A 288358-nucleotide genomic window follows, 5' to 3' on the forward strand; every position below is an offset into this window, starting at 1 on the left:
TTCTCTTTCCCCTACCTCTGTCCCCCAGCTCCCTTCCACTCTATCTAAAAGCAATGGAAAATATCATGGGATGTGAATTTTAAAAAAATTAAACCAGCATATATAAGTCAATATTTTGGCCATATCATAGTTACTAGTTGTTTTTTAAAATAGAAACTCTGTTTCATAAATATAGACTTAAACTCAGAGACCATGCTTTAAAGTATAGTTATATAGGCATATTCTATAAGTCAAAACCTTAAAAACTACTATCAGAACTCCATAAAATGTTTCAAATATTTTTCCTAGCTTTTGGCCTAACATATGAGCAGTACTTGTCCTCAAAAAAATCAATAGTAAACTAAATGTATTGGGTTTCTTCAGTGTCCTAGCAATTATACCAAATTTTGTATATTTTTAACATATTTTACTGTCAAAATAATTCGATGTAGTGGATATGATATCCATGTTATAGAATCAGAAGTTAAGGTTAACTGTTCAAAATCACACATCTGTAAGAAATGAACCATGTATGTTGGGCTCTCAAATTTATACAGCCTTTATGTCCTCAGTTTACTAAAGAAAATGTGGTACAGTTATGAGACTATTAGAATAACCTTTATTTTTAATTTTTAAAAAATTTATACTTAGTTTTTATTCAATGTGTGTGAGGGTACTGATAACATTAACAGGGATTTCATGTTGGTATTGAAAATAGCAAGTCACTGATTACCATAGGAAAGAGAGGATTTATGTCAGCTAAATGTAAATGGAATATAATTTTATATTATTTTGCTAAGTTCTATTAAAATTCCATTTACTTAATATAACTTCCTTTGTTAAAACCCTAAGCTTTTAAACAGATATCCTATAAAATGGTAAAAAATATAACATTTTAAAAATACAAACCACCAAAGTTGAACAGGGTAAAGGATGATAAAATACATTTGTTAAAATTACTAGGTATAAAAATGAAGTCTATGTTGTTTATATTGTAATAGTATCAGAAGCCAGAAAAATCATTATGCAATTTCAGTGTTGACAGACTGTGAATTTTGTAGGTTTAAATATTAAATGTAAATTTTGTAGGTTTAATAATGAAACATAAACCAAGTCCTAGGTAAGAACCCAAGTCTACTTCTAATTGAGGGTAAGTTCTATGACAAGATGTTTGCAATAATTACAAAATATTCTAATTCAAAAGTAGATTTATTTAATTCAGTGGTTGCAATGTCATAGGGGCACCTCTCATGAAAATAAAATTGAGTATCAGACTTCCCCTATTCGCCTTCAAATATGGCAACATCTTTATACGCGGGCCCAGAGCTGTAGTTTAACTGAGTGGATGGAAATGAGCTATAGGATACAGAAGACATGGGCTTGAGTCAGACCACAATGTTCTACCTATCTGTAACTGGATAAGTTTCAAAATAGGTGGGGACCTTTGTCTATCTTTATAATGTCAATGGCAACCTCATCCCATGACTCCCACCAAGTATGGTACACGGCACACAGAAGGAAATAAGGATGGCTATTTTTTTTAATTTATTGGAAAGTGGTATTGTTGTATGATCAAGTCACCTGACTATACAGGTTTATCGTACCTATGGCCAGTGTGAAAAGCACACACAGGGCTAACATGGTCTCCAGGCAAATTCTTAATAAGAAGCTCTGTTTCTAAGCCTTGCCATATAAACATAATTTTGTGTGTCTTTCTAGTAGAATATTAAAAGCCTACAGTGAGCTTTATGTTTATATTTGGTGTACACAGGTAAAGACAATTTCCAGAAACATCTCTGGGCCTGCTCAACTCAGCATCACATGATCCAGTGGGAACACAGTGACCTGGAAACTGTGATTCTCCATTGCATAATTATATATGTATATATACACACAAACACAGAGATAACCATATTGTGCTTTTAAAGCAATATAAGAATATGTTTAAAATCATTTAAATACTTTATAATTGTGACATGCCATATGAAATAGGACACTGAGCAGAAAAAGATGATTAAAATAATTGAATGTGATAGAATCATGGTACTTTACAGAAAATAGGATAGAAAATGAGATCCAATAATAACAATAAAGTTAATTATTGAGACTCGAATATAAATCATGAGACATGCAGATAGGAAAAACTCAATATGTAATTAACCATAACTTCACCAAAATGCTTAGGCTATATGGAAAGAGGAAAATCTTTGCATGGAAGAATGACATTATTTGACAATCAGGATCTACGAATGGTAAGGCTGGGAAGGTTGTGATTCCATAGGATAGACAACAACAGCCAGGGTGGCAAACACAAAATGAACAGCATGTAAGCCTTTCTATTCCACTTCTAAACTTCACAGGATGACAGTCTCATTGCCTCAGTCATCATCTAAAATAAGAGAAAGAAAAACGATCATTAGTGCACCTACATAGCCAAGATATTAGTAGTAACGTAGGCGGAAATATCATTTCTTCCCTTTATAGCCTTTCTGAGTCAAGGTAAAACTGAATTTTGCTGTAGCTTTAGCATATATGTGCTCATGGGAACAACTATTATCTTCATCTAGACAACATTTCCTGACTAGTAATCTTACACAGATAACCGAAGGGATGTTGCTGAATATATTAATTCATAATTATATAGTTTGTAGATAAATCTCACTTAGGATTTTTTCTCTCTCTAAAATCACCTGTCAGAACAAAATATGATCCTACCAGTACATACAAACAGTGGAACTGATTTTTCTATCCTAAATACAAGTACAGCTAGAAAGCCTTGGGCGGGGGCTCTGTTTGGCTCCAGTGGGCTTGGCTGCATTGCTGGAAGAATGCTACATGCATGGTCGGTGGTGTCAGACCCTGCAGGGCTTTGCTCACACTGGACATCTCTGTGTGGGCACCTCAACGATGGTTATATTTAATTTAGATGACATTGTGTAGACTTTCAGATATCTCTCTGTGTAAAACTTGTACTGCAAGGTGAGAGATCAGAACAAGGAAGGCCGAGATTTAGGGAGGACCCTGCTGTAGCCTCCGTGTGGCCCTAAAAACTGACATGAGAATCCTGGGCCCAATATGATAGTGTTAGAAGGTGTGACCTTCGGGAGGTGATTATATCCCAAGGGTGGAGCCCCCATGATTAAGATTAGTGCCCTTATAAGAGACCCCACAGAGTTCCCTAGACACTTCCACCATGAAAACACACAAAGAGAACTCTGCCATTGAAAGAGGGCTTCACCTGGTCATGCTGGCACCCTGACCTCAGACATCCAGCCCCCAGAACTGTGACAAATAAATGGTTTTTGTTGTTGTTTATAAGCTACCCAGTCTGTGGTAATAGAAGTGGGCCTGACTATATTTTCAGGAATGAAAGCCAAAGGAAAATGAAATGGGATATACTGGTAATTCCTGCTAGCTGCTACCCTTCCTACTGCAGAATAAAAACAAACAACATCAAAGAAAAGGAAAAATGATGCATTTTGAATGATACTGTTTATCATTTTCACCTTTTTCTTTACTAATCTTTAAAGAAAAATTTATTCATATTGCCACTAGATTTTTTAACACTTTAAGTAAATAGCATCTTTTGATACAAGGAATATTAAAATGTTTTAAGTTTTTCTGATGTTAAGGCTATATCTTTTAGATAAAGAAAATAAAACTGGAAAAGGGCTCAGTAGTAACACAAGTGATTCTGGAAGGCTGAGTTTATAAACATTAGCAATGGGACATCCACAAGCTTGTTTCCTCTGGTTTGAACCAGGAGATTTCTGTAGTGTCCTCTCTCTCTCTCTCTCTCTCTCTCTCTCTCTCTCTTTCTCTCTCTCTCTCTCTCTCTCTCTCTCTCTCTCTCTCTCTCTCCTCTCTCCTCCCCCTGCCCCCGCCCGCCCCTTTCTTCCTCTCCCTCTCCCTGAAAACAACTTCTGTAGGCTCAGTTATGACAAAATAATTTCCTTACAGACAGGGAGCTTGTCTTCTAAAGAAATTAAAAGACCTGAGCAGATTCCCACCCATAATAAAAAGCAATCAGAATATCTAACTGCAATAATATAGTTAAGGACAGAAATAAAACATATTTATCTTATCCAGCATCCTATATAATAAAAGCCCAGCAACAGAATGGTAGAATGACCCATCGACCAGTCGCTATGATGCACACTGACCACCAGGGGGCAGATGCTCAACATAGTAGCTGCCCCCTGGTGGTCAGTACGCTACCACAGTGGGAGTGCTGCTTGGCTGACCCCCTGAGAAACTTGGGCCAACGTGCAGGAACCTGGGCAGCGATCATTGCCTCCTCACCCCAGGTTCCTCCTCCTCGCTCCCTGCCGCCTCCTCTGGATGCCCACAGGCTGCACAGTGCCACTGATAGGCTTGCAGAGTGGACCCCGGAGGCTGGGAAGCAGGTTCGTGGCTGCTGAGTGACTGAGGCCTACTCCGCCACTTCTCAGTGCTATTGTCCCTGGGCCCAGACCCGACCAGGTCCCTGGAGAGGCGAGTGCTCTGCTCCATGGAAGATGCCGGACCAGGGAGCAGCTGCTCAGTGGGCGGGTCCATAGCCACTTGGCTTACAGGGATGAGTAGAGCTCCCACAGTGGGCTGATCCCTGCAGGCCACGCTCCCCACCAGTGCACGAATCTCATGCACTGGGCCTCTAGTAGAATATAAGTGTCAGGAATGTTTTCTTGCTTCATTATTCTATATTTCTCTTTACAGAAGAAAAAGAAGCATGTTAAGTAAAAAACATCACTTTTCAAAAAAACTTTTGTGATGAACATTTTACTAGTCCTGGAATGAATGTTTTTGCTTCTCTTGAATTATGTAACTGCTTTCAGGGGATTTGAAAAATAATTATTTCAGTAAAAGGGCATAGAGCTCCTGCACTTGCATAATTTCCCATAAGCAAAATTAAATCAGAATTCTAGAAGTATATCACTACAAGTCCAGGTGGCCCCGAGGCGATGCCTGGGAGAAATCAGAAAGCAGTGAGTCAACAAGAATCAGGTGAGCCTCCAGCTCTGTGTCCTCAGCAATCTCCCTTCAATGATGACTTGGAGTAGACCACAGGTACATAAACTGTCTATGGCCCGGACAAGATTTAACAATGAAAAGCAGTAGAATGTTTTGGCAATAACAGAAGCACAAAGTAAGGAAACAGAGGAGAAGAAATACACTATATTAAATTTAAGAGAAGTTTAAAACTGGATGTAATTGAGGCATGGCCTTCCATGAAGCTAAGGGATTCATGGAGGAAAACAAGATTGGCAGTGAGTCAAGGGTGATCTGAGTGAATGGTCTGCATTTATCAAATTATTTGCATATGGAAATTTCACCATTTCCAAATCAAGATCCTGGGAAAGGATTTTTTGATGTCTTGGTCAAACTATAGTTCTCTTTAGATGTCTTGGTCAAACTATAGTTCTCAGACATGATATTCTATGTATTAATACCAAAAATGTAAACCATAAAGTAGCCCCAAATATCCCACTATTGTTTATGCAACATCCTGACATTTCCTGTGAGTTCTTTTTTTTGTTGTTGAGCATTCAAAATAGTATGTAATTTTAATAATATTGTCATCTATTTTTACTGCTCTGCCCACACCCACACACACACTGAATCACACCCAAGCATCAATGACCATGTCCGTCTGTATAATCTGTTTCCAGCAGAATACAGCATCTACAACAGAGTAGGTGTCAATTACAAATTTATTTCATGAATGCCATATGACAAAAGTAGGCTAATGCCCTAATAGCAGTGGAAATAAAGGTATCTTTTTATGAGACTATTGATAACACATGACACAAATTATTGGCTTCCTCACCTTTCAACTCAGAGTTTCTATTTTTTAGGTGTGTCTCTTAAGTTAACAATGTTTTCATTTTCTTCAGATAGATACCCAGAGGAGGAATTTTTGGGTCATTTGGTGGTTCTATTTTTAATTTTTTAAGGAATCTCCATACTGTTTGCCCTAATGACTGTACCAATTAGCAATCTCACAGATAGTGCACAAGGGTTCCATTTTCTCCACATCCTTGCCAAAACTTGTTATTTGTTGTCATTTTGATAACTTTTTTTCTTATTAGATTTCAGTGTAATGTCTAAAACACCATTATATCACATTTGGTTTATATTTTATATTCAGCCAGAATATTGAAATGATCAGATATGTAATTACAGCACCAAACTTTCAATTTTCCTAGATTAATGATGCTCTATATAGGCAGCAATTTGGAAAATGTAATTTATTGTGCTGAAACAATAATTCATTTAATGGTATGAGTGACCCATAAAACCTAATGCAATTTTAGAGGTGTCTAATATAGTCCCAAAGAATAGCTAAGAGAAAGTGGGTCATGGTGTAAGCAAACATCTACATCCCTAAGAAGAGTAATGATAATTATTCAGAAGTAGAGACCAAAGAACCACAACAAAATAATGCAACTTTGCAAATTGTTTCATGCTTATAAAAGCAAGCAACTGTCTGTGAGTGGTGCTGCATTTTATTCGAAAAACTGTATACTAGCTCTTTAAAAGTGTTCATGATTACAGTGGGTAGTAGAGGAATATTTCACTTACACATTTTTTAAATGCTTTCAAACATATTTTCTCTTTTGATCACATTATAATTATGTGATATAATATATAGATATGATTCTAAACCACACACACATACAGCTAACCTGGGTAACTGGATTTTCTATGTTACAAATGAATCTGCTCATTCAAAACAGTTACTGCATTTTCTCTAATGCGTATATATACACCCAAAGATTTTTATTTCCTTTTTGATAATAAAATAAGTAATGGGAAAATGAACACTATAAAGATTTAATTTTTGTTCAGATTAGCTAAAATAGAAGACTTCATATAAATTTGTTTTTTTAATGGATATTATATTCACTTGGCTGAAATCAAAATTTCTTATTACAGTACATTCACATATGGGTCATTAACTGTGCACAGGAATAATGAAATCAATCCAATATACAGGGTGGGGCAAAAGTAGGTTTACAGTTGTCTGTATGGAAAATAATACAATAATTAGTAAATAATACAAGAATAAACTGTGTTTTGTGTACTCACAGCTATAAACCTACTTTTGCCCCACCCTATATCGCTTAAAGAATTCCAGTGATGATATAGCATTTCAAAATGAAATGCCATTCTTTAACATTCAATGAAATGAAGAATAGTTTTCATTTTCAATTGTGACTTTGAGTGGTTTCATTTCAGAAGATATCACAAAAGGAAAGAAAATGTGTGATTGTTTTCAGAATTATTTTGGACAAATGATAGAACTGTTGCTATAAGATTTTAAGTAAAACAATTCAATGCAAGAAAGAGATTTTTCCATAATAGGAAGTGTCTGAAAATAATATAATTCCTTATGATATAGTGAACTCCCTAACACAGGAATGATTTAAGTGCAGGTAATGTTATCAGAGGGATTATTACAAGGACGTAATAATGAGATTGTTAATCTTTATGGCTTCTTCCTGTTCTAGTTTTCTAAGACTCTGAAAATTTTGATTCTCTATTAAGCCTTCAAATGATGATTTTTAAAAATTCCTTTATTCATAAATTCAATAAATATTTGTTTAGGACCTATTACATGACCACAGACCATGTAGAAGTGCTGGGCATGGAAAGATAAATAAAACAAACATACAAAGGCATGATCCCTGTCCTCAAGAGGCTTACATGTGATAGAAAATTTGGATGTTAGACTAAAGCATGTGCCTGTATGCATGCAGGAGGTCATATTTCGGTGTGACATGAATTAAAAGATCAGGTGCTGTGAGATATAGGGTGAAGTTCTATGGGATCTGGGAATGCCCCCTAAGGAAGTAACATGTAAGCTGTCACATAAAATAAGAGAAAGAAGTCAGGGGAGAAGGATGAACATGATGTCATGGCCATAAAGATGAATGGTGCCAAAGTAGCACTATGGATAGAGCTTTGTGGTTTCAGGAAATTAAAAGCAAATATCAATGCTGCTGAAGCATAAAGAAGGAACAGAAAAGAGCAGAGAAACCCATTTAGTAGGCTTACATCATCCCAAGTTTTATAGGTCATTGTAAGCAGTTCAAATATTTATTCTAAATTTAATGAGAAGCTATTAAAAAGTTTTCACCTGGAGAGTGACAAAATGTAAATTGTGTTTCTACAACACCTCTCTCAAATAGGCCGTGCCCTGGAACTAACTGGAGATAGGAGTTGGAAGTAAGAATCCCAGGGGAGAGATAATGGTAATCTAGAGCAGAATAGGAGCAGGAAAGAAGGTATAAAGTTAAGAGGAGATTGACTTTTCTGATTTGTTAGGGAGTGGCTGAAATAGAATGTCAAAAAATGTAATAGTTTCTCAACAAGACAAGATAGCTAGGTATAGAACTTATCCAACTGCTTCAAATGATTATCAAAATGGGGTGGAATGTATAAAAATGTATAAAAACACAGTTGAAAGCACTGAACTATGCTATGAATTTTAAGAGAAGAAAAAGCACATGAACTGAGACCCACACTAACTCTGGATTTCTCACTGGAGGGATTGTTCAAAATGCTGCAGAGAGAAACAGAGCCAGACAGGCAGCACTGTGTCTTCCTGTGTGAGAAACAGGGCAATGAAAGAGCAAGATCAGAATGCTAAGCAAAATAAGCCAGTTGGAGAAAGATAAATATCACATGATCTCGCTCATATGTGTGATATAATGATCAACATAATTTGATGAACTAGATCAATCTAGAGACAAATGGTGGTGGTGGGGGACGTTTAGAGAGCAACCAAAAGACTTATATGCATGCATATTAGCATAACCAATGGACACAGACACTGGGGTGGTGGGGGCTTGCCCGGTCTGGGAAGGGATGGGGGAGGGGATCAATTGGGGGAAAAGGAGACATATGTAAAACTTTAGACAATAAAAAAAAAAAAATGCAAGTTGTATCAGCAAGAAAACCAGTCACAGCTGAGTATATGACTCAAGTCTGCCTTACTATACAGACATAGTAATCTAAACCCTGGATATTGAAATAAATAAATTTTTAGTGAAACTGTATTGAGAGGAGGGTGTAATATTCAGGGAAGAAAATGTGCATGCCTGGTGAAGAAGAAAGAGGGAATTAACTTATCTTTTATAGCAGGAAATCAATAAATAATGTAAACAGTGGAGGTGGAAACCATATCAGCTAGAGCTTGGATGAAAATAGTAGGAAATGTTGTGTATGTCAACAAACCTTCTAGGAATAGTTGATTCTATAAAATATGTGCTGATATAGCTTTGATTAAAAATTAGGAAATAAATTTGATAATATGCTTTGTACAGGGAAGAATTTTCAGGAGATACCATTTCACAAATGCCTCTAATGACTGAAAAATCCATGGAATGATGGAGATTTTTAAGAGGGATGCACCAATAATATTAATTAATCACAAAAGATGGCATATTTTCTTGCAAATCAGAAATTTTAAGGTATTTCTAAACTGGATGATTCATAGTATAACTTACTGAATTTGCTTAAATTTGAGTAACTCAAATTTAAACGCAAATTTGGCATTTAAGATTTGTAAACAATGTAAAATGCTATTAACATGCATGAATTGCTTTTCCACACAATATATTTCTCTTATTCGAAAAACAGACATTCCAGAAATTCACTAGTAATGATAAAACAGAACACTATTATGACTGATATTTTCCAATATAAGTAATCGGAGAATTGATTTACATGCTCAAATTTTAGAGGGTAGGCACTAAAGGCAAAGCATAGGAGAACAGTGGTGGATATTTTTAACTTGTAGCTTGATGTAGAAAATGACCATTTTAAGTGGTCCAGACAAAGCCAAAATAATCTATACTAATAAAAGGGTAATATGATAATTAGATCATATCGACCAGACGTCTTCCAGACAAAGCCACAGTGATGAGGGCCGAGGCAGAGTCGATTAAGGGTGATTAAGCTGGCAGGGGAGAGTGGTTAGGGGCAATCAGGCAGGCAGGCAGGCGAGCAGTTAGGAGACAGCAGTCCCGGATTGCAAGAGGGATGTCCAACTGCTGGTTTAGGCCCAATCCCGCAGGGGGGTCCTGGATTGGAGAGGGTGCAGGCCAGGCTGAGGGACCACCCCCCTACGAATTTCGTGCACCGGGCCTCTAGTCTCTCTATATATAAAAGCCTAAGTGATTATCTGACCAGTAGCTATGATGTGCAATGACCACCAGGGGCAGACCTTCCAACTGGTAGCTACGACACGCACTGACCACCAGGGAGCAGATGCTCAGCGCAGGAGCTGCTGAGCTGTGGTGACTGGGCAGCTGTGGTTCTCAGGTGACACACCCAGAACTAGACAGGAGGGAGCTCAATTCCAGGTGCATCAACCAAGAATCACCCTCTCACAATCCAGGACCACTTGGGGGATATCAGAGAGCTGGTTTTGGCCCGATCCCCAGAGGCCAGGCCAAGTTACCCCACCAGGCCTCTAGTAATAATAATAAAGGAACATATATGATGACAGAAGGAGACTAGACTTTGGATAGTGAGTATACAGTGCAGTATACAGATGGTTCAATATTTGTATATATTGCATAGTGATCACCACAATCTAGTTCACATCTGTCATCATACACAGTTATAAAAATTTATTTTTTCTTGTGATGAGAACTTTTAAGATTTTCTCTGTTAGCAGCTTTCAAGTATACAACATAGTATTATTAACTATAGTCACCATGCTGCACATCACATCCCCTGGACTTATTTACTTTATAAGTGGAAGTTGGTACCTTTTGACCCACCCCCCTCACCCATCACCCATTTCACTCACCCTCAACTAACCATCCCTCTCCTCTGGCAACCATAAGCTTGTCTTTTTTTTTTTTTTTTTTTTTAGAGTCCACATGTAAGTGACATCATATGGTACTTGTCTTCTCTGACTTATTTCACATAGCAAAATGCCCTTAAAGTTCATCCATGTCATTGCAAATGGCAAGATTTTATTTTTTGTGGCTAAATATTTATACTTATTTATCCCTTCATCCATCAACATACATTTAGGTTTTCCATGTCTTGGCCATTGTCAATAATGCTGCCGTGAACATGGGGTGGAAGATATCTTTTCAAATTAGTGTTTTGTTCCTTTGGCTAAATACCCAGAAATAAAATTGCTGGATCATATGGTAGTTCTACTGTACTTTAAATTTTTGAGGATTGTTAGTACTCTTTTTCCATAGTGGCTGCACCAATTTACATTCTCACCAATAGTGCGTAAGGGTTCTCCTTTTTTCCATGTTCTCACCGAAATTTGTTATTTTTTGTCCTCTTGATAATTAACATTCTAACTAGTGTGAGGTGATAACTCATTCTGGTTTAGATTTGCATTTGTCCCTGAAGATTAGTTATGTCCAGCATTATTTCATGTGTCTGTTGGCTATCTGTATGTCTTCTTTGGAACACTGTCTATCTTCTGCCCATTTTTAAGTTCAATTGTTTAGAGTATTTTTGCCAGTGAGTTATATATTTACTTTATATATTTTGGATATTAAACCCTTATTATATATAAGATTTTCCAAATATTCTCCCGTTCAGTAGGTTGGCTTTTCTTTTGTTGATGATACTTTTTGCTGTGCAGAAAATTTTTAGTTTGATGTAGCCACGTTTATTTATTCTTGCTATTGTTGCCTTTGCTTTAGAAATCAGATCCCAAAATATCATCAAGACCAATGTCTAGGAGTTACTACCTATATTTTCTCCTAGTTTTATGGTTTTAGGAATTATAGTCAAACCTTTCAGTCATTTTGAGTTCATTTTAGTGGTCTCTTTTCATTCTTTTGCAGGTCCAGTTTTCCCAACACTATTTATTGAAGAGACTTATTTTTTCTCATTACACATTTTTGGTTCCTTTGTTGTAAATTAATAGACCATATATTTGTGGGTTTATTTCTGTTCCATTGATCTCTGTGTCTTTTTATGCCAGCACCATACTGTTTTAATTACAATAGCTTTGTAACATAGTTTAAAATCAGGGAGTATGTAACTTGCAGATTTGTTGGCTATTCAGAGGTTTTTATGATTACTTAAAATTTTAGATTTTTTTTCTATTTTGTGAAAAATGCTACTAGAATTTTGACACAAGTTGCATTGAATCTGTAGCTTGCTTTCAGTTATATGGATATTTTAACAATTGTTTTGTCTAATTCATGCACATAGAATATTTTTCCATTTATTTGCTTATCTCATTTTTTATATTTATTGCATATTGATAACATGTTGGACTAAATATATTATTATAGTTAATTTCATCAATTTCTTTTTTTTAAAAATATATATTTTATTGATTTTTACAGAGAGGAAGGGAGAGGGATAGAGAGTGAGAAACATCAGTGAGAGAGAAACATTGATCAGCTGCCTCCTGCACACCTCCCACTGGGGATGTGCCCGCAACCAAGGTACATGCCCTTGACGGGAATAGAACCTGGGACCCTTCAGTCCACAGGCCGATGCTCTATCCACTGAGCCAAACTGGTTAGGGCCAATTTCTTTTTTTACATGGCTTATATCTGGCTTACATTATATTTCTGTTACCTAGTAGTGTTTGAGAATTTAATTTTAATTTTCAATCCTGGAGACTGAGTAGAAGAGTGGGTCAGCTCATTTTTAGAGAACACTTACTATTCTTAGTAATGTAAATTTGATGATGTAATCCTCTGTAGAAGCCACAAGAAAAGTTTTAGGAATGAGAGATTATTTTGCCCACTAAACATATTTTCTGTATTTTTAACATAATTTATTACAGTGTTTTATTAATCGTTCTGTATTGGCAATGACTGTATTAAATCCCAAGTGACATTTAAATGACCTAAAACTACTACAGCACAATTTTAGACCATAAACCATCCAAGAAACATGTTAGCAGTGACCTATCTTTGCATAACTTTATAAATTTGTGGCTAGGTGAGACAAGGTACTGAACTTGGATTACAAAATAGTATAGAAATTGTGACATAAAGCATACCACTCTCAGGCCAAGCAGAAAGCCTTTGTAACATATAGGTCTAAAGTCTATTGTCTTTGCCATATATCCTGAAGTAGTTCATATTCTTTTTCTTCCTTGCCAAGAGTTCCTGTTGGAACAAGAAGGGATAATTTGGCAGGAAATGACAGAAAGCAAAGGTGGAAAGAGGAAACCATTCATTTAGTGATTTAAGAGCTGCCAACCAAATGCACACTCTTCTGAAATAAAGGATGAAGAGAAATTAAGGTGGGACAAAATAGGGACATACTAGTATGTGGAACAGAACTAGAGAGAAGGAAAACCAAAGAGCAGATCATGCTTGGGGTGGGCAGGCAGGTCCTGACACCTCTTGACATAAATGCTATGCTCTCTCCCAACCAAAAAATTACAGCATGTGATTTTCCACTGCTGCTGAAATGCTTTAAGATTTTTCCATGTTTAATAGGTATTTTAATAGGAAGGTGTCAGAGCATTTCAAATGTGACTAACTGCCAAATTGCTATGGTTATCATTGCTTGAAAATCAACAGCTGGAACAAATTTTATTCTTATTCCTAGTCCCTATGACTCACCATCTAAATTGTCAAGGTAACTGTCATTTCTGTTGTAAGTTTGAGCTAGTCATGTTTTCTCTATTCCATTAGGATCACAAGTTATGAATTCTACAACAGTTTTAGAAAATAAATTTATTAAATGAAGGCAATTTAACCTGAATATATGTCTCTTCATATAAGAAAATTTAAATAAATAATCAAAATAGTTAATGGAAGAAAATGAACAGCAAGGATATTTGATTACAGAAAAATATGATAAAAGGAAAGGAAGTCAGAATAAACATTCCAAGAAAACTTAAATTTTGAAATTACATGTGTGTTCACTTCTGTTAAGCATCTCTCACAAAGTACAACATGAAATGGCCTTTATGATGGAGGCATGAGGCATTATAGAAGAGATAAAAGAAAGCCCATAAAATAAATTTTAAAGTTGTCTTGAATCAGAGTACTAGTAGCAATAAAAATTTAACAAACTTGAAAAGCTCTTCCATAATTCAGAGGGGGAAAAACTAAATGTTTAAAGTGCTTGGAGAGAATAAAAAGCAAAGGGGGTAAAGGGGAGTAGAATGAGAGTTTGCTTGGGATGATGGGTGCACGATGCAGTGTGCACATGATGCTTTCAATTGTACACAGGTTTCATTAAGGCTTTGCAAAACAGTGTCACCCCAATACATCCAATAAAAAATGTGTATGATAAAAAATACTAATCTGAGTCTAATTCTCACTATATAAATTAATACATATTAGTTGGGATTATATGACCCTTATTAGAAGTTTAAATGTACTCAAGGAACTGCCTCCCCCACCCCCAAGGGTGTCATCCATTTAGGAATTCAATAATATGGAAATTGTGGTGTGGGTTGACCATTTATGACCATTAAAAATGATTAATCATTGACTGAAATCTAAAGCATTGGCAATTATCAACAAAGTCAGGATAAAACAAAATTTACTTAAAATTATGCATTTTTATCTCCAACTTTTACTTGTGTATTTCTAGAAGGGCTGGAAGAACAAAGGCAAATATAAAGATGAACAATTCCTCATCTGTGGGATATTTAAAATGTAATTGTATTCCTAACCTTAATTACAGAGATGCCATTAAGATATTCAACAATTTAAAAATAACTGAAATGACTCTTAGTAGAAACAAAATCAGTCTTAAGCTCCCAAAGCGAGTGTAGAGGAGAATCTGGAAGCAGTAAGCCCTGCCCAGTGTAAGCCTTAGAGGAGAATAAAGAACAGACAACATCAAACATGTGCAGGCAAGGAAGAAAAGAAAGCTCACTAATTTTTTATTTATGACATTTTTTAAATATTTTAAACCCTTTTCTCAAAGACAAAACTCTCAGATTAACTCAAAGTAACACCCATTTATATTCTGCATAAAAGAGGCCCAAGAGTGAATCTGGAAACATGGAAGAGGGCAATTTGAGCACAGACCCTCTGCTTCCCCTGGCCCCTACCCTACTTCTGCTCTCGTCCTCCTCAGGCCCCATCTCTGTAATAATTAATATAGCATTGTGGGCACACATGGGCAACTCCAAGAGGGCTTCTCATATTTTAATTCCTATCAGAATCATTGGAGTGTTAACCAGGGTGTGACCACATGTTGATGGATGGGGTACATTTTATAGGAAAAGATGCAGATCGGCTTTGTGGGGGATGTTGGTTCCCTAGCAGGTCCTAGCTCAACCATCTGTGAATGCCTTATGGAAACTGTGTGTGCCTCACTGTGGTTTTTATTCCAAAATGCCCTCCTGATCCTGAGGATCTGGTGAGTGTAAGGGCATGGTGTTGGTTGCCTGTCTAGAAGTCTCCATGGTGGAGAGAGAGAGAGAACTTGAGTAGATAGGGACTGAGAGCAGAGAGCTTTCCCCCTGCGACTCACCAGTATAAGAATTTTCCAGTATCTCCTACACAACACACGGTTGCAGCAGCAACTGTTGAGTATTCCACAACCATCTGGTTTTCTACAGCTGATGTACTCTAATATCTTCCAATGAATAGCTACTAAGGGGACAAAAAAAATCCAAAATGATGTTTCACACTCCTACTTTGATCAGTAGACCAAATAATCCTATGAGAATAAAATCAGAATATGAAAACTACATTTTGTAACTTAAAAAAAAAAGTGACATCATATAATTTTAAACTCAATTGATGGGACCTCTGCTTCAAAATAAGAGAAAATAGCCTACCCCAGGACAAGGCTACTGCCAACCAATAGAAAATAAATGGCCAAATTGCAATATCATATTTTTGAAATGTGTAGGTGCAACAGAACTAGACGGACTAAAACTACAGAGATGAGAGAACCCTTTGGATGTGCGCTGATGGCCACCAGTCATTTTCTATGATTTTCCTGGAGAAGATGCCAGTTCTATGATGGCTTAACTCAGGCACAGACCGCTGTTTGGGTGGGGCTGGGAAAGGAAATGAGCTCTACTTCAGGGACCACAGGGAACTGGAATGACAAATTCAAGACCTGAAGGCCAGCTTTCCCAAAACATTGCTGAATTCTGAGACTGTTTGGGAGCCAAAGCTTCTGAATAGAAGAAAATAGTTTCCCACAGTCCCAGTAGAAATCATGGCCTAGAAATGAAGCAAGAGATGACAGCCTCAGAGAAAGCTGAGGTTCACCTGAGAGCATTTAACAATCCTGTATGAAGCTGGAAGAATGAGAATCGTAAGTAAAGGCTGAAACCAACAAACAAGAACATTGTAATTGGAAAGAAACAAGAAAAAAAATCAGAATAAAAATAAATATTTACCCAATATCTGCAAAGAGCTCTAAAAATATGGCATCTATAATACACAAAGATGATTTTAAATAAAACAAGAAAAAGCTTGAATTAAAACTGAAGGACTAAAATTTTTTTACTATGAATAATGTTATTTTATTAAATTTCGAGTGACATACCAGGTATTTAAGTACAAAATATAAAGACAAGGACTTTAGGAATGTTGGAAAATAGAAATTCCAAGATGACAGGGCTATGCCTAAGTGGGAATTCACTCCCAATTAGCTTATCACATATCATTGTTCATTTGGAATTAATTTACTGAGTAATAAAAGTAGTATGAAGGAAATGATGGGCACAGAGACAAATATAGAAGTAAATAAAAACAGGCAATGATTTAGAAATGGATCTGTTAACAGATAAAAATGTATTAAAATAAAAAAATAACCATTCTTAAGCTTTCCACTCCATCTGGTGTGATATGCCCAAAGTTCATCCACAGTGAAGAGAGCTGTGCACCAACCAAGGCAAGAATGCTTTGGAGATTATTTTGTTTCCCATATCAATCCAATTTCTGTTCCTAGAAATAAGCTAGGGCCAGGCCAGGTCATCGAAGGAAGGTCTGCATTTTGGAGTGAAATGTGCACAATGCATATGTTAGCTCTACACTCATCTTCAAAGTCTGTGTAACAGTTCCTCTTGGGATGTGGAGACAAGACCATATTTTCAACAGCCTGATTTAAAATCCACTGTCTAACAGCTCCTTTCTTGCATATATTTTTATTAACCTCTGTAAAAGTCATGTCATAAGATAGCTATTAAAAACATGAGAATAACCAAAGGCAAATTATTTCCTATATATATTGCTTCACATTTTACATAAAATATTCAATTGCCCTATTGCAATATTTTTTTTAGATTCAATATAAACTATATTTAAGTTCCCTGATGATCAGTGATATTGAGCATCTTTTCATGTCTATTGGCCAGTTGTGCACCTATTTTGGAAAATGTCTGTTCAGGTCCTCTGCCCAATTTTTAACTAGATTGTCTTTTTGGTATTAAGTTGTATGATTTCCTTATATATTTTGAATATTAACACCTTTTCAGATGTCTCACTGGCAAATATCTTCTTCCAGTCAGTAGTTTGTCTTTTCCTTTTGTTGGTTTCCTTCACTGTGTGAAAACTTTTTAGTGATGTTGTCCCTTTTATTTTTATTTCCCTTGCCTACGGAGACATATCCAACAAATACTGCTATAAGTGATGTCAAAGAGTTTACTACGTAAGTTTTCTTCTAGGAGTTTTATGGTTTGGGGCTTTTCATTTCAGGCCAATTTTGAGTTTATTCTTGTATATGATGTAAGAAACTGGTACTTTTCATTTTTTTTCTATGTAAATGCCCAGTTTTCCCAACACCATTTATTGAAGAGACTGTCTTTATCCCAATTATATGTTCTTGCCTCCTTTGTCATAGTTTAATTGACCATATAAATGAGAGTTTGTTTGTGGACTCTCCTTTCTGTTCCCTTGATTTATGTCTGCTTTTATGCTAGCACCATGGTGTTTTGATTACTATAGCCTTGCAGTATAGTTGTATATCAGGTAGTGTGATAACTCCAACTTTGTTCCTCTTTTCTCAAAGTTCAGGGTCTTCTGTGAGTCCTCTTTATGTCTAGAGACGGGCAAGTCAGGTATTGAAGGCGAGATATAGGGAGAGACTTGTTTTTCACCTATATTTAGTTATCTTGGAAGGAAGATGCATCTCACTGCCCCACAACAACGTGTAGCATAGCCACAGAAAAGCAAAGAAGCATGATCAGGTAGAAGAAGGTGCAGTTAGCTTCTCAAAGCTGATCTCAGTTCTCATTTGTGGCTGAGAGGAGAGCCCCTCCCAGAGTCCACACTGAAGGTTCTAGCTGGGTGTATCCCTCAGTCAATTGCTTTGTAGGGGATGGGATGGGAGACAACTGAGGCTCCATTGGAAATAGCCAAGCTGGAGCCAGTTCAGCAAAAGGAATATCAAGCAATAATAAGCACGTTCACATTTCATCATAGGAACATAGACTAGGCATTACCATACAGACTAGCAAACACATTCAGCATGGCACACTCAGAGATCAGTGAAAGGCCAGCAGCTGGTCTATTTGCCCCCAGTACTCTGATCCCTACTCTTCAGACCTTCCTCCAAGTCAGAGAAAGAAACAGGGGCAATAGGAAAGGCTCAATGAATGATGAGCCTTTTAGAAAGAGACAAGATAATTTCTCATATAAAGTAAGCTTTATTCATTAATCAATTAGTAGGTTTTCATTTCTCCTACTAATTAATGAGGAGGGGGGGGTGTTGAAGGCCAGGAATATTTTTAACTGAATTAAATTTTACAAGTTGGCTCCATTTGCAAATAGCCTTTCTAAAGTAAATTTCTTTATCTTAAAATCTAAACTTAAATATGAAGCAGTATTCTACTCTATATCCAAAGATCTTAAGGAACTATTCCTCTAAGTACAATTTTATACTTGGCTTTGTTCATTTAACTCAGAGGGAAATCACAGCTTTATTTCAGCCTGATTTATACCAAGATACTACTGTCCAATGCTGTGGGCTTTTCTGTGGTTTTACTGCAAATTTCTACCCAGAGAAAAGTCAAAATCCCTACTCGTTGCCTAGACTGCTTGTGGCTTTACCTAAGCTTCAATCACAGGCAATCTCTTACTTTTCGGAGAATATTTGTATAAATTAGAGTGCAAATTTTGCCTTGTCCTTTCAGTCTCCTTATAATACAAATCATATTGTTTGACATCAATGCCCATGTTTGCTTTGTATCAAGAATTATACCACATTCATTGTTACCTCTCTAGGGTGAAAACATTTCTCACACATGTCACCTCAGTCACTTAGATAAAACACACATTTACACAAATCTATCAGTTACTCAAACCATTACTTTTACTTAATGCACTGATTCTTTTATCAACTACCCAGCAAACTGTATGGCTTACAAGTTAATTTTTCTTGCAGCTATTATAATTCTGTTTTCTGTGAAATGTATTCTGGAAGCTCCTACTGCCTTTCAGAAAGTCTATAACTTTTAGAACTGGAGTTGTTTTTGAATATTCAAATTGTCTTTACTATAATACTCGACATCTATTACAAAAAATAGTAAGAGCTAGGTGTCTGTTGATTCAGGTATAGATTATAAACTTCCTTCATTAATATTTCTAGTTAATGAAAATAGTGTTATTGATATTTAAGAGGAAGATTTTTAAAAAAGATACCAAGAGTTTCTTTTCTAAGGTCTCAAACTTGAATTGAACACATTTTGTGAAATAATTACCAGTTCTGTAAGTGCCTGAGTTCAGTTTCCAAGTTTTCATTGACTTCTTTCTGTTCATCCAGAGATCTCTGGAGCTTACAGATCTGATTCAGGACATCATCAAGCTGAAAGCAAAGTAGAAAATGCTTGACTTAAAATGATAGAGCTTGTTTTTAAAAGAATTTTCTCAATTTTTTACATGGTGATTTATCCTGCATAAGTTTCTTTTGTATGTAGACATGAATATATAAAAATATGCATTTATTTTTCAATAATATAATTAATGAATATATTCAATAATAAAATAAATATCTACATGGACTCTAGAATATTTGACATCTTTTCTACCCAGGCACTGCCTCCCCCTCACTCCCCCAGCCCCCCGCCCATTGCTCCTCTACCTGAGTCACTGTCTCAAAACTTGTATTATTCCCATGATTTTGAGAACATATAGTATTAACATACATATGTATTTATGTGTGTATTGGTATATATTTAAGCACAGAATATGTGTATTTATCCATATATCTGTATATATATTCCCAGTGTGTTGGTATGTGTATATATGTATCGTATAGTATAGTATAGTATAGTATAGTATAGTATAGTATAGTATATTGGGGCAAATATATATTTTTAAATGTATTGTTTTCTTTTAGGTGTTTTTTTACTTAAACATAAAAAATGGGTATTGTGGGTATCATACTATATGTAATCTTCTGACACTTGCTATTTAAATTCAGTTGCTAAGACATCTGTATTGGCATCTTAATGTACTTTGTTTGTTGTCTGTTATACATTACTAGAGGCCCGGTGCACGAAATTCGTGCACGGGGGAGGGGGGTGTCCCTCAGCCCAGCCTGCTCCATCTCCAATCTGGGACCCCTCGAGGGATGTCCGACTGCCCGTTTAGGCCCAATCCCTCTCACAATCCAGGACTGCTGGCTCCCAACTGCTCACCTGCCTGCCTTCCTGATTGCCCCTAACCTCTTCTGCCTGTCAGCCTGATCACCCCCTAACCACTCCCCTGCCAGCCTGATTGTTGCCTAACTGCTCCCCTGCCAGCCTGTTTTCCCCTAACTGCCCTCTCCTGCAGGTCTGGGTCCCCCCCAACTGCCGTCCCTTGCTGGCCATCTTGTGGTGGCCATCTTGTGTCCACATGGGGGCAGGATCATTTACCACATGGGGCAGCCATCTTGTGTGTTGGAGTGATGGTCAATCTGCATATTACTCTTTTATTAGATAGGATAGAGGCCTGGTGCATGGGTGGGGGCCAGCTGGTTTGCCCTGAAGGGTGTCCCGGATCAGGGTGGGGGTTCCCTTGGGGCATGAGGCGACCTGGGCGAGGGGCCTGTGGTGGTTTGCAGGCCGGCCACGCCCCCTGGTGACCAAAGTGGATGCCCTGGTATCTGGGGTTTATTTATCTTCTACAATTGAAACTTTGTAGTCTGGAGTGGAGCCAAGCCTTCAGCTCGCTCCCTGGTGGCAGCTATTTCTGTTGGGATTTATGTATCTTCTATAATTGAAACTTCGTAGCCTTGAGTGGAGGCCTGGGCCTGCCAGGGTGTGCAGAAGCTTGGCTTCCTCCATCACCAGGGGCAACCCTAGCCTCCTGCTCTTTCCAGCTACGTGGCTGCCGCCATTTCCATTTGGATTTATGTATCTTCTATCATTGAAACTTTGTAGCCTTGAGTGGAGGCCTAGGCTGGCAAGGGCAAGCGGAAAGCTTGGCTTCCTCCATTGCCGGGGAAACCCAAGCCTCCCTCCTGCTCTCTGTGGCCGTAGCCATCTTGGTTGGGTTTATTTGCATATTCGATCCTGATTGGCTGGTGGGCGTGGCTTGTGGGCATGGCTTGTGGGTGTAGCAGAGTGATGGTTAATTTGCATATTACTCTTTTATTAGACAGAATAATTTGCATGAATAAGCCAGGATATCATGCCATCATCCTATCCATGAGTATTAGATTGTTTGCAGCCTTATGCTGCTCTGAACATTCTTGTATATGTATCCTGATGCAAAGTATTCTCTTGAGACACACCTAGGAGGACAACTGCCAGGTTATCCTTTGTTGATGTTTAATTTTACAAGATAATGCCCGAAATTCTCCACTAATTTGCCTCCCAAAGACAATTAGAAGGGATCTGTTTAAGCACAGCTTTGCCAACACTCAATGTTGTGAGTTATTAAAACTCTGGCCAATCTCTGATTAACAATAATTTTTGATACCTCTACATTTTTATTGGCCTAGTGTTTTCCTTTTGTGCCTGTTTAGGTCTTCTGCTCATTCTTCTAGGAGCTTTCCTTTAAAAATTTTTTTGTACATGTTAATGTTACAATCTTGATACTAACCTTTTGTCAATTATGTGTTCCAAATATCTTCACCAAGTATATATGAAATTCATAACTTATTTTTATACTTATTTAAGAGCTCTATGAATGCTTATGTTATTAAATAAAATTTATCAATATTTTATCTTATAGTTGGGATATCTACACTAATAAAAGAGAAACATGCTAATTGACCGTACCTTCACGATGCCACCAGCCAATCAGGAGTATGCAAATTAACCCAATAAAGATGGCAGGTTAATTTGCATATGCAGGCACCAAGCGGCCAGGGGTGGGGCGGGATGCTTGCGTCGTCGCCATGGCAACGACACAGGTGTTCAACCCCACCCCAGCCACTCGGGGCCTTTGGGCAGCGTGGGAAGGTGGAAAGGCGGCTCCAGCCAGAGCTAAGGCGGTGCCGGCAGCCAGGGGAAGGAAGGCCCATTCTTGCATGAATCTTTGTGCATCGGGCCTCTAGTATTTAATAATGTTAAAAATACTTCCCTAATCAATGTTCAGAGAAATAATCTGTATTTTCAACTAAAATTTAATAGTTTTCCATCTGTCACTTAAGTCCTCAATCAAGCTGCAGTTAATTTTTGTATATTAATTGAGATAAATATCAATTTTATTTTTTCTATATAGACACACATTTTAATAGGAACATATATTGAATAAGTTGTTCCCCTATTGATCTGACATATCAATCTGTCATATTAAAATTTTATATATTCCATGTATAAAGTTTCTTCTATGAAGTCTGCTTATATGTTCTACTGTGGGGATTAATATTTGACCTTTCACACTGAATTCCTAGAGCCTTCATTGTAAATCCTGATGTAACACAGGCCAAGCTCCCTTTTCCCAGCAGCTCTTTTCCTCAGAAATATCAAGAATATTCTTGATTCTTCATAATTTTAAAAATAACTTAGTAAATCCCATGAACAACCCTGTTTGTATTTAGCTTGAAATTTCATTAATTCTGTAGTTTTAAGTACATCATTTGAAAAATTTTTTTGTCTATGAACATGGTACATTTTACGTTTTGTAAGTATTTCTGAAGTCTCTCAATGAAATATAATTTATTCATTAGCATTTTCACACTCCATTTTATTGGATTTACTTCAAAGACTTTTATATTTCTTCTTTCTTAAATATCTATTTGAAAAACCTACTTATTTGACATGACAGTGTCAGTTCCAAGGACAGTTCCTAAATGATCTAATTATGAATAACAGTGTCTTTTATACTTTTTCTTCAATTTATAATGTTTCAGCTTCAATTCTATCATTATGGATTTTAATATATTAATACAATATGGGATATATGATGACTATTTGGAAAGCTTCATCATGGAAAGCTTCATCATGGACAGGTACTATTATCTATTTAAGGAATATTTTGGTTGAACTATATGAAATACATTATAGTTTGAATAGAGTATGATACTTAAAATAAGTAGATGTTATTTTATTATAGTCAAAAGTGGAGTAGAGATGTATATATCACAAGTTTTAATTAACATTCATGGTCTTTTATTCATCATGTATTGAAATATCTGAAAAAAAAATATCAGAGACACATATAAGCTCTTCCTGTACAATTATTTTTGGTATGATCATGACAAAGTCGAATTGACCTGAATGGTTAGTAAAAATCTTATATAATTATAGTTCATCACTCTGATGGAACATGCTGCAGACATTAAAATGTTATTTAAATCCTTACAACATTGTGAGTAGTGCAAAATTATTTTTAAAAATAATACAAAAATGCTGGTGGAAATTTCTAGCTGTTGATTTTTCTAAATCTGTGCCACAATTTTATAGAATTAATAATAAGAAATAAATATACTTTTAAACTAATTTTAAGCATGGTTTAGGTGCAATAAAAAGTGTCTAAGGTGCAAATAATGCTTCTGGTGGGGCTCAGGACTTTCGCATTTCCCCAGGGTCCTGAGTGATACTGATGCAGCCAGTCCTTGTAACACTGTGTGTGGAAAACACAGGTACCCTGGCCAGAAGGATGGAGCTTTCCTTAGCTACTCCAGTAAACCAGCTGCTTACTTTTATCAATTCATCAAACTAAATTTTAGTAGTCATTTTTTTTCTCTAGCTCTCACCAGATATCTAAATGATTAATTTTCTTTCACGTACTTAAATCTGAGGCCAGACACCATATTTAATAATGTAAATGGTACCCAAAGCAAGAATGCTGATATGTTTTCTTTCTAAGAGTTACATGATTTATATATGAACTGTCTTGGTCTTTTGCCACAGGAATGCAAGTTCATGTTTAAAGGATCTATATTTAATTCATGTATGGATTTCACATGCTTGGAATAGTGTTTGCATGTTTGTTTTTTTAAATAAATGGATGCTGGATAGGCTAAAGTAACAAATGTCCTTCCACCTTTGTTAACAATTTTTTGCCAAAAAAAGTAGGGTGTAATTTTTAAAATTCTATATCAGTAGCATCCTAAAACATTTTTATGTCATATAAATCCAGTTCAATATTTACTGTGAGTACAAATAATTGCTTTATTCCTATTACTACTCTGTAAGGCCCCAGGCAGTCTGGTGAAAATGTGAGTAGATTCCCAAAAATCTATGATTCAAAAAAATATATACTGCCATATCTATAATCTGATCAAGCTGGCAATATAACAGGATCCCAGCTATAGTTGTAAGCCTTGGTGATATAGAGGCAATGACTTCAGCTAAAAAGACTGCAGCTGCAATTCCTGGAAAATATTAATTTCTATCATTAAAACAATAAGGAAAATAATGCCCTGGTTGAGTAGCACAGTTGGTTAGAGTGTCACCCTGATATGCCAAGATTGCAGGTTTGACTCATGGTCAGGGCACAAAAAGAAGCAACCAATGAATGCATAATAAGTAGAACAACAAATTGATGTATATCTCTCCATTTCCCTCTCTCTAAAATTATAAATGAACATTTTCAAAAGAAGAAAAAATAAGGAAAACAAGACTAGAAAAGCCTGTTAGACATTGCAAATAGCAGCACATAAATCCCAAGTGATTTGTATTACAAATCTGTATCAAAATCTAACTGGAAACCGTTGATAATCAGTTTTGACACATCTTTCCATTAGCAGATGAACAGGACCGATTTCTGTCCCAGAAACTGAAGTGACATGTTGAGCATCAGGTGTTCTGGCAAGTCCTTCTGGCCAATCTGCTCTGATTCTGCTCCAGGGCATCCACACTCGGTCTCTTTCTAATCTGTCCAGCTTGGGATGTGATTAAGCTAATGAGGAATGATGGCATAAATTCAGGTAAGTTTCCTGTTCACAAATTCCCTCAAACTGATTCACGTGACACAGAGCCTTTGAAAGAAATGAGTGGCTATGACAGCTGGCCAACTTCAAATAATTAAGGCTAACTTTTGGACAGATACTTATAATTGGAACTGAAATATTCTAAACAATTATATCAAAGATTACACCAGAATGTACTCTTTCCCTAGAAAAAAAAATCAGCAAGGTTAACAGGAACATTTTGCTAAAAATAATTGGTGATGGAAAGTGGTTGCCTTTTGAAAATGTTGCTAAGTATATAATTTGTGTTACATGATCCTATTATTTTTCAATGTCGTAATAATTATTTATTCATTTATATCTTATTTACTACTTACATAGGAATTATTGGATGATTTAAATTCAGTGACTCCAAGTGATTATGACTAAGGTAGTAAAAATTAAAATATGATCTTAACAGAATATAAATGTTCTGTGGTCTCATAGTTGTGATTTACCAGAATTATTTTTATTAGTGTCCATACTGGCCTTTTTTATACTTATGTCATTGACTTGCACGCTTTTGTTAAACTGGCTACTAAATTTCTATCAGATACTTTCTTTTTTTATTAAATGTATTGGGGTGACATTGGTTAATAAGATAATATAGGTTTCAGATGTAGATTTCTATGATACGAGAGCTGTATATGGCACTGTGTGCCCACCACTGAAACTCAAGTACTTACATTTAAAGTAAGTAGTTTTACTGGACAATTAAGAAATCTTAAAGAAGCTGGCAATGGATATATGTATTACTGAAATAATTTATTGACCTTTGAACTCTATAAACTAACTTTTCTAATGAGCTAACTTAGCAAAGTATTTGTTGTAGATATAGGGTTAATGAAAATAATGAGTATATTTCACCTGGATAACTCAATCAGCACATTAAATTCTTTACTGCAAAAGATATGTTTGATTATAAGTGAATTGGTTTGATTGGGTAATTCTATAAAGAATGATGCAGGTTCAGATTTCAGAATTCCCATTTTTGAAAACCTGGAGACAGTTTGCTCTAAATTTCATTCCCAAGGATCTGAAGCAATAATTCCCCCAAAGATTTTATTGTCATATTTGTAACCAAAAACCAGAATAATTTTCCCAATGCTGTGCTTTAGGGTTAGTGTTGTTTTCTCTTTGGAAACACATGTTGGTGAATCTGCGGTAGAGCTCAACATTCTTTTTTTCTTTTTTTTAATCATATGAGGACATTTTTCCATTGATTTTTAGTGAGAGGGAGAGACAGAGAAAAATATTGGTGTGAGAGAAACACAGTGGTTGGTTGCCTCCTGCACGCACCCCAACCTTGGCCCGGGAGGAGCCTGCAACCCAGGTACAAGCCCTTGACCCTTCGGTCTGCAGGTCATTGCTCTATCTACTGAGCCAAACTGGCAAAAAAAAGTATGAAAACATTATAAAACATATATTTATAGAACTGACACTTCCTAATTTCAATGCTTACTAAAAACAGTAATCAAGACAATGTTTTACTGGCAGAAGAATAGATATTTAGGCCAATGCAATAAAATTGTGTCCAGAGTCCAGGAAGAAACTATTACATTTATGGTCAACTGGATTGTGACATGGATGCCAATATATTCCAATGGGAAAAGGATAACATTTTTTCACAAATAATCTTGGGGCAACTAGATAGCCACAAGCCATGATTGAAGTGGAATGCCTACCTCACACCTCATTAATAAAAATCAAAATGGATCAGAGATCTAAATATAAGAGCTAAAACTATAAAACTCTTAGAGGAAAATACAGAAGTAAATATTCCTGATTTTGAATTAAGCAATGTTTTTATATACAAGCAACAGAAGAAATAAACAAATTAGACTTCCTCTAAGTCATTTTTAAAGTTTTATGCTCCAAATACATACAACTGTCAAGAAGCTGAAAGGACAATCTACATATTGAGAAAAATATTTGCAAATCATGTATCTGAAAAGGGATTTCTATGCAGAATATACAAAGGACAACTCAAAAAATACCTCAATTAAAAATAGGCAAAGGATCTGAATATATATTTCTGCTAAGAATTTATAGAAATGGCCAATTAGTACATGAAAACAAGACCAACACCTTAAGTCATTAGGGAAATTCAAGTTAAAACCACAATGAGATACCACTTCACCCCCATAAGGATGATATAATTAAAAATGATGGACTCTAGCAAGTATTGGTGAAAATGTGGAGAAAATAGAACCTCCAAACATTGCATGTGAGATTATAAAATGCTGCAGCCACTTTAGAAAATAGTTTGGTGGCCCTTAAATACATCTACACAAAAAATTCATATATAAATGTTCATCAGTATTATTTGTATTTGCCAAAAAATGAAATACCCCAAATATAACCAGCTGAAGAAAAAATGTGGTATAGCCATTCAATGGTATGTTATTTGACCATAAAAAGAATGAAGTGTTGATCCATGCTACAATAGTGGATGACTCTTAAACCTGATATTAAGTAAAAGAAGCCGTCACAAAAGGCCATAGATTCTATGACTCAATTTCTATGAAATGTCCAAAATAAGTAGCTCCATAGAGACAAGAAGTAGATTAGTGCTTGTTAAGTGCCAAGGGTAAAGGGAGGATGGGGCATGACTGCAAATCTATAATAATAAAAGCGTAACATGCAAATTGACCAAACAGCTGAACAGCAGAACGACTGTCCAGATGACCTTCTGGACGAAGCTGGGGCTGTGAGGGCCAACTCTTGCACGAATTTCGTGTATCGGGCCTCTAATAGGTATGTAATTTCTTTTGAGGATTATGAAAATGTTTTAAAATTAGATTTTAGTAATTATTGCACAGCTCTATGATTTTATTAAAAACCACAGAATTAAATTTAATACTTTAAATGGGTGAAATTTTGATATGTGAATGAGATCTCAATAAAGCTGTTCAAATAAATAATTAAAGTATGGCAGGCATTTCAGTTGCTATAATATTTATATTATTAAGCCAAATCAAAATGAATTCTTTTGTAGATACTGTAGAATTAAGTCAGGTGAATATATCCAGTGATTCCAAAGGTCTTAAGATTGTTATCTTAAATAACTGCACCACTTGAATCTAGACTATTTCATTATTTTATCTCTATATAGTATGTTTTATCTCTATATAATAAACTTTTACATATTCTTTTATCTCTATATAATAAACTTTTACATATTCTTTAAGAATTTGATGGATAAATGGACAATGATGCCTTAATACATCTAAAAAGTATTGGCACTGCTTTAAACTGTATTAACCTAGATAATCTTATATGATTGATATTTATATACAAAGCATTCTATTAAACAGTTTATTCCAGTTCAAGAGCTGCTTTTCTTTTCAAGAACTCAAATTAGCATCATGACCAGTGGAAGTTAAGCACTTGACATCCTAGAATGCGGGAGACTCTTAATTTGTGCCTTGAGGGGCCAATATTGAGAATTTGTTCAGGGTACCATAGCAACTGCAGAATCAGAGCAATGATATCATGTGGCAAATTTGTAGCTGAGAGAACACTCAAGGGTTCCATTGGATCGTGTGGGGCAGCAATATTACAAATGTTGATGGTGTGGCATCTTGATAAGGAACACTTAACTGGTGTTAATTTTACCCAAAGTAAAGACAATAATAGGACATCTCTTTATATCAAGATGTGTGACCAGAAGGTAAGGATATTTAATTGTAACCAATGTTTCCCAAGGGTTTTGATGTGAGTCTTTGTTAAAACTGACTTCAAGTTTCATTGACCTGAGTGATATGCTAAAGTAAAAATTTGCACAGAGAATAACAATAGCTTGTCTAATATCAGAGGAAGACAAAGCACTGTCAAATAATATTAATTTTCATGACAACACTTGTATTTGATCATCATATGATATATGTATTTCCCACTCTCTTCTGTGAGAAACTGGAGCACTAATAAAGATGCAGGAACAAACAATCCTTCCTCCTCTATTTTATTTTGCTCAGTTAACACACAACAGATGTCTGCTTTCAGAAGGAAGCTTTGGGAGAGTACTGGGCTCTGTGCCTCCTTGCCTTTGGATATTGGAATGAATTCCAGCATCATGAAACTCAATGAAAGAAATGAAATTGCCATTTGTGTCCCAAATTTCAAGCTGTTATCACATGTCATGAACCACAAGGCTTATTCTCCAACTATTGTTAAATACAGGTATAAAAATCCAGTTACTCATTGTTTTAACCAAAAAAAAAAAAAAAAAAAAAAAAAGAAATTATAGAAAAACCAAAGATGAAAATAGATTAAAAATATAAAATTCTCTTAAAGGAATTTAAGCATTAGAAACAGGAGAAGTCAGTACAAAACTACTCTATTTTATTGATAACATGATTTGGAAACTCCTCAATGCTCTGTATTCTATCCATTTAACACAGTTATTAAGACAGGGCCTGTCGCCCTAATGGTTTGGCTCAGTGGATAGAGCTTTGGCCTGCGGACTGAAGGGTCCCAGGTTCGGTTCCTGTGAAGGGCATGTGCCTTGGTTGCAGGCACACCCCTAGTGGGAGGTGTGCAGGAGGCAGCTGATCGATGTTTCTAACTCTCTGTCCCTCTCCCTTCCTCTCTGTAAAAGATCAATAAAATACATTAAAAAAAAAAAAAAAAAAAAAAGATAGGGCCTGTCACACCCTAGGCCATCTACAGAGGTGACAATCTAGTAAGTCAGAAATCTGCTTCCACAAAACAGGGAAGCAGAAATGGCATTTTTATTAAGAGCCACATGACTAACATCCAAAAAAAGGAACAAATGAAACATTTAAAAACAGTAAATACTCTGTTAATTGATTACAATTAAGGTTCAAGGTATTATTAAGACAATTAGGGGGGAAAAAGATGGCGGCTGGCAGGACGGAAGTGAGGGAGAGGATGTGAGTGAGTGAGTGAGGGGATGAAAGGAGAGTGTGTGGATGTGTGTGGTGTGTGTGTGAGTGAGTGAGAGACAGTTAAATCCAGCAGGAGCAGCAAAGGCTGGCAGACCAGGTTCTCTTGGACAGGGAGAGACTACCACCACTGCGGGCACTCTCCAGACTGTGGGACTCAGACACGGAGCCCACGTCATCTTGAAAGAGAGAGCGGCTTCTTCTAGGAATTCATCAGCCAGACAGACCTTGGACACTGCCCACGACCTGGGAGCCACTCCAGCCAAAATCCTGCTGCCTCACCCGTGGACCCTGGGACCTCCACCTCAGAAGGTGCACCACTCCCGCAGCAGTAAGTGCAACTTCCCCCTCGCCAGCAGCATACCTCCAGGGCACACCACTCCACAGGCCGCTCTTGGAAGCCACTGTGAGCCCCTGATGGGTGTGATTTTGTACAGACAAGGGTGCACTGCCCCGTGGTAGAAATTCTGAATTCCCTCTTCCTGAATACCTGCCCATAGACACCTCGATTGCATGGCTTCAGTGCCAGGGACCTTCAGAGTGCTTCAGTGCGCTGCACTGGCAAACGCACCGCGGGTGCCCCTGTGAATCACCACCGGGAGCTCACACACTTATCCAACCACAGGTGCAGCAGCAAAAACTGAGTCTTCCCACCCCACAGCTGCAGAACTCTGGACACTATAGTTGCACACTTTTCCAGCATGCAGGCTTCCCAAGCCCACCACTCCACAGGCAGCCCTTGGGCGCCACTGTGAGCCCTGCTGGGCACGTGCGATTTCAACCAAGGGCGCAAGACAGCAAAAATTGGGACACCACCTTCACAGCTGCTGACTTCTAGACACCTCAGTTGTGCCTTTCCAGCTCGCAGGCCTACATCAAGAGAACCCAAATAGCTCAAGTAGGGAGCTACACTAGATTACCAAGCCCAGAAGACCTGAGAGATCACTCCAGTAGCACCATCCCCAAAAGAACCTGGGTAGCAAATCAATCGGATCTACAATTAAAACATTACAGCAAAACATGGGAAGACAAAAAAGCAATCCCCAAAGGAAAGAAAAAGAGGAATCACCAGAAAGGGAGTTAAATGAAATTGAGGCAAGTAAGTAATTCTGTCAGAGAAAGAATTCAGAGTAATGGTTATAAGGATGCTCAAACGGCTAGATGACAAATACACACAACTCAATGACAAATGCACACAACTCAATGAGAATTTTAAGGAGCTGAATGAGAATGTCACCAACATGAAAAGAAACCAAGAGGAGATGAAGAACGACATAGCTGCAATAAAGAACACAATGGAAGGCTTAAACAGTAGACTAGAAAAGGCTGAGGATCGCATCAGCGAATTAGAAGACAAGGTAGGAAAAAACACACAAACACAGCAGCAACTGGAAAGAAGACTTAAAAAGCAAGAGGAGAGCCTAAGGGAGCTTTGGGACAACACAGAACGAAACAACATTTGCATAACAGGGGTACCAGAAGGAAAGGAAGAGAAGCAAGGAATAGAAAACTTGTTTGAGAAATAATGACAGAAAACTTCCCTGATATTGGCAAGAAAAAAAACTACGCAAGTCCAAGAAGCACATTGAGCCCCAAAGAAGATGAACCCCAAAAGGCTGACACCAAGACACATCATAATTAAATTGGCAAACACCAACGACAAAGTAATAATCTTAAAGACTGCCAGAGAGAGAGAGAGAGACAGAAAGTTACCTACAAGGGATCTCCTATTAGAATAGCAACTGATTTCTCAGCAGAAACACATCAGGCCAGAAGGGAATGGAATGAAATATACAAAGTGATGCAAAGCAAGGGACTGAATCCAAGAATACTATACCCAGCAAGGCTATCATTCAAAATTGAAGGTGGAATCAGGAGCTTCACAGACAAAAAAAGGGCTAAGAGAGTTTATCACTACCAAGCCAGCAATGCAAGAAATGCTAAAGGGACTGCTGTAAAAAGACAAAACAGAAAGGCAAGAAGAAACACAAACATTAAGGAAAAAAAATGACAACAAACAAGTACTTATCAATAATAACATTAAACATAAATGTATTAAATGCTCCAATCAAAAGACATAGGGTAGCTGAATGGGTAAGAAATCATGACCTATATATTTTCTGTCTGCAAGAGACCCACCTCAGAACAAAGGATTCACACAGACTGAGAGTAAAGGAATGGAAAAAAATTTTTCAGGCAAATGGAAATGAGAAAAAAAGCTGGGGTTGTGATACTTATATCTGACAAAATAGACCTCAAAGTAAAGGCCATAACAAGAGACAAGGAAAGCCACTACATAATTCTAAAGGGAGCAATTCAACAAGAAGATATAACTCTGGTAAACATATATGCCCCCAATACAGGGGCACCCAAATACATAAAACAACTCTGGAAGATATCAAGGGAGAGATCGATAGCAATACAGTCATAGTAGGGGGCTTTAATACCCCACAGACACCACTGGATAAATCCTCTAAACAAAAAATCAGCAAAAAAACAGCAATCCTAAATGACTTACTAGATCAGATGGACTTAATTGACATCTTCAGAATATTTCACCCCAAAGCTACAGAATATACATTCTTTTCCAGTGCACAGAGGACATTTTCAAAGATAGACCACATATTAGGACACAGGCAAAGTCTCTTCAAATTCAAGATGACAGAAATCATAATAAGCATCTTCTCAGATCACAATGGCATAAAACTAGAAATCAACTACAATAAAAACAATAAAAAAATCAAACACTTGGAGGCTAAATAGCATGCTATGAAACAATGAATGAGTTACCAAAGAGATCAAAGAAGAAGTAAAAAGCATCCTGGAAACAAAAGACAATGAAAACACAACAATCCAAAATCTATGGGACACAATGAAAGCAGTCCTGAGAGGGAAGTTCATAACTCTACAGGCCTACCTCAAAAAACAAAAACAAAAATGGTAATAAATTAACTTTGCAACTTAAAAAATTAGAAAGAGAGCAACAAGAGCAACAAGAAAAGCCCACAGTATCCAGAAGGAAGGAAATAATAAAGATCAGAGCAGAAATAAACAACATAGAGTCCAAAAAAAAAAAAAAAAACCACACAAAAGATCAATGAAACCAAGAGCTGGTTCTTTGAAAGGATAAAGATTGATGAACATCTAGCCAGGCTTACCAAGAAACAAAGAGAGAGGACCCAAATAAACAAAATCAGAAATGAAAGAGGTGAAGGAACAACTAACCCCACTGATATACAAAGGACTGTAAAAAATACTACCAACAACTGCAACAAACTGGACAACCTCAACGAAATGGACACATTCCTAGAAAAATACAAACTTCCAAAACTCAATCAGGAAGAATCAAAAAACCTGAATAGGCCGATAACTACTGATGAAATTGAAAGAGTAATCAAAATGCTTCCAGTAAACAAAAGCCCTGGACCAGATGGCTTCACAGGGAAGTTTTAACAAACATTCAAAGAAGAACTAAAACCAATCCTTCTCAGACTATTCCAAGAAATTCAAGAGGAAGGCACACTTCCAAACTCTTTCTATGAAGCCAGCATTATCCTAATCCCAAAACCAGATAAAGACACCACAAAGAAAGAGAATAACTGGCCAATATCCCTGATGAACATAGATGCTAAAATCCTCAACAAAATTCTAGCAAACTGGATCCAGCATTACATTAGAAAGATCATACACCATGACCAAGTGGGATTTATTCCAGGGATGCAAGGCTGGTACAATATCCGCAAATCAATAAATGTGATACATCACATAAACAAATTGAGAGACAAAAATCACATAATCATATCAATTGATGCAGAAAAAGCATTTGACAAAGCCCAACACCCTTTTCTGATAAAAACTCTCAGCAAAGTGGGAATAGAAGGATCATACCTCAATATAATAAAAGAGTTATATGACAAATCTACAGCCAACATCATACTCAATGGGCAAAACCTAAAACCATTTCCCCTAAGAACAGAAACAAGACAGGGATGCCCACTTTCCCCACTCCTGTTCAACATAGTACTGGAGGTCCTAGTCAAAGTGATCAGACAATAAGAAGAAATAAAAGGCATCCAAATTGGAAAAGAAGAAGTAAAATTGTCATTATTCACAGATGACATGATACTGTACATAGAAAACCCTAAAGACTCCATCAAAAATTATTAGACTTAATAAATGAATTTGGCAATGGAAGAGGATACAAATTTAATGCCAAGAAATCTATGGCATTTTTATACACCAATAGTGAACTTACAGAGAGATTTTTTTAAAAAATCCCATTTACCATTGCACACACACACAGAAAAATAAGATACCTAGGAATAAACTTAACTGAGGAGGTAAAAGACCTCTACTCAGGAAAGTACAGGACATTGAAAAAAAGAGATAGAGGAAGACATAAACAGATGCAAGAACATACCGTGTTCATGGATTGGTAGAATCAACATCATTAAAATGTCCATACTACCCAAAGCAATCTATAGATTCAATCCACTCCCCATTAAAATACCAATAGCATATTTCACAGATCTAGAAAGAACTCTCCAAAATTTCATTTGGAATAAAAAAAAAACAAAAAAACGAATAGCTGTAGCGATCCTGAAAAAGAAGAACAAAGTAGGAGGGATCTCAATGCCAGATATCAAGCTGTATTACAAAGCCACTGTTCTCAAAACTGCCTGGTACTGGCACAAGAACAGACATATAGACCAATGGAATAGAATAGAGAACCCAGAAATCGACCCAAACCACTATGCTCAATTAATATTTGACAAAGGAGGCAAGAACATACAATGGAGTCAAGATAGTCTCTTCAATAAATGGTGCTGGGAAATTTGATCAGGCACATGCAAAAAAATGAAACTAGACCACCAACTTACACCATACACAAAAATAAACTCAAAATGGATAAAGGACTTAAATGTAAGACCGGAAACCATAAAAATACTAGAGGAATCCAGACAGCAAAATCTCGGATATATGCCAAAGCAATATCTTCACCGACACAGCTCCTAGGGCAATGGAAACTAAAGAGAAAATAAACAAATGGGATTATATCAAAATAAAAAGCTTTTGCACAGCAAAAGAAACCATCAACAAAACAAGAAAACCTACTGCATGGAGAACATATTGCCAACAATATCTCCGATAAGGGTTTAATCTCCAATATTTACAGGGAACTCATACAACTTAACAAAAGGAAGACAAACAACCAATCAAAAAATGGGCAACGGACCTAAATAGGTACTTTTCAAAAGAAGACATAAGGAAGGCCAACAGATATATGAAAACATGCCCAAAGTTACTAATTATCCGAGAGATGCAAATCAAAATGACAGTGGGGTACCATCTCACACCTGTTGGAATGGCTATCATCAACAAATGACAAATGCTGGCGAGGATGCGGAGGAAAAGGAACCCTCCTGCACTTCTGGTGTATATGCAGACTGGTGCTGCCACTGTGGAGAATAGTGTGGAGTTTCCTCAAAAAACTAAAAATAGAACATCCATTTGACCCAGTGATCCCACTTCTAGGAATATATCCCAAGAAACTAGAAACACCAGTCAGAAAGGACATATACACCCCTATGTTCATAGCAGCACAATTTACAATAGCTAAGATTTGGAATCAGCCTAAGTGCCCATCAGCAAATGAATGGATTAAAAAACTTTGGCACATCTACACAATGGAATACCATGCTGTTATAAAAAGGAAGGAACTCCTACCATTTGTAACAGCATGGAAGGAGCTCGAGAGCATTATGTTAAGTGAAATAAGTCAATCAGAGAAAGATAAATATCATGTGATCTCACTCATTTGTGGATTATAATGAACAACATAAACTGATGAACAAAAACAGATCTAGACAGAAGAAGTATCGATCAGATGCTCAAACCTCAGAGGGAAGGTAGGGGAGGGTGGGGGTAAGGGGGAAAGATCAACCAAAGGACTTGTATGCATGCATATAAGCATAAGTGATGTATGCAGACAATGGGGTGAGGGTGAGGGCAGGACTGGGGGGATGGGGGGACAATAGGGGAATAAGGGCACATTTGTAATACCTTAATCAATAAAGAAAAAAGAAAGACAGTTAGGTATCCCAAAGAATAAATTTTTTTCTTTCAAAATAAAATTCATATAAAGAATAAGTAGAAAAGAAACAGAATAGGGTATTTTATAAAGAAGCAGAATACAAGAAGCAATACAGTAAGAAATACAAATTATGTAAAAGGAAAACTGGTAATTTTGACTAACTTATAAATTAAAGAACCAATGCTTAATTTTTTCACAGAGGAAAGGGAAGATATTATAATTGAACTAGGAGCCCAGTACACAAATTCATGCACCTTGAAAGAACTGTGGGCTGTGAGGCTGCTGTAGGCACAGGGGTGGGTCTCGGCCCATCCTCTGAACCCTCACCTGGCCCCTCCTGCCATGGTCCCCAGTCCGCTATCTGCTGGCAGCCCCGCTCCTGCTGCCACTGTTCGCATCCACTGACAGCGCCGAGTGATTGGGTCCGGCGCCAGCAGCAGGTGCGAGCAGGGCTGGCGCCATCAGTGGGTGCAAGTAGCAACTGCTGCCCTGATTGCACCTCAGGAGCAGGGGGAGGTGGAGAAGCCCTCAGGGGCGATCAGGGCTGGCAGCCACCGCTCACACCTGCTGACGGCGCCGGGCACTGGCAGTGGGTGCAAGCGGTGGGCAGGACTGTGGCATGTGGGAGCAAAGGATTTTTAGTAACCACCAGAGGCTCACCCCAATGACAGCAACCAGTGCCCGCCTTGGTCTGGCACCCCTAATCACCTGCTCCACCATCCTGCTCTGGCCAACACCCGCCATGTTCTGCATACGTAATAGCAACCGGCTGTTCGGTTTTTCTGCTGTTTCGTCTATTTGCATATTAGCCTTTATTATATAGGATATTCTTTTTATTTTTTTAGTTTAGAAGAGAACCTCTAAAAAGGACAATAAGAGGAACAATATATGATATAAGAAGAAATGTTTTGCTCTACAATACAAATATTTATCTGGGTTTCAATTTCCCTAGCGACAAAACATATGCAGGGACATTACTTATCTGGTACCTTCTCTTTCCTGAATAAAGATTTTTGGTTCATAGGCACCTAAAAGCATTTCTATGGGTTTCTTTCCTGAGATAGAATAGAAGACAAAACAAACTAAATACTTCTTTTAATGAAGAAGGTTCAAATAGAAAACCTTATAATAAAATATATACTCTTCCATTTAAAGAAAAGATACACACTAATTAGTGTATGGACTTTTGCCTGCATAACCTATAGATGGTTTTTGGCCACATTCTTATGGACGATTCAAAGAAAGAGAAAGAGTTCTGAAAGTACAATGTTTCTAAAAATAGGTCTTTCATTATTTGTTGAATTATATTTAAGCTTCTGAGTTCCAAACTTCCTGCACTGTCTACTGTAATATTTGTAGTTATTTCATAGCTGGTCCAATTAGCCATCTGTTTCCAGATCTCTCTCCACCAAGAAACTTTCATTTCCTCTCAATAATTTTGATTACTGTTATCAGAAATAACCAACATGTACAGCAGTAGCTGAATTGCTTAATATGAGAAAAAAAGGGGTTAACTGGTACATTAGACAAGTGTTTAAAATATAGTGAAAATATTTAAATTTTATTTTACATTTTTTTCTAGTTAAAAATATAACATTATAATCAACTTAGGGTTCTCCCTATTATCAAGTTAAGCTACTTTAAATAACAGGAATAGTAAATGGAAACATAGTCATGATTTACAAGATTTATGCAGTACTGAAATATAAATAGAACATCTCTCCCACTAAAGAGCAAGTAGACTAATGCTGGCATACTTTAATTTAACGCCAACACAGCACTTCCAGTCATAGTATTCATGATATTACAAAGGTCAAAGGAGACTCATTAGTGCTGATGGCATAAAGACAGATAACCAATATTTAAAGCACATTCCTTAAAACAGAAATCTCATTCTCGCTCTGCATGTATAAAAACTGATGAGAAGGTAGTAAGCATTGTTTCAGTAGAGCAAGATTCAGATTCCAAAATTTAACACTGTCTTCGCACCTTCTTTGAATATAACTGTGGCCTACCATCTGAGTCACAGGAACCAAATGAACATTTCATCTGCCATTTATTTTGCATATTAAAATACAAAGTCAATGCAGTGAAAATGGCCCCCAAAATTCTTTACGTTATTATGAAATTAATTTATATCTCACAGGCCTCCAGGAGACTTCTTGGGACCTTCAGAGTTGAGAACAGCTGATTTAAAGAATGTTTTCCCAATAGAATACATTCCATGCTGGATGAGCTCCTAACATGATTGGTTTACTTTGACTGGAAGTTTCTAGAAACAGTACAAAAATATCCTCACATGTCTGACCCATACCTCCTTGCATATCAGTTACATTTAAATGGGAAGCACATCATCCAATTAGTAGAGCATAAGTCCTGTCATTCAGATGGCTACATACTAGTAACATATGCTTCCAAAGATCCCAGCTTGGAATGTTGTTGTCCAGCTCATTTCAGACTAACTGTAAATAGTTCTAGAGATTTCTCTCACTAATACTGCACAAGTTCTAGCACATGTAGCCTCCTGATAAAGAACTATTAGATAAATGAATAAATGAAAGCAAACAAACATGCCTTAAATGCATATGAATGAATAAAGTGGGAAGAGGGTTGGAAAAATTCATGAATGCTACTGGCAGTCCCACAGGATAATAACTGCCTTTTTAAACAATACATCAATTTTGCCCTACATACTGAGGCCACCGAGTGAATACTTTTCATGCAGATTGGCCAGCATAAGACTTTCTGCATGGGTAAGATAATGATTATGCAACTCCTTGAAGTTCTTATTTTTCTAAATTTGGGAAATAAACTCTATTAACTATTAACATCTTAAAATATTTTATACTAAGATAACCATGGATATTTTATATAATACAAAGGAAATTCTCATTTTAAGAAACTGTACACATCAAAGAAACATGGCATTGTTAAAAGCTACTTGTTCACTCTCTTTGATATTCAGGGAGTTTTATGAAGAATTGCTATCACGAACAGCCACCCGTTATTCAACTTTCATCAGATAACCCTACTAACCATATACCTAAATTTAGGAATGTAATTATAGTTCCCCTTTTGAATATTTTTTAAGTTGGGGTTTTTTTCAAAGAAGACTGTACTCTTCTAACAGATAATATGCTCTAAAGCATTTAATTTTGTATACTTAGTACTTAAAAGTAAATGCATCTTTATAGTATAGGTACTAAAATTAAGTACTATAACAGATTTTTAATTGACTACAAATTTAATGGACTGGTAGCACATAGAAAGTTAAGGGATTTTTAACAAACTATTTTCTATAGCAGTTTAGATTTACATAAATATTGAAGGGAAAGGAAAGAGTTCTTATATACTCTGAGTGTCTCCAGGCTCCCCTATTATTAACAGCCTGTATTAGTGTGGAACAGACAAAAGATAATGCCTTGAGCAAGACTGGAGGTCATGAGGGTTGGAAATAAGTGGTCATATTTATGACATTTTAGGAATATGAAACTTAAAGAATGAATGTGAGGATTGATTTTATATGGGGGGAAGAAAGAGGGGAGTAAAAAATGACTCAGCTATTTTGCCTGTGCAATAGAATAAACTAGAAGAGCAGGATTAAAGATCTGAATTTGAGAGTTATCAGCATACAGATGGCATCTAAAGCCATGAGGTTGAAGATATCACCTTTGGGATGACTGTGTAGCTAGGCACAGATAACTGAAAGGCTAATCCTAGAAACTCCCACATGTAGAATTAGATACATGAAGAGAAATCAACAAGATTGAGATCAAGAGTATAGCAGAAGGTGAAACCCAAGAAATGCTGATTTTCTAGAGCCTGTTAAGTAAATTACTTTATGATGGAACTTACTGGCTATGTCAAATTACTATGACATATTGAGAAAGATGAAGACTGAGAGTAGACCACTGGTTTTAAAAGTATGGAGAACATTGTTGATGCTGACAATTTTTCTCTTGGGATAGAGGTAGTGGTCAGAATATCATTGGTGTGGTTAGAATGAAGGTTGTGAAGATAGGAAACAAATACAACTCTTTCAAGGTTGTTATAAAAAAAAGGAATAAAATTTTGTAGCAGCAGCAATGGAATACATGTTTAAAGAAAGTTGCTTTATTTTAAGTATTATGTATAAAGTATTTTAATAGACATGTATGTGTGTATACATATATACAGGTTTCCCCCACTATTCAAAAGTGGAGCGTTCCTATGAAATCTTTCATAATCTGAAACAGCATGAAGCGGTGTATCCCCTGCTTTCCCAAAGTTCCCGTAACACCACTCCACTTTTAGGGAAGAACCTACCTCAGTACGCAATGGCTTTGCTTTCCCAGGGAAATTCTCCCACTAAAGACCTACATTAATACCTGGTTTCGCTAACAGAAAGAAATCCCAAGAGGATTTTTACTTTTACAAAGAAAGTTGAAAGCCAGGAGAGGAAAATCTAACAAAAGATTATGGTCTGAACCTTTCCATAGGCCTTCAAACTTCTTGATTTCCCTCAGTTCCTGTCTCAGGCTGCATATTCCAAGGACATACAAGACTGAGCTAAGAAGATGGGTTTGCTGTGCTACCAAGTCCTGAAGCAGAACAGACATACTGGACAGTGGAGTGGGTTGGTGAAGTGGAGAGAGCAAGACCATGATAAATGCCTGCAGGAAAGGGCAACCTTCAAATCATGCACAGAAAGTGGAATGGTATTATTAGAATGACTTAGATTAGAAATATACAAAAACTGGGATGCTGGACTCCTTTTCATGTTGTTGTGCCTATGGTATCTTCATGGAAGAGACATTTGAGTCAGCTGTGTGGAATTCTGTCACTGTTAGAGTTGCAGACAGAAGGGGTGTCAGACAATAAATAATTAAAACAAACACATGACTTGCAAATACCCTTAAGTATTGGAAGGAAAAGAAACAGGGAACATTGTGTCTGGGAACCCTGTGAATACCACCATCTTGACATATATTTACATTTAACTACACACATTTATGTCTGAATGTCACCTGTTACAATAAAAACCTCTTCTTATGAAGAACCCAAGTATATTTTGACACCTAACATAGAAGTTAGGAAACAATAAATATTAAATGAACTGGGCTGCTTTCTACAGTTCAATTCAGATCTCAAGTCTGTGGCCTGCACCTGTGTCCCCATGTGAACCGGCAGCTGGCCTCTTTCTTTGTTATTTCTTTTTAATCTTACCTGAAACACTTACCACACCTTTTTCATAGATAAATGTGAATTTCAGTCTATCACTATTCTCACAATCTTAAAATTAGTACGGTGTAAATTAACGAGATTTTACCAAAATATATTTAGGTCTAGGAAAAGATTTCTGTGTCCTTCCAAAGAAAGAATTGTTTAATTATCTAAATTAACAGCTGGTTTTTAATGTTCTGTGGGTTTAAACACAGTGTTTCTCACATTCATCAGACTTTTTAAAAGATTCACCTTTTTGACACCAGAAGGCATTCATTCAATGGTGAGGCCAGAATGAGCTAAGCTATAATAATAAGGTGATAATTGCTAAGTATAAAGACTGACAATGCATTTAGCAAAACACTAACAGTTTGGATGTGAGCTTATAATGCCCAATAGTATCTTTTAAAAATATATATTTTTTATTGATTTCAAAGTGGAAGGGAGACGGGGAGAGAGAGAGAAACATCAGTGATGTGAGAGAACCATTGATCAGCTGCCTCCTGCACACCCCTACTGAGGCTCAAGCCCACTACTGGGGCATGTACCTTTGACTGGAATCCAACCTGAGACCCATTAGTCCACAGGCCAATGCTCTGTCCACTGAGCCAAACCAGCTAGGGCCCAATAGTATCATATTCTTTATCTCTGCTTAAGTGATTTTTCATCTCTTGAATTTGTAGAAGACTTATTATGTTAATTTTGTGTATTACAATTCTAACAGGTACCAACTACATTGTAATAAGAGCCTCTTTCCAACAGCTATCCATTTTATTTATGTTCCACTGGTATAAAATCTGTCATCACAAATATATATGTTCAGTGGGGACCAAAGTTATGAATTTGACTTAATGGTGGCTGCCGCCTTTTCTCATGAGACCAGTGGTTCTGATATTTAATTAGACATTGGAATCATGTGAGAAGCTTATAAAAATACTCATGCACAGCCCCACCTATAACAATTGACTCAGATTCTGGAGGTGAGATTTGAATACAAATATTTTTTAAATCTTCCGAAGTGTTTGTTTCTATGATGCAGCCAGGTTAGAAAATCATTGCATTAGACTTTAACCCTTATATACTAGAAATCTATTTTATCTATCATTTATAAACTTATATATACAGTTGCACTAAGCACCTAGATCAATAAATGTTACTTTGAGGAAGAAATCCATGAATTGCTTAAAGTATAAACATCATCTTACAGGTAGGTGAGTCTTCTTGCCAAAGCACTTTTATTTTGCAATTACTACATGCTAACTCTCCACCTCTGTAGCATGGTTTGTGAATTAGAGACATCTCCAGGCTAGCCACTCTTTACCCATGACTTACATTTATTTTAACACAAAAATCCACTGATATTTTGAAAATTCTCTCATTTATGGAAACTATTACTAAAAAACTGAGAAAAGTCAAGATTGAGTATTGAATTTCACTAAGGGAAAGAAGTTCAGCAAAAGGAACTATCTAAAATTCAAAGTAAGGGAAACCAAGATGGTGGCATAGGTAAACACCTAAACTGTTGCCTCACACAACAATTTCAAAACTACAACTAAAAGACAAAACGGGCATCATCCAGAACCACAGGAAGGCTGGCTGAGTGGAATTCTACAACTAGAAGGAAAGAGAAAAGCAAATTGAGACTCAGAGGAGCTGCAGAAGGCAGAGGTACTGAGGCGTGCGCGTGCGTGCACGCAGAGGTCTGGCAACTGAGTATGCGGCTGGCTTTCTCAATCGGGAGGGAGACAAAAGCTCCCGACGGCTCTGAACTCCAATTCCGGGCGAGACTCTGGGGACCCAGACTCATTCGGGAAGAAACTAGACTGTCAGGAAAGAGAAAAGCACACTGAGATTCAGAGGAACTGCAGAAGGCAGAGGTACCGAGGTACGCGTGCATGGAGAGGTCTGGCAACTGAGTACGCGGCTGGCTTTCTCAATCAGGAAGGAGACAAAAGCTCTCGGCGGCTCTGAACTCATTCCGGGCGAGACTCCAGAGACCCAGACTCATTCGGGGAAAAACTGGACTGTCTGGCAGCAGGCGACACTTGAGGGCGGCTTTCTCTCAGAGGTGCTTGCAGTGATTACCGTGGGACACTGAGACCCAGGGGCCTCTTAGGGCAGGGCTGATGGGAAGCCATTGTTGTCTGCTCTGCCCTGAGACTCCACCCCACCCAAGCTGAGCACAGAGGCTTTTGCAGGTCTTGTCTCATAAGGGTGTCTCCAGCACAGAAGTTCTCCCAGTGTAAACATAGCTGATCCTCACAGCTAATTGGCCTGGAGGTCAATTCCTTCCAGTGATACCAACAACAATCAAGGCTTAACTACAACAAGACTGTGCACACAGCCCACAAAGGGGTGCACCAAGAGTGTCCACCTCAGGTAACTGGGGACGCTGAGCCACTGGGCCCTATAGGACACCTAGCACACAAAGCCACTCTATCAACTCAGCTAAAATGCAGAGACAAAGAAACAGGTCACAAATGAAAGAAATGGAGGAAAGCAAACGACTGGATATAGAGTTCAAAACTACAGTTATAAGGTTTTTCAAGAATTTCCTAGAAAAGGCCGATAAATTTAGCGAGACCCTTGAGGATATGAAAAAGGACCAACTAGAAATAAAGCATACACTGACTGAAATAATAAATATTATACCGAGATCCAACAGCAGACTAGAGGATCACAAGAATCAAGTCAAAGATTTGAAATACAAAGAAGTTAAAAACACCCAACAGGAAAAGCAAAAAGAAAAAAGAATCCAAAAATATGAAGAGAGTGTAAGGAGCATCTGGGACAACTTCAAGCGTACCAACATCAGAATTATGGGGGTGCCAGAAGAAGAGAGAGAGCAAGATACTGAAAACCTATTTGAAGAAATAGTGACAGAAAACTTCCCCCACCTGGTAAAATAAATAGACTTACAAGTCCAGGAAGCGCAGAGAACCCCAAACAAATGGAATCCAAAGAGGACCACACCAAGACACATCATAATTAAAATGCTAAGAGCAAAAGACAAAGAGAGAATATTAAAAGCAGCAAGAGAAAAACAGCTAGTTACCTACAAGGGAGCACCCATACAATTGTCAGCTGATTTCTCAACAGAAACTATGCAGGCCAGATGGGAGTGGCAAGAAATATTCAAAGTGATGAATAGCAAGAACCTACAACCAAGATTACTCTACCCAGCAAAGCTATCATTTAGAATTGAAGGTCATATAAAGAGCTTCACAGATAAGAAAAAGCTAAAGGAGTTCATCACCACCAAAACAGTATTATATGAAATGCTGAAAGATATTCTTTAAGAAGAGGAAGAAGAATAAAAAGGTAAAGATAAAAATTATTAACAACAAATACATTATCTATCAACAAGTGAATCTAAAAATCAAGTGAATAAAAAATCTGATGAACAGAATAAACTGGTGAATATAATAGAATCAGGGGCATAGAAAGGGAGTGCACTGACAATTCTCAGGGGGAAAGGAGTGTGGGGGTGCAGAAAGAGACTGGACAAAAATTGTACACCTATGGATGAGGACAGTGAGGGGTACGGGGGTAAGGGCAGAGGGTGGGGTGGGAACCGGGTGGAGGGGAGCTATGGGGGAGGGGGGGAAGAGGAATAATTGTAATAATCTGAACAACAAAGATTTATTTTAAAAAAATAAATAAAAGTCAAAGTAAATCCAATTAGCAACTCGAGTGATTTTATAAATAAACTAGTGGCCCAGTTCACGAATTCATGCACATTGAAAGGAAATTAATTACAAGAAATATTTTAATATTGCTATTTTCCTTTTCTCTATAATAGAAGTGTCAACCAAATTCACAATCGACAATGACAGATCAAAACACACACGTGAGATTGGTGCCAGCAAGAGCTTTATATGTATCGTGCATGCACAAGTCAACTTAGCCTTTTATAGATACAGAATAAACTTGCTTAATTAGACCTGCTTTCTGATTTAGCTAAACTTTTTCCAGCCCAGTGAAGCACCCCAACTTCTCTTTCAGGTAATTGTCAGCAACACAGCAGTAAATATCAACATAAAGTAGATCATTATTGTAGATGATGCAGGGAGAACAAAGGGTAAAATATTTAACTGCAGTAGTGTTTGACTATATTCTGTACAGTAAGAAAACTTGGAAGTCATTTTCAAGGTCCACCATTTCTTTCTTCTTTTCAATAGGATCAAGTTTCTAAGCTTTCTAAATCTTCATTTTCCGGCTAAAGAAAAGAAAATAGGATTCCATCAAGTCTCCTATCTACCTACACCAGGATTTCTGTGAGGATCAAATGAGATGAGGGATAGGAAAATGCTTCACAGAGGTTTGGTTAAAGTGTGAAATGTTTGACTATAAAGTGGGTTGTGTTCCTGGACTGAAGAAACTGTAAAGAGGCTAGTCGCTAGGGAGAAGAAGCCAGGCATTGCTACGTGACGTCATTACCCAGCTCCCACAGCAACCATTTCCGGGCTGTTGACCGCATTTTGTACCATGTGGTCCCAGCAGCATCAGCTGTAATTTGGTGGGCTGTCGCTCCAGGGTGGTGTGGGGCCTGTGTACCAATTGGGGGAAGCCAAGTTGGTTTGTCAGCACTAGGTCTGTGCTGCCATTTCTCTGTAAATGGCCAGTGCATGTCAATGACAGCTCCTGCATTGAGCATCTGCCCCCTGGTGGTCAGTGTGCAACATAGCAACCGGTCAAACAGGCGGATGGACACTAACATATTAGCCTTTTATATATATAAATAACTTAATATTTAACATTCTTTTGCATTAATTAAGATGAAGTTAGGGCTTGGCATTTGATGGCATCAACATTTCTACAATCTGACCTATCATTGAGGAGCATAGAAATTTGGTAATACTGCCTATATGAAGAATCATATTACAATCATATTTTTTTAACCAAAGAATTCCACATACTAAACTTTTTTTTCCAATGGGGAAAAATGGTCTATAAATAAAAGTAATCACAAAGGATTATGTTGGGAAAAGAAAATCCAAATGACTTTAAATCAGGGAAGATTAATTGATTAAATAAACTTACATCCAAGGAAATGAATATTATACCAGCCCTTGAAATACCAACTATGAAACTACATAACAACATGAAAACTGGCTATGGTAATTTACAAAGTAGAGTATATTATTTGTAAACGATGACTGCAATTATGCATACAATTGTCTAGGTATTTGAAATCAGTATACTGAAATAATATACTATGGTGGAGTAATTGTTAAATTTTCCCTTTTTATGTGATGTGATATTGTTTACAAAATTTACAAGATTCTTTAGCAAACCTCATCTCATTTTGTCTTTTAGCCTTCCTGAAATTAATTTTACAGTGCAGAACACCATGTGTTTTAGTAATTGTTTATATTATATTCCTTGCTTCTTATGTGCTAGAGAAATAAATTTGTGAGTTTAGGTTGCATTTGTCCTGTCTCTAACAGCTTTGCTTATTGCATTATTATATCATTCATTAGACTGTTTTGTCCACCATATTTATTGAAGTAGTCAGTTTTTTTGGTATTTTAATGTGGATATGTAATAGGTCCTGAATTATGGTAATTAAGTTCCAATTAAATTTTGCCATTATATGATGTAATATGCAATCCCAGGAAGACTTCAAAGAAATGATGACAAAAGAATGTTTAGCTTCTAACAAATATATATCGAATTAAATTTTTAAAAACTATTTGCTTAAAGAAAAACAAGTCATTTAAAAGAAATTTTTCTAATTTGCTTTTTAAATCAAGACCCTGGGTTTTCTTTTATGGCCCTAAATATCTATTCTTTCTGCAGTAGAGTATTAATATCTCATTTTCATTTATTTAAAATCTGTTGACTTGAGGGAGTTAGAAACTTTGTATTTTCAAGTTGTAATTAAACATTAATTTTAACTAATTGCAATGTGAAGAATTTGCTAGTATGAAATTAAAAGGCTCAGCAGAATTTTCCTGGCTTCTCAATAAGTCAAATTGGGAAAATACTGACTGCTATCTAATGCAAAATCTTATTTCCATGAAGAATATGTCATTCTGCCTGGCCAGGATTGCTCAGTGGTTGAGCATCAACCCATGAACCAAAGAGGTCTCTGAATTCCTGGTCAGGGCACATGCCTAGGTTGCGTGGGGGCTTGATCCCCAGTAGGGGGCATGCTGGAGACAAATGATCAATGTTTCTCTCCCTCTTCCTTTCTCTCTCTCTAATATCAATAAAAACATTAAAAAAATAAAAAAGATTTCATTCCCAGCTACCTAAAATAGTGATGACCTTTATCAGAGAAAAACTGGAGATCTGACAACTATAATAAAATAATCCAGATTACAAAATCCATACCAGTTAAGAGTGCTTTGGGTCAGTCCTTTCTGGTGATCAACTGATTGAATATAAAGAGCAATGAAATATTTTGTATGTTGAATGTGCATTTCTACTCATCTACTTGTAGGCGTCCAATATGAAATCTATCTAAATACTTATCCATATGGAACTATGGTCCTAAAAGATTCTACTAGATAGCAGCACAGATTTCATTTGTCAAATCAGAGGACCATGCCCACTGTTCAACTTTGGGACTATATTCTTCCCACAGAAAAGGGCTGCAAATATCAAAACACACACATGCACACTCACTCAATATAATGTAGCATATGCTCTTAGTCACAAACTATTTGATTTCCTCCCTACCTATTAAACAATTTTTATCCTTTCCACAAAAAAAATTACCCAAGCAATCTTCCAATCTCAGCATTGGTCTCAAAGTCTAACATCTAATGATAATATCTACATCAGATCTCAAATGTATTTCTTGCTCCAGAAATCTACATACTCAAAAGACCAAGTAATGTACTCCCTCCCCCCATACACACCTAATATACTATAGTGAAACAAGGCAAGGAAAATTGCAATAAACACACCTATGTAGAAGAGAGAAATGATCAGAATAAAAATGGCATTTTTTACAGAACTAGAAAAAATAATTCCCAAACTTATATGGAAGCATGAAAGACTCAAGTAGCCACAGCAATCTTGAAAGAGAAGAACAAAGATGGAGGTATCACACTACCTGATGTCAAACTATATTACGAGGCCATAGTAATCCAAACATAATGGCACTGGTATAAAAACAGACATACAGATCAATGCAACAGAATAGAGAGCCCCAAAATGAACCCTCACCTATATGGTCAATTAATCTATGACAAAGGAAGCAAGAATATACAATGGGGTAAAGACAGTTTCTTCAATAAATGGTGCTGGGAAAACAAGACAGATACCACAGCTATTTTTTAAAATTACATGATTAGACTGCTGACTCAGCTCTTTGGGAACTAAGGCTTCATTAGCCCTTGAACCCCACAGAATTTTATTATTTCCCTGTCAATGGCTCAGTCCCAAGCAATTTTTAAAGACTATATTGGCAAATAGAATTAGTTATCACCATGTCCAACAAATACTTGCATATTAAAACCATTCACAGGAATAAATAGCCATGACAACATAAAAACCTAGAACCATTCTCTTGAGCCTTCCTACAATCTTCCTATTCTGACTTATTGGTCTACAGTCCCACCCAGTGTACATGCACACAATTAAAAAGTACATATACATCTTCATAAAAAGAACCATATTAAGGATCAAATGCCCACCCAAAAGTAGGGGCCAGGCAGAGCAGGGAACAATGTAGGAACCTCGCTGGGCAAATCATTCTACTTTCATATAATGTTATTAGGGAAGAAAATGTAGTTTGCTTGACTGGAATACTTTCGGTTAAAAATTAACCCTCCAAATGTAGAATGTGTTCTGTTATTTAATTACCACTTGGAATAATAATTCAGTTTAATTTTTTAAAGTTCCAACTGTTTGGCATTGTATTGAAATAGTCTTTCTAACCAGGGAACTAATGGCTTTGTTTGTTTCGCCTCAGGAGCAGGTGCAGGGCAAGAACACCACCTGAAGTAACTGCTGCCATGCGGTGACAGTCTCACAATCACACTGACAGATGGGCCTGTGTTCTGTTCAAAACAAATATTTCTTTGCTGTTTGTAATTGCAGCTGAAATCACCTATTTGTCGCAGGTGTGCTTTAAGGACATCACACTGAGGCCTCTTAAATATTCCATAAACCATTAACGAGTTGACCTTACACAACAACACAAGATGGCTTCATTCTTTTAAACACCAGAGAGCACTGGAGAGAATATATATCCTAATATGTAACATAACATATAATCATTACAAATATAACATTTCTCTAAAATATAGACTGAAAAAACTTAAAACACCAAGCCTCAGGGATATTGTGCCCATATATAAACACACACACACGTGCAATGCACCCATGCTGAAGCATATTTGAATTGTTGAAATCAAAACCAATTGAAGACCAACCATTTTGGTTCCCCGAGCAGACGGAACAGTGTAGTCATACAGACACAGTGTACTTTAGCTTATTTTACGAAACCAACTTAACCTTGGTCATTTCTTGCTTACACCTCTGTAAATCCTAGGCAGAACCTGAACTGTTTCCCAAGGTCAATAGGAGGTAACCACTGAAAATTCCCACACTGTAACCAGTCGCTGAAGAACAAATAGTCCCTGTTCCAGGCTCTATCAACAGCTTGATAACAATACATCCCTATTTGGGTTTGAGTGCTCCCAGTTTGCCAACTTTTTGGTGTGTGCACAATAAACTTGAACAATTCCTACCACTGTGATTCACTGCTTTTACTTTGGCTATTTATAAACCTTTGAGAAAAGCTCTAGTGCATGCATAAAAATACACTTTTAGCAACACAAAGATGAGCACATTATGTAGATAATATTTTTTTCCTTGCAGTTACATTTTTAAATTTATTTTGGTGTTTAAAATGTAAAAATTTTTAGCCCAATTAAAGCCCTCTGTTAGTAGAGGAGAAAATGCTTTCTATGTACTATGCAGAGCTACTTTGATGCTATCTAGTGTATGTTGATGTAGAAGGTACCTTATCTTCTTTTTGGTTGAGTCTCTGTTTTAGTTCTTCCACTCCAAATCGCAGTTTCTTTACCTCGGCTGCACTCTGATCGGCTCGGTGGTTGGCAAGAGTCAGCTCTGCTGTTTTCGCCTGGTGTTGGCTGCTGAGTCTACGGTAGGCATGTTGAAGGTCTAACAGCTCCTATCAAAAGAAAGCAGGGATCCTATTGTTTATAATTCACTCCTATAAAGTCAGAAGAATAGTAACTTCTTTGGACAAAGGAGAAAAGTATTTCAGGAAGAATTCAGATGATGCATCTCTTTATCTGTAACTCTATATTTCTGCAATTAAATGTGATGATTAGCATAACCATAAGCAGAAAATGTATTTGCAGGTGGCTGAAGTGGCTAAGAGAATTCAGCTCTTTTTTAGAACTATTTTAATATATTTTTATTGATTTTTAGAGAAAGAGGAAGGGAAAGGGAGAGAGAGATAGCAACATGGATGAGAATTGATCAACTGCCTCCTGCACATGCCCTACTGGGGATGGAGTCCACAACCCAGGCATGTGCATCTCTTGGTGCATGGGGTCCATGATCAACCACTGAGCCACACTGGTTAGGTGAGAACGCAGCTCTTCATGTTCTTGAGTCAATAACCGGTTTCCCAGGTTATGCAAATTTAGGTTTTATGTATGATTTCTAAAGGAAGAAATCACATATCTATAAGGGCAGAATAAAACATAATAAAAATAAGTGCAAGAAGAGTTGTTCATCTGCTACGTCAGCATATGTATTAAAAATTAGCAGACTATCTGCTTTTAATTAGTTCCCTATGAAGTAGGATTTGTGCTGCTGCTGTCACTCTATTCCAGGCGCCACTTTGAAATGACCTGAGTGTTTCTCAGAGACCTAAGCAAGAGGTTGTCCTGTGAAAACAAGTGTATTTATCAGGAAGTGATTGGGTCTTCAATCTATCTTGTTATAATCAACACCCCACAAGATATTAATCAACAAGGTTACATTAATTGCCCTCACATTACTAATGTTGCCTCTCATTTTTAAAATTTTCTATGCAAATTAACTGTACTATCATTGTAGAAAATATCTTTATTAAAACTATAAAAAATAACCTCTAGTTCCTCATCCTATTAATAAAAGCCTATGTGGTCATCACGCCCTCACGCCGTGATGCCCTCACGCCGTAACGTGCGATCACCAGGAGGCTGCGTGTGCAACGGGCATGCACAGGTGGGCAGGGCTTCATGCGCATGCGGGTGGGTGGGGGCTGGACTTTGAGTGTGCAGCACAGAGGCGGGGCCCGCGGCTCCATGCGGCCAGGCCAGGGGTCTGCAGCTTCGCGCAGCGTGGAGGTGGATCTCCGACTCCAGCCTACCTCTTTGGGGAAATCCATTGAGGAGCCCCAGATGGGTGGGTGGGGCCTACCTCTTTGGAGCAATTGATCACAGGGCTCCTGCACTGTGAGAGGGCACAGGCCAGGCTGCCCCCCGCCCCCGCCAGTGCACAAATTTTGTGCACCGGGCCTCTAGTAACATTATAAAACTTTTAAAAAATCCAAGGTTATTTCTTTAATTTCCTGAAAAATGCAAATCAAACCACAAGGAGATGTCACCTCACAACTGTTAGAATGACTGTTATGGAAAAGACCAGAAATAACAAGCATCAAGGGTGTGGAGAAAAGAGAACCCTTGTGCAACATTGATGGGAATGTAATTGGTACAGCCACTGTGGAAGACAGTGTGGATGTTCCTCAAAAAATTAAAAATATAACTACCTTATGACCCAGCAATCCCACTTCTGAAAATGTATCATAAGGAAATGAAAACACTATCTCAAAACTATATTCTGCACCCCAAGTCACTATAGCATTATTTACAATAACCAAGACATGGAAATAACCTGAGTCTTCACTAGTGGATGGTGAATAAAAAAAATTTGGTGCATATAATGGAATATTATTTAGCCATAAAAAAGGAAATCCTCTGATTTGCAACAACATGGGTGGATTTTGATAGCTTTGTGCTAAGTAAGATTAAGTGACAAAGAGAAGATGAATACTGTCTGATCTGATATGTGGAATCTAAAAACAAAAAACACCTCATAAATACAAAGAACATATTGGTGGTTGTGGTGGGGGAAATAGAAGTAAGATGGGTGAACATGGTCAAAGGTACAACTTCCAGTTATAAAGTAAGTCCTGAGAATATAAAGTACAGCATGATGACTACATTTAATAAATCTCTATTGTATATTGAGAGTTGCCAAGACAGTAGATCTTAAAATGTTTCATCACAAGAAAATAAAATTTTAACCATATGGTGATGGATGTTAATTAGAATTATTGTGGTGATCATCTTGAAATATATATAAATACTGAATCATTATGTTCTACACTTGAAACTAATATAATGTTATATGTCAATTATATCTCAATTTTAAATAAGACTGAGCATAGAAGATTGACTGATGGGTCAACAGTGAAATGAAATTAGACCAGTTAGAAGGCTATTGCAATGAGTCAGGTCAAAGACAAGGATCTAAAAACTAGCAGCAGGGATGAGGAGAGAGAGATAGTCAAAGCTCTGAGAGGATAAAAACCCACAGAACTTCCTCATTCATAGGATGAGAATGGTGAGAAAAACGTTGTAGTTAAGAGTGATTCCTTTCTTTCTGATTCAGCTCTGACTGGGTGGTGGTGCCCTTCACCAAATGAGGACATACAGAAAGAAGAGCAGATTGGAAGAGAGGAGATACATCTCAATTTTGGAAAAGTTGAGATGTATATACCTGGGACACCAGGGACATGCCCAGTAAGGAGCTGAATATACTAGTCTGTACTGGGGGTTGGGGACAGGGAGGGCGGTGGGGGGTAAGAAAGATGTAAGGACTCAGTTTAGAAGTGAAGTTTGTAGTTTGCAGTGTGAAAGTGGGTAAAATTCCACTGAGAAGTAAAAAAAGAATTGAGCCAAAACCGGTTTGGCTCAGTGGATAGAGCGTCGGCCTGCGGACTGAAGGGTCCCGGGTTCGATTCCGGTCAAGGGCATGTACATTAATTAGTTGCGGGCACATCCCCAGTGGGAGGTGTGCAGGAGGCAGCTGATCGACGTTTCTCTCTCATCGATGTTTCTAGCTCTCTATCCCTCTTCCTTCCTCTCTGTAAAATATCAATAAAATATATTAAAAAAAAAAAAAAGAATTGAAGTCACAGTCCCAAGATTAACCAACCTTAAAGGAATTGGAAGAGAGAAAAGAATCCACAGAAGAAATAAACCAAATAACTTATATGCATAGCCCATGGACACAGACAATAGGGTGATGAAGACTTGGGGGGTGGGTAGAGCCTGGGAAAAGGGGGATAAAGGGAGAGAAGTGGGAAACATCTGTAATACTATCAACAATAAAATATATATATATTAATAAGTAAGATAAAGGGAGGGCTGTTCCAGAGACAAGAAAAAATCAGGAGTATTGGAATGAAATATAACAAGAAGTTCAAGAAAATGGAAGATAGAAATTCAAGAAAGAGGAAAGGTTGACAGTATGGAATGTTTAAGGGAAATAAAAAGAATAAAAATATATCTATTAAATTTAACCCTTAAATCATCCTTGTCTTCAGCAATACATTCCAGTGGTTGAGCAGTTTCTGTAGAAAGCTTATTTCAATATATTTTAATAGTAAAAACAATAAACAGTGATGTGAAATGTTTGTGCTTTATTTTAGTGGAGAAAAATCTGAATGAAAGTTAAGCATATGTAAAAAATATACAGTCCTTCAAATCATTTGTCAGTGTGTAAGCCCTTATAAATCTAAAGATCTAAAGCTATACAGCTGGACAGTAAATATACTTCACAAATCTTTATAAGTGTATGTGGATATTAATAGTGGAGCTTCATATAACAATAATCATATGCAATGTGTTTGAATACAGATATTTTTGATAGGATAATATTCGTTTCTCAAATAGATTGACTCCCTAGTGATGTAAAGGATTGGAGGCAGGCTTTCAATTTCATATGTGGCTTATGAATTCATGCATTAGTTTGTGCTCTTGTATGTAAGGATATCGCTTTCCATCTAGAATTAATTTTGTAGCTGATACATCAAGTACTGAGGCTTAAATGATTTTGATTTTGGCAAGCTGACAGAACTAAAACACCGTTTTCTTATAACTGAAAGTGACATGAGAGGCTGTTAAAAATAAATCAAGTTTATATGCATCTATTTGAAAAACAAAACAAAATGAAATATAGAGAATTTTAAAGTATTATATGTTATTTTTATAAATTCATTTTTTCTAATTATAATTCAGGCACTAGTTTAAATATGATTCCTTCTGAGATGCTTTCTTGATTGCCCAAATGTAAACAATGATTCACAGTGTTATTTTAAAATTACCTTTCATATGATCTGTTCATTTCTAGCTACATATACATTTATTTAAGATTCTTTTTTCTTACTAGTCAATTAATATTGTGTACGCATATAAACACACACACACACACACACACACACACACAAAATAGAAGCAATTTAGAATCATGTGGAAGTGTGTAAATTAACCTAATTAGTTGTCAGGCCAATAGGAAATTAGAGGTCTAATTGTAGAATTTTGAAAATAATAATGAAAATACTATCTAGACTTTAGAGATTGTCAATACTTTTACTAGCAGAAAATATATGACTTCAATTTAATCACAAAAAGGCTATCTATCTACATAGATTTCTTTCTTTCTCTCTCTCTCTCATATATATAAAATGTTTTAGTTCCAAGCACCAAATACATCAAACAATTTTTTAAAGGATGGTTACCTTTCTAATTTGCTAATTGCTAATACATCATTTAATATTATTTTCTAAAACATTGATTATTTTTAAAATTTTAACTTAAATTCTTCTTAAATTTTTATTCTCCTATCAATTCTCAATTATATTAATTATAGAATTACCTAAAAAGGCATTTTGAAATCCATGAATGTCCACAATTATCTGAAGTAATTATTCTTTCCAGTGTTCAAAATATAAATAACAATTTAAATATATTTTGGGGGTAGAAACCAAATTAGTTTTTTAAATAAGAAAAAGAACAAGCAAATTGTATAAAATATGTCCTTTGTGCACACATCATTTCTTTCATTCATCATAAATTGTTAAATTTAGAATTTATAAATTATGAGATCATATTCTTTTATTGTTATATATCAACTGTTATTTATTTTTGTCATGTTCTGAAGTTAATCTGATAGATCTAAAATAATATCTTTGGGAAAAAATATGTTGAGACAGATGTGGTGGGGAATATTACTTTCGTACACTTTTTTATGGACAGGCTTTCATTAGAAAGTGAAAGAAAGATAACACCAAACACACGATGACATGAAGTTGACATGTCAGAGGGATAAATTATTATAGGCATGTGGGAGAGCTTTTTAAGAAGTAAAAAAAAATAAAGCATTAGATATTGAGAAAAAAGGTAGTGGGGGACAAAGTGATGTTGTGGGCAGACTGGGTAAAGGTCTTAAAATTCTGGTATAAAAAGATTGATTTCTAATTTTTGTTTTAGGTGTTACAATAAATACAGCTCTAATCTCACAATGCATATTTCATCATTTCACCCCAGGAGAAATCTTGACATCCATGTTAGTAAAGATTTTTTTCTCTGTAATAAATGTAATAAATAATAGCACCTATTTCAAAAGCCTGTAGTGCACAGTCAACTATATACCAGTACATATGTATATATGTACATATTAGTATATATGTATATAACAAATACACATACTTGTTTTATACATAGCTAATTATTACTGTTACTAGAGGTCTGGTGCACAAATTCATACACGGGTGGGGTCCAGCCAGCCCGCCCCGATGGGGCCCATCAGGCCAGGCTGGTGGGGGGAGGGGCCACGGGCAGTTGGCGGGCCAGCCCCACCCCCAATTAGGGTGTTGGAGGCTGATTGGGGGTAGGGCCAGCTGGGGGGAAGGGCAGTGGGTGATTGGCTGGCCAGCCCCACCCCTGATTGGGGTGTTGGGGGCCCATTGGGAGCCGGGCCAGCTGCGGGTGGGGCACCAATCAGGGCCCGGATCAGGCTGGTTGGCTGCTGCAGTGCACGTCATAGCCAGCGGTCATTCTGGTCGTTCCTCCATTTCAGTCGCTGGGCTTTTATATATATAGATTACCACAAGAATAAACTAGCCTCACTGTGCTCTAATTAATGCCTGCACACAGCCAATGATTGGCAGAACTAAAAAAGGACCATATATAGTAAACCGTCAATATTGTTAAGTTCTGTATTGATTAAATAGAAGTTCATTCCATGTATGACTTGTTACAAGTTCCAGAGGGCATGTACCATATCAATAGGGAAATAATACATACTCTTTGTCTCCAATCTTAAACAAGTTTACTAAAGTGGTTTTATAAAACACACTCTAATATACCACAAGATGCTGGTGGTGTGAACCAAACAGTCACAGTGCCTACCCTCAGAGATGAAGTTTTAGATGCAAGCAACTGAACAAATAAATGAAAAAGAGTTTAGTTGAGTACAAGGATATTGTGATATGAGCACATTTGAAGGTAACATAAAGCAAACATGAAATATTTGTTTTAATATATTTTATTGACTTTTTACAGAGAGGAAGGGAGAGGAATAGAGAGTTAGAAACATCGATCAGCTGCCTCCTGCACACTCCCCACTGGTTATGTGCCCACACCCAAGGTACATGCCCTTGACTGGAATCGAACCTGGGACCCTTGAGTCTGCAGGCCAGTGCTCTATCCACTGAGCCAAACTGGTTAGGGCCAAACATGAAAGATTTGAGAAGACTTAGAAAGTCACTATCATAAAACTTACCCAAGAACTCTGCATCAAAAAAAAACAACAAAAACCCTCAAATAAAAACCTCTTTTCATTCTATGCTCAATTCAAAATATAGCCCATATATCTATTCTCCTTCACAGTAAAACTTTCTAAAAGAACTTTCTATAGTTGTTTTACCTACTTCTCCATGCACAATTACTTTTTGACTCTATTACTTATTCATATGATTCCAGAAAAACTGTTCTTGTCAGGTTACTAATGGTTTCCAGATAGCCAAACATATTGCTCACCTACCATGTCTAAGTTTAACTCTGAAATCTCAACAATGTTCTCTATTTAATGAGGAATATATATATGTAATTGATATGTTTTTATAATCAATATGTACATATATATATATATATACATACATATATATATATATATATATATATATATATATATATATATATATCATTGAATACTGAGGTATAGACTTAAATAACTATCTACTTGATATCGACATTTGATGCCTAAAGGACATTTTAAATGTAACAAGATTTACTGTATTAATAATTCCAATGATATAGGAAACTTAACCAACATCGTTTTTGCTACAAACAGAAATGTTATTACAACCTGAGAAAGTAAGGAATAGGACAAAGAAGCCCTAACATTTGCAAGTTATGTTTTAATGTTCATGTTAGGTCAGGAGATATGATATTAAGCCCAAGTCAAAAAGCAAGCTACTTCTACCCAACAGAGTATAAACAAATTACTCTCATAAAAAAAAAAGTCAAAAGTCAAAAAGACTTGAGCAAGCACTGATATGAGGAGCTAAAGTAATCACCAAGTGAAACCTTTGTAATACATGAAACAAGCAAATTCAAAATGATTCAAGAGCCCAGGGTGCATGGGCCCATAGAAAAATCAATCTGAGGAAAAAACGAGCTCAAAAAGAAAGTTTCAAATCTAAGAAGTAATGATTCAATGTGAGGAGGAGTAAATAAACACAATAGGGAAATTAGTACCTCAAGAATTTGAACCATAGCAATCTGAAAATGATGTAAAATTATCAAATATCATTAAAATATTAAAGGAATATAAATTATAATAAAAATAACTTAAACTGTGAGAAGAGAATATTTGAAGAAGAACCAAGTAGAACTTTTTGAAAAGCCAAATAAATTGCTAGAAATGAAAAAGTCAATGGATTAATTAAGTAGAATTTTAGATAGTATGGAGGAGGAAACTAATTAAACAACAGGTCAGAATTAGATTATACAGAATACAGCAAAGAACTGCGCAAAAATGTACTATGATAAAGAGTTAAAAGACAGGCACTCCAGTCTAGATGTGCATATCCAAATGTCTACTTGATATACACACTAGAATAATATTTTACAAGCCCACAATGAGCAACCCTAAACTCTAGCCATCACTTTCATTCCTTTGGCCATATCTTAAGAGTATGGTTATATATACACTATATCTAGAATATATATGTGTGTGCATACACACACACACACACATAAGATTAGAATAGCAAAATTGTAAAGTTTGATCTACTATAAAATATGTGTGGGGTTGAAGGTGTGGCCATATAGTCCTCAGGAAAGAACCAATAAAAAGGGTACACATTCTTTTTTAAGTATAATATATTTTAGATAATTGAACATATACAAAACTGTTGATATACTGTATATGCTCACAAAGGAAATCTCGACACATTCCAACAAAGTTTCCTCTCAACAAATATCAGTGAATTATAAGTGACATTTTGCAGTCACAGGCAATCAAAGTAGAAATCAATTTTTCAAAAGGCTTTAAAAATTCTTGAAAATGAATGTGAATTAGAGAATCACAATGAAAATTACAAATAAAAGTTCCACATATACACTGTGCAAGATTCAACTAGATCAATGCTCAGAGGCCAGTTTATAGTAATAGATATATTTAGTATATTTAAGGAAGACTGAAAATAAATGAGGTAAATTACGCATCATGAAACTTGGGACAGTGAAACAGTAGATTTTAAAAGACTGGAAGCACAAAGATAATGAAGACTAAACAAAGAATAAAGAGAAAAATGTTCCTTTAAAAATAACAAAAGCAGGTAAAACAGAAGATTGAGTTAAAAAATGACAGGAGGAAAAAGTAATATCAGGAATGGAGACAGGTTGTGTAGATATTTGTAAATGATTTGAGAACACTATGAAGCACAGTATACCAACATACACTAAGAAAAAGAATTGGAGAAATTTTTAGAAAAATATACTTTATCAAAAACTGAAATGAGAAAAATTAGAATGAACAAATGCTCATTTAAAAGTTGAACAAAGAAGGCTCAGAAAACATTTGAGGTAGGTTTTACCAAACCTTGGAGTATATAATCTTGCTCCTTTATAAAGTATTTCAGAGACTACCCACCTATCTGGACAATTCCATTTAAAATAGCATAAGTAGTGTGAGTGTCCACTGTGGGAACAGAAATTGGCATGACTCAGGAGGGCACTTTGGCAAAGTCCATCGAAGCAGCAGTTCCCAGGCCCAAGTGAAAGGGAATGGAAGAAGCAGGGCTTCTGGGTTAATCTAAAAGGTGACTCTGACCTCCCCGAACTCCCTGACCTCACTGTCAATACCTTTCTTACTAGAATAGGCATAAGGATAGTGGCTGATAATCATATATTAATTATATGAATGAGCATAATGGAAGTATTTGGGGCTCTATTCTGTATAATGGGAGACAAACGAGAGGTCCAAACTCCTTTCCTAAAAAATTGTATGAATCATGTAGATGTTAACACTTAGTGATGGCTGGTTATTTCTATTTAGTCAGAAAACCAAATCAAGGGGAAAGTTAAAAGAAAAAAAAAAAAAGATCAAGATATCTTAACTGGCAAAATTAAGGTCTTTAGATCAGTGTTCAAATGTACCTGGAAACATTGAAGAAAAAGAACATAAGACACTAAGCAGTAAGATTATATTTATTTTTGCATCCTATTTGTATATGTGTTTATATATGTACATACTGAGTGTATCTCATATGTATCCCATGCACAGATATAAATTAATCCTTATGGCATAGGCTAAATAAAAATAATTTTTCTTTAGACTCATTTTCTTTTCATAGCAGGCATAAATCACCAATTAAATCTATGAATAATAAAGTTCTACCACAATGATCAATACATTTCATCCGTTATAATACATATCATGACTCTGTGTGATACCTAAAGATTTCTAAAGAATTACAAACATGGCTATTAACCCTACAGCTAAACCATAACTATAAGTTACAAATATAATTTAGTATTCATACAATAATCTGTGTCTCCAGAGAACATACAAATATGAAGTTAAACATTTAATGATTAGTCACCAAAATTGTAGATGGAATCACAAGTTCTTTTCTATTTCACTGGCGCCCCTGGGGACCAGAGGGTGATGGCTGACTCATTCTCAGTGGGAGATGCATTACTCCTACACAGTTTTCCTTAGAGCCATGCGCACTTAGCTAAGTAATGCTTTATAACAAAAGTTTCCAACCTTCCTTCTACCCACACTCAGGGCCCTGTAATTGTACAAAGCTACAAATGTTCAGAGAAAATGCTTTTTGGTTGAAATTGCTTAATTTCATTTGATAAATTAGACCTTTCCAAGTCCTTCATGCAGCCCTTCTGTGTGAAAGTGATTTTGCATAGTGCAAACTCTTGGGATAGATAAGGCTATTGCTTTTGCTCACAATTCAAACAAATAATTAAAATGAAATTAATAGACTTGTTTATTGAGTTTACAGACCCAATATCCTAACAGTTCCTACTTCCATTTACATAAGAGAAAGAGCAGAAGGCCCAATACAGAAGAGAATAAGGAAGTGGTCAGAAAGGCAAAGAGAAATGAAACCATAGTAAGGGTTCACAAAAATTAACAGGAAATAATCCACATGTTAAAATGAAGATATACAAAGAAAGAAACCTCACAGAAGAGGGAATACAGCTATTCAAAAACTATAAAAATCATAACAGTATTGATAAAGAAATGGTAAAAATGATGCTCACATACACTGCTGAGGGAAAATTTAAATTTTCATGACTGTTTGAGGGAGAGGATAATTTACCCAAATATCTCAGCAGTTCTTAAAATCTATCCTGTATTTCCCAACAAAAAAAAATTATTCCAGGAAAATACCAAGATATATATGAAAGTATATTTATATTCAAAAGTATTCATTTTGTATTACTTCTAATAACAATGATAAATATTGAAAATAATCTTATAAGGTGGCTCTTATTGAATAAATTATAATTAGTTCTTACAGTGCAATCTTATAAGCCTTTAAATTATATGGGAATACTTTTTTATGACACAAAATAAGGAGGCTCATATAACGTGGAAGAAAAAGCACACTGCATAATTTGATGTAATAACACATACAGGAAATAGGGTTTTCTTTTTGTCCAGTTTTACGTAAGGCATCACCACTGAGAACAAAGGATTCTTAGGCTCTCTCATCCTAAAACAAACAGATAAAACATTGACCAGAAGAAAAATGAAAGGGTGGGAGGCAGAGAAATCTGGTCCTGCAGGAGTTAAGTGTGTCCCCACCTGGAGGGTGTGTGATAGGGGAATCACACCTTGACAAGGAGGCCCTGGACAGGCCCGAGATTTGAGCCCTTTGAGAGTTTTCCTCTTTCCTGGGAAACAAAGGAAGTTACTTGACCCACATGGAGTTAAGTCAAGGGAGCTTCGTAGAACACCCATCACACATGTCACCTGGAAGTGAAGAGACAGATTGATGCATCACTCACGCCAGCAAAAGTAGAAGCATCCTGTTGCCACAGAGCAGGGAGATGATGATTCACTGGCAATGACGGGGCTTTCTGGAAGTGTGGAATAAGCAGGATAACTGGGGTGACTGAATTGTAAGTGGGCCCTGCAGAAAGGAGCTGAACTTTTCCATTAATAAAATACCCCATCCTGAAGGACCCATTTGATGGGGTGTGGGGGAGCGGGAGAGACAATACCAAGAGAGGAGCCCTCTATGGAAGGGCTGGGGAAGAACTCAGAGAGGACAGGTTAGAGGTAGACAAATGACCAGGCATCCAATGACCAGGAGCACCCATGGTCTGCACAATACCAGTGCCCCAGACTGTTCCTCTCTTTCCCCTTCCAGCCACCTACTCCAGCCCTGGAGAAGTAAGAGGCAGCCTAGAGAGTGGGGAGAAGGAGTGGAGTGCAAGGTGGGAAAGTGAAGAAGCAGACACTGCCATTCCCAATGCAGGCTCCCCAGCCTGAGGCCAAAGTACAGAGGTTCTGAGCTTTGACCCAGATGAGACTGAAACTCCTTACCGATGGGCTGGATTTCCTAACCACTAACATCACAGACCTTTCATTAGCATCAGATAGGAATGCAAACATGCTCAGCCATTCCTAGATTTTAGCTTTGAATGAAGGACAAAACTTATTCATGGATGTCAGTATTTCAAAGAGGGTTGGTAATTGCAAAAGATTCATAAATATAGAGAAGTATAAAAACTGAAAAGTGTAGGTTGCCTATGACACATAGGTACTCATTAGTGAATTGTGAAATAATACTTTCAGAGGAATGGAATAAGACAGAATATGGATTTCCAAGAATTAAATAGTGCCAAGTAGGAAGAGAATACAAGTCATAAGAATCATGGATGGGCATGAGAGGAAGTGACAAACAACAGCCTGACTAAGGAGAAAGAGGTGATTAAAATGGCTTTATGTTCAGTTTATATGGCATACCTTAAATATACAGCCTCTAAAATACTTTATCAATGCAGATATACTGTCAATAGACTCAACATTTATAATTTGTATACTGAGCTTTGAAGAAACATATTTATTCCATAATTTTAATGGAATTCTGGCCATAATTTCTTAAAATAATGCAGTAGTCTCACTGATTTACTTTTTGATGAAAAAATATTTAAACCCAAACAAAAGGGAGACACCTTACTTTTCACATTAACTATGTGGTTTCTAGATGCTTATAGACTACTAGAGGCCCAGTGCATGAAATTCATGCATGGGGGCGGTCCCTCAGCCCAGCCTGCACCCTCTCCAATCTGGGACCCCTCGGGGGATGTCCAACTGCCTCTCGCAATCCGGGACTGCTTGCTCCTAACTGCTTGCATGCCTGCCTGCCTGCCTAATCACCCCTAACCCCTCTGCCTGCATGATTGCCCCTAACTGCTCCCCTACTGGCCTGATCGCCCCCAACTGCTTCCCTACTGCCTGATCACCCCTAACTAACTCTGCCTCGCCCTGCACCGGGGACCCAGGATTCCCTCCTCCAGCTGGTTGCAGGCACCCAGGACCCGGGCTTCCCTCTCTCTGGCTGGCCGCAGGTACCCAGGACCCGGGCCAGCTTTGTCTGGGCTGGCCACAGCCACAGGGGATCGTGGGTGAACAGCTTCACCCGGGCCGCAGCTGCAGATGGTGGTGCCCAGGACCGCGGGGTGGGCAGCTTGCCCCTCTCCCAGGCCACAGGTGTGGCCATAGCCATTAGCACCCGGGACCTTAGGGCAGGCAACTTGTTCCTCTCTCGGGCTGCTGCCCCAGCCGCTGGTGCTTGGGATGGTGGGGCAGGCAGCTTGTCCCTCTCCCAGGCCGCAGGCACAGCCACTGGCACCCAGGACTGCGGGGCAGGCAGCTTGTACCTCTCCTAGGCCGTAGCTTGTCTGGTCCCCAGTCCTCTCCCCACAGTGTTGAGTGTCTGAGCCATTACGGCGTGACAGCGTGAGGGCATGATGACCATTTGCATAGTAGCTCTTTATTATATAGGATACCCCACAGTGAAAAAATACTTGACACACACATACTCCAGAAAGAGATTGTACATATCATGATACCTAACTTACTATTAACATCTATGACTTATGTAACATCATTTTTAAACAAGTGAAATGAATTGTGGTTATTTCAGTCTGCATGAGCCAAAGTGTTACCCACTAAGTGCCTCACATAGTCTAATATAATGGCAAGAAAAAATTCCTTCCAGTGTGGAAACTGCATATTTTCACCAAAAGCACAAATGCACGGACAGATGCAAGAGCAGGGCGATGATAAATGCAATTCTGTTAAACTGGGAGGCAATCTCCTTCCTTCCCATGGAGATATTTCTTGAAATTGCTATAAAATCAATATAATTGGAATTTATTTCATTATTTTGGAGTTATTCTCCAGAATAATTTTTTCATTACTTAAAAACATACAGCTGTAATCATTCCCCAGTCAATAATTGCACAAGATCAGCCTCATACCATCTAAAATTCAGATGAATAACTATATAACATTTTGTTAAATTTATGGGCAACCTAAATAAATTTACTTCATTGGAAATGCTTCCTCTGGGTTTATTCATCAACAATAAATGTTAACTTCTGGTAAACACTTTGTAATGTGCATTGTGGTTAATATCACCATAAATAAAATTATTTTTTAGAATTTCTACTTCAAAGTAGACTTGCAGAGGAAAGGCTGAAAAAATTGAATTTATCTATTACTTAAGAGAAAGCCACTTCAGCAAATATATCACACATAATTTTTTAAATTTTAGATGAGAAATAGGCAACTATGAAATAAACACAGAACAAGAAAATTACTAGGTCTACCACAAAATAAAGACACATGACCATCTCTTTCCCTCCATTTCCTTACTTTTAAAATTATGGGTTAACTAGAAGCTCCCTAAGATTGTTATAATGGGCAGCCTTTCTGTTTGGGGACCTATAAACAAGTTATTAGGGATACTGCAAATAATAAACTTTGGATTCTAGACAAAGGCTATAACTTTAAACCTTTTTACTTACTTTAATTATTCTCTCTATGAATTGATAGGTAATTAACTAGATGTTTTAAAAACCATTCAGGCTCCTCTTTCTCTAGGGCAGGGGTGGGCAAACTTTTTGACTCGAGGGCCACAATGGGTCCTTAAACTGGACTGGAGGGCCAGAACAAAAGCATGGATGGAGTGTTTGTGTGAACTAATATAAATTCAAAGTAAACATCATTACATAAAAGAGTACAGCCTTTTTTTTTTAATTTCAATAGTTTTATTCATTTCAAACATTTTAACAAGAAGAATGTAAACACTAATTATTATAATTTGAAACTTCAAAAAATGGAGGAATCTTAGCACAATAACATACCTTATATTGAAGATGGCAAAGGCAAAATAAAATTGCCTAACAAAGGAAAGGTACAAAAGCCTTTCAAATTAAACTTAAATATAATAAAATAATTTAAAACTAAAACAAATAGAAAAGAACAAAATGTGTAAACAGTAAATGTGGTTAGTGGCCACGGTAGCGTTACTGATACCGCATCCGTATCAGCAAAAAAATGCAGCTGCAGCATGGCTAGTGTGACATGTCCTCTGTGTGTCTTTTTCCCTGCTGCACGTGTCCGCAGTGGGAAAAAAAACTGCAGTGGATACAAGCCCTAAAAGCTGAAAGTCTTTGTTGTTTTATTAACAAGTCATTGTGATGTACAGAATGTGGGAACAGGAAAAAATTGTGTTTGAGTAGAGCTCTTAATCTTACCTCAGAAAGGCTCTGATACTGTGCTCTCCAGGGGCGTGTCTCCCTACATCACCACGATAATGTGTCTACGCATTCCCAGGGTGATGTCGGGGGACGCGTCCGCGGGCATTACAAGGAGCCTCTGGAAGATTGAGAGGTTGTTCCTTCTACTGAATGGGCGGATATAAATCCGCCCTCTCAGAAGAAGGAGCTGGGGCCGTGTTTCCCGACGTTGCCATGTTAACACTGCTGCTGGTGAAGGAGCGGAGGGGAGAGCAAGAGAACCCTCTGCTCTTACAGCTCCACAGGCCGGATAGAACAGCCGAACGGGCCGGATCTGGCCCGCGGGCCATAGTTTGCCCACGGCTGCTTTAGGGCAATGCAAAAAGAGATTGCCCCAAGTTCATGGAGAAATAAATGCTTTACTCCACACAAAAATATCACACCCATACTCACTGCTTGTCTCAAATTGATTTGAAAATTAATGTTAAGGCATTTTCATACTATGGTTACATCAGACTGAAATTTTGTCCTGACATGTCCATTATATATCCACTAGAGGCCTTGTGCATGAAAATTCGTGCACTTTGTGTGGCCAGCCGGACATCCTTAGCACTGCTGTGGAGGCAGGAGAGGAAGCCACCGCCACTGCTGTGGAAGCCACCGCCACTGTGCTGGCCAGCCATGAACTGGCTTCTGGCTGTATGGTGCTCCCCCTGTGGAGCACACTAACTACCAGGGGGCAGCTCTTGCAGTGAGCGTCTGCCCCTGTTGGCCTGTGCACGTCATAGCGACTGGTCGTCCCAGTCGTTCTGCCATTAGAGTCAATTTGCATATTACCCTTTTATTATATAGGATTCTCCATTCCCATAAAAATACTGTATCTTGTACATTATAAGACCATCACTGGTCCATGCAGCTTCCTTTGGGAGTTATTATTGTAATAATATACAGAAACACAATTACTGAATCATAACTCCAATCCCAGAATATCACCATTTTCATGAAAATGGTATACGATTATACAGTACAATGTGAAATGGAAATCTTTTTCTCACAGTTCATTTAATCTTGAGAAACCATGTTGAAATATAATTTAACAACTATTTTACTTTCAGCACTCCTATGTTTAGCTAAACAACAGCTCATCAAATCAGAACCAGGACACCCAAAATGTAATTTTGCCATGCTTCAAACAATCAGAAATACCTGGTTTTTATCAATAATATGAACAATGGATAAATTCTCCTAAATAACTTAGCTATACACAATCTGTAATTTATAGATTGAGATAACAGAAAGTTATTTTAAATTATATTAAAATGAACATGTAAGATCAGTTTATGTTTATATATGTGTGTGTGTGTGTGTGTGTGTGTGTGTGTGTGTGTGTAAATTAAGTATAAGGCTGTAGATGCATAGTCATGAACATGGATATGCATTGCTAAGTATAACACAAGGCTCCACGCCACGTCCTTGAGTATGTGCATAAGAACATGAGACACACTGCGAGCCTAAAGAACGGGATTACCAATGGTTTTGTCCAGATGGTAGAGCTGCAGGTGAGCTTTAGTCCCACTTCAATATATTCTGATTTTTCTTTTGCTATGATTTTGGAAATGAAAAATAAGAAAGCTATAGAAAAGCTAAAAGGGCTTAGTTAGCAGCAAAGGATATTTAAACACAGCTAAGCCACTAAACCAAAAATTTAAAGAAATGTATTGGAAAAGTACCAGATAGGAAAATGGATATGCATGATGTATGTTAGAGAAGCTAAAAGAAAGGGATCGTTGTAGAGAAGTCTTTCAAAATGTGTGCAAGGTCAATTGTTCTAATGTACTAGATCACAAATCATAGTGGTATCAGAAGCAACAAGCCACAATTACAACGTCAACATTTAAAAGCACATTTCTTAAAGGATCCTATCATAGGAACAAAGTGTGCAGGTTATGCTCTCCTGGGAATAAGCAAGGACAAATTGCTTTACCAGTGTTCTACAAGAGATTTTCCACAGCCTTTGTGAGGGGTACCTCGAGGTTACATTGCCACAGCATGCTTCAGTAAGCAACACCATTAAAAACAGTTTCCATCCATCTTCTACTGAAAATCAACAAACTATAAAATACTCTGCTGACCAGCAAAACAGTCAGGTGAGATAAACTACGCAGCTGACTTTTCCATGAGTATTAGTTATTGGAGGGAATTTAAATTGTCTATAAGAAATTCTTTGTTCTACATCACAGATGTGGGCAGATAAATGAAGATTGCTTTTACAATTTTTGCTTTGCTCATGATAAGTTTTGTGACTCTGGACAATTTTCTACCCTTGCTAGTATTCACACTTTCCATCTGTGATATGTGATACTAATCCTGATCTCTTGGTTGTGTTTAATAGTAGATGGATAGATCAATGGCAGGTGTTAAGTACACTGTTGGGTGAAAGGCAACTTTCATTGCTGTGCACAATTCAAAACGTCTGTTTTGTTCATGTTTTGTTTTTTCTAATGAATCCATATCATGGTTTTACAAAAAATAAAAAAAAACATTTCCCCCAAATTGTAATTTAGAATAGTCATACAGTAAGCAGGAAAATGTACTCTGACAGTATAGAAATAATCTAGAGCCAGGAAAAATGCCAAATTAGGCATTCAATAAAAGTTTGAGACGTAACAACAAAATTATTTGCACAAAGATACAGATAATATCTGCCCACCAACACAACATTTAGGATAGTCAATTAAAATCAACTTGATAATATATATTTTGATTCTATCAGAAACTTTGTATATCAATAAGTACAGATCCTTAACCTTGAAATACTAGTGACTTTCGTATTATTTGGTACCAAAAATAAATAAATAAATAAAAGCTGTCCCCATAAAAATCAAGATATTTCCAATAGAAATTGAAATTACTTTCTGGCTTTTAAATTTTATGTCTACTGAATCATTTCATGCCTGCATAGTTCACTCCACTATGACTGTGTCGTTATTTTAACAAATAGTAAGAAACCTTTTTCAGACTGAGCTGGCAAGTTTAGGGGTCTGTTTTATGGCAAGAAGCATGATTAATGGCATTATCCTTGCCTTAAGTAGCCCACACACCATTGGGAGAGAAGAAAATTTACAAATGTTTAATGTCCAATATAGTTAAAATCAAGACACATTACACAAAGGAGACATAAAATTTGTCCTTCCATGAATCATTGTATTGGGTATTAAACACTGTTATGTTTGTTATACTGGATTCTGAAAAAGTAGGACAGTTCATACTTTTCACTTAACTTATATTATAAATTGTATATTAATGTTTTTTTGCATGTAATCCATGATTTCTCAGCAATAGTCATGCTTTTTACTGAGTAGTCAACAAGTATGTCAATACTACGCATCTAAATTAAAACTAACTGAAATATCAAATAGATTTCTCTTCACTGTCAAGCACTATAATTACCAAGGAGTTTTGCCACTTCATGAATCAGTAGAAGAAACAAAAAGGGAAGAGGGAGAGAAAGAGACAGAGAGAGAAACAGTATAAGCAGGAACTGGCTACATTGGAGTTAACAGACATTTTTAAATTTTGTTTCCTGAAACCTTGATCATTATACAGAAACTTGAGGCCCAGTGCACGAAATTTGTGCACGGGGGTGGGGGGATGTCCCTCAGCCCAGCCTGCACCCTCTCCAATCTGGGACCACTTGGGGGATGTCTGACTGCCCGTTTAGGCCCGTTACCAGTAGGATCAGGCCTAAATGGGCAGTCAGACATCCCTCTCACAATCCAGGACTGCTGACTCCCAACTTCTCACCTGCCTGCCTTCCTGATTGCCCCTAACTGCTTCTGCCTGCCAGCCTGATTGATGCCTGACTGCTCCACTGCCAGCCTGTTTGACCCTAACTGCCCTCCCCTGCAGGCCTGGTGCCCCCTCAACTGCTCTCCCCTGCAGGCCTGGGAGCCCCTCAACTTCCCTTCCCTGCAGGCCCGGTCGCCCAAAACTTCCCTCCTCTGCTGGCCTGGTCACCCCTAACTGCCCTCCCCAGCAGGCTTTATCGCCCCCAACTGCCCTCCTTTGCAGGCCTGATTGCCCACAACTGCCCTCCCTTGCAGGCCTGGTCCCTCCCAACTGCCCTCCCCTGCTGGCCATCTTGTGGCGGCCATCTTGTGTCCACATGGGGGTGGCCGTCTTTGGCCACATGGGGGCAGCCATTTTGTGTGTTGGAGTGACAGTCAATTTGCATATTACTCTTTTATTAGATAGGATAGAGGCCTGGTGCACGGGTGGGGGCCAGCTGGTTTGCCCTGAAGGGTGTCCCGGATCAGGGTGGGGGTTCCCTTGGGGTGTGGAGCAGCCTGGGTGAGGGGCCTGTGGTGGTTTGCAGGCCGGCCACACCCCTCGGCGGCCTAAGCCGAGGCCCTGGTATCTGGGATTTATTTATCTTCTATAATTGAAACTTTATAGCCTTGAGCAGAGCCAAGCCTACTGCTTGCTCCATGGCCACAGCCATTTTTGTTGGGATTTATTTATCTTCTAAAACTGAAACTTTGTAGCCTTGAGTGGAGGGCAACTCAAGCCTCCTGCTTACTCCATGGCTGCTGCCATTTTTGTTGGGATTTATTTATCTTCTATAATTGAAACTTTGTAGCCTTGAGTGGAGGCCTAGGCCAGCCAGGTGTGCAGAAAGCTTGGCTTCCTCCATTACCTGGAAAACCCAAGCCTCCTGCTCGCTCCGTGGCCACAGCCATCTTGGTTGGGTTAATTTGCATACTCGCTCCTGATTGGCTGGTGGGTGTGGCTTGTGGGTGTAGTGGAATGATGGTTAATTTGCATATTACTCTTTTATTAGATAGGATCTGTTTGGAAACAATAAATTTAGATTAAGCTTTCACCACATACTCTAACTCTTGCTCCTATCTTTGATAAATAAGTTATAATTTAATTAATAAACTAAATATGCTATGATTTGTGGAATAATTTTTTAATTATCTGACTAAAAATAAAAATGATGTTTTAAATTTCTGAGCTCTATGTTTCTAAATTGTATTTTTTTCTACTAAAAATACATAGATTACATATGTAAATACAATCAATGCTAAGTGGGAGGTACTAGTGTTAGGATTTGATGCAGAAGAGTACAGCAGCTATTTCCTCCCACTAAGTTTCAGAATTTATTTGTTAAATATAATATGACTAGTGGCCCGGTGCACAAAATTCGTGCACATTAAAAGGGATTAATTAGAGGAAATAATTTAATATTGCTATTTGCCCTTTCTCTATAATAGAAGTGTCAGAGATGAAAGAAAATTAGTAAAATGTATATGAAAACCTTCCTCCTGTCAGAGTCTGAGGCATACCATGGGACCCAGAGTCAAGTCCCTGCCCACCCACATGCGCCTCAAAATCGCGTGAGACCCAGACCCAGCCGCCCACCTGGCCCATTGGACTAGATCCAGACCTGGCCAGTCCCACCCTTTTCAAGCCCTTCCGGGCAAGGGACATAGCCTCAGGTCCCCTGGCTCGCACCAGGATGGGGGGTGTGCCTTGAGGTCCCCCGTCAAGCCCCGCCAGGTGGGGAACATGGCCTGAGATCCCCTGTCAAGCCCTGCTGGTTGGGGGGCATGGCCTGAGGTCCCCCATCAAGTCCCGCCAGGCAGGGGGGCACAGCCTCAGGTCCCCTGTCAAGCCCTGCTGGGTGGGGGGCATGGCCTGAGTTCCCCTGACCCAGCACTGGGGGTGCACCTTGAGGTCACCTGTCAAGCCGCACTGGGTGGGGAACACGGCCTGAGGACCCCTTTCAAGCCCTGCCAGGCAGGGGGCGCGCAGCCTCAGGTCCCCTGGCCTGGTACTGGGGTTGGAGGTGCGGCCTGAAGTCCCCTGTCAAGCCCCACTTAGTGGGGGGCGCAGCCTGAGGTCCCCCAGCCTGGTGCTGGGGTGGGGGGAGCAGCCTGAGGTTCCCTAGCACAGCACCAGGATGGGAAGCACACCTTAAGGTCCCCTGTCAAACCCTGCTTGGTGGGGGGCGCAGCCTGAGGTCCCCTGTCAAGCCCTGCCGGGTGGGGGGCACAGCCTGAGGTCCCCTGTCAAGCCCCACAGGGGCGGGGAGGGTGTAGCCCAGCCTTGGGCAAACTACGGCCCTCGGGCTGGATCCGGCTGTTCTATCTGGTTCTCTTGCTCTCCCCTCCACTCCTTTAGTTTGAATTTATATTAGTTCACACAAACACTCCATCCATGCTTTTGTTCCGGCCCTCCGGTCCAGTTTAAGAACCCATTGTGGCCCTCGAGTCAAAAAGTTTGCCCACCCCTGGTCCCTGCTAATTGCTTATTAAGGCTACTTATGGGAACTTGGCTTCAGCTGTGGGTGCAGCCATCTTTGTGATGGAGTGATGGTCAATTAGCATATTCCCTCTTTATTAGATAGGATTATAATACTCTGGTCAGAATGGTTGGCTTTCTAAATGGTTAGTCTAACCTGGATACATCTTCAATCCCTTAAAAATAAGGGTCAGTCTGGGGAAATATACTGACCTCTAGGGTGAATTTACTTCCATTGAACTCAGTCACCTGCACTTTCCAACGTCTGTAAAGCACTTGTAAAGGCAAAGCAATTCCCCAATTTAAAATATAATGTAATCAAGTTACATCTGTACTTTGGTTTCAGCCCTCTAGTTTTCTGTAAAGTGCCATTCAGATAGATACATTTATCATTGTAAAGGTCAAAGCATATCCTGCTTTATATACTGCCTTACCTACAAAGCTGTTTTTCAAATGCCTAAATGAAAACATTTAAGCTTTCTTCAAGTTTATAAAAACAAATAAAATTCTTATGTAATGAGAAATGTGATAACTCCTAAGGAGAATTTATTAGATTGTACATCACAAGCTTTTTTTTTAGAAATTTTCTAGAGCAAAATTTGATTATGTATATAATCAAAGAGTTAGTAATCATTACATATATTAGACTGTGAGATAATGTTAGCTTTCATACGATAATTTTCTCTATTTGCAGTAAAATTCATTAATGTAATAAATAAATAACTCAAGCATAAACAGTCATTGGTGGTGGATACTTTTGGCTGTTGAGGAAAAAAAGATAAGCAAACAAGTATGACAAGTATGTTTTCACTTTACCTGCAATACATTTAAAAATTCAATCATTTAACACATACACATTTTCAAATGACTAATATTTATAATAAAGCCTTAATACCTAAAACTACATTCCATATGCCAAGCAAAAATCCAATAAAGCATGATTAAATATACTTAAGAAAACATTTTGTCCCTTTGAAGAATTCTGATATCACTATGTTTTTTCAAGTATTTCAATCCCTCACTTAGTGTCATCTAATATCTTTCCATTTGCCTCTCTCTTCTCCAGAGAGATCACAACATCTAAAAGATGGAATACTGAAAAATGGTGTTTAAATTTTGGCCTTGAAAAAATGGAGAATAAACTTATCAGGTTATGTTAGAAATAATGTTGTCAATATAACTGAATAAATAGATATACTTTGTAGCAGGCAAAACAATGCATCAGAATTGGCAGACACAAATGTTCAAAGGATTCATTATTACTCATGGGTTTATGTACCTTAATGGAGTGAATTATCTAATAGTGCCACTTAATCATAGAATATTAAGAGTCTCCATGTTGAGTTAATTTCACTGAGTTTTAAGCTGTTAAAAAGGAAACATTAAAAAAATAGGACAAGGAGACTTTTCACTTAAATGTAAAAGGAAAATAAAGGGAAAAATCCATTATTTGTGATCATTATCTATTCTAAACTTGTATAATTAATTTTACTCTAGCAGTAACTCCTAGCATATTACATGTGTATTTTATAGTAAAAACACCTTATTCAAACTAAGAATAGTCTTTATCTTAGCCAGCAAAAGGAAACTGAGTAAAGATGGCAGGTCCTTGGGTTATAGATAAAACTTGACTTTTAGATGTGTCAGGATCAACCAGATATCATCATCAAGAACATTGTTTAGGAGGATGTTAACAAGTTGTTCCCCTCTAAATTTTGGCAAGCTATTTGTAAAAAGTATCCCGAAGATTATAGTAGGAAATGTAAATAGCACTTAAAAATAGAGATACAGAGAGATCTACTAAGATGCAGGTTTTTTCCTTTTAATAAAAATAGTTTAATCAACAGAAATGAAGCCCCTCAAATGAGAATAACCAAAGGCAACAACATTTAGTAGGCAGAAATATTTACTAGTTCACAACTATAATTTCAGGAGTAGCAGTTACTTACTAGGATGAGTTATGTTAGTTAATATCTGTATATAATGAGCTGACTCAAGTCACTTAAGAAAATGTGAGGTATAAATGCAAAAAATGAAACTCCACAAACCCAAACATTTGAATATTTCTTCCTTCTATTTTCTACATATCACAATATCATGAGGAAGGTTTAAATAAAAAAAAACTAAAATGAAACATTGTTTTTAAACTGGAAATAGAATATAATTATTTCATAATATTTCCTATAAAGTAATAGAGAGCATAGTCTATAACCAGATACTTCAGAAGGAAAAGAGTATATATAATCTTTAATTACTATTTCTGGATTTAAAAGTCTTTTTTTGTTAGTATATGCATTAAGACATAAATATGAGATATATATATATCTCATATTTATGTCTTAATGCATATATATATATATATATCATATTTATGTCTTAATGCATATACTAACAAAAAAAGACTTTTTTTTGCTTTTGGCAGTGAAAGTTGTAAGTGATTGGATTCTGAATATATTTTGAAGGTAAAGTTAACAAGATATGGTAATAGATTACTTGTGGGATGCAAGAGAAAGCAAGGAGTCAAGAATTACTCCAAGGCCCAGCTGGTGTGGCTCAGTGGTTGAGCATCAGCCTATGAGCCAGAAAGTCACTGTTTGATTCACGGTCAGGGCACATTCCTGGGCTGTGGGCTCAATCCCCAGTGTGGGTTGTGCAGGAGGCAGCCGATCAATGATTCTTTCTCATCATTGATGTTTCTATCTCTCTCTTCCTCTCCCTTCCTCTCTTAAAAAAAGAAAAAAGAAAAAAAGAGAATGACTCTAAGGACAAGAGGAAATGTGGAATTGCCAACTGAAATGGTGAATATATATATGGTATTTTTCCCCCACTGAATTGTACCTAGATCTTAAAGTAGTATATAACAAAAGGGGGCACTAGATAAATATTGGTTGAATGAATAAACAAAAAAAAGAGACATTTAAACCTTTACACAAAGAACATTGTTATATCATCAAATACATTTAATGAAAAAAAGCAAAATAAAAAAGCACTGCCTATGTTCCTATTAATTACCACTTGACTTCTAGCTACTAATATTTTAAATTATTTCCTTCTAGTTCAGACCTAGAATAAGTTTTTCCCCTCAATTAAATGCCTATGTCAAATTTACATTTATTTTCTTAGAATTTGAAAATATTGAGAGTCCTCAGAAACTATCATAAATAAAATTCTTGATGTGTGTTATTATAGTTAGAATAGTTTCCTGCTTCAAAGTAATTATATCCATGCTACAATAGATTCCTTTTTATAATTTTTAAAAAATGTATTTTTATTGATTTGAGAGAGGAAGGGAGAGGAGAGAGAGAAACATCAATGATGAGAGAGAATCATTGATCAGCTGCCTCTTACCAGGGATCAAGCTCACAACCAGGGAAAGAGAGAAACATTGATGTGTGAGAGAACATTGATTGGTAGCCTTTCATAGGTGCCCTCACTGGGGGCAAACCCACAACCTTTCAGAATTGGGCATGACACTCCAACCAACTGAGCCACTAGCCAGTGCTACAATAGATTCTCTTTAAAAAACAAATTTCAAATGAAATTATTAAAGATTTGCATTCTTAATTAAGATATATATATCCTCTCAGCTCACTATAGAAATCAAGAAAACTGAATTTATGAGACATTTTTCTAATGATAAAACAAAACAAAGCAAAGGCCTCTTTAATAAACTTTGCCAATAATTATCTTAGTAGGTAAGTCATCTTAATTTAAAATTCACAACTGAAAGCACCTCCCAAATTATTTCCCACTACTCTAAAACATTTAGTTAAATTACTTCTCTATTCTAAAGATAAAAGCTATACAGTGTTTGGTTAACTGCCGATGAAGAATGTGGGCACAGCAGAAATCAGTTGTTTTGGTGACATGATTCTTCATTAGTAATAATTAACCATAAGTGAAAGGACATTTACCTAGTGACATGCAGAAAAAATTACTGCATCCCTTGAAAAGTAGCCTAATTCTAGTTATTATAATACATAAACAATCTGGATGCCAAATATTTCTTTAGAACACACTGGTAGTAGGTAGGAATCACATTCGTATGAATTTTGTTTGCTTGACTTATTTCTGTTTTTGCTACTTAATTTTTTTAAGTTCAAAATTAAGGGGTTATAAGAGTTTCAGCTAATGACAACTATCCTAAATCCTTTTACATTATCGTATGGTAGGAATCACAACACATGAACTTCTGCTACAATTTGATAAGATTAAAATAAAGCCTGACACTGTATGATACAGCAAGTTTTCACACTGATACTCAATTCCACTAATTCATCACAGAATACTAGTCTTCTTGAACCATCTAAGGAAATCAGAGCTTCACAAGTAACAATGATATACCTACTCATCAAGTACTGTGCCCAGACTTCAAATTCATAATGACTGACCCCCCAAGTCAAGGTCCTGGTGATGTGGTTACAGAAAGTCAAATGTTACCTGTTAAAATGATGTTAAAATATCTGAAAATATTTATGGAGGAAATGAAAATTACACATTATTATGTTTAAAATTAAGAATATTTGGTCTCCAAAAACTTTGGAAAGATATATAAATGAGAGGTAAAAATAAATTTATCTCCTTAAAATTCAACTTCAAATTGTGAAGAAGTCAGCAAGAAGAAACCGAGTAGAGGAAATCATAATTACTCAACATACATTGAGCAGAAACACAAAATAAAAAAATGAATGTGCACTATATTTTCAGTTGAAAATACTGAAATGAATACCCAGTGCAACAAATAAGACTCAGTTTCTGTTCTTGGGATGCCTGGTGGACATTAAATTTATTTGTATTGTCATCCAAGAGCAGAAAGGAGATTTAGAAAGAGAGGAACCTTTTTATATCAGATGTCAATAAGGTGAGAGATGATAAGGTTCACCAAAGAAAGGCCCTCCATTCATAGGGGCTTAATCACAAGGAACAACAACAGCCTGTAATTATTGGAATCGAGAGTCTAGGACAGTGGTCGGCAAACTCATTAGTCAACAGAGCCAAATATAAACAGTACAACGATTGAAATTTCTTTTGAGAGCCAAATTTTTTAAACTTAAACTATATAGGTAGGTACATTGTTATTAACTTAATTTGGGTACTCCTAAGCTGGCCTTTGCTAAAAACTCAAGGGGCTAAAGAGCCGCATGTGGCTTGCGAGCCACAGTTTGCCGACCACTGGTCTAGGAGAACCACAAAAATACAGAAGCTTATTAAAATGAAATAAACTTAGACTCCTTCAAATTCACATTTGCATTAATTAGTTTTTAAATGTCAAATAAATGTAACATTTTATGTAATTATATAATGCAAAATAACAATTATTTTTAAATTTTAAATTAAATTGTATGATATAAACACAATGAATGCTACCTGAATGCAAATTACCTCCTGATATATTTAATTAGGTAATATAAATTCATATTACCTTCAAAAAATAAATTTCTCTGTTGTTTTTCTCCCATCGTTCTAATTTTTCATAGGCAACTCAAGATTCAGTTGAAATTCTGTCAGTAATGATGACATGTCTTTTTTTTAATTGGAAGGAAGAGGTGGCAGATCTCCCAATTCATCAATTATGTCTTTGTGAATGTGAAAAATGTATTCAGCTAAATAGCATGTGTCACATAGGAACCAAACTTATTAAATAAAAGCAATATTTATTGCCAAGTATACAAAAATTATGTCAGATGAAAATAAGCATAAGACAAATCTCTAACCAAGGATCTGAATTATGACTAAGAAAATGGATACTATCAAAAACACATTGTAAAGGCTACTTTAAATATTAAGGTGTCTGAACTACTGAAATGAGAGATGCGTTAAAGTACAATCAGAATAATTGAAGGGTCTCTAGCAGTTGAAATGAAATAAACTTTTCAAATAAATCACTTGTTCATTTGAAATAAATGTGTGTGCCGTGGTGTTTGTGCCTTGCTGAGGGGGAACCAAAGCTTCAGGGAGTCCAGCAGCAGGGTCTTCCATAAAAACCACTTTCTATCTTCAGTGAAACTAATGCCAAGGCAGCCTGTTGGAAAACTCAGCAGAAGGATAAAGTTGTTCCAATTCAGGTAGAAAATTCTTTCTGCAGCCTTTCCATCTATTTGGTCAAAACCAAAGTTTTTCGTTTTATGAGACACGATGGGTGAAATCAAGGCTTCACCTGCTTTGACACCCAGCGGGGTGGAATTTCAGAGAGAAAAGTTCCCTGTTAGGACACATTTTTAGCTCAAATTTGTAAAGCTTCTGCTCCAATCCCAAAAAAAAATGACATTGAGTTCTTAATGTCATTTTAATGTTATTTATAAGTGTGAAAAAATATTTTATAACTACTAATCTTTAGTGTGATGATTTAAACTATATTGATTAAAATCCTAACCAACTTACTGAGCACAAATTCCTCCTCTTCCAGCTGATCTTTATCACACCTGCTCTGCCTTCATCAGTACCTCCAGCCCTTCACCCTATAATTGCCACCATTTCTTACTATTGAGCTTAGATACCAAGATTCATCATTCAAGCTCTTCTTTGCCCTATAATAATCCACTGTTCCCCTCTATCCAAACTCCACATGCCCAGGAAAATGAGTTTTACTCTTGGCAAAGACTTCTGCCTTCTTACATATCTGGTCTTCGCCCAACTTAGTGCAACAGGAGAGGTAACTCTACTGCAGCCAATGCATCAATCCAGAAAACTTGGGTTATTGCTTATCTCTTTTCTGCCCCATAGTTTCAAATTCTACCCATCTACTCAACATCATTAAAAGGGTTCATGTCTCTAATAATAAAAAATTATACCACTACCCAATATAACTATCCCATCTAATAAAAGAGTAATATGCAAATTAACCATCACTCTGCTACACACAAGCCACGCCCACAAGCCAATCAGGAGCGAATATGCAAATAAACCCAACCAAGATGGCTATGGCCACAGAGAGCAGGAGGGAGGCTTGGGCTTCCCCGGCAATGGAGGAAGCCAAGCTTTCCGCCTGCCCTTGCTGGCCTAGGCCTCCACTCAAGGCTACAAAGTTTCAATGATAGAAGATACATAAATCCCAATAGAAATGGCTGCCACCACGGAGCAAGCAGAAGGCTTGGCTCCACTCCAGGCTACAAAGTTTCAATTGTAGAAGATAAATAAACCCCAGATACCAGGGCCTCCACTTGGGTCACCAGAGGGCGTGACCGGCCTGCAAACCACCACAGGCCCCTCGCCCAGGCCCCCCCATGTCCCAAGGGAACCCCCACCCTGATCTGGGACACACTTCAGGGCAAACCAGCTGGCCCCCACCCATGCACCAGGCCTCTATCCTATCTAATAAAAGAGTAATATGCAGATTGACCATCACTCCAACACACAAGATGGCTGCCCCCATGTGGTCAAAGATCCTGCCCCCATGTGTACACAAGATAGCCGCCACAAGATGGCCAGCAGGGGAGGGCAGTTGGGAGGGACCAGTCCTGCAAGGGAGGGCAGTTGTGGGCAATCAGGCCAGCAGGGGAGGGCAGTTGGGAGGGACCAGGCCTGCAAGGGAGGGGAGTTGGGGGTGATCAAGCCTGCAGGGGAGGGCAGTTAGGGGTGACCAAGCTGGCAGAGGAGGGAAGTTGGGGGTGACCAGACCTGCAGGGAAAGGCAGTTGGGAGGGACCAGGCCTGCAAGGGAGGGAAGTTGGGGGTACCAGGCCTGCAGGGGAGGGCAGTTAGAGGTGACCAGGCCTGCAAGGGAGGGCAGTTAGGGGCAAACAGGCTGGCAGGGGAGCAGTTAGGCATCAATCAGGCTGGCAGGGGAGTGGTTAGGGGGTGATCAGGCTGGCAGGCAGAAGTGGTTAGGGGCAATCAGGAAGGCAGGCAGGCAAGCAGTTGAGAGCCAGCAGTCCTCGATTGTGAGAGGGATCGGGCTTAAACGGGCAGTCGGACATCCCTCGAGGGGTCCCAGATTGGAGAGGGTGCAGGCTCGAGTGAGGGACACCACCCTCCCCTGTGCACGAATTTCATGCACCAGGCCTCTAGTCTTAATATACAGAGGTAATATGCAAATTAGGCCAGGACTCTGTAACGAGACGACTGTTCACAGGGTGGGCCTGGCTGCAGGGCGGTAGGGGGGGTATGGGGGGGGGGTGCGGCACTCCAGGTCTAAGTGCCATTTCATCCCGCCCAGGGAGACTCCCCTATGGCCCGCAGCCGAATCCCAATGCTGACCTGGGGTTTACTAAACTTTACTGGAGCTGCTCCCCACACCCCTACCCCTGCCCCAGGACTGCGTTGCCTATAGCAGTGCACCTCAGCAGCATCCTGACAGGCGGGAAGCCCAGGAGAGCCAAGTGGAGGGGGGCTGCAGGGAGTCATGGAGGAGCAGGGCCACGGGAGCCAAGCTCCTGGGGGTCTGAGGAGAGTGCCTGAAGGAAAAGGAAGCTTCGGCAAAGCAGCCGCCCAGGAACTGCAGCCGGGGGTCTGCAGGTGCGTGGACAGGCCTCCGCCTGAGGGGCGAGTGCCGTGGCTTCAGCGAATCGGCTGGCCAGGAGGTGGGCGGCCCAAGGGGCGCAGAGCAGTGCGGAGGCGGAGTGCACCAGAGGGGCCTCAGGCCAGGGCAGGGGACCAGTGGGCGGGGATCTGCCTCGCCTGAGGAGAGCGAGGTTCTACAGTGGCCCCAAGACGTGGGAAACAAGAGGCAATGACTGCAGGCGTGGAAGGATGCCTGGGCAGAGGGGCGCAGACCCGCAGCCCTGAGGTCGGGGTGGAGGGGTGGTGCCACCTCAGTGGAGGGGCACCACACTGCCAGGTACCCCACTGTGGCGGTTCAGTGAAGCTCCCGGCGCTAACTGGGCCTCACCACGGCCTGCGCACTTGAGAGGCCATGACTCCTGCTCCCATCTTGGCCCTAAAGCAAGCCTGTGCCCGCTCCACCCCCAGTTTCCACCCTGCCCCACTGCAGCGCACATGTCTGCACGGTGAGTGCCAAGCCTACCACCTGCTCCCCATAAGGGGGGGCAGTAAAGAATGGGGGCAGGGGGCAGGGTAGAGGAAAGAATGTGGAGCATCCACGATGAAGAGGCGCTTGAGAACAAGGCTCGGAAGCCTCACAGGGAGGTTTGTTCTGTTTGCCCCTCGGCTGTCCCTGAGGAAGGGCAGAGAACGCAGTTGTGAGGGCTCCCTGCACAGCTGAGTCCAGTTCCGCAGGCAACTGGAATTGGCCTCAGTTTCCTGGTCTGTAAAATGGATTAAGCGTGTCCCAGTGCCTTCACTGAGCTTTGAGGGCCAATTGAGATACTATATAAGGAAAATGAGGGAAGAAGTGAGAAAGAAAAGGAAAGGTGAACAACACAAAAGAAAGACTGGAAGGAACCTGTAAACCTATTGTCACTTAAATAGGGAATATAGTCAACAGTGTTGTAATGATGGTGTGATGCCAGTTGGGTTCTGGAAATATCAGGGAACACTTTGTAAAGTATATGATTGTCTAACCACTATTCTGTAACTAACATAAAACCTAAAACTAATACAAAATAATATTGAATGTAAAGAAGTGAAAATAGGAGTAAAATTTTTATAAATTTCAAAGTTTAAATAAAGGCTGTAAAGGAAGGAAGGAGGAGAATAAAAACTGTTTTTCATTTTGCCACTTTATTGTCTTTTCAGTACATGAAAAACACAGTTGTCTTTATATGGTGCTTCTATACTTTTCTAAGTCATTATCTCATTTGATGTTCAGGGCAACTTAAAAACTAGATAATTATTCCCTCCACTATTCAAAGAAAGGAAATCTTGGTGTCTGGCCCCAATGATTCAATCGTCAAGCCCTTACTGTAAAGCAGGGTTAGTGAAATTTTCTGTGAAGGGTTATATCTATACTAATAAAAGCCTTGGGGGTGATCAGGCCAGCAGGGGGAGGCATTTGGGGGCAATCAAGCCAGCAGGGGAGCAGTTAGGCATCAATCAGGCCAGCAGGGGAGTGGTTAAGGTTGATCAGGCTGACAGGCAGGTGAGCAGTTAGGAGCCAGCGGTCCCGAATTGTGAGAGGGATGTCTGAGATTGGAGAGGGTGCAGGTTGGGCTGAGGGACACCCCCCACCCATGTACGAATTTCGTGCACCAGGTCACTAGTTATTTTATAAAATTTCACAGTTAAATATCTTAACACTAGAGGCCCGGTGCACAAAATTCGTTCACGGGGGAGGTGTGTCCCTCAGCCCAGCCTGGACCCTCCCCAATCTGGGACCCCTTGAGGGATGTCCGACTGCCTGTTTAGGCCTGAGCCACTCCCCTGCCAGCCTGATTGATGCCTAACTGCTCCCCTGCCAGCCTGTTTGCCCCTAACTGCCCTCCCCTGCAGGCCTGGTCACCCCTAACTGCCCTCCCCTGCAGGCTTGATTGCCCCCAACTGCCCTCCCTTGCAGGCCTGATCCTTCCCAACTGCCCTCCCCTGTTGGCCATCTTGTGGTGGCCATCTTGTGTACACATGGGGGCAGCCATCTTGTGTGTTGGAGTGATGGTCAATTTGCATATTACTCTTTTATTAGATAGGATAGAGGTCTGGTGCACGGGTGGGAGCCAGCTGGTTTGCCCTGAAGGGTGTCCTGGATCAGGGTGGGGGTCCCCTTGGGGCATGGGGAGGCCTGGGCAAGGGGCCTGTGGTGGTTTGCAGGCCGGCCATGCCCTCCGGCAACCCAAGCAGAGGCCCTGGTATCTGGGATTTATTTATCTTCTATAATTGAAACTTTGTAGCCTTGAGTGGAGGCCTGGTCCAGCCAGGGTGTGCAGAAAGCTTGGCTTCCTCCATTGCTGGGGAAACCCAAGCCTCCTGCTCGCTCCGTGGCCACAGCCATCATGGTTGGGTTAATTTGCATACTCGCTCCTGATTGGTGGGTGTGGGTTGTGGGTATAGCAGAGTGATGGTTAATTTGCATATTACTCTTTTATTAGATAGGATAGTAATCTACTAGTGTGCTGGTTTCTCCTGTTTCTTCACCTTCTGCTTCAATCTATTTCTGTTCCACTCCAATCTGGCTTCTGCCCCTGGCACCTCTCTGAAAATCTCTCACCAAAGACAATCATCAAGGACAATGACATTAACTTAAAATAGAGATGTGGCCCTAGCCTGTTTGTCTCAGTGGATAGAGTGTCAGCCTGCAGACTGAAGGGTCCTCGGTTCGATTCTGGTCAAGGGTAAATCCCCAGGTTGCAGCTTGATCCCCAGTAGGGGGTGTGTAGGAGGCAGCCAATCAATGAAACTCATTATTGATGTTTCTTTCTCTCTCGCCCTCTCCCTTACTGTCTGAAATCAATAAAAAATTTTAAAAAGTACAAATAAAACATAGAGATGTGAAAAAGGCAATGCCACAAAGATATTCGTTACATAATGAGATTTAATAATAATGTCATTATGGAAATATTTTCATACCACATTCTGGATTCATGAATTTTAATGTATGTGAAATAACACTCAGACATTTACTATCTTTAACTCAATTGAACAATTATGTCTATTGTACTTGTTCTAAAAACAAAATTATATTAATTTAGCTCCTATCTTTTTTAAAATTATACTATTTTTAAATTTACATTATTGGATACCAAGAGCAAATAAAAAATAGGAAGTTTAAAATCTGCTTTGCCCTAATGCATGTTTTATAAATGATTATAGGTATATGATCTCAAAATCTCATTTAGCATTGCTGGTCTAAAGAAATAAAAAATTTTAAAAAGCAGAAGCACACAAAACTTTGAATGTGGAACCATATTTGTTTAAACAATTTAAAATTTTTAATAAATTTTATCTTAGTTACTTCCCAGCTTAGATTTTGAAAATTTTCCAGCCCTTACATGTCTAAAAGTAATCTGTATTGTTATACAGCTATTGTTAAAACATCCAATATTTTAAAAAAGTTAATGAAATACTCCAGTACTGCCTTTCTCACCAAATGTTAGCAGAAAACATCATATATCTACCTTGGAGTTCTTTTCATCCTGATTTTTTATCTAATTTTTACAACATTTTGGCAATATATTTTTCCTGTCAAAGAAAGGCTAAAATTGATTTACTATAGTAATATCAATCGTAATATTTCTATCTTGAAGGCCTGTTTATAAAAAGCAAAGTGTTAATAAGTGGTTGGAGTTTTATGAATCCAGTCTTTTAAAAAAATGCCTCATAGCTTTTGTATAGATAATACACTACCCCAAACAAGTGAATTATTAGAGCTGACACTTGTCCACTGGACCAGTGCTCCCGGATTTAACTGTTCACCAGTTGGCTTTGAGGTAGGGGCATGAGAACCGGTATGTATATTTATGGGCCAGTGCGATATTTTCCAGACATATACTGGCTCAGAATATCTTCTTTCCACTTTTTTCTCCATCACTATTTATTCCCTCTATGCTCTCTCCCAGCTCCCCCACCTCTCCTCCCACCCCACAATCTCCACAGTGTTGTCCACGTCCATGAATTCTCTCCCTTTTTTTTTCTTTTTTTGCTCAATCCTGTATCTATGAGTCTGTTTCTGTTTGTGTGTTTTTAAGTGGAAACATGCTGTTAACATTAAGAAAAGGAGAGAGCCTTGTAGTCAGAGTAGCAACAGAAATGAGAACATGGCTTACCTGGTGCTCCCTCTCCCTTTGAAGGTGTGAGGAGGACAGCCAGGTAACCCAAATGAGGAAAAACACCCGAGGAAACTTACCTGAGAAGAGTTTTGGGGAGAGGAGAGAGGAGGAGAGTCGAGACTTGCTTGATCCATGCCTCTCAACTCCCGTGTACAAGTCATTCCAATGTTACTGCTTACAGGTGTTCTGATGGGTGTGGCATTGTAATCCTATCTAATAAAGAGGGAATATGCTAATTGACCATCAAGGAGCCTTAACGAGCAATCAGCAGGGACCTAAGGCTACGCCCTCCCCCACCCCCGTGGGGCTTGACAGGGGACCTCAGGCCACGCCCCCTACCCCAGCACCAGGCCAGGGGACCTGAGGCTGTGCCCCCTGACCGGCGGGGCTTGATAGCAGACCTCAAGGTGCATCCCCAGTGCTGGGTCAGGGGAACTCAGGCCGCACCCCCCGCCGAGCGGGGCTTTATGGGGGACCTGAGGCTGTGCCCCCCTCCCGGTGCTGGGCCGGGGGACCTGAGGCTGTGCCCCCCTGCCTGGAAGGGCTTGATGGGGACCTCAGGCCATGCCCCCCATCCAGCGGGGCTTGACAGGGGACCTCAAGGAATGCCCCTGGCCTGGCACCAGGCCAGGGGACCTGAGGCTACGCCCCCTGCCCAGCGGGGCTTGACAAGGGTGGGACTGGCCGGGTCTGGATCTAGCCCAATGGTGGGGGGCTGGCCGGGTCTGGGTCTCACGCAATTTTAAGGTGCATGTGGGTGCACGGGGACTTGACTCTGAGTCCCATGGTGCACCCCAGACTCTGACAGGAGGAAGGTTTTCATATACATTTTACTAATTTTCTTTCATCTCTGACACTTCTGTTATAGAGAAAGGGCAAATAGCAATATTAAATTATTTCCTCTAATTAATCCCCTTTTAATGTGCACGAATTTCATGCACCGGGCCACTAGTTGTTAAAATAAAAAACAAGTGGAGCCTAGCCTCAAAGATTCACTGAGCAGACAAAACCAATTTAGTCCTACAAACAAAGCTTAGTTTAGCTTCATTTGCAAGACTCCTTTGACCTGGCTCATTTCTTGCTTATGCTTCTGGAAGTCACATGGGGAACTTGAAGTGTTCCCCAAAAGTGATGTGAGGTGACCACTAACCAATTCCCTATCATTTACGATGATAATATGTCCAGTCACTGTGAACAGTCACTGCCTCCTCACTCTATAAACTAGTATATAGCAATATATACCAGAGCCTCATTCCATTGGGTTGAGTGTTCCTGGCTCATGAACTATCTTTTTGGTTTGGGCACAATAAACTTTTCCTAAATCCTACTTTGGTAATTCATGGGTTTTACTCCTGATACGTCTGAACTTTTTATATAATCTATAGTTACATGTTCTCAGATTAGCTAAGCACTGAGCAGAGGAGCGGGGTCTTATTTCGAAGTCATTCATTGTATCATCACTTAGGGAAGACACTTTCGAAGTAGAGAATGAAGAAACAAGTGAAATGAAGCTCAGCTTGGGGAAACCTTGGATCTTCGGGCCATTGTGATAGGAAAACACCATGAAAGTACTCCCAGGATTTAGGAAGGAGAGGGGTCCACCGGATGCCTGCAAGGTTGGGCCTCCCCTTTTGGGCTTGTTGCCGTACTGCACCCTGGCTGCTCATTAGAACCACTTGGGCATGAGGGTGGGGAGAGTGGGCAGCATACACCACCCCAGGCCTGAGTATTTCTTTTTGTTTTGTTAATCCTCACCTGAGGATATTTTTCCATTGATTTTTCGACAAAGTGGAAGAGAGAAAGACAGAGAGAAATATTGATGTGAGAGAAACACATCAATTGGTTGCCTCCTGCATGAGTCCCGACCAGAGCCCAGGCCGGGGAGAAGCTGCAACCAAGGTACGAACCCTTGACCAGAATTGAACCTGGGACCTTTGGGTCCACAGGCCGACGCTCTTCTATCCACTGAGTCAAACAGGCTAGGGCCTGAGTATTTCTTAATAATCTCTCCAAGTGATTCTAATCTGAAGCTAGGGCCGAGAACCAATGAGGCATAACATAGTTCTCTCAGAGAGGCTGTGGCTATACCAGTATATCCATAACATGGAAAGACTTAATGGGATGCTTATCCATAGCAGAATAAGAGAACTGTCATTTGGGAACATTTGTTTTTCCTGATTTTCCATGCTTCCCTCTCCAGTGCCTAGCATAGTGTAGTGTTTCCTAAAATATGGCGTCCAGACCAGCAGCATCAGCATCACCTGGGAACTTGTTAAAATGCAAATATCAGGGCCCACCACAGACCTGCTGAGTCCGCAAATCTCAGCTGGGGACTGGCAGCCTGTGCTTTAACAAGCCCTCTGAGTGCTCTGGCAACTCACTGAAACTCAAAATTGTTGATACAACTGAGTTAAGAGAATAGTGTATTTTTTCAGTGCTTGACCAAGCCTCAGATTGAGGACTAGCATGGGCCAGCATGTAGATAGCACTGGGACTCAAAGCAAGCGAATAGTGAGGGGAGGGGAGCTCGTCAGTGGATCCACCTGTTTCCTCTCACATGGACATTTTCTTTCCAATTTGAATAGCTGTGAATCCAGCCTACTTGGATGTTGCACTTTGATTGATAGCTCCTACCACCTCTGGGTGTATAAGGAAAGAGTGAAATAGAAATAGAGCTGGTAAGTGTTAGAGGGAAGAAGGGAGAACAGGGGCAGAGTCAGAGGCTGTGCCAGACGTTAGGACTGCTTTTGGTAAAACAGACAGTTCAGTAATTTCACTCCTAGGAAAATTCCTTGGTAATCACACACCATACACTTGGCGAAGGCCGAGTTGGGACAGACGGTGGGCTGTGCTGCTGATGGACCATATCCCTTGTCATAGTTAATAAATTAACAGCATCCCCCAGGATCCAGATGTTCATTACCATGACTCCTTCACTGCAAATGCAGGCCATCCCGTCCCGGGACACCACGTACTCCGTGTTGCTGGCTACTCATGTGTGACATTATTTTCTAGGCAATACAAAGACAACCAGCTTAATTCAATTGAAACCTAGGGCGAGTCTAACACGTTACTTCTGGTTCACAGGTGATTCAAATAATGCTTGTCTTCCTTTCTCAGTGCAAACCTGCTCCTTTATTTCTGGGCTATGTTACAAAACCTCACAAGATTTCAGGTTTATGCCCTAACCGGTTTGGCTCAGTGGATAGAGTGTCGGCCTGCAGACTCAAGAGTCCCAGGTTCGGTTCCAGTCAAGGGCATGTATCTTGGTTGCGGGCACATACCCAGTAGGGAGTGTACAGGAGGCAGCTGATCGATGTTTCCTTCTCATTGATGTTTCTAACTCTCTATCCCTCTCCCTCCCTCTCTGTAAAAAAATCAATAAAATATATTTTTAAAAAAAGATTTCAGACTTATCAGCCATAAAATAAGAATGATCAGCCGAAACTGGTTTGGCTCAGTGGATAGAGCGTCGGCCTGCGGACTGAAGGATCCCGGGTTCGATTCCGGTCGAGGGCATGTACCTTGGTTGCGGGCACATCCCCAGTGGGAGGTGTGCAGGAGGCAGCTGATCGATGTTTCTCTCTCATCGATGTTTCTAGCTCTCTATCCCTCTCCCTTCCTCTCTGTAAAATATCAATAAAATATATTTTAAAAAAAAAAAAAGAATGATCAATATACTACCCGTAGACTTTATATGATGCCATGTTTGTTCCATACCTAGCACAAGCTGTGGTATGTACTATGTGCTTAGATAACGGCATCTATTTTCTGTACACTATTGTTTTAGCATCATTCACACTTGGCATCATGTGTATGGTATTTTGTCACAGAGATATAAAATGTACATTTACTGTGCATTAAGACATAAATAAGATATCTGGCAAGATTATCTTGAGAGTCAAATTCCCTAGGTTTTTATTAAAACAGAACAGAATGAGGGACAAAAAAATAGTGTGTGGTTTGGGGGTTTTATTTTGTTTTTATTTTTTTAATTTAACAGACTTTCCACTTTCCTTTTTTTGGGTCAGAAGACAATATGACATAGGGATGGAACATGTTTAGTGAATCCCCATAAATCCCAGTATAATCACAACTGGAACAAAATGAGTACTTTTTCTAGACAATGAAATAATGTAAGTTTCCATTTTTTTGTAATTAATTACTGAAATATACCTGGTAGAGTTTATGAGAAAGCCAATGTTTTTCAACTCAGTGTGGGTAAAAACAGATAAAAAAAGCTACATTTATCTCTCCCAGGTTTTTCCCTAGAGAAGCCTGGATTTCTATTAATAAGAAAGTGGTCAATATAAGAAAACTTGCAATGCTTCTTTTCCTGTGTATTTCTTTCAAATATTTATATACATACTGAATGAACAAATTTCATACCACTTTAAATATATTAAGTGTTAGAAACTAATACTTGTAGAAACTATTTAATATTATGAAATTTATAAGATATATACACTGAGTGGCCAGATTATTATGATCTCTGAAAGCATAATAATCTGGTCACTCAGTGTATGTATATTATCTTAGAGGCCCGGTGCATGAATTTGTGCATGGGTGGGGTCTGGCCACCTGGCCAGGGGGAGGGCACATTGGCGGTTGGCCGGCCTGCCTGCTGGTTGAACTCCTGGTTGAGGGGACAATTTGCATATTAGCCTTTTATTGTATAGGATATACACTGAGTGGCCAGATAATAGAATGAGTTTCTGCAAATAGAGATAAAGCTATAAAACACATCTAACCCAGATTTGGGGGGGAAATCTACTTATAATCCACATGTACAGTTCACCACACCTGTGCGTATAGAACATCGTGTTCTATTTTATATACAACACTAGAGGCCTGGTGCATGAAATTCGTGCATGGGGGGGTGTGTCCCTCAGCCCAGCCTGCACCCTCTCCAATCTGGGACCCCTCGAGGGATGTCTGACTGCCCATTTAGGCCCGATCCCAGTAGGATCGGGCCTAAATGGGCAATCGGACATCCCTCTCACAATCCAGGACTGCTGGCTCCAACTGCTCGCCTGCTTGCCTTTCTGATTGCCCCTAACAGCTTCTGCCTGCCAGCCTGATCACCCCCTAACCACTCCCCTGCCAGCCTGTTTGCCCCTAACTGCCCTCCCCTGCCAGCCTGGTCCCCCCCAACTGCCCTCCCCTGCCAACCTGGTCACCCTTAACTGTCCTCCCGTCCCAGCCTCATTGCCCCTAACTGCTCTCCCCTGCTGGTCTGTCCCCCCCCAACTGCCCTCCCCTGCAGGCCTGGTCCCCCCAACTGCCTTCCCCTGCAGGCCTGGTCACCACTAACTGCCCTCCCCTGCCAGTCTCATCGCCCCTAACTGCTCTCCCCTGCTGGTCTGGTCCCCCCCAACTGCCATCCCCTGCAGGCTTGGGTCCCCCCAAACTGCCCTCCCCTGCAGGCCTGGTCTCCCCCAACTGCCCTCCCTGCAGGCCTGGGTCCGCCCAACTGCCCTTCCCTGCAGGCTTGATTGCTCCCAAACTTCCCTCCCTTGCAGGCCTGGTCTCCCCCAGCTGCTCTCCCTGCAGGCCTGGGTCCCCCCCCCCAACTGTCCTCCCCTGCAGGCCTGATCACCCACAACTGCCCTCCCTTGCAGGCCTGGTCCCTCCAAACTGCCCTCCCCTGCTGGCCATCTGTGGCAGCCATCTTTGACCACATGGGGGCAGCCATCTTGTGTGTTGGAGTAACAGTCAATTTGCTTATTACTCTTTTATTAGATAGGATAGAGGCCTGGTGCATGGGTGGGGGCCAGCTGGTTTGCCCTGAAGGGTGTCCTGGATCAGGGTGGGGGTTCCCTTGGGGTGTGGGGCAGCCTGGGCTAAGGGCCTGTGGTGGTTTGCAGGCCAGCCACGCCCCTCGGTGACCCAAGCATAGGTCAGAGCCAGCTGGAAGCAGGTATCTGGGATTTATTTATCTTCTATAATTGAAACTTTGTAGCCTTGAGTGGAGGCCAGGGCGGGCCAGGGCAGTGGGAAGTTTGGCTTCCTCCATTGCCAGGGGCAACCCAAGCCTCCTGCTTGCTCCAGCTCTGTGGCGGCCGCCATCTTAGCTGGGTTAATTTGCATACTCACTCTGATTGGCTGGTGGCGTAGCAGAGTGATGTTCATTTTGCATGTTTCTCTTTTATTAGTGTAGATACTTGATAGCTGAAAGCTAAATGCCACTTGCCTATCTTTTTTTTTTTTTTAAATATATTTTATTGATTTTTTACAGAGAGGAAGGAAGAGTGATAGTCAGAAACATCAATGAGAGAGAAACATCGATCAGCTGCCTCTTGCACACCTCCTACTGGGGATGTGCCCGCAACCAAGTTACATGCCCTTGACCGGAATCGAACCTGGGACCTTTCAGTCCGCAGGCTGACGCTCTTCCACTGAGCCAAACCAGTTTTGGCCCACTTGCCTATCTTAATAATGATTAACAGACTTAGATATCAATTCCATTTTTTCTTAATAGAGTTTATTTTTTTATTTACTTAAACTATATTTTCCTTTAAAACTGCATTTTATAAAGAATATAGTTGCTATTAATATCACAACTGTTTTTGATTTATTAAAAAATTTATTGGAAACCCTATTCAAATTTTCTTAAATGAAGAAGAAAATTTCTACACACAAATAATTGAAAATTCCAGGGGTATCTTACTGAAGGCTCATAATGTCTGGCCCCTCTCTGGGCTTCAGCTCTTTCCCATCTTACCATATGACAAGAAGATGCCTTTTTCAGGTCTAAGTCTATATTTTCTCAGGTTTAATTTTAACAGACAAGAAAACGTCTCTCTCTCTACAAAGTCGAAGCATCATTACAGCTAATTGTCTCTAATGTGGTTACTTGCCCTTACTAGTTAGTACATGTAGCCGACTGGGAGTCACTCCTGTACAGCCTATGTACAGTCTTCTCCCCCAATCCTTTCTGTTATTTATCTATTTTCTAATACCTACAACAAAACTCTGATGGACCCAATATTCAAAAAATATTTGTTGAATAAATCAATACACAAATGAAAGGGTAGATACCACCTGACTTTAAAAAAAATTTCTTAAGCCTGTAATAGATAACTTGCACCTCTTATAAAATTATATTCTAATAGTCTTTTTTTGTTGTTCTTCATAAATTATATGTTACAAGCATACGTAAAGTAAGTAATGAGACAGACTGCAGCATTTGAAAACTTGTACTGCCTACACTACAGAAAAAACTCATAGTCCTTTCATTATTTTGAAAATAATGCTTCATTCATACTTCCTTTACAACCATTAAAGCTAAAAAAAAGACTAAATCAGTTTTTCTCATTAAAAGTATTACAAACTAATAAACAGCACGTGAATAGGACAAATTTAATAAGAAGTACGAATGAGACATTCCTCATATAGTACTAGATAGGAATTCAATATAATGTCATTACCTGACAGTAAAGCAAATTCATTAAGAACTGACTTTGGTGGCCTTTTCACTTTCAGATTAATTCAGCATCTTCCCAAGATGTATCAGTTACCATTCTGTCACAATAACTTTCTGAAAATGACCCTGTATGTGACCCGAACAAAGGGATTCGGTTGCCAGAATGATTTAAGAAAACAAGTTTCCAGAGCATTTCATGAGAGACACATTGACTAGTTCACAGGGCTTTACCCCATAGAATGCTGACATTTTCCAATAACTTTTCACTTGGAAAAGGGAATCTTTGTCTTTCAGTTTACAGTGTACTTTAAAATTGAAAGGCATTTTCTTTAAAATGTATTCCCTATTACACTAAAGCCACACACACAAAAAGCAACAATATGTGAAAGTCTTCCCCTCCTGTATAAGGATTTATAAAAATTCCACTTAACAATGAGATTCTCAAAATTCAAGAAATAAACAAAGTGTGTTGATATGGAAATTTCCATGATTTGGAGACTTCTATGTAGATTTGTGTCTGCCACAATCACTTGTCAAATATGATTAGATGTAATATTAAGTGGTAAGATACCTTACATCTCCTAGAGACTAATGATAAGTGGTGCTTACGGTGGTGTCTCGTACATGTCAGCACCTACTTCCACTATCTTAATCATAACAGACAGTACTTATATGCATACAGAAATATGGCAGTTCTGTGTATACATGTTACTCCTATATAATAATATTTCATGTACATAGAGATGAGTTTTTATTGAAATAATGTTGAAATTACAATATGGCTTCGTTATAACATCTCCACTATTCTCTGGACTGGCACATTCTATATGCAGCTTTGATTCATTTGTAATTATTCATAATTATTTTTGTTCAAGGAGTCTGAATTCTTAATGAAGAGTGTAAAAATCATTAATACCCCCTCTCTGCCATCAAAAAGACATACACTTAAGGAATAGTCTGTATTTGATGAGCACACCCACTGGTCCTGTCAGACCTTTCAGAATCTTCCAGCATTCAAGTTCTGCCTACTTCTAAGCTAAAGAACTACATGGGCCCCAAAGAGACCAGGTCTGAACCCGGTGGACCCTCTGGATGGAAAAGGCCAATGGCATGTATGCCAGCTCCAGACAGGTCCCTAATGGACATACTTTATTGTTAAAACATTTTGATATAACAAGAAAGGCATCAAAATTAAATAGAATAAATTACTTCATTGGTGTTTCCACTCCACTTTATACTTAGCAATCATCACAATGTACTATTGATATTATTTACAAGTACTAGAGGCCCGGTGCATGAAAATTCATGTACTGGAGTGGGGGTCCCTCAGCCCAGCCTGCCCCCTCTCACCAGTCAGGGAGCCCTCAGGGGCAGGAGGTGACCTGGTGATCAGGGGAAGGCGATGTCCCATCACACCTCTGCTGCTGCCACTGCCGGCAGTGCAAACCTCGGCCGGCCCTGGTTACCCGAGCCTCGGGCGGCCCTGGGCGGCTGGGGGGCTGAGGAGACTGGGGGACTCTGGAGGCAGGGGTGTGGAGTGGCCAGGCCCACCTGGGGGTGGGCCCAGCCTTGCTGCATGCCTGCTGCCCCAGTGGGGCTGAGGGGACTGAGTGCCGCCATCTTGTGGCTGTGGGTGCCGCCATCTTAGAGGGCGGGGCAGTCAATTAGCATATTCCCTCCTTATTAGATAGGATATCTTCCTGTACAGATATTTATAAGTATATCTTCCTGTACACATGCTGGGCAGGGAGAATGGTTCGCTAGCCTTCCCATCACCAGCATCTATCAGGGGTGGGCAAACTTTTTGACTCGAGGGCCACAATGGGTTCTTTTTTTTTTTTTCTTTTTTTTAAATATATTTTATTGATTTTTTACAGAGAGGAAGGGAGAGGGATAGAGAGCTAGAAACATCGATGAGAGAGAAACATCGATCAGCTGCCTCCTGCACACCCCCTACTGGGGATGTGCCCGCAACCAAGGTACATGCCCTTGACCGGAATCGAACCCGGGACCCTTCAGTCCGCAGGCCGATGCTCTATCCACTGAGCCAAACCGGTTTCGGCCACAATGGGTTCTTAAACTGGACCGGAGGGCTGGAACAAAAGCATGGATGGAGTGTTTGTGTGAACTAATATAAATTCAAAGTAAAGGAGCGGAGGGGAGAGCAAGAGAACTGGATAGAACAGCCGGATCCGGCCCGCGGGCCATAGTTTGCCCACGGCTGATCGAGAGCCATGACTGACACAGAGTATCCTATATAATAAAAGGGTAATATGCAAATTGTCCCCTCGACCAGGAGTTTGACCGGAGTTCGACCAGGGAGTGGGGCCGGCCTGCCAACCTCCCACGTCCCCTCCCCGCTGGCCAGCCCGGCCCAATGGGCCCAACTAGGGCAGGCTGGCCGGACCCCACCCATGCACGAATTTGTGAACCCAGCCTCTAGTAATATAAATAAATGCTTGTTCTGTTCAAATGAGTCAAAGGGAAACAGATATTTTGGTGATTAAAACTTGTTCCATAACTGAAATAACTCTGTGCTTTCACAAGTAGAAATCTGCAAAAATTTATCTATATATTATCATATATATGTGTGTGGCATATATATATATATATATATATATATATATATATATATATATATGCCAGAACCAAACACAACACTATGAATGGTTTATGAATCCACTTAAGAGAAATTTATGATCACTTACTATAACATTTAACTTTAGATATTTGCATTGCCAAGTCATGAAACACTAATGCAATTTAATTTGCATTTGCAATAAACTTCTAGAATAACAAATAATAAGGAAAAGTGATAGGACATTTAGCTTGTAGAGCTCATATGAGTATGAAAAACTTATAGAACTCAAAAGCATGAACTTATCAGATATGTTTTTAATTTTCCATTAAAGGCATTGAGTGAAGAAATATAATTGTGCATTAAGATGCTATAGATGCTTTAAGAGAAGAAATAGAAACTGGATGTCTGTGTTTTGCAGCAAATTGACACTAAAACACATAATTTGCAATTCCAAGAGAGAATATTTTTTAAAAATCTCATCATGGTAGTGACTATGTCTATTGGATTTAGGATAAAACAATTCCAAAACAACCTAAGTTTCCTGAAGTCAAATTTTGGATTTAATCTAGTTTTAACATTTATGTCATAACCTATAAAAACAATTTGCACCATGACATTTAATTGACTCAAAAATAATTTTCTCGGGCTAACTAAAAATGAAGCAGAGAAGAGTGAGCTTTAGCTAAATCTAAATATTTACTCAGACACAGTAGTTAACCATAGCTACTGAGAAATGATTATTTCATAGTTACTCAAACTCATGGAGAAATATGCTTATTGAATAATATGATCAACTGTTTAGAAAACACTGACAAGAAGCTGTAACAGGAAACCAAATTTGCAAAGATCCATCTCTGCTTTCACTTTTTTGTTTCTTACAGAAAAGCCTGAAACTCTCAGATTTGTCATATTCTGACATTCTCATAGGAAATTTGTCACACTGTTTCACAAGCATGAACAACATTATTTCACATCACAATAAGAAAAAGAGCAAGCCATCAGACTGCACAAAAGGAAATATTCAGATTGGAGGTGTGTAAAAATTAAGGTGGCTTCCACCTAGACCTCAGAGACACACGCAAGTGAGTGAGAACACCCGTCTCCCAGGAGCACCGTACCTTGTTTTTCTCCTGCAGTTCAATTTGTGATGTCTTGAAATCAGGACCTTGGGAGTTTGCACTTAATCTATCTTTCCTCTTGAGGAGTTCATCCATTTCTTTCACCTGGACCTTCAGCCTTCTATTTTCTCTCTCCAGTCCTTGTTTTTCAGTTTCAAATATTTCCCTCTGGTCCCATTCCACTGTATTTTCCACCTGCAATCTCTCTAGCTAAACACAGAAAAAAAAAAAACAAAGAAGCGGCATGTAGCATTTGTAGTTGCTCAAGGGCCAGCAAACAGTCTCCACCAAGAAAGGTTCATGGATATGTCATTTCCACCATTTTTCAAAAGAAAATTGTATTTGTCTAAAAAGTTGAGAACAATACAAATGTCCTGAGACCTGTCCATGCCCGATAAGTATATCTTTCCTCTTTGTTTCTTTGACTATCTCTGTACTCATGAACCATATTTATCAAATAAACATGGTAAATAAAAAACTGATGATATTTTGCCAATGATCTCCACTCAAGTAATGAACATTTATCAGTTGAGAAGACACACATCATTTCTTGGGCAATTCCAATTGGATGGATATAGTTCATGTAATCATTCACTCACTCATTCATTCATTTATTTACTATACCTTTCCATTTTCGGGCACTGTGCTAGTCACTTTGATTAAAGACAAACGAATGCAATAAAATTTATAGATTCTGTAACTCAAGTAGTATAAAATATAGTCAACTTCACATGAGTCGGTGGCCAATTTGATTTCAGGAGTAGATGTTGGCAAACCATGGCCAGAGAGCCAAATCTGGCCCATGGTGTCCTTTTTTAATAGTTGAAAAAAAAATCAAAAGAACAATATACATTAACATTATATAAAATTCAAACACAGTGACATCTGTGTTTCCCAACTTGAGGGAGACACTCTACAGACATGGGACATTGTCTCCGATTTGTGGTCAGCACATTAGACCAATGGCCAATGTATGGGACGTGAGCAAAAACCACTGGATGAAAGTCGGCTTGGTTCCTCTCATCACTTTTCCCAGTGTCTCACCGAAATTCCCAATGCCTGCAGAATTTTATTTATACTCTGACTGAGACAGTTTAAACATCCAGGTAAAACACGCTTTTCCACTGTGCGCTATAAATATATTATGATTCCAATATGTTAGAATGTTTTTAGTCAGCCGGTAAGGTTAAACTTTTATGATACCTGACAAATGTATTGTTTCGAGTTTTGACAGCAACATCAAAGGTGCGCTTAGGTGCAGCTTTATATCTGTGGCTTACATCTTCTCTTCTAGAAGAGGAAGAATATTTCTCTGGTGTGCAGCAGCTGAAAAGATCGATTACTCAAATATCTCAGTGAGTCAAAGTCCAGCATGAACATTTGTCCAAATACAAAAACAAATGTCAATGCTTATGGATCGATTGCGTGAGAATCTTCAATTCACCTGACCTTTTCACTGAAAAATTATTAGACATTTATGGCAGAGGAAAGAAATTCCCAAAAGATTTGATAAAGGTCAAAGTACAGTCTTGAGCATTATTTGAAACTTAGTTTCCAATAATTATTTATGACCAGATTTCAAAAACACTTACAAGGAAAATTTTAAGTGGCTCTGGTCTAGAACCAGGCACATTTCCTTTGAGTTTCTTATAAATAACTCATGTTTCCTCAGTTCTCCTCCTCACACCACCCCAAAATAAAACAGAAGGACCTCCTTCCCTCTCTCTTCAAGGGTGGTCAAAATTAAGGAGGCTTTTCAAATGGCAATTGTTTCTACTAACCTTGGATTATATACAGGATGGACATTAAATACACCTTAGTGGAGGCCAGGATTTGACTCAGAAGAAGACAGAGAGTAAAACAAGAATGGAAAATTAAAAGACCCAGAGGCATGAAGAAAAATACCAACCAGTGTTCAGGGTAGTGGTATAACCTTACAAAAGTCACTGGCACCAAACAAACAAACAAACAAGGCTTTAAACCTGTCAGGAAAATGGCTAGCTTCTGTCAGGAGATTATTAAGGAGAATAAAACCAGTTCAGAGACTTGCTTAGAAAGGTCAAAGCAAGGAAAGACATTGGCTACTCTGATGCCTATCAATTTCCATTTTATTTCTCTATCTACAGGGCATGAATTGACAATGTCTGAGCAATAATAATTGCATTGTTTATTAACATTCTTACCCTAGAGGCTCAGTTTCAAATTTCCTAACGTGCAGCTACAGGAAACCTGCTCCTGTAATGCAAATGATCATGGCCTTTTTAAGGATGTTGGATGATTTTTAAATTGTTGGAATGATATTCTTGGTTAAAATATCTTTCCATGTATTGAAAAAATGAAGCACTCCTATCATCATGTAGGGTATCATTATTTAGTCACATCATGTAGCTTTTTTGCTTGATTTTTATATTTTTGCTTAGTATTCTAACAGAGAGAATTGTGTTCCCAAAGCTATGCAAAATAATTAAGTTCAAAACAATAGAAAAACAAATATTTAAAATAGCTGCTTGATTTTTGATAGTGGAAGACCACATCACAAAGTGGTCAGGGTGTGAGTTTTCATTCTGACACTGCCATCTACTAGTTCTGTAGCCTTCAGAGTGTTCCTTAAACTTTCTGAGACTGCTTACTCATCTGGAAAATAAGTATAATAATGTTTCCCTTCTAGACTTCATGTGCTGACTAACTGAAATCAATTACATTAAGAGCTTGTAAGGCACATGGAACCTACAATGTTGCTGGAAGTGTTCATAAACATTAGCTGTAAATACCGAGTGATGCTCAGTCTGAAAGAAAACAGAGACAATATTTTAATGGATATATTACACCCTATTTGTTAATATTTAAGTCAAGGATGTATACTTTAAATGACTTTTCTTTTTCTTTTCTATTTTGGCCTTTTTTTCCTTCTATCCTTGCTTACCTCCAAATGACATCTTCCACTTTTTATAAGATACTAGAGGCCTGGTGCATGAAATTCGTGCACTTGGGGGGGGGGGTGTCCCTCAGCCTGGCCTGTGCCCTCTCACAGTACAGGAGCCCTGGGGGGATGTCCAACTGATGGCTTAGTGGGCCTAAGCCATCAGTCGGACATCCTTGGCATTGCCACGGAGGCAGGAGAGGCTCCCACCACTGCCACTGTGCTCACCAGCCATGAGACTGGCTTCTGGCTGAGCAGCACTCGCCCTGTGGGAGCACACTGACCACCAGGGAGCAGCTCCTGCATCGAGTGTCTGCCCCCTGGTGTTCAGTGCGCATCATAGTGACCAGTCATTCCACCATTCGGTCATTAGCATATTAGCCATTTATTATATAGGATACTTTCATTGGTTGATAAATTTGAAAGAATAGTTGTCTTGATTTATCACTTGTCTTATTTATTTCTTTAGTAAAGTGATTACTGTTGTGATCAGAGAAAGCCTAAAGTCAGAGACTCAAATGTGAACAAAGATAATTTTCCTAAGGTACCTGAATCCTTGCTAAGTCACAGAAAAATAACCTCAGGCTATAAGACTCATATAATTCCAGAACAACTGTTTTGTACTTGAATAGATCAATACTAAAAAATAAAAACAGCCCCAGCTGATTTGGCTCAGTAGATAGAGTGTTGGCCTGCAGACTGACTGGTCTGGGGTTTGATTCCAATCAAGGGCACATGTTTGGGTTGCAGGCTCCATCCCCAGTAGGTGGTGTGCCAGAGGCAGCCAATAAATGATTCTCTCTCATCATTGATGTCTCTCCCTTCCTCTCTGAAATCAATAAAAATATATTTTTTTAAAATAAAATAAAAACAAATATGGTCCATCACTGCTAAAAATCATTTTTCCTATACCTACCTGTGACTACCAGGATTAAACATAGATATGAGCAAATTTTTACTAATTCACAAATTTACAGAAGTTATCTATTTAACAGAATTTCCATTGCTTAAATGTTTAAAATACAGATGAATTTTTAATAATATTACAGAGAAACATCTTACTCTGTTAAAGAAATAACTGAATTCAATGTGAAGTTCAGAGGGTACTAAATTTCTTCAATTAGTAACTCCTGAAAGAATCATTGTGTGAAAACTGGGTTTATCTTATAAGTATTAGCTTGGAGCATATAAAATACTAGAGGCCTGATGCACGAAATTGTGCAAGAGTAGGCCTTCCTTTCCCTGGCTGCCAGAACCGGCTTCACTCTGGCACCCGGGACCCAGGCTTCCCTCGCAGCCCCAGCTTCATCCAGAAGGTCATCTAAAAGGACTCCAGAATGACGTCTGGTCTAATTAGCATATTATGCTTTTATTATTATAGATAATAAAATAAAGAACACACCAAATCATATTCCAAATGAATATAAACAGTTGTGCCCTCTTCACATTTTGGTTTTACTTTTTTTCACAGTCTCATAGAAGGTTGAAATAGAAGGCCCTTTTCCATTTGACATGTACTTTATCTTTCCCCTTTTCCATTCAATCAGGTATTAGTTATTGGCCACCTACTATGAGCCTGGCACTATTGCAGACTGAGCCTAAGAATTCTACCATCTAAACGGACAGGTTTCTTCTTTACTGTTTCTGTCATGAACATGATTAACCTGGGATTTTGGCCTAATAATAGAGATATGATTGCTCTCTGTTCATAAGAAAACATGCTTTGCAAGGGAACTATTTTGAGGATGATAATAGGAAATTTCTAAATCAAATGCCTCAAAGGTAAAACAGCATATTTCTCTTTATTGGAGATTTTAATCCACATTGAATGCCACTAGACTGGAACAGTTTTAGTAAAGTAGTTTTGAATTGGAAGCATGGAGAGTGATAGTTGAGATGATGTGAAATGTAAATAGCACATTAATATGAATTTGCTAAATTCACTTGCCATGTGGAAAGCAGTAAACAGAATCGTGAAGGAATTGGACAGAACTTACGGGCCAAAGGGCCAGGAAAAGTCCCAGATACAGGAGTGTGTGCCCTGAACAGGGTAAGTCCCGAAGGGCATCACAGTGGAGGCCTTACGTAGCCTGAAGGCATCAAGGAAACGTGTTTTCGATTTTTACTTCTAGATAAACAGAGTTTTTAGGATTAGCACAGTCTAATCTTTAATTAAATATTGCCTGAAGCTGCACATAATTACTATAGTATAAAACTAAGAAAAATCACATTGGAATATATTTGATTAGAGCTAAAGTATGTTATTTAATTTCACAAAAAAAAAAAAAAAAAAATGAGTGCCGGCACTGGTAATAAGGAAAGATCTTACATTTCTCCAAAACCTCATAAATTTAAATGTCTTTCTTTGTTTTCTGACTCAGTCCTTCTCTATTAAACATGAGATAGTTGCCTGCACTCTTGTCAAAACCAAAGTATTCATTTAAGGAAAATAATATTTGAAAATGTTTACCTCTTGCTTCAAGCATGTATAAAAGAGCTCAATATTAATATTCTTCTTGTGGCAAAGAGAAAATTATACCTATTATTTTTTTCTAAGTGAGGTTTTCATAAAAAATCTGCATCAATTTATGTTCTTTATTTGAGTAGTGATAGGACTAGCTGATAGAATAACAGATTATAAAAACCCTATTCAAAAACCTACATAAATTGAAAGAAACCACTCATAAATTCCATTTATATGAAATGTCCTAACTAGGCAAATCTATAGTATTAAATTAGATTAGTGATTACTTAAAGCTATGTTGGTGGGAGGGACAGGCGAAGTGACGGCTAATGGATACAGGGGTTTTTTGGGGGGAGTGATGAAATATTCTAAAATTGATATTGGTGATGATTGCGCACAACTGTGAGTATATTAAAAACTGCTGAGTGATGTACTATTTAAATGGGTTAACTGTACAGTATGTGAAATAAACCTCATTAAAGGTGTTAAATATATGTAAAGAGCAAAGACTATTCTAATCAAAAGAATTACAGCAATTATGCCTTCTAATTTAAATTTAAATCTCAAAGAACTTCTGTTAGGAGCATTTTTAACCAATCTGAAGCCCAACTGAGATTTTGCTGTCATTTGGCTCATTGGTACCACTATTTCAGTAAAAACCCAAAAGTCCAGTCACTCACTTCTCTCTATATTTTGTCACTTAACATTGAGATTGTGATTCAAAGTGAACTTGAGAATTTCACAGCTCCCCAACTCTATGTTAATATTAAAATGGTAGTTAAACCTATGATTTGTTTAATTGCACGCATATGACGCTGTTTACTTTTTATGTAAACAAGATATTCTTGGAAACACTCCGTCTTACCTAATGTTCAGATTTGGTGACTTGAAGTTTGTGACTGCATCCCTGCTCTCCCCTAGCATATGGCATTTTGAAATCTTTGGAGGCTGGAACCTGAGTTTGTGCAAATCTTTTCCTCAACCAAAGAGCTGACAAAACCACTTTTCTTCTTTGGAACTTTGTGCTTTTTTGTGTAAATAATATGGTATCTTAGAATCAGCAAAAGGCATCTCTAGCGGGAGAAGGGGGGGAGAACAAAGGAAAATAGGCCAAAGTCTAATTTTCCAGCAACTTTTTCCCTTGCCCTAAGACATTCATTATCCACCTTCATTAAGTCCATGCTCAAGTACCCATTGACCCCTCCTCACTAAGTCATACCCTGGAGCGTTGGAGGAGCCCCCAAAGGGTCTCTGTCCTCAAGGGCATTACTCCCTGGGGAGGAGATAAAACGCAAACAATTCCTCCTAATACCTGAGAGATGGTGTAACAGTGTGGACCTTTCAGAGCTATGCAGAACAGCGCCACCTGGCGGAATTTCGGAGGTCGAGCAAAGGGAAGGCAGAGGACCATGAGTCAATTCAGGTTTTACAGAGCCTGAATTATCCACAATTTGGGGACAGAGCAAATTAAGAATGAAAATAAATATTTATTGAAAATAAGAAAACAACAATTCACAAATACTAGAAAGCTGTTAAATACCATAAAATATCACAAATCCTAAAAATAATATTTAAATTAATAGCAATAACTACTTAATAACTAAAAATTGAATTTTCCCCAGATTTTGGACTGTGTATCAACTTTTAGTATGAATGATTTTATAATATTTTTATATATAGGGGTTAGTCTTCCAGAATAGTTTATCTTTTTCATTGAATGAAATTGGGATAAATAAACCCATAGCATAACACACAGGCTTTTTTGCTGTTTGGAATATTCACTCTTTGAAGTTTGCAATCCACAAATATAGATTTTCTAAAAATTTATCTTTCATGTGACTTTATTTAAAAGTATAGTACATTATCAAATATATTTCTGAGAGGAAAGAACTTTGACTAAGTATACATAATAAACATATTCATAAAAATATTTCACTGTATGCCAACTGCATGTACACTGGCAACACCCCAAATTTTCCCACAGCTACTCTGTATCCAACAGAAAAGAGAACCAGGGTGTTGGAGAGAATATCAGAAAGGAAAGAGACAGAGGTTTAAACAAGTGTGTCTCAATTATCTTACTTTTTCAAATGATACCAAAACATATGGCCATATTTACAACTTGCTAAGACTGCTGCCCAGGTCTAGGAAGGGACCCATGTGTGACAGGGGACTGGACCTTAAATTTCTTCAGCTTCCCAGATCACCTCTGCATAGGAGGAATCTTGATTATTCTCCTCTGTAACTGGATGTGGTTTACTTCCAAAAACTTAATTACCTAATATCAAGTACCTTACTTTTAGCACAATCTTTTTTCTATAATACATAACAAAATTATTTTTAACTCATTCTCCTAATCAATATGAAAAGCAAGTCAAATAAAGTATGTATTTCATGTCATAATTGATGTTACTAACTATGAGTACACATAGTTATTTTGGTACCAATAATACAACCAGCAAAGAAGAAAATTTTGTTGAGTAGAAGAAAGCCAGGACCTGCAGTGAGGAGATCTAGATCAGATCCTAGATAGATTGATAGATAGATAGATGATAGATGGATGGGCAGACAGATGGATGGATGGATAGATAGAGATGGATGGATGGATGGATGGATGGATGGATGGATGGATGGATGGATGGATGGATGATGAATGGATGGACGATGTGTGGACAAATAGATAATGATAGATAGATAGATAGATAGATAGATAGATAGATAGATAGATAGATAATAGATAGATAGATACATAGATAGATAGATAGATAGATGATAGATAGATATTCATCATAAGGAAATGCCTCATGTGATTACAGAGGCTAACCATTCCCAAGATCTGCAGTCCGTAAGCTGGAAACCCACGAGAGCCAGTGATGTTAAGTTCTAATCCAAGTTAAAAGGCCTGAGAACTAGAAGAGTTTTTGGTATAGTTCCAGTCTGACTCCAACAGGCTCAAGACCCAGGAAGAGCTGACGTTTCAGTTCAAGTCCAAAGGAAGGAAAAATCTGGGAGGCTCAAAGGCAGTCATGCAGAAGGAATTCCCTCTTACTTGTGCAATGGTCAGGCACTTTGTTCTGTTCAGGTCTTCAACTGGTTAGATGAGACCTACCCACCCTAGAAAGGGCAATCTGCTTTAATCAGGCTACCGATTCCAATATTAGTCTCATCCAAACACACCCTCACAGCACCCAGAATAACTTTTGATCAAGTATATGCACACTCCTTGGGTGGCCCAGTCAAGTAGACACAAAAAATTAGATGGGGATCCCCATGGTCTCTCTTCTCCTCTCCCAGCTCTGTGATCTGGTGCTTCAGAGCAGCAGATCTCATTCAGGATGCACATCAGAATAATGAGCCTCTGAAAACCCAGTTCAATGATAAGCACTCCCTGTCTATTAAATCAAAATCTACAAAGAGAAACCTGGACATACCTGTTTGTTTGTTTGTTTGTTTGTTTAATTTCACGTAAATCTAATGAATTCTGCTAATTCAGTACAACTGCATTAAAAGATTATTTTCTATTTTTTAATAATACTCGGATTATCCATGTGAGAACCCTCATCAGATTCCTTCAGCACCTCATTTTGTACACATCATATGTTTTAAAGTGAATATGGAATTATATCTTCCACTGATTTTGATCATAATGACTTCAGAACTATATTACAAAGGGAAATTGCCTCCAGTGACAATTATACATTCTAAAATGCATTTCAAAGGATACTCGCTGTTCTAGTATGTCATCTGTGCCTCTTCAATCCTCCCATATGATCCTTATGAAAATACCAGCTAAATGAGCCTTCTGTCTTTATTTCTTAACACTCACAAAGACTACTGATAGTAATTAGGAAGCACCACAGGCCTGGAGAACTGTCATCCATGCTCTGAGTCTCCACCACCTCCAGAGCCCCTTCTCATGAGAGCAGCTAAACTGAGTCCCTTCCACATAACTTCCATGCATTGAGCTGCTCTTCTGGATACAAAGCTGAGCACGCCTCATTCAAACACTGCTGTCTACAGGGTAGTCAGTGGCCCCTGAAATAATCTAAGGCAGAAACTCAATTCAGCAAGGCATAATAATGAAAAGAAACCGAAAACCACACTAAGACCTTACAACAGATGTTTGTTATCCATAACTGACAAAACTTAGGAGCAACCAAAAAATCCTTCAGTAGGTGAAAGGATAAGTAAATAGTGGTCCATCCAGACAATGGAATGGTATTTAGCACCAAAAAGGATAAGCTGTCCGGCCATCAGAAGACATGGAGGAAAATCAAATGTACATTACTAAGTGAAAGAAGCCAATATTAAAAGGTTACATATGACATGATTTCAACTATACAACATTCTGGAAAGGCAAGTCCATGGAGACAGTAAAAAGATCGGTGGTTGCTAGAGGGTAGCGCTCAAGGAGGGATGAATAGGCGGGAGGACAGAGGATTTTTAGGACAGTAAAAATGCTATGTATGTTTCCATAATAATGGACACATGTCATTATACTTTTGTCTATACCCATAGGATGTACACCAAGTGTGAACCCTATAGTAAATGATGGACTCTGGGTGATTAGGATGTGTCAATGTATGTTCATCCGTGGTAAAAAAAAAAACAGTACCATTCTGATGAGTGAGGTTGATAATGAGCGAGACATGATGGAGGCATTGGTAGAGGCATGAGATATATGGAGATCTGTTTATAGAGGTTCCCCAAGGATAAACATAGATGTGCCATGTGATCCAGCAATCCCTCTTTAGATATATATCTAAAATAACTAAAATCAGCATCTTTAAGTCATGTCTGCATCCTCAAGTTCATGCAGCATTATTCACAATAGCCCAATGTCCATTGACAGATGAATGGGTACGAAAACTGTGAAATATCATTCAGACTTTCTGTTGCAATATGGATGAACTTAGGGAACATTATGTAAGTGAAATACGTCCATCACAGAAAGACAAAGACTGTATGATTTCCACTTATATAAGATATCTAAAATAGTCAAATTCATAGAAGCAGAGAATAAAATAATGGTTGAAGGGGGTGGTGGAGGAGAAATAGGCAATTGATTTTAAATGTGTGTCACATCTCTGTTATGAAAAATGAATAAGTTCTAGAAATCTACTATACAGCATAGTATGTATAGTTAACAATATGGTATTGTGCACCATAAAAGATGTTAACAGAATAAACCTCATGGTAAATGTCTTACCACAACACACACACACACACACACACACACACACACACACACACTTGCGCGTGCAAACACAAGAATACAAGGAAATTTTTGGAGGTGATGTATATATTTAGTACCTTGGTTGTGGTGATGGTATCATAGATGTGTGTATATATCCAAAGTCATCAAAATGTATACTTTAAGTGTGTGCAATTTTTTGCATATAAATTATACCTCAATAAAGCTAAAAATGCATTAGAAATATATAGAATGCCCCCCAAAATATGCCAGCTCCAAACCCCCAAAATTATAAACTCTTAACCCTAGAGTCTTTGTCTTTAGATTTATTTTTTTAAAAAATAAAGGGGATGTTTATAGAGTAAAAGGTGATATGTAATACATATTAAAAATGGATAATTTTAAATATCATTACAGATTTTTTTATATCATAGATAATTTTTAAATGGTATACTATACATTCCTGTTTTAAATCTGATTTCTTCACTCAGGAGTATATAATCAATACTTATGGTGTCAGTCCATGGCAGCGTTGAGATGGCTATTCTCTTAAGGAAAAGTAAAGAAAAGAAAAAAAGTAAAAAGCCAGGGGCCTTGCCCAATCACCTTTTCAGCACAAAAACTGAACCTGCAGGAAAAAACAGAAAACAAAAAAACTAATGCTATTTATGAAAAGAAGGATCCTTATCTCCAAAATGGTCTTAACCAAATATCTCTGTGGAGGGATTTCTTATAGAACAAAATAGAATCTTTGTATTATGATACATGCATTACTAGAAAATATATCCTGTCAACTAAGATCTATATATATAAAACCCGTATATGCAAATAGACCAAATGGCAGAACAACCAAACAACTGAACAACCAGTCGCTACCAGGGAGTGCGCACAGAACATGGCGGGCATCGGCAGCAGGCATCAGAGCACAGAACATAGTGGGCATTGGTCGTGACGGGATGGTGGAGCAGGTGAGCGGGGGTGCCAGTCTAAGGTGGGATACCGGTCGCTGTCATCAGGGCAAGCCTCTGGTGGTTACTGGAAATTATTTGCTCCCAAGCACCACGGTCCTGCTGGGCGCTCACACCTGCTGCCGGCATTGGAGCCGCAGCCCACACCTGCTGCCAGCACCCAGCGCCGGCCCCGATCTCTTGGTGCCGTCAGAGAGTGTGAGAGGCAGCTGCTGGCCCCGATCACCCCTCAGGGCTTCTCCAACTCCCCCTGCTCCTGAGGGGTGATTGGGGCCGGCAGCTGCCGCTCTCACCCTTTGCTGGCAATGGCCCTGCTCGCACTCGCTGCTGGCGCTGGCCCCAATTGCTCTGCACCAGCAGTGCGTGGGAGTGGTGGTGGTGGGAGCGGGGCTGCTGGCAGACGGGGGATCTGGATCGGGGCTGTGGCAGGAGGGGCCAGGCAGAGGCACAGAGGATGAGCCGAAACTCACCCCTGTGCCCACCGCAGCCTGTGGCCCACAGTTCCTTTCAAGGTGCATGAATTCATGCACTGGGCCCCTAATATAGAAAAAGATCTTTCATACACCAAATGCTCCCCACTATGTGGAAGCATGGCCACTGCGAAACTCATTTCCTGACCTCATCATTAATTTCTTCTTAACCTGCTTTTTCATTATTCTCAAATTATGAATTTGTATAGATTAATTAAACACCAGCTGAATTCTTTGTGTTATGTTTTAAACTTTAAAATAGTAACTAGTGGCCCAGTGCACAAAATTTGTGCATGGGGTGGCGTTCCTCAGCTTGGCCTGCACCCTCTCCAATCTGGCCCCTCGGGGGATGTCAGACTGCCAGTTTAGGCCCAATCCCGCACTGGCAGTTGAACATCCCTCTCGCAATTCAGGACCGCTGGCTCCTAACTGCTCACCTGCCTGCCTGCCTGATCGCCCCCAACTTCCCCTCCCTGCTGGCCTGTGGGTGCTGGAGAAATGCTGGAGAGTGGAAATTAGGAATTGGGAGCCATTTATTTTCATTACAGTTCGGCCTTTAGTGACTGACTTCTGGGGAGGCTCTCCTTCTCTCTGGACCTCAGTTGCCCCAACTGTAAAATGGGGGCTTGGATAACTGGATTCCTAGGCTCCACAGTGACAACTGGGATTCTGTGAAAGCTCTAAGCAGCTGGGTGTGGCCCTGCCCCCTGGGCTCCCAGAAAGGCCCAAGCTGGGTTCACACAGGGAAGGGCTATAACCCCGCCCAGACCACAATCTGAGCTTCCCAAAAAACTAGGGGTCTCCCTTCAATGGCGTGTACCCCATGATTGCATCACGGCAGGCACTTCTGCACCGTGGGCCCTTCCGCCTGGGCAGGGCACACACTCCACACCCTGCGCCCACGCTGCTGCCACCCCAGAGGTGCTCACACCCGGGGAGGCTGGGGGTTCCTGAAGCACCCGCAGATGGAGGGTGGGGGGGAAGGAAGGAGGATTTGTAACAATACCTCTGGGAGGAGGCAGCCAGGGCAGCAGCAGTGGTGGCGATGGCTGGAGGCGGAGGCTAAGGTGTAGGAGGAGGTGTCCAGGCACTCCCCCTCCCATTGTCCCTAGCCCTGGATAGGCCGGCCCCACACGCCCCACAGCATGTCCCGTGCCCCGGACCATGCAACCAGCCCTTACCTTGCAGTGCCCGGCTGTCCCCTTGCTCGCTAAAGCTACTTATCCTGGGAAAGCTCGTGCGGGGCCCAGGAGTGAACCCACAGACAAAAAGTGAAACTTCTGCAGGGGTGGAGCGACTGCTGGTTGGTGCCTTTCCCCCTCCTTCCTTCCCACCATCCCCTCCCCCTCCCCTAGGTCTCCTGTGCAGTGCCCTGAGAGCTGGAAGCTGACATCAGGGGCCTGAATTCCTGACTTTGCCAGCATGTATTTGTCCATGTAAGCTATGGGAAGACAAGTGCCCAGGAGCCGCACGGTGCTGCCTGCTGGGGGAGTAGGCACCTGCGGCAGGCAGGGGCTGTGCCAAAATATGGGTGCAAAGCGGACTTTTTATTTCCTGGAAATGAGAGGAGGGGACGGAGGGATGCAGGGTGTGTCTACTGGCTCTGGCCCCAGCGACCCAGGAAGCCAAGCCTGGCTGGAGAGCGGGGAGCGGGAGAGCAGGCGAGAAGGCTTGGCTTCCTGGGTCGCTTCCCGCCTACTCACCCACCTCTTGGTTTGGCTTCCCGCCCGCTCTCCCACCAACTCCATGGTCCCAGCCAGAGCTTCCATCTTTGTCATGTCAATTTGCATATTCCCTCCTTATTGGCTGTGGGCACCGCCATCTTTATCGGGAAGTGACGGTTAATTTGGATATTACTCTTTTATTAGATAGAATGCTTAACTTAGATATTAAAACATCTGATTTCAACCTACCTTTTTCTTTATCATTTTATGCTTCTACAAGTTAAGTGGATTCTGAATAGCCTAATTTTCTTTCATAATTCTTATAATAGTCTTAGAGTTAAGTAAGTCATCTCAGCTCTGAAGGTTACCTTAGCAATGTCTATAAATTATCCACTATTAGTTCAATTAATTCTGACTTCTGTAATTTAGTACTTGTATTATTCTTAATTATGTTTGTTTAGAAAGGTCTTGAAGGCACTTATATCAGCAAAGTGGTGTCCATATGTTTCACTATTCTTATACATTTACAGAATTCTAATGTGGTGTTTCATCAGCCTCACTCTCTGGCCTGATAAGCTAATTTAGGTTTTGCAAAGAACAAGCTTACAGATTTTCATGATGGATAGGATGTTGGGGTGAAGGTTCACTCCAGCGCCCTGGAAAATCTAAAATCCTGAGGGATGCAGAGCTAATAAATGACAAGTCTAGGATTCCCACTGCTCTCCTCACATGATAGCCATGGCCCCCATTCAAAAATATAAGCACATAGAGCTAGAGACAGAAGTCCTGATCACCACCAGTTATAACCACGTTTGCTCAGCACTGGGTGGAGAGAGGGGAATGAAGCAGATGTGAGCTCTATTATCATGAAGCTGGCATTCACTGGGAAAGGCATACAGTGAACATACAAGCTTGATAAGGTTTTTAAAAATCTCACCCATTTCTTTGAGGAAAAAATATTAAGGGAAGAATTTTTTGGACTAAATCCATGCCTCTTTCTAAAGGGATGTGTAAACTGTGGTGGACAGCACCATGTGACTGGCTAGAGCAGTGGTTCTCAACCTTTTTAATTTTAATGCTGTGACCCTTTAATACAGTTCTTCATGTTGTGGTGACCCCCAACCATAAAATTATTTTCGTTGCTACTTCATAACTGTAATTTTGCTACTGTTAATGAATCGTAATGTAAATATCTGTGTTTTCCGATGGTCTTAGGCTCTACAGCAGCGGTTCTCAACCTGTGGGTTGCTACCCACAGGTTGAGAACTGCTAGCAGGGTTGCCTAAGACCAGGGATATCTATGGATATCTATATATGGATATATATATATATATATATATATATATATATATATATCTGTATATATTTTGAAACACCATTTATATATATATATATTATGTATATCTATATATGAATATATAGATATACATAATATATATATATATATATACACATATATATATATATATGGTGTCCCAAAAATATATACACACTTTAACAGCTGATAACACAATTTTCACTCCTTTTCAGGTTTAATTGACTTGAAATAATGTGTGAAGCCAGACTAAGCTTTGAACAGAGAAAATGTATCCTGAAGTGCTGCTGGACTTTTTTTATGGGGCTATATAAAATTTAAAGTTTACGGTGCAAAACCAGCAACAGTAAATGAATTGAGGGTGCACAAATACTGAACAAAATGATTCTCTTTTTAGTCCCTACATTTATTTATTCATTTATTTAATTTATTTTTTAAATCCTTATTGTTGAAAGTATTACATAGGTCTTGATGTTTGCAATTCCATTGCTTCGCATTATCAGCAGTGCCTGGACCAGAATGGTCATCAGTTTGAAAACACATTGACAAAAAATTTATTCATTTCTGTAGGTTCTTTTAAATTTTAAAAATGAACTATATGTTAATGAACACTGACTTTATACTCTTTCCAAGTGTGTACACATTTTTGGGGGGGACACCCTGTACATGTAAAGAGAGAGACTGAGGTTTATTATAAGAACTGGCTCCTGCAGTTACAAAGCCCAGAAGTCCCAGGTCCTGTCGATCTGTGGTCTGCAAGCTGGAGAATAAGGAAAGCTGGTACTTGTATTAAGTAGAAGTCTGAAGGCCTGAGAATCAGGGTGATGGGGAGGGGGAGGAGGAGGGAAAGGGGGACGGGAGGAGGAGCAAGAGAAAAATCATGTACCTTCCAGGACCTCCTCCTGTCCCCCTCATGTCATATGCAGAATAGCTCCCATATGACATCATTTTTTTTCAAAGTGAAGGTATCCATGTAGAGTTTTAGCTACATCTAATTCCTAACCTTAATCTCCTTATTTCCCCCAAATCAGAAAGGTGCATTAGGTATTTAAGGCTTCAATGTCAGCTGTTAGTACCACGATAAGGCCCCATGAAGCCTGCGTCTCTAAAAGTGTTGACTATAAAATTTTATAAAAGCATGTTGTAAATTATGAACTACTAGAAACATTGTTATTATCACAAATAGGGGACTTCTCAATGAAATCCTTAAAAAGAAAGCAGGTAAAATGATAACATTTTCAAAGAATATTAATAAGTTACATTTCATTTCAGCTTGATGCCAGTTTTTAAATGTTAGCAGTGTTCTCTGCATGTGGTAACAGACATATCTTCCATTATGGAGAGAATCAGAGTCATTTATCATCAAAGCTAGGTACAAAAATTATTTGTATCATTATCACTTACATTTGATTTTCTAGATGATGAGATTTCATAAAAATGATCATTTCAGCACACTTGGAACTCATCATCTAATCCCAAACCAATATTTACAGACTTGCAAAGGAAAAGCAAAATAAGTATTAAAGTCAGCATGGGAGTATCATTTTCAATGTAATCATCACTGCTACTCATTGTCTGGGTTGCATTTTAAATACTTATTAGATTTTACAATTAAATTCTTATATTTACTCTTCTCTACATGTCAGTGATTTAAGAATGACTTCCCTCTGAAGCATACCAGACTTTCAAATACATTTTTAAAAATCTTGGTCTATTAAACACATTGGTTTCCAACTCTTAAAAATCACTAATCTTTCCATCAGCAGTTCCTAGCCAGGCATGTTGTTGCTTCTAACAGTTTCAGCATCTAAAAAAGAATTATACTGTATTAAAATGTTTTTGTACAGTAGATGAAGAGCTACAGTGAAAGCAAAGGTTATTTTCAAAATTTTTGAGAAATGAAGTTAAGTAAGGAGAATTCATATGAAGTATGATACAAAGGATGTATCATGACAAAATTTTTTATGATAAGTCAACTGTACAAGAACTTTGAATATTTCACAATTATAATTACTTTAAAATGCCATTTCTAAATATACTATAAAAATCTTGTTCTGTTATCATCTATTATAAAACAACTAGAGTCTCGATGCACGAAATTTGTGCAAGGGACTTTGCCCTCGCAGCCCCGGCTTCATCCGGGAGGTGGTCTGGAAGGATGTCCAGAAGGACATCCGGAAGATCGTTCAGCTGTCCAGTCTAATTAGCATATTATGCTTTTATTATTATAGATTAAACAACATATATATGAACAATAATGGGTGACTAAATATTTTTATTTATTCTGATTTTAAAGTTTTTAAAAAAAGGTATAATATTTTACAAAAATAATTTAAATATATGTGCAGACCACATATATCTCTTTACAAAGGCCCCAAGAACAGCACAAATTCCTTTTTAGGAAGTGGAAAGAGATAGTTCTAAAAATAATATCCACATAAATAATTCAAACAATGTTTTTTTCTTTATGTCTGTTTAAATTAACTTTTCATCATCTACAATAAAAATTTTTTTCATTCATTGTCACATTCATTCATTGCTCAAATTCATAGTTCATCTATCTAAAATATGCACCCAAACATTTAAATAGTTAAACAAAGTCTCCAAGGCAATTTTGAGGGTGTTTTTCTTTTTTTCTGTTACAACAATCCTGTCCTCATTTTACCTCGTAAAAAGATCACATATGTATTAATATGTTTGGGAATCAAAATATAAACCCAATTTACCTGTAAAATGCTACATTGGTTTTATTTTTTTTTCTCATCTATAAAGCTTTGTTAAACAATTCAAATACACATTTTCCCACTTGATGCCAAAAATATCATCTTTGAATAGAAAAAAAAGTTAAACATTTAAAAATATACATATCACTTTGTAAGCCAACTCAAAACCATGACTTTTTTCAAAAACAGTTGCAACATAAATGTTGTTACTTGTTTAAAAAGTAGTTAGGAGACTAACATTATCAAGTCTGCACTTCCCACTAGTGGCAACATACAGTAAGTGCAGGTTTCTTTTAAAATTAAAGACCAATTCTATCTTAAATATTAATTTTCTCAATTAAATTTAGAGCCCGTTATATTATAAAACAAATACACATACTCTCTAAGAATAACATGATTTTTGTGGGTAAACTATTTCTCCTGGATAAAACTAATTTACTGTCAATGTTCACACCCAGAGACATGATTAGTTAGCTACCTGTGAATTCATTTATAAAGGGTGTGTGTGTGTGTGTGTGTGTGTGTGTGTGTGTGTGTGTGTGTGTGTGTGTATCCAGAGTTTAAGCTAGAAACAAAGCCACTCTGGCGATCTACCATGCATCCACTAGGGAGAAATAAGCTAAAAATAGCTGGTTAGCTTTAATTGTTTAATTTACCCCTCATTGAGAAATGTTCTCAAATTAACTTTCTGTAGTTCTCACTGAAATTATTTTTCCTTATACCAGTAGATGATTTTCAAGCAGGCAACATTTGTTAAGAATATTAGGAAAAGTTCTCCCTTCTTTCTAATCTTAGTGGTTCTCAGGGTGACAGAGCTGACTTATTTCTGGACCTGTGCACAGAGGTTACCATGCCTTCTGGCCATTGGGGTGCCTTCGTCTGTCCCATAAGTAAGGCTTATTCTGCCACCTAAGGTTCCTGAACATCCCATCATGTGGATTTGCGAACTTAAGTTAATGACTCTAAACTTTACCACTTGCTGGAAACAGACCTGAAACAACATTCATGGGGAATTTCATGAAGAGGAATATTGCTTTTTTAACAACTAATGAAGAGTGCTTTTAATTAAAGCACAATTACATCATTGAATTAGATGCTCTTCAAACAGCTGTCAGCAGACATGTGGTTTATATGTGGATATATATATATATATATATACACTCTCTCCCTCTCTCTCTCTTTCTCTCTCCCTTCCTCCCTCTCTAAGTGTGTGTGTGTGTGTGTGTGTGTCTATGTGTGTTATTAAGAACAAGATTTCTTATGGCCTGAGTTTGACCAGTCCACCAGTGACATGTGAGTTCCAATATTCCTCTTATAGAGGAAATTCCACTTGTAACCTTTTTTCCTTTGTTTATAGAGGCTTCTGCCCCCTAGGTTACACATGGACCAGAGAGAACCCTCAGTTTCATTTCTTCCTTTACGTCCTAAGTCTCCATACCTCTTTCCTATTTTTGGATGTCAATTCTTTCAGTTCTTCATACTTCTGTTTCCACAAAGACACAGCTGACTCCAGTCGTTCTACTTCTTTTTCCAGGGATGAGCGCATTCTAAATAAAGAATTAAAAGCAAAACAGGCTTACAATTTAAAAATAATTTTATGAATGCATTCAAAATTAGATGTGTTCTTTTCCTAATTTTTTTATATTTACCTTATATATGATCATAGTAATGACAGGAAACCTTTTTAAATTTATGAAAAATTATAAATATTGAATAAACTCTAATTTATTATTCTGTCAATTAGCTTTAGAATTGGTTAGATATATTTCATTTAGCTTTGCCAGTATCGAAATAATTAACTTTCTGTCTACTTTCTCCTGTATTTTAATTTATTGGAGCAACAAGAATATAACGAATTTTTTTTCCTACAGAATTTAAAACATTTTTAAAGAAATAAGTACATATAAAACATTAACAATTTTTATTAAAGGATATTAATTATATTTGTGTATTTATGAATACATTAATAAACTTTCTCCTTTAAAATAATTTTCAGATTTTACTAATAAATAGAATAATTAAAAACTGGTCTTGAAAATCGGAGAAAAATCTAGATTTTTAAATTTATAAGTTCAAAATCATACAGTAATACAGATAGAAAACTTTTCTGTAAAATTAAACTTTTCATACATAATTTTAATTACACAAACGTGTCTACATAAGTAAAAATAGGTTAACTAATTTGTCAATTTTTTAACATACATATTTGGAAAACTTGCTTTATTACATAATGGACTTTCAGCTTTAATGAACAACCCCTGGCCTGAATTAGTCTGTTGTATGGAGCTTTTATTGTACTTAAATATAGTGTATTTATTCCTCAATGTATATCAAATAAACTAACTAATAATTGTTTGTTTACATAAAAATTTTTATTATGTAAAAAGGTAAAATTTCGTCAAAGACATGGCAGGACAGGTAATTCATAAAAATGAATGGCAATATGATACTTGAATATTTTCAGTGTAGCCTCATAAAAGGTTTGTGACTATTTATGCAAGCAAGCATTAAGGACATTGCATACTTAACTTTATACAGCAGAGAGCGCTCTTTAAATTCTTCATTTTCTGGCCTAATCAATGTAGTCTATATTTTATAAAGATTTCCATAATTGATTAATCACACAGTTAAATTTAAGCTATCATACTACTTGAACTACAAGAAGGTAAAGAAAAAAATATAATTTTACACTAAAAATACTTCATACTTCATGCACAAATTCTTAAAAAATACTAAATTAAGATAAACTCAGCAAAAATATAGTATTTAAAATGATGATATAAACTTTTAAAACTCAGATTGCTAAAATGTATACAATTTCCAGAATACAAAAGATTAAGGGTAAACCAAAATAATATTTATGGAAAACTATTATATTTCTATGCAATCTTTTGGTACTTTGTAAACTATCATGATCCCATAATAATTGGGTATAACATTCAGACATCTAAACAGAAAGATTAAATAAAATACTTTTCAGAGATGAAAATTCCTGAAACATTAATATCTTGAAATAAATATTAATCATTAATAAACTGTGTGATAATTCATTGTAAAATATCAAATCAGTATTTTCTTAAAGGCCTACTAATGTTAAATGTTTGTACCAGACAAAAATAATTAACTTTCAATGACGTTTAGATATCCACTTTTTTATTAGTCCAAAATTTAAGCTAAGTATTAAACAATGAATAATAATAAATTTTATTAATATACTTTCATTTCCTGATTGCATTCTCAACTATTTATAGTTATACCTTTCAGTATCTTTCATTGTCAGCACCTTTCAGCAAATAGACAAAGCCATATATAGTTCATTTAATTAGAAAATAGATATTTAAAGAATATTGTAAAGCTCTCGGAGACATCTGGGAGGACTAGAGACCAAAGATGGAGGTGATGCCTCCAGGAACAAAATTCACTCTCATGCCACTGAACTGGTCCTGTGAAGACCCCATGCCTGTCACCTTCCCTGCCTCTTGCCAGTACTCTCTCCTGGTATCAATTAAGTGTGTCTGATGAGCATGTATATTCATACTAGAGGCCCAGTGCACGAATTTCATGCACTCGGGGTGGGTGGGGGGGTCTCTCAGCCCAGCCTGTGCCCTCTTGCAGTCCAGGAACCCTTGGGGGATGTCTGACTGACAGCAGGCACAGGTCTAAGCTGTCAGTTGGACATACTTAGCACTGCCATAGAGGTTGAAGAGGCTCTTGCCACCGCCACTGCACACGCCAGCCGTGAGCCAGCTCAGGGCTTCTGGCTGAGCAGCATTTCCCCTGTGGGAGCACACTGACCAACAGGGGGCAGCTCCTGCATTGAGCGTCTGCCCCCTGGTGGTCAGTGCGCATCATAGTGACCAGTCGTTCCACCGTTCAGTCGATTTGCATATTAGCCTTTTATTATATAGGACTAGAGGACCAGTGACTGAAATTCGTGCACGGGGGTGGGGGGTGTGGGGGGTGGGGAGTTGGGGGGACAGTGGGGGGGTAGGGAGGTGGGAGAGTGGGAGGGTGGGGGGGTCCCTCAGCCCAGCCTGCACCCTCTCCAATCCGGGACCCTTCAGAGAATGTCCGACTGTCGGACATCCCTCTCACAATCCTGGACCGCTGGCTCCTAACCACTTTCCTGCCTGCCTGCCTGATTGCCCCTAACAACTCTGCCTGCCTGCCTGATCATCCCTAACCACTCTGCCTGCCTGCCTGATTGCCTCTAACCCCTCTGCCTGCCTGCCTGATTGCCCCTAACTGCTCTCCCTTGCCAGCCTGATCACCCCTAACTTCTCTCCCCTGCCAGCTGATAGCCTCTAACTGCCTCTGCCTTGGCTCCGCCACTGTGGCTTTGTCTGGAAGACATCCAGTCTATCTGGTCTAATTAGCATATTACCCTTTTATTAGTATAGATTAGCCAATTTAAGCAGAAAAAGGATATTAGTAGTTCAAAGAATCTCAGAGAGTCAGGGAAGGAAATGGGGATTCCATGAAGTAAAAAATAACAAACAGCTATTGAAATTTTCTCATCTGCACCCACCAAGGACCCCAGTATAGTACAGAGAGCACAGCATGACCTCAGTACCAACTGCTGGGCACACAGGATGGTGTCAACAGAGGCCACTACTCCTCAGGAAATAAGATGTAGCCACCACCACTGCATTCCTCCTCACCAGGAGGGATTCAGGTGCTCTCTTTCTTGCAGCATCAGCTTTTGCTACTAAGAAGACAGGTGGCTACCTCTGAATACCTACTCTCAGGTCAAATGTCTGCACCCTAATTGGAAGGGAGACCGAGATAGAAACTTTCTAGCCTTTTTTGTAGACTGTTCAGAAAAATGGACTCTATCTTATTAGGTGGACAACCACCTAAACACAAAATAGATACTGGGAAATGACAAATGGCAAAAGCACACAAAAATCAATTCAAATGAATTAGACTTAGATATAAGACCTAAAGCTATAAAATTCCTGGTAGAAAACACAGGGAAAAGCTCCTGGAATTGGTCTTGGCAATGATTTTCTTAATTCAACACCAAAAGAACAGGCTTTTGGCAAATCTCAGATAATGGATAATTGCACAGAAAACTAAACAGTACTATGAGTACAATAATGTGATGAAGTTGAGCGTATTCAAGGAGTTCCTCATCAGTGATAATGGTGGGAATGATTCCCACAATCCTCCCACTGATTCTTGTGCTCCCGTCTGGAGAATTTTCCCACCAACTGGGAACACAGAAAAAACCATGTTCACATCTTTTCAACGCCAGCCACCCACTTGCTGATATTCCAGGATGAGGAATTTAAAAGATTAGACAGATTTATAGCAGCAGTATATGCTATAACCTTGGGAAACATTCTCTTGATAGAGAAAAGGCTTTGCAATGGCCTCCTGTGGATTGCATGCTAATGATAATTCATAGACACAACACCCTTAGGAGGGTTCCATAAAGGGGAGAGTGAAAACACAAACTGGATACTGAGGGCCCCTTCCCCCTTATTCTTTGGCTTGTCTAGAGTTTTTATATTGAAGTGGCTCAGAACTGGAGAATTTACTTTTATGGAGGTTGTTCATTTATTCCAAGGAAGTCAAATACGTGTTCATGTACACGTGTGTGAGTGAGAGAGAAAAGATACACATGGGTATCATCAAAACTGCATCTTAGGAAGTTTACCTCGAGGAAATGCAGTTTCATGCTCCCATTATGGCAGTGAAGTACCGTTGTGTGTGAGTTTGAGAGAAGTCTATAGCCCCTAGAAAGTTAAATCCTTCAAGAAATAAAATACAGAGTTTAGAACTTGATGGAGCCCTACAGTCTAAAAATTACTTCAATTTTATTCACTTTTCTACTCAAGTTGATTGCCTCTATTAGAAATGTACAGTTAACTGTAGAATAATAAATACTTATTCTATAAACAGATGCTTGTATTATCACAATCTATTCATGTAGTGAAGTAGAGACCAAGAATCTAAAGAAGTTAGTGGTATGTATAAATATCAGAGGAACTAATAAGAAACTTATCATAGAAAAGAAATGGCAGATAAAATATAGTATTTGTGAAAGGTTTTTGCGTATATTTATCACTATTTCAATTCATTTAAGCCATGGAAACTGAAACCATCTACACTAATAAAAGAGAAACATGCAAATTGACCATCATTCCACTATGCCCACCAGCCAATCAGGAGCGAGTATGCAAATTAACCCAACAAAGATGGTGGTGGCCACGGAGCTGGAGCAAGCAGGAGGCTTGGGATGCCCCTGGCAATGGAGGAAGCCAAGCTTCCTGCCCGCCCTGGCCGGCCCTGGCCTCCACTCAAGGCTACAAAGTTTCAATTATAGAAGATAAATAAATCCCAGATACCTGCTTCCAGGAGGGGCTGGGAGCTTGGATCGCTGGGGGGCCATGGCCAGCCTAAAAACAGCCCTCAGCTCCTCATCCAGGCTGGCCACACTCCCATGGGGTGAAGGTCCCCACTGGGGGTTTTGGCCAGCCTGCAAACAGCCATCAGTCCCTCACCCAGGCTGGCCAGGCACCCTAGCAGGACCCCCCACCCTGAAGGGGCTGTGGCCAGCTTGAAAACAGCCCTCAGCCCCTCACCCAGGCTGGCCACGCCCCCCAGCGGGGACCCTCACCCCATGGGGGCATGGCCTGACTGCAAACCACCACAGGCCCCTCGCCCAGGCCACCCCACACCCCAAGGGAACCTCACCCTGATCTGGGACACCCTTCAGGGCAAACCAACTGGCCCCCACCCATGCACCAGGCCTCTATCTATGCTAATAAAAGGGTAATATGCTAATTAGACTGGGAGACCTTCCAGGAGACCTTCTGGACGTTCTTCTGGACAAAGCCATGGTGGTGGGGCCAAGGTAGAGGCGATTAGAGGCCAAGAGGGGAGGGCAGTTGTGGGTGATCAGGCCAGGATGGGACGGCAGTTGTGAGTGATCAGGCTGGTGGGGGGGCGGGGCCATTGGGGGTAAGCAGACCAGCTAGGGGGCCAGTTGGGAGTGAGCAGGCCATCAGTGGGGGTCAGTTGGAGGTGATCAGGACAGTGGGGGGGGGGGGCAGTTTGGAGTGAGCAGGCCAGCAGGGGGGCAGTGGAGGGTGAGCAGGCCAGTGGGGAGGGGAGGTGGGGGCAAGCAGGCCAGCAGGGGGGGGCAGTTGGGGATGAGCAGGCCAGCAGGGGAGGCAGTTGGGGGCGAGCAGGCTGGAGTGGGGGGCAGTTGGGGGCGAGTAGGCCAGCAGGCAGAATGGTTAGGGGCAATCAGGCAGGCAGGCAGGCAGGCAGGCAGGTGAGCGGTTAGGAGCCAGCAGTCCCAGATTGCAAGAGGGATGTCCGACTGCCAGTTTAGGCCTGATCCCTGTAAACCAGCAGTAGGACATCTCTCAAGGGGTCCCAGATTAGAGAGGGTGCAGGCTGGGCTAGAAACACCCCCCCCCCCTCATGCACAAATTTTGTGCACTGGGCCTCTAGTCATATAATAATTATATTCATATATACTTCCCAGCTTTTTATTATGTGTACGTGTGTGTGTGTGTATTTCCCAGCTTTTTTTTTAATTTTGCTTGTTAAGAGTTATAACTAAAGAGATGGGAAAATGTTTTTATATTTGGGGACCACATCTTAACATGCATCAAATATTCTATAAATATTCCCTTCAAATATGAACAATATAAGCATATGGAGTATTTCATAATAGTGGTCAGTTTCCCAGACTTTATTTGTGTTTGATCCATTAGAATTCAGTGAGGAAGGCAAATGGCAGGTTGCATTTTCCAACAATTGCGGCCTCAGTGGTAGAATTCTACATGCTCTTGTCATAACTGGACTTATGCCCTCCTCCCATTGAGAGTGCTGCTCTTCCTGAACTCATCATCCTGTGAGACTGTCTCCACTAGTAAGTATAATGAAATGATGTTAAGTGACTTTTGAGGCAAGGTCATTAAAACATTATATAGTTCTCACTGAGCCTCTAAAATGTTCACTTGCAACCTAGCCCTATGCAGTGAAGAAGCCAAGAAGCCATATAGATAAGATAGGTCACATGCAGGTGTTACCACAAGGCCTGAGGAGAAAACTAAGATCGGCCACATTTTAGAGTGAGTAAGGCCTCAGATGGCTTCAGCCCCCAGCCCTTGAGCTCTCCCATCTGATGCCACACACCAGAAAGTGTGCTCCAGATCCATGAACAGACACACGCTGATTGTTGTTTCAATAAGTGTTGTTTGGGAAGTTCTGTTACTAAACAATAGAAAACTGGAATATAAGAATCATTATGCAGTTTTACCAAGGACAAAATAGTATCTATTGGCTAAGTAAATATGAAAGAACAAAATATATCCGAACTAAGATGAATACCCAGATCATTGAATCTCAATTCTAGTGCTCTTTCCTCTATACCAAAAATGGACAATGAGTAAGGCATCTTATTCTGTGATTAATACCTCACAAAATCATGATTTGTATTTTATTAATATAAGACAAATTGACTCAGTGTATTGATAATATACTGGCTATTTTAACCATATACATTAATAATTCAAATATTAATAAGGTAAATCTACCAGAGCTGATGAGTACAAGGTTATGATGAAAGAATAAAAACTAAAAAATTATAAATTACTCTTCAAAATTTTAAAAAATGAATGTAGCATAGAAAACTCATCTTTTAAATATTAGAACATAATGACTGATAGTGGGTAAAATGCATTATCAAATGGCCAGCTTGCTGGACTTAATTTTAAGAAGTTTGAAAGCCAGACTTGGTTAAGGGAGACGATGATTGTACTGATCATTGTCGTACTTACTCCCTTTCTTTCCTAAGGATTTTTTGGAGCTCATCCAAATGCTCCTGCAGAGTGGAAATTTCAGGCACAGCATCCTCCAAAGGCAGATGTCCCACTGGCTGTCGTAGCCCAGGTCTCATTGCACAGTTTCCAGAACCACTGTTCTCGAATAAATCAGAGCAGTCTAGATGGAGTTTCTCCTCATTTAATCTTAATGGGTCGAGAATCAAACCTTCTTCCTAAAAGGAAAAAACAAAACAGTTATTACTGTTGAATTTTTAAATCTCTCAGTAGAAAAATCATGCAGAATATTTCCATATTTTTGGAAGGAAATAAATGTTATAATTCACAATCAAATTCATATTTTCACTTTTAAAATTGGATTTGTTGGGATGACATTGGTTTGCAAAACCATACAGGTTTCGAGTGTACAATTCAACAAAACATTATCTGCACACTACATCATGTGCCCATCACCCAAAGCAAAGTCTCTTTCCACCCACTTTCCCTCCCCCTTTGCCCACCTCTGTTTATCTCTCACCCCCTTTCCTTCTGGCTATCACCACACTCTTCTCTGTTGTCTATATGTTATGTATATTTTCATTTTTAATCATTCTCTAATAGTGTTATATAGCCAAACATTAACTTGCATTCTTCAAGCATCTTTCTTCCTATGTTCTACCTTATTATAATCAAATACATTTCTCAAAAAGTCTGCTTTAACTTTTAGTTTTCTTTTTCTAATCATAGCTAAAAATAGCCAAGCATGAACTTGAACAGCTGTAAAGAGTTATTTAATGAGTTTATGAATTTCTCTTTAAAGTTTATTTTGTCACAAGGCACTTGAGAGTTTCAAAGGAAAGCCAGCTGATTACTTTTTAATATCTTTGCAGGGCAGAGGAGAAAGAATTTTCAGGGAATTCTTGAATCTTTTAATAGGCTTGTTTATTGAACTATTATTTAGGTCACTAGTTAAAGCTCAAATAGGTTTAATGGGACATTTTAATATACATAAGCATCATTTATCAGAGCAGTACACTGCCTCAAAATATTACATCGTAATTCCAAAACTTGGCCAAACTCATGCTATAGATATCTGTCTATAATTTAAATTTGCCCTGATTTGTGGGTTTAAAATGAGATAAAGAAAAGTTCAAATAAAATCTTAATAGACAGTTCAAATAAAATATCAATAATACTTCATTTTTAGTATTTATGTATTTATTTTAAAATATGTTTTTATTAATTTCAGAGATGAAGGGAGAGAGAATCATTGGTTGGCTGCCTCCTGCACACCCCACACTAGGAATCGAGCTCGCAACCTGGGCATGTGTCCTAACCAGGAATCGAGCCATAAGCTCCTAGTTCATAGGTCAATGTTCAACCACTGAGTCACACCAGCCGGGTTTTAGTATTTATTTTTAAATGTGAGGTTACTAGCATGACTCATCTCTTCATTCTCTCAACAATTAATGGTTATTATGTCTCATTTTGAAAAACAATAAAATAAGACCTGTTGTTCTCCTTGGAAAATACCATGGTAAGACAATCCATTCATATGTAAGTATCTTTAGAGTTAGCAGGAAAACTGATCAAAATAAAAACAGCTAATTGAAACTTCAACTTATTTCACTACCATCACAAGGAATTGCAACTATCCTTTTCCCTAAATAAATAAACTTTTAATAAAGATCTACTATGTATGATGTTCTTGATACTAATGATACAAAAATATTTCAAATGAAGTCCCAAGGTATTGAACATTTCTCAGTAAAACATATGTGAAGAGAATCTCTAACATTCTCAAATGTGGTGTCTATTACTTGTAATAATAAATATTTGTACATTCAGAACAACTTATGTGAGCTATATTCTGTAGTCTCCATCACTATATTCAAATACATACATTAATACAGTTGAATTTTGAGAATATATAACATTTTCCCAAAGATATACACAAGAGGACTAATAGCTTAGATTATTGAGTTTAAAAAATTTATATTTAAAACAAATCTGGAAGACTGAATAAGCATAAGTAATTAGAATTTTTTAACCTTTTTCATTTACAATGAAATTTATATTTACCATAATTTACATACATCATGGAAAGGCTTAAAATTTTAGATGGCATTATAGAAGAGCAATTTTATGATTTAGAAATGGAATTACATAGAAAAATATAATAATATAAACTGATTCTATGAAAAGAGATAACATGAATTCCCAAAGTTTCCTGAAGTATGTTCCATGGGTTGTTAATAGTAATTACCAGTTTTAAAAAAGTGTGGGGGAGGAGTGTTCATAGATAAATATGGGTATGAACTGCTAGATTTTAAAAATGGTTTTTAAAAAGTTTATTTCATGCAGAATTTTTAGGAACTTCAAGAGTGTAAATATACCAAGAAATTCCAAGAATGGGTCTGAGGTATTCCCTAAAGGTATTGGCCTATGGTACCCATTTTACAGAAATTAATTGTGAGGGCAGAATTCCAAACCTTGGGAAAAGTTCAAACTACTATATGAATAATTATAATATTATTGACACAACAAGGATAAATGGAGAGAAATTTCTCTAAATATTTCCTTTTCACATAAAAAAAAAAAAAAACCACACAAAACAACGCTGGGTCCATTTTTGCTAAAAAAAAATTGTATGATCACTATTATAGTCTGAATGTGTCCCCTCAAATTCATATGCTAAAGTCCTAACCCCTAGTACTTCAGAATGTGACTGTATTTGGGTACAGGGTCTTTAAAGAGGTGATTATTTTAAAAGAGGGTAATTAGGGTGGACCTAATGATGGCACTCCTATAGGAAGAGGAACCTTGAATACAGACACGTACAGAGAAAAGACTATGTAAAGGCACAGGAAAAAGACAGCCGTCTGTAAGCCAAGGAGAGAGGCCTCACAAGAAACCAACTCTGATCTCAGACTTCTGGCCTCTAGAACTTTCTGTCACTGAAGTCACCCAGTGTGCAGCACTCAGTTATGGAAAACAAATATAGTCCCCCCTGGATCTGTGATTTCCCCTTCCTCCCATCACTGTCTAAGCATTCTAATATGTCCGTAGACTCTGGATTCCCCTGCCTTTATTTCCTTACCACAATATTTCTGTTCTCCTTTGTGGGAAATTCTCTTTTCACCAGACACTCTCTGACAGACTCACACATTTGTGAGCCAGGTTGAAATTGATCCCTTTGTACATAGGACACATCTATGAAACTAGGACGCATCTGGTCCAGGGCAACTCTAACTTCCAAGGTCTCCTTTTGATGTGGCGAACTTTGCTTCTTTTTCAGTGCACACAGTTCTTTCACTGTCATCTCTAACTTCATTCTGAGTTGTCTTCCTTCCTCCCTGGCACTGTTCCTCTCAGCTCGAACTTTACTCCACTTTTCCCTCCAGTTGGCTGTGCAGTCTGACCACCACCGCATGGTCTTCTCCATCTGAGCAGCTCTGGCCTTGACTTCTTCAAGTTCCCGCAGGCGAAGCTCTTCACAAATATCCCATTCGTTGGTGCTGCACCTGTGAGCACAGAAGCTGTGGGCAGCAGGAGACTGTAGCCCATTCAGTGGCCAACAGGAATTACAGGTGTCCCTGGGGACCGAGGCAGGTGAGCCCATGTCGGGATGTGGTTTAACCACTGACTGCTGCATCCCGAAGATTTGGGTTTCCTCAATTAACCGATAAATGGATTCTAAATTCATATTTATCTTTCCAGACCTAAGAAAAGACAAGCAAAAACCACATAATTAACTTTTGAATCTCCCTTGCAGTTACAAAAGCAAAACTTACATTTAAAATTTTTGGGGAAAAAAAGAATGCATCTTTTCAATATTGAGTATTTTCTTTTAAGCATAACTAAAATACAGGCAGTCCTCGGGTTACGTCGAACTCGATGTAAGTCATTTCGTGGTTACGTCGCCATCTCCCATTTACTTATAAAAAAATAAAAAGTTCCGTTATTTTGACTTATGTACATATGTGCTTTATGTTTTTTATTATTAATTTACCACAAGTAAAGGTCAGGAATTGTTATCTTTCTTTTAATTTTTTTTTTTTTTACTGTTTCACTTCATTACTGCTGTGTATGTGCTCCATGTGAGTGACATAGGTGCTTATGTAGGTGGGTTCTGACTAAAGGTGAAAATGTAGGAACAGATCTCTGATGTAACCCAATGACCTACTGTATACAGGAATTTATGCATTTGTAATTACCCTGAAAGAAACAAGAATTGCTCATATTGAATTTTACCAAACAAATACAAATAAAAATATGAAATGCATTTGTGGACAGCATATGACATGAGTAATTCATTTTAACAAATCTAATTCTATGCATAGAATTAGATTTAGTGTAATATTTAGTGTAACACATATTGTCCATTTATTATTCGATGGTCCCCTTTCCCCCTGCTAATAATTAAAGCACAATTTGGGTGAAATGCAGACTTTATTGGTCTCTGGCAGGCTAAGCCCCTGTCCCAGTCCCAAAGGCTAAATTGTGATTGGTCTAAATCTTCCCTGATGACCTCATTTCATTGACCATTGGTCACAAGTAAGCATTTGGCCTGGTTCTACTGGTGAGATGTGAGGGGAAGTCTGCTGGGGAAATTTCCTGCCTACAAACATTTGAAAAGATCAGAATAAGAAACCCCTTTCCTCTGCTCTCTTTCTTCCTAAACAAAGACATGATTCTGGATAAGGTGAGTGTACAGTTACACTGTAACATTGAAAATAGTGGAACAGAACAATAGTCAATAAACCGAGCTCTGTGTTAATGCCCTGGTTTCCTTGCTCTGTGAGAAAGGTTACCTATATTTACTAAAGCTTTGATCATTGAGTTTCCTGTTATTTGCAGTCAAAAGGATATCTAATAAATTAATTATTGCTGTGGTTAATATATCATGAGAAGTTCTAAAAATGGGATATTTAGACTAACACATGGTCTTTGTCCTTAAAGTTTTTATATTCCAGAGAATGAGATAAGCACATATAATAAAAAATAGATAATTAACAGTATAAAAACATATTTATTTAATCTTTTTAATACATCTTATGGGTCAGGTCAGTGTTAGCTTCCTAGGTTATGGACAGGGTGCTCTCAGAGCACAGCAAAAGAAGAGAAAACTGTCTCCTAAAACTGAAGTCTTCTCAGCAGAGATAAACTAAACAGAGTTTTAGCACTTTCAAAGCTTTATCACAAAATGAAAAACAGCTTTCCATATAAAACAAAAAGCAAATTAATTTGTAAATTCAAACACTTCTTATCGATTATACAGATCTATTACTTATTCAATATAGCAATATTGCTATACTGAGGATATAGCAGTTAGAATATCTTCTATGTAATAGAGGAATATGCAAATTAGCCAGGATGCTGTAACGTCACAACTGGATAGCAGGGACCTGAGGCTGCATGGCGCCTGGCCAGGGAGAGGGACCTCAGGTTGCACCCCCCGCCCAGCGGGGCTTGACAGGGGACCTCAGACCAAGTCCCCTGCCCAACGGGGCTTGACGGGGGACCTCAGGTCATGCCCCCCACCCCAGCTCTGGGCCAGGACACCTCAGGTCGCTCCATCAACCCCGGCTCAGGGCCCAGAGATCTCAGGCTGCACCTTCCGCCCGGCAAGGCTGATGGGGGACCTGAGACTGCACCCCCCAACCAGGTGCCAGGCCAGGAGACCTGAGGCTGCACCCCCCCACCCAGAGAGGCTTGACGGGGGTGGGGCCGGCCGATTCTAGGTCTCCTGAATTTTTGAAGTGCATGCGGGTGGTAGGCAGGGACTTGACACTAGGTCCCACAGTGTGCCCCAGACTCTGACAGGAGGGAGATTTTCATATACATTTTAGTAATTTTCTTTCATTTCTGACACTTCTATTACAGAGAAAGCGTGAATAGCAATATTTAAATATTTCCTCTAATTAATTCCCTTTTAATGTGCACGAATTTCGTGCACCAGGCCACTAGTTTTAAAAGAAATGCTTAAAATATGCAGGTTAATCTACAAGTTAATAAAGCTGTGTGCTTGTATAAGATTGCCCATTTTTATTATCACAGAAGATTTGCTGGTGCAAATAATTTACTTATAAGAAATTAATTTCTCTCAGTTTTTCATTTGCCTTTATATAGCTATAGATCATAAACTGTCTCTTTCTGAACCATCCATTTAATCAACTGAGGGGATTTCATTATATCAACAAAATAAAAAAAGTCTCTATTCACTAAAATAATGAGTATATAATATTAAATGTATATCACTTTCAGTTGTAGGGAAAAAAATATACATTTTAACAAGTGTTCTGTAGAGGTACCAAATCAATTCACTCCTTACTATAATACTTATTACAATAGTATGGATTCATGGTTGCAATTATTTTTGTTAGGAATAGTAGTTGTCCAAGCTTATTTTAATTAATGCTGATTTGAAGCAATTGTTCCCTTCATTTAATATAATTCAGAGGTCATTGGGCATATAATTGACAAATTTCTTTGACAATTAGTAAACCAAGACCAATCCTATATAATAAAAGCCTAATATGCTAAGTGTCCAGTCATCCAATCGTCTATTCAACCAATCAAAGCATAACATGCTAATGATATGCTAAGGCTGCTCAACTGCTCGCTATGACGTGCACTGACCACCAGGGGGCAGACAGTCGACCTGTTGACCAGTTGCTATGATGTGCACTGACCACCAGGGGGCAGATGCTCCAACTGGTAGGTTAGCTTGCTGCTGGGGTCTGGCCTATTGGGACTGAGCGAGATGGGCCAGACAAGCCCTGGAGCCCTCCTGCAGTCCCTCCCTGGCTGGCCAACCTCCCACATCCCTCCCCAGCCCCAATTATGCACCAGTGGGGTCCCTTGGCCTGGCCTGCACCCTCTCGCAATCCAGGACCCCTCAGGGGATGTCGGAGAGCTGGTTTTGTCCGGATCCCGCAGGCTAGGTGGAGGGAACCCACTGGTGCATGGATTCATGCACCGGGCCTCTAGTCCTATATAATAAAAGCCTAATATGCAAATAGACCAAATGACAGAATGACCAGCAGAACGACCGGTCACTATGATGTGCACTGACTACCAGGAGGCAGACGATCAATACAGGAGCTGCCCCCAGACCATAGGCCCCGACTGGGCGGGGCCAGTGAGTGGGCGGCACCAGACCAGCCAAGGCGGGTGCCAGTGGGGCCCCCCGATTGCCCTACCAGTCACCCCATAGATTGGCCCTGATTGCCAGCCAGGCCTAGGGACCCTACCCGTGCATGAATTTTGTGCACTGGGCCTCTAGTATTAAAATAAAAGAAAACAAAAGAAAATTTTAATTAAAAGTACACCAAATAATACATATATAATATATATTCACATATATATTCATTATTCACTACATAAGGAATTATTTCTTTTAGTTGAAATTCCAAAATGTCTCATTAACTTTTGCTTCACTCATATTTTTGAAGACTCTATAATTGGATTCTGGTACTTTGAGATCTTGCCTACCAATTAACTATGTTTTTTCACATCTGACTAAACAAGACTGAGGTGGGTTTAATCATTCAGTCCTTGAACTTGAATAGCATTTCCTGTTCTAAAGCATTTCTTAAGCAAGCATAAATGGAGATGTTTAACCATCCTATGTCTTTATTAAGTCATTTATTTCCCCTACACATATGTGTGCACACTCATGTTTTATTTCAGATGACTGTAAAAGTATTTGTCAGTGGTTGTAGCCCAATGCCTTTGATGTATGAAAAAAAATACTTCAAAAAAAAGAAAAAAATACTTTAATGCTATTCACCTTTTGGTCTTTTATTCTGATTTTTGCATTGTTCTCACCATAAAAAGTGTGGGCATAAGGAAATTCTAGGAGGTGATGGGTATGTTTATTACCTTGATTAGGGTTCTTTTTTCATGGTGCATATACATGTCCAAACTCATCAAGTTGTACACATTAAATATGTGCAGTATTTTGTATCATTACACTCAATAAAGCTATTCAAAGTGTTCATACAATCAGGCTACCATGATTACTACCACAGATATTTGAATGCAGTACAGAACCAAATAAATAAAATTTGATGGGCATATGATGTATAGATAATATTACTAACATATTATTTCTCACTAAAGAGGAGTTTAATATGTAGGAGACTTGGCTCCAAGCTCTATTGGTTCAAGTTCTGACTGTCACTTCCTAAATAGATGGCCTTGGACAAATTCATAAACTGCCTCATACCCTCATTTGTAAAAGGAGACAGATATATCATACATCTCACTCAGTTCTTGTGACCATTAGATGGGAAAATGCCTGCAGATTGACTGGCCCAGGCGTCTCTCAGGCAAGGGGACAGTTTTCCTCAGTGCTACATAAGTCACTAATATGTCACCTTGGAATTGCATTAGTTAATTTTTTCAGGTTATTTTCTCTCTTTTGAAAGGGTAGTGGTGAACTTAAAAAAAAAAAAAAAAGATTGCAATAGATAAATGAATTTTACCAAAAAAAAGTTCTGAATTTCATTTAATAAATGTATAGTCTGAATTTTATATCATATTAATATTATTCAGTTAAATATTCAATACTATTAACTCCATCCAAGAGATGAGAACCTAGGACTTAGGGTCTTAATGTAAGCAGCCTAAGTCATACACTTACAAGGGGTCAACCCAGTTTGGGGGTATATAACAACTAGAGGCCCGGTGCACAAAATTTGTGCACTTGGAGGAGGGGTTCCCTCAGCCCAGCCTGTGCCCTCTCGCAGTCCAAGAGCCCTGGGGGGATGTTCAACTGATGGCAGGGAGCGGGCCTAAGCTGTCAGTTGGACATTCTTAGTGCTGCTGCAGAGGCAGGAGAGGCTCCTGCCACCACCACTGCACTTGCCAGCCGTGAGCCTGGCTTCTGGCTGAGCGGTGCTCCCCCTGGTGGTCAGTGAGAATCATAGTGACCGGTCGTTCTGCCATTCAGTTGATTTGTATATTAGCCTTTTATTATATAGGATTAGTTTTAGGTGTACAGCATAGTGGTTAGACAATCATATACTTCACAAAGTGGTCCCCACAATATTTCAAGTACCCACCTGGCCCTGTACATAGTTATTACAATATCATTAACTATATTCCCTCTGCTGTACTTTATATTTCTGTGACTACTCTGTAACTACCAATTTGTACCTCTTAATCCCTTGACCTTTCTCACCCAGTCCCAAGCCCTTCCCCTCTGTCAACTGTCAGCCTGTTTTCTGTATCTATAAGTCTGTTTCTATTTTATTTACTTATTTATTTTGTTGATATTCCACATAGAAGTGACATCATATAGTATTTGTCTTTCTCTGTCTGACTTATTTCACTTAGCATAATACCCTCTAGGTCTATCCATGCTGTCGCAAATGGTAAGATTTCCTTCTTTTTTATGGCTGAGCTAACATTGTGGTTTGAGTGAATTGAGTCTTCTCATCATAGATTACGGAACTGCTGGGTCTGGGCCTTGTCCAGCCCTCCACTCTTCTCTGTCATTCTGCTTCTATGTCCTACGCTTCAGCCACCCCATCTCTGTTACTTGTACAAACCTCACCTCAACAATATTCATTGTGCCATTTAACTGCTTAATAAGGAGCATTGCCTTTCCTCCACACACCCACTTCTCCCTGGCTTCTCATCCTCTGGCAGCAGATAGCTGACCTATGCCTGACTCTCCTCCATCCCTTAGAGGCCCTGCATCTCAGCAGAAAATCTACCTTTGGCCTCCTCTGTGATAGTGAAGGGAACAGACATGGCTTCTGCCATCCTGGTACCTTGCCAATAATCAACAGCAGTACATCAAATAATCGTGCATTTCCACTGCCTTTGAAAGAAATAGTGTATTGTGGCTCAACACATACCTACATAGTTAGTCTCTCTGAAGTGACATCTTATTCATTATCTGAAGAATGAAGCAGACCAGAAATAAAAGCATTTTTGGCAAAAGTTACACTATGGAGGAAGAATAAAATAGGGTCCAAAGGGATTTTTTTATTGTTTATACTTATTGCTTTCTATTAACCTATAGGAAATAAATTCTAAATGAAACTCTTTTTAGATTTTTTTTTCCCCAAAGAAGCTTAGGTCCTCTACTACGTACACAATAATGTTAATAAAAGCCATAAGCAAAGAGAAAAATAGATTAATACTGATTCAAAACATAATGCTAAGGAACAGCTATTACTATAGCTATGACACCATATACTCTGATAAAAAGAGAAAGGGGGGATCTGTTTTCAATGTTCAGGAAAGTAAAATATCCTACATAATAAAAGCCTAGGTGGCGTCACATGTGATGTCATCACAAGATGGCCACCACAAGAGGGCCGCCCTCATGTCATCATAAGATGGCTGCCCACAAGATGGCCAGCAGGAGAGGGCAGTAGTGGGTGATCAGGCCCACAGGGGAGGGCAGTTGGGGGCGAACAGGCCAGCAGGGGAGGGCAGTTGGGGGCAACCAGGCCTGCAGGAGAGGGTAGTTGGGGGCAACTAGGCCTGCAGGGGAGGGCAGTTGGGTGCGACCAGGCCTGCAGGGGAGGGCAGTTGGGGGCAACCAGGCTGGCAAGGGAGGGCAGTTGAGGGATACCAGGCCTGCAGGGGAGGGCAGTTAGGGGCAACCAGGCCAGCAGGAAAGGGCAGTTGGGGGCAACCAGGTTGGCAGGGGAGCAGTTAGGAGTCAATCAGGCTGGCAGAAGAGCAGTTAGGGGGTGGTCAGGCTGGCAGGCAGAAACAGTTAGGGGCAATCAAGCAGGCAGGCAGGTGAGCATTTAGGAGCCAGCAGTCCTGGCCTGATCCCTAAACCGGCAGCTGGACATCCCCCAAGGGGTCCTAGATTGGAGAGGGTGCAGGCCGGGCTGAGGGACACCCCTGCCCTGTGCACTAATTTCATGCACTGGGCCTCTAGTCATATTATATTGTAAAATGTTGCCTGTCAAGCATGCACAAAGGATTAGTATAAAAACTTATGCATTTTGCCCTGTCCCTGTGGTTGAGTTGGTTGAGTGCTGCCCCATGCACCAGGAGGTCACCAATTCAATTCCTTGTCAAGGGACATACTCAGGTTGCCATCTTGATCCCCAGTAGGGGTCAAGCAGGAGGCAGCTCATAGATGTTTCTCTCTCTTCCATGTTTCTAGCTCTCTCCCTTCCTCTCTCTGAAATCAATAAAAACATATTTTTTAAAAAAATTAAAAGTATGCATTTGTATGGGTCTAAGGCAGGAAAAAATAATATATTTTTAAGAACATTTTGCAAGAAACCTAAATGGTAAGTGTTGAAAATGCAGTTGTGTCAGTGATAAATGAAATAGTGGCAGTGATTAAGTAAAACAATGACATTGAATGGTTATATGACATCATTTTAATATAGTTTCAGTCTTGCCCATGGTTAAGTATTACATTTAAGAACCCATACACTGTGGTGAATTATACAAATGGTTATAGTCTGGTTGTTGTTAATGTGAGGTTTTAGAATCCTATAGAGGCAGGAAATACTTGCACAAAGAGGGCAAATGAATAATATAAAATAAATTTGTACATTACCAATTATTTAAAGCTTAGATACTTATTTCCCCAAAGCATTGCAGTATAAGACAAGCTTAAATGTAAACATTTAAAAAACAAGTATATTCATGTTTGCCAAGAGCCATTAATAAGTTATAAATTGCATTATCTGATCATATAGAAATTATCTTTATTTTAAAGAATCTGCATATAATTCAGATGATAAGCCATGCCTCCTTCTGACTCTTCAATGCTTCCTATCTCTTTACCCTATTATCATTACCTGATATTGTTTAAGCCATGTAGCACTGTTTTAAATCAATGTGGTATCTTTTCTTTAGTCTAGGTTTCCACTAAAACATTATTTGAGAAAAAAAATATTTTTCTTAGACAATGTTCAATGATAAAAATTAACTTCTTTTCTTTCAAAATAAACTATTTCAGAATAATGGCTTCAAATCATATTTTGATGTTATTGCTGCCATTCTCAGACAATAGCAATGTTTTCTGTGCTTTTCAGTGGAAAAAACAAAACTATCTTATAAGTCAGAGGTAGAAAGTGATCAGTCATACTTCTTTAGAATATGAATAAAAGAATAAAGAAGGATTCAAAATCCACAATCCACAGTCCAGTGCCAATGTATAATTTGTAATGAGTCTTAGAAAAATAACATTTCTCTTTTTTGGCAGGCTGATCATCTCAAAGCTTTTATAGTGTTTTGCCTGCCAAATACAAATTTAGGTTCAGATAATCTAGAATTTCTTGGAGGATATAACATAATTTAACTACACTTGTGTACTTCTTAGAAATGCAAATCAGGTTCAAGAAAATAATGTTCAAAAATATTCCTCAAATGTCTCACCAGTGAACAAATAGTAAGGCATAAGGATATTTTATCTAAGGTCTGAGTTCACAGCTTAAGTATATTTCTTCTAGCAATCTATATACAGTTTATGCTACTTATTGCCTATTTGGAATCCTGAAACTTGTTGAATTCCTCAGCATTTCTTAATATTTGTGTTTATTTCAGGTTTCAGTAAACAAAACCACAAACTATCCCATTTTTCTTACAATCTAATCCAACTGAATAATGCCAAATAAATAAGCCAAAAACATTGATTGAGACCTTAAGCTAAAAATAAAAGTAGTATTAGCTGTGGTAGAACTATAGCATCCAGTTAAATCTTATTTTCATACGAAATAATCCTACTACTATTTCCAGGTGGCTGACAGTCAAGAGTGCACTTTTTTTTGAAAGAACACTGCAAAAACAAACCTGATCATGTCAAAGATCCTACTCTACTGCTTTCCAAAATTGTCCAGGAATCTGGAATTTACATGGCCCTGTATATATCATGTATAATTTCATAGAGATTAAGTAATATAGAGTACAATGTAACTTTACCCATAGATAATAGTTAAAAGAAATTAAAATAAAACCCTGAAGAGCACATACCTAACAACTCAAAATTATAATTATTATTAGTGAGAGCAAATTACCTATGAAATAATCCCTATCCCAGTTCCACTACCAAGCAGGTGATGTTAACAGAGAGGGGTTATGCTTTTCATTTTTTTAATTTAAAAGCTATTTATTTGTTAGAATTATAGATTTTCTTTAATATCAAATTCATTAACATTCCAATACTTACATTCATTTAAGAATTTCCGTGAACAAAGCCACAGACTATCCCAATTTTCCTATGCATTTCCTCAACAAAATTCCTAGGCCATGCATCCCATTCACACATGCTCTTAAAGGATGTATGAGACTAAGTCAGAAATTCTTCATAGATCTGGTTGTCCTTTGTATTGAACAAGAGAAAGTCTTTTTATGTCAGAATGATTTAGTAATATTTCCTCACACCCATTTGATGGAATGTGCATGGCTGTTCTTTGTTAGCTGATTGGAAAGTTTTCACAGGCTTAATAATGAAGTTTGGAGAATACAGCCCAAATGACTGTCATAGTTACTTTTGAAAAGTAGCTATAAAACTTTTTAACAAAAAATTTATTCTTTAAGTCTGTTTCATCTTCCAATATTATGTTCTTTACATTAATAATCCAAATTGGCTAAAATGCATCCACATCAAAAAGCTAAGAGCAGCAATGTTACAGTGAATTCAGACTTTTGTGAGCTACACCTACGTAGACTATTTCCAAAGACTTTGCTTCATTCACCCTCCTTCTTACTGAAGCAAAGCAATATTGATATATGGCATGTGTGATATGGTTTGTTAAGCTTTATTTCTTATGTATGACCTGGAATTTAATTATCAGTGTAGAGTCCTATGGTCATGTTGGTGGCAGAGATTAAAATTCACCCTTTTGAATGATAAAGAATAAGTCTTCAAAACGCTCAAATCACAAGATTACTTGTTCATCAAATGCTATAGAGCACATCTAGAAATGATGGGTCAAGACAGGTGGTTTTTTTTGGACAAGAGAAAGACCAATTTTAAGAAACCTATATCCCCCACCCCCTCAAGTTCAACAGGCAACTTGGCAGCTCTTGGATTTGCAGCTACTCTTTCTTAAGGGCTCCTGAGGGTCTAGTACCCCAAATATTTGCCATGGTAATCTTCAGAAGTTTCAAAAATATACCCCAAGAAGTTGTGTAAGATGTCATTCTTGTCTTGATGGTCAAGTAAAGCAATATTTTAAATATAGAAGTTGGTCTTCATTCAGTATAATCATAAGACACAGCCACAATAAAAAAACTTTTAACCTGAGCTAAGGGGCAATAGGCAATTCTGCAAAGAATTAGCATGGTAAGTTTGGTATGAGTTTCCTTTTGCTGCTAATGGCTAAAAAGTACAAATTTATTATCTTACACTTGTGAAGTTCAGATTCTCCCCAGAGCTCTCTATGGGCTAAGGTCAAGGTGTAGGCTTTGTTTTTACTCCCCATTGTTAACATCACATAAATGGAGCATTAGCCTCCCTCCCCGACCTTGACTCCTGCCCATCCCTCCCTTCTTTACCTTTTCTTCTCGCTCCAGTCATGCTGACCTACCTGTTCTCCAAAGGGGCAATCTTCATTCCTGTTTAGGTCCTTGTGAGCAGAATGTACTTCACTCACATCCTTGGATTTCCATGTGTTCCCCTGCTCTGAGTTTTTAAATTTTAAGAGGCATTGAAGACTTAAACTAAGATAAATGCTAGCAGTAGAATTTCAAGCATCAACCTCCAGATGTAATAACTCTTTACATTTGCATATATATTAAAGATACTTTTAATGCACATTTTGCATAATGCTTACAGAAATTCTATTAGGTAGGTATGGGTACCTGGACCAATGTCATAAAACCTGATAAGAAACAAAAACAGGGCTTAATTCAGATCTTTCATCTCAAAGTTCAGAGCTATTATCACTATACCAAATTGTTTCTTTCACCAATGTTTAGGAGAAATGCCAGTGTCCTGACCCAAACACCACAACAAAGTATGTGGTCTCATTGCCCTTTAATTTAGGGAGGTTGAGGGCTGAGGGGAAGAATTTAGTTTCAACTCATAACACCATCCAGAAAACTACAGAAATTAGCAGCTGATACCACCTTCTTGTGTCTCTGGTAAAAGAAAAATCTAAAGTCCAGGAAGACTGGACAAAGATGGTAGGGACCACCAACATGCCATGCCTTGTTCTCATGTTTTTGGCCTCAGAACAAGGAAGTTGAAATCTAACTTTCCTCCATGAAAATTACATTAAATTGCTTGTTCAAATGAGGGAAATTAAGGAATTAGGTCTTAGTACTCTTGAAGTGCTTTCCCACACCACCTCAAAATATAAATACCACACAGGTATTTGTATGTATATACACATATATGTATGTGTATGCAATGTATATGTATACATACACACATAGTACACACATGCTTTTTAGCCTGGTTGTATATGGCTTTAATATTATTATTTAGAAGACTGAGCTAGCTAAACATTCGTGTATATATAGAAATGTTGGCAGTACTTGGAGAAAATAATTCCTCCATGTCAAATCACTTTTCTGTTTGATCCATTTTCACTACAATTATACAGGGGCAAACAAAGATGTAAGGGAAATCATAGTTACTTTCAACATACTTAGGATATGAATTTCTATGTGTCTTTATTGTTTCCAAGGTTCATGTCACATGCTTATAATGTCTCTTTCAGACTCAAAAAATATAAAGTGTCTGCATAGATAATCAAGTTCTCAATAAATGATCATTGCATTATAGAGTATAAATTAATAATCACTAACATACAATATTACATATTTATATCCAAGTTGTACATGTTTGCTAAGCATGGTTTATGCTATGATAGAAAAAAGGGGGGCCTAGAAATGAAAAGACTAGACATTTAGAAATTGTTTGACAGATCTCATGTAGTAAATGAAGATGTATGGTTGAAATAGTTCATTGAACAGTGACTCTCATGAAATAGTAAATGGTAAAAGAAGGAAATTTTATAGAATTACTAAGAATACGAACAATTTTCCAAAGTACAGTACAATTTAATAAGAAGAAAATTTATTGACTCTGAATTAACACTAACCAGAATTATTTCCACTGTCCTTCAATGCCACGGGAGTAATCTCCAACTCTGTTTTTATGGCATTTAGATTAAAAATAAGAAAACTTCTTGGTATTTCACAGAATTTACACATCACTGATGTATGTTGGATTCCAAACTGAAATTTTTGGTTTGTGACTTAGTCTAATCTTGCCAAAAGATCCCTGAAAGAAGCACCTCAAGAGAGTTCTTTACATCTACACTAATAAAAGAGAAACATGCAAATTAACCATCACTCCACTACACCCACAAGCCACGCCCACCAGCCAATCTGGAGTGAGTATGCAAATTAACCCAACTAAGATGGCAGCCGGCCATGGGAGCTGGAGCAAGCAGGAGGCTTGGGTTGCCCCGGCAATGGAGGAAGCCAAGCTTCCTGCCCGCCCTGGCCAGCCCTGGCCTCCACTCAAGGCTACAAAGTTTCAATTATAGAAGATAAATAAATCCCAACAAAAATGGCGGTGGCCACAGAGCTGGAGCTGAGCAGGAGGCTTGGGTTGCCCCCGGCGATGGAGGAAGCCAAGCTTCCTGCCCTGGCTGGCCCTGGCCTCCACTCAAGGCTACAAAGTTTCAATTATAGACGATAAATAAATCCTAGATACTTGCTTCCAGCTGACCCTGGCCTCCACTCAAGGAGGCACAGGAAAAAAAAAAAAGAAAAAGAAAAAAGGGAGGGGCTGGGACCTTGGGTCACCGGGGGGTGATCAGGCCAGGATGGGATGGCAGGGGCCGTTGGGGGTAAGCAGACCAGCAGGGGGGCCAGTTGGAGGTGAGCAGGCTGTCAGTGGGGGTCAGTTGGAGGTGATCAGGACAATGGCGGGGGGGAAGTTTGGAGTGAGGCCAGTGGGGAGGTAAGGTGGGGGCGAGCAGGACAGCAGGGGGGGCAGTTGGTGGTGAGCAGGCTGGCACCAGGGGCAGTTGGGAGTGATCTGGCTGGCGGGGGGGCATTTGGGGGACAGCAGGCTGGTGGTGGGGGGCAGTTTGGGGCAAACAGGCCAACAGGCAGAGTGGTTAGGGACAATCAGGCAGGCAGGCAGGCAGGTAAGCGGCTGGAGCCAGCAGTCCCAGACTATGAGAGGGATGTCCGACTGCCAGTTTAGGCCCGATCCCTGTAAAACAGCAGTAGGACATCCTTCGAGGGGTCTCAGATTGGAGAGGGTGCAGGCCAGGCTGAGGAATACCCTCCCCCATGCACAAATTTCGTGCACTGGGCCACTAGTCAAATATAAAAAAAGAGAAGGAAAAACCAGCCTAACATATTAAATTATAAACATATGGATGGAATTTCCTTTAAATTATTCTTGAGTCTAAACCTTAAGGGTAAAGAATTTAACCAAACACATTTGCAATTTCCGTAACACAAAACATTTGACAGGGAATTCAACCACCCCAAAGACAAATGAGATTTCCACTCTAATACCGAGTAAGCTGAACCTTCCCTCCTACTATTTTGAAATATCTGTACCCAACATTTAAAATGTCAATCTTTACAATGTAACTTTGTAATAAATAATAATGAGTCTATATATTAGATAGTAGAGAGGTTTTTGTTTGTTTTTAAATTCTGGAGCCCAAAATACCTGAGAAATAGGAAGGAAGAAATAAAACACTCATTTTCTTACAGCATGATTTGTCAGTAAAAAATTCAAATCATTTCATGGACTATTAGAACTAACAGTCAAGTTAGTAAATATATTGGATATAAAGTCAATATACACCATCAGGTGTACTTCTGTATTCTAGAAACAAATACTTACCAAATATCAAATTTTAAACCCAATATTATATTATAATAGCATCAAATACATCAAAATAGTTAAGGATTTATAGAAGATGGATAAACTTATGTTGTATAAACTACAATGTTAGTGAGAGAAACAAATAACAACTAAATTAATGTAGTGATATATCATGTTTATATATTGGAGACCTCCAAACTGTAAAGATGACAACTTCACCCAACTCAACCTGTAGATTCAGTGTAATTCTGGTCAAAACCTAGGAAGGTTTATTTTATGGAAACTGACAGGTTGATTCTAGCCTTCATTTGGAAATGCCAAGATTCAAAAATAAACAGCAAAATGCTAAAGGAGGACAATGTTAGAGGAATTACACAACCTGCTATAAAACAATCCTATCTAATAAAAAAGTAATATGCAAATTAACCATCACTCCGTTACATCCACAATCCAATCAGGAGCAAGTATGCAAATTAACCCAACCAAGATGGCTGCGGCCATGGAGAGAGCAGGAGGGAGGCTTGGGTTTCCCCAGCAATGGAGGAAGCCAAGCTTTCCGCACACCCTGGCTGGCCCAGCCTCCACTCCAGGCTACAAAGTTTCAATTATAGAAGTTAAATAAATCCCAACAAAAATAGCGGCAGCCACAGAGCTGGAGAGAACAGGAGGCCAGGGTTGCCCCCGGCGATGGAGGAAGCCAAGCTTCTGCAGCCCTGGCCTGCCTTGGCCTCCACTTAAGGCTACAAAGTTTCAATTATAGAAGATAAATAAATCCCAACAGAAATGGTTGCCACCACAGAGCGAGCAGAAGGCTTGGCTCCACTCCAGGCTACAAAGTTTCAACTGTAGAAGATAAATAAATCCCTGATACCAGGGCCTCTGCTTGGGTCGCTGCGGCGTGTGGCCAGCCTTCAAACCACCACAGGCCCCTCGCCCAGGCCGCCCCACGCCCCAAGGGAACCTCCACCCTGATTCAGGACATCCTTCAGGGAAAACCAGCTGCCCCCCCCCCCATGCACCAGGCCTCTATCCTATCTAATAAAAGAGTAATATGCAGATTGACCATCACTCCAACACTCAAGATGGCTGCCACCATGTGGTCAAAGATCCTGCCCCCATGTGGACACAAGATGGCCACCACAAGATGGCCAGCAGGGGAGGGCAGTTGGGAGGGACCAGGCCTGCAAGGGAGGGCAGTTGTGGGCTATCAGGCCAGCAGGGGAGGGCAGTTGGGAGGGACCAGACCTGCAAGGGAGGGTAGTTGGGGGGTGACCCAGGCCTGCAGGGGAGAGCAGTTGGGGGGGACCAGGCCTGCAGGGGAAGGCAGTTAGGGGTGACCAGGCCTTCAGGAGAGGGCAGTTAGGGGCAAACAGGCTGGCAGTGGAGCAGTTAGGCATCAATCAGGCTGGCAGGGGAGTGGTTGGGGGTGATCAGGCTGGCAGGCAGAAGCGGTTAGGGGCAATCAGGTAGACAGGCAGGCAAGCCGTTGGGAGCCAGCAGTCCTGTATTGTGAGAGGGATGTCCGACTGCCCGTTTAGGTCCGATCCCACCTGGGGTCCCAGATTGGAGAGGGTGCAGGTTGGGCTGAGGGACACCCCCTCCCTGTGCACGAATTTCGTGCACCGGGCCTCTAGTAAAAATAATAATTAAAACCATGAAGTACTGGCATAAGGAGAGACAATAGACTACTAGACTAAATGTCACCGTGTAGTTGGAAGCTGTGAGGATTAAGCAATTGTGGCATATTGTGTGCAAAGAGGTAAAGGGTAGTATATGACAGTGGTTGGCAAACTCATTAGTCAATAGAGCGGCAAACCAAAGCTCGCGAGCTGCATGTGGCTCGCAAGCCGCAGTTTGCTGACCACTGGACTAATGGAAGAAAATATAGAGTCCAAACACAGACCCACACCTCTGTGCTCCCTGATTTATGACAGGTCAGTATGGAGAATTATTTTTCCCTTTTTCAACAAAGATGCTGGCTCAACCCTATAGCCACATGGAACTAATTGCTGCATCACACCATTTAAAAAGCTCACTTCCAAATAGGGTGTGAGACAAAACAATGGAGCTCCTGGAAATTAACTAAAAGAAATCTCTCATTACCTTGCATTTAGAAAAGATTTCCAAACAGAATAGCAAGCATTATCCATAACTAACCATCGTTTGTTCCCTTTCCAGAAGCCATGGGCATGGGACCCCACCATTTAGATAATCAGAAAGCAGCCAGTTGCTACATGCAGTCCTTACAAATGGTGCATCCACCCAGATCAGGCAAAATATCAGATGTGATTAAGAGAATATTATCACAATATAGTGACGTGTGCTCTAATGGAAGTACAGAAAGCAGGGGTCACAGAGTACAGGAGAATGCCCCTCTGCTTGGGGGCTGAGGACAAAGTATTAACATGTGACTAAGAACTTTTCAATCACTCAAGGAGGAGAATAACGTGGACTGCAGTTATACATCCTCAATACAGCTCACAGTTCTCAGCAAATTGAAGCTCAATCAACTCTGCTTGAAAGGAGGACTGTCCCGTGAAAAGACAGCCCCTCATCTGAACTCCGAGTTTCCCAGTTACTTGTAGTGAAACAGTGTGGTCTAGTATGTAGATTTTAAGTGGGCATGAAATACAAAAATGTCCAGTAAATTTACTGTGTTTAATTCCAGTAAAATTTGATAAAATTTATATGTGTGTCTGTGTGTGTGTGTGTGTGTGTGTGTGTGTATTTTTTTTTAAAAAAATTTAGCTTCCTCTTTACCCTCTAATCATGTCTCTTTAGTATAGGGAAATGTATATATCATAATTCACTATTGTTGATTCCTATTTTAGTTACCCAACTACCCAGATTCAATTCTTTAGATCTTTCTTATGAAATTAGTGCTCAAGAAAACAATTATGCTCACATTATCAGAATTTCATTATCAACTATGCCTCTCTTAATGGAAATGAAGTCATCAGCCTCAGCAAATAAATGACATGTAAAGCCCTTAACAAATCTTATGAAAAGTAGTCAATTGTCCTGTTTGTCCCTACACACACACACACACACACACACACACACACACACACACACACACACACATAAACACGTGCGCGCATGTGCACACATGATCATTTGCTTGAAAACATGCAGTTATCTTTCTTGCATTTATAAAAATGTTTAATTTAAAGACATAACCAAAAAAATCTCTGAGCATGCTTCAAAATAATGAGCATTGTCAAAACAAAGATAATTGGACTTCAGGGGAAAAACAAACCCAACCATTTCCCCCATCTCCTTCCAACATTTTTCCATTTTCAAAAAAAATTGGGACACATAAAAACATAATCAAGATAATTAGTTTGCTATTCAAATGCTAAAATTAAAATGGAAAATGTGAAAAAGAAAGTAAGTAATATTTTGGAAGAATACTAAATTCAAATGTTAAGTTCCACTTGTTCATTATGCTTATGAAAGCCAGATCTGCTTTTAAATTTCAAACAATCTTTGGCAGCATGAAAGATCTGACCTCACTGAGTCAGATCTCCCACTGAGTTCTGTTGCATAAAATCCAGAAAACAAACCTATATTAAAATGTCTTTTCTGCTTTCAGATTATTTGTACCATTACAAGTCAAAAGAATTCTCAGACAAATACAATCATGTCAATTAAGCATTTCATAAAATAATAAACTGAAATATAAATAGAAAAACAATGTAATGTTTTATAACAGCAGATATCACCTACCAGTAAAATAAATGGAAAATAACATTATTTTTCCTAAGCAGCAAAGGAGTAAGTAAGTGCTCTGATTACCTTGGGATTGTTCTGGCTTGAATACAATTCACAGCTTTTTTTCTCTCAAAATATAAAACAACAGAGCAAGCAAGCACATCTTGTTAATCATACCAGAAGTTAACTTGAATGCAAAAACATTTTCTTTCTCATTTTGTTATACATTAATCTCAGGCAAGCTGATTTTTTTCTCTATTTACTCTGCTTTTAGCCATTATTACTGATCTTAAAATAGCTAATAGCTCTTCCAAGAAAGTTGCAATTTCTTTTGTTACTCCGAAAAGTGAAAAGAAAACAGGAAGAGGGTATAGTGAGAGGGATTTGATTTACTTTCCAAGGTGTGAGACCTTAGACAAGTTAACTTTTCCCAGACTCAGTTTAAACAATAAACCCAGAGTGATAACACCTACCTCATAAGTTAGCTTTGAGAATGCAATGCTATAATATTATATATACTAGTGGCCTGGTGCACAAAATTCATGCACAGTAAAAGGGGATTAATTAGAGGAAATAATTTAATATTGCTATTTGCCCTTTCTCTATAACAGAAGTGTCAGAGATGAAAGAAAATTAGTAAAATGTATATGAAAACCTTCCTCCTGTCAGAGTCTGGGGCGCACCACAGGACCCAGAGTCAAGTCCCCGCCCACCCACATGCGCCTCAAAATCACGTGAGACCCAGACCCGGCCGCCCCCCTCCCCTCATTGGGCTAGATCCAGACCTGGCCAGTCCCACCCTTGTCAAGCCCCTCTGGGCAGGGGACGTAGCCTCAGGTCCCCTGGCCCGGTGCCAGGATGGGGGGCATGCCTTGAGGTCCCCCGTCAAGCCCCGCCAGGTGGGGGACATGGCCTGAGATCCCCTATCAAGCCCCGCCAGGTGGGAGACATGGCCTGAGATACCCTATCAAGCCCCGCTGGGTGGGGGACATGGCCTGAGGTCCCCCGTCAAGCCCTGCCAGGTGGGGGGGCACAGCCTCAGGTCCCCCGGCCTGGCACTGGGAGGGGGGCACAGCCTCAGGTCCCCCATCAAGCCCCGCTGGACATGGGGCGAGGCCTGAGTTCCCCCGACCCAGCACTGGGGGTGTACCTTGAGGTCCCCCGTCAAGCCCCGCCAGGCAGGGGGGCACAGCCTCAGGTCCTCTGGCCCAATGCTGGGGCAGGGGCTGTGGTCTTAGGTCCCCTGGCCTAGTGCTGGGTTGGGGGGTGCGGCCTGAAGTCCCCTGTCAAGCCTCACCTGGTGGGGGTTGCAGCCTGAGGTCCCCCAGCCTGGCGCTGGGGCAGGGGGAGCAGCCTGAGGTCCCCTAGCCCAGCACCAGGATGGGAAGCACACCTTGAGGTCCCCCGTCAAGCCCCTCCGGGCAGGGGACATGGCCTCAGGTCCCCTGGCCTGGTGCCGGGGCGGGGGCACAGCCTGAGGTCCCCTATCAAGCCCTGCCAGGTGGGGGGCGCAGTCTGAGGTCTCCTCTCAAGCCCTGCCAGGTGGGGGATGCAGCCTGAGGTCCCCTGTCAAGCCCTACGGGGGCGGAGGAGGGCGTAGCCTCAGGTCCCTGCTGATTGCTCATTAAGGCTCCTTATGGGAACTTGGCCTCAGCAGTGGGTGCAGCCATCTTTGTGATGGAGTGATGGTCAATTAGCATATTCCCTCTTTATTAGATAGGATATCCAGGCACAATATAGACATTCAATAAATGGTAGCTACTATTTTATGATTCTTTTTACTACATAAAATTTCCTTTCTGTACATCAGGAATTTGTGGCTCAAATTAAAATACACATTATGAAAAAATACACATTATGAAACCAACGTGCACACATTTCTAATTACTAGTACCAAATCTTCAGCGAAGGTAGAGGATGTTTTCCTAAGAATCAGCTCATAGAACAATTCATTCTATTTTCTATCCCTCCATTGGACAGTGAAGTATCTGCTCAAATAAATTCAAGGGAAAGTGAGATTTATAAAATTTAGAAAGCAAAGCACTCAAATATAAAACAAAGAAAAAGAGATAGGAAAATACACTCCAACTTCCAAATTATCTGAAGCTATGGGAAAATGAAATGACAAACTGAAGTAAACAACTCAAACTGATTTTCCTTGGTTCTTGTCCAAAGAGGATACACACTTCAGAGACCATATGAGCAGAAGTGACTCACTCAGTTCTGCTCCAGTCTTGTCATCAACTCTGAGCTTACACTTATAGTATAAGAGCTACAGTCTAGATAAAAAGACATAGATCTTATACCTATAAAAATATGTTGATGCAGAAACTATTTTTTTTTTACAATTTTCTGGAATTCTTATTTATTTTTTTCAGAGTGCAATGGATTTCATTTTGGGTGAAGAAACTAGTTGAAAACAAAATGGAGTTCAATTTGTGTGTGTGTGTGTATGTGTGTGTGTATACACCTGTTTGTATATGCATGTGTAATGGGAATGGAGGGTGAATGAGCTTGAGAAATGATTGATCTACACTCTTCTTCCTGATCAGTTTGTTCCTCCTTCATCTGTGGCCCCAGGCTTTGGTAACTACTTTATTCTGGATTTATGACACAACATGATAGTTGTAATATATTTGTTTCTACCACCAGTCTATGAGCTTGGGGGCAGAAGTTGCATCTTATTTATCCTTGTCCTTACAGTGACTAGAATGTAGAAGACACTCAATTAAGGAATCTAGAGGGAACTAAAGTTAACCATTCAATTAAAATAGAGTTGACAACTGCCAAAATGCATATGCATGCAATTATGTTTATATGTGTCCATTGGGCCATAACAAATTAATGTTATTAATTTGGACTCCTCAGGCTTTCTGGAAATGAAAACTATCTTTGTGTATGTGTGTGCATTTATGTGGTAATGGAAAGCATGAATTTTGCTGTTGCTGGGAGTTTAGGGAGAGCTCTTCATATTTCTCATCCTATAGGAGATTAACTCTGGCTTCCGTGCACTTTTTGCCTATTATTAAAAGTCAACACCATCCTTTCAGCTTGGGTAAGCAAAATTAAGACTTCCCTTACTAATCATCCTCCATCAGCCCCTACATCCAATCAATTACCAAGTCCTGCTCGTTTTACTCTGAGTTTTTATCTGAGTTCACTTTTCTCCATCTCAGCCACCTTAGTCCAAGTAGGGTCAGCTCACTCTTAGATTACTGAAATACATTTCCAACTGGTCTCCCTCCTGATAGTGTTTAGCTCTCAACAACTGGAGATATATATATTTTATATTTTCAATTTTATTATCTTTTCTAAAACCCTTTCTTAGGATTAAGTTCAAAGTCCTTATTATATCTCCCATAGTCTTACCCGCTGACCTCCTCTCCTTTCCTTCCCTTTCCATTTCAGCATCTCCAAGTTTCCTTTGCTTGGACACCTAAATATCTCACTTCTCATTCTAGCTAAGGTTTAATCTTGAATTACCAAAATAATTCAACTTCCTCTGGGTTATAATACTCCTACATGTTAATTATTCAGAAGAAATACTTCTTCCATGAAAAATTATAGAAGTACCAGCTTGAATTAACATACTTGTGTTTCATATTTTAAAAATAAAAAAATCCTGAATATTGAGTAGTCAATTTCTTTTTTCTCTTGATTTAGTCAAAACATCAACCTACTCAATTAATACGCAACATCTGAAATACATAACTTATGTTCTAAAGATATTTAATACCAACATACAGAGAGCCTAACAATTCAAATACATTATTATGTTCTTTAAAATACTTTTCTTTTATTTAAATTAAACCATCACATGAAAGCTGTTTTCTATTGTGTTATAACTTCCATAATCCAGTGACCACAAAGAACCACAATTTCTAAATGATTATAAACCTCAAAGGATCGCAAAAAAATTTCAGCTGAAATAAATGCTTTGGTTAACATTTAAATTTTTATCATGAAATACATTTTTTAAAGTTAACACTTTTCCTAAGGTTGAAAAAAGACCATTGAACATACTAATGTCATGTGGATTTTTAATATATTTTTAAATAAAATTATTAAAATAGATTTTCCCATTAAAATACTGAAAATATGAGCTGACTTTCCTTCCTGTAAATCCAACCATGACCTGCAGCTTTTACAATCCCCTTATTTTCAATAGTAGAGAATTTAACAACAACAACAAAAAGATTAAGCAATCTTACCTAATAATAGACAAACATATAAATTGACCGTACCTCCGCTACGCCACCAGCCAATCAGGAGTGATATGCAAATTAACCCAACAAAGATGGTGGTTAATTTGCATACACAGGTGCTGAGTGACAGGGGTGGGTGGGACGCCATGGCGACGACGCAGGCGTTCTGCCCCACCCCCGGTCTCTCAGGGCCTCTGGGCAGCGTGGGAAGGCAGGACTGGAGTGGAAAGAGGCGGCTCTTGAGCAGAAAGAGGCGGCTCCTGGGCCTGAGCAGAAAAGGGCTGGGCTGGAGTGGAAAGGCAGTGCCGGCAGCCAGGGAAAGGAAAGCCCATTCTAGCATGAATCTTCGTGCATCGGGCTTCTAGTGATCATATAATGATGAAGAGCTAACACTATAAGTATAGTTATGCTTAGACCTCAGGGAAGTTTGACCTCATCAACATCAGTAGGAGAATCTTACATTTGTTTTCAATATGGATAACTTAAATGGTACCCACATTTGGTGACTGAATCATTTTTCTATTTAGGTGAACATGCTCAGTGAATTAATCCATATTCAATTTAGTATGCATCTCCTCCAGTTCCACCATTGACTTCCTAACTCAGTTCTCTCCTGACCTATGACAGTGGCATTGCTGTCTGTATGCTTATGAAACCCCAAGGCCATCATCACCTGTCATCCCTGCCATCTCACCACGAATCAGCCTTCCTTTCAATCACTTAATCACTTTGGCTATCCCTTTCAAAACTCTCTCTCTTAAAACCTCCCACCTGCCTAAATCACTCCCTTTCTTAAAGTTTGCTTTGTATCTACACAACAAGGACACTGTTTTCTTGAAAGTTTCCACAGAAGTTCTCCATGGCTTTATATTTAGTCTTCCTAATTGAGAAAATTCTTCAAAATAATGTCTCGCTAAAAGAAATCACTAAATTTACAAATATCCAGAGTATCCTGCCTTCAGGAAGCATTAAAAAATAATACAAACTAAGACACACTATCAATAGAGATTTTGTTTTCTAAATTAGAGCAGTTCAGGGGAATTTTTCCTAATAACATTTTAAAAGTGCAAAACAAATTACTTTGGTTATTTTTATTGTTGCATTTTCATTTTAATCAGATAGAAGTCATATGTGTGATGCATACCTACATCTGAACAGGGCTTAACCACCTGCTAAGTATGTTTATGCAGATTGTCCATTTATGAAAGTTCTCCAATAATGTTTACAAATAGCTTCCTTGGTTAAGAAAACACAGTGATATCCTATATAATAAAAGACTAATATGCAAATAGACCAACACCAGAACAAACAAATAACCAAACAATCGAAAAACCTGTTGCTATGATGTGCACTGACCACCAGGGGGCGTGTGCAGAACATGCCGGGCATTGGCCGCGGTGGGATGGTGGAGCAGGTGAGCAGGGGCACCAGACAAAGGCGGGGTGCTGGTTGCTGTCATTCAGGCGAGCCTCTGGTGGTTACTGAAAATTCTTTGCTCCCGCACACCACGGTCCCACCTGGCACTCACACCTGTTGCCGGCACCGGCCCCACTCGCACCCACTGCTGGCACTAGAGCCGCCACTCACACCCACTGCCAGCGCCTGGCGCTGGCCCCAATTGCTCAGCACCGTTAGCGGGTACGAGTGGTGGCTGCTGTCCCCGATCACCCTTCAGGGCTTCTACACCTGCCCCTGCTCCTGAGGGGAGATCAGGGCCAGCAGTCACCACTCGCACTTGCTGCTGGCGCCGGAGCCGCTGCTCACACCCATTGCTAGCACCGGCCCTGCTCGCATCTGCAGCCGGTGCCAGAGCCACAGCTTGCACCCACTGCCAGTGTCCAACACTGGTCCCAATCACTCAGCACCATCAGCAGGTGTGAGCAGCAGCTGCCGGCCCTGATCACCCCTGAGAGCTTCTCCACCTCCCCCTGCTCCTGAGAGGTGATCGGGGCAGCAACCGCCGCTTGCACACACTGACTGCGTCGGCTCCACTCGCACCCAATGCTGGCACCGGCCCCAATCGCTCCGCGCCATCAGTGGGTGCGAACAGGGCCGGTGCTGTCAGCTCATGGGAGCGATGGCAGCAGGAGCGGGGCTGCCAGCAAACAGGGGACTGGGGCCCACGGCAGGAGGGGCCGGGTGGGGGCATGGACGATGGGCCAAGACCCACCCCTGTGCCTACTGCAGCCTCACAGCCCACAGTTCCTTTCAAGGTGCATGAATTCGTGCACTGGGCCCCTAGTAGATAATAATCAAATTCATCTGAAAATCACTGCTCACTATCTCTTTCCAAATTTTTGGTCCTATGGGGTTTTTGCTTTTTTATTTTTTTTTAAACCAGTTCCCGCTGTACACAGTTCACTCCATTCAAAGATTAACACTCTCATGCATTTCTCCTGTATGTATAAAATTGACTGAATGATTATTATATAAACTAGAATACACATAATCAAAAACAAGTAGTGGTACACATATAGTGTTAAAAGATAAACTGAAGCATATTAAAATTTTTAAGAGTTTATTTGAGCAAAAATCAATTCAAATCTGCAGTGCCAAACCAGAAGTAGTTAAGAGTACTCCATCCACAGGGTCTCAAGAAAGACTTCCATAGAGAAAAGGCAGAAGCAAAGCAAGGAAATTAGTGATTGGCTGTAGCTAAAAGCCTACTTGGCTGTTTGTGGTTGCTTATCCTTAGGTTTCAGATTTCATAACCTTGAGCCATTTACAGGCTTAGATTTTGGGTTGTTTAGATAGGCTGCCAACATTAGAGCCACCTCAGTCTAATGGCTGCCTTGTTTAATTAATTTAAAAATAGTAATTTAATCACTATTAAAGTACCATATATATTTCCATTTGTCTTTACTTCTATTTTCATCCAGTTTAAAATCATTGCAACAAGTCATGTAAAATAAAGGCAAAGCGGAAGACACACAAACCAGAAAATGCATGTAAAACAATATATTATCATTTTATTAAAAACATATACATGCATATACCACAAGGCCTGCTAATTTCCTCATGTTGCTAAAGTAGAATGAGGATAAACATTCCTTAACTTTTGAACCTTGCATATTTATTAACAAATATTTACTGGATTTCTTCTATGTGCCAGAAACACTATTGCCTGGGTCGGAGGTGTATCCATGAATAAACAGATTTATGCTAGTAGGTCTGTCCTCATGGAGCTTATACATTGATTACAAGTTAATTCTAATGCAGAAATTCAAATGGATACTAAATTATTTTTCTTCAAAGATTCACTTGTAGCAATTACCTAGATGTCTTCATGTTGTTTAATGGAACAAAAATGTTGTTATAAAAGAATGAAAACAATTTATTTTGAACATGTTGGAAGAACTGGAAATAACAGAATGGCAAAAACCACAACACAAACAAACGAACCCAATATTTGGAGTTTGATCACGTATTTCTGATGAATCTCCCAAATATAAATATTTACACATGTTCAACTCTTCATCCTTTATTTAAAAACTCTGGGCTGAGAGTGAACTGAACTTTCTAAAAGTTCTCAAAAATATTTTAAACAGGAAACCAGCTGCCTCCACCCAGCAATGGCAATGTGTTCAAAGCGCAATACTGCAGGAGCTCACTGAAGTCCTTGAATACTCCAAATGACTGCAGGTCAGATTTAGTCCTTGAATCATGTGCCTTTAAAAATGTAATTGCAGAGGAAGTTAAGAAAATAAAATTATTAGTGAATATGGACTTACCCAAGTTTCATAATTATGTTTTTTCTTAAAATATGGGATTAATTTACTTTGAAATCACAAGGCCACCAACTCTGAATAAGAACAGCATAACTTTTCAGAAAGTAATAGAATAAATATTAAAGGATATGTAAAATTGATTTTGTATATAATTAAAAGTATACTCATTTTTAGCACTATAGTTATTTAAGATGCTATAAGGATATTAAATCAATTGTTTCTCTTGCTAAGGAACATTTTATATTCAGGAAAACAAATAAAATAATGTAGAAACAGCAAAAGAGAAACAATGGAATTGTTAAAAAATTAACATTCTTAGCCCTAGCCTGTTTGGCTCAGTGGATAGGGCGTCAGTCTGCAGACTAAAGGGTCTCAGGTTCAATTCTGGCCAAGGGCACATGCCTGGGTTGCGGGCTCAGTCCTCCTCAGTAGGGGGCATGCAGGAGGCAGCCAATCAATGATTCTCATCATTGATGTTTCTATCTCTCTATCCCTCTCCCTTCCTCTCTGAAATCAATAAAAATATTAAAAATGAACATTCTTAGACTTTGTAACATAAGGAGAAATATCAATCTATACATACATATCACCAAAAATTATCAGAACAGCAGCTGACAAATATGTTGATGTTTAGACAAAATGATGACTTATTATCTCTGTCACTGGCATTAAGTTTATAGCCTTGTTATATTTCTATGGACTCTTCTAAGTTTAAAATAATATCAACATATATTTCATTCTAATTATTGTAATCTGAGTGCAAAATAAAACAAGCAATCAGTTTTCAGACATATTATTTGGAGAAAAATAACTTTCCCCTGAAACACAAATATGGTGGCTATGCAATACTTAAGCTACTTCACATAATAATGAGATCCACAATCTTGATTTTACCTGGAAAATTTCATTTATAAGGTTTTGTGTCTTAAGAAATAAGACATGAAATCTTTCAAAATGTACATGTTAGATTTGATTTGACAGCCAGTTACTATACATGCAAGTGAGACTTTTTCCCTGTCCCTACTTTCTCATGTAAGACAAAATGTATTAGTAATTTGTTTAGACAGAGTCTCCCGACTTCTCCAATCATCTTTGTAAGTTTGATATCTCTGGGTGTTGTCCTTTGGCATCAGAGAAAATAACACTAAAGTGAAAAGCAATTTAACTAAAGCAGAGATCTTAACACAATTGCTAATTGATCTGAAATCAGTTTTCATCTGTTTGTTTTACTTGTAAGATATAGTGTTGTATTTCCTTAGTAGAGACAAGTAAAGGAAGTGGATTAAAAATGTCAAAATATCAGGAAGTGAATAACTAGTGTTTATATTTCTCAAAAGATCTGGCTTTCCAGTCCCTAAAAATAGAAAATGTAAGACTTGCAAGGAAAACTGCAGAGTCTTCAACTCATACATTTCATAAAATTTGGTTTTGTTTTGTTTTTTACTCTCCCAATTGTATAAATATTTTCTTTTAAAAACGCTTTCCTAAGTAATCCCGATACTAAATCACAATTTTAGTTCTTCCTCCAAAACTCTATTTTTACTTCTTCTTTCTCTACACTCTCCCATATCTGTATCTTTCATTTAATTTATTAAAAATCAAACAAACTAGGAAATGTGCGGATTCCTAGAATTGGGTTTCATCATTGCCGGTTTGACACCAATTCGGCTTTCTTACATTACATCCAGGAGAGAGCATCCTGGTACCAGTTACTTCCACAAGACATTCTATTTTTCATACTTCTCAGTTGCAATATAACATAATTATATCATTATAACAACATCAGAATGGTGTAGTTGGACCCAGACAACTCTGAGTCAGAATCAAAAAACCTGGGTAAATCTGTTCCTTGGGAAGTCACTCAGACACATGCCTTCACTTACTACAAGGAGATAAGCCAGCCTTGAAGATCATCTATCGTTGCTATGAGAATACTTCGTAATTGTTTATATTCTGTAGTGTTATAGTCTAGTCACTGGCCAGATGGAGCTATTGAGCTCTTGAAATGAGAGTAGTCTGAGTTGTGGTGTACTATAAATGTAAATTAGGCCAAGTAAGGAAAAGGAAAATGTAAATTGCTCATTGATAATTTCATATTGATATGATAATGTTTTTGATAAACTGTGTTAAGAAAAATATATTATTAAAATTAATTTCACATCTATTTTTAAACATTTTAATGTAACACTAAATTGTGAATGTGACTATTGAACAGCTCTACTCTAAAACATCCAAAATATTTTAAGTTTTCTTCTAATCTATGTTTTGATTTTTGCTGTTGTTGTTGTTAATCCTCACATGAGGATATTTTTCCATAGATTTTTAGGGAAAGTGGAAGAGAGAGGGAAAGACAGAAGGCCCAGGCCGGGGAGGAGCCTGCAACCAAGGTACGTGCACTTGTGGGGAATCGAATCAGGGACCCTTTGGTCCGACGTCCAATGCTCTATCCACTGAGCCAAATCAGCTAGGGCTATGTTCTGATTTTTAAAAATACGTTCAGTGTTTGGGGGCAATAGTTCTGTTTCTACAGAAGCTTCCTATCTATACTTCTAATTGAGATGTTACTAACAACATTATTTGCAGACATCTGCTTGAAAAATGCATTCTATTGATAGTGGAAATATACACCAAATATACACTTCCATTCAGATATAACTGAGCAAGACATGTTCATTACCTGCCACATAGCCATATAATGCAGAAGAGGTGTTGGGGCAGCAGTCACACCAAAATATATGGATGTGACTGTCCTCTCTCTCCTTCTGAATCATGTATACCTCTCTCCATTCCCATCTGCAAACGGGCATGCTGCATGTAACACCTTCAACCTCAAAATATCGTCTTAATTCCCACCTGGGGCCATCCCATTTCTCTGGCATTTTTTATAATAAATATCTTTAAGAGTCACTTTCCCCCATCCTGTTCTCTCTTGAACTCCATCTATTGATATTGAGGCCTACAAAAACAATTGAGGACTTCTACATTGCTAAATCTAATGTCTTTCTTAACCAATCAGTAGCATTTTCTATAATTGGCTATTCCTCCTCCTAGAAGCAATCATTTATTTGGCTTCTGAGAGACCCCTCTTTCATGGTCCTCTTCCTACCTTGTTGACTGCTGCTTCTCATTCTGCTTTGCTGGGTCTGCCTCCAGTCCTGACTCATCTCACCTCCTCTGTTCCTCAGTGGTAACACCTCTAAATACATCCAGTCCTTTGCCTTCAAAGCTGCCTGTTTGCTGATTATTTCTCCAGTCTGAGATCTTCCTTTAGCTTGGACTCATGTGTCCCATTGCCAATTTAATCACCACTTTAGTATTTAATTGACACCTCAAATTTTACATGTCCAAAAGCAAATTCTTGAACACTGCCCCAACCCCATCTAAACTGCTCCTCCCACTCACTGTCTTCCCTCTGCAAAAAAAAAATGGCTATTTCATTTTTCCAAATCAGTTTCTCAAATCAGGCCTAAAGATCATCCTTTAGTCCTCTTTCTTTCACACTGAACATCATGGTTGTTGGATAATTCTGCCAACTCTGGCAGGGAAAGGGGAACTACATTCACAATCTCACAGGCTTCATCTTTAGTATCTACTTTAAACCACCTCATCTTATATTTTTAATCTTTATTGTTGAAAGTATTACAGAGGTCCTCCTTTTTACCCCATTAACCTCTTCCAGCCCGCTCCCATGCCCAGGCCCTCATCACCCCATTGTGTGTGTTCATGGGTTATGCATATATGCATAGACATTCATTGGTTGATCTCTTCCCACCCACCCTCCCCTACCTTCCCTCTGAGGTTCAACAGTCTATTCATGCTTCTATGACTCTGGGTCTATTTTTTATCATTAGTTTATTTGGTTCATTAGATTCCACATATGAGATCATGTGATATTTTTTCTCTGACTTGCTTATTTCATTCAGCATAATACTCTCCAGGTCCATCCATGCTGTTGCAAACAGTAATAGTTCTCTCTTTTTGCTGCTGCATAGTATTCCGTTGTGTAAATGTACCATAGTTTTTTACCCACCCATCTACTGATGGGCACTTAGGCTCTTTCCAAGTCTTAGCTATTGTAAATTGCACTACCATGAACATAGTGGTGCATACCTTCTTTCTGATGAGTGTTTCAGGTTTCTTAAGATACATTCCTAGAAGTGGGATGACTGGGTCAAATGGGAGTTCCAATTTTAAATTTTTGAGGCAACTCCATACTGTTCTCCACAGTATAAACCCCCTTATCTTTTGCCTGGACTACTGTACTTTAATGGGTCTCCCAGCTTCTAGCTTTTCTCTACTTCAATGTATTCTTTATAACATAGTCGGAGTAACCCTTTTAAAACTCAACTTATTATGTCACTCCTAGGATCAAAACACTTAAATGACTTTCTATCAGATTTAGAATAAAAATTTATGACTGTGTCCTATGAGGTTCTCAAGACATGGAAATGGGCTACTTCTCCAAACTCTCCTCCAGGGTCTAGGATTCCTGAATCTGAGATTCATACAATTGGGATGTGGGAACCTTTTAAGAAAAATATTATCTTAAAACTGCAGCTGGATTAGCTTCAAAGCAGGCCTGCCTCTGCCTGGCTCACTCCTTGCAGCTGCCAGCTTCTAGCCATTCCTTGAAGGGACGACACTGTCCTCATTTGAGACCTTAGCATTTTTCCTCCTGCCTCTAACTTTTCCCCAAAGATCCCTCATGGTAGACTCCTTACTTCCTTCAAACGGACAGAGGGGAATTCTCTAATTATAGCAGAAGGACACGCATTCTCCATTCCTTAACTTGCTTTTTCTTTCTTCAAGCACATATCATTACTTAATATGTGATACTGTAGAACTGATGGATTCTATTGCTTCACCTGATCACCTGCTAGAATTTATTCCTGATGAAAGCAGGAGCCTTTTAGTTTTGTTCACATCTCTGTTTCCATTGCTAGACCATTGTCTGAGACATAGCAGGCATTCACTGCTGAAGGAATAAGCCTGCAAGAAACAGTGACTTGGAACTATTCTTTTTCTCCAAAAGGGCAAGTATGACAATTTCTACTAAGTAATTCAGGCTCCTCTAAAGAAAGTAACTTTTAAAAATTGTATGGTGATAAACTTTTAAGATTACCCTAGAAAAAGTTTTCAGCAAGGTTAACTGCCTTTTTTATTGTGATCAGGAACTTGATTCTTCCATACATCTAAATCACACACACACACGGTGAATATCTCTATCTACAAAAAACAAATATTTACACTTACTTGGCCACAAATGTTTTTAAACAGTGTGGAAAATGAATGAGAATTAGATGGAAAAAACATGTGTACCCATTACACAAGAGAATCAGAGGTTTCAAGAGACTGAAAAGTTAGGAAGGGGAGTTGGTATCTGTATAATTTATACCTCTGAGACTATTTCTGATAAACATTTAGGTTTCTGAAATGTGCCATTTTTGTTAACTTATACAGAGAACAACCTACTCCATAAAACAACTTAAAGCAAGGAGTGGACAATGATGCCCACCTAAAGTGAATATACTAATGTAAGATCTAGAAGCAGAAATTTGCTATCGGCTAGGCTTAGGCCCTGGCTTCTGTGAAAAGCCTGCTTTAATTCCATAAATACTTAAATTTCTCCCATCAATCTGCACCATTAGGTCAAATTTATTTTAGTCCCACATCAAAAGCTTAGAAGACAACTCTGGCCCAGGGGGCTCAGTTGGTTGGGCGTCATCCTATGCAACTAAAAGTTGTCAGTTCGATTCCCAGTCAGGGCACAAGCCCAGGTTGCAGGCTCAATCCCTAGTAGGGAGCATGCAGGAGGCAGCCAATCAATATTTTGCTCTCACATTGATGTTTTTCTCTCTCTAAATATCAACTTAAAACAAGTTTAGAAGATAGGATGTACATTCATATAGCAACAACATCTTTAGAATCCATTTGTAACATGCTGGAATTGCCACAGCCAATGTTTTCAACACACACAATCATAAGTTTTACAAGTTAAACTTTGTCATTAACAAAAGAATAGAGAAACTGGGGCAGCATCAGAGAATGTGATGAGAGAGACCCTAAGGAGCTTGTTTTGGGCCCAATTCAGTCTCACCATTGACTATGCCCACAAGAAGGTTCAAGAAGCATATATGAATACTTAGAAAATCCCTCTGATTACTCTACCTCCTAATTAGGAAGAGCTTACAGAAAGAATCTTCCAGAACATTAAACTCCACGATTGACTGACACTTTCATATGTCCCTCTCCTCTCCTTTCCCACCAAGTGTTATTCCACCAAACAATTATAATTCTCACGCTTCATTTGTGAGTTATATTTTTGTCTCATCCAGAAGCTGAGCAAAGAGAAGACAGGAATCCATAAATAAATGCTGAATAATAAATCCATTTAATCTCTTGAGACCATCATAAATTCAACTTTTAACATATGCCTTCATAATCCTAAATTCACTGAAGGAGGAAATGAAAGATTGTAGGGAAACTCCTCAAAACTATTTCTACATAAAAACAGTCTAAATTTGTCTCAGGCTCTTCTTCATTGAAATATTTCCACTTTATCTTACCTGACATTTTTAAGGGTTACTGCAGCCTAAAAACATGCTCACTGGCCAGTGACTGAAGGGCTCACTTCTATTTTTTGTTTTAATTTTACAAATTAAAAGCAAACATTACAATAAGATACCATTTATTCTGCAATGGTCATATGTTTTATTTTTTAAAAAGATTTTAAAATTGATTTTTGGGGAGAGGGAGAGAGAGAAACATCAATGTGAGAATGAGACATAGACTGGCTGCCTCCAGTTCTCCCCCAACCAGTGACCAAGCCCCCAACCAAGGCATGTGCCCTGACTAGGAATCAAACCAGCAATGTTTCAGTGCATGGGATAACACCCAACCAATTGAGCCACACTGGCCGGGGCTGGCCATATGTTTTGTACTGAGTACTAAGGATATCTCTTATTTCAGCTATGCAAAAAAAAAAATACTTCTCTGAGAAGTTTAACATCAAATATCTTCATATTTTTGCTACACATAACAGCAATTCTTAGCAAATATCATTAAATATAAACCACTCATATACTTTTTAAATATATAAAATATTAATAACCCATAATCTGCAGAGCTATGACTTCAACAGAGTGACCTTAAACACAACCCATCTTCTCTTTGATGGGCTGACTTCCTCCACTAAAACATCCAATTTTCCTTTTTACAAGGTCTCACATTCACAATCAATCATAACTGAGCACCTATAATTGGCCAGAAAACTGAGGACAGGCACTGGTACACAAAAGGTCCTCTATGAAATACAATCTTAGAATAAAACCTAGACCTGATTAATTAAAATAAAATGTCAGGAGGTCAGTGATCAAAGTATTTAAAATGACAAATATCCTTACTGATTTAGTACTGATAACTTTCAGAAGATGAATCTTTACATTTTCACTATCCTCATCCGTTTGGGTGCATGGCAAAAAGACATTACTCCAGTAAAACTTAGTTAGATGATGGCAAGCTTCTAAAAGGGTAGACAGCACACTTATACAATGTCAGTGTAGACATCATTTTATATATCATATAAATGCCCAATATTTATATAGTCACAAAAATAAATTATTATAACATGAGGTGGTTTAATTGAAAACACTGAAAAATAAAAAATAAAAAAGGAAATGAATGCTATTCCAGATACTAGTTTTATTCTATTTAGAGAAAAAGTAAATTAATATGTTTAAGGTTTGGGTATCTGAGGGAAAAGTGTTCATAAATAGGTGCTATTCTTTTTACTATGGATATACCATACTATCTATTAGTAACATAAATCGTACATATACTCGTCACCCATTGAAATAAAATTTGAGGTTTTTTTTATAATAATGGAGCCTTTCCATAATTTTAAGAAGGGGTGGTCACTAAGCATTCATTCATATCACACATCAAAAAGAAACAAAGGAAACCAAAGTGTTCCCAGGGTCATTTCCAGTCACCTCATGCATATCATTTGTGAAAAACTAATATTTGATGAAAATCGGTGATGGTATTTCCTCTGAGAAGTCTCAAGATATCCTTTGAATGCAATATTCAAGAAAATAAAAAAGCATAAGAGCTGATTATGGGATCAGCCAATTTTACATGTAAAAACTGCTTGTTTTCAGTATCAGTTTCATTTTTCTTCTCCCAAAGGAGAGTGGACCACCTGAGAGAACTGTGATTAGGGTGGATTTGCAGATGTTGGGTTGATCTTTGGCCTTTGTTTTCACTCCCTCCTCCCTGCACTTTCTTACTCTGACTCCCATTCCAAACCATCCCGATTAACTTCTGCCAGACTAACATTCCTAAAATACCAGTGCAGCATAATAGAAATAGCTTTGGAGCCAGAAAGACATTGCTTGGAATCCTGGCTCCAGCACTTACTCTATCTGTGGCTTTAAATAAATCATCTAACATTTCTGAACATCAGACTCCTTTGTGAAAAGGAAGATAATATGTAAAATGAAGATCATGTTACTGCACAGCTTTCAAAATTTCAGATATGTATGTAAATTATCTTGTATATATTAAACATCACTCTGTGTTGGCGGGTGGTGATGAAGAAGAAGATAATAATGATGATAGTGAAGAAGGAGGAGAAAAGGGGAACAAAGACTCCAACTCTTCAGAAATTTGCAATTGCCCCACTGTATACAGGGCAAAATTACTCTGCATTTTTAGATGCTCCACAACTCTGTCCACTCTGCCATCTATTGAGCACAAAGTCTGCTACTCACAAAGGTATACTTTTTCGTACTCCAGTGATGTGGATGATCCACCTCTTCCCTGCTTTATATTAATTCATGCCTCAAACCCTTTGCTCCAAGTACTTTTACAAAATGAAAGAGTCTTTTTGCTTTTCAGTAATTATCCAAGTCCCGCTGACTTCTCATGACTCAGCACAGAAAGCTGGACTTTTCGTTCAAGGTTTCTCTAAAGTCTTGGTGTAGGGGGAATTTTGGAAGGTTGTGGCATCCTGGCGGACTTCAATAGACCTTGTAATACCAGCATAAGAGATAGGAAACTTCTCCAACTAGAAGTGGCCTGAAATCTTTTTCAACTTTAAAGAATTATTATCATCACATTTGTGGCTCTAATAATTAGTAAAACCCTCATAAGTGTCAAGGTCATGCCCATCATGAGGCACCAAGAGCTCTGTTCCAGTGACCAAGCAGTTACTGAATCCAATGAAAACAAAGGAACAATGGAAAATAGAGACCATTCCATGATCTGTTATTTCACAAGAAAATTATTTGTCGACGTTTTGAAAAGGAAAATAATTTACATAAAGCATTTTAGAGATCATTCAAATAGATGCACAGATATTTTAAATCAAATTTCAAAATCACAAAACTCATACACATATTAGTATAACTATCCTTTAATCAAATGCTTGTGTAAAAGTATGGATAAAATTCAAAAATATGTCATGTATATGTGAGGATATTTGACAATAAAATGATTAACAGCAAAACATTTAATCAAAGTCATAACAATACCCCATCCCACAAAAATATTAGCAAAAGTGTATTTACATGATTTTAGAAAATAGAAAAACTGGTGTTGATGTAAATAAGAAAACCAAGAACGATATGTGTATTTCAATGCCATGTGTTACATGTTTCTACTTATATGTTTTAGAATATATCCCTTCTATTTCTATGTGATAGACTTACTGACTGTACATTCATTTCATAATTTATTTTTGCAAGAAACACCGGCAAATACTTCCCAATGGTTTCCAGAGATCTTTTCCCTTCAGTCCTGTAATTATTTTCTATATAGTTAAACATCCATTTCCTTTATATAATGTATAGGATTTCATTCTTTTATTCTATGTCCCTATTTCCTCCACACTACCCAGGTAACTTACATAAAGAAATCAATATTAGTGCTAAGTTTGAATTATTTTCTGTTATCAATGACAGGAGTTCAGCAGGAGGACTAGCAAAATTAAAAGAACTCTAAGTGCATGAAGCATAAATTATGAAGGTTTACATAACAAATTTATTTTTTCCCTCTAAGAATATAGATTACTTCAAACACAATGACTAACTCATATCCACTGGGAACTACAAAACAGGGTTTTAATATCAACATGTCCTATTACGGTCTAAATTTAGAGTTGAAACTCTTACCTGAGTTTTGTTTAGTATACAGTTATTTTTTAGACAGGAAATGTATGACAAGATGTCGGGATAAATAATACCAACGGTGGGAAAGTGGAAGAGGCAGGGAAGAAATCAAGTCCACTTTAAGCAGAAACTCCAAGCCCCTCTGTTTCCCACACCTACAGTAGTTTTATTCTGTATCTTACAAGCAACTGTCCTTCCCTTTGCTCCGAGAACAACACATGCTCTGCCCCAGCAGGAAAATATAAAAATTAAATAGAAAACCACAAGGTTATTAAGCATCTTACCCTCTGGGCTTGCTGGGCTGCTTTAGCGGCTCAGTGTTACAGACACATGTAAACAACAGAATTTCCTGCATCCCTTTCTCATCTGTATGGCTCTGGGGTCCTGGCCAACAGGATTATTTCCAGCCTTAAGGCCACTCCACACTAACTCGAAAAAGATTCCCATTGGTTGTGAAGTTTTATCAAAACCAATACCACAACACCCTCTGTGGATCACAGTGAGCTAACCAAAATGAAATCATTTCAGTGTTCCCTGACTGAGGATGGTTTTCCAATGCCTTGCATGCAGCCCATTTGAAACTTTTGTGAGTGCAGAAGGGAGAAAACACCCGCCCCTTCATCTGTAAGTGTGTTTACTGTCTAAAACAATACTCATAACTTGTAAAGTAATAGAAAAAATAAAATTAACTGACCAAAGAAGGTGTCTGTCTGCTAAGGTTACAGAAAGAAAAGGAAATGTCATTGGTCCGATCTGATTTTTATTAGATTGTGCCCCTCCAAAAAAGAAAACAAATATGTAATAAAATATTTGAGGATACAAATCATGATGCAAAAACTGTCAAAAGCTTTGATTTCAGTCATGCTGGCAGGACCCTCGACAAGAGCTCTCTGGCCCCTTTCTCTGGGGAAGAAAGACTGAGTGACTTCCAGTGACTTGACTCAGCTGCCAGGAAGTGTTCTGATAGAGTGACAGGGGGCAACAGAAAAGGAAGCTTCTCTGGGTGAAACTAACAGCACAGAATGTCCAAAGAAAAAGAGAGGGCGGAAGAAACACAATCACTATACTCCTTCTAAATAAGGAGCAGGAAAGCAGTATTGGAAAGTTAGGGAGTTACTGTCTTTAAATTATTTTATTCTTCTTCCCTTCTTAATTTGGAGGATTATTCTCAGCTGAATCAGATGTTTGCCATCTCTTTCTACTTAACACCATCCTTTCCTCCTCTCTTCCTGATGCAGCAGAGAGGGTGACCATTCTGTAGAAAGTGAACTAAGCCTCTGAGATTTCCTTTCCCTGACTTCTCAGGGAAATAGGCTTAGCCACCATCCTCTCTCTTCTTTCTTTGAACTTGCCCTTCTGTCTGGATGTTCCCAGGATGTTTGAAACACATAAAGTCTTGGGTAAATTTCACTTATGCCACTGAATTTCACTTTTTTTTTCAGTGATTTTCCTTGTTGGTACCATGCTCCTCTCCTTCATGGTCAAATGATTGAAAGAGGTCTCTGCAGCCAAGAGCCCCATTTATTCTGCCACCTACTCCCTTTAATGCACCAAAGTGACTGTCTCTGCAAATGAATGCCTTTTTTTTCAAGTCTATAAGCTCCTTTCTCAGTCCTTATTCTACTTATTATCAACCTGTAGACCCTCTTCTCCTCTCTTAGCACACTTTTCTGGTCTTCCTCTTGATCACACAAGCCTCTTCTCCCTCACCTTGGTGTGGTCTCTTTTCCCTCCAATCCCTCCATGACATTGGGTATGTTCTTGTGTAAATCTGTTATCTCTCTGGATAATGTCACCCATTCTCATGGTTTCAATTATCATCTGTCTTTTCAGAGGACTCCCATTATCGACATTTGGATCCAGTCCTCTTCTGAGTCTCCAACACTTATTCACATCAGCACGCTAGAAAATACCACATGCATGTCATCAACATATTTGAAGCTGAAATCATCATCTCTCCGTGGACTTGCTCTGTTGTTTATCGTAATAATGCCAACCAGTCTTATGGTTTACTAAAAAAAAAATCCTGGAAGTCATCCTTGACTCCTTTTCTAGTCTATATCCAACCCAGCATCACTTTCTTGTGATTAGATTTTAATAATATACCTAGTCCTCTCCCTCCCAACTGCCACTTTCCTGGTTCAGGCCATGATCATACTCTAGATCCCTGCAATGTCCACCTAAATTATCTACTTGCCCCCAAACTAGCTCCTTTGCATCTTTAGCAAGAGTTATAGCAGTCTATTTCTAGTACTCGTGCTACTTAAAGTCTCTGAAGAATTTTTTTTTTTAAAAATTTTTATATTTTACAGAGAGGAAGGGAGAGGGATAGAGAGTTAGAAACATCAATGAGAAACATCGATCAGCTGCCTCCTGCACACCCCCTACTGGTGATGTGCCCACAACCATGGTACATGCCCTTGACCGGAATCGAACCTGGGACCCTTCAGTCCGCAGGCCAACGCTCTACCCACTGAGCCAAACCAGTCAGGAGGAATCTCTAAAGATTTTAACCCTCTTAGCAAATTCTTCTTCACAATGAATTTGCCAGAAAGCAACTTTTCTAGATTATTTTTTCTGTCTTGTTGGCCATGCTATGTCCACATTCCTTCCTTTATTATTTTCCTCTCCTTTCGAGGTATAATATCTCCAAGGGACTCTCGCTGGTCCTATCCTCTGTCAAGGTGATCAGATCTGTTCTCGTGCCTTCTTGCTTGGCCACATCAATATTACTGCCAAGTTTATGAGTTACTGATCAGTAAAATGTTGCTATGTATGGAGACCTTCTCATCTGAAGCCTTCTCAAATGAAGGCTCTCTTTTCCCACACAACCCCACTATCTCAGGGTCAGAAAGTGGAGTAGGTGTCTTGCTGTCCCTATTGCTGAGTCTGGCTCTCAGATGCTTTGTTGATTGTGTGGGACCTACCAGTATCATGGGAACAGAGCTATCCAGTGTCTCCATCTTAGTTCAAAGAGCACATTGCCACCACAGCTTCTCTCTGTGTGTCTGTCTGTGTATGTGTGTGTGTGTGTGTGTTTCTCTCTCTCTCTCTCTCACACACACACACACACACAAGTATACAAACATCTTCATCATATTTCATAACAAGTAATGGGAGCATAAGGAAAAGAGGAGAAACAGCCTTGGAGTTTTCATAAGTTGTTGGCAAGTTGACATCTTAAGGTTCTTAGCACCCATCAGTGAGGGCTGATTTGTGTGTGTGTGTGTGTGTGTGTGTATTCCAATTTCATTCTATAAATTAAGCCTTCCCTGTAAATTCTACTATTTGCTTACCTGGTATCATTTCTCACCGCCTTCCCCACAAAAATATTATTTGGGGGGTGGGGGTGGGCAACAATACAGTCAGTTAAAAAAAGTTATGCTACCAAGATTTCCATTCACTACCTGACACAGTTTAGCAGATGATACATGAGAGGAAGCCTGATGAGCAGTTTTGGAAAGTGTTGTCTTCCTGATATGCCACTACATTTCACTTCTTATTCTTTCCACGAACAAAGACAGGAACTGGAGATGGAGAAGAATTCCTTAACTAATCTTGAGGTCACAATTCAGATGGAAGCCACACTGAGAAGGGCAGGAGGAGCGGGACCATGACTGGCCTCGTGTGGGCTTTTGGTTATGTGAGGAAAAGAGAACTTGACCAGGATAAATCACCGTCATTGGATTTCTCCTGTGGCCTTATTTATTAGATTGGGAACGACAGGCCAATAGAAAGCTGTAACAGTATCCAGCTGTAGAAACAATGGGGAATAAATATTATCAGAACTGATTTTACCCCAGATTCTTATCACCTAACTTGGGAGTCCAGACGAAACCATGAAATTGAAAACTCCCACAGCAACCTTACTCAATGTTACAGCTACTTCTCACCATCTCTGTGAAGCTTTTCCCCACCCCCACAAATAGTTAATGTAGAGCAAAGGGCTGGATTTGTATGCCCATTTACAAGTTTGCTTTCTCAACCAACTGTGAACTTCTTAAGGAGATAATATTGTATTTGAATCTGCTGCAAATAAACAAATAAATGGATAAGGGGATGAGATATAAATGGATGTTCCATGAAAACATTAAAGGAAACAAAAATAATGAATGTATCTCAGAATTGGACAAGTTATAGAGAAAATAAATTAGAATTATGTACCTTTATAACATTGATTAAATGTATGGTATTTTTTCTCCTAATTTTACTTTTTTAAATTGAAACAATAGCATCAGTATCATAAAGATGATAGATAGATAGATAGATAGATAGACCTCTCAGTGACCAAGAATAATAAAAATACTGACAAAGTAAGACAAGTTGAAAAGATTTTCTGTGGACTTAATAACTATTTGAATCAGTTGTATTGTTAAATATCAACTGCAACAATTTTAATGGCTTTAGAAATATTAATAGAATTATTCTAAAGCAACACATAACTGTCTCAGTAACTGAAAATTTCTTGCAAGGAAGCCAATTTTGGTTTTGATTCAAATGCACTAGGTCGTTTTAAATCGCAGATTAGAAACGTGTGCGCACAAAATCACACAGTGCACTGTGATTTCATAAATACATGCTTCATTAATCAAGAGAGACCAGCTGGGAAGCCACCATGTTTTATTGAACTAACTGATGCCTACTCACATACATCAGTCACATAAATCAGAGCCTCAAGATGTGAATCTTATCGCAGCATTATAGGAAACATGTTCTTCCTTCTTGCTTTTAGAAATAGGAATTATTTCATAGTCCAGAATTTCTTTACAAACACAAGGTATATTTTCTATGAAAATGTGTAAGTTGTAACACAATCCAAATTTTATTTATATTTTTTCAATTGAGGGAAAAGTTAAGAAAAAACTGAGAGGGCCAGCCAGTGTGGCTCAGTGGTTGAGCATTGACCCATGAACCAGGAGGTCACAGTTTGATTCCGGGTCATGGAATATGGATGGATTGTGGGCTCGATCCCCAATGTGGGGTGTGCAGGAGGAAGCCAATCAATGATTCTCTCTCATCATTGATGTTTCTACCTCGCTGTCCCTCTCTGAAATCAATCATAATATATATTTTTAAAACTGTGAGAAAAATAAATCTGATTTACAATATAACACACTTAAAAGAGAAGAGATCCTGATCTCCGACAGAGCTGGGTTTGAGTGTCAGCTTTGAGAGCTCAGAGTTACATCTGTGAGCCACCATTCTGTCATCTGTAAAATGGATGTATAACCTATAGAGAGATTCTAAGGATTAAGATACAATGGGTATAAAGTGCTTAAAACAGTCCCTAGCACTAAATAAATCAAAGTCATCCTGAGTAGTAATTGCTTTAAAAAATAGTTATGTTGCCCTAACTACAATAGTTTTAAGACAAATTTTATATTCTAAATAAGAATATTAAGCAGAGGTAGGCATGGCCCAGTTTGATGACATAACTTATTTTACTATTTCCCTGAGTGGTCACTTTGTAGTCATGGTCTCATTCTGTACCCAATGCTTTGCCCTGACAAAAACCACTAGACTTTAATAAGTATGTGATTCAACTTTGCAAGATTTTGTGAAATTATAATTAATTTATCTTTGTAAGATTTTGAATGTTTCAGGAACTTTCCTTGGGAATATTTACTTATAAGAAAATGGCCCAGAGACAAACATTACCTTTAAAATTTATTTATTTATTTATTTTGAGAGAGAGAGAGAGAGAGAGAGAGAGAGAGAGACATAATTTGTTGTCCCACTGATATATGCATTCATTGATTGCTTCTTGTATGTGCCCTGACCACAGATGGTACCCGAAATCTTGGTATATTGGGACTATGCTCTAACCAACTGAACTACCCAGCCAGTACCAAACTTTACCTTTTTAAATAATAAGATATATTTTATATAACTGGGATTAAAGATTCAGGCATTGGGTTTTTGTGGGTTTTTTTATCAAGCTCAGAGCAGAATAAATGACTAATTGTTCTTTCCTTGCTTAATAACAGTGTGATGTACTTCATGTTTTGGATTTTCTAAACTCAACATTGCTGACAATTGGACCAAATAACTTGTTATGTGGGACTGTCTTGTGCATTGTAGGGTGTTTAGCAGCCTCCCTGGCCTCTGCCCACTAGTTACCAGTAGCTCACCCACGTTGTGTCAATCAGAAATATGTCCAGACATTGCCAGATGTCCACTGAGAGGCACAATTGCAATCGGTTGAGATCCATTGTTTAAAGTAACGGAGTAATGGAAAGATGAGACTGAGACAGGCTTAGCTCTGCCAGTAACCTTCATTAGCTTGGTTATCCAGCTGTGGTCTTGGAAAAAGTGACTCTATTGTTCCAACTCTTATTTTCCCATACACTGTATATATAGTCAGGAAATTAGGCTAGATCATCTCAAAAGCTTAACTTATTAAAACATTAAGTGCCTTAATCTATCCCTCAAACACACACACACACACCGCCGCCACCACCACCACCCTACTCACACCTTTAAAACATAGTCACTCATGTAGTCTGTATGCATTAAGTATCAAATAAATAGGGAGCAAAAACAAAAATGTTACCAAAACCATTCCAATGCAGGTAACCTCTTCCAAATTCAGTTTTACAGTGTTATTAATGTTTCGTAGTAACTTCAACTCCAGGATTACCACATACACAGAAACAAAAGCTTCTCCTTGATAAATCTAAATTGATAACATCAAGCATTGTTTTGTGTGTGTGTTTCTCACAACTCAACATTCACTACATTGATGAAAAGTACTTTTTCTTCTCAGGATTTATACTAAATTACAATTTAACTTGTTGACCAAACTGAGGAAAAAGAGTCCACATAGAGAAAAATTAATTTTACTAAGATGATTTGAAAAACATATCTCATTTTTTATTCCTTAAACTAAAAGTGCTAGACAGCCTTGCTAAATAATCTCATCCAAGACAAGAACTAGTCCTCCTCAAAGCATTATTTTTTTTTATTCATGTGAGTAAGTATTCTTGGCAGGAATATAAAGTACTATTTGCTAAGGCTTACAAATAAATTTTTTTCCACATAAAATGAGTTTCACCATTTTGAAATTTGTTATTTTTTGCTATCTATCCTTTGGAATTCTTGTAAAAAATAATTTATACCACTGTGAAAGAAAAAGATACAATTTCCTTATTGTAAGGGGCTGCTATATTTTGGTAATAAATCCTAGCTATAAACAAAATGAAATAAGAATTATCAAAACAGCAATGCTTTATAGCAAATATACTGCTTTAAAGAAAACCTGAATCAACCATGATGTTCTTGACCCCAACCAGTTGCTTATGTTAGACCAGATATTTAAGTTCAGTGATGATAATGTGTTTGGTTAGTATAAGAATAGAACTATAATGTTTTCTCCAAACAGAAGTTGCATACTTATTGGTTCAAATATTCACCTTTTCTGGTTAAATGATAGAAATGAACCAAAAATAGCTATAATAAAGGCAGCTTCTGTAGCTACGATCTTCTTTATCTGTTGATTTCTATAAACTCTCGAAAACACCTGACAATTATCCTATTTCTAATACCTCTGAGATCTTAAAAATTGAAATTAATGTATATTATCACTTTAATTAAAATAATCTACAAGGGTTTGGCAATGCATGTTATTATTAAAACTTTTGTAGTACTCACAACCCAATACTTTGGTCTTCTATTTATTTTCAAATCATTACACTTGCCAAGATCAGATAATGTTCTTGGCAATTTGAAAAAATAACAAAATAATAATTATATTTTAACATTTTGACAGTGTATAGTCAGAATTATCCTAAGAAAATATTTTTCACATGGGTTTTCAAAATGTTTTTAAAGTAACAGAGTGCTTTCTTTTGAGAATTTATAAATATACATATGTATTTATATTTACACAGAAGTCATGTACATCAGAAGTGGATCTTCTCCCAATAATACTTGGAGGGTGATTGGAAACCTGCCACTTGGAAATTCTCCTCACATCTAATTTCCTCCAACAATGGCCCATGGAGGTCATCCACTGACTCCCCAGCCTCTACGGAACATTTTGGAAACCAGCTAATATAATAAAACTATTATTTTACAGATAAAGAATCTTTACTTCAGTGAGAAAAAAAGCCATATGTCCACATTTTTCTGTTTACTCACTCATTCATCTTTATTAATTTTCTAACAATTTAAATAATTTTTGTTTCAAATATTTATTACATAAGTAGTAGGCATTTATTTTAAAGTGACTAGGAAACATAAATAAGTACCATCCCCATGAACAGATACATAATATGTTTTTCTGTTCATTACATTGTTAGCTAATTACTACAGATGGCAATCGATTATGTATGCTCCCTTTACCATAGTGGGAGATGCAAGATACACTAATCTGAATGTGTTGCCCTGCACACCTAAAACTTGTACTGATGTGGTAAAGTGTTTCCTTCATCCTCAGTAGGGTATGTGTCTTACCAAGGCCATCAGCTTACTTGCTTCTTCTTCCTCGCCTGGTGTGATTAGCATATGTCATTGTTCTGACATTGGCCCAGGTCTCTTCAGACCATGTTATAACAGAAAATGGAAGGTTCAGCATAGATCGGTGGCAAGACTGTCTATTCCAAGTGAATGCACAATGTTTCTGATCCAAGTATCATCAGGAAAAAATAGTGGAATGGGCAACTCTGGAGCTCAGAAACACTGAAAACTTGTTAAAACCCCTCAAAACCCACCTACTGGAAATCTGGAGCATAGGCAAAGGTTTACAGCAATCAAACAAATACTGAACTAGGAGAAAGTCCACTAAAACAGAGTGGCTCAAATAAGTAATTAATTCTACTCCTCAAAGACCTACATAAAGCCGAAACTGGTTTGGCTCAGTGGATAGAGCGTCGGCCTGCGGACTGAAAGGTCCCAGGTTCGATTCCGGTCAAGGGCATGTACCTTGGTTGCAAGCACATCCCCAGTAGGGAGTGTGCAGGAGGCAGCTGATTGATGTTTCTTTCTCATCGATGTTTCTAACTCTCTATCCCTCTCCCTTCCTCTCTCTGTAAAAAATCAATAAAATAAAAAAAAAAGACCTACATAAAGAAAACTAAACATAAAGCTACCAGGAAGAAAATAAGAAAGATTAAACAGTAGAAAGAATATAAAAACAATACAGAGATTGAAAACACTGAAAGTTTTTCTTTAAAAGATGAACACAAAATTGTAAAGGAGGGGGATGGTAAGAAGCAAGAATAATATTGACAGAATAGAAATGAAAGCAGGGACATTCTAAAAACCTAACAGAATTTTTTTTAAAAGATGGTAGAAGAAAACTATGAAAAACTGTTCTTCTAAAAAATTATATGACCCAGATGAACTGAACAGATAGCTATAAATGTACAAACTACCAAAACTGACTCAGGAAGCAATAGAAAATCTCATAGACCTGTAACAAGTCAAGAAAAACAAGTAAGCAAACATATTACAATTAATTAAGTGACTTTGGTAAAAGTTTCTCAAATCTCTATAACTTGCTCTTCTTATTGTTGTTGTTGTTTTAAAAAAAAAACAATTTGGCCTGTAATATTCAAAATCCTCTTCATCTCTAATTTGGCCACACAGTGTGAAACAGGAAACTAAAATTGGGTACATCTCCCACCAGATGGTAGCAGCTACTACTCAGTTAAAAATACAAGATTGTGAGACATAAAAGAAGAGTCTTCTTGGCAATAAGAGTCATATATTTAGCATGTATCAATATATTAATTAAGAAAGTTTGTTTGCTGGACAATAAAGATTTTGGGCCCAGTATCCAGTAACTCTTGTCATTAATTAAAAGAAATACGCTAGAACATTTGGGCATATGGGGAGGGCAAATTTCAAGATCCCAAAGTACATCAAGCTACCATAAAGTTGTTTTAGATCATAGATGCAAATATCTTGAGTGATGTCTCTCATTTCCTTGCCAGAAAATGCTACCTCATTTATTAAACTTACTGGTCAGTGGCTTAATTAATATCCTCATGTAATCCATACACATATACATATGTATTTTACTAAATATAATATACATCCAACATATTTTATGTTTGGTATACTAAAATCAATGGATAAACTATAATATTTAAGTGACAACTATGAGTAGTATTGATAATATAATCAATATATATTAAAATTATAGAATAAAGTATACTACTAGTATTTTTAAGTGACAACTATTGGAATCATTCAATGGAGAGAACAAGATAGAGGTTAAACTTTTTTGAGTGTACCTTGTCTAATAGATTTGACTTTGTGGCCATGTAGAATTAAATAAAAGCAATCAACCTCTAAAATTCCAAAATAAAATAAAACCAATGAGCTTATGTGTATATCCAATTAGCAGCATAACCACACAGTGAATAACAATTCCAAATTATTTGAATCATAACCTGACAAAAAAACTGCAAAAATTTAAGACGATTTTCAATAATCATATTCTTTGTGGTAGTGTTGGTAATGTTATTTTGGGACTGTTGTGTGTATATCGTGGTTAAAGCAAATGAGATATGTGATCTGTGACATGTTAATATTACCACCAACAAACAGTCTTCAAGAACCAGGATTTGTAACATTAAAGAAAAGACATACAGATGGAAGATGTTAGTAGAAATTGTGGTCCTGATTGTTAATGGAAAAATCCATGAGAATTCATTCTATAATTTTACATAAATAGATAATTATTATATGAAAGTATTTATAAAATGATACAGTTTATAAAAGATACATATACTGGCTTTGCTAAATAAAGGGGCCTAAGAATAATGGTAACCATGTTAGCAAAGATCCTCCTTAAAAAACACACACAAAAAAAAATGGTCTTAAAATACAATGTTCTTTTCAAAGAAACCAGAATTAAAAAGGAGCAATTTAAGCATGAATAAAAACAACAACTTCAATGTTGCCTATTGGAGGATGCTTGAACCACTTGCCTAATTTTAAATTTTATTGTGTTTTAATGTTTCCTTTTTTAAACAGATTTCTTAAACTAATAATATTATGGTCACTTTTATTGACCCTTTAACAAATAATAACTGCCATCTGAAGAAAAGGCATACATTTTTCCAAATGTGGGTTTTTTTTCCTCTTAAGTACAAGCAAAATTTCACTCAAGAGCAAAATTCATGGCTGAACTGATATAGTATTTGACCAGAGCAATTATGGTTTATTATTATTATTCAAAGAAAGAAATGGGTGTTTAAAGAAGAGAATATTTAAGTCAAAGCTAAGAATGTGCTAATGTGAAAATAAATGTTTTTCCACTCAAATATTTTAATCCCAGTCAGCATCAAGTATGCTTATTTTTCAGACAGCTATCTTTAAAATTAAACAATGTTTTTATATCTCTCAAAATCTTCACCCTTAATGACAGCCAATAAATATGTTTTATTTTTTATAAGTTTGAAGAATAGAGTTCTTGTAGTGAAAACTGTATTCAATTTTAAGACATAAAATTATTTTAAGCAAAGCTGCTGAAAAAAAGTCAACTTTGGTATTGACTAAGATAAATTTATACTAGGATGCTACGTAGGGCTTTAATCATTTCAATTCTTCTAAATTCCAGCAGATACGTTTTATATATTAAAAAACTTGATAGAAGAAATTAAGATCTAGTAGATTAACTTTAAAAACATTTATTTGGGGCAAATTTTATCTGCTCTTTACCACATATGAAGTAAACTAACTTCTTGGATACCGCAGGATGTATTAAATTAACCTCTGCTTTCTCCCTGGCTCCTGCCCAGTGTTACTAGTACTTCACTCTGCCTCATTCTAATAACTTAGGAGTGCAAATCATTCACAGCTGTAGGCATCCTCTAACCCTGAAAACAATGACCAGGTTTACAATGTAAGAGAGAAACTCAGTCTGATTCCATCATCTTGGCATTTTTTTTTCTAGTTATAAAGAGATTACGTCCAAGAATGAAAATATACTACTTTGGAAGAAGTTCTTACAGCTAATGATACATTTTTGAGTGCATGTTGATACTGATTCGATCCTTTTCTTTGTAATTTTTCTTTTAGATTCCACCTTTCATAGTCCATGCCCTAGGAATCAAAACTGTAACGTATATTTGCCCATCTTCCCCTTACCAGAAAGCTTTAACTCCCTTTTCCAGACTCAGGCCAGTTTGCTTGCTCTCTCTCTCTCTCTCATCTATTTTTTATCTCCTTCATTTTCTTTCTTCCAGAAAGTTTTCTATTAAGCTATAGAGCTCTCTGGAATGTGTACTCACTAGCTCTCCCGAATAAACTGTTAAACCTATTCTTTTCATCAGGCGGTTTAGAATGATCAAGACAAACCTGGCTATACTCCATTGCTAACATTACTTCTTTCCTTGGACTAGACAAATTATTTCTAAATCTCAATTTACAAATAAACATAAAATCAATATTTTGATTTAAATCATTTATCAAGAGATAGTATATCTTAATGAAAAATAATAGTTCAGCTTCATTTTATAAAATTAAAAACAAATTATCTAGTAATGGAGTTGTCCAGATTTTGCCCACGCCTGTGAAATACAAAGCAAATGGAAAGTTGGCCATAAGGACTGTGGAGAGAGCCAAGCCAGACAGTTTGGGTCAAAAAGCAAAATTTTTACCCAGCGCTTAAATATTAGAAGTTATTCACAGCTGCAGATCATTTGTGCTCTACGAGTTCTAAGAATATGGTGCTGAGTTTAGCTTTGTCCTAATTATCTGGTTTGGCTGCCGCTGCTGACCAGCTTTATAGGCTTATTTCCAACTTTCCATTTCACCTTGTGCTGGCAACAAAAAGGTTTCAGTAAATAAATCCATTTGAGTGGATAAATCTTCATTCTGTTGAATGGGACTAGGTTGTGTACAAGGCTCTGGCGGGCTGTGACTTTGATCGTCCAGCCAAGGCATTCGCATTGGGGGTCGAGAACTCTTGGATCCTTGGCTGATATCATGGGGGAAGAATTTGATTCTGCTCCTCATTACATTTGATGGTGTACCATGTTACATTAATCTCTAACCTTGGACATGTGCGGAACTGAGACAATAAAAATCCCAACAACCACATGGTAAAACAATTATTCTAAAGTGTTTCAAAACAGGAGGGACCTATTTACCTTAAGAGACCCTGCCCAGACATTTAAGAACCAAGCATCTTGAGAATTCTTAGTTCCAAATATGTTCTGTGTTTATATTTCATAGTAACAACTCGTATGTGCAGAAATGTAAATGTCCCTCTTTTCTAATGAAGCAACTCAACTTCCAGGTGCCCTCAATTTTTACTCCTACTTCCACTGATGGCAAAAAGCTCTATTTTTCCCCAAATCAAGGTAACTCGGTCACTTCCAGGTTGAAAATAGAGATTGATAGATACCCAAAATGTATTCATGGCCACATGTTTGCATGGCTCCAAAGTACTTGCTTGCCTGGTACCACCCCTCCTCATTCTGTACAGCAAGTGGTCCCATTACCCTGTTTTACAAGCTCACCCATGTGGCACAACAATTAAAATATGTATTTGAGACTTCTCCAAACCTCCCTCTCCTTTCCTTTTTATAGCACTTACCTAAGCTGCAGGAAGCAAGGGGTCGGGGAGGTGTGTAATTATCATTCATCCTGAGCCAGAGATGTGAGCACCTGATTTCCGAGCCATCTTCAGTCATTGCTATCTGTGACATAAGACATCCTGGTGATTTTAGGTGTTCAGAAGGTATGTCTGCCATGGGTGTCACTAGTCCCTTATGGCTGCTCATCTTGACTTGTCACACATTCTACATTTTCTCATTCTGATACTCTTCTAATGACTCCCTCTCCCTGTTACAGGCTTGGGAACTCTGGGTTGCTATGGTTACAGCACCCTGGAGCATATCAAAGTCTAAAAGACTACCTTCAGGCCCATTTGCCTAAACACCATCCCTTTGGCCACTGATTATTTAAACAGATTTACTGTGAATCTCCTAAGTCTATCACCTCCCCACTCAGAGGCTTGCTTAATCTACAGCAGTAATACCAATCTAGGTTCCCTCAGAACCACCTCTTCAAGCCTACAGACTAAAACTTTTCCTCCTTTCATGGTAAAACAATAAGTATTTTACAATTTCAAATAATATTCCATCTGTGCCATTGGCCAGAGCACTACATGTTATTCCATGGGGCCTGACCTTTGTCCCAGCCTGGAGACCTTAATGTGGTAGGACTTCTTCTACACCAGCTCAAGGCTCCCAGATAAGTGTCCTGGTAGGTTTTTAATAGTAATATATTTATTCATATTTTCTTTGTGCTTGGAGATTTTTTTATGTCTTGTTTAAGAAATCTTACTCTGCCATGCCAAGATATTAACTAAACATTTTTTCAGTTTAGCTTTTTATATGCCTGTCATCTATGCAGAATACTTTTAAGATGTGCGGTAGGAAGCCAGTTTCAATTTTTCCCATAGGGGTATTACCCCCTACAAATTCATTTACATACTACTCAATAATCTAGTTATAACATAAGTCTTAACAGGTGGTTTTCTTGCTTAAAAATCTTGAATGGTTTCTCATTATCAAATACAGTCCAAGGTCATTGGCATTTCATGTAAAGTTGATTACAGTGACAGCTTCCCCCATATTCTTCCACTTCCTTATGCTCTAGACACGCTAAATTACTTAATTTCCTAAATATGACATATTCTTTTCTTAATGAATTTACCCTTAACTTATAATAGTAACCAAGTAATGATATAGATTCCTTGCAGCTAAAGAGAAAAAGCAAGCAACTAATTTAAGGGCTAATATTTGTAGGACTGAAGTATAAAATCAAAAACTCAGGAGAATTTCAGAAGTAAAAATTTTGCCTGTAGAGATAAAAGTTTCAAGATAGCATTTTTCTTCAGAGCAAAGGGGATAGTGGGCTCTCACCAGTTCTAAAGCACACATCACAGATCCTCGGAAACCCTGAGACTACAGGCTGTGTTTTCCTAGGCGCAGTCTCAGTGTGGTTTGGATTAGGAAAGAAGCATACCACCTTTCGGAGAAAAAGTTAATAAATCTTCCAATGGCCCTTTAAATTTCTCTTTTTAGAGTAGTATTCCCAACTGAAAACACTTAAAGTGTGTTTTTAGTAATCTCCAAATGTTTTATCTCCTCTTCAGGTGATGAACTGCATTCAGAGATAAAGTGAGGGTAACCCTAAGGATCCAGAAATTATGCAAAGTTTGATCCTTTCAAAAGAAGCTCTGAATGTGGTAGGATTATGTTGCATGGCTGGTTTCCAAGCATTCATCTGGAGTCTATTTCTAAGGATTAGGACAAGATGTCATACATTATATGTAATATTTTTAATTTGCTATAAGTTAGTAAAAGCATTAAAGGTCTATTCTCTCCTATGTTAGGTAATTCCCATTACTTTAAATAACTTGAGTGAATGATAGAAATACAGAGGGATTGTTTTGTCATCTTAAGGAAGCCCAATAAATGGTACCCTTCATCTCTACCAGAGTTCTGAACATAATAAAAATTAGGTTAGGAATAAAGCCATTAGAGAGAAAACACCATCTTTGTTTTTCAGAAAGATCGTAGGAGGTAGCATGCAGGAGGTGAAATAAGCTATAATCCTGGTCATAGAAGAGCTTACAAAACCACATGTTTTCCCTACGAGAGCTGGGCCCTTTAAGGATGATGTGGTCAAAGAATGTATGTTGCCTGTGGCCAGGTTGGGTCCCAAGGAGGGAAGCAGAGGATCTAAGCTGAAACAAGCATAACCAGTTTCTTCTCAAATTCACAAGTTCATCACTCCCACTCGCACCTACTGCAGAGTGACTGAGAAGGTAGAGAGACCAGGAGCATTGAAGGATCGCCTCTCCTCCTGACTCCAAAAGTGGGGAGGGAGATGCCTTCCCCAACATTGCTCAGCTTTTCTCTCTTAGCTTACTGGACCCACTCCCTGGTCCATAGGGTGTGGCTAGTCTTCCAGAGGAATGGAAACAAATGTTGATAAGGAAGTCCTGCTTCAGCCTTAATTGAATTGCATCCCCTGGACTCAGAAATCTATCCAGTAGAGCAGAATTGAATGCCACTACTGCTCTGTTGGATAGACTTCTGAGTCCAGGTACTGATTACAGTTGTATCACTAATCACTCAAACCCCATTGGTACACAACAATGACTTCTTCATGCTTACAGAATGACAAAGTGTGAGTGTCTTGTCTCTGCTCCACCTTCTTCATGGCCTTGACCAGGGCAAGTTGACAGCTGGGGGTAACTAGTGCCATTGGCCAGAGCACTACATGTCATTCCAAGGGGCCTGACCTTTGTTCCAGCCTGGAGACCTTAATGTGGTGGGACTTCTTCCACAGCAGCTCAAGGCTCCCAGACAAGTGTCCTGAGAGAGCCAAGTGAAGTCATATCGTTTGTCCTGATCTAGTCCAGGAATTTAGGCACTTCACTTCTGCTGCATTCTATTCTCTACAAGCAAGTCATCGAAAGGTCACGTTCAAGAGGAGGGGACCTAAACCCCCAATTTTCATAAGAAAAATATAAAAATATTCCCAAAAATGTTGTAAAACCTCCATAGTCCAATTGTTATCAGTGTTGATTTTTGTCTCATAAGGATCTGAAGTTAGTCAGAAGAATATATGAACTTCAAGACAAGTCTGCCACCAAGACTGAAAATTACCTTTGTTCTATCTCCTATCCACAGTGTGTCCAGGTAATTCAACAGAGCACATCAGAAGCACTTCAATGAGATTAAATGACAATAATAAGGTCTCCAATAATAAAATTCCAACAACATAGAAAGGTCCCTTATGTTAAATATAATTTCTCATTAATAAAATTTCCAGTAAAAAATCAAACCTGCCCAGTTGGCTTGGGTCAGTGGTTGACTGTCGACCTATGATCCAGGAGATCACAGTTCATTCCTGGTTAGGGGCACATGCCCGGGTTATGAGCTTGACCCCCAGTAGGGGGCATGCAGAAAGCAGCCAATCAATGATTCTCATCATTGATGTTTCTATCTCTCACTCTCCTTCCCTCTCTGAAATCAATAAAAATATATTTTTTAAAAATCAAATACAAACACTGAAAGTTTACAACTTCAAAGCCTTCAAAATCCAAAGGAATTAAATTCCCAATTAAAAATTTCTTGCTCCTGTAAGTTAAAAGTTCAAAAAAAATTAATTCCTCCCCAATTTCTTTTTCTGCTAAAAAATAAAAAAAAAAGATTCTTAATAACTGGGTAGACCTGAGTTTTTTTTTCAGCAGCTGCAGGATAGAAAATTGCTTTCTGAAATGATGAAAGTTCTTTAAGCCTCAAAAGTTGTGTTTATTCAATCTCAAGTCTTCCATCAGCCTCTGCAAAGATCTCAGAAGTCCAGATATCTGAAAGGACACAGCTCCATGGAGCTTACTCAGGCAAGGCTCCAATTAAAGACAAAGGATATGATCCATTAGAAAAAGAATGGAGTCAAGGCAAGCCCTAGGCTTTGGGAGACATCCACGTATAACCCCGGGAGACTTTTTGTACGCACACTGATGTGCTGTCTGGATTAAACCACCAAGATGTGTACCATGAATCTAGGGTATCCGGGAGCTCCAGACAGAAGTGCCAAGAGAGATTTTTAATGTACCTCTGATCACGTGCTCAGGCCAGGATGTCTAACCCATTATGCCAGTTGAAAAATCTTATGAAAACAAACTAGTCCTAAGGTTCAGAATTTACACAGCATATTATAAATTCCATTACCCTTATCTTGGTCAGGAGTCAAAACCAGATCTCCAGGCATTCACAGAAATAAAGGTAGAGCTATATTACAAACCAGCTTGTAAATTCCCTCATCCTACAGAGTTTCTCTTTTAGTTTGAAGATGATCACTGCAATGTCCTCATACCCAGCAAATTCAGAAAATAAAGCAATCTGCAACCCCTAAAGCAGTTAAGCAGGCAAAATTTTGTACCTGTTACCTAATAGTAGTGATGCCAAGGAGCATGGCAGATGCTCAATGGTAGAGGGAAGGGGGTAGATGGAGAAAATTACTGCTTTCGGCTCCATCAGAACATCCAGCTGTCTTTAAAGGTGGTCTATGACCAATCAACTTAAACTTAGATTATGTATACGTTAGCCATCAGGAAGTTAGTTCTGGTGTGTGTCCATCTTATAGCCAGGCACAAACCACTTCCACCAGAGAGAGGTATATGGAATTGAACAGTCTGTTGTGGGTTGAATTGTGTCTCTAAAAAGATATACTGAAGTCTTAACACCTGGTTTCTATGAATGTGACCTTCGTTGGAAATAGAGTCTTTGTAGAAGTACTTGAGATGCGAGTTAAGGTGAGGTTGGTTGGACTGGAGTAGAGTGAGCCTTTAATCCAACATGACTGGTGACTTCATAAGAAGGGGACAATGCAACTTGAAGACAGAGGCATAGCTCTGAGTGACACACCTATAAACCAAGGAATGCCGAGGACTGCCAGCCACCACCATGTGCTGGAGAAGAAGCATAAAAAGAGTCTTTCCCTCAGCACCTCCAGAAGGAACTAACTTGGCAGAGTCATCTTGATATTGCAATTCCAGCCTCTGGAATTGGGAGAAAATAGATGGCTATCATTTTAAACCAGTTCATGGTCAGTTGTTAGATCACCCCTAGATAATGGATACAGGCATACCTCATTTCATTTGCACTTTGCATTATTGAGCTTCACAGATATCGCATTTTTTTACAAATCAAAGGCCAGATCATGACGTGCTGTATTGCAGTGGTCTGGGAATGAAGCGCAGCATCTCTGAGGTATGCCTGTACCCAGCCTGACTCCGTTATTTATGTTTGACTGCTGACAGGTTTTAAGCCCCTGTTCTGCCCCACATCTGGGAAAGCAGATAAGAATGCCCAGGGCTCCTTCCTTTGGCTCCAGCAGAACTTGAAACCACCTGCAGGAGCCCTTGCTCTGGCCACACTAACCACAACCAACCCTCCACCAGTCTCCTTTCCCTGCTTTCTGAGGCCAGTTTTGGATTTGCTGTGAGTCATCTGGTCTCACCAGAAATCCTCATTATGGGGGTAATAAACATTTTTGTAACTTCTCTGTGTGTCTATGGTGTCATCACTCTTGATGTCTGGACCACATTTTAGAAAGGGTGTCCTTTCTCTTTCCTCAGGATGGCCAAACATATCTGCCTGATGGCCAAGTTGAAGCACATGCATTATTGGCGATCTTATCCCTGAGTCTTATTTGCAGCACAATTCTATCCCATTCACCACATTCAAATCTCCTCATTTCTATTTCCTGCTATCCCAGGGTGGCACTAAAAGTTAGTTCTGTTTAGTGGCAGAGGTATCGGGTTTGGTTATGAAGAAGAATCCAATCCCTGGATCAGTTGCCACTGCTGAGGAAGGGCATGTCACGGGTTCAGCCCATGAATGTTCGCAAAGGCTAGCTGGACCCGTGGGTACAAGTTACAGCGCTGGGACCAGCCCCACAGCAGGGCATCCTCTGGAATCATGGAACCAAGTAGAGTCCTGGAGAATCAGAGCCCACATTGAAAATCTTAATGTGAGAAGCCAGAGGATGTGAGCTGTGCGGGAGCTGCAGGGAATGCGTTATTGGGTGCCCAGATGCTCTTCCTTGCAAAATGCACATATGACACCTTCTCCTAAGAATCACCATTAGCCAACCAGTAGCCATCCACCTTCCAGGTTACTCCTCCCCATTGCCTGAGGGCAGATTATGGCCAATAACCAATTGAAAAGGGGGGAGGGCATACAAACGTTTACTCTTTTGCCTCGAGCTAGGGCCAATTTTTGTGTGCAAATGATGCTCTAGAGCTGGGCTGGTGAATGTGGTAGCCACAAGCCACATGTGATTATTGAACATTTGAAATGAGATATGCTGTTTACATATTGCATTTCAGAGATTTAGTATGGAAAAAAACACACATAAGCTATCTCATCAATATGTTGATATATGCTGAAATGACAATATTTTGTTGTGTTGGTTTAAGTAAAATGTGTTTAAAGCATCTGTTTGTTTTTTTACCTTTGAAAATGTGGCTACTAGACAGTTTTAAATTGCATATATGGCAGGCCTATACTTTAAATTGCATATATGGCAGGCCTATATCATAATGTAAATATCCTGTGTTTTCTGATGGTCTTAGGTGACCCTGCTAGCGGTTCTCAACCTGTGGGTCGCTGCTGTACAGCCTAAGACCATCGGAAAACACAGATATTTACATTACGATTCATAACAGTAGCACAATTACAGTTATGAAGTAGCAACAAAAATAATTTTATGTTGGGGGTCACCACAACATGAGGAACTGTATTAAAGGGTCGTGGCATTAGAAAGGTTGAGAACCACTGCTCTAGAGCTTCCTGTGGGATCAGTCTGAATCTCATCTCCAGATAAGACCAACTTCCTGCTGAGCTGGCTTCCCCTGCCCTGTTTCTCCATCACTCTTCTCCAGAGAACACTCCTCGCTAAATCGCCAAAACAGAATCCTACGTTGGGCTCTGCTAGGAACCAAACCTAAAACAGTTGATGTTTTCTATAAATTAGGTCTTCGGTGCTCTATAAGTAACTAGATGTGATATAGGTCATCACATTAAAACTATGTGAAAAAAGCATAGTGCATATATAATAACTAGAATTATGGCATCAAGAAATGATTGCATTAGAATGACATGCTTAACTCACACCATTAGGTAACGATGTCAAGTGATATGTGTGGAGGAACGAAATCAAAAATTATTTTGATCAGAATGCTAGAAAAACACAATCTAAGTCATACAGGTTGTATAATACTAACTCATACTTGGTTGAAGTTAACTCACCCTCAAGTTGGGAAGAGAGCTTCGTGTTTTACAGATGCCATCCCTGGGCTCAATATTTAAGATTATCATCATTGTTTTTTATGAGCAAATGAAAATCGACACTTTATTAAAAATGTAGGAACCCATAGGATGTGATCAGGATTCAAATTTTAAATTACCTTAAACTTCAGATCTTCTAAAAAATGACATCCCCTGGGAGTTTTGTACTTTTGATCAGTGTTTGTCCTAAGATATCCTTCAGAACTATTACTCCAAATACGTATTTTGAAAACAGGTGTTTTTAAAATTTTGAAAATTTTTGTCTAACTTAACTCTATGGTACAATGATAAATTATTGTTTTGGTATAAAAGGGTATCGTATTTGGCATAAAAGAGATGCCAGAGTGTATCTGGTCACTGAAGAGTTGACCTAATGAGAAAAGTGATTAAGCAAGTTATGTTGCTAACAAGCTGGCCTGCATAGCCTCACACCACCACATAATGTCGCTCTAATGCAAGGTTCCAAGGATGGAGGGAAATGACAAGAAACTGTCAAATGAAATACAGTCAATAATATTGATAATTTTGCATGGTGACAGATGATTACTAAATTTAGTGTGGTGATCACATCATAAGGGACCTAAATGTTGAATCACTATATTGTACACATGAAACTAATATAGTATTGTATGCCAAGTATACATAAAAAAAATACATAAATGGGAGGTAAATAAAAGAAATACTTTGAGGATGAAAATGTTCAGTTTGAACTATTGTGAGCAATGCAGATCTTACAATATTAGGTGTTTCTAATTAGTGGGTTTATATTAAATCTTGTCTTATCTTGACAAGATTGGTGGGTTTACATTAAATCTTTCACTTATCTTGAAAAGGGGTTCTTGTTGCAAAGCTCTGGACATAAACAACAATCTGCAGTTTGTTCAGGACACCTGATGAGAAGTGTGAGTAGTTTAGGAAACCAGGGGTCTGTGTGCACTCCAATTTCCTTACCAGATCTACCATCATACCAAACAGGATACATAAAAAATGTATACCTGGAAATCAGGGAGTGAAATTTTAGAACATCAAAGATATAGATTATTAAATTTATAGATTATTATATAATCTCACTATATAATACATAATATATGGAGAAATTGTAATATATTATATTGTTCATCTCTTAAAATTTCCACATATAACATAGAGCTATATTATATTGCCAACTTATTTTAATATCTTTCTATATATACTATATATATAGTTAATCTATAACATAGATTATAAATATATAAAGCTTACAATCAGAATAGATCACCTGCAAAGAAACAAGAATCATAAGGATACAGACATTCCAACAAAAATGGACACAAGAAAACAAAGAGTGGCATATTTTAAGTATTTAAGAAAAGAATTTCAGATATAAAGTCATATACCCAAGCAAATGTCCTTTTAAATACGTTGTTATAATAAAAGTATATTGTTATAATAAAATAAAAATATATGTCTACAATATAAGGTTTCAGAAATGTTTCTAAACGAATAATTCCTTGTAAATGTTCATGAAGGAAATACTGACAAGTTGCTGGGAGAGATATGTCATGAAAGTGGTCATGTGGTCTAAAACACCAAATCTCAAAGATAATCAAAATAAATAATATCCATACTCAATTCTAAAAAATACCAGCAGGTCGGGGAGGAAGAAGACAGAGTAACTACTTGTTCTTTTCACACACTCTGTCTCCGTCGTGCCAAGTTTGTGGAAAACAAGATGGAAAATGTCTAAAGAACTGAAATTAAAATGATCACGTTTCTTTCAGGACACGCGCTTAACCAGGTGACCTCTAGCTTGAACTAATCTGAAAACAATGACATTTATAAAAGCCTGAGAAGAAATGAATGGGGGGAACTCATTTTCAGAATACTGAATTAGGAGGCATTGATTACTCTTAAAATTGTGACATATAAAACCCTTGGCATTCACGGATTCCCATTTGTGGTTTAAATATATGTGATACATAATACCTATCAGATGATACCTATTGGTGATGAGGGTGATCTCTTGCTATTGTCATCTGGTGGCATTCAGGACACACTGACTTGAAATGCAATTTGGTCTTTGTAGATAATACATACATCAGTGCCTGGTGTTTTTGCTTATCTCTACTCAGGTGTGTAATAAATGCACTTACAGACACTTCTCTGGCATTTACCTTTTCAAGGCTGGGTACCTCCTGTCATCCTGGGCCTCTTAATGAGCCCTGGAACCTGGGGCGGCTCACTATTCTCCTCTGCTCCTCCCAGAGGACAGTGTCCTTTTGCTGCTATAGCAACCACTGTGAAATGCTTTCTGTCTGACTTTTTAAGCTTCTTTGTGATATGGATTTTTTTTTGCAAAGATATTCTATAAGCTTTCAGCTCTTTCAAAATCTTGTTTCAAAGAGCTGGGCTCAGTGCATAATAAATCTTTATTATAAATAAAGTGTGAGCTTTGTTATTTCCCCATCTGCTTGTGTATCTGTGACCTCTCCTGGGAAAGGCAGGAAGGACTTGGGTCAAATTCGGGAGCTGCTCAGGCCTAGCTCTTTGGTGCTGAAACACAAGGTGCCAGCAGATGTCGCCATTCTCTTTACTAACAGAAATTCAAACCTAAAGCTCCTTTCAGGCACAGAATCTATCTTTGCTCTTAGGAAAATTAGCATCACCAAATGGAAGGAGCAAACCCATGCAATCAAGTGTCAATCAAGTTCCTTTCCAATAAATGAACTTAGAGAGGAGGTTAGTTAGAAGGCCTCTTAGGTAAGTTCTGATTATAGGGAAGTTATTGCTAGGTTATTTCTTAAATCTCAGTTTACTCATCTACAGAGGTTACTAAATCCTAAAAGTTGAAGTTGGTATGAATGAGTTAGATAGTAACATATAGGATGTGCTTTGGGTGTGGTATGCCTTTGACAAATGCAAATTTACCTTTGCTTCAAGAGTGTAAGAATTTATTTGTCAAACCCAATTATGAACAACTCGGCCCCAGGTAGTCAGTAGTTTGAACAAGATAGTCAACAAAAGGACAGATCCTAAATATTTTATTAGAAAAGTATTATGACCCCAATGAAAGCTATATTTTCAGTGACTCTTTCAAACATCTTGAAGTTTCCTAACCTAGGACTCGGAGTCCAGTATCCCTCCCCCTGGTCAGCCTCACAATATCTACTCTTCCCTGTCTACTCTGCTGTTAACCACACAGGAACTGTCATTCTCAAAGGGGCTTAACCAGGTCTGTAGTTGCAATGTATTAAGGAACCAATACATGTCATGCACTCCTCCCCTCTCCTTTATTTATGTTTTTCATGTGTTACTTAATAAGCAACACATTTTAAATTCTGAGTCTGTGGTCTTATTTTCCAGGACAAAGACAGAACACGTGGGAGTTCTGTCATGGGTGTCTAACTTTCAGACCCATCTCATTTTCACCCCTTTGATGTCTGAAGCTGACCTGCCAGGCTTTGGCTCCATTTCTGAGCTGTTTTAGTTCAGAAAGACTTTTGAATTCACATAAGGATCATAAACTAAGTCTGTCTGGCCTCTGTATAACCTTTTTCCCAGCTCTTCTATTTCTACAGAGTTCTCCTAAATTGGACATCTTCCTTGCCCCCAGGTTGGATCACTCTAAGGTAGGTTCTCAGGCCAAGGATGGGGAAGGGCTCCTGCCCTTATTCCATTCACGTTTAACTGTCATGGCCCCTGGTCTGTACACTTATCGCTGGAATGACTCAAAATTACCGTCTTCCATTGAAGTGGGTCAGAACAGGCCTCCCCAAGATATGCTACTGTGTAGATTATTTGAGCTAAAGGCAACTGAGACTCAAGAGAAACTTTTACCTTTCCCTTGAAGAATTTAAATTGGGGGCTTTCCTCATAATAAGAGTTATCATCAGAAATAGCTTTTTATGGCCTATCTGTATGACAGGACAAGCATCTTACTACTGAACATCTGCTCTTCTTATCATCCTGCTCATGACCTTCCTCCCCTACCACAGGCCCAAGGCACCTGACCTCATCCTGAGCTCAGAATGCCATATATACCTCATTTTCCCTTTCTATCTCTGAATCTACCATGTATGTGGGATTCCCATATGTATTTATTAACTAAGTTTTATTATTTTCTCTTGTTAACTTATCTCATGTTGCTTTAATTATTGACCAGCCAGAAGAACCTAGATGGGAAGAGGAAAATTTCTTCCTCCCCAAAATTCTCCATAGTTCTGTGAGTCATGATACCCTGAAACATTTCAGTGAAAACTAAAAAACTTCAGCCCTGGATAGATGAAACTATAGCTTATCCGTAGTCAGGTCAGAGTTACAAAAGAAAGATAACCAGGAGATGTTCCTTGGAAAAGCCCTTAAGAAATGCCAAACCGCCACTTGGGGGAATAAGACCTCAAGATCTGATGACTATTTCATGAGCCCTTTGTGGGGCCCTAGAAATACTAGAAATATTAAAATGCACAGGGCACTCACATAAAAGCCTGGACTCCAACAAACTCCAGCCCACATGAAAGAGGTTCAAGATTCCTCCTCTGAAGCAGAATTTTTCTGAAATTAACATTTGAATACTTGAACATATATCCAAATGGAGAAAGTTCCTCAGAACAACCTTAGAATATTAAAGTCAAAAGACTGGAAAATTATTTTTATTTGAAAGAAAAAATAGAAAATATTTAGTAGATTCTAAAACTTAAATCTGGAAAACTATAAATTATTCTCCTTTGATATAAGATGCAATCACAGTTTTATAAGAAAAAAAAATGGTTTACTTCAAAAAGAGCTTGGACTACACTGATTCATATAACTTTCATTAACGGGGAAATGGTGTTCAGAGATTTCAGTCTTAGGGACAATTGTCAGTTTGAAGGGCTTCCCTCCAGATGAATTTGACAAATGATGTATACCTGAATTAACATTACTGTGTAGATTATATAACAAGTATATATTTACAGAGACATGTTATTATTAATAAAATTAATTGTTTTTCCTTCTGCCCACTGAAATGGCCTAGAGGCCTGGCAGCCCAGATGGGGCCAGACTGATAATGAAGGGGTAAAGACACAGGTACCAAATTAGAAAGGTTGGATTGTGACAATATGAGCATCAAAAATGAGATAATGAGCCCTACCTGGTTTGGATCAATGGATAGAGCATCAGCCTGCGGACCTAAGGGTCCTGGGTTCGATTCTGATCAGGGGCACATGCCCAGGTTGTGGGTTCAATCCCCAGTGGGGGAGCGTGCAGGAGGCAGCCAATCAATTCTTTCATCATTGATGTTTTTATCTCTCTCCTTCTCCCTTCCTCTCTGAAATAAATAAAAATATATTTTTAAAAAGTGAAATAATGACTATGGTTCATTAAAGTACATTAAATCTTCTAAAGTCCTGAGTCTGTGATACGCAAAAAGATACGTGTTTCTTCATGGTCACAGATAAGAATCTAAGGTTCTTTATATTCCATTATATTCTACTGCTCTAACTCTCTAGAACTGAGTAACCTCATTAACGGGAATATTGTTTGACTTCCATAATTGGGTTAGCACCTTTCATCCCCAGGGAGACTTAGAAGTAAATATAGATATTTTTATAAAAAATAAAATAGAGCGTTACATTTATATACATTTATCTTTGTAATAGGTAAGAGGATCTGACTTGTTTTAATGACAGCCTTGAATCTCACCTAAAACACTTCATCAAGGAATTTATTTTTATGAAATCTTACATTTTATATTTAGTATTAAAACACCAAAGTATAACAGGTACTTTTATATTACTCTTCTAAAGATTCTGCTTATTCATTTATCTTCTTTCTCACTGGAATTAATTTTTGTCAATGGTGTAAGATTTGGATCCAAATCAATTGCATTGTCTTTATGGATATTGTCTCAGTGCAATGTTTTTTTTTTTATTTTTTTAATACACATGTATTTCAAAGAGAGGAAAGGAAAGAGAGATGTTTCTCTCAATGATGAGAGAATCATTGATCGGCTGCCTCCTGCACACTCCCTACTGGGGATCAATCCAGCAACCTGGGCATGTGCCCTGACAGGGAATTGAACCCTGATCTCCTGGTTCAGGGGATGGTGCTCAACCACTGAGCCATCCTGGTTGGGTGCAGTAAGTTTTTTTAAATGTATGTTTTCTCTTTATTGCTATTTTAAAGAAATACAATTAATTTTTGCATAATGACCTTATACCTACCTATTTTGATAAAACTTTATTCGTGTTCATAATTTGCATTAATTTTTTAAAATTTTCAACATAGATAATCTTATCTGTAATTAATTATAGTTTCCTTTCTTCCCATCCTTACACTATCTTTTTTGCTTCTTTGTTTTACTACACAAGCCAGAATATTCAATGCAATATTTAATAGGTGTGGTAATAATAAACTTCTTATCTACTTCCTGATATTAAAGAAAATTATCTTATCTTGTTTTACCTTAACAACAATGTTTGATATGTTATTTGTCCTTATTAGGTCTCCAGATTTTTCCCAACCCTTTGAGCATGATAGCACCCATAGATGATGATAATTTTTAGGGTGCATTGATGTAAATGCATGAGGTTGCTCAAAGACTCCACCTCCAAATATCATCACATTGGGACTTAGGTCTTCAACATACAAATTTGAGGGGACACTATCCAGTCTATAACTGCAACATATAGACCAAATGGGATAGTTTGGGTAATAACCTCTCCAGTTCCAGGAAGGTTTATTGTATAGGCTTCTGGTCAAATATGACTTTGTCCAGGTTATTTAAATGGATTGGGCCAAATAGTATCCTTAAATAAGGGGTATGATTTCTCCAAAAGCCAAATAGGCCTATTAGACATTAGGTCTCTTGTCAATCTGTGGGGTAGGGAGCAAGAACATCTTATTCCTAATGGTCTGCAGTGTATGGAGACACTCCAGCCCATGTAATCCTCCCAAATTTTATAGTCTATGCAAAGTCCTAGATTTTTTTCAAGGTTCATTACCCATCCTCAATTAGTCACATGATTTATGATCATAGTAAAAGTTGCTTAGAGCTTGATTCTCAGTTTCAGATAAATCATAATATCTTCGCGATAGTGCACTAGAACACTGTCTGTATAGTTGTATTACACCAGACCTGCCTCAGTAAATTGTGACAATACACAGAGGAGTTCAAATATCCTGGAGGCAAATGTATATTGGCAACCCTTCCACATGAATGCACATTGTTGTTGATTCTCCCTAGCAACTAATATTGAGAAAAATGCATCAGCTAGGTCAACTGCAGAAAACCGGTCACCTTTAGCTTGTTGAAATAATCTGTGTAGCAGTTGAATAGTCTGGACAGGCATTAGGGCTGCTGCTTAATGGAATCGCCTATAGTCCACGGTCAGCCTGCATGATCCATCAGCCTTCCTCACTGGCAACATCAGGCTACTGCAGAGTGCATAAGCACTAACACTCCTGCATCTAACATGTCCTTAATTAGGGCTATAAATTTTACTGCCCTAGGCATATGATAGTATTTCACATTAACTATTTCAGTAGGCTCTGGTAACCCCAACAGCTCCCATCATTCTAGTACTGGATTTAGGGCAGATTTACAAGTTATTTTTCTCATTTTACTCAGTAGAGAAAGCAATTTTTAGCCAGTAATTATATCCATACAAATATACATTCAGGTAAAGGAGACATTCCCACAGTATACTTTTTTAAGTCATATATTTCCACTTTTAAGGAGACTTCGATTTTTTTGTTTTTAATCCTCACCCGAGGATATTTTTCCATTGATTTTTCGACAGAGAGAAGCGAGAGGGAAAGACAGAGAGAAATATCGATGTGAGAGAAACACATCAATTGGTTGCCTCCTGTATCAGCCCTGACCAGGGCCCAGGCTTGGGAGGAGCCTGCAACTGAGGTACTTGCCCTTGCCCCATATCAACCCCTGGGACCCTTTGTTTCGCTGGCTGATGCTCTATCCACTGAACCAAACCGGCTAGAGCGAGACTTCAATTTTTATTCCTTTTACAGCAGCACCTCCTGATTCCCCTAAATTAGTTCTGAAACCCCTAAGGGGCTCCTGAGCGGGCCTTGGCAGTGCTCCTGTGTGGGGCTGACCTACAATCAGCAGGCATTTCTTCCACACATTTGTAAGAGGCCTTGGTTCTCCCACAGGGTTTTATTCAGGAGACCCTGTCCCTCATGCATTGCTCTTCTGCTATTTCACAACTGGGTCCTGAATTCTTGCCCTTTTCTTGTTTTGATTTCCTTTCTTTTGTAAAACCCTAACCTTTGTATTATCTTAAAGTCTCACAGGAGGAAGCTGGGATAAAAGATCCCAAACTGCCTCTTTTATGTCCTTTGAGGTCCTAAGAGTAAAATCACATATGGTGTCCAGGGTCATGGGGCTGTTCTTATCATAATCTGGGTGAGGGGCATTCCACTGGAAGCCTGTCTCACTGTCGTACAGCTCGTCCAGTACTGACTATAGCAGCAGCATTTCTGCAGCCTCAGTAGACACTGACATGTAAATCACAAGGGAGGGGCAGAGCCATTACCCTACTCTAATAAGAATGTCCCCTTCGTCCACTCCAGTCAGCAAGAACTTCTTGAACTATCCCCACAAACACAGTAGCCAAAGGAGCATCCAGATGAGTGCAAACATCACCCTTAATAGTGTTCCAAACCAGGGATGCTGCTACTTGATCTCAAATTCTCAGGAGCCATTTCCTCAAGGGTCATCACGAAATGCAGCATTTGCCTCTGCTTTGGCACTGAATAGCCCCTTACTGACTCCTGCCCTCTACCATTGACTTGTCCCACTTGAATTATCCTCTTAGCTCCAATGGGTCTCAGCTGACCCATCAGGTGTTATGGTGCCCAGTTTTCTCTGGTCGGGGCTCTGCTTGCCAATCAGAGAGGATGGAGTTTAACTGAGGAGACTCTGAACTTTCACTGTTGCTAACACGGAAAGTAGCAACTAGAAACTGATTGAGCCAACTTGCCATCAGTTTGCACTTGTCTCCCAGTTTTGCTAGCTCCTGGCATTCTGGTTGTCATTTGAATATTGCAATGGAAAGTCTTATCAGTAACTGATTTCAACACCTGTACTACTTCAAATCATGTATACCTTGGCAATCACCTCTGCATTGATAGTTCATTTGCATTCCCTATATCAGAATCATCCTTTTCCTTTCTAAATAATGCCTGTAATCTACACTAATAAAAGAGATATATGTAAATTGACGGTACCTCCACGACGCCCACCAGCCAATCAGGAGTGAGTATGCAAATTAATCCAACAAAGAAGGCAGGTTTATTTGCATATGCAGGCACTGAGTGGGCCAGCGAGATGGGATACCTGCTATGAGGGGGAGGGCGGGGGCCGGACAGAGCTACAGGAGTGGCACTCAGGCTGGAGCGGAGAAGACTGAAGGCTCTGGCCGGAGCGAACACTGAAGGCTCCAGTCGGAACGAAGACGGAAGGTGGCGGCCAGAGCTAAGGCCTGGGTCCCAGGTGCTGGAAGAAAACTGGTGCCAGGAGCCAGGGGAAGGAAGGCCTATTGCACAAATCTTCATGCAATGGGCCTCTAGTGTTTTTATAAAAGCTTGAGTCAGAAGTCTTCTAAGCAATCTGTGCTAAAACAGGATTCAATAGTTAAGAAATCTAATAACAATACAAATCTATAATTTGTTAGAGAAAAAGGAAACCATCTAACAACAGTACTGAATTAGAATTTGGATCATTGTCAAAGGCTGTCTTGCAGCATGGGGCTGCGGAGGCCTGGTACAGGCTCCTACCTTCACATACTATATAGGTCATGGCTGTAGGCACTACCTCTTTTGTAGCAGGGACCACCTGTATGTGCATAGAACACCTTGGGACTATGGAGTCCAGGAATCTCGCTGGGTTTTTCATAGTTTGCTGGTCACATAGACATAGTCCTGCTACAAAATCAGCCTCAACAGAAGAGCTCGCTGGAGGTCTCACCAGATGTAAATCATCAGTCTCACTCTTACCAATAAACAATGCTGATGAGCTGATAAAAAAAACACCCTAAAGCTCCTCAGACCCACTGTTACAAAGGCAACATTATTAACCAGCATGTTTCAGGTACTAGGACCAGAGCTTAGTGAAAAGCAGGAACTTGAGCAAAACAGCTCAGGGTAATTCCAGAACTGCTGGAAATGAACCTTCTCAACACACCATGACAAACTGTCTTACTCTTCCTAGCTTACTATTTTGATTGGGAATTAATATGTATCAAATTATTTTATCACATTTATTTAAATGATTACAAATTTTTTATTTCTTATCAGTTACTATGGAAAATTTAAGACAATTTTTCTCCCTAATGTTAAAGCATGCTTGCATTTCTTGGGGTGGGGGGGATGAAACAACAACAAACACCAATTTTGTCTTTTTTGGTACATTGTTCTATCTGATCATATTTCATTTGCAATTTCTTCCACTTCTGTTCATAATTGAATTGACCTGTATAATTCCTTTCTCACATATGCCTCGTCTGGTCTTGTTACTAAGTTTATAGTAACCTTATTGAACAAATTGGGTAGTGTTCCCTATTTTTGTATTCACTAGAAGAGTTTTCACTACAAGAGTTTTGTTACAGATTTTTAGTTCATAAGAGTTGGATAGCACATGTTCTTTATGAGACAATTTCAAACTTCTGATCCAATTTCTTTATTGCCTATCCAAATATTTTAGTCTTTCTAGCACTTAGATCAGGGGTGGGGAATGTCCAGCCCACGGACCATGAAATCATTTGTTCTGGCCCTGCCAAGGCATTAGGGGTGAGTTAATTAAATGTTTGACCCAATATAGGAGGCTGATTTTTAAGTTGATAATTTTGTATGGCCCATGAATGATGTTATAAATATCCAAATGGCCCTTGGCAGGAAAAAGGTTCCTCACCCCTGTCTTAGATCAATCTTGGTTAAGTTATATTTTTAGAACTCTTTGATTTTGTTACTTTTTCATATATGCTGTGATAGTGTTATTTATCTTAACTTCTGTTGTCTATATTTATGTCCTTGTTTTGGTCCCAATATTATCAATGCAATTAATATACTGAATAAGCAATAATGTCAACATAAAATATAACTGCTTGTCCTCCCATCATTCATTAAACATTTTTCAGAGTGGGACTTTTCCCCCTGACCCTGTATGAAAATTCTAACAAGCCCACTTGAATAACAGATAGTTCTAACTAACTTGGAGTTGAAAACACAATCTAGCCCTAGCTGATTTGGCTCAATGGATAAAGCCTCGGCCTACAGACTGAAGGATCCAGGTTCGATTCTGGTCAAGGGCAGATGCTCAATCCCCAGAAGGGGGTATGCAGGAGGCAGCTGATCAATGATTCTCTTTCATCATTGATGTTTCTATCTCTCTTTCTCTCCCTGCCCCCTCCTCTCTGAAATCAATAAAAATATATTTAAAAAAGAAAATAGAAAACATACCTAATAATTAGCATAACCATTCCCATTATTGACCATAATTCTAACTAGATTTACCATATAAATGTTTTCCCCTTCCCCTCCTAGGGTCTGTTTTAGGCTGGAAACTTGCAGTGGGATGGGGGTCTTGATTTATCTTTTCTCTTTGCCTTCCCCAGCCAGCTAATTGGGACTTTACTCTTCAAGGGCTGGCATGCAGAGGGGAAATGCACATGGGATATATGCAGGAGCTGTCCTACTTGAAATGTCCCAACATTAAATTGGCTTCCACTTCTCTGAGTGTGTGAAGGATGACTCACTCAGCCTGCCTCTTGGAAGGTGTCCTGATGTCTGGACGTTTGTGATGTTTTTCTCACTTCCTCATCCTCTCTCACCTGCTTTCAGTCAATTTCTGAATTCATTGTAACAAAAATTTATCCATATTACTAGTTGGATCAAAAGACATACTTTGGGACTTCTTTGAATCTCTCCCTTGTATCTTGTTTCTCTCCCCGCCCCCCTCTCTCTCTCTTGCTCTCGCTCTAGCTCTCACTCTAAGTGAGTTAATGTATGTAAAGCATTTAGAGAACTGCCTGGATATACATATACCATATAAGTGAAAATTGTTATAACCCACTAGAGAAGTGAACTGCTCTGGGTCCATTTTTTTCAATGCTATGTTCTCAGTGCAGAGAACAGTTTCTGGCACAATAAAATTATGTCCCTGTTTATCTTTCACGGTTTTCCTTTTTTCTGTTATTTCTCTTCTTAAGAAGAAAGTTTAGTTCACCGATATTTTATTTTATTCTAAAATTTTAAAAAGCATTTGTGTCTATAAATTTCTCTGAGTGCTGCAAATTTCTCTCATGCAGATTTTGCTGCATCCTACAATTTTAATAGACACAATTTCTTATTTCATTCCATGTATATTTTTAGTTTCAATTATTATTTTCACAAAGATACTATTTATAAGAGTGTTTTTAAATTTCTCAATTTGGGCATAGTTTTATCTTTTGTTATAGATAACTTAATTATGTTGTGGTCAGATAGCATGCTGATAATACCACACTTTTTTCAAACGGTTGAGACTTATGTGAGTTAGAGTATGCATTCCCCGCTTGCTGAACGCAGAATTCTATAAATGTCCACTTTGTTTTCAAAGTTTTGGTCTCATTTGACACCCCAACAACTTCAGCTGCAATGCTTGGTGGTAAAACTTCGGAATTTATATTTAAATTCCCTAGAGTGGGTGGAGCAGCATCTACTACAAAGTCAATGACTACCATGACCACCACCAGGACCACCTCCAACACCAACCAGAACCACAACCACCAGCACCACCATAACCACTATTGGCTTTACCTTCCGTCGAAAACCAGTGATATCAACTGGGATTAATGACACTGTTCCAGTCGCTTTTGCTTCTACACCTTTTACTTCAACTGCTAATTTGATCATAACTCCCATGAAGACATATGGTCAGCTGGCTGGTCTGATCAACAAATGGAACCTTGAGTTAGAGGATCAAGAGGTCATCACCAGGTCACCCAGGCCAATGCTTGGGACTGTTCACTGATTGGGAATAGTTAGAAGATGAATATTTTACATGGAAAAGTGGAAAAAGTGAAATTGGATCAGAAAAGACTAGAAAAAGATTTGGATTTGGTCCTGTTGCAGAAGGAACTAGAAAATCTCTTGATCTCTTTAGAGGAGTCTGGGAAGGACAATGGATCTGTTTATGCAAATTATGTAGTTGAGGAGTGTGAGAGGATTTACAAAGTAGCAGAAAACATAGGCGCTCAGCTGAAACAAATGGCCCAGGATCTTAAGGGCAGTATTGAGCACCTGAGTATATTTGAAAGACCTGCTGACACTATTGACCTGCCCCAGCAGATCTGCAGAATTCTGAATGTTCATATAGACTCTCGACAGTGGATCAGCCAGAATTCAGGCTGCTGCAAAGGAAGGTGGAAGCACAGGTTTTCCAAGATTCATCTTTACCAGCAGCAACAACACAACGTCAGGACTGCTTTCTATTGAATAACCATATCTTCAGCACGTTTTACATTATCTACAAATACTGATGACATTCAATAGAGCAGAAGTTAACAATTGGTATATAACTTTTGGTTGCAATGAAGTATGTGGGTGTTTTTTGTGTGGTTTTTTTTTTTTTTTTTTTTTTTTTTCATTTAAACATTGCACTGTTGAGAATTATACTGTAGTCTGGCTTTTAATATTAAAATCAAAGGGATATTAGCCCGTCTAGACAGCAGCCTATTACATGTTGACTGTTTTGTAATCTGTATCTTACTCTCCTAGATTCCATATCCTACCACCAGCACACATCCTTCTCACTCCAACCACGTCATAAATGCTTGCTAAAAAATAAATGCCAGCTAGTCTTTGATGGGTGCCTGTTACATAGAAGAAGTAGATCAGTCAAGTATCTCACCTCAAGGGAACTTACTGTCTAGCTTGAGAAGCAGTATAGATAAATGCAGAATTACAGAAAATGTGTTACAGAGATTCAGAGACAGGGAGGAAAAGTTAGGGTGGGTTTGAGACTTGGATTAGGTTATTTTTGAAAGGGTAAGTTTCAGGCAATTTGTTTATTTGTTATATATAGTTACCCTGGTGTTTTTACTTGGTGTTAGCATATGATTTATAGTTATTTGTTTTTGTGTATTTGTTCATTTATTTTTCAAAAAAAAGCCTTGTTCTTACCTTGAGAACAATTTGATCTCTTGTGTTTCATGTTTCACCTAAGTCACAAATAAGAGTGATGTTCTAAAACACACACACACAAAAAAAACAACAACAACAAAAACAAAGCCCCAAAACAAAAGAACACTAGCTCTGGATTCTGAGACTTTGTTTCAAATAACAACTTCATCTTTTTTAGATATTAAGAAAATTATCTCCTCTGAGTCCCTGGATCCTCATCCATAATATATTCTGCTTTGAGAACTTTGAAGAGGATTACATATTTATGCATTTTAAGCTCTTAGAATAAACTAGACGCTCACGCCCTAACCAGTTTGGCTCAGTGGAGAGCATCGGCTGGGGACTCAAGGGTCCCAGGTTCGATTCTGGTCAAGGGCATATGCCTGGGTTGTGGGCTCAGTCCAACGTGCAGGAGGCAACCAATCAATGATTCCCTCTCATCATTGATGTTTCTATCTTTCTCTTCCTCTCCTTTCCTCTCTGAAATCAATAAAAATATATTTAAAACAAAACAAAACAAAACTAGACGCTCACTTAAAAATATTTTTGAATCTGAACATCTGCATTGGATAATATGCTATATGCATAAAAGGGAGGAAACCTAGGGCTTACTCTCAATCAGATTATTTAGCTTTCTAATCACGGGGAATAGCAATGTTTATGAGATTTCTGCATGTTAGAATTTTGAACTTAAGGTGAATCGGCTGACATCACAACCCATTTCTGTTCTTACAACACACATTTAATAACTATATACTAAAATTTTATGCCCTACAAAAATTTCATTTGATTTAGATGTAGTGACTGCTGCTGAAACCATCCTATAAAACTTTGTCGCTTTTACAAATCATTTTTGTTGTGTAGAAAAACAGCAATAAATATTTTATAGCAAGTACTTTATCTCTAAAAGAAAACAGAGAGGAACAAATCATCAAAAAAAATATCCTATGATCATTTTTCCAGGTTTCAAGATCTAAAAAATTTTAAGGTATTCCTTTAGTTGGCAAAAATGAGCTTTCTATTTTAAGACAGATATCCTATTTTGCAAACAAATTCAAAGACTGTTGAAATAGTACATGGAGGGTCCCCCATCAAAACAATCTAAGCATTGCTAGCTACACCCACCTCTGCGGGAATCTGATCCTTCACTGCACTTGAGCAGCGAGGGAAAAAACTGGCAGAATCCAACCTCAAGCTGCACTGCAAGAATCTACCTCATTCTTCAAGTTCACACAGAAATGAACTTCCCTGAAACGCACCCAAGCGGCACTTGCCGCTTCGCCCGCCCGCGTCAGCGACCTCACTAGCGGTTCCCACGCTCCCTGAGGCCACTGAGAACGTCAACCTTCGTGGGCGAGACTGCGCACGCGCTCCAGTTCTGCGCATGCGCTCTAGTTCCGCGCATGCTCAGAGGCGGCACTGGAGGCAGGGCTGCCCCGCCCCTGCCCTCAGCACCCTGCTTCCCTTCCGCGCCCCGGTTCCCCTTCCGGGAGCTCAGGCGGCCGCCGCTACTGTCTTTCCCTCGGCTTGCAGCTCTCTTGCGGCGACCATGGCAGCTCGGACACGCGGGGCTGCCTTGCGGCTCTGCGCCACAGGTACAGGCCTGGCGGGGGTGGTGCGGGTGGACGCGGGGACTCTCCCCGGATGGGGTCGGGCCAGGACCGGCCGCGGGGTCCGCCGAGATATCCCTCACCGTGGCTCCTTCCTCCGACGCGGGCTGCCCAAGACCAGTGTCACGCGCGGGAAGGATGCGTTTTCCTCCGTTCGGTTCTGATTCTCGGGGTGGCAGGAAGTTTCCGGAGCGCTGGCTCCACTTTTAGGCGTGAAGGATGCTACCTGCTCAAGGTGCAGTGCTTTGGCTTTAGGTTCCGAGTCTTGTCCTGTAGGAAGAAGGGGGCAGAGAGAGGGGTGTCCCAGAGCAGAACAGACTCAGGTGCCGGGTGGAAAGTGCCCCGAATGTGGGTCGGCCTTTGCTCAGCCTCCCGCGCCCCTGTTTCTCTCTGGGCTGTTTTCACTCAGTAACCAGATGTGCCACTTCCTCTTCCGGAATACGTATTGGTGGTGGAGCTCAGTATCTATAAAATTGGGAATAAAAACTAATCGTTTGGAAGAGATTAACCAAAGAACGTAAATGCATATATGCAAAACTCATGGACACACGCAATAGTGCGGTGAAGACCTGGGGAGGGGAAGGGAGTGGGAAAGAGGGATTACTGGAGGGAAAATGAGACATCTTTAATACTTTCAACAATATAAATTATTTTTTTTTAAAAAAGCTAATAGTATGTGGAATGGTATTTGGAGTTTATACCGAGGAGATCACTGGTATTAGAGAAAAAGGAAAAATTAACGATTTCTATCCCTATTCCAAAAAGATGGCATGTAAAAGGAAAAATGGGATGAAAGTGGATTTAAAAAGAACCTCTGTGATTTACTAGCCTTTCACAGTACAGTTGCATGCAGAGTGTATATTAAACATTTGACCTATTTATGCTTTTTCATCACTTGTGTCCTGGTATGGTTCAATGAATTTTTTGGTAGGTTGATAAAAATGAAAACCATTTTTTAGATGACTGAGCTTATAGTACAAGCCAAATGATAAACCAGCATTTATTATATATGTTTTTTCTTTCAGTTTTTTTACTTGAGATGGCTTTCTGTAAAGGATATGTAGAAGATTTAGATGAATCGTGAGTATATATTTTAAGTAGTATCTTCTTCCAGCTCTGCATATTTGTATGAACCTAGTCTTTTAATAATAGAGCCAGTAATAACCGATGCTTATATAGCACTAATTTTGTTCAAAGTGTTTTACTAAGGTGTAAGATTTTAAAATGTGCCAAACTCATCTGTGTTCTCTTTTATCATTTCACCTGTATTTGTTATGTTTTCTGCTTTAATCAGTAAGTGGGTGCTAGAATTTGGGACCATACTGTGTTTTTGCTTTTGGTTTTTTACAGTACCGCAGCATTAATCACAAGGCCTTGCTTATAGTAGGCGAGGAGTTGTGCTCCAGACCAAAACCCAATGTGTGATCTTTCAGACAATTGTAAGGCTTTACCTGGCAGACCTACAAGGGGAAACGACTCTCCCCACACTCAACTCGGTGTACAACCAGTGCCCCGCAGTCTAGAGGGAGTTATAGTCATAGACTCGGGCCTCCCGGGCCAGCCGAACTAGCTAGGCTACATATCTGCATTCCTAGCCCACTTGCCTTTTGGCAGGAGGCAGGGGGCTCACCTAAGGCATTTCCTGTGCACCTCTACAGAGACCTCCTTACTGAGGGGCTTGGCGGAGGCACTTTGCTCCACCTGGACTCAGCACCTTTCACCTCCTGTCCCTTTTCCCTGGCCATCCCTCTGCCCAGGTGTCCATAAAGAGGCAGAGGCAGAAGAAGCCTTTGGTTCACTGCTCCCCTGTATGTGCTGACCCGCCTGACCCTTGCCTGGCGTGGTTCCACTTGGGAAAATAGAACACTGAGGAGCTGGCACCTTTTTTGTGTGCCCCTTGGCTTGCATCATAGCAGTAAGTGAGTAGAGCCTCCTTTGTTACTTTCAGTTTGACTTGTTGTCCTGCTTACCACCTCCACATGACAGCATTGCTATAGCAGCAGGGTAGTCAGTTGAGTACAGTGCTGTTCTGACAAGCAAAAGCCTCAGGGTCCTATGGGGTGCTTTATCAGCCATGCCAGTGAGTATTGGGGAGTACTAGCAGATTGTTTACAGAAACTATTTGATTCTGGGAGAATCATTGTCAACAGGGAGGTAATCTCCTTAAATGTAACTGAAAGGTTAAAGTCGGTGGTACAGAGGCAGGCTAAATAGCCATCTCAGACAGTGAATAAAGAATAATTGAATTTATTTAAGGAAAAGGGGATGGGTGATGGGGTTATCTAAAGGGATGGGCTAAACAGCTCTGAGCCAAAGGGTATTGGGTCATGATGGCAGCAAAAAATGTATTTAGGACAGTAAAATGAAGAAGGGCATAGAAGAAGCAACGGGAGAGCCTAGGCTGGGCTGCTTTGGCTCACTGGGAAGTCAGAGAAAAGGGAGCCTTGGAGACAGGTTCAGGGGGAGATCCTGGGAAAAGTTGCTGCTGCCCATTGCTGCCCTGGTTGCAAGTCTCATAGGGCCCCTTAGAGGTTGGGGGATACATGCCTGTGGAGGAATGGCATGGGCGTGCTCTTTGGAGAGAGAGTGCGCACTGGGTCCTTTGTCTTGAGCATATTTCTCTCTCTTGCCGGTGGAAATAGAGGTTTCAGGGGAGAGTCTTAATAGAATATTCATTAATTTTCCAGATGTGCTCTTTAAGCATGGTGTTCTCCACCAATTGGTTGGTGCCGGGGCAGGGGGTCATTAGTCAATATAGTTAGTCCAGAGGCAGCCAAGGTGCCACTTGTCTGATTTTGCTGCTTTTCTGGGCCTGGAGCTAAAATACAACTGAGGCCTAGATGTTAACTTTAGGGAGAAAAAGGCCAGGGGATCTAAACAGCCTGACCAGCAGTATGAAAGATCAAGGGTCCAAACTGCATTGCCAGTGATATACTAGGAGAGGATAAGTTGCCCTGGGGGCAAGGTTCTTGTTTTCCCAGGTTTGCCCCTAGGCATCTGGAGCTTTCTGTACCAGGCCCATTGTCCTTGCTCTGTGGGTCTGTCGACCTCCTCCTTTAGAATAGCCTGACAGCCATGACTTTAGCCATGAGTTTACCTGAGGAGGAGGAAGGGGAGATGAACAGGCATAGGCACCCAAAACCCTCACCTTCTTTAGATGGATGTTCTGTTGACTGACAGGTATGGCCCACCATCATGAGGGGTGCAATGTGTTCTACCTGCTGTGAATGCCCTGACCTACTGATGCCAGGGTTTCACAAGAAGGACAGGTTTTTTGTGCTAGTTTGGTGTCTTCTCACACCAGCCCAATCCAAGATGGTATCTGAATTTCTGACCTCTGGTGAATCCAGGAGGCAATCAGTTGCACCCCTGCTTGCTCTGGGTAACAATTTATTTCCTGTTTAGCTGACAAGCCTGGTATGCTCCTCAGTTCCGCTTTCCTTTGTCAGCATAAAGGCCCGTGAAAATACAGCAGTGCTTATTTGCTAGGGCTGGAAGGAGGAGCGGGAGGTGGGAGAGCAGTGGACAGATCATTTTACAGTCTGTCCCACTGCATCAAGCTGCAACGAGTTTGAAGGTACTCCACCATGCTTGGTGAAGGTTGGATGGTGTCCACACCCAATTCCATTCCAGTAAGTTAACCCGAAGGAGCCATCATTGACCCAGGCCCAGGGGCGGTCCAGGGGGTCTCTGTGTCTGGATCCCCATTGGACTAGAGGAGGCTCCTTGCACGTTATTCCTGAGAGGTGGAGGGGCACTCGGGAGACCTTTTCATGGAGTTGTAAGACTCCAGCTGGGCTCCTGTGCCTTTTCCACTATACCATGGAATCCAGGGTCTCCCTGTTAGCAGCATGATTGGAATTTCTGCTCATGAGCCTACTACTGCACTCAGCTGCCAAGGCCCAGCAACAGGCCAATAACTGCCTCTCAAAGAGGTGTATCTTTCAGTCAACTTGAGGAGGATATAGATCCGTGTAATCCAGGAGAAGAGAGCCCTGGTGGCCTGCTGGAGGGCTTCCAGGGTATCCTGCTAGTTGGGGCCCCACTCAAAGGCAGTGGCCTTTCTGATAACCTGGTAGATGGGTGCCATCAAGATCCCCACATGGGTTATATGACAGCATCAGTAGCTGATTGGGCCCATCAATTCCTGGACCTCTTTTCTATTTGGGGATTGGAAAGGGCAAGAAGGAGAGCAGCTAGTCTCACAAAACCACATTGTTTACTCAGTGTAAAACGACTGAGTCACCATTATCAGTAGCTGAAATTCAAGTTCCCAGATGCCAACTAAGGGCAACCCAAGGCAGGCAAGCTTTCCAAGGATAGCCTCAGGCCTGCTGCATTAACTAACTCCAGGTGTGAATGGAGCAGAAGGCATAGGTGCTGATCATGTGTCTGTGTTTCTACCAACTGCCACTTCATTACTGCAGTTCTCTACTTTCATTATGATGTTTAATGGATATGGTTTAGAGATCATTGAGTAAAACTTGCACATAAAAATGTATTAAAAGAATTTGTTCCATGCCCCTATACTTATCAACTGATTAAGCCCACCTGTTATTCAGTGGTAAAGTGGAAACATTCAAAGACTTGTTTTTTGTTTTGTAGGTTTAAGGACAATCGAAAAGATGACATTTGGCTTGTAGATGTGAGTATGTAAATTTTTTGTACTAATTAACCACCCCTACAATTTTAAACATTATTTTCTACTAGAGGACTGGTGCACGGATTAATGCACCATTGGGGTCCCTCAGCCTGGACTGCACCCTCGCAATCCAGGACCCCTCAGGGGGATGTCAGAGAGCTGGTTTTGGCCCAATGCCTGCAGGCCAGGCTGAGGGACCCCACCGGTGCACAAATCCGTGCACCGGGCCTCCAGTATGCATATAAGATCTTTGCTTAATCTCTTCCTGCCCTCCCCCTCCTCCCTTTCCTCTGAGATTCATCAGTCTGTTCCATGTTTCCATGCCTGTGCTTTCCGTCCCTGTGTTGAGTGTCTGCTCCCTGGTAGTCAGTGCGCATCATAGCTACTGGCTGGTTGGCCGGTCAGCCGGTTGGCTAGTCACTTAGGCTTTCATATATATAGATTCTCTTCCACCCAAATATATAGTTAGTACTGAGATATATTACTCAATTTGTTTTCTTAAGTAGTACTGTTTGGGTTTTTATATTAAAACTAGAGGCCCAGTGCACTAAATTTGTGTACGGGGGCGGGGTCCCCTCAGCCCAGCCTGTACCCTCTCCATTCCGGGACCCCTCTGGGGATGTCTGACTGCTGGTTTAGGCCCAATCCCTGGGATCGGTCCTAAACTGGCAGTCGGACATCCATCTCACAGTACAGGACAACTGGCTCCTAAGTGCTCACCTGCCTGCATGCCTGATCGCCCCTAACTGCCCCCCCTGCCAGCCTGATCACCCCTAACCGCCTCTGCCTGCCGGCCTGATTGTCCCAAACTGCCCCCCCTGCCGGCCTGGTTGCCCCGAACTGTCCCCCCCCCACCGCCAGCCTGGTCACCCCCAACTGCCCCCCTCTGCTGGCCTGGTCTCCCCTAACTGCCCCCTCTGCCAGCCTGGTCATCCCCATCCCTCCGTCCCCCATCTGCTGGCCTGGTCGCCCCCAACTGTCCTCCCTGCTGGCCTGGTCACCTCACGCAGCCTGCTGTTCAGTCATTTGGTTGTCCCTCACTAACCCCCCTGCTGGCCTGGTCACCCGACACAGCCTGCTGTTCAGTCGTTTGGTCGTCCCTCACTAACTCCCCTGCCAGTCTGGTCGCCCCACGCAGCTGTTCGTTCTCTCACTAATCCCCCTGCCAGCTTTGTTGCCCCACGCAGCCTGCTGTTCGGTCGCATATTCCTCTGTTATTATATAGGTGAACCTCAGAGCCTTATGGTTCCTGGCAAGGAACTTGATTTTGATTAAGTTCTGTTGAAGTTGGCTTGTGGATTGTGTCTGAGGGAGATTATGGAATGATTTTTATTTCAGAATTCACTCTCTGTTTGTCATGTTATCCAAGAGGCTGTATATATTAATCACTTGGCAGTCAAAATCATATTTCATCTTAATAGTAACAGTCAAATTTTCCTCATTTTCAAGTGTGGAATATATTCACACTTTATGGTGTTTGGAGTTCATTTTCACCTGCCTCAGTAAAAGAGGAGAGTAGCAGCAGAAGAGACAGACTCACAGTAGCAGAGTGGACACTTAGTGAAGCCAGGCTGTGGGCACAAGGTTCACTGTGTATTTCTCCCTCTCTTTCATGCCTGTGTTTGAACATTGCCACAGTATAGTGTTCAAAAATAGGTAAGTCCTATTTCATGAAAGTACAGCAAGCGTTTTGTTATACCATTTAACCTAACACCAGTTACCACCTCAGCCTGGCTGATTCTAAAGAAGGAAGAACAATGGTTTTAGTTTAACCAGCCTGACTTGTCCTTTTGCCAAACCAGTCATCTTAATGGTTTCGCCTATTTTATCGATGGTTACTCTTAAACTAGTAAAGGCACCTGCTGTGTTGGAATTTTTGTAGTAGAAATAGATTCAAATTTATCATTAACACCTAAGGGGTGTGCACATGATGTGTGTTGTATTTGGTGATCTCATTTTATTCATAACATGGACACATCACTTACAAACAAAGATGCTTTTATTGCAAATCATGTATAAATATATATATATATATATATATATATATATATATATATATATATATAAATATATATTCTTCATATGATTTAAAATAGTGTCAGTATTGAGGGGTATGCTTTATGTCTGTGTTTTATGTTAACCAATTTAAAAGTAATATTTATTCTTTGTCTAAAACAGATTATTATCAGATCATTTTGTCAAAGAGTTTCTTTAAAATTAAGGCTGCTATCCACAGTAGCACAGTATTTTAGTGATTGTTTTTGTTTATTTTTTAACAAGTTTTATGCACCATGGTGTGGTCATTGTAAAAAACTGGAGCCGATTTGGAATGAAGTTGGTCTTGAAATGAAAAGCATTGGTTCGCCAGTTAAAGTTGGAAAGATGGATGCTACTTCCTATTCTAGTAAGCATTTACTCAGTTTACTTTTTAACTGCATAAATTTGCAAAGCTCTATTCAAGGTAGGAGGAAGAAATACATGTGTTTTTTTTGCCCATGTGAAATTAAAATTAGCTTAATTTAAGACTATTTATGAGTTAAATGAATTAACCATTGAATGTGTAATATGAAATATGTTAACCTTAAGCCTACTGGAGATGTGTAAGCTATTTTTTCTATTTTGAGCCCACTTGAGATAATTTGTGACTTGAGGCAACTATAGAATTTGAGCACTAACCTGTTGATATTGGTGTGTGAATTAAGAATGAAAGTTTGTTGTTTGAGTAGTGTGAGACGGCATGGCCAAGGAGTAAATGGGAATATGAAAGATGAGTTGAGTTAGGATAAATGCAAGTGAGGGTCAGGAAAGTATTCACTTTAGAGAGAGTATTAGAGCAAAATCATAGAGTTGGAAATGAGTTTACTGTGTGCATACCAGAGAATAGACTGGCGTTGGCAGACTGTGGCCCATGGACGAAATCTGGCCACTACAGTATCTGGTTTTGTAAATGGAGCTCTACTGGAACACAGCACACTGGTTTGTATACTATTATCTGTGGTTGTCTTCATGTTCCATTAGCACAGTGAGTGGTTGTAACAGAGACTGTATCCCCCACAGAGCCCAAACATTTATTTTATGACCCTATACAGAAAAAGTTTACCAATGCCAGTCTTAAAGGATTTGGGAAAAGACAAAATTAAGTTTAGAGACATCATAGAAATTTGGAAGAGGATGGCTTCAGAGAACAGATTCTGGCTCTCCTGTGTATGTGCTTTATGTAGATATGCTTTTCAGTACAGCACCAGGAAAGTGTGTTAGCACCTCTAACTTCAGTTTCCACACAGGTAAATTTTTTTTGTAGGTCCTCTTTTAGTGATTATTTCAATGATGTAGCACCTGTAAAGTCTCTTGTACTATTCAATAAATGTAGGTTCCTTTTTCCTTTAATTAGTGAAGAAAATGGAAGTATGTAATGAGTACTTCATTTTAGAAAATCAGGGTTATACTCTGGATATAATTTTGGAACAAGAAAGACCTATGTTTTCATCCTAACTCTTCCATGTCCTGCTTTTGTGGCTTTGGGAAAGTGCTTAATCTCTTCATTTCAGTTTTCTTGTCTGTAAATGGAAGAGTAATAATCCTCTAGGTTATGGTTGTACTGATATTTCATATTCACAACCCTTACCACAATAGCTACTATATACAAGGTGCCAAGAGGTAATCTCAGATTTTAAGGGACCCTCATGTAGGACAAAGCGTTTTAGGATTTATTGCTAGTCAGTTAAGAGGCAATACATGTTTTTGAGAAGGCCACTGGCTTGCTACATGTAGGAAGGAAAGAAGAGTAGAGACAAGAAAACCATCTAAGTTGACTTGTGTGCATCTTGGTGCATGCTGGGAGCCTTGACTTGAGTGGTTAGCAGTGGAGTAAAGAGGAAACAGTAATTCTTAGAGACATTTTCAAGGGTGAAAATACAGATGTGACAGATTAGCTCTGTGATACAAAGAAAAACAAAAATAATAGTATAGGATACTTAGCAGAGTTACTGAACTGGTTATGTGGAAAATAATACTAAATTGAAATTTGTGCCAAAACCGGTTTGGCTCAGTGGATAGAGCGTCAGCCTGCGGACTGAAGGGTCCCAGGTTCGATTCTGGTCAAGGGCACGTAACTTGGTTGCAGGCACATCCCCAGTAGGAGGTGTGCAGGAGGCAGCTGATCGATGTTTCTCTCTCATCGATGTTTCTAACTCTCTATCCCTCTTCCTTCCTCTCTGTAAAAAATCAATAAAATATATTTAAAAAAAAAAAAAGAAATTTGTATGCATTTTCATGTTAGCAGCTATTTTGAATTTGTGGAATTTTGCTTTATTGATGTTTAGGAATAGGGAATTAGAGTACATGTAAGATGTTTGAGCTGGAATTATTGAGTCACACAAATGAATTGTTGAAACTTTGAGAGAAGAGATCAGTGGTAGGAAGTTACTGTAGAGACAGACTAATATGCTTGAATTGGTATTTCTTGAAATATGCTTTTAAAAAAGTTTAAGAAGTTACTCCTTTCAACTGTTGCTCATGAAAGTAAATTATTGTTTCTGCACTTTTATGTTGATTAGACATGCGTGTAAATATATATTCTTCATATGGTCATTCATTCATGGTCACTCAGTCAATATTTGGTTTGTCAAGCTTGTACTGGTCTGTAGAAATTAAACAAGAACCAAAACAAATCCTTCTTGTCCTGCAAATGCTTGCAGTTAAATGGAGGGAGAGAGATGAACAAACTAACAAGTACAATAAAGTCATAAACATGCCACATTCTGTGATCCTTTGAATCATTCAGTGGAGTAATAAAGTAATGTGTAAACCAGTGGTTCTCAACCTTTCTAATGCCGCGACCCTTTAATACAGTTCCTCAAGTTGTGGTGACCCACAACCATAAACTTATTTTTGTTGCTACTTCATAACTGTAATTTTGCTACTGTTATGAATCGTAATGTAAATATCTGTGTTTTCCGATGGTCTTAGGCGACCTGCTAGCGGTTCTCAACCTGTGGGTTTCAGTAGCATTGTCCCCTTACTCCCAAGTTGTGGCCACCAAGTATGTCTCCAGACATTGCTCAGTGGCTCCTAGAGGTCAACCCTCTCCCCGAATTGAGAACCATTGCTATATTTTATTCCCTTTCATGTCAGACACATAGTGACACTAAATGCTAAGAAAAACAGCATTTTTGAGCTGAAAAGGACTTTAAATTAAGTTCAGCTCTTTATATCTCCTCTCCCCCATTGTGTAGAAGAAGTAATGGAAGATAATTTGCAGTGAAATGACTTTGAGTGATTTCAGTCACTGAATTTAGAGGTAGAATTAGGCCCAGAATCCAAGATCACCATGAATCCACCACCAAGCTTGCCTGTCCCTTCAAGTTATCATTTCAAAGAAAGAAAAAAAAAATAGTGGTTTCACATTTCCCCTCAATTATGATTATTTAAAATGACAAGACTTCAGGGGAAGTTATTCATGTTACAAAATGGATTCTTCAAATTGTAAAGGAATTAATCTTAGATTTCTATACAAACTATTCTCTAATAATGAAACCAACAAAATGTAAATTAAAGCCAGTTATAAGTTTCTACACATGCTAATGCTTATTAATATCATCTGTACATAGAATTATCAGCAGATAATTACGTAACAGTGAAGTCAGGATCAAGAATAGAAAGGAAATGGACCTAGCATTTGAGGATCTCTGTGTGCCAGATTCTCTGTTAGATTCTTTTTTACTTGTGTTCTCATGGTAAAGTCGCACCCATAACCCTACAAGATGAGTGGTATCTTCAGATGGGGAAGCAATCAGAGAACTTAACACATTGCAGACCAATAGTTTTATTGCTGGCTTTACCCAGTGGCCAGATAAGTTTCTATTGAACGAGTACAAAAAACGTTTTACATAAATGTTAAAGGCACACTTTAAAATTAAATACCCGGCCGAAACCGGTTTGGCTCAGTGGATAGAGCGTCGGCTTGCGGACTGAAAGGTCCCAGGTTCGATTCTGGTCAAGGGCACGTACCTTGGTTGCGGGCACAACCCCAGTAAGGGGTGTGCAGGAGGCAGCTGATCGATGTTTCTCTCTCATCGATGTTTCTAACTCTCTATCCCTTTCCCTTCCTCTCTGTATAAAATCAATAAAATATATTTTAAAAAAATATTTAAAAAAATAAAATTAAATTAAATACCCATTGCATTTTGAAGTTATTTATTACATGTTCTTACAAGCTAATATATTTTTAAAGTATGATACTTTGTAAAACACTGTGTAATGTGAAGTGAGAATTCTCGTGATCCATCCACAATTTGTTAATAAATTATTCAGAACTGTGCAGATGATAAATGAAGTTGGAATGCTAACCTGGGTCATTATATGTCTATAACTAATGCTTTGCTTCTGTGCTTTTATAAGTTATACAGCCATTTTCCTCAAGGGAAACTTAAGTTTGAAGTTTTAGGAAACTGTCAGTTGGAATTCTATCAGGAATAAAGGTATGTTCAAGGAGCAAAGGGACTGCAGAGTGGGTAGTATTATACAACTCCAGCTTATCGATAGGAAACACTGAGGTCAGGGAAATGAAGTGATGGGGTTAAATTTCTCTGAAACCTATTGTGAGAAACAACACCAAGTTACAGAATACCACCACTATATTTTCTCATGTAATTGCATTTTCAATTTTATTTATATATGAATAAATTTTACACTACATTGTATAAGGAGTTGCTAGGGGGATTTGCCCTCTGCTCAATCAATTATGCTAGTCTTTACCTTTGGCAGTTTTTAATGAGTTTTGGGTGAAGGTGATGAGGGCTTGTATTTACCTGCCTTAATTTGGGATGAGAAGCATTAAGAACATACTTTACTCAAATAATGTCCCCAAAATCATTTCTTTTTAAAATTTATTTTATATATTGATTTGTAGAGGAAGGAAGAGAGAGAGAAACATCACTTTGCTATTTCACCTTTTTATGCATTTATTGGTTGATTCTTATATGTGCCCTGACTGAATATTGAAGCCAAAACCTTGGCTCTAACCAACTGAGCAACCCAGCCAGGGCCTCCCCTAAACTGGCAGTTGGATATCCCTCTCACAATCCGGGACTGCTGGTTCCCAACTGCCTGCCTGCCTGATTGGCCCTAACCGCTTCTGCCTGCCAGCCTGATCACCCCTAACCACTCCCCTGCCAGCCTTATCAACACCTAACTGCTCCCCTGCCGGCCCGATCGCCCCCAACTGCTCTCCCCTGCTGGCCTGATCGCCCCCAACTGCCCTCCCCTGCTGGCCCGGTTGCCCCTAACTGCCCTCCCTTGCCGGCCTGGTCACCCCCAACTGCCCTCCCCTGCTGGCCTGGTTGCCCCCAACTGCCCTTCCCTGCCAGCCCAGTCACCCCTAACTGCCCTCCCCTGCCAGCCTGGTCACCCCTAACTGCCCTCCCCTGCCTGCCATCTTGTAGCAGCCAAGTTGTGACCACATGGCGGCGGCCATATTGTGCGGTGGCATGATGGTCAATTTGCATATTATCTTTATTATATAGGATAGTCTGTTAACTGAGAATAGTTATTTTTTAATGTTCTAGTTGCCTTGAATCTGTGAAGGATTAGTATTAATTTACTATCATGATTTCTGTAATTCTTAAAGCCTTGAGTCTCTATTCTTTGCTTGTACTTGTTACTATTTCTTCTTTCCTTTAAAAAAGATGCTACTGTAGCAAATGTATCTTATTTGAACTTGAGGATTTATATATATAAAAGCCTAATATGCTAAGTGTCCCCTTGGGAGTTTGACCGGGAGACTGGGAGTTCGATCACTTGCTATGATGTGCGCTGACCACCAGAGGGCGGCGCGGAACGAAGGAAGGCCCCAGCCTGCAGCTGCTAGGGAACCTACCCAAGCACAAATTTTGTGCATTGGGCCTCTGGTTTCTGAATAATCTTTGTGTCAATTGGAATTATTCTAGGTTATTACAAAAGCAGAAACTTCTAAAACCTTGTGGATAAAGTTGATTTTGGATCATATACTGACTATAGAATTAAATAATTTTGTAGATATGACTATGTTTTTAAAAGTAAAATGCAATGCAGTTCTTTTAAGACTCAGAAAGCTTTGAAGGAAGAAATGGGCCCTCCCCGCCCCCTTTTTTAAAGAAATATTTGTGCTGGAAAGGAAGTCAGATGAAAAGTGAGACTTTATTTATATGTGTTTATTTATATATTTTAAAACAAGACTATCTTTTAAAATAAGTACTTTAGAGTCAAAATTTTAACTATTCTTTTGGCACTTATTTCTTATTTTGTCATAGGATTTTGTGTAAGGTGTAGGTTAGATTGTTAAGTAATTATTTTGTATTAGAATGTCATGTTTTTCTTTTTGTGAGTTTATAGTCTCTTTAGAGGTAAAACACCATATCTATATAACTTTGTATAAACATATTTATATGTTTTTTAACTAAAAAGACTCATTTATGACCTAGTTTCTCATTTTAAAAAAAATTTAGAATTTTTATTCTTTTTCTTATCAAGGCATTGCTTCAGAGTTTGGAGTTCGAGGTTATCCAACAATTAAGCTGTAAGTTGAGTGTTGTATGTTTATATGTGTATTTTTATTAGTTCACTCTACTTACATTTTATTAGATTAAGTCCTAGTACTTTCCATGGAGGAGTTAAGGTTTGGGTTCAATAGTTCTTCCCAGGGGCAGGATGTGATCAAAGGAGAGGGACTGCATCTTTCTGCTTGTTTTTGTATTTAAGTGAATGTGCTGTTTATTAAAGGCTGATTCATTAAACGAGATTTGACTGTGACAGGCACTGTGCTGGACAAGGTATGTTGTCCTAGTTATAGAAGGTCTTTTACCCTTGAGCAGCTCCAGAGTGTATTCTACTTTATCATGTGATTCCTGTCTCCTAACAAATTTTACTTTCTATAATTATAAAGGATATTTCATTAGAGTGAAAGAAACAAAGAGGATCAAATTTGTAGGTGTTGATCAAGTCTAACATGTAGTGTATATGTTGGAAGAAATGGGGCAATAATTCTAAAGGGCTTATTTTATAATTATCGCTTTACTGAATTTTCTCAGGCATTTCATCCAATCCTTATTTTGGTAATATGGGGAGTTGAATTGTTTTAAAACTTATTTTTATAATGAAGTAAATTTTTATTTCACTATTTTAAAAATTCAAATTTCAAAAATTAAGTAATTTTATTTTTTTATTCTTGGGTTTTATGTTGATCTCCCACCTTCCCTCACTTTTTAAATGTTTGCTAAACCTCTTTTACTTTCTTGTGTTAAGTAAGTTATCCTTTCCATTCTTTAATTATAGATATTCTGTTGTGCTTTCTTAATTTTTTTTAATTCTATGTTGGACACATAATTCATTGGCAGGCTTTTAGAAATTATCTAATTTTCTATAAGAGATGTTTTTATGCACTGCTTTACTCTATAATCTTGGAGCACCTTTCAAGTTACCATGATATTGTAGTGCTTAAAATTTGTTTTATCACTACCAAAGTACTATTAATTCCCTGGCCTTTTACTTGCCTTTAAAAAGAGAAAACAGTGAGAATTATAATGCTTTGGCCATGAATGTGTAGATTATTCATTATTTAGAAGACATAGATGCAATGCAACTATCAAATACACAGTAAATTATTTTCATGTAATTTTAACAAAATACAGCCTTTTTCTTTATATTTGGAGTTGCTGGTCCCCTGAAGCCAGTGTCTACTATATTTTATGTGGTTATGCTATTTCTTCTCCATCATTCCATTTACTATTTTTATATACTGTAATTTTATATAATAATACTGATTGATTACCATTAAATATTAAAATAGTTGAAATAATCCAAGCTTTTTTCTTTTTAAGATTAAAAGGGGACTTGGCATATAATTATAGAGGACCGCGAACTAAAGATGATATTATTGAGTTTGCTCACAGAGTATCTGGGTAAGTTTTTACTAGGAAAGACTTAATATATGGTATCAATATTTGAAAATTAAATTATTTTTATAGATCATTATTGAAGGACTTAACCTGAATAAAATTTGTCTACTTATTTATGAGAGAAGGTAGGGTTACATAGAATATGCAAAAAGATTCTTTAAAAAATGACAGGGGGGAGGGCTGCGATACTTGTTAATCTCACATTTAAATTTATTTACAGTATTGAAGAATTTTTCTCCCAATTTTTAATTGATTTTCAAAATTTGAATACTTTATTTTTTATTTTATTATAATTTTGCTTTTCAACTACCTGGCTTACATCATTTTATTTTTATTGTTACCTGATTTTAACGTTTTACAAGAAACCTCACAATATTATTGTTCTGAATAGACTTGGGCTTTTAATCCCTAGGCTGTGATGATGGAAAATGCTTTGTAGATACAGCTGAAATACCTGTCCTGATCTACCATATGCTGCTTTATGCCACCTGTGAGGTATTACTATACATTTTGCCTAGAATGTGACATAATTGGCACCCATGTGCTTCCATAAGCATTTTCTCTTGGTTTGAAAGCAGTGATTTTGTGTTTTAATCTACATTTTGCTCTGCGATATAAAGAAAGTTGTTGTTTATAATTATTAAAGTGATTATGTGCAACTTTTTGGAGAGAACATTTATCAAGATAGTTTAGCCTATATTGACTTTGAAAGTATAGGCACTTTCTTATGAGTTTGACAGGATATATTATATTGGTAGCTTTAAAGTAAATTGAAATATTGGGATGGATTTGTTGGGTGTCATGATACTCTCTGTTTTAAATTACTTGAGGAAAGGAAAGAATTAGGAATGATCTTTATATATTATAGTTTGCAACGGTTATTAATATAATTGTCACTGTATTTTTACATTGATTACACATTTAATTGTCTGTTTGCTTTGTGAATAAGTAAATTTTATAATAACTTTATATTATATGAGGGGATTGCTAGTAGGTTGTACTTTATTCCCTCATTATTTACATTAGTCTTTACTAGTATGCTAAAACAATTTTTAATGTTTTAGTTAAAGCTTAAGAAGGGCTCTCCTGATGTAACCAGGGGTGACTCTGTTGGAAATGAAATTTCAAGAGTCGGTTCTGGAGTTACATCAGTTACCAGTTAATTACTCAAGTAAAAATAGGAGCTGGAGTAGAGTGATGCAATACAGCTAAAGAATTGTACGTTTTGAAAATGTGTTTGCCTTTGCAAAGTGTGTTTTGTTCTTTTTGCAAATTTGGTGAAGTAAAAAATCTGATAATATAGGGCACATTTAAAAGAAGACTGCCTCTTCTTTTAGTTTTTTAATAGTATTTTATAAGTGATATGTTTTGTAATAACCTTGTAATAACCTTGATGTAATCTACTAGTCTTGTTGGGCTTGACATATGCTTATATAATAAAATCTTTGTACCATTTGGTTTTCTCTGTATGAGTTTTTTATGTACTATTATGACTACCATTTTCCATTTTATTCTTCCTGAAAAGATAGCATACTTAAGAACACTTTTAGATTTTAATCTCTCTAGGGCATTTTAAACTTTATAGCATTTAAATGAACAGTGTAAGATGTAAATATTCTTAATATAATATCAGAAACTCCTGAGATAGTATTTCAGAGTATGCTTGTGTAAATGATCTTTTGAAAAAAAAAAAATACTCTTATGTGGATTATTTGTTGAATATTGGCTAAGATGGTATTCTCTAAAGGGATATATTTGAAAGTTAAAATTTAAACTGATAGATTAAATTGTGGGTGCTATGTTTTTATTATATGGGTATACTAGTGGTCATGGACTATAGTTTTATTAGATTAATGTGGATTGGGTGATACACTTAAAATGCAATTAATGTAGCACTTAAACATTATAAATTTAGATCATATAGGTAGGATTGATTTGTTCTGTCTTTAGTTCAAATTCAAGTTCATTTTTTGTTTTTGTTGTTTTCAAACAGAGCATTAATTCGGCCACTTCCAAGTCAGCAAATGTTTGAACATGTGCAGAAAAGACATCGTGTATTTTTTGTTTATATAGGTGGAGAGTCAACTTTGAAGGTATCAAATGATTTTATTTTTTTAATCCAAAATTTCACCAAAGACTCAAACTTACTTCACTTTTGTTGGACATACTTTAGCTCAATCTAAGAATTTTTATAATAAAAATATTTTTTATATATATCCTCTATAGTGTTTGCCTTCATGAAGCAAATTCGTGCACTGGCGGGGGGTGGGGGGGGCGGGGGTGTCCCTCAGCCCAACCTGCACCCTCTCCAATCTGGGACCCCTCGGGGAATGTCCGACTGCCTGTTTAGGCCCGATCCCACACATGGATCGGGCCTAAACAGGCAGTCAGACATCCCTTTCACAATCCGGGACTGCTGGCTCCCAACTGCTCGCCTGCCTGCCTGATTGCCCCTAACCGCTTCTGCCTGCCAGTCTGATCCATGCCTAACTGTTCCCCTGCCAGCCCGATTGTCCCCAACTGCCCTCCCCTGACAGCACAGTCACCCCCAAATGCCCTCCCCTGCATATTCCCTCTTTATTAGATAGGGTTTTTTCTTTAACATATTGGACAGTGTACCTGCCGTGGTCTTGACAAACCAGTAAAAATGTAAACCCAAACTAAAAGTGTCATAAAATAAACTCCTTAAATAGGAATTTCATGAGACCTTGGAAAGGTGATATCATGTGGTTGTTTCTTCCTTTTTTCCTTCTCTTTCTTTTTCTTGATGTTTCATCTTTGGTCCTTTCTTTCTTTTTTCCTTTTATTCCTTTTCTGTCCTCTCTTTCTCTTAACTTTTCTGTTGGTAGAATTGTCAATACTTGAATCTGTCTTGCTTCCAGAAGACGAAGAAGAGGGAAACACACCGTCATCTGAAGAAAAAGATGATCTATGTTGGGATCGGTGGTGTTTCTGGTTTTGCTCTTTTCCCAGTTTGTTTGTCATTTCTGCTGGCCCCGGCATCTTCAGGACTTGTGTGTGGGCACTTCTTGTTCATGTCTATAAAACCTCCTTGCCTTGGTGAAAACTATAGGGGAAAAGGCCTTCCTGGGTGGGCTCAAGCCCTGCCCAAGGTGCTGAGGAACCAGGGTGGGGAGCACCCACCACCGCCCTTGCAGAGCCAACCTCCAGACCTCAGGGTACTCTCCAGTAATGTAACTGCAATGTCCCCGTTTGCCTTCAGAAATTAGTTGTAAGTTACTTCTGATGTGAAACCCTACCTCAGACATTTCCATTGCGGTATCTAAAGATTTTAAACAAAACCCATTTATCTCCTTAACCTGGTCAGAAGTTTCTACCCAATGGGAGAGGTTTGCTGGGCAGCATCGCCCAGATATCACCCCCCATCTCCAATCACTCAGCTGGGGGCAAGGGAAGTTCCAAGGCTATAGGTGTGTGTTGGGGGGATCATTCCATGGGGGCGCAGGCCCTTTGGAGGCTGACACCCCAGGCTGCCGCTGGGAGGGGATAGCTCTGGGGGGCACAGCTGCCTCCAGGCCTACACCTCCTGGCTGCAGATGGGAGCTGATCGCTGGCAGGGGGGAGGAGGGGGAGATAGGTGGCGTGGGCGCCTCCCAGGCCCACAGCCCAAGCCGCAGCTGGGAGCGGATCGCTTCGGCGGGGAGTGAGAGAGGGGGGTGTGGGCGGGGCTGCGGCTGGCAGCAGACCGCGCCGGGGGGGGGGGGGGAGGGGTGCGCGGGCGCCTCGCAGGCCAACAGCCTGGGCCGCAGCTGGAAGAGGATTGCGCCAGGGGGCACAGCCGTCTCCCAGGCCAACAGCCCAGGCTGCATGCTGCCTGTTCTCAGCGGCAGCCCTCTCTGGGACTGGGTGACTCTGGCGGGCCTGAGAGGACTGGGCGCCGCCATCTTGTGTCTATGGGCGTTGCCATTTTGTCACGGAGTGATGGTTAATTTACATATTACACTTTTATTAGATAGGATTTTTTTTTATATATCTTCTATAGTGTTTGCCTTCATGAAGCAAAAGTAAATAAAAAGTGGGCAGATGTTGCCTGCCTTGGTATTTCTTTTGTTATTGACCTGGTTAAAATTTTTAGCAGTTTGAACCTTTGAGACTAAAAAATGCAATTTGAATGTAAATTTTTTAAATGCAAAATATCATTATCTTAAATTATTTTATATGTGTATATGTGCATGTATGCACACGCATTCCTTCCTATACTCATCAAATTAAATTAATAAATATGAATTGAGCTTATGTTGTACCTAATAAACTATTTGGAAGTGTTTGAAAGCTCCTAGTTACAATGGTCTTTTGCCATACAAACAGCCTATTTTATTTGCTTATAGTCTACTAGAGGCCTGGCACACAAAATAAGTGCACGGTAGAGTCCCTAGGCCTGGCCTGCAATCGGGGCCAATCTCCCCCAGCTGTAGGCAGCTGATCATCCCCCCGCCACCACCGGTCGCCCTCTATGTGTGGGGAGACCAGCTGGGCAGTCGGGGCCCTGCTCGCACCTGCCTTGGCCTGGTGGCACCCGCGTCCACTGCCACCCACCCCCAGTTCCCCATTCCCCACGATCAGAGCCTGCCGGCTGTGGGTAGGAAACTGGTAGCAGCTCCTGCGTTGAGCGTCTGCCCCCTGGTGGCCAGTGTGCATCAAGCAACTGGTTGTTCCGCCCTCTGGGCAATTTTCATGTTACACTTTTATATATATATAGATCTTTTCACACAAAAGGACTTAAGATAGCATACAACTTGCTCTGATTGTTAATGAAGAATTAATTTTGATCTTAATATTTTAAAGTCACCTTTTTTTGTTTGTATTTTCACAGGAGAAATACATAGATGCTGCTTCAGAATTAATTGTATATACATACTTCTTTTCTGCCTCAGAAGAAGTGGTTCCTGAGGTAATATTTAAAATTAGACTTTAATAACTTAATTTTAATCTTTAACTTATTACTTGATCTTATCTGTAAAATTTATTAACTGTGATATGTGTGGAAACAGTAAACATGTTCATTCTTTTCAATTGGTACCAGATTGCTTATTGTTAATAAGCAAATATCACTAGATTGATAGCATTTATGGATTTTATTTACATTAGCTTTTTTTTTCTTTAAAATAATAGCAGCTGTGAGAGGTGATATTCATACCCTTAATTGGTTTGTAAGTAGTGGATTTACTTATGTATATCTGTAGAATAAATGACTACTTCTTAGCCTCTAATCTTGTGCTAAGCACGTGTAAGTTCTGGATTGATGATGAGCCAATGCCTCAGACCCTGATAGGATGGAGCTCACAATCCCCTGGTGGAGGAAGTGGACTTAATGTTAGCATTGCAGGTGATCTCTTCTGTTGGGTCTTCAGACTGAGGTAGTGATCCTTAGTAAACAGATCTATAAATAGGATATCATAATCACTATAAAAAATAAAGGAGCACTGCAATTGTGGGGACAGTTAGAGGTGGGATGGCTGCTCTAGATTCCTTGATCAAGAAATGTCAATCTGGGAAGAAATAGTTGAACTGGGACTTAGATAATAGGAAGGAGCCATGTAGAGATCTGCGGCTAGAGGAAACCAGAAGCAGGGAACAGATACTACAGGTGCCCACAATAAGAACCCGCCTAGCTTATTTGAGGAACAGAGTAGTAGGCCAGTGTGGTCTTAATACAATGAGAAAGGAAATAGCAGGTAGGCAGAGGCCTGTGGAGGCCTTACAGGTCATGGCCAATCATGTAATCAGTTGAAAGTTGGTGAAGGACTTGGTCTTACGTTCATTTTAAGAACATTATTCTACTAGTATGCCAAGTGCAGAATGAATTGGATGGGAATAATAGTAGGTCCCAAGATCAGTTGAACTCTTGAAGTAATACAGGAAGTGTGGGCTTGGAGGTTAGTAAGAGAATCAGGGAGAAGTGAAAGAATTGTTGTGCTTTGGAAATAGAATTCTTCGTGCTTGCTGATCTGGAGGACAAGGAAAGAATTAAGAATGACTTACAGGTTTTTGGTTTGAACAGTTGGATAGATGGTGCTGTTTTATGAGCTTTGGGGCTATTGCCGAAGGAAAAAGTTGGGGAATGGCGGGGGGGCGGGGGGGCAGGGAGGGATGATCAAGAGTTTTGAATTATTCATTTTAATTTGATTCAGCATATTAGATAACCAAGTACAAGCATCAAATACTAGTACACAGTTGGGTATGGGGTCTAGAGTTAAGTCTGTATAAATAAACTCCTTAAACATGGGATGCAAAGTTTTAAGGAAGTAAGAGGGCCCAGGACCTAATGACAGCAAAGGAAAATGACGAGAAATAGCCAGTGAATAGGAAAACAAGATGAGTGAGGAAGACAAGAAGAAAACTGTTTAAGGTAGAAATGTCCAGTGTGTAAGATTCCCAGGTAAAGCAATGTAATCATTGCACAGCCCTGGGGTGGTGGGGAGGGACTGGAACCTGCCTGTGCTGACTAATTCCTTAGGCTCTGCTCTTTGGCCACTTCCCAATGCCTCTCATCCTTTACTTCCCACATCTTTAGGTCTGTTGTCAAATCTAAGAGTATTCTATTGTTTTCACCAGAGCAAACAGGGCACTATGCCAGGTGATGGGTATATAAAGAGATCAACCCCAGTCCTTGAATGAACTTGGGATTCACTGTGCTCTTTTTAAATAATTGTAACAACTTGTCGTTGTTAGGTGTTTTTCTCCTTTCCTGGCATCCTTTAATAATCTTGAAATCATAACAACCAATTGAAAATTTTTAAATAAGATTGTTTACACATCTGATCTTTGCAGTACGTGACTCTGAAGGAGATGCCCGCCGTGCTTGTTTTCAAAGATGAAACTTACTTTATGTATGATGGTAAGTTCTAAAGCTTTAGCTCACGTAAAACATTTTAACATTAAAATGCTGTGTCTCTTACAGTACTTGGGTGTTGATGAAAGATTTTGTAAATGTAACTGCTTCTTACAGCTCCCATAATCTACCCAGTTAATAGAATGACTGACACATTTTTCTTACCCTTCAACTTAGTGTTCTTTCCTTCTGGGTTGTGGTTTTCTATGTTTTTTTTTATTTTTATATTTTGGTGAGATCATTTGCCTTTTTCAGAAGTGAACCCTATGCAGTTTCTATAAATTTCTTTAAATTTTCAAAATTAATTTTTTTAAAAGATACATTTTAGACACACAAAAAAAGTGAAGAAATATAACATCCTCAATAGTGGTGACGTCTGTTGTATCCTTGCCTACCACCACCTCTTCCTGCTCGATGGAATCAGCCACTACTCAGCATTGCTTCCTTGAAGCAAATACTCAGCCTGGTTTTAAAATATTTTTATTATGTTAAAACATACATAATAGTAAGCAGAATGCTAAAGTAATAAATCCCTACATACACACCCATCACCTAAATGAGACAGCGACCAAGCTCTTACTCACATTTGCTTCAACAAGTTTTTTCTTCAACAAAAATTGAAGTATTTGAAAGCAAATCCTGGTGGCGTTTAATTATTGTGTGCTTTATTCCTCATCTCTTAAAAATGTGGCCTTTTTTTGTTTAGGTAACCACATGGTGTTATAGCACTTAACGAAATTAACAGTAATTTCCAGATGATGCACTGAGGTATGCCCAGCAATACAGCAAACTCACAGTGAAGCATTGCTCTGTGCATCAGACCTTTAGTGCATCTGTGTGTTTGTTTAGAATACACCTCTATAAATGGAATTTATTAATTAAAGATTATGATCCTGGCATTTTACACATATTGCTGGAGTAGAATATTGTAAACATCATAACGACATATTTACACTATAATTATCAACTTTCTTTTGTTTATAAGAGTATGAAGATGGTGACCTGTCATCTTGGATCAACAGGGAGAGGTTTCAGAATTATCTGACTATGGACGGCTTCCTCTTGTATGAACTTGGAGATACAGGTACAAATATACATACAGCTCTCTGTTACGTCACAGAATTTCTCCTTGATTGATCACTTAAATCTGATTCTGAGGAAATGAATTTTAAGCTCTATTTTAAAAATAGGTTCTATTTATTTATTTATTTATTTATTTATTTATTTATTTTTAGAGAGAGAGGAAGGGAGAGGGAGAGAGAAATAGAAACATCAATGAAAAAGAAACAAATGATCAGCTGCCTCCTGCCCCCCTACGGGGAATTGAGAGATGGTTGATTTAATAGCACGTGTATATACCTGCTCTGACCCAGAAACTGTCCCGATATTTTTGTGCATGTAATCTCATTCAACTCTCCCAGTAACTTTGAAATTGATACTAGTTTCTAAAGTAAGGTGAAGTTACTGAGGTAAGTCTTACAGCTAATAAGTGATAGTGCTTCACCATTGTTCTCCCAGGCAGAGAGCATAATAAACACGGAAGATCATGCTGCCTTCCTAGAGAATATCAGAGATGAATGGGTCTTATGTTCTGTGCAGGGTTAAGTAACTTTGCTTTGCTTCAGTTTTATTCTGTGTATTATTACTGGAAAGTAGTGACTCGTGGTACCGAAGGGAATAGCAATGTAAAAATTATTCTCTCCTTATACACCGTTCTTTTAGAGCTACAGTAATTAATAGTAAGTTTCGTTTATCGACTTATTTCTTATGGTTTTTGTTATTGAAAGACTTCTTATTTTAATCATTTTGTGGGTTGTATGAAAAATACAATATGTGTATGTGAACTATTAAATATTTACTGTTGTTTAATTATGAGGATAGGAGCTGGGAGGGAACTTAACACTTGGAGTCCACTAACTCACTGATTGACTCTACTGAGTGTAACATGTGTGAGATAACTGGAATTCAATTCTAGAAACAATGTTTACTAATTCCCATTCACAGCTGCAATAATGATTGAAAAGTCTGCATAATGAGGGTTATTGAATTTAGATATGTTTTTCTTAATTTCAGGAAAGCTTGTGGCTATTGCAATTATTGATGAGAAAAATACATCAATTGAACATACCAGGTATAGTGCCTTGAAATCGTTTTAAGCTTCCAATGTCACCTAACTCGGACTTTACGTGGCTTCAGATAAACTTAATACAGTATCTTTTCATGCAGTTTTAGATCAAGTGGCAGATGAGATGTTATAATTGAGTAATTATATTTTTTCAAGTGAAAAATGAAATATTCATGTGTTTGTTGTTCTGCAGATTGAAGTCAATTATTCAGGAAGTTGCTAGAGATTACAGAGATCAGTTCCACAGGTAGGTGCTTGCACTCGGGACAATTTCTCTAGTTTTGTTTAACTGTGTTTTTTACAATAAACCAAAAGACTAGTATTTTATCCTTACCCAGATGAATTAAGGAGCTGAAGTGATTGCATTTCTGTATGAATTGTCTGAACTTGAAGTTTGTTGATATGTCCCCTCAACAAATTTGCAATATACCTGTTTCTTGATAGGATTTGGGATAAGTTTTACAATAAGAAGATACGTACGTAGGCTCATACATTTGAGCTAAAGTTAAATGAGCAACCTCAAGTCAAATAGACAAATGATGCTTATAACAGGACCTCAAAGAATAACAATGTAAAAATAAGTGATATTTTTGCTGTGTGCTAAATCATTCTATATGTTGCTGACATGAGATAGTTAATATAAACTTGTTATATTAGTTAGTTGCTATTCCCTTTTATTGCATCTTCTAATGATGTATCAGTGATATATACTTATAGATGAGGATCTTTTGAGTAGTCCTCTTGTTAGGTGTGTAACTTTTCTTAAACGTGTTGTATGGTTAGAAAGACTTATATTGCCTTGAATTTATATACAAACAAAGTAGAAATGTATTAGAATGTGTTTAATTTTATTTAGGTGTATGCATATCTCAGAAGTCTGTAGAATTCACACTGTTCTACGTTTATTATATGTAATTTATATGTTAAGCATTTATTTACATGCTTACCAAGTTCCATTCTTTTTTTGTACTAAATATTGCTTTCTCTTTCTCTCTCTCTCTCTCTCTCTCTCTCTTTCTTTCTCTCTCTCTCTCTCTCTCTCTCTCTCTCATTTTTGGTTGTTGTTGTTGGTTAGGGATTTTCAGTTTGGACTTATGGATGGGAATGACTATATAAATACCTTGCTGATGGAGTAAGTACTAAATGATTAAATGATTTCCTTATCAATTCTCTCAATTTTTAAAATTTCTGTTTCTGAGAGACAGACAGAAGAACTAATCTAATGCACACAGTCTCTCAGTAAATACTTTAAGTTTTTAAATTACATTGTTCTATACTAAAAAATGTCCCCAATTCAGTGTTAATAATTTATACTATTTTGAAAAGAAGCATCATTCAAAAACATATAAAATCTGTAGTTTCATTTAATACACACCTTACCTTTAGTTCAATTTTAAGTGAACAATTTAAATTTAACTTAAGACTTAATTTTTAACATTCAAGAATTAATTGCTATCCTAGAAGAATTTATTTTAACAGACTAAAATAGTTTTATAGGGAAAATGTGCAATTTTAAAATAACTTTATCAATTATATTATGATGTAAAGTTCTGATTTGTTACTTCATAAAGTTGTTATTAGGAAACATTTGCCATACTTATTTTGAATTAATGTGTTTCAAATAAGAACCTACTCAATTCAGTGGACATTTAATGAGTATTTACTGTATGTCATATACTGTGTTTGGCACTATTGATGCCAAAAATGAGAAAATTAGTGTCCCTGTCTTCAGATGCTTGTAGAAACCTAAGATGTCTTCAGATGACCTTGTAGAAGTCTAAGATAAATTGCTTTGCTATACTATCTCCTAAGGGGTGATTGCTCTATCATAGAAATGCATTTTGAGTAGGATATTTACTATATATATAGTAGGGACGTTGATACAACCATTTCTAATAATGGCCTTCGAGACAAGCCAACACATTGATTCAGTTCAGTGTTTGCAAGAGGCCAAAGCAGTTTGGGTCCAATAAATAACTGCTTGCCCAGGATAATATTCAGAATATGTAGAGATGGAGAGACATACTACCTTCATGAGAATTATTTCTAATACGAGTTGTAAGATAGTAGAATTTTTGAGCTATAGTTGTGGTGAGAGAACAACAATAATCTCTACCACCAACCCCTTATAGTTTGGGGCGGTTGGTTTCTCTCTTATTCATACTATGCTTCTTTTGGTGTTTTTTTTGTTTGTTTGTTTTTGTTTTTTTTTGAAAGGAGAGAAGTTATATAGTGATGGTATATAATATAATTGAAAGTCCATATTGAGCACTTACCTGTGACCAAGGCTGAACTGAGTGGTCAGTCAGTAAGGTATAAGTACTATAATTATCTCCATTTTATGTAGGTGAGGAAATTCAAATTTCTTAGAAGAAACTCAAAGGTGTTAAATAATACGCCAAAGGATACATCAAGTAAGTTAGAGGTCCAGTTCTCAAATTCAGATTCCTCTTGCTCTAAAAGCTCTTCACTACTGTAATGTTAACATTGACACATAAATCAGTGGAACTTAACATACGGCAAATACATCCTATATAATAAAAGGCTAATATGCAAATTGTCCCCTCTGGAGTTTGACCACCTGGGAGTTCGACCACTCGCTATGACGTGCACTGACTACCAGGGGGCAGCGTGGAACAAAGGAAGGCCCCGGCCGGCGGCCTGCAGCTGGGAAAGGGAGGCCGCAACTGGCAGCCCGGGGGGAAAGGAAGGCCCCGATTGGCCCTGATCACCGGCGAGGCCTAGGGACCCTACCCGTGCAAGAATTTCATGCACTGGTAGGGTCCCTAGTGGCTGCCGTTCGGGTACTCCCTCCCTTACCCTGGTTCCCTGCCACAGCTGCCACCGCCAGCCGGGACCTCCCTCCCTTCCCCTGACCAGCCCCACCTCCTGGTCGAACTCCCTGGACAAACTCCCGGTCAAGGGGACAATTTGTGTACTATGCTTTTATTATATAGGATAATTACATTGTAACATTGATTATATATTTTTTATTTTTTCTCAAAATAAATATGATACTATCAATCTTTGGTCTATTAAGTTATTTTGTATTTAGTTTTATGAGTATAGTTTAAAGGAAATAGAATGAGATGTTATCTTGAATTATTACTCATATGGAATTAAATTACAGTCAGTTAACCATTGCCTAATAACAATGCTGGGAAATAAACCACCTTGAAACCCAATGGCTTACACTAGGAATCATGTATTCTCTCTCCCTGGTCTGGGCTTGGCTGACGGGCTGGGCACAGTAGATGTGGCTTCAGGTCTGCTCCACATGGCTTTAATGTCCTTGACCTTGGAAGGATGTTTTCTTGGGAATATCCTTCTCATGGCAGTCACAAAACACAAGAAAGCAAACCCAGCAATGCAGGCACATGTCCAGCCTCTGCTTCGTCAGGTGTGTTACCTTCCTGTTGACCCAGTCATGGTCCTGCCCAACATCAGGGGTCAGATGAGCATGTTTCACCTTACCTCAGTGGGCAAAGGGTGTGGCTTAGGGAGGGATAAAGAATTATGAGCAACAAAGTAATCTCTTGGACTTGGTTACTATGTGCAATAATTAGTGGTGTAAATTCATTTTCTCCTTTTGCATAACACTATGTTAAAGACATACAATAACTGTAAGCTGATGTGTAGGTGACATACGAAATTACAAGTCTTTTAAATATATATATTAGAGAAACATTTAAAGCAAAATTCAGAGTAATCAGAGAGTTTGACAGAAACACAATCATGGTGAAACATAGCTTATTCACTAGGGTTTTCAAAATATAAGGCAGAAAAAATACATTGGACACATACATTATGCATAACAAAATTTACAACATGGATGGATAGCCAAGCAAAATACACTTGGGTTGTATGTGATTAACAGAGATGGTATTTAATTATATCTGTGGCAAGGAGTAATACTACCCAGAAATTGATACTTTGTACATAATTTTTCTCCTTAAGTTTAATTATGAAAACTCAGCTGTCTTATATTGTATGTAGTATGTTTTTCATGTAATCTTAATTTAGCTAATTTTTAAAATTGATGCAAAATTTGAAATTTCATGTAGTCAAAAGGAAGCAAAGCTATTAATACGGCTCCCTCTTTTTGTATTATAGTTGCTTAGATATAATATAAGCAAATATCAGAATATTTGTTATCTGAGTGTTTAATGTGGATATTGATTTCTTTGTTTTTCTATTTTCAGTGAATTGACTGTCCCAACTGTAGTTGTACTGAATACTTCAAACCAACAGTACTTTTTACTAGATAGACAGATCAAGAATACTGAAGACATGGTCCAGTTCATTAATAGCATTTTGGATGGCACAGTAGAAGTAAGTTGTTCACTTCTGTTTCAAAGGACGATGATAGGAGATAGAGGAGAAAGCAGTTCTTCTCTGATTCTGAAAGGGAAAGTCAGTGGCAACTGGGAAGAGGGCAGGCCTCCCCTCTATACCCTGCTTCTTTCACACTGTGGCAGGTTCTTCGTGCCAGACACTGCTGAGGGGGGGAAATCTCCTGTAAGGGTGATTTGGGGGCATTTTTGGTTGTTTCGGTGATTGGGAGGTGCTTCTGGCTTTAGAGTCAGGATGTAGGGATGCTTTCATCTGCAGTGCACAGAGCAGTGCCAGTAGTGAACTGTCCTGGTTCTAAGACCCTTTCAGGAGTCCAGAGGACAATTGGTTAAGTTATTTGGATTGGTTTTCCTAGAAAACCTGTTAATAAGACCAGTTTCTTAAGAGAGAAGGTAATATATTGAGAATTAGAGCCAATTCTAATATATTGAGAATTAGAGCCAATTATAGGATCTGGAAATCTCAGTGGAGATTTCCAGATCCTATAAAATATTTCTCAGAAATAATGAACGAGAAGTTTTAACTTTTTCTTTTTCTATAAATCTTATTGGAATGTTTTTTGGACTATTGCAGCCCATGGTAGAGGATCATGAAATCACATCAGCAGATTAAATTAGAAAGAAATGAGTCTTCTATGCTTCCATGAAGTTTAATTATCTTGTTTCAACTTTACACAAACTTTATATGAAAGTTGGCTCACAAAGTAGCAAGTATTTCTGCTTTGGAAATAACAGTAGGGATTTTATATTTCTGGAGATAACACCTGTTGGAATATAACTCACCTGTGTGTGAGAGAGCCCTTCTATTTATGGGTTAATGAAACCCAACTCAGACTATTAACAAAGAGGTCTCACTGGCTCACCTAGCAGAGAAAGTCAAGGAATAGAGCAGACTTCAGGGGTGGCTGGATGCCAGGAATGTGATTGATCTGCGTCAGGAATTTTTCTGTAAAAGCCTTTGGGCACTTTTTTTTTTTTTTTTTAAATATGTTTTTATTGATTTCAGGGGGAGAGAGGCAGAGGGAGAGAGAGATAGAAACATCAATGATGAGAGAGAATCATTGATTGGCTGCCTCCTGCACACTCCCTGTTGGGGATTGAGCCCATAACCCTGGCATGTGTCCTGACTGGGAATCGAACGTTGACCTCCTGGTTCATGGGTCTATGCTCAACCACTGAGCCACACTGGCCGGGTGGCACTCTAACTTTTTGAGCTTCATCCTCAGGGAAACTCTGTGTACAGTAGCAAAGACCCTGCAGCATCTGGAGTTGAACAGTGTCAGCTAAATTCAGAAATGGGGCAGGCCTGGACTTGGGGGGATGTGACTAGGGAGGATGATTCAGAGTCAGTGCCTACACAGGAAGCAGGCGAAGGTGGTCCAGGGAAACAGGGAATGCTTACCACCTGGCCCTTCAGGTGCTTCATGTTATCCATCCTCAACCCTTGACCAGCATTTGTAAGATTACCTAACAGAAAGTTGAAGTAATAGTACTTAACAGTGTAATTGTCTTTTTCTGTTAAATTTAAGGCCCAAGGAGGTGATAGCATTTTGCAGAGATTGAAAAGAATGGTATTTGATGCTAAATCTACTGTTGTGGTAAGTTGTGACAGTTTGCTTAATTTTGTTGATAATAGACAGTATATAGGTATATAGGTTTTTTTATGTCTAACTAAAGTAAAATCTGGGATTTGAAAGGATTAGGTAAAAATATTTTCATTTGCTAGGTAAGAAGAAGTCTGTGTTTACATTAAGAATTTATGTTCATTGGTGGAAATTGTTTCTCTGGTCTCCATCTCTTTGTGTTTGGTCAGTAACTGCCATTCAGAACCATTGAGTGTGACAGCAGTGTTTTCCAGTCTTTCCTCCCTGCCCCTGTAAGTTCTTGGATCCGAACCCTTCTTGCTTACTGCTCTCAGAAATCTTCTTACTATCTCAGCTTTGGCTCAACCAGCTTCAGAGTAGAGGCCTTCCTGAATCTGGTGGAGCCTTACATTTGGCTCTAGTTGCCTGTCTGGATCTACCCCCTGCATGTTTTCATTCATTCTGGCCAATACAGCTCACCTTCTCTTGGTGAGAGATAAGTTCTAATAGTTTTACTCCATGCATCCTTCAGTTTACCAGTAGTGACCTTCTTTACCTTCCTGTTGGCACCAACATGGATTGGCCCTCAGCACCTTATGTCCAGCTGCTGCTCTGACGTCCACTGGGTTTTCTCATTTCCTCTTGCCGTCTCCAGCCTGTTCTTACACCACTGGACAACGGATGGTACGGGAATAGTCAGTCTTGATCACTTTCCTTCTCCTTCCAGTGAAGCACATCTGAGTCCTCTCTGCGTCTCCGATGCTGTCTTCCTGCTATTTGACTGCTGTGTGAGCCTCCCTGCTGTGTCATGCTGGTGCTCACACCATACCATGCCCAGCCGCATTCTCACTCTTGCTTAAATTTCTGCCTCAAAACACCTTAATTTTATGAAGCTTTCTTCTGTTTCCTCAATCCACAGTGTCCTTGTGCTCCTCTGAATTTGTCTACGTGGTTCTCAAGAGTTAGTCACTCAGAGTGTACTGTAGTTAAAAACCTAACCAGGGAAATTGCTTTTACTTTTCTGGGAGCTGAGGAGACAGCAGATAAATTGATGGAAATTATTAAGTGAATGTGGCCTCACTACTAACTAGATAAGTACAAGTATTAAAAATGTCATGTGAAAGCAATGTGTTATACCTTCTTTATGGTAAATAGCCTTCCCAGGGAGCCGAGTTCTGGAGCCAGCAATACCAGCTGCCAAGCACATAGGAACCGTTACACAGACCTTTGTGGTTCATATGAGAAAAAGGAATGGCATAAGAAACGGCGTAGAGCGTTTTCTACTGCCAGGAGCTGATTACACTCACACACACACCCGATAAAATTTCTCTCTCTCACAGTATCTTTAAAATGGTAGTTACTGCAGAAAAATTGACATTGAGCAGGTTGGACAGCAGCAAGAGAACAAAACCTGTAGTGGTTTTTCATTCAAAGATATAATTCTCTCTCCACAGTCCATATTCAAGAGCTCTCCGATCATGGGCTGCTTCCTCTTCGGCCTGCCTCTGGGTGTCATCAGCATCATGTGCTATGGCATCTATACAGCTGACACAGACGGAGGCTACATAGAAGAGCGGTATGAAGTGTCCAGAAGCGAAACTGAAAGCCAGGAAGGAACAGAGGAGAGCAGAGAACTGCAGGAGCCAAGGAGCGAACAGTCTCTAGTGCCTGCCAGGCAAGAGCCCAAGGATGTATTAGAGAAGAAGACAGATTGAGACTCTGCTATGATGTCAAATTATTAGAGTCTATTTATTGGATTTAGACATTTAATCATGATCTTTACAGAAGAGAACAAGTTATTTGTATTTTGCTAATATCAACTGCATGGATTACAGTAGTCCTTAATAAATGGGGAGATGTTGGGAACAAAGAGAGGAAATGTGTATCTAAAAAAATATTCCATGGAAGTTTACCTTGTACATGTTAAAACAGATCAGTTCTTTGTACAAGTTTCTCTGTCTGAATATTCGGTGACAGAATTAAGATTCCTGGGCTGAATATTTAAGAGGGTCAGTCAGGTAGGGGGTAGTGTTTGATAGAGAAAAATGGGATTCCACCTCCTACCATCATTCTCCTCTTATATTTTGAATACAGTTTATATGGACAAAATTAAGTCTTTAAAATGTAGGGACTTTAAGGAGAACCAATAACTTTTTCCATGGATCAAACATGATTATGAAATTTTAAAAACTTGGTTTTATATAGCATAGCAATTTTATTTTGTTATTTTTAAAGGAGAGAAAATGTTACTTTTTAACTTTATATTTAGTTGTGTTATAAAAATTTTAAATTGGCCTAAATAGTGGCAAAAAATAGTCTGTGTTTGATCTTTATAACAGAAACAGATTTTCTTGGAGCAGTGACTATTAACCACGCCTGCAAAGCTGTTAGCAGGCATCTCAGCAGTCACTGTGGGAAAGGAAGGTGTCTGTAGCTCCTGCCCTGCATTAGCCAGACAGCCTGCTTTATTTCTCTGTTTTCTATATTGAGATTTCTAAAAATTTCCTTAGGTTAAAAGCACCTGATGCTTTTTAAAAAGTAATATATGTCATATTTTATGTTTATAGCATTGTAACTTTTTGGTAACTTATCTGTGTATGTGTGTGTGTATACATATGCACACACACATATATACATATATTTATTGGCATACATCTGTTATGTAATATTATGGGCATGTCTATGTTCATAATGGGTAATGAGTGACATAATCAGCCTGTCAACAAAATCATGCTCAGTGATTTAAGAGGTCGACCAACTATCTTCTCCATCCTCTCAATTCTGTCAACCCTCTCAGCCTGTCGTCTTCTCTCTGTAAGATGTAGGAAATCTCTATCTGATGGAATGAATAAAAATTGGTGTTTTTAAGTAATAGTTTGATATGTTTATTGTAGATTAGTTTATCTTTGAGGTCTTTGTTGTAGCTAAGTTTAGAATTTTTTTTAGATGGCTTTTATTCCGTGAGTAATTGGGTTATCCAATATAAAGATTTTTATCAAATGTTTTAAAATGGTCATTCACTTTAAAACTGTAATTTGTGGTCCTGACACTGGAGTTGTTCAGGGTTTTGATCCCCAAGGGCAGTCTTTGGTGATTTCTAATGCCCCGCTGATCACAACTAAACTGAAGCTATGTCTTAAGTACTAAGGAGTTACTAGCAATTGTTTTATTATACCCATGTACTATATTAGTATGTAATAATTACTAATTCTTATTGTTTGGCACCCTGTTAGTATTTTATAGTAAGGAATCACATATGCAGTCCCAAGGAATTTCAGGAAATATTAGAATGAAGTGTTCTTAAATGGAATTTAGAGATAAATGCTATTAATGTGACCAGTAGATTCCTCTCAAAGAGTAATGAGGGATTCTTTTGGAAGATAAATATTAATGTTCCTAGGGGGTCAGGCTTGTTTTGCAACAGTGAAAAGCCAACGTAAATACAGATGCCTCACTTGAATCTCAGCCTAGTAAGTTAGCTATTTCCCGTGAAGCAGGAAATGATAGAACATGTCATTGCTTTTTGCTTCGTGTTTATCACTACCAGATGTCCATCATTTGCAAGTTTTTTGTCTTTTCTCAAGTATCAAATGAAAGACCTCAAGAGGAAAAAAATTTAAAGAAAGAGTAAAGCTCAGTATGTATCAACAAACAAAAGTCCAGCGATTTTTGTCTTTAGTCTCTGTTACCTTTTTCACAACTCTATAGTGTTGTCCCGTATTCTGTTTGTGTTTCAAAGTGTGTCTATTGGGGGAAAAAAATGTGTACATGGTTTGTAAGTGAATAATTTGACTTCTTTTTTTGTACTGATATTTTGCTTTTTACATGTCTCTAGGATATTGTCAACTCTTTGCAAAACAAATTTAAATTTTGCTCACTGGTATGCTTTTCCCTTCAATGTGATGTCAGAGCTTATTAGAAATGCTTTTTTTTTTTTCATTTCCAGAAAAGAAAAGAAAAACAAAACTTCAAAATAAAGGTAGATTTCTTAAGGAATCTTGTAGAACAGATCCTAATTCTGTGATGAATCTTCCTATGATTACATATAAAGAAAGAGTGGGAATAGCCTTCAATCTGTGGGGCTTTTTACAGTAGTAAAGTTCATTTCTAACTCCCAAAATGCAAAGTTCTAGATGTTTGCTGTTGCTGAATCTGGTGTCCAGACAGTTGTCAACGATATTTCAGAGAGAGTGCATGTTTTTAATCAAGCCATGCATCCCAGGTGCTTGCAATTCTTTTAGTTTGTTTTACTGTGTACTTTAATATTTCTCTAATATTGCTGCTTCTGAAACTTCTTTGACATGAATTAGATCTAGAATTTTCATTTTCTTATTCACACATGCTTCCTGATATCTGATTTAGTAGTAACATTAGGAGCCAAATGCCTAGTCTATGAGTAAACAATTAGCTGTATTGTTTTTGTTTAGTGTATTTTTGTTGTTTCTTGTGATTTGTTTCAGGGTGTTTTGGGGTTGTTTGTTTTTGTTCTTGTTTTGTTTTTTGTTTTTTTTGTAGGTTTTCTTTTGTTTTGATTTTGCAGAAGTAATTTCAATATTTTCATCATTGCTTCAGTGTGATACGAGGTATGACAGGGAAAAATCCCTGGGCTGTTCTTATGCAGAAATTGTTCAGATACACCAGTGTGGGATGTTAAGACAGTCAATTAATAGGGGGGTTAGTTAGGTTTGCCATTTTATTTTTATAAATATCTATTTTTCCTGAATGTGTCCGAGTCCAAGAGTGGGCCAACAGTTTTCTACTTGGGACTAATCTATAAAGGTTTTTTGAGAGTCTGTATTACTAGTTGAATCCTAATATCCTGCCTTAGGGCGCCAATTGTAAACTTTTGTTTTTCTAAAATAAATTAACTGAAAACATGTAATCGCTTATTTTTTACTATTTATGTTTTGTTTTTTGTGAGATGAATAATTCTCTGTGCAGGCAAAGAGGAGAGCTAATACTGATCTTCCACAAAGTGTTTTTTTCCTCTTAATTGAGTTGTAAGTAATTTGTAATTATAGAAACAATTTTAGAGTTTGAACAGACTTGAGAAAAGTAACATTCTAATATAATCCCTTTATATTATACATGAAGAACCTGAGAGTCATAGGTTTGATACATTTTATGAAATTTTGAAAACAGATTATTTTTAAATATTAATTACAGTGTTTAAAGTTAGAATAATTGGATTTGAGTCCATGACCAACTGCTCAATTGTGTTGCTGGACACAGTGCAGTCACCCCTCCCTTTTCATGTTATTGTAAAATGGGACTCTAAAGCCTCAAGATTTTTTTCCTATAAAATAGCATCAAGGGCGAGGGGAGGTGGAAGAGGGCATCGAGGGGATAAATGTTGATGGGAAAAATAAAAACACCAAATGAGGAGAGTCTATTATAGAAAAACAAATGTTTACACAAATGTTCATTTTAAAATTCATGTTTCATGTTTTATACCATGGGCTTATCTCTTACTGAAAATTGCTCTGGCTCAGGTATAACAGCTTACAAGTTTCCCACACACCTTATGGACATGTACAGAGTAGCTGGTTAGAACAGGCTACTTCTAATAAGAGTGACAGAGCGTGTTCAGCTGTGTATATATTCAATGGGGGTATGACAGTCCCCTGTCCCTCCCAAGCGGCTGAGTCGTGTTGCAGGTCTGGGCAGCCCTGGTGTCACACTGCCTGGCTTCTAGGCCTTGCTTCATCACTCACCTGTGTAAAGTGCGTAAGAACCTCTCTGCTCCTAGGCAAATGGTGGCATCTATTTCATTGGATTATGAAAATTAAGGGAATTACACGTAAGGCATATTTTAAGTATGACTGGCATGTAGCACGTAGCCCCACAATTAACGATAACATTTACTTATTCAACTTCATGTATTTCTCTTTTCACTTCATTTGAATTTATATAAAAACAAGGGCATTTAAGAATGTAAAATTCTGCCCTGTCTGGTTTGGCTCAGTGGATAGAGTGTCAGCTTGCGGTCCCAGGTTCGATTCCAGTCAAGGGCATGTACCTTGGTTGCAGGCACATCCCCAGTGGGAGGTGTGCAGGAGGCAGCTGATCGATGTTTCTCTCCCATCGATGTTTCTAACTCTCTATTCCTCTCCCTTCCTCTCTGTAAAAAATCAATAAAATGTATTTAAAAAATAAAAAGAACGTAAAATCCTAATATGTTTTAATTTGCTTGGCCTCTATAAGTTATAACATTTTGGGTAGAAATGAAAAAATTATTTAATATTGAAATTACACTTAATTACAAAAAACTAAAAGTGAAAAATATCCTGTTCTACACAATTTTCAGTTTCACTTAACTGCTTCATACACCAACTATATAAAAGCTGGACAAAATTTTTGAATTTTGTCTGAAAATCTTTTGAATTTTGTGCTTTTAATGGAAATGAATACACTTAAGGGGATATAAGTATCCAGTAGGGTTATTGGTGTGTGTGTGTGTGTGAATAGTTTAGGTAGATATAAATGTGATTTAGATGCAGATTTAGAATACTAGTGGATATTGAATTAAGATAGGAAAATCATTTTTATTTTTCTGCATGTCTTTCTGACAATAGTGATAAGCCCTCAACACTTCTCCAAGCCCTCAATGTTTCTCTAATCTCCTATAAACTGAAAAGGTCTTTAGAACAACTGTTGAAAAGTGGCAATTACTGCCCGGCTGATATGGCTCAGTGGTTGAGCTTCGACCTATGAACCAGGAGGTCATGGTTCAATTCCCTGTCAGGGCACATGCCTGGGTTACGGGCTTAGTCCCCAGTGTGGGGTGTGCCTGAGGCAGCCGATCAATGATTCTCTCTCATCATTAATGTTTCTATCTCTCCCTCTCCCCTCCTCTCTGAAATCAATAAAAAATATATATTTTTTAAATGGCAATTACTTTCTTGCAATTTGTTTTTTCACCGTGTATGGAATGTCTTCCCTGTGCTGCTGAGGACACAGCAGTGAAAGGCAGTGGCAGCCTCGATCCTCATGGGGTTCTGATGCTCAGTCTTTACTTAGAATGCTTGATTGCATGTTTTCTACTTTTCTGTTGTTTTTAGTTTTCCTTCTCATAGGATATTCTTCAACATAAAATTGTTGCTCTTAGATCTTTGGGACTCAGAAGGGAAGAGACTAGGACAATACAGAACACGTCAGCTTCCTTCAAATCTATGGAGGGTTGGATTTACTCAGCATGTCTGAAACTGACTGTATTGTGGGTGGGTGACAGGCAACACAGGTCAAGGTAAGGGAAAATTCCACAAAAGGAATCTACAGATAGAACGGGCCGTCCTTGGGAGGCCGGGAGGTCCCACACTAAAAATATTTAAACATAAGCCGGCCAGTCGGTTGATATTGTTTCCTTCTGAGGCCCAGATGCTGTGAGGCTACAAATGTAAGGGCCAAAGCCATCGTCAGTACCCATGTTAGTGCAGTGCCTTCTCTTTCCAACAAAAAATCTAAGAACATTTTGTCCAGCATTTATATAGTTGGGTGTATGAGGCAGTTAAGTGAAACTGAAAATTGCATAAGAGAAACAGGACATTTTTCACTTAATATTTTTCACATGAATCTAATCTCGCTGTCTTCATCGTTATGGCCACTTGTTTTAGAGATCTTGGTTGATTTCAATAACCGACCACGTGGGCAGCTTGTTTTCTTCTTTCTGTGCTTTAAATTCTTGCTCTTACGTCCTAAATTCCCAATAAAGAGTGAGTCCTCAAAACCCTAGGCCCCTACCCTGGACCCCAATAAATGCAGAACCCCAGGCCAGAACCTTGAGTGTTCTCTCGACCCATGACCTTGCTGTGTGCCCCTGGCATGCCTAGTGCTCCAAGGCCTGTAAGTAATAAACGTTGTCTCCAAAGTTTTCTAATGGTTATCTCTTGGAGGGTGTCTTGGAATCATGAAATGAACCATCAGGAAGTAGGTCTGGGGTAACACTAGTTTAGAAAGGGGAGATGTCAGTGGGAAGCTCACCAGACCCAGGGGAATTGCTATTCCCTCTGGCTAGAATATTGTTCTGGGTCCTCAGGACTCATTCCCTCCTTACTCCTGGTCACCTTGTATTCACACCTTTATTAACCCTCCTATCTAAATTAGACCTGGCCTCCACCTCTCTAACCCTTTCATTCTGGTGCTTTATTTTTCAATCACGTTTTTATAACATATAGTAATTGCTTACTGCCTGCTTATCGCTTTAATACACACTAAATGTGAGCTCTGAATGGCCAGAGACTTTTATTTTTTTCAAGGCTATATTCCCAGTTCCTGAAACATCCTTGGCATGAGGTATGCATTCAATAACATTTTGTGGAATAAACAAATGAATGGATAATTGAATATATTTATACAATGATGTATTTATCACTAGTGTGTCAATAAAGTTTTCTGATTTTTTAAAAAGCATAGGTTTTATTTTAATTGAAGAGTTTAAGTGCATGTTCTAAAAGTTAATTGTGTAATGCTTATAAGCAATCAGAAAGATAAGTAACATAAAAGTCATAAGCTTTGGAAATATTTTGTTTTAATATGGAAGTTTTGTTATTTAGCTTAAAATCTAAAATCTTAAAACATGTGCAGCCATTGAAAATAAGTATAGGTTCGAAGTCAAGAACTATGGAAATTCTAGGTTACCAGATATTCTCCATCCTTGAAATACTATGGACAGATCAATAGTTAGCTCTTTTGCAAATGTAAGTCTAAACTTGCTAGCCTTTGTGTTAGTGACCACTACATCTAAAATCATGGATTCTTAATCAGTGGTGTTTATCAGAATCACAAGAACATGGATCACCTCAGATGATTTATAAAAAAGAAAGAATGCTTTACCATTCACAACATCATGGGACATGGAGAGCATTATGCTAAGCGAAATAAGCTGGTCAGAGACAGGTAAATATCACATGATCTCATTCATTTGTGGAATATAATGAACAACATAAACTGATGAACAAAAATAGATCCAGAGACAGAAAAGCATCAAACAGACCATCAAACTTCAGAGGGAAGGGGGTAGGGAGGTAAGAGATCAACCAAAGGACTTGTATGCATGCATATAACCATAACCAATGGACACAGACACTAGGGGGTGGGGGTGACCAGGGAGAGGTTAATGGGGGAAAAATGAGACATGTAATACTATATGTAAACTTCTTCTTGTAGCCAGAACAGGGAAAACAACCTTCCCCAGTTGATTTTGATGTGTCCAATCTGTGAAGCAATGGTTTAAATGACTATTGGGAGTAAAAGTTTCAGTGCCTTTGAGAGAAGTCATATTCGTGATTTCTTAGGGAGCACTCAGAGGTCAAATATGATACAAGAGCATGATATGCTTCAGTAGTCCCATCCTGACCCCAGGGCCCTGGCCAGCTTCAGGAAAGCGGTTTTTATTTTTATAAGCAAAGAAGTACGTGGTGTCCTGCTGGGATGATTTACCTCTTTTCATTCTACCATCTTCCCTCTAGAGATGAGCAGTGGCTCAGGGATGAAGTCAGCCTTTGCTGTTGAGAACACTCATGATGGGGGAGCCCCAGGGAGGCAAGGACCTCCAAGGTTAAACTTCTGGCTTGGTCCTCAAGACTCGTGTAGAAAATGAAATTTAAAATATACTTTGGTCCTGTTTTGCTTCTTCTACACTGCCCAATTGGAAAACAAGGCTTGATGTGACTATTAAACGTGTCCCAAATATAAAATGTGTACCAGGAATTATAATGGATGATAAAAAGCCCAGAAATAACCAAAGCACAGCTCTGTAGGAGGGCATTTCTGCTCAACATCTTATAAGCAGGTACAGTTAATTTCTAGATAATTGGAATTTCATGATCAAAAGCAGTTTTTCCCCCTAAACTGTATTGTGTAACTGCAGATGGTAGAATAATAAGAAAGTGAGAGGAATGAAAGTTCCCAGTGTTCAGTAGAGTGAACCTCATTAGAAAGGGAGAAGGACATAACCAATGCACCCAGACACTAAGGGGGTGAAAGCATGTGTTGGGGGTTGGGGATGGCCGGGGGGAGGTCAATGGGGGGAAAGGGAGACATATGTAATATTGTATGTAATACTTTAAACAATAAAAATAAATAAAATTAAATTGAAAAAGAAAGGGAGGACTAGCACATGACTTTGGCCCTGACCCTCTGCCTCTAGTCAGTTCTAGCTTTTAAAAACACATTATAAAGACTTCTCTTTGTATATATTTGAAGAGTCAAGTAGATAAAGAAAATGTGGCTAAATGTTTACAATTGGTGATTCTAAGTAAAGGACGTGGATATGATGTAGCTTTCACCTAGAATCACTAATTGTACTATTCTTGCAACTTTTATGTAGGTTTGGAAAGTTTCTAAATAAATGGTGAGAAAAAATAGAGTAAGCATTATAGTTAATTCTTGTTTCATTGTGATAATCTTGAATATACACCCAGAGATTTCTTTTAATATCAAATATAATGGAAATATATATTGTGGCTTTGGATAAAATTTCTCTGGCAGCAGTATACATGGATTTTAGATGTATTATATTTAAAATAACTTAAATTAAAAATGGCTTTATGTGCAATGAAAAGCTTAATATCAAATATGCACATGAAAGGTTTGGACAAAATTGTTTCATGGGAACTTTAAAAAGGCTCATCCTATGTAATAAAAGCCTAATATTCTAAGTGTCCAGTCGTCCAGTCATCCGTTCAACCAATCAAAGCATAATATGCTAATGATATGCTACAGCTACTCAACCACTCGCTATAACATGCACTGACCACCAGGGGGCAGACACTCCAACGGGTAGGTTAGCTTGCTGGTGGGGTCCGGCCGATCAGGACTGAGTGAGACGGGCTGGACATGCCCTGGAGCCCTCCTGTGGTCCCTCCCGGGTTGACCAATCTTCCACATCCCTCCTCAGCCCTGATCGTGCACCAGTGGGGTCCCTCAGCCTGGCCTGTGCCCCCTCACTATCCGGGACCCCTTGGGGGATGTCAGAGAGCCGGTTTCAGCCTGATCCCGCAGGCCAGGCTGAGGGACCCCACTGGTGCACAAATTCATGCACGAGGCCTCTACTTAATAATAAATGAACAAATCATGTTCAAAAGCCATGAATATAGATAAAAAGTTTTATCCCTTTCATTCAACTTGATAAATAACAAATATATAAGCAGACACTGATTGTAATTTTTTTAGGAAAGTATTTAAACATCTGACTACTGTCACATTAATTATATATATATATATCCTGTATAATAAAAGCCTAATATGCTAAGTGTCTGACCGTTTGACTAGTCGCTATGACACACACTGACCACCAGGAGGCAGACACTCCGACCATTAAGTTAGCTTGCTGCTGGGATCTGGCCAGTCGGGACTGGGTGAGATGGGCCAGACATACCCTGGAGCCCTTCCACGGTCCCTCTCCGGCCCCGATTGTACACTGATGGTGTCCCTTGGCCTGGCCTGTGGGGATTGGGCCAAAACCAGCTCTCCGACATCCCCCAAGGAATCCTGGATTGCGAGAGGGTGCAGGCCAGGCCGAGGGACCCCACCAGTGCACAAATCCGTGCACCAGGCCTCTAGTATATATATATCAGAGTATCATTAATTTTTTTTTTTTTTTTAAAGAGAGAATGTTCTTTTTTTTTTTTTTAATATATTTTATTGATTTTTTACAGAGAGGAATGGAGAGAGATAGAGAGCTAGAAACATCGATGAGAGAGAAACATCGATCAGCTGCCTCCTGCACACCCCCCACTGGGGATGTGCCCGCAACCAAGGTACATGCCCTTGACCGGAATCGAACCCGGGACCCTTTAGTCCGCAGGCCAACGCTCTATCCACTGAGCCAAACCGGTTTCGGCAAGAGTATCATTAATTTTAACAACAACAAATTTCAGCCTCATTCATAAATCATCACCTCTCTCAGACAATCATGAAAAAAAATCAAGACCTTGGGTATGTGCTTAATTATATTAGTCACCTACTCAGATTAGATCTTTCCATTCATTCCTCCTAAGACTAATGTTTTAGAGAAACTTGCTTTTTAATAAAGTTAAAAGTTGCTAAAAATCATTCCCTACTCTTCTGAACCAGGTGTAATTATACATGAGAACCCTTGTAATCAGAGTTTAACCTAGTTGCATAACATCTCAAAGCTAGAACATGGTGGTCACCAAAACACATATCTTTCCCACAGCTTCCAGATTGCTCTCGTAGAAGGAACTTTGAGTTGTCCTAGGGGCAGATGATTTTCAGATTCCTCTGTTGCCTATCTTGGCTAACTCCTGCTTAGTTTCAGCTTTTCTCAATATACACAATCTTCTCTTCAACAATTACATCACTGCTTTATCCTAAAACTGTTTCACTCCCATCACTAATGTATGCCTTTTTTGTTTGTTTACTTATTCCTCCAATGTTTTGTTCCAGGAAGAAACTCTGAATACAAATGCCTTAATCACTTGTGAAGAGGTAATGAAATGTCAAATGAGATCCATCAAGGTAAATGCATTTGTTAATCTATGTCCTCATCTAATTGAATGAGTAAGAGGAAGAACCAATCCATCTACAATCAAATTGTACTGACTCAGGTGTATGGCCAGCACTGTACCACATGCTATGCAGAACACAATAAAAGTAATGTATACATTCTGGAGCCTCACAAAGCTTGCAATCTGCCCTGGCTGGTGTGGATCAGTGGATTGAGCATCATCTGGTGCACCCAGAGGTAGTTGGTTCAATTCCCAGTCAGGGCATATGCCTGGGTTGCAGGCTCCATCCCCAGTAGAGGACATGCAGGAGATAACCAATGGATGTTTCTCTCCCTCTCCCTTTCCCTCTCTGAAATCAATAAAAACCTACTTTAAAAAAAAAAAGAAGAAGAAGCTTGCATAGATTCCAAGTGCAATAGTAGCTTGTGGAAATTTAAAAACAATTTATACATTATAACTTTTGATGATTACTTTTTAAAATAACTGCGTACTTGAGAAATAGATATAATTATCCAGTTTTATGAATGAATCTAGGCTATATATAGGAAATAAAGGACGTGCTTAGTGTCCTAGGACTAGTAAAAATTAAGTCTTCTCGCCCTGACTGGTTTGGCTCAGTGGATAGAGTGTTGGCCTGCGGACTGAAAGGTCCCAGGTTCAATTCCAGTCAAGGGCATGTACCTTGGTTGCGGGCACATCCCCAGTGGGAGGTGTGCAGGAGGCAGCTGATCAATGTTTCTAACTCTCTATCTGTCTCCCTTCCTCTCTGCAAAAAAATCAATAAAATACATTTTTTTTAAATTAAGTCTTCTCACTATTTTCTCACTCCTGAAGAAATCTGTGGATTACAATAGTTGGGATAGATTCTTGAAGTGAGTATTGTTTATGAAATGATTGTTGAAATTTAAATGAGCATTGAAAATAGGGAAAGACGTGCAAGATCATAGAATAGAATTGAGGCAGGTGATGGATCTGTGTGGCAGGTACTAAATGAATTAGTGTTCACAGTCTGAAGGGTTTGTGTGGAGAATAATGGTGGATAATACTGTATTATACAAACAGCAGTTGATACTGGCTGTTGATTTGCAGTTTCATGTATAATATTGTGTCATTTACTGCTTCTGAACTTCTGAGATATATTGATATATAATCGGCAGATATAAGCAAATGACTGAAAAAGGCTAAAGGCAACATCATTCATCACTGATATATTTCTGAAAGTGTACTTATTGAAAACTCAGAAAAAAATCTAAATGTGCACTCAATATACCCAGGCTTGTATTATTTCTTTAGCTGAAGATGAAATATGACTATCTCTGGGGACCTAGAGTCCATGGTGTGATATAAAAGAAGAAAAAAAGATGTCATGGAATCTGAAAAATCATCAGCAGATCAGTGATTTACTGACAAGTCTGTTTCAGCAGAAAGTTGGCTTTAGAAAGTTGAATAGCAGTTTCACATGAATCACAAGTATAAATTGTGAAGAAAGTAATGGTGATTTAATTCACATTGTACTATTTATTCCAAAGTTTTCCACTTGGTTGAAATATGAATCCTCTGAATAAACCTCTCAAACTAATGTGCAAGGACATTCTGCCTGATCCTTTATTTCTCCTACTGAGTGATTTATAGAAGCAACCAGAAGGTAATAAAGTACCCTTGAAATAGGGCTACTCATCAGAAGTGTGATAGCCAAGAGAATAAAAATTATAAAGCACTTGGCAAATCCAAAGTGCTATCGGTATGCTAAATGCTGGGGCAAAGCCAGCCAGGTGGGTGGTTTGTTAAACAATTCAGATATTTTATTATTTAAAAAAGTACAAAATGGGTATAAGTAGTTAAAGTCTCAGTGAATAAGCGTGCTTTCTGGTGTGTGTGTGTGTGTGTGTGTGTGTGTGTATGTATGTGTTTCTGGCTTTGTCTATGTTTGTACACAGAAAAATAAACAGTTCCAGTTATTTTATTTGAAAACTGTATTATGAATAAAGTGGAGAGTTGAATTGAATTCAACTACGCTGCATTCATCACCCATATATATACCAAATGCTGGTAACTAGAATACATTAGGGGTCCCTCACAGTCTTGAGCTAGAAGATGTATATGGGAAAATTATTGTAGAATGTAGTTAAGACTGTAAGAAACGGGGGCAACTACCCAGCCTACACCTGTTTTCACCCTCAGGGAGCATGAACTGGAGTTGAATAATGCCTTTGGGTGTGTGATTAGTTGGGGCCCTAGAGCGGTCTCTCTCATCCATCTGTAGTTCAGATGGCTGAAATCGTACCTCACTGATAATTTGGAAGGTAAGAAAATACCTGTCACAAATCTTAGAATAAATTGTGTGAAGCTTACATTTACAAACCATTGCCCCAGCTCCAAGAAAATCTGGAATTATAAATTGTTAATATTCTGGTTGCTTATGTGACTAACAGTAAAGAGCATCTCAAAACAGCATTTTGTAAAAAGTAGGAAGGGCCCCACTGTTGTTGGTATCAACTCAGAGGATCTTTTCTGCTGGGTGACATAAGAGTGTTTTTTTCCTAATAACACCTCTGCATGTTCATACACTGACGTGTTGCAGAGCTTGTTATCAGCCTGGCCATGAAAGTGGGAGGCATACAATATTCTCAACCTCCTAAAGAGGAAAAGAAAACTCTTCAAGGCAATTCCTTAATTTTTAACTAAAAATATCCTAATTGCTAATAAAAGATAAATAATGTTTATAGCTTGCCATATTTCAAATTTTTCTCTTATAATAAAATAGATTGCTATAATCTTGTAGTCCAATAAATAAATATATCTGCCCTAGCCATTTTGGCTCAGTGGATAGAGCAATGGCCCTCAAATGAAGGGTCCCAAGTTCCATTCTGGTCAAGGGTATGTACCTTTGTTGCAGGCTCGATGGGAGGCATGTGTGGGAGGCAACCAATCGATGTGTCTCTCTCACATCAATGTTTCTCTGTCTCTCCCTCTCCTTTCTACTCTCTAAAAATCAATGGAAAAATGTCCTCAGGTGAGGATTAACAATAAATAAGTAAACAAATAAACTAATTCCTTAATTTTAGTCTGTTGTCAATGAAAATGACCAATATTTAATTACTCTGGTATCAGTCTTAATTCATAAAGAAATTCATTCTAATAACTTTTTTTTTCTTAATCTGTGCAGTTATTTCAGTCTCATTATTTGCCACTCATTTTGTTCCAACTTGAAATTTTAGGATCAGCTCCTGGCATCCGATTAATTAAAAACCAGACATGCAGCTTAGGTTATTTTCAAGAGAAAAGGAAAGGAACTCTATGATGTGCTAAAAATTTCTTCCCATAGTTTATACTTACTTTTAAAAATGGAATTCTGGCAGCAAATAATACCACAATCTGTAAATAATAACATTTTGGGGATGACTAGAGGGGCAGCAAATTGACAACGGCGCTTATAATCAATAGTGTGAGAGTCAGTAATGTTACATGGATTATTTAGTTTTATATTTTTTCGTTAGGAAAAAAAAATCCAGTGTTTGAGCACACAAATGTTCTCATTACATCCTGTCACTCATTTCTAACAGCACTTTATTGGGTGGTTATTTAGAGAAAGATTTTATCTGGGGGAAAAATACCAATTCTGTGGCTCTCCAATAAAACATAGCAAAACTCTGAAAGAGAGAGAAACCAAGATGGCGGCATAGGTAAACACCTAAACTGCTGCCTCACACAACAATATCAAAACTACAACTAAAAGACAAAACGGATACCATCTAGAACCACAGGAAAGCTGGCTGAGTGGAAATTCTAAAACTAGAAGAAAAGAGGAAAGCACATTGAGACTCAGAGGAGCTGCAAAAGGCTGAGGTACAGAGACTCACACGTGGAGAGGACGGGCGGCTGTGTGCATGGGCGCTGAGTGCGCAGCTGGCTTTCTAAAGCAGGAGGGAGACAGAAGCTCCCAACTGTGCTGAACTCCAGTTTCGGGCAAATTTCTGGGAACCCCGACTCATTCGGGGAGAAACTGGACTGTCTGGCAGTGGGCGAAACTCGAGGGCGGCTTTCTCTCAGAGGTGCTTGCAGAGATTACCGAGGGACACTGAGACCCAGGGACCTCATAGGGCAGGGCTGATGGGAAGCCAAGGCTGTCTGCTCTGCCCTGAAACTCTACCCCATCCAAGCTGAGCACAGAGGCTTTTGCAATTTTGCAAGTCTTGTCTCATAAGGGTGTCTCCAGCACAGAAGTGTTCCCAACATAGACACAGCTGATCCTCACAGCCAACTGGCCTAGAGGTCAATTCCTCCCAGTGATACCAACAACAATCAAGACTTAACTACAACAAGGCTGAGCACACAGTCCACAAAGGGGTGCACCAAGAGTGTCCACCTCAGGTAACTGGGGAGGCTGAGCCACTGGGCCCTAGAAGACATCTACCACACAAAGCTACTCTACCAACTCAGGGAATCAATGAAAAGGCAGAGACAAAGAAACAGATCACAAATGAAAGAAATGGAGGAAAACAAATGACTGGATACAGAGTTCAAAACCACGGTTATAAGGTTTTTCAAGAATTTCCTAGAAAAGGCCGATAAATTTAGCAAGACCCTCAGGATATGAAAAAAGACCAACTAGAAATTAAACATAGACTGACTGAAATAAAAAATGTTATACAGAGACCTAACACCAGACTAGAGGACCGCAAGAATCAAGTCAAAGATTTGAAATATAAAGCAAAAAACACTCAGCCAGAAAAGCAAAAAGAAAAAAGAATCCAAAAATTTGAAGATAGTGTAAGGAGCCTCTGAGACAACCTCAAGCATACCAACATCCGAATTATGGGGGTGCCAGAAGAAGAGAGAGAGCAAGATACTGAAAACCTATTTGAAGAAATAATGACCGAAAACTTCCCCCACCTGGTGAAAAAAATAGACTTACAAGTCCAGGAAGCGCACAGAACCCCAAACAAAAAGAATCCAAAGGGGACCACACCAAGACACATCATAATTAAAATGCCAAGAGCAAAAGACAAAGAGAGAATATTAAAAGCCGCAAGAGAAAAACAGTTAATTACCTACAGGGGAGCATCCATACGATTGTCAGCTGATTTCTCAACAGAAACTATGCAGGCCAGATGGGAGTGGCAAGAAATATTCAAAGTGATGAATAGCAAGAACCTACAACCAAGATTACTCTACCCAACAAAGCTGTCATTCAGAATTGAAGGGCAGATAAAGAGCTTCACAGATAAGAAAAAGCTAAAGGAGTTCATCACCACCAAACCAGTATTATGTGAAATGCTGAAAGGTATTCTTTAACAAGAGGAAGAAGAAGAAAAAGGTAAAGATAAAAATTATGAACAACAAATACATGTCTATCAACAAGTGAATCTAAAAATCAAGTGAATAAAAAATCTGAGGAACAGAATAAACTGGTGAATATAATAGAATCCGGGGCATAGAAAGGGAGTGGACTGACAATTCTCCGGGGGAAAGTGGTGTGGGAGGTGCGGGAAGAGACTGGACAGAAAGTGTACACCTATGGATGAGGACAGTGAGGGGGAGGTAAAGGCAGAGGGTAGGGTGGGAACTGGGTGGAGGGGAGCTATGGGGGAAAAAAGAGGAACAATTGTAATAATCTGAACAATAAAGATTTATTAAATTTAAAAAAACAACAACAAAAAAAAAACTCTGAAAGAGCAGGTTTGCAGGGACAAGTCATCCCCCTTGGCTCTCCTTTGAAGTTTATTATCTCTAAGCCATGATGTGCAATATTTCTTAAGATCTGCACAGATCCTCCTGAAAGAGTGGGCAGAATCAGTGCAATGATATTAGCCCAAAGGGCATTGACTAATGGATGGGTGAGGATCTCTGTTGAAGATTTTGAATTCATTATGGGTGAGCAAACCCAACCAAGGTGGCTGTCCTTCAACTATTCTTTCCTTCCCAGCTCTCATACAGCTCAGGGCATGCTGAGAACCCAATGGAAACATAAAAAACAGTTTAAAAAGGCAACTCCTGATCTCACTTACATGTGGAATATGAAAAATATGAACTTGTGAAAACAGAGAGGAGAATGACAGTAGGGACTGGGTGGTGGGAGAATTGTGGAGATGGTGTTGAGGAGTACCAATCCTTTAACTAGTAGATAAATCAGTCCTGGAAATTTAATACACAGCATAGTGGTTATCCTATCTAATAAAAGGGTAATATGCAAATTAACTGTCACTCCATCACAAATATGGTGGCACCCATAGCCACAAGACGGCAGTGCCCAGTCCTCTCAGTCCCGCTGGAGTCCCCCAGTCTTGGGGGGGTGGCCGCTGAGAGCGGGCAGCATGAATGGCCTGACGGAATGCTTGCCTCATCGCCCCAGTGACAAGGCAAGCATTCCGCGCCTGGCTGTGGATGGGCCTCTGGGCTACGGAGAGCCTCTGGGCAGCGGGCTTGGAGCAGCCAGGCCCTGCAGAGAGCTACTGGTGTATGGATTCATGTGCACTAGTAAACAATAATATGCCTTTTCCAACACACCTCCCTCTGACCTACCTTGTAACGATATATTTATTTTGTGAACAAACCAGTAAATGATTCTAAGTTTGTTCCATCTAAAATTTAATCTCTGCTATTATATGCAAATTAGTAGTTAAAATTCAGGATATTTTTATATTTTAATGTATTATGTCCTCCTGATTTGATGCACACTTGTAAAGGGAATGCAACTGAATATTTCAACCCTGTTTCATAATATGTGTTAGTTGATATGGTAATTTGATACTTTTATATTTATTAGAATAATGATGATCATCATTGGTCTTATTGATATTTACTTGATATTCTCTATATGTTCCATTTTTTTAAATTTCTTTATTGATTACGGTGTTACATATGTGTCCTTATTATGTTCCATCTTTTGTTTCATATTTTTCCTTTTACTTCAGACTTTTGTTCAATTGTTAGAATTTCCTCTATTGTTTTTTATTCCCCTACTGAGTTTGGAAACAGAACGATATTTATCAAATGTATGGTTATTTTTTAAATACTGGAGAAACTTATCTTGAACATTATACCAATATATTTGGAATTTCATATTTTTAGATCAAATGGATAATTTCTGAGAAAATATAAAGTAAGAAAAATAGAATACAATATGTCAAGCATATAGGGCCAAAAATCATAGAAGTTATTTAAGAAGTATTCTAGTTTGATCTGTAATTCTGGAAATTGGCTTAGCTAACTTAAATGAGAAGTTCTTCCAAACTTTCAATTAAAACTAATTTCCATTTTATTAAGTCTTCTAGATGACAGAAAAAGGTAGACATTTTCTCAGTCTAATATGTGTATCCCTTATCCCTAAACAACCAAAAATAAAATTAATAATAAAGTAAATACAGTCCACACTTAATTGTAAAGAAAGATGTAAATTCACTCGCATTTAAAGAACTACATAGTGGCAAAATAAAGTTTATCTTAACCCCCTGGAACTGTGTATTTTTAAATAATTTATAGATGAGCACAGTAGACCCAAGGCCATATGTCATAGGAATGTAATGAGGTCCAGCAAGTTACCAAGGTGCTAGTCTACAGAAGCAGTGAGCCCACACTAATAGCTTTGCATGACTGTCTGTTTTCCTTTATTTGGGTTTTCCCTTGTCAGCAAAACGAACTAATTAGGGTATTACTCTAAACCTGGTTTCAAGCCCAAATTTGTTAGAGATTATAGCCTGCAAGTTTACTGTTTCCTTTTTCTTTTTTTTCTTTTTGGATCAATTCCGAGTGAACTTTTTCTGTTTATTAACTGTAGGTTTGACAGGAAGTAGGAAAAAAAAAATCTATAGGAAAAGACCCATGAATCTTCTTACTATTTTGCCATCGGCAGAAAATGCCATATCAGGAGGCAAACTTGAAAACTCACAGTAAGCAAAGGGAGGACAATTACTGAAGTGTATCAATGTAATTGCACCTGTATCTTATCAAAGAACCCAAAGATTAAACTATCTAACTCTTAAAAGTATTAAAAACATGCAAAATAGAGCCAGCAATATAAGGTAGTCCCTTCCAGCTGACTGCATTTCATTTGTGAAGTATATAAAATGTTTTCACACTCTGGAATTATTTTCAGATATGCAACAATTTCCTGAAATGGTTAGCAGTTCCTTTAAATAGGTAATCACCAGCCCTTGAGCTGTATGACATAAAAATGTGCATATACAAGGACTATTTTCAAAGGGCAGAATACAAATAGATCTGCTTATGCCCCACACATCATCAAACAATTGATTTTTTCCTAATACATGTTCTGCTGGAGAAAGGCGCATAATTCTAGTCCATTCCATTAAATATTCCAGATGACTCACTCCAGTATCAAAACTTCTGAAATGAATCCGACATTTACGGGCAATTACACATGTAAATATGTATACATATATATATTTGTATCATTTAACTGTAGTTACCATGTGTTGAGCATTCTGATTAGAACCAGCATCTTCCTTTTGATGCATGCAGTCACTTCCTCTGTTTTTAATATGAAGATAGCAAAAGTCTCCTGAAGTTTCCAGGAAAAATACATCTACATGAAGAGAAAAAAAATCCATCAGTTGGTTTTGTCATTAAATGATTTTTCTTTGTGCTCCCACATCTATATCTACCTTTTATAATTGCATGCTTTCCCCATACTTTATTACCCCTACATGAATATGTATGTGTGTCTTTCATGGGGATACTGTCCCAGCTAAAGTTCCAGACATTCATCATGGCTGTTAAGAAATTGCCATTTGGACTAAACTCAGTCCTTGTATTGGTCTGCAAAGGCTGCCATAAGAAAGCAACACTGACTGGTGGCTTAAACAACAGAAATTTATTTTCTCCCAGTTTTGGAGGCTAGAAGTCTAAGATCAAGATGTCCGCAGGGTTGGTTCCTTCCGAGGGCCAGGAGGGCAAGTTCTGTTCAGGTCTCTTGTCTTGTAGAAGGCCATGTTTTCTCTGTTGTTGCCTCATCTTTCTGTCGGTAGCTTTGTTCAGATTTTCCTGTGCTTATAAAGACACCAGTCATATTGGATTAGAGCTCACTCTAATGACCTCAGCCTAAGTTAATTACCTCACTAGAGACCCGATCTCCAAACTGTCACATTCTGAGGTGCTGCGGGTTAGCATTTCAACACATGAATTTCACTAGGGGTGGGCAAACTTTTTTACTCGAGGGCCACAATGGGTTCTTACACTGGACCGGAGGGCCGGAACGAAAGCATGGATGGAGTGTTTGTGTGAACTAATATAAATTCAAAGTAAAGGAGCGGAGGGGAGAGCAAGAGAACCCTCCGCTCTTTCGGCTCCGCGGGCCGGATAGAACAGCCGAACGGGCCGGATCCGGCCCGCGGGCCGTAGTTTGCCCACGGCTGGTAGGCTCTTGGTACAGGGGACTTGGGGGTAATCTCTGAATAGGACATGAAACATTTGACACCACTAAGGAATTATTTTTCCTTCCTGGTAAAGCACAAAGCTAGTAGACAATCTCTTGCTCTTAAACATGGATGGTATTGTCTTTATGCACTTCTTAAAACACAATTGCAAATGGCCCTGAGACTGAATAAAATCTGTACACTGCTGTTTAAACCTCTCTGTTTAGGAATCAACTTGATTCTGCTTGTGGTTTGTACAACAGATGCTTTCTGCTTTATATTTCCAATAACACAAGAGAAAGTAGTAATGGGATTTTACCCTGGGTCCCCAGCGTTTTCCTCCTGAAAAGGAATATAATACAAATAAACTTTGTCACTTAACCACACAAATAGAGCTAAAGGAAATTGCAATCGGATGCCCTTATCAATCATCAGCCATGAGATGGGATCCTGGCAACGAAGTGTATTTACTATTGTTACTAGTAATAATATCACGTCTTATGTTATTTTTGGTATTCCTTCCATCATTTTTTCTGATACGTGAATCTGTTTGTTTTTTCAGTTTTATTGAAGTATAATTGACAAGTACAAGTGGAAGGAATTTCAATTGTATGACGTGATGATTTGATCTACATGAACATTGTGATTGGATCACCCCAGACAGTTAATGAACACATCCATCGCCTCACACATTTACCTTTTTGTTTTTGGTGACGGCACTTACATTCTACTCTTTTAGCCAATTTTAATTATACCGTGTGGTGTTATGAAGTATTGGCACCATGTTATATGTTAGATCCTCAGACCTTATTCTTAATTTTATAAGCAAAAGTTTGTAACCTCTTTTACCAACCTCTCTCTTTTTCTCCCAGCCCCCGTTTTTGGTAACCACTTTTCTCCTATGAGTTTAACTTTGTAAATTTTTTTGAGATTACACATATGAGTTTCAGTGACAATTGTGTAACTATGTTGTGTGAAAACTATAAATCTCTGGGTAAGTGCAAATATAGAAAGTTTCCAAATTATTTTGCCAGTTGTCTTCTATCTTTAGACTTTGCCTATGATGTTTACTGAGATGTGAAGAATTTTTATTTTTGAATTCTGTAACTATATTGTCTGCCTTTTTAAAAAATGTATTTTACTTGACTTTTTCCATCACCATTATCCCCTCTATGCCATTTTCTACCCCCTTCCCCTTGATAACCACACTGTTGTCTATGTCCATGAGTTCTCTCTCTCTTTTTTCTCTTTTGTTCAATCCCTCCACCACCACTCCCAACCACTCCTCCCCGTCACCACCAGAGCTGTCTACCTGTTTTCTATGAGTCTGTCTCTATTTTGCTTAGTAGTTCAATTTGTTCATTACATTTCACATATGAGTGAAAACATATGGTACTTGTCTTTCTCTGACTGGCTTATTTCACTTAGAATAATGTTCTCCAGGTTTATCCTTGCTCTTATAAAGGGTAACATTTTCTTTATCTTTACAGCAGAGTAGTATTCCATTGTGTAAATGTACCACGGGTTTTGTGGGTGTGGTTTTTTTTTATCCATTCATCTACTGATTGACACTTGGGCTGCTTCCAAATATTGGTTATTGTAAATAATGTTGCAGTGAACATAGGCGAAGTACATATATTCCACCAAAAGCAATGAGAAAAAGAAAGGTAGATAATTGACCTTTTTCCCCCTCATTGCTATTGGTGTGGTGGTATTGTGATGTGCATTGACTTCCTTGTAGAGAAAATGGCTTTACTGAACATGCATAATGTTGTAATATTTAAAACATAAAACCAAGTTGAAAACAATATAAATATGATGTATAAATGAGTACAGTTTGAAAAAAAAAATGCAAAAACCCAAAAAGAAAATTACTGTCTTTCTAAGGTTACTATGGTATGGCCAAAACCATGTGTGAGTGAACTGTCCTTGAAAGGCTGAGGAGAAAAAAAGGAAGTGAAAATAACAGCTATACCTTCAAGGTACTGTGAAGTTAGCTAACGGCAGAGCATGTTAAAACCATAAATCACTCTGCAAATGCAAAGTGTTATAAGTCACAGTGACAGATGAAGGTGGTATCGTGAGATAGCGTCTGCTCATGGTTCTACATGTGCTGATAATGCATTTCCTCCAAATGGAGTGAAAATAGAAATGGAGGTAAATTGCCCTCTTTCTGCGGTGTGTTTTTTGCATCAATCAAATCTATCACACAGTGGAGTACAGTGAGAGGCCATATGCACACGAGCAAAGGAGTATTTGCTATGAATCTTTTATCTGAATTTTACTTGGAGGGAGAATCTGTGGTATGACTTCATAGTCATGCCACAGCTGTGCTCAGCCTGATGACGCTCTTTCGTTTCCAGCTTTGGTCTAGAATGAATTTTGGTCATCTTTAGAAATCAGATCTACTTTCAGAAGATGAGAACGCCCAGATATCACAAATGCAAAATTGTAGAGAGATTGGAAAATAAACAATTTGTAATACTTGAGTTACACAAGTGACTTTCCTATGACTATGGCAGACTACTTTGAATTGGACATTTATTGTTATACAAAACTTTACTTCTTTTATTTATTAAACACTTACTGAGTTTTCTGTGAGTACAAGTCAGCCAAGCATACTGAATGCAAACATTTAATAATTCAGAGTTGCAACCTTGGTGCAGCTTATTCCAGTATGTTTGTGAAAATTCGTGTATGTATGTTCAAAAACCTCTTGCTGTGTTATAGTCAGGATTCTGGACAGTAAAGCATACACAGACAGATCTGAGACTTATTGGCCCTGTTGCTTTTCTAAGCCTTAATTTGAAATCTGTAAAATAGGTTATTTACTCACACATTGGTTTTGAGAGGTACACGAGGGGATAAAATTAAATTCTTCACCCCAATGACAGGTACATAGTAAGCACTCAATCAATAACCATGTGAGATTTTTAAAGATTTTTTTTTGTCAGAACATTTTTTAACTGCTCATATTTTTGTGTTTATTTTCCTTAGTTTGGAGGAGCAACAAGATACTTATTTTCATATATGGATGTCATTTCACACAGACTTAAAGATGCATTCCATTTGTTCCATACATGTTTAATGAGCAACCACTTCATGCAAGAAAACTTTATGTGTGTCATAATATTGAAACGTCTCAAGAAACCCCAGCAGTAGGTATGGATGGCTTCATTTCCCAAGGGGCGAAGATGAGCCTCAGAGGAGTTGATTGGCTCACCCTCCTCCACACAGAGCTGAGACTGGAATAGGTGCCTCTAACTTGGAAGTCCCTGCTCTACTTACTACAACACATTGTCTTCCCTTTAATGGGGGTCAGAAGGTAAGGATTTGAGTGGCTGCGGCCTCTGTCTCCACGCCCACGTCATTGTGAGCTGGCTGTTCGGCCGTTGCGCTCCCACGGCTGGGTGACCGCGCGCCCCCACGGCTGGGTGACCGCGCGCCCCCACGGCTGGGTGACCGCGCGCTCCCACGGCTGGGTGACCGCGCGCTCCCACGGCTGGGTGACCACAGCGGTGACCACGGCTCGGTGACCACAGCGGTGACCACGGCTCGGTGACATGGCGGCGATGACTGCGCTGTGGCGGAAGGCATCGGACTACGTGAAGACCAAGGAGTTTCGGGATTATGTGACCAGCACACACTTGTGGGGTCCCCTAGCCAACTGGGGCCTGCCGCTGGCCGCCTTTAGGGACATGAAGGCGTCCCCGGACATCATCAGCGGCCGCATGACCACGGCGCTCATCTTCTACTCGCTGGCCTTCATGCGCTTCGCTTACCGCGTTCAGCCTCGCAACCTGCTGCTGATGGCCTGCCACGGCACCAACGTGGTGGCGCAGAGCGTGCAGGGCAGCCGCCTGCTCCTCCACCGCTTCGGCGGCCTGAAGGCGGCTGCTGACACCGACGCCGCCACCCCCACCGCCACCGACAGCGACACCACCGAGTGCGAGTGCGAGTGCGTCTGCGACCCTGGGGATGGCAGCTTCTTCTAGTGGCCGCCGGCCCCCACCTGCAGGCCCGAAATGAGATTCCTGAAGGCTGAGATGGCCCTGTCGAAGCTTTGCAGCTTGCCAGCTCTGAACTGTTATTTTTCCGAAAGACGAATAAAAGTTCGGCTTTGACTCTAAGATAGTGCAAATCTCATTTAAACCTGCAGGTTGGTTAATAAAAAAATAGAAAGTGGGAGAGAGAGAGGGCGAGAGAGAGACAGAGAGAGACAGAGAAGGATTTGAATATCAACTGTGTAATTGTGGTGTGTTTTTTTTTAAAGTGTGCCACTGGAACTGTAGTTCCAAGAAGTTCTTTTAGGTGTACTCTGTGGTCCCTAATAACTCGTCAATAAACATTGGTTGGATAAATACCTGGAATATAAGAAGCTATATGTGATCCCCAACTCTCTGTGCAGTTGATGTAAAAACCTGTACCATGTGGAATTAAGAGAAGGTAGGGAGGAGATTACAAATTAGGTCGGGGGACCTGGTGGTCGGAGAGCACTGAGCAGGGAGGAGAACGAGGAAGACTTTGCATGCATGCTAGCAAGGTAGACCAGGTGGCTTGAACCATCCCTCCACGTGGCCAGAGAAAACAACATCAAGGGGGACCTGCAGCCCAGTTTCACGGGGCCTGAACAGTGGGTTGACATTATCCTGTAGAAGATGGAGGGTGGAGGGTGGGACTCAGTACAGAGAGAGGAATTTACTGGTCACTCAGAGCTTCTTTCTTTGACCCGCTGTGCTTCAATGTTGTGCGTCTACATAAGCCAGGAACATTGGCTTTGCATTCTATCAGTACATATGCTCAGTGCCATCTAGAAATACAGAGACGTGGCACGATGGAAATGTCTTCAAAGAGACCGGGCAAGGCAGGGGTTTCCTTACGCCCTGCAGAGACATCTTCTGTCCAAGGGGAAGGATTCCTTGTCATGATTTATGATGCAGTGTTTCTGAGGAAGGACTGACCGCCAGGAATAATGCCTGGCCCAGGGGCCTGTGCGTGGCCCAGAGCTGTTTTCACATTCACAGAGGGGCCGCTCTCCTTGCTTGCAGGGGTGTTGCGGCAGTTTCTGCAGGAGCATTGCAGGACTGCAGGGCTCCAGGGCTCCCACTCCTGAGCGGAAAATCAGGAGAAGTGTTATCTCCGTGAAAACGCAGGAGGCTGCACTGACTATGCGGAACACAAGGAGCGAAATCCTGAACGCTGATTCGTTTTGATCTGTTGACAGGCATGTGTCTTAGGGGCGTTGAATGCCACTTAGCTGGGATATTCTGGGCTACCTAGTGGTTACAAAACGGGCTGTTACATTTACCTACGTTATTTGCATGTCTCTTCTAGCTTAATAAAAATAAAGTCCCCCTCCACTGTGTGTTTTCTGTCCAGCTCAACCTCTCTCACTCCTGCCTTTCACAGCTGAGTTTATGGAAATGGGACATTTGTTCACTGGATAATGCACCCTTGCAAAACAGGCCAGTCACCAGGCATGTGGCGCTTCAGTGGAAATAGTCTCCCCAGATAGCTCCATCCATCCCTCCCTCTCCTCCTCCTCCTCCACTTCCTCCTCCTCTTCCTCCTCCCTTCTTCTCCTCCTCCTCCTTCTTTTTCCTTCCTCTCTCTCTCCTCTCTCTCTCCCTCCCTGCCCCCCCCCCTCTCTCCCCTCAGAATCCAAAAGGACAATTTTTGTGCTTACCTTAGTTACCCTCTTTATAGCATTGCCCGATCTTTCTTTTATACTTTTTTTTTTTCACTTCTTCGCTGCCAGGTCTCCCACACCCGTGGCTACTCGTTTCCAGTCTTCGCAGGGGCTTCTTTTCTGCTCACCCTCAAATGTACGAGTGCCTTTGTTCCCTCTCTGATTCACTCCGCATAGTTACCCAAGTTAATCCCATTTCTTCTGCTGCTGCTATCTTCCAATCCCTGCTTAGACTTTTGATTTATCTCCTAAAGCCCCACAGACAAAGGAACACAGTATTTCCAAATTTTAGCTCACTTTTTTCCTTTCACTTTCGCTGATATTCTTGTTTCCTGACTCATGCTAATATTTTCCCAGTTATACTACACAGACCTGAGACTTCTTTTACCCGTTCAGTTCCTTTATCCACACACCCATTCATTCCCTCAGTATCCGAAAAGGAGCTTAGGGAGGGGCAACTCCTTTCCAAGGCATTTTTGACTAAAGCTAGAAGTATCTTCCTTTTTATTATTATCACGCAGCTTTAAACTCTTTGATGCCTCCCCTCTGCTTCAGGATAAATCCCAGCTCCTAATTCCTTTCAATGCCCGTTCTCTCACTTGGAATCTCACGTCCTGCCTTCTGGCTGCAGTGAATTTACAGTGACCTCACTGCATGTTACTGTGCACAGAGCCCTTGGCCTCCACCACAAGCCTTCGGGTGGGTTTTGGTCAGGAGCCTATGTTAGATCCCTGATGTCCTCCTTCCTGAACTCTTGCTACGGCCCTCTAAGGCCACGAGGTTGGGGACTGTACCTGGCTCTTGGCTGTGGACCCTGATGGATCTAAGCTATTGTGGTCCAGAAAGTGTTTCATTGGTCTATCATAAAATAAGTTTATTTGTGGTGACAGAATGTTTTAAAGATGAAATTGAAAATAGAGTGCATCACACATCATTGTAAGCAGCGTTTCTTGAAGCTTTTGTTGAAACCCACTTATAAGCAATGTTAATCTCATCCTTCTTGCCGGCAATATTTTCTCTGCTTCCTTTAAACATTGTGCCTGTTGAACAGGCCACCCATACTGGCTGTAGCATTATTAGCCAGAAGATAAACTGAACACACAAAGGAGGGCAGAGATGGGAGAATTATAGAAAAAGGGATACAATTGTAGGATTAAAAACCATGATGCTTGCCATTCCTCTGAATAATGCATTACATGTCCTTGTATTGTAAGCAATAACAACTTAATTTTTTAAAGCTGTGTAATAGTCTATTGTATGAATGTACCATTATGTGTGTATGTGTGTGTCTGTATTTCTATCTATATAGTTTTTAATTTAACAGTGCATCATCACTATTAAAAATATGGTATTGAACATATTTTAATATTGATTTTTGCCTGTAAGTCTCATGTTAAAGCAGGCATATTTAAAATTTTTATTATTGTACATAAAATGACACAAGTGCATAGACATGAAAATGTAATTAATGGGTTGTACAACTAGGCTTTAAAGGAATGTCAAAGGAAGCTTTACAAGTTTGATATGTAAAACACTGCAGATGATTAAAATGCTTGAATGACCAATTTTGCCTTTAAAACGTCTCCTTTAAAATATGAGGGAAATACAGTTAGAAAAAAAAATTAAGACATAAAGTCTTAAAGCAAAGAAAGAAACAAAACCTGTGTCAACTCATCATTACTAGGAGGGCACACCACAAACCCTTCAATTGCATCACATAAGTATGCAAGAGCTGCGATATATGGGAGTTTTGTTGCAATATACGGTTATATGGTGGGGTAATCTCTTCTGTTGGTTTATCATCAGAAAGCAATTCTCTGCACACATCCTTGATGTTTTTGCACTAGCTTCCAACTCTGCTGGGAGCTTTTCCTCTCTTCAAGACTGCCAATAAGTTATTAGCTATGGCTGCAGGCCACACACTGAATGAAGTGGTTCTCTGTCAGGGGTTAAGTATCCAAAGTTTCAGAGACAAAGAGGGTTGCAGAACTTTCTTTATGTAAATTACTGTATACTTATAAGTTTCTTGTCTAAAGTAAAAAAGAGACTCATGAAAATTGGATATTTCATAAAGGATATAAAGATTTATGTATGAAAAATAGCATTCAGTTTATGTAAATAGAGCAATAATATAAAGGAGAAAGATAATAAGATTATTTGTTAAACCTTGGGAATGTTCATTAGGATTTAGAATATTAAGTATTTCATTTATGCATAATATTTCCATATATTTTCTTGTGTTTTTTTTCATAAAGGTAATATATACATTTTAAACCAGGGCATTTATTTCTGTGTTATAGCACAATACACAATGATTTTTTAGTAGTTAAAAAAAAAGAGACGGCATTGAAAATATTTTTAGGGGTTTCTCTGGAAACCAAAGCATGTTAGAAAGCCTCAAATATTTACAAGATCTTTTCAGTCTATATTTAAACTTCTAGTAAGTGTTCATTTAATGTGAATTTAGATATTTTCCTCCTTCCTAACAGGTGAGCATCCCTCACCGATGCTTCCTGTGACTGCCCAGGGAAGAGCACTCTCACTGAAAAGCTAGCAGGTAGCCACACGGTGAACGCAGTTCTCAAAGTTGTGACCATTCAAACTTCCCAAACCAGACATTTTTCCCTAATAAATCAGATTTTCTGACCTACAGTATTAGTCCTTTAAAGTTTTGGCAATAGAAAAGATCTTGCTCTGAAATATAGAAAACTCTTCCAATGGTTGGTTGCCTTAAGGAGAGCAAGCCTGTTAAAAGTCAAATTAACTCAGCCTGTGTGGCTCAGTAGTTGAGCATGGACCCAGGAACCAAGAGGTCACGGATTGGATTCCTAGTCAGGGCACATGCCAGGGTTTTGGGCTCAGTCCCCAGTAGGGGGTGTGCAGGAGGCAGCCTATTGATGATGTTTCTCTCTCATCCATGTTTCTATCTCTTTATCCTTCTCCCTCTCTCTCTAAAAATCAATAAAGGGAAAAAAATTTTAAAGAAGTAAAATCACGTATGTATACATATATACATACTAGAGGCCCGATGCACAAAATTCGTGCAAGAGTAGGTCTTCCTTCCCCCGACTGCTGGCACCTGGGACCCGGGCTTCCCTTGCAGCCCCAGCTTTGTCTGGAATGTCATCCAGTCTAATTAGCATATTATGCTTTTATTATTATATACACATATATATACATATGTATACATATATATACATATGTACACATATATATATTCAATTTATATAATATTATCCAGTATGACACTGGTTAAACTTACAGATTTTTCTCTCTGTATAATTATGTTTCATTTTAAAAGGCCATTGCTAATTTCAGCTGGTCATAAATATTTTGGGTTAATTCCAAGTTAAATGAGCCATTGGAGTATGAATAATATATAGATCTTATTCTTCTCCTTGTACTAATGAATACATTTTTTAATAAATAATCATCCTTTCCCATATTCCTATTTGACAAAGTGTCTGAGAAGGTAATTTAACAGGAGATATATATTGTACAATTTCTATTCAATTTCATTTCTTTGTGGTAAAAATATTTGGAAATTTAGTCATGGATTTTTAAAATTTCCTTCATAATAGGAAAGAATGATTGCGTTATACAATGACTGTGTTCTTGTATTAATGAAATAGGTGGGCCCCATTGTATGTTCCTCTTGGAATGGTAAGAGGTCTCAGGAGACTACCCTAATACAACTAAGACACTTGTTTGCAGGGCTGGGCTTTTACAGGGGCAACTGTCATCCTCAATTCATTTAAAATCCACCTGTGCAGAGGACCATGGCATGTGCTGTTTAAACAGGTCACACTCTAATGATATAGTGTGCATAGTGTCAATACCTGTTCACCTATTACTACAGAGTATTTTCTTGTTGTTTCTTGTGTTTCCCTCCCAGACTATAAACTCCTCCTCGATTCTACTGGGTTATACTCTTCTTCCACTTCCCAAGTCCCTAAGAGAACACTGGAGATTCATTACGATTTGCTTAAACAAATGAATGAGGGAATTGAATTTTCATGAGAACTTAATTGATAGTTTTCAATCTCTATGCCACCTTGTCTTTCTTCTTTCCACATTAAGTAGAAGCATCTTAAAGCAGAGACTTCTATTGTTCCCAAATATCTGGTCTCCACTTTTTCTATTTTTCTATGATCTCCAACATGTGGTTGGGTTGATGAGAGGGATCACGAGAGAGACTACTTTTCCCAGGCTCCTTTGAAACTTGGTGTGACCATGATACTAAATTCTGCATGTGAGATGATGTGATTTGTGCCATTTTAGGCCATGCCCTTAGGGTATCTGTTATGGCAGCCTAAGCTACATCCTAACTACTAATAATATACATAACATGTATCATATTATAAACAAACACTAAACACCAGCCTATGGTGTTAGATACTACACTCACTATCTTTAAGCCTCAGAATATCATAAAGATTGATATCATTATTCCCATATTTTCAAACACTAAAAGAACTCATAGGTATTGAATAATTTGCCCAAGATCACCTATAGTATAGGCATATCCCAATATGGTATGAGCTGACCATAAATGTGTGGATTTATTTCTGGGTTCTATATTCTGTTTCATTGGGCTATATGCCTGTTTTTATGCTATTACCATGCTGTTTGATTACTGTAGCTTTATAATATATTTTGAAATCATGAACTATGATGCTGTCAGGTTTGTTCTCCTTGAACAAAATTGCTTTGGCTGTTCAGGGTCTCTTGTGGTTTCACATGGATTTTAGGACAGGTTTTTTTTTTGTATTTATATAAAAAATACCATTGGATTTTGATAGAATTGCGTTGAATCTGTAGATACTTTGGGTAGTGTGAACATTTTAACAATATTCATTCTTCCAGTCCATGAACACAGGATAGTTTTCCATTTATGTGCATGTTCTTTACTTTCATCAATGTTTACTAGTTTTCAGCATGCGGATCTTTCATGCCCTTGGTTAAATTTATTCTTAGATGCCGTTATAGAGGTGGTTGCTTTCTTAATTTCTTCTTTTTTAATAGTTTGTTGTTAGTGTCTAGAAAAGCAATTATTTTTGTATGTTGACTTTGTACCCTGCAACTTTATTGAAATCGCTGATTAGTTCTAAGAGACGAGTGCTGAAAACATCACTCTTCTCAGCCTACCCCAATATAATTTTGATTTTCATGTCTGTTTCCTACGGTATCCTTATCCTCTGGGCTGAGCACAAATCCTCAAACAATAATCATTGTTAAATGAAGATTACAGAACCTAAAGAGTCCCTATATCTGTTCTTGTAAGTTAAATTGTGAATAAGGGTACTCCAGCCTGCAGCTTAGTTTGTTAGAGTGTCATCCTGATATGCCAAGGTTTTGGGTTCAATCCCTGGGCAGGACACATACAAGAATCAAACATTGAATGCATAAATAAGTGGAACAACAACTCGATGTCTCTCTCTCTCAAGTCAATAAATACAAGTAAAAATAATTGTGAATAAGAGTGCTTTTATAACCCTACATCTAATTCATTAATGCTATGAATACATTGGTGCCACCGGGTAATTATTTGCAGGGGCAGACAATGACTCCATACTGAGGTGGATAATGCTAATAGTTCATATATAATTTGGCAGTTTGCTCTGTACAAATTAAGTTTTTTAGAAAGATTGGATTTCATTCAAATAGGAAAGTGTGATACATCCCTCTAAATTTGTTAGGATAACTCTTAGATATAGTATCTTCTCAACAGTTTAGTTTTCTTTTATGTCATGAAAGAGCAGGTGAGTTCACATTTTAATTTTTTAATTTATGAATATCTGTGATTATAAACAGGGTTATAACATATATTGCAACTAGTGGATGTACAATTATCCTCAGAGTTGAGCTAATTGGTGATTAAAGCACCATTAAATTCAACTGAAAATGCTTAAGAGGTGCTTTTTAAAAATATATATATATCTTAAACTGGCATAAGCAACTAATAATCCTTTTTTATTTGAAGGTACAAAGACACGAATAAAGTACTACACGATTCTCATTAATTAGTAGAATATACCATAAAAATTGGAACAAAGTTTCTGCAATGTTTTTATTTTATTTTATGGTTTATATTAAATATACGATGTTTCTAGTCCAATTGGGGGGGGGCATTCTCTGATAATAAATGGTCGCCATGACAGTAGCTCCACCTTAGATTTAGGATTCTAACATACTAAATGGGGAAGTGAAGAAACTTGGAGCTACACATTGTCATTGAAAATATTTTGCTTCTGGTGGTATATTGTTTCAGAATTGACAGCAATAACTCATTATTTGGGGAAAATACTACCTTGAAATAAATTGTAGAGTGTGAATTAAACTCCCCCAAGCAATTCCAAGATGTTGATTCTCATTCTTCTTTAAGTACAACTCTTGGTTTTCTGCAAGTTAATATTTAAATCTTCACCTCTCTATGTTTAATGAATGCTCCATTTTTAATATTTTAATGTGACATTGAAATAAAGTTAAAAGCTCTATGGGTTTTTTGGAATTAAGTGCCTTTAGTTCCAGGAGCAACAGTTATTTTATCTAATGAAATGCAAGTCTCTGTAGCAACAAAATAGTGTGAGAATTCTATTAATTTCCCAAGGAAATTTTTTTTTGTTCTGTAGAGTTTTATTAATAGCCAGGCTGGTAAGAATGGAACTTCCCTCTCTGGGCTCCCAGAGAAAGGAGACCTGCTTGATAGTGACAGACAGTAACTGTTGTCTGTCCTCAGAACAGTGTCCTCTGTACTTCCAAAGTTTTAGAGAGTGAAATTAACTCAACTTAGGTTCATGAATTTAATTTATATGAAACGTTACAATTGTCAGAGCTCCATGTGACCAGAGTTTTCTGATGGAGACATTTAAGGCAGCAAACCCCTCAGTCCATTTTTTAAAGTGTTGATTTTTAACTATGTCAAATGTCTAATTTACAAAATGCTTATTATCTTAAAATAGCCCATGTGTGTAGCACAAGCTTAAGAATTTTTTATTTTAGTGGCGGGGGGGGGGGGGGCGGGGAGAAGAAAAATCCTCAGAGGTTACAGAGATTAAATACCTGTCTTTCAAAAATGTAAAATTAATTTCATAATTTGATGGACCAAAGTCATACTACTACTACACATTATTTAAAAGCAAATGAAATTCAATATGACATGTTCGTTTTCAAGTAACACGCAGTCTGACCCCTGACCTCATCAGAGCCCCACCCGGACTGGTTTCTAAGTTGCACCCTGTTTGACCTGGAACTGGATCTAGTTCAAAGTTGGACTCAGCTGACTCCAGACCCGGTCAGGTTTTTAAAACGGACCTGAACCTCCAAGACCATGTGGATTCCTGCAACAGAGAGGAATTGACAGGACTGCTCCAGCCATGAAGACAGAAGACAAACAGTCCAGAGATGAAGATGCTGACAATGCCTCGCCATACTAGCAGTCAGCAGCTGTGCGTCACCGCAGGTTGCCCAGGACCAAACCAGAGAGGGTCGGACCTGCATTACCACCATTTGTCCACCATCCAGAACTGAAATATCATTGCTGACATGTACACATAAGGAACTGTTTGACATTGAAATTGGGACTCAAAAGAACTGTTGGCCCAGAAAGTAACTCACTACAGACTGATTCATTTGCCTCTCAGCATAACCATTACCGCTTGTCTCATTTTCGGTTCTTATAAGTGTATTTCTAGTATCACATGATCTCACTCATCTAGGGGAAATGGTGAACAACATAAACTGATGAACAAAAACAGACCCGGAGACAGGGAAGCATCGATCAGACTGTCAAACCTCAGAGGGAAGGTAGGGGAGGGTGGGGGGGAGGGGGAGAGATCAATCAATGGACTTGTATGCATGCATATAAGCCTAACCAGTGGTCACGGACAACAGGGGGGTGGGGGCATGCGTGGGGAGGAGTTTGGGATGGGAATGGGGGGATGAGGACAAATATGCGATACCTTAATCAATAAAGAAATTAATAAATAAATAAATAAATAAAAATAAAAAATAAAATAAAATGGACCTGATTCAGCTGGGGCGGTTTTCGGACTCTGGCTGTAAAAGAAATGCTCGAAGAACTCAGAACTCCCTTAACGCGGAAGCTGCGGAGCTGAGGCCTGCGTTCTGGGAGGACTTACCATGACCTCCACCTCTGCGGGCCAGGGAGCAGCACCATGGGGGCTTCCAGGTACCTCCCTCCTGGGGCTGTTGTGGGGGAGGGGGAGGGGCTCCTTCAGTTCCCTCTTCTGACACCAGCACTGCTTAAAGGTAAACTGAGGCATGTTACAAACTGTTAAGAGTTTATTTGCACAAAAATTGATTCCAACCAGGCAACCCCACTAGGAGGGTTGGCTGACGGGTGCTGGGGAGGAGAAAAGGTGGGAAGCAAATTATCAATTGGCTGTAGCTTCAAGCCTAGTTGGTTCTTTGTGGTCGGTGGTCCTTCGTGTTTTGATTTTGTAACCTTGAGGCATTTATAGGCATAGATTGTGGGTGGCTCACATGGGCCCTGGGCAGCCTCAGAGCCACATAAGTCTAATGGTCTCCTCAATTAATTGATTTAACAGACCCCAGCTTTATGGCTCCAAGGCTAATACAATTCTGGTGTTGTCTCTAAGAAAAATGATGCACATTGAAAAACAACAACAACATAAGGGCATGTACAATAGCGTTTCTGAAGTTTAAGCTCATTGACTTCATGACCAATGGATTTTTGAAGCAAAATATGACTTACCCTGATGAACACAGTCTTGGCGAGTGGCTCAGCCCTATGGAAGTTGGCATTTCATAGCTGCAAGTCAGATCACCATTTGTTAGGGGCTCCTTCCCGTGCAAAGACTGGCTGTCTTGTTTGTACACTGGGACTCTAAGCAAGGAGACCTGGGAAGTGAGGATGATAGACTATTGATTGGTGGTGGCTCAGGGACTTCACTGGATTGTCACTTCTCTGCTTCTCTTCTGTTGTCTCTTAAGTCTTTTCTAAATTTTATAATCCTACTAGAGACCCGGTGCATGAAATTTGTGCCAGGTGGGGGGGCGGTGGGGCACGGGGAGGAGTGTCCCTCAGCTCAGCCTGTACCCTCTTGGAATCCAGGACCCCTCTGGTAGGGTCCCTAAGGCCTGGCCAGCGATCAGGGCCGATCGGGGCTTTCCTTCCCCCGGCTGCTGGCAGCTGGCCCTGCTCCCGCCACTGCCATGCTTGCCATCTGTGCTGCGCTGTCCCCTCTCCCGCACCACTGGTCACCTCCCTCTGCAGGTTTGGGGTGCGATCACTTGGCTGGCCTGGGCCTCCTTCTGTGGGGCGATTGCTGGCTGACCCTGCACACCCACCACAGCATCGCTGGCCGATGGCTTGGGGATCCCTCTTTGGGGCAATTGATCATGGGTCTCTGTGACTGGTTGCCCAGCAGAGGGAGGCCCTGCCCACCTGGCCGGGACTCCACAATTAATCACCGCGCAGAGGGTGGCCTGGGCCTCCCTCTGTGGGGTGATAATGGGGCAATGGTGGGGCCCCCTGACCAACTGCATCGCACCCACCTTGGCTGGCCTGGGGTCAGCACGTGTCAAAGCGTGATCATCCAGAAGGTCGTCCAGATGGTCGTTCTTCTGTTCGGTCATTTGGTCAATTTGCATATTATGCTTTATTATTATGGTCTAGAGGCCCAGTGCATGAAATCGTGCATGGGGGGCTGTGTCCCTCAGCCCAGCCTGCACCCTCTCCAATCTGCGACCCCTTGAGGGATGTCCGAGTGCCCGTTTAGGATCGGGTCTGATAGGATCAGGTCTAAACAGGCAGTCGGACATCTCTCTCACAATCCAGGACTGCTGGCTCCCAACTGCTCACCTGCCTGCCTTCCTGATTTCCCCTAACTGCTTCTGCCTGCCAGCCTGATCACGCCCTAACCACTCCCCTGCCAGCTTGATTGATGCCTAACTGCTCCCCTGCCAGCCTGATTGCCCCTAACTGCCCTCCCCTGCAGGCCTGGTCACCCCCAACTGCTCTCCCCTGCAGGCCTGGGTCACCCCCGACTGCCCTTCACTGCAGGTCCGGTCGCCCCCAACTTCCCTCCTATGCCGTCCTAGACACCCCTAACTGCCCTCCCCTGCAGGCTTGATTGCCCCCAACTGCCCTCCCTTGCAGGCCTGGTCCCTCCCAACTGCCCTCCCCTGCTGGCCTGATTGCCCACAACTGCCCTCCCTTGCAGACCTGGTCCCTCACAATTGCCCTCCCCTGCTGGCCATCTTGTGACGGTCATCTTGTGTCCACATGGGGGCAGCCATCTTGTGTGTTGGAGTGATGGTCAATTTTCATATTACTCTTTTATTAGATAGGTTAGAGGCCTGGTGCACGGGTGGGGGCCAGCTGGTTTGCCCTGAAGGGTGTCCTGGATCAGGGTGAGGCTTCCCTTGGGGCGTGGGGTGGCCTGGGTGAGGGGTCTGTGGTGGTTTTCAGGCTGGCCATGACCCCCAGCGACCCAAGCAGAGGCCCTGGTATCTGGGATTTATTTATTTTCTATAATTAAAACTTTGTAGCCTGGAGCGGAGCCAGGCCTCCTGCTCACCCCATGGCCGCAGCCATTTTTGTTACGATTTATTTATCTTCTATAATTGAAACTTTGTAGGCTTGAGTGGAGGCCTGGGCCCACCAGGGCAGGCAGAAAGCTTGGCTTCCTCCATTGCCGGGGAAACCCAAGCCTCCTGCTCTCTCCGTAGCTGCAGCCATCTTGGTTGGATTAATTTGCATACTCGCTCCTGATTGGCTGGTGGGTGTGGCTTGTGGTGTAGTGGAGGTATGGTCAATTTGCATATTACTCTTTTATTAAATAGGATAACTCAAAGGCATCCAGTTGTGGTGATGTACAGTGTATAGATTTCACAGAAACTCTTCTTATAACCACTTTATTTGCAGATATTTTTAATTTAAAAGGGTTATGTTCTTCTGTTTTGCATAAAAAAGGAAGAAGTGTGATTCTGTTGAGATTAGAGTTCAGAAGAGCAAGCGTATTAGGGCTCATTGGAACATATCTTGTTATTGATGTTGACTTCCTGCTGATCTGCTTCTTGCTTTGATGGTGTGGAATCATTTCATTTTGATGTTTTATGTCTTTTATTTGGGGCAGATTTGGCAGTCAGAATACAAGTAGATGCTTTTTATATGCAAATATGAATGTGATTACTACATCAAGCTGTTATGTTTATTCTGGAAAGAAAGGTAAAAATTAAAAGGTTGGATATTTCAATCTCTCTCCCTCTCCCCCTCTCTTTGTCTCTGACTAAATGATTTTTTTAATATAATGATCCCAATTAATAAGAATCTGTCTTTGGTTTTTCCAGCTCACACTCCCTTATTGAGGTTCTATGTTATAAGTAATAAAAATACGAGGGTCACTTACTATGCAATTATGTACCTGAACACACACACACACACACACACACACACACACACACACATATATATATACTAGAGGCCCGGTGCATGAAAATTTTTGCACTGGAGGGGTTGTCCCTCAGCCTGGCCTGCCCCCTCTCACAGTCTAGGAGCCCTCAGGGGCGGGAGGCAACCCAGCAATCAGGGGAAGGCAATGCCACATCATAACTCTACTGCTGCCACCGCCAGCAGCGCAAGCCTTGGCTGGCCCTGGTTACCTAAGCCTCGGGCAGCCTTGGGCAGCTGCCATCCAAGGCTTGCCTGCGCCTTGGGCCGGCCCTGGGTGGCTGGGGGGCTGAGGAGACTGGGGGACTCTGGAGGCAGGTGCACAGAGCAACTGGGCACCTGCGGCCCTGGCGGGGCTGAGGGGACTGGACACTGCCATCTTGTGGCTGTGGGTGCTGCCATATTTGAGGGTGGGCAGTCAATTAGCATATTCCTTCCTTATTGGCTGTGGGCGCCTCCAGCTTTTGCGATGGCGTGAGGGTCAATTAGCATATTCCCTCTTTATTAGATAGGATATATATATATATATATGTGTGTATATATATATATATATGTATATGTATATGTATATGTATATTATATGGTTGGTCCACACAAAAGAAAAAAATTATTCAATGATATTTTGTGTACCACATTATAATCAGGGCTTAGATTAGATAAAGAGTTAAAGAAGAAAGAGTTAAAGTGAAACAAGTTTTTTTAGGGGCTTAATGGATTTTGTTTTTTCTTTCTTTCTTTTTTTTACTTATTTTTGTTTTTTCTCCACTGGAAAAATGGAATTTTTGTGTGTATTGTGATTTCAAACTATAATGAAATATGATCTCTTTTTCCTGTTTCATTATTCCTATTACCCCTGTCCCCTCATAAACAGTTATTACCCAGTGTTCTGTACCCTTCTATTTTCATATGTCCTTGAAAACTACAGTAGCATTCTGTGTATATGTTTTTAAAATTTGTTTTAGTTGTAAAACTTACAATGATATCAAAATGTTGAAAGATGAGTAAAATGAAGAATTTCAAATCACAATCCTTAGCATGTTGCCTCTTTTCTCTCTGTCATTCCCTCAGTCTCTCTCTTATTACCTTGGGAGTTGCAAAACTATTATTTTCCAGCTATTACATTCACCTGTAAAAAAGAGGTTTCCCTCTCTCTACACCCTCCTTTTTGATCCATTGATTTTTAAATTTTATTTCAATATCTCAAAATCCCTTGCTATCATTTTTCTTCTTGGTGTTCAAATTGACCCACATTTGGAATGTGAGACCCTGCAGGTGGCTCCACTGAGCCTTCAATGTGACCCTACCATTTCTAAGTGCTTTCTGGTTCAACAGGTTTGGTATTTTCATTTATTCATCTTGTGCTTTCTCTGCACCAGAAATGGAATTATTCCAAGGAGCCTTGTTTTCTTTTTGTGAGAAGTGGATAGAGGCACCAAGATCTGGGTTTTCTCAGGGCTACTGGGATGTCATTGATCCTAGGGTCTTTCTGTGGGCAGAACTAAAATATATACATGTTTTAGAAAGTGAGAGTTTATACTAATACCTTAATTAAAATTCAGTACTAAGTTCTTTCTCACCAGTTTCCCTTCTTCCCCAATGAAAACCCTCTCACCCAACAATAATATATTACTCATTTTTTTCAATAGCACAATACATAAATATCATTTAAAAATCACAACCACAGTATCACTAATGAGACACCTACTAAGTTCAGTATTTCTTTGCAATTCGAGTTGTCCCATCCAATTAATTACAACATATATATATATATATATATATATATATATATATATATATATACATATATATATATATATATATATATATATATATTAGAGGCCCAGTGCATGAAATTCGTGCACGGGTGTGTGTGTGTATGTGTCCCTCAGCCCAGCCTGCACCCTTTCCAATCTGGGACATCCCTCTCATAATCCAGGACTACTGGCTCCCAACCACTTGCCTGCCTGCCTGTCTGATTGCCCCTAACTGCTTCTGCCTGCCAGCCTGGTCACCCCTTAACCACTCCCCTGCTAGCCTGATCAATGCCTAACTGCTCCCCTGCTGGCCTGGTCCCCCCCAACTGCCCTCCCCTGCTGGCCTGGTCCCCCCAACTGCCCTCCCCTGTAGGCTTGGTCTCCCCAACTTCTGTCCCCTGCAGGCCTGGTCCCCCCCAACTGCAGCCATCTTGTGTGTTGGAGTGATGGTCAATTTGAATATTACCTCTTTATTATATAGGATATGTATATATACAGATAGATATATATATACAGATATATATATATATATATATATATATATATATATATGCTTTGAGTTTATCAGATACATATTAAAGTTTTCCTCATATACATGTTACTATGCATATATTTCTAATTAAAATATATTATTGTGATATAGATCTCATTTTATTTCTTACTTATTTCAATCAGGATTACAGTAAAATCACTTGAAGATCCAGCCATATTGCTGGGTTCATCTAGTCCAGTGGTCGGCAAACTCATTAGTCAACAGATCGGCAAACCTGCTGCTCGTGAGCCGCGGTTTGCCTACCACTGATCTAGTCCATTGCTCCTAATTCTCGTGGAATTCCAGATGGTGTGTCCACCCCTTTGACTCATCCCTTTTCCCCAGAGATGGATAAGCAGTGGTCCTCAAACTTTTTAAACAGGGGGCCAGTTCATTGTCCCTCAGACCGTTGGAGGCCAGACTATCGTTTAAAAAAAAAAAAAACTATGAACAAATTACTATGCACACTGCAGGCCTGGGACGAGTCGGCTGCTAAGCAGGACAGGCAGCGACACCCGGCGGGCCGGATAAATGTCCTCGGCGGGCCGCATGTGGCCCATGGGCCGTAGTTTGAGGACGCCTGGATAAGGGGGTTGCCTCAGATCCTTGTGAAAGTGCTCACGCTTTTACCAGCTGCTATTACCACCCCATAGTGTCTCCTTATGGAATTCCCTGAGGATTTCTCTGGAATACATATTTAGGAATAGGTTTGATAAGTTATTAAATACAAATATACTTACTTCTTTGATCATCAGGTTATTCTTTGGAATTGATGTTCTGATTAAACTCCCACCAGAAGTACTTGAGAACACCTTTATCCACATTGCCACTATTAATTGATAGTATCCTTATTCCTTTACTTTGCTAATGTGAGGGTAATAAAATAGTACCTCATTGTTTAAGTGGCTTATTTCTAGATACTAGTGAGTTTTTAAAATCTCTTCCTATGTTTGTTAGCAATTTGCATTTTCCCCTCTGTGAACTGCCTGTTCTTACTTATTGCACATATTTCTATTGAGTTTCCTGTCTTGTTTGGATGGGAAAGGAACTTTCTAGAGTTAAAGTTTTCATGAGTGGTGATTTTATTTTATTGTTTCAAATAATTCCTTTGCTCTGTGTTCCAGGGATTCATCTTTTCCCCATCACTTTAATATCATCGAAGCCCAGATTCTAACATATCCCAGTCACTTTTGATTATGTAGTCAAGTGTAGTTTAAAATATCACTCTCATATTCTTTTCAAAATTTCTTCTCTCTGTTCTCCTAGGGTAGGCTTAAGTTTGAACACTTTTGTTCAAGGTTGAGGGGTGTGTGTGTGTAAGCGCGCGCACGCGAGAGAGAGAGAGAGAGAGAGAGAGAGAGAGAGAGAGAGAGAGAATGAGAAATGAGAAAGCATGTGCTTTTCCAAGTGGGAGTTTAAAAGTTTCTTCCATTATCATATTGCAAATGGAATAAAATATGGAACATTCAAATTCAAGGACACTGTAGGGTTAAGTAAGTAGAAAAATACCTGATCAGGGTACATAATTAAAACAGCAGTCAACACTTAGCACCTCCTGTTAGGAAGAAGAAACATTTAATGTAGATTATGCTTATGGTAACTTTTGAAGATGTGAAGAAGCAGAATTTTAAAACTGATAAATGTGGACTTATGCTAACTATGTGACAGGTACTCCTCTATGTGTTTTACTTAACTTTGCCCTCATAAAATATCTTTAGTGTAGATACTCATTACCTCTTATTATTTCAGATTAGGAACTGAGAAACAGTGATATTACTAGTATGTAACTTGTTAAGTAGTGGAGAAAGAGGGATTCAAATGCCATCCCTCTACCTCCTGAGTTGTACCCTCTTAATCAGTATGGAGTACTGTCCTTGATTATTCTGAAAAGTCAGTTAAATAAGGATGTGCCATGTAGAAGGATATGGGGAAAATGTTATAAGACACCAGAGATGGGACGAAGCAATGAGAAGGTGTTAGAACACTTTTTATATGGCTTTGTAGATAGTGCCAAGGAAGTGAGTAACCAGTCACCCGTAAAGGTGGCTAACTTGATAATGCATCCTTCTGTTGGCACTTCTTGCTTTCCAGCTCCCAATTGCTCATGCATTAGCCTTTGTCATGGGCCCTAAGGGACAGGAGGAATAAGGCAATCAGTAATGGGTCTATCTCAGGAAGCTAGCTGTGAAGGGGGGGGAGAGGGTTTGTGTGTAACTAATAGGTGGTGTGTTTTTTAATCATAGGAAGTCTAGACTACTGATTCTTAACCCTGGCTGCATTATAAAAATGTTTGTTGTTGTTGTTTTTTAAACAACTTTATTTTTTAGGGTAGTTTTAGGTTAACAGCAAACTTGAGGAAAAAAGCACAGAGATTTCCCATATATCATCCCTGCCCCCCCCCACCCACATAGGCTCCCCCATTATGAACATTCCCCACCGGAATGTCTGAGTGGTATGTTTGTTACAACTTAAGAACCTACATTGACACATCATAACCCATAGTCTACATTAGAGTTCACTCTTAGTGTTGTGCATTTCATGCATTTGAATGACTATATAAGGACATGTATGCATCACTGCCCCAGAGTATTTTCACTGCCCCAACCATCCTGTGTGTTCTACCCACTCATGTTTATATTTCCCATCCACTCCCACCATCCCAAACCCCGGCAACCACTAAGCTTTTTACTGTCTTTGGAGAGAATTTTAAAAATTGTATCTGTGGAGATCTTGTTAATATGTAGATTCTGATTCTTTAGATCTGGGGTGGGAGCTGACAATACCTAGGAGATAAATTAAATAATGAATTGTAAGGACCTATTAATAATTACAACTCAAACAATTGAAAGTTGCTTAGGCTATACACATATTTTTTTTTTAATGTTTTAGGTAAAATGAAATAACTTCTACTGTACCTACTAGATAATATTGCAAAACAGTTTGGAATTAGGACATTTAATGCAGTGACAAAAAGGAACTGTAACCAAGAACAGGAAGGAGTGAGGGGGGCTGTCAGTTATAACACAATCTGGGTGTGAGAAGACAACCTAAAGTTTTGCAAATAAACCAGATTTCTCACTACAAGTGGGATGGCCAGCATCCCAAGGCTAGATGCAGAATCCCATAGGAGGTAATGCTCACAGGTGGAAGTAAATTGAAAGCAGTTCTTTTAAAAATATATTTTTTATTGATTTTAGAGAGGAAGGAAGAGGGAGAGAGAGATAGAAACATTAATGATGAGAGAGAATCATATTGGATATTTAGTCCTCTTAATTTAGTTGGAATTACCCCAGGTTTGAATTTGAAGCAACATTCTAATCCTTACATTGACAAAGTAATTCTCTACTCTAATGAAAATTCAGATCTGATGATATTTAAAAATGGGAATATTTTAGTTTACAATTTGAAAGATATGGCCCTGGAATGAGCAAAACCATAAAAAAATGATTGAAAAATATTTGGACGTTCACATGATAAAAAAGTCCGTAGTTCAAATCCCACTGATGACATTAACCAACTGAGTAACCTTTGATAATTTGCTTCTCTTTTTATTTTTATTAATTGTAATAATGGGATTTTATTCCTCTCTGGAGTCCCTTTTTCTGTCTCAAGGAAGCAAGACTTAATCATTTTCTCCTTTGTGTATTTCTATGCTGCTTATTGACTTTTGTAATGAGACATCTCTCTTTGCCATGGGACAATGCTTATGTGCCTTGTGTACCCTGGAATGTTGAGGTCCCTCCAGAAGCCAGCACTCACTCTTGGGAACCAGCAGAGCCTGGCACACATTAGATGTACAAGAAATGCTGGTGGAAGTAACCTGAACAGGAAGGTTCTTTTAAGTCCCACACTTAATGATATTGTGACTGACGAGACAGTGGCCTTTCCCAGTCTTCCCTAGAGGATGAGTTCCTTTGGTTGCTTATGAATGTTGTATGTTCCTCCTGACCCTTTTTTTGTTTTAATTATCTTTTCACACAGGTGGAACAGCCAGAATATAATTAACTAGATGCTTTTTATATGTAAATATCAGAGTAATTACAATACCAGACTTCACTAGGTGAAAGGGATGACTGTTTTCTAAAGGAAGATTTTAAGATTAGATAAAATTACCATGACTTCCAGATTTCTTTTATTCTTTCCTGTAGACAATCCTATCTCTCCTTTCTTTTCCTTTTGAATGGACAGCCTATTTAATAAGAAAACTCTTTCCAGTCCCCTGACCCTCAACATATTCCCTTCCTGTGCTATCAGTGGGGCCATCTGCCAACCTTGATGAAAATGCTAATGGTTCTTCCTCTGGGCCTGCATAGCGATTCTTTATTCTTCTGGGATCTCATACTCAAAACAGCATTCTGATGCAAAATAATAGCAGGAGAAAGTTCAAGAATAAAGAAGAGCAGCACATTTTATCAGTAGCTGTCCATTCTGTAACCTGAATCAGCTTCTCAGCATAACTAGTACTGATTTCCCTTAGTGAACTGAATCATGGAGATAGCATTGACTTTCTGCCAAGCACTCAGCTCTATTCTGCATATGCAATAGGTGTTAATTCATTTAATCTTCAAAACAAACTTATCTCTGAAAATATTGTCATTATCTACAATTTACGTTAAGGCAGAGTGAGGGTTAGCAATTTGGCCAAGGTAATGTCCCTAACAAGGAGCCTATCCAACGTTCAAATCCTGTCTAAGTGGTGATAATCAATTTATATAACCTCTGCAACGCATAAGAAATCCCGTTTCCCCACATCCCTCCTGTTGCAAGCCTCTCTTTCAATCAGTGGCTCTTTCTTTTTAGACTGAAAGGAACTTCTTCTATCTAGAACATTGTCAGTTTTGTGGCAGAGGGAAAGGGACATTACTGCTGGCTTCTAAAGCTTCTGCTCAGAAGTGACACACATCACTTTTCATTTTCCAAAACAAGTCACATGACTACTCCTGAAGTCAACCAGTTCATCATACATGATTTTCCCTCCCGGGATGGGCACAATTCACATGACCAAGGTGACATCAGGGAACGACTCTTGTAAGCCACACGCAATTTCAAGTCACACACCAAGCCTGACATCAGCAGGGCTGATGGTCTGATAGTGTAGTTACCGTTGGAAAGCCTGGAGGTTTAAGACCCAAGAAAAACCAGTGCTTTAGTTTGTGTCTGAAGACAGAACAAACAACCGCACCCCCCTCTCCCTGCGCACACACACACACACAATATCTACATATTTTTAAGTCCGCACCTGAGGATATTTTTCCATTGATTTTTAGAGTGGAAGGGAGTGGAAGAAGGGAGAGAGAGAGAGAGAGAGAAGAGAGAGAAGTGAGAGAAGAGGGAAGGGGAAAAGAGGGGAGGAGAGGGGAGGAGAGGGGAGGAGAGAGAAACATCAATGTGTGAGAGACACATGATTGGTTGCCTCTCACAGGTATCTTGATTGGGGCTGGGGATCCAGCCTGCAACCAAGGTACATGTCCTTGACCGGGAATCTAACCTGCAACCCTTTGGTCTGTGGGCCGACACTATAACCACGGAGTCAAACCAGTTAGGGCAAGAACATTATTTTTTATTGAATCTTTATTGCAGAAGGAAGGTTAATAGATTTTTGACTGTTAGATTGACAGATAACCCTTCTTTAATTTTTGGCACAATTCACCTCTTACATTGATTGTAGGGCTCTTTGAATTCATGGTTTTTCTTCATTGCTGTAGAGAGCTCAGAAATAGTGTAAAGAAGTGTCAGGGAAGACTGTTGTGGGAAGGGAGGTGACTGACGCACACGATGACAGCGGTGCTGATCGATTGAGAGCAGGCCACTCTGATCGCGTCTGTGCTGACTCTACTCCAGGGATGTGCTTGAATGAAATGTCCCACATGCAGGATTGATTGAGTTAAAAGACACACTTATAAAAACCCTACTTGCAAGCATCTTCTGGCCAGTGCTGGGCTGGTAAATGTTTTAACACCACCAGAAGGAAAACACTCTGATTTGTAGGTTTGAATGATTTCTGTGGTGTAGATACTGTCACAATGGCCAATTTCAACTACAAATGGTGTAAGAGCCAGCTTGCAAAATTCCTGAAAATTTTACAGTTGGCTCTCATGAGCCAGTACAGGCCAACCCCAGAACTCCACTGAAAAATTTCCCTGTGTAAGTGTAAGATAGCAGCAAAAAATAGAGTTGGTTCTGTGATCCACTCAACTGGAAACCAATTTAAAATAAGGGCCAAATTTTACACCCAGAAAATGGTGTCCCCACTAAAAGACAAAGATGAAAAACAAAACCAACAACTATAATACAAATCTCCTTTGATCTCCTTCTGTGCTCTGTGCTCTGACTTATTGCTTTTACTGGGATTTAAAGAGAGGGCATAAGTGTTTGTTGAGTAGTAGTCTTTTTTTTTTTTTTTTTTTTTTTACTATCTAAGGAAAAATTCTGTTTGCTTGAAAAGGGCTAAATCAATAGAAATCAAGAGATTAAGTATCATTGATTTTAAACTCCTTAACTTTAATGGCTCATAGACTGACAAAAAGATGATTCTGCCAATAATTAATCTGAAAAAAAATGAACATATTAAAACAGAAGAGGATTATATGACATTGAATTATGGCAATTAAACTGATTTTCTTTTATTTCAGAGAATACAGAAAACTCACTTCCTATTACTATGATATTTTATCTTGTTTAATTTCTTCCAGATATAATAATGAAATAGTCCTATCTTTTTATTTAACAATATTTTTATTGATAAAAACAATATTTTAGTAGCATTAATTAAAATGTTAAGAAAATGATTTACTCATAATTTTATCATTGTAATTAGATATTACATATATCTTTCTTGTTCTCCTAAGTGCATGCTTGTTTATTGCTATACGTGTCATTAACATAGATTATTACACATTTTCATATTGTTAGTCTTCATAATATTATCATGGTTTAGAGCTGTATGTAGGTGTTATAAATTTTAAAATAGTTTATTTGGATTTTCCAAATGGAATTTAGCTAGACCAGTGGTCAGCAAACGTGCAGCTCTTTGGCCCCTTGGGTGTGACTCTTCCACAAAATACCATGGCCTGGGCGAGTCTATTTTGAAGAAGAGGCGTTAGAAGAAGTTTAAGTTTAAAAAATTTGGCTCTCAAAAGAAATTTCAATCGTTGTACTGTTGATATTTGGCTCTGTTGACTAATGAGTTTGCCTACCACTGAGCTAGACTATAGTTGTCATCATACAATGAAGTCATTCAAGGGCATCTGTTTATCAGTGATTAGATAATAAAACAGATAGTATTATCAAATATAAGGTACATTTTTAGAATCATATTTCTCTGTACATAAGATTACTAAATTTTTTTTTCAAGAAGCATTATCTCTTACATACGGTTTTCCCCCCAGAGCATAGTTCTTCTATTATCCATAAAAACCTATAATCTCACTTAAAATATTAAAATGAAATGTTGAATTAAAATAATACCTAGATATGATGTTTTAGAAGTGTGACTGAACATTCTTCCATTTTAAATAACATTAATAATGGTAGTAGTGTTTACAGAAACTTAGATTTATTATCACTTGACCTTTAATTATAACAAAAATGATACGAGGTAAGTAATAGTATTACCCCCAATTTACAGATGACAGATAAGAGTCACAGAGCAGTTAAATAATATGCCCAATGCAACAGGTAGCAGCTGACAAAAGATAGGATTGCAGCTGGCTTCTCTCTTATCAATTTATGTTTAACTCTAGCTGCATATGGGAACAAACAGAAATTTACTACTAGACTTTCGCATCTATTTTTGAAAAGCTTTAATTCAGATTATCATGAACATGGATAATGCCTTCCGAGGGAGATGTTTTTCTTTTTAAAATTTTGGCTTGATGGGCTTAGGGTTGTTTTTCCTTTATATTTGGGGATGTTTTGAAATTCCTAGCTGTGTTATCATAGGCCTCTGTCCTACTATAATGCAAGCAAAACTCTGGTGTGGATGAGTATATTTTTCAGTGTCAGCTGGTGTCCCAGGGGACCACACCTGTGAGTGTGTTAACAGAGATCTTTCTGATTGAGGAATTCTAGTTTTGCCTAGTAAGCATATTGCCTGTAAGTAATTGACTACATTTTTCTTCTTCCAAACAGTTCTCATGTCATCCATATAAAGTAAGGGTGGGGAACATCCGGACCATGAAATCATTTGGTCTGGACCTACCAAGACATTAGGGGTGAGTTAATTAAATGTTTGACCAAATATAGCAGGCTAATTTTTAAATTGATACTTTTGTATGGCCCTCAAGTGATGTTACAAATATCCAGTGGCCCTTGGCAGAAAAAGGTTCCCCATCCCTGAATAAACACATAAAAGATATAATGAGTCAGTCTGGAAGACTTGAGTTTGGGGAAATATTGATTTATTCAAAATTGACATTGAAGAATGGCCTAATTGTTGTTTATCATGTATTCTTTCTCATTTATAAATTTCATGAAAAAGGGTGAATTTCCTTAAAAATAAAGCTTTTTTTTAACAACTTATAAGGACTTAGATTAATTTTCATGCAGAAACTTTGGCCCCTAGTTGATTTATAACTAAATCTTTGCTAATTGGGTCTATGCCAATACCAATAAAAATATAATCTCTTATCACTGTTGATCATTGATTACTCAACTTTCTCACGTTAACCTTCTTCCTGAAGTCATCTGGAAAATTATAAATAATTCAGAGCCAAAATCCTTCTCATTTCTAATCTCTACTAGGCCACTGACTGATCTGCTGTGTCATTTCCTAACATAATAGGGACATAGCTCTGTGTTAACATGTACTCCATTAATGTTTCAACTTTAATATTTAAAGAAAAACCCTCATGGTAATATGGACATGTTGGCTAAGTAATACATAGATTATATATGTCCATAGCTTCTATCTGTTAAGAGACATCATGTCTGGAATAAAAGAGATAAGGATCAAGAGTGTGTGAATTAAACAGCAGGTTATTAGATAACTACATCAGCAGACACTAAGAAAGGTAAAAAACTGTTCTATAACTTAATGAGCTTGCAGGTGAATCTCTAATCCAATCAACATTGTGTTTATCTTTTGTGGAGAATAAAGTTTTCATATTAATCTAATATTTAAACCAAAAATGACCCTTCTTGTAGCATGATATTTCCTAATAGAAAATTACTACAAAGCCAGTGATTATTGTGTGGTACCTGTTGGGATATTTATGTCAGTACTCTGCAGAAGGTATAGGGAATATATTTAGTTCTTTATATAATACTAGAGGCCCAGTGCACAAAATTCATGCACGGGGGCGGGGGGGGGGTCTCCCTCAGCCCAGCCTGCACCCTCTCCAATCTGGGACCCCTCGGGGGATGTCCCACTGCTGGTCTAGACCACTAGTCGGACATCCCTCTCACAATCCTGGACCACTGGCTCCTAATTGCTCACCTGCCTGCCTGCCTGGTCGCCCCTCACTGCCACCCCCTGCTGGCCTGATTGCCCCTCACTGCCTCTGTGTGCTGGACTGATAGCCCCTAACTGCCCCCTCTGTTGGCCAGTTGCCCCCAACTGCTCCCTCCCTGCCGGCCTGGTTACTCCTAACTGCCCCCACCCGCCGGCCTGGTCACCCATAACTGCCCCCACCCCACTGGCCTGGTCACCCTCAACTGCCCCTCTGCTGGCCTGGTCACCCCCACCAGCCCCCCTTGCTGGCATGGTCACCCCCAACTGCTCTCCCCTGCAGGCCTGGGTCCCCCTAACTGCCCTCCCCTGCAGGCTTGACCACCCCCAACTTCCCTCCCTTGCAGGCCTGGTCCCTCCCAACTGCCCTCCCCTGCTGGCCATCTTGTGGCGGCTATCTTGTGTCCACATGGGGGCAGCCATCTTTGACTACATGGGGGCAGCCATCTTGTGTGTTGGAGTGATGGTCAATTTTCATATTACTCTTTTATTAGATAGGATAGAGGCCTGGTGCATGGGTGGGGGCCAGCTGGTTTGCCCTGAAGGGTGTCCCAGATCAGGGTGGGGGTTCCCTGGGGGTGTGGGGCGGCCTATGCAAGGGGCCTGTGGTGGTTTGCAGGCCAGCCACACCCCCCAGCGACCCAAGCAGAGGCCTTGGTATATGGGATTTATTTATTTTCTATAATTGAAACTTTGTAGCCTTGAGTGGAGGCCAGGGCTGACCAGGGCGGGAAGCTTGGCTTCCTCCATCGCCGAGGGCAACCCAAGCCTCCTGCTTGCTCCAGCTTCGTGGCTGCCGCCATTTTTGTTGGGATTTATCTTCTATAATTGAAACTTTGTAGCCTTGAGCAGAGGCCTGGGCCGGCCAGGAAGCTTGGCTTCCTCCATCACTGGAGAAACCCAAGCCTCCTGTTCACTCCATGGCCGCAGCCATTTTTGTTGGGATTTATTTATCTTCTATAATTGAAACTTCGTAGCCTTGAGCAGAGGCCTGGGCCAGCCAGGGTGTGCAGGAAGCTTGGTTTCCTCCATTGTTGGGGAAACCCAAGCCCCCTGTTCGCTCCATGGCTGCAACCATCTTGTTTGGGTTAATTTGCATACTCGCTCCTGATTGGCTGGTGGGCGTGGATTGTGGTTGTAGCAGAGGTATGGTCCATTTGCATATTACTCTTTTATTAGATGGGATTGTGATTATTGCAAATGAACTATTCTATTTGAAATAAGGTGGGATGATTTATAACAAATAAATCAGTATTTGTGATAAAGTGCATTGAAATTTTTAAATTAATAATCCACCTTTGTGATCAGTTTAGTAGCAATTAGTATTATATTATTTTAAATACTAAAATTCCAAGACTCTTCTATATTTGGGAGGGAATTAGTGTCTCAAGGCATCAGAATTATCATAATATGTATTGGTCTGTGGCAAAGACAGCCAGAGCTATCAGTTTCTTATTTCATACATTGTAGTGTGATTTCAGTGGTACTTAGAGAAGGGGTAAGATACAGACCTTATATCCTGTGTCTATAGGAAATGTAATTCTTCTGCTTTGGAATGGGATGAATAGGGTAAACTATGTCCAATGGAATACTCAGTTGCCACAATCATTTTCTCATAATCTCTAATTTTGTGTTGTATTACCTCTATGGGTTTAATTACTGGCCTTTTTTTGTGTTAATGGTATGGGAATAAAGATGAATAGTTTCAACAAGGAAAAACTGCAACCTATCTTATTCTTTAAAATTCTAGATATCAAAAACTATTGAGAGAAGGAAAACTTTCCTAGAGGTACCAGCTGAGATTTTTTTTTTTCTCCTTCAAACCTACAACCACACATTAGCTCTCATCCTGTATTTCTTTACCACTCTAATGCAAAGCCATTTCCTTGGAATGAAATCCTTTGATTTTCAATGAAAGAAAAACTTTTAACTCTCTTTCCTTGTGATCCCAAATGGAAACTCAACCCACTACCAGTTAATCACTTTCATCCATTAATAATCCATGTATCTTTTTTCCTTCCTCCTACAGAATCAACTGTCTGCTTTGTTGAACTTAAAGCCAGAATTTCAAATAGCTAGTTTCAAAAAAAGTAATGTATTTTGTACTAAATAAGCCCAATTGGGGCAAGATATTCAGTTTCAATGCAGTTCAACAAGGCTCCTGTCAAAATGTTATGTTGTATCATAGCAACTCCAAGTAACCCACACACGGGGTATCTACAGACACCCAGGAATTCAGGGTGAATTCCTTTACAACAAAAAGCTCTCATTTCTCACTTAATACTAAAGACCTGTTACTGGGCCTAAGTCAAATTGTGTGGTAGTTAATTTTCATTATTATTCATTTTCTCAAGAACTATGCATCAGTTTCCTCATCTGTAAAATAAATGGATTACTTATATTGAAAGGTCTTTAAGTTTTTCTATAGATATAGTCTACAATTATTATATTCTATGTACTGTGTTGGGATAATACAAGATCCATCTTAGGAAATTAAAAAAAAAACATGATTTAAGATATTTAAAAATATACGTGTTTAGAAATAAAATCAGTGAAAAGTGTTAGAGAAAATAAAGTGTGTGCCTGGCAGGTGTGGCTCAGTGGTTGAGCACCAACCCATGACCAAGAGGTCATGGTTCGATTCCTGGTCAAGGTACCTGCCCGATTGCAACTCGATCCCTGGTAGGGGGCATGCAGGAGACAGTCTATGGATATTTCTATCTCATTGATGTTTCTATCTCTCTGTCACTCTCCCTTCCTCTTTCTCTAAAATAATCAATTAAAATATATTTTAAAAGAAAATAAAGTGTGTATGTGGGAGGAGTATAGGGCAGAGGAGAGGTATGCTGGGCTGGCTGTATTAGATAATTCCACTTCTCCCTCCTACTCCTGTACTGCTCATCACTAAATCCCCACAAGATTAACAAAAACACCACCACCTTCATGGAAGACCGCACTGTTCAGCGGTGAATATCTGAGATGTTGAGAACCCTCCATATCAGAGGACAAGCAACCTCTCTTTTCTAGCTTTGTCTTCTGTACTCTGACAGGACCCGGCAGTATCCTATAATAATTATATACTCCACACATCTCAACTCACTTCATGCTGGTGTGAAATTTGCACTCTGTCCCAACCTTTCTGATTTCTAATCCTCACTCGGGGTCTGGCTTAAATGCCATCTTCTTCCTGAAGCCCAGCTTGATCAATTTCTTTCTCAAGTATATTTCATACAGCTTTATGTTTTTACTAGAGGCCCGGTGCATGAATTCATGCACCAGTGGGGTCCCTCAGGTTGGCCTGTGGGATCAGGCCGAAACCAGCTCTCTGACATCCTCTGAGGGATCCCAGATTGTAAGAGGGCGCAGGCCAGGCTGAGGGACCCCACTGGTGCACGATCGGGCCTGGGGAGGGATGCAGGAGGTTGGCCAGCTGGGGAGGGACCACAGGAGGGCTCCAAGGCGTGTCCAGCCTGTCTCACTCAGTCCCAATCGGCTGGACCCCAGCAGCAAGCTAACCTACCAGTCAGAGCATCTGCAACTGGTCGACTGGTTGACTGTGCTCCCTGGTGGTCAGTGCATGTCATAGCAAGTGGTTGAGCAGCCTTAGCATATCATTAGCATATTACACTTTGATTGATTGAATGGCCAACTGGTCGACCAGACACTTAGTATATTAAGCTTTTATTATATAGATTCCTCTTAAAATTAAAATTTTTATTTTATAGGAAAACACAAAAACAGTGAATCTCACTCATTTTTGTGTTTTTTCTCCTCACTTGCCTCATCTCCTAAAACAATGCATATAACAGGCAAATTTAAAATTTGTACAGATTCATCGCCTCTAATAAATTTTTCCCCTGCATTTTATTGGTATGAGAGAGATCACTGTAGGGCAGATAGCATCCAATAAACAGTGATGAAATGAATGGCTTATAGTTTAACATGTTCTAGTATTAACCATATTTTCTCTAGGTAGAATGTACCTTTTCCAGTTAATATCTTCCAGACATTTTTTCTGTAAACAATGAATTTTACTTTTTTCTTTACAGATTCTATAGTAATGTTTACAGCATATAATTTAAATATTCTGCTATTTATAAATGTGACTTTGAAAAATTTTTATATTATACAAAGTTTTATAGAAAAGATTATCAAAAGTGGATGTAGTGAAGCAAAAGTGAGGCATATTTTTAATTGACAGATTTTGTCAAATTATTCATTGAGAACTTTTAGTAATGATGAATATTCCCATTTCCCCTCACTTTTGCCAACACCAGTTACAATCATCTTTTTCCAATCTAATGAACAAGCTCTGGTTTCTCATTGTGCCTTCAAAATGCTCTTATCTTATTATTCATGATAATATTTCTTTCTTTCTCTGAGTCGTCCCTGTTATGAATCTTCTATTGTAATGTTTGTCTTTTCTCTTGTTGATTTTAAAGATTATTCATTTATGGATATCAGTTTTTGTGGGATATGTGTTGCAAATATTTCTCCCCATTTTTTTCTCTTTTAACTTTCTTTGCAATGTCTTTTGTAGCATGGAAGTTTCATATGTATTCAAATTTGTCAATATTTTGTTTATGGCTTTTACCAGTCACATTCCATAAATTAAGAGATTAGAATAGTATTATTTTATGTTTTCCTATAGTTACTTTAGAGCATAAACATATTTAGCTCACTAATAAGCCTAGAATTCACTTTTGCATGTGGTGTGACTTAACAATCTAATATGTATCCTATATAATAAAAGACTAATATGCTAATTGTCCCCTCAGGAGTTCAACCAGGAGACCAGGAGTTCAATCACTTGCTATGATGTGCACTGACCACTAGGGGGCAGCACGGAACATGGTGGGCAGCAGGGGGGCTCTGAGGGAGCGAGGCAAGGAGGAGGTGGGGAGGTGTGACAAGGGAAGGAGGAGGTGGGAAGGCAGGGAGGTGGGGAACCTGATCGGCCCTGATTGCCGACCAGGCCTGGGGCCGCTAGTATATACAGTATATAAAATCTCCAACTTTCCAATCCCATTATTGATGTCCAGTTATTTGAATTTTATTTACAATAAAATCCCATATATCTTGGGTCTGTTTCTGTACTTTCAATTCTGTGACATTGATATATTTTTCTATTCTTATACCAATTTCACACTTTAACTTTTAAAAAAAGTAACTTTTGAGTATATTTTAGCAAATGGTAGAGCTAATCATTCCTCAGAGTTCTTATAAAAGACAATTGATAGTTCCCAAATTTTTCAAGTGAAATTTAGGATCATATTGTCAAGTTCTGTTTTAAAAATTCCTTGGAGGTTTACATTGAATGAATAAAATCAGAGAAGGCTGAAATATTCATCAGGTTGAGTCTTTTCATCCCAAACATAATATATCTTTTTCTTGTATTCAGTACTTTTATGTTTTCTAATGAAGTTTTATAATTTTTCTTATCAAAGTCTTGGACATTTCTGGTTTATTAATTCATCTGTACAATTTTAGTTATTTACTATTGTAAATTAAGGTTTCCCTTTTTATCATTTTTCAATTAAACATTAGTATTTTGTGAGATAATTATTTTTGCCTATTGATATTGTATCTAATCACATTAATGAGTGCTTTTATTTGTTATGACTACCTGAATTGATTCTCTTAGATTTTCAGGTGGACAGTTAAATTTTTTTACTAATAATGCCACTTTGGAGTATTTTTTCCAACAATTTAAATGTTATTATCTTACATATTTTTATTGCATTTGCTGGAGTTCTAGAGAAATGCAAGATAATGATGGGAATAATGTGTGTTTTTAATTTTTTCCTTAACTTTAATGAAATTCTTCTCATTTCCCTCAGTAGTTATATTGCTTATAATTGGGTTTTGCTGTTTAACCTTTATCAAATTAAATAAGTATATATATTTTTTAGTTGTGCATGTTGAATTTTACCAAATGCTCTTTTGCCATTTAGGGAGAGTAGCATATGCTTTTTGTCTAAAAGTGGCTACTATCGTTAATTATAGTAATAAAATTCTGTACCTTTAAAACATCTTTGCATTTCTGCTTAACCTATTCAATCCTGATGTATTTTTCTCTTAATATGTTGCTGAATATGTGTTAGTAATACATTTAGGGTTTTTGCATCTGTATTCATAAATGAGATTTATCTGGTGTATTTTGTGTTTGTGTGTGCCACTATTGCCTGCTTTTGTGCCACAATTTGGCAAATCTTGCAGAAAGAATTAAAATATTTTTGTTGTTGTTTTTTTTTAATCATTTTGTAGGTTCTGATTCACTTGCTTCCTAGCCTGGTCTACGGTGATTCGTTTCTGTGCAGTAAGGTCTCTAATGGGTACATTAGTTTCTGTTGCCTTGTCATCATATGATGCTCTTGTTTCCTTAGTTGCATATGATTATAGCCAATGTTGACTCAGAGGACTGTACTTCTGTTCGAAAGTTAGCATATAATTAACTTGCATTTTAATAATTCAAGACAGGTTAAATCCTAGATTACTTGTTTACAAATAGAAAGCAGTGATGATAAAATTAAAGATTTTGCAGTGCTTCTCCAACTTGACAGTCTCCCTGATGTCTCTAGTTGAATTGCTCATAGTAACCCACTTTCTGATTATTTTCTAGTGTTTTAGGAGTAGCTCTCCTTGGAAGAATTTATCCAGGTATCCTATCCTATATAATAAAAGGCTAATATGCAAATCAACCCAATGGTGGAACAACTGGTTGCTATGATGTGCACTGACCACTAGGGGGTAGATGCTCAACACAGGAGCTACCCCCTGGTGGTCAGTGCACTTCTACAGGGGGAGCGCCGCTCAGCCAGAAGCCGGGCTCACAGCTGGCAAGCACAGTGGCAGTGTTGGGAGCCTCTCCTGCCTCTGAGGCAGTGCTAAGGATGTCCGACTGGCAGCTCCCGAACTGCGAGAGGGTACAGGCTGGGCTAAGGGATGCCCCCCCGACAAGTGCATGAATTTTGTGCACTGGGCCTTTAGTTGTTGATATGATCCTGGATGACTTTTGCTTTCCTTCTGCTTTTTTCTCCCGATTCTCAATTAGAATCTCAAGTGGAAAGCTTATCATCAAAGGAGAATCTTCCTAATTTATGTTGAATATCCAAGACATAGAACCCAAAGTAGTATTTATTTTTTGTTAATTTTAGATGTATCTTTCATATCCATTTACTTTGAATAGAGAGAATTATTTTAATTCCTTGGCAGTTTATAACATACTAAACCCAGATGTTCTTCTCTGTACATATACACAAATGATAGAACTATGCTTCTCCATAGGCTAAAGGCTTTACCTTTCTCACTTTCAGAGCCTTACATGAATCCTGTCTTCGATTTCTGACTGTGGATTTTGGGGAAGGAAAAAACGCCAATATGTACTTTTGGAGTTTGTGCAAAAATATGATAAAATATTCTTATATTAGCAGCTTAAATAAATCCAAATATCAATGCTTATTAGAAAGACTTGATGTTGCCTTAAGTGAAAATGAAATATAAAGCAATAATTCAAAACCTGTGACAACAATATTACAGAGATTATACATGAGAAGTGATAAAAGGATCTCTAAGCATTTAGGGTGATAAAAGACCAAAATGGTGTCAACCATTTATTTCAACTTCATATTTATAGACTTATCATGAGAAAACTTTTACCCTAACAAATTGCAATAATGATCCGAGTGGAAGATACTTGTTTCTGTGGAGCACCAAAGTAAACGTGGTCCATGTGGGAAACGTACAACCATCTGCCAGTGGAGTCGGCCAAGACACCAGATGCTGCCATGGGGAGAGCTTCCTTCAGTGACTCGGCAGCTGGGCAGGCTGGATTTTATGAGGTGCACTTCATTATATTGCACTTCGGCATTTTCCTGGCTCTGTATCCTGAGATAAGCACAGTGCAGCGGAGATAGAGGGATATGTGAATCCTGCTCTAAGTAAACCCAGAAGAGGTGTAGAGAAATGGAAAGACAAAGACATGGCCTTTGTCTCCACTTGCCAGTGAAATCAGGGAGAAATGGTTCATTCACTTCTGGTTTCCCCATCTTCCTTTCCACTTCCTTTTGTGAATCAACAGAGCCCTAAGCATTTCTTGTAATCAAATCTTAGGAAGAGAATGCTAAGCTACCTACATCCCAGGAGACTAATACTGTGGCACACTTAGGGGCTAGTAGAGGATCTGGCAGGAGGTGATGGAGATAAGAACTTGTACACTTAGCAGTAGAAGCAAGGAAAGTTGTGGCAGGATAAAGGAGAGAGTGATTATGTACAAAGAAAATGGAACAGGTTTTTGTTTTTCTAAATTTTATTTTAATGTATTTATACTAGTGGCCCAGTGCACGGAAATTTGTGCACTTGAGAGGGTCAGCCTGGTCTGCACCCTATCACAATCTGGGACCCCTCAGGTAGGGTCCCTAGGCCTGGCCTGAGATCAGGGCCTATTGGGGCTTTCCTTCCCCTGGCTGCAGGCAGCTGGCCCCACCCCCATTACTGCCACTGCTTGCCATCTGTGCAGCGCTGCCCCCCCCCCCCTCTGCCACCAGTGGCCTCCCTCTGCAGGCAACAGGCTGGGGTGCGATGGCTTGGCTGGCCTGGACCTCCCTCTTCCTTTGCTGGGGGGTTGGGCCAGCCCTGTGAGGGGCCGTCTGCCTACCTGATCTCCCCTAACCGCTTGTCTGCCTACCTGATCACCCCTAACCACTTGCCTGCCTACCTGATCACCCCTAACCACTTGCCTGCCTACCTGATCACCCCTAACCACTCTGCCTGCCTGCCTGATTGCCCCTAACCGCTTGCTTGGGGCCGTGGTGGTCTGGTCTCTGGTCATTTCGGTCTTTTATATATAGGATTGATTTCAGAGAGGAAGGGAGAGAGAGATAGAAACATAAATAATGAGAGAGAATCATTGACTGGCTGACTCCTGCTCGCCTCAGACTGGGGATCAAGCCCGCAACCAGGAATTGAACCGTGGCCTCCTGGTTCATAGTTTGACACTCAACCACTGAGCCATACGGGCCAGGCAAGTTTTTTGTTTTATTATGTTTGAATCTTCAGATACAGATGCATGCCTTTGTCTTAGGTATATCATTGAAACATTGCAGCATGCCTGGTACATAGCAGCTGCCTAGTAACCTTTGGTGAGTTGCATGAAATTGAACTGATCAGCTCAAGTAAGTCAAATGAGAAGTTAAAGCTGACAGCATTGAAGGGAAACAAGATTTGGAGTACGTGACAAGATTTTCCTAAGTTGTTCCGAAGAATGCATTGGGGAAATCAGCAGAAATGATGTTGATGAAATGGTAGCCTGGAGTTTAGTGAAAGGTCTTGAGAGCTATGCAGTAGTTTTCATTTAATAGGATCTGTAGTGGTCCCAGGATAGAAAATTTGCTATACCTTGTGAATCCATTTTACTGCATAACCAATGGATTCTACAAAGAATATGTAAGAAGGCAACCACAGTGGGGAGTTGTGGGTTTTCCCCTGTCATAGGCTAGCTGATAGAGCTGAGCAAGCCACCAGAATATTAAAAGAGCAACACTTTCAACAAGAACAATTTTTGCTTTCTGATTATTGTGTCCTTCTGACCATCTATTAGCTTTCTCTTCAATTACTTACCAACTGTATAAATCTATGTTAAATATAGACATGTGTTTCT

At 39.0% G+C, this 288358-nt stretch overlaps 3 protein-coding genes across 4 annotated transcripts; 2 read left to right on the plus strand and 1 right to left on the minus strand.

The window, feature by feature from the left end:
• Positions 1 to 579: 579 nt before the first annotated feature.
• On the minus strand, positions 580 to 162306 carry CCDC102B (coiled-coil domain containing 102B; the record flags this gene model as incomplete). Of its 2 annotated transcripts, XM_080685718.1 has the most annotated exons (8): positions 162211 to 162306; positions 125405 to 126026; positions 122323 to 122540; positions 114960 to 115068; positions 95804 to 96013; positions 50432 to 50602; positions 19619 to 19722; positions 580 to 2368 (listed from the first exon to the last, which is right to left on the minus strand). In XM_080685718.1, coding segments are annotated over exons 1-8 (1506 nt in total). In that variant the 5' UTR covers positions 162282 to 162306. The 2 variants fall into 2 exon arrangements, with proteins under 2 accessions (XP_080541844.1, XP_080541843.1); XM_080685717.1 differs by lacking the exon at positions 580 to 2368 and having other exon boundaries at positions 19615 to 19722.
• A 36002-nt stretch (positions 162307 to 198308) lies between these two features.
• On the plus strand, positions 198309 to 232878 carry TMX3 (thioredoxin related transmembrane protein 3). The gene is made up of 16 exons (XM_080685834.1): positions 198309 to 198494; positions 199535 to 199589; positions 203115 to 203154; positions 205432 to 205555; positions 211660 to 211705; positions 213006 to 213086; positions 215077 to 215176; positions 217918 to 217995; positions 219876 to 219942; positions 220922 to 221020; positions 222010 to 222067; positions 222255 to 222308; positions 223137 to 223193; positions 226264 to 226393; positions 227943 to 228011; positions 229451 to 232878. The coding sequence occupies exons 1-16, from the start codon at positions 198449 to 198451 to the stop codon at positions 229709 to 229711; spliced, it is 1365 nt and encodes a 454-aa protein (XP_080541960.1). The 5' UTR covers positions 198309 to 198448; the 3' UTR covers positions 229712 to 232878.
• A 20525-nt stretch (positions 232879 to 253403) lies between these two features.
• LOC308255938 (mitochondrial pyruvate carrier 1-like) lies at positions 253404 to 253835 on the plus strand (the record flags this gene model as incomplete). Its single annotated transcript, XM_080683794.1, has 1 exon — positions 253404 to 253835. One exon carries the CDS (start codon positions 253404 to 253406, stop codon positions 253833 to 253835), a length of 432 nt encoding a protein of 143 aa, XP_080539920.1.
• Between the last annotated feature and the right edge of the window lie 34523 nt (positions 253836 to 288358).

The sequence above is a fragment of the Plecotus auritus genome, assembly GCF_963455305.1.
Source record: "Plecotus auritus genome assembly, chromosome: 8".
Lineage (NCBI taxonomy): Eukaryota > Metazoa > Chordata > Mammalia > Chiroptera > Vespertilionidae > Plecotus > Plecotus auritus.

Excerpts from the sequence above, each read along its gene's own strand:
- TMX3 (XM_080685834.1), top strand. The coding sequence starts at position 198,449 with ATGGCAGCTCGGACACGCGGGGCTGCCTTGCGGCTCTGCGCCACAG. Across the intron at positions 226,394-227,942 it reads TTTTGGATGGCACAGTAGAA|GCCCAAGGAGGTGATAGCAT; the intron begins GTAAGTTGTTCA and ends GTTAAATTTAAG. Across the intron at positions 228,012-229,450 it reads ATGCTAAATCTACTGTTGTG|TCCATATTCAAGAGCTCTCC; the intron begins GTAAGTTGTGAC and ends CTCTCTCCACAG.